At 40.4% G+C, this 288,358-nt stretch overlaps 2 protein-coding genes across 4 annotated transcripts in view; one reads left to right on the forward strand and one right to left on the reverse strand.

Moving 5' to 3' along the window:
- Positions 1 to 51,160: 51,160 nt before the first annotated feature.
- On the reverse strand, positions 51,161 to 193,237 carry PRDM6 (PR/SET domain 6). 3 transcript variants are annotated; one of them, XM_049873564.1, is made up of 8 exons: positions 192,880 to 193,237; positions 191,807 to 192,395; positions 182,132 to 182,439; positions 111,673 to 111,800; positions 108,042 to 108,166; positions 97,261 to 97,603; positions 86,897 to 87,073; positions 78,269 to 79,139 (listed from the first exon to the last, which is right to left on the reverse strand). In XM_049873564.1, the coding sequence occupies exons 2-8, from the start codon at positions 192,378 to 192,380 to the stop codon at positions 79,025 to 79,027; spliced, it is 1,770 nt and encodes a 589-aa protein (XP_049729521.1). In that variant the 5' UTR covers positions 192,381 to 192,395; positions 192,880 to 193,237; the 3' UTR covers positions 78,269 to 79,024. The 3 variants fall into 3 exon arrangements, with proteins under 3 accessions (XP_049729522.1, XP_049729521.1, XP_049729520.1); XM_049873563.1 differs by having other exon boundaries at positions 192,890 to 193,236; XM_049873565.1 differs by lacking the exons at positions 78,269 to 79,139; positions 192,880 to 193,237 and adding an exon at positions 51,161 to 51,548 and having other exon boundaries at positions 191,807 to 192,749.
- Positions 193,238 to 277,318: 84,081 nt separating this feature from the next.
- The window catches only part of PPIC (peptidylprolyl isomerase C), an 18,947-nt gene continuing 7,907 nt past the window's right edge, over positions 277,319 to 288,358 (forward strand). Inside the window, exons 1-3 of the mRNA XM_049873574.1 lie at positions 277,319 to 277,538; positions 287,226 to 287,339; positions 287,821 to 287,914. Of these exons, the coding sequence (XP_049729531.1) occupies positions 277,422 to 277,538; positions 287,226 to 287,339; positions 287,821 to 287,914 (325 nt within the window). The 5' untranslated portion in view covers positions 277,319 to 277,421. The remainder of the gene's footprint in view (positions 277,539 to 287,225; positions 287,340 to 287,820; positions 287,915 to 288,358) is intronic.

Below are 288,358 nucleotides of genomic sequence, written 5' to 3' on the forward strand. Positions count from 1 at the left end.
ACCCTCTTGACAAGACTGCTTATGCTTTCCTTATGAAAGCACAGCACAGATTAGTTCCGTCTACTTTTTATGCGTATCATTTTCATAATCTACCTCGGTGCCTTAGTAATGCTAGACATTTCTGAGAAAAACGGCTTCACGCAACAGACGCTGTGGAGGAAAAAAACGAAATCAGGAGTGGAAACAACTCCACCTTTGTGCGGGCTTCAAGAAGCAACACAAAACAATTACAACATACATTTTTACATGGGAAATACTCTCTTATCAGGGGGTGTCAGGAAGTAAGATGAATATTTCTTTAGTAATTTAAAGACAGTTTTATAACAAATGTTGGGAAAACAGAAACAGAGATCGAGACCATATGAGGTAGCAAATAGATAGACAGATACATAAGGCTTCCTATGGATCTTTCATTATTTCAGCACGAATTCTTTCAAAGTACATAACACACATATTCACATGGCCATTATGATTTGCTATAATGCTTTTAAGAAATCAAATAAATAGAAACAAATTTTCTGTCATAAGGAACAAACCTAACACATAGACATAAAAATTAATTTTATAGCATGGAAAGCCAAAAACAGTAAAGAGCTGTGTGGCGTGTCATGTTTTAATTAAGTACATATAGCTTTACACTAGTTCTCAGCCCTCTGTCTGAGAACTGTATTTGAATGTATTCTTTAGATAAAGCAAGACGCTGTTTAATGTATTTGAAACACTAGCAGCCAAAATAAGCATAATCTATGTTTCCATTATGACACTTAGGACCCTTTTAATTTATTCATATGGTCTGCTTGAATATGCAAGCAAATATACCCTTGCGAAGAAAAGACAAATATTTATGTACAAATAAATAGTGTTTTAGCAAACAGGCACTCAGATGTGAGGGCTGATGTTTTATGAGTTGACACTTAGCCTCGATAAAGCATGCTCACAAGGCAGCCTTTTCTTTGGGGATAAGTCATAACTTTGCCATGGACGGCTATTAGGGGACCATTTACTGACGTGGGACTGAGCCTACAATTCCCACAGAGAAATGTTATTTTAAAAGGAGGGCTGATATAGGGGATTTTCGGGAAAATCCCCCAGGGGAACCGAAGTTCTCCTGATGCCAGGCAGGCAGTGAAATTTTCCTTATTGGAATAGAGAATATTTGCTGCAGCCGTTGTTCCTAAATGATGTATGGCATGAGCACGTGACTTTTCCATGTAAAGTGTCTGCAGGGTTACACCGATGCGAAACCAATAACATGAATATCACAGGATTTTTTTTAGAATTCTCACTGGCTTGCACTAGACAATGTCTCCCAATCTATATATTGAGAGACATGTCCTCTTGGTTGAGTTCTAATGTATCTCCTAGAGGAGCACTTGCCCATAGTCCCATGGAATTGAGTCCTGGGGGTAGAGAATAGATATCATCATAAAGCTACAACTGCTCTCGTTCAAAGCTCCGAGTGGTTATAAACAGTGGTCAGGGCCCTCTCCCCCTCACCGTTGACTGGGGCTGCATTGAGAACTTTCTGCAGAGATTTAGCTTTAAGCGTCAGATACACCTTCTCCCCCTCTAGCCTGTCTTCACCCAAACATGGAATCAGGCCCTAGGAAAGTTTACCACTTTGTGGGTAATAACTATTACTTGGATATTGCATTTAGTATGGAATCAAGAAGTTGAAATCCTTTGTCTAGTCCCTCTATGCCCCTTGATCTCCTGAAATTTCTTTCTTTGCAATGAAAATCCAAAGCACAGATGGACTGATTTGGGGACAATCCGAAGGCAAAGGCCCAGCCTATACACTCCCTTTTGCTCACCAGTAACCAGGTAAGATAAGCGGGCAGGGTCTCTGACAGCAAGCAGAACATCGACCATTCAATTTGTACTGAAGAGTGGGCAAGGGGAAATGTGCTGGTGGATGGCCCCAAGCTATCCTTCAGGGGTACTTGGCTCTCCTCCGCTTCCGTTAGTGGTACTTTAAAGCATTTGAGAAGCACTGAGATAAGACTGGAAATGGTGGAATTAGACATCCAGAGTATTAAAACTAATTATTATGATTCTCTAACTTTCTGGGAAACCCTGGTGGCGTAGGGGTTAAGAGTTAGGCTGCTAACCAAAAGTTGACAGTCTGAATCCACCAGGCACTCCTTGGAAACCCTGTGGAGCAGTTCTACTCTGTCCTATAGAGTTGCTATGAGTCAGAATAGAGTCGATGGCAACAGGCTTGTTTTTTTGTTTTGTTTTAAATAGCTTTCTGGTTAATAGGAAATTACTAAGATATCTAATGAAAGAATTATCGTAGAAAACCCAGCTTTATTTTCCTGCCAAAACAAATTGTAAAGGTTTATAGTGAGTTCTACATATTTAGTATCATTCATGCCCAACCATAACAGAGTTATAATACAGTAAAACTTGTGAAAGCTGGAACCTGTGTAAAGCGGAAACCTGTCAGAGAAGGAAAACTCAAATATTTCCCACTAATAGAGAGTGATAGAAAAGTGGTAAGACTGCACGCTGTCAAAGATGGAAAACTTTCGAGACCCTGAAAAACAAGTCAATCCTGGCCAGTTCCGACTGTCTCAGGTTTCACTGTCCGAGGAAATTATTTGAGAGACCTTGAGCATTGTCCCAATTGTACAGTAAACCATCAAATGATAAAAAAAAAAAAGATACCTGAGATAAAATCAATGTCATTGTAGAAAATTGACGGAGCCCTGGTGGTGTAGTGGTTAAAAGCTCCACTGCTAACCAAAAGGTTGGCAATTCAAATCCAGCAGCTGCTTGTTGGAAGCCGCATGGGACGGTTCTACTATGTCCTGTAGGGTTGCTATGAGTCAGAACCAACTCAAAAGCACCTAACAGCGTAGCAAATTACAAATTAAAAAATGAAACTCACCTATAATTTCCACACTAACCATGGTTGGTGCTTTTCCTTCCAGTCATTTTCTTATATGTAAGTATGCAGCTAATACAACTAAGATAGATGCAATTTGAGATCTTCCCATATATATAATCTGTAGAGTTATAGCCTGATTTTTTTTCACTTAACAGTAATTACTTAATGAGTGTTTTTATGTAACAGTTTGATGAGTCTGGAGGTTTAGAGTACAGGATCTACAGCCTGAGTATGAATCCAGACTCTACCCCCTTATTAGGCTCGAATCCTCATCTCTAAAATGGGGTTAATAATACTACTTTCTGCTGAGGGTGTTGGAGAGGATGAAATAATATATGCAAAGTGTTTAAGGACTCCTGGTGGCACAAATGGTTAAGTGCTTGGCTGCTAACTGAAAAGTTGGCAGTTCAAACCCTCCCAGCTACTCTGCAGGAGAAAGGCCTGGCAATCTGCTTCCGTAAAGACTACAGCCAAAAAAATCCTGCAGGGCAGTTCTGCTCTGTCACATGGGGTCACTATAAGTCAGAGTCAACTTGCTGGCACTCTACAAAGTTCTTAGAACACCCGTGGGCACATAGTAAGCTCTACCTAACAGTCTGGTCTTATTTTCTCTCTAATTTGAGAAACCACCTTTGTCATATACTAAATTATTTATGTATTATGATTATTCATACACTTACATATTTGAGTCTACTTGTGGATTTTCTCTTTTCTTCCACTGAGAAGAATCTGCCTATATTTTACATGTTGACTTTATTGAAGAAGCCAAACTGGTTGGGCTAATTCCCTTCATTACTCTTCTTTTTCAGAATTTTTCTGTCTATACTTTCTTGTTCACTTTTGCATATGAACTTTAGAATAGCTTGCCTAGTTAAAATTTTTTCTTATTATTTTCATTTAAGGTATATTTGCTGAATATTTGAATACATGAACATTTACAACCCTTCTATAACTTATTGCTCTTCATTTTCATTATATGCTGTTCTGTTTTTATCTTCATCTACTCTAGAGTTACTGGTTCGTGCAAACAGTTCATGAGGTTGGAGGTTCAGGTCTACCTAGAGGTGCCTCGGCAGAAAGACACGGTGATTTACTTCTGAAAAATAAGCCACTGAAAACCTTGTGGAGCACAGTCCTACTGTGACACACATGGGGTCGCCGTGAGTCAGAGTTGACTGAACAGCAACTTGTTTGGTTTTTGGTTTCAGTTTACTGTATTCCCGAGGCTTTTTTTCTAACACACTCTGCCCTAACCATGATACCTACATATCCAGTTATTTTAAAAGAATTTGCTCTCAAACTTGATATAAAAAGAGAGGAGGAAAACAATATTTTGGTGCTTCAAAAAGCAGTATCCATGCAGCTAAACACCAGCCAGCAATCCCAAGGTATATTCCTTGGAACACTGGTGCTATAGAATGTTAGTAGGTATAGTTACACAGAAAAGATAGGGGTTGTGTGGCTAAACAGCTTTCAGAAATTCTAAGTTAAACAAAATTAAATGTGTTTTTATTCTACAGGAACTCTCAGAAACTTCAATATCACTGAAGGACTTCGTGGATCTCCAAAAAAGATATCTTTTGCAGAAGTGCTCAAACTTTTGAACATGTGCCCTTTTCTAGAAGGGACATCCCTTAGGAACTAAGCTCCTAGATACACCAGTTTTGCAAACTCTGCAGTGAAGGAATCACTTCCAAGATTTTTGGATGATACCAAGGGAGGGTTTTTATTTTTCTGTCTCCACAAGATCTATTCAGGGAGGTGACCTATTCATTTAAAATCTAGGATAATTGGTCTTAATATAAAAGAAATTCCTCTCATATTTTGTCTGTAGGTTGACTCTGAGTTTCACTTTTTGATGATGGTGTGTACGTTTTATCTCTTCCAATATCTTCATGTGAGTTTTAGTGGGAAGTTGGGAGAGACTCAACCAGCCAAATGGTACTCTAAACAAGAAGCACGGTGCAATGTTCTCTTGGTTGCAAACTGAACTGACTGAACATTAAGTACAAATTGTTGACTAACATAGAGAAGAGAGTTTCTAAAATACATACTAAATTTATTTTTAAAACTCTCTGTTTGGAAGAAAATGATTTTTCTTCTTCAGAAAATTTTTACTATTTAAACAAAACAATACCCTGCACAAGTATTAGGCTATGTACCAGAATAAAGTTTTGTTTTTTTCTTTTCCTTCTTTATTTTTGTTTTATTTTTTTGGCAGGCGGGAAATCATTTTCATGCAGTCACTTGTTGGACCTAGGGGTAAAATTATATTTCATAGCTCCCTTATTCCCAGGCTATGGTAAAAAAAAGAGATTGATGTCTGAAATTTCAACTGTATTTGTCTTACAAGTTTGTTTGATTCTCTTGGGAATAATTGTCTCATATCATTCAGAGGTTACTAATTCCTTAGGAATGACTTCTCTGTTATAATTACAGTAGGGGTACTTACATGCAGCTAGAAAAAGTGAAAGTAAATGAATTTAGTTTCTGGCATTACTATTTTATTAAACTGTTACTCTTTGAAACATACACTGTATTTTTATACAAATAACATGCATCTTCTATGTTTGTTTGCCAACTGTGTCCTCCCCTCATGAGGTATTTTCATAAGTGCTGCTATGTCAATTGTTTTACATGTTGCTGTAAAAAAATTAGCATAGTGCACTTATGAAAATACCTCATGGGGGGAGTGCACAGTTGGCAAACAAACATAGAAGACCTGTATTATTTGCATAAAATATACAGTAGCTGGGGTCTTAGAGACACTGCTCAATGGTGATTTTTTTTTTTCTTTTTCTTTTCTGGAAACAGATCATGTAGAAATACATGGTCAAAAATAATGTTCCATAAGAAAATTCTTATTACACAATACTAATTCTATGTACATTAGGGAAAGTTGTGTCCAATGGCTGTTGAGGAGAATTTCCAATGATTTATTTTTTTCCCAATATAACTACCAATTGTTTAGTTAGACTGAGATACTAGATTCACGACTTCAGTGAAAAAGGAAGGAAGGAACAAAGGAAGGAAGAAAAAGAAAGAATAAGAGAAAAAAGAAAGAAAATAATTTTGCCTTTATAAATGGTGAATCCAAAAATTCACAACCCTTTAATAATATATTTTTTTAAATTTATTGTGGTAGATATATATAACAAAAAATTTCCCATCTTAACCATTTTTTTAAAATAATTTTTATTGTGCTTTAAGTGCAAGTTTACAAATCAAGTCAGTCTCTCACACAAAAACCCATACACACCTTGCTACACACTCCCAATTACTCTCCCCGTAATGAGACAGCCCGCTCTCTCCCTCCACTCTCTCTTTTCGTGTCCTTTTCGCCAGCTTCTAACCCCCTCCACCCTCTCATCTCCCCTCCAGGCAGGAGATGCCAACGTAGTCTCAAGTGTCTACCTGATCCAAGCAGCTCCATCTTAACCATTTTTAAATGTACAATTCAGTGACATTAATTACATTCATTATGTTGTACTGCCATCACCACTATCCATTTTCAAATATTTTTTTATTATCCTAAACAGAAAATCAGTACCCATTAACTAGAAACTCCCCATTTTCTCCTCCCCCTAGTCCCTGGTAACCACTAATAAATTTTTGTCTTTATGCATTTGCTTATTCTAGATATTGCATATAAATAGGATCTTTATATGTCTGACTTACTTTGCTCAGCATAATATTTTCAGGGGCCAGCCATGTTGTAGCATGTGTCAGAGCTTCATTTCTCTTTATGGTTGAATAATATTCCATTGTATGAAAATACCACATTTTGTTTATCCATTCATCAGTTGATGGACACTTGGATTGTTTCCACCTTTTGGTTATTGTGAATAATGCTGCAAGAACATTGGTGTACAGATATCTGCTTGAGTCCCTGCTTTCGATTCTTTTGGGTATATACCTAGGAGTAGAATTGAAGAGTGGTTAAGTGCTACAGCTGCTAACCAAAGGGTCGGCAGTTCAAATCCACCAGGTGCTCCTTGGAAACTCTATGGGGCAGTTCTACTCTGTCCTATAGGGTCACTATGAGTCGGAATCAACTCGACAGCACTGGGTTTGGTTTTTGGTTTTATGGTAATTGTATGTTTAACTTTCTGAGGAACTGCCAAGTTGTTTTCCATAATGGCTGTACCATTTTATATTCCCACCAGCAATGGATTAGCGTTCCAATTTCTCCACCTTCTTGCCAACATTTTTTATTTTCTGTTTTTCTAATAATAGTCTGCCTAGTGGGTGTGAGGTGGTATTTCATCGTGGTTTTTATTTGCATTTATCTAATAACTAACATTTTTATGTGTCTATTGGCCATTTGTATACCTTCTTTGGAGAAACGTCTGTTCAAGTTCTTTGCTCATTTTTAAAATTGGATTGTTTGTCTTTTTGTTGTAATAATCCTTTAATAATAATTTTTAAATGACTTAGCTTTGTGTAAGCCACTCAGAGCTTTCGTGAGTATGAGCTACAAAAAATGGCAATGGGATGTGAAAGAACCGTCAAGTTTTACCCTCCCATATCCATGAAAATGGGAGATGAAAACAATCCAGCTTTGGTGTTTTGAGTGGAGTGATTCCTTGCCTAGCCTTATATAAAGGTTAGAGCTGAATGTTAGATCTTTGCCTACACTGAGGTTTCTTCGTAGTCACAGGCTCTATGCTGTTGAATAATGGGCTTAAGATGCTAAGCAAGACTCTTTAACCCAGCCAACGAGATAAATGAATAATTTTCTCCGTATCTTTTGATTTGAATCAAAAGCTCATTATTAAAAATATATTATTTGTTTTTGTCTAATTTATTGTTTCAAAACTTAATGTAGTATCAATAGAAAATCCCAATCAGAGAACCTTGGAAACCTAAATTTGGTAAGAACATTGACTAAAGGGCATCGACTTCCATCTCCTATTTTATAGGAATTTCCTTACACGTCAAACAGATACTAGCCTAGTGAACTTGAGCTGATAACATGGTAACCTGGAAAGATATTGTATCTAGCGCTAGACCTGTTAGGATGAACTTTTTAAAGACCATATACGGGCCTGTGTGAGTTGATGAGCAGTTATTAGGAATCTTTTTTAAAGCTGGGACTCCTAAAAGAGCTGTCTCACTATTAAAAAACAAAAAAACTCTTCTCAAGGACAGATGGAATCAGTAAGGAAGCTCAAATGTCTTCCAGTAAAAATAGGAGCCTAGGTCACTTGGAAATGTTCAGTCTGAACTTATACCATCATATGTTGTGGGAATCCCAATCACAAAGTTCAGTATCAAAACTGGCCTTGGGCCTATGAACTTCCAGGAGCATCCAGCAGAAGCAAATCATTTTATAAGAATAGTCCCATAACCTAGGGTGTATCTGACTCCCTTTAAAACAAAGAAAAAAAAAAAAAAATAACCTACGAATGACAAGTTCCCCCCTAAAAAACAATGAGGGGCTAATCCACAGTAAGTGAGAGTCAGGAGAATAACAAATAGGTAATTATAGCTCAAAAATGTTAAACTCTAAAATAATTATACTTTTTACTTGGTTTAATAGATAAAGGAAGTAGTAGAAACCATAATGATATAATGTTGTTGTTCTTGTTGCTGTTAGTGCCATCTCATAGTGGCTCTATATACAACAGAATGAAACACTGCCCAGTCCTGTGCCATCCTTACGATATAATGATATAATAGGTATAATAAAAGTAACTGAAAGATTTTTGATCAGGACCAAATAAAACTTTTAGAAATAAAAATGGAAACACAAATTAAAAAATCAGTGGCTGCATGAAAAGCAGATCAGCCGCTGCTAAAGAAAGACTTAATGAGTTTGGAGATAGATTAGGGGAATAACCTAGATAATAGCACAGAAAGATTTAAAAAAGATAGGAAATATGAGAGAGTTTAAAATGCACTCAGACAGAAAGCAAAAGCTCAAAATACATACAAGTTCCAAAAATAGAGAAGAGGAAGAATGGAGATATGGAAATAAATTATCATAAGCCTTGAATATTTTTTAATAGAGCACTGGTTACAATTATAGTTGAAAACTAGGGGACGTGTTTCATCAATAGTTAATGAAGAACATCAAGAGAATGAGAAGACAACTTCAACAGAACTTTTACGAATTCAGAGTCCTAGGTTAGCCATTAGTCTTCATTTCTGTTAATTGTTGTTGTTGTTAAGTGCCATCGACTCAGTTCTGACTCATGGCGACCTTATGCACAACAGAATGAAACACTGCCTGGTCCTGCGCCATCCTTACAGTCATTGTTATGCTTGAGCTCATTGTTGCAGCCACTGTGTCAATCCACCTCATCGAGGGTCTTCCTCTTTTCCGCTGACCCTGTACTTTCCCAAGCATGATGTCCTTCTCCAGGGACTGATCCCTCCTGATAACATGTCCAAAGTATGTAAGACACAGTCTCGCCATCCTTGCTTCTAAGGAGCATTTAGTTGTACTTCTTCCAAGACAGGTTTGTTCGTTCTTTTGGCAGTCCATGGTATATTCAATATTCTTTGCCAACACTACAATTCAAAGGTGTCAATTCTTCTTCCATCTTCCTTGTTCATTGTCCAGCTTTTCTGTGCATATAATGCAATTGAAAATACCATGGCTTGGGTCGGGCACACCTTAGTCTTCAAGGTGACATCTTTGGTTTTCAATGCTTTAAAGGGATCCTTTGCAGCAGATTTACCCAATGCAATGCGTTGTTTGATTTCTTGACTGCGGCTTCCATGGCTGTTGATTGTGGATCCAAGCAAAATGAAATCTGTGATAACTTCAATCTTTTCTCCATTTTTCATGATGTTTCTCATTGATCCAGTTGTTAGGATTTTTGTTTTCTTTATGTTGAGGTGTAATCCACACTGAAGGCTGTGGTCTTTGATCTTCATTAGTAAGTGCTTCAAGTCCTTTTCACTTTCAGCAAGCAAGGTTGTGTCGTCTGCATAATGCAGGTTGTTAATGAGTCTTCCTCCAATCCTGATGTCCCGTTCTTCTTCATAGAGTCCTGTGTTAGCCATTAGTCTTCATTTCTATTAATAGGAAAGAGGAATATAAAATTGAGTTTACCGAAACTCAGTTTACTAAGAAGACCAAAGAATTTTCCTGTAATAGTCTGAAAGTGTCTTTTAATATTTCCAAGGACTACTGACTTATAAGCTCAAGGCCATGAATGTTTGTTTTAGGGAACTACACAAATTAGATTGCTTGTAGAGAATTGTTTTTGTTCATTTTAAATTGTATACTATGACATTAAAAAAAAAAAAATACCGTCGAGTCAATTCCAACTCATAGGGACCCTATAGGACAGAGTAGAAGTGTCCCATAGGGTTTCTAAGGAGTGGCTGGTAGATTCAAACTGCTGAGCTTTTGGTTAGCAGCCGAGATCTTAAACACTGTGCCACCAGGGCTCCATACTATGACGTAGGAGGTTGAATTTGCTCACCAACCTTGTGGTTATGACTTCAGTGATCTTGATATTTCCCATTTTCTTGTTAAGATAGGAAAAAGAAAACATTTTCCTAAATTAAATAATCAATTATTCAAAAGATTATTTTAAGTCACAAGAAAATTATCTCTGTCTTCCACAGTTGTTCTGGGTGAAAGGCAGTATTTGAAGAGGCTGAGAATTTTCTGAAATTTTGAGGAAAGACGTGGATCCTTATGTTAAGAAGCAAATGAGTGGAGTAGGGTAAATAAGAATCAACGTACTCCTAGACAGCATCCAAAAAAAACCATAGCTATTGAGTCGATTCTGGCTGATAGCCATGCTATAGGACAGAGTAGAACTGCCCCATAGGGCTTCCAAGGAGCTGCTGGTGAATTTAAACTGCCAACTTTTTTGGTTAGCTGAGCTCTTAACCACTGCACCACCAGGGCTCCAGGAAATAGCAAAACAAGTCTTCAGAATAACCAGAATGAAAAGATGGATTACCGACCAAGGAACAAGAACTAAAATAACATAAAACATCTGAATTTACTCAACACATTCCCCAAATATTTACTGCACCCCTATTTTTTGCCAGATGCTGTCCTAGGTGCTTGGGGTAAATCTGTAAAGAGAACACACCAAAACAACAACAACAAAGTCAACCAACCAACAAATAAGGAAAAAAGTCAGAAGAACATGGAATAAGGTCTTTAAATTATTTATATTGAAACAACCTTGTAATAATTAACCGCCTAATTATAGCCTCTGCAATGTTTTACGTTAAACTCAATCTGTCTATTTTCCTTCTTACTAAAATAGAGTCCTTAGTAGTTGTATTAGTTTTTCTATTGCTGCTGTCACAAATTACTACAAACTTAGTGTCTTAAAAGCAAAACAAACGTATTATTTTATAGTTTTGGAGGTCAGAAGTTCAAAATGAGTCTCACTGAGATAAAGTCAATGTGTCAGCAAGGCTGGTTCCTTCTGGAGGCTCTGAGGGAAGAATCCGTTCTTATGCCCATTTCAGCTACTAGAGGCTGCCTCCATTTCTTGGCTCATGGCTTTTTCTTCTATCTTCAAAAGCAGAAGGGTAGCATCTTAAAATGTCTCTCTCCCTCTCTCCTCTCTGCTCTGTCATCACGTCTCCTTCTCTACCTCTGACTGTGACCCTCCTGCCACTGACTTATGAAGATCCTTATGATTACATTGAACCCACTTGAATAATCAAGGATAATCTCCTCATCTCAAGATCCTTAATTTAGTCACATCAGCAAAGTTCCTCTTGTCACTGGTTCTAAGGATTAGAATGTGGATCTTTGGGTGGGCCATTATTTTGTCTACCACAGTAATTTCACCTTTACTTTTGAATAGTAGTCATCCTAAAACTCGATACCCAGATCAACTGGCAGTCAAAGAGTGAAGGTAAAATGATATTTCAGACAAAGACTCAAAATTTGACAGTCAGGGACCCTTGCTGAGAGAACTGCTAAGGGCTCCTCTTCAGCAAGAGGAAAGTTGAATATAGAAGGAAGGATTAGGAAGCAAGAAGCAATAAAATAACATTAAATCAGACAATATATATGCATATATATGTGCTAACTATATTAAAAATGGCAATATAATGCCTAATCCTGTAAGTTTAAAATAACAATGATTTGTTCTTGTTGTTGTTGTTAGGTACCCTCGAGTCGGTTCTAACTCATAATGGCTCCATGTACAACAGAACAAAACACTGTTGGGTCCTGCACCATCCTCACAATTGTTGCTATGTTTGAGCCCATTGTTGCAGCCACTGTGTCAATCCATCTCATTGAGGGTCTTCCTCTTTTTTCCTGACTCGCTACTTTACCAAGCAAGATGTCCTTCTCCAGGAACTGATCCCTCCTGATAACATGACCAAAGCATGTGAAATGTAGCCTTGCCATTCTTGCTTCTAGGAAGCATTCTGGTTTTTCTTCTTCAAAAAAAAAAAGGATTTAATGCCTAATTTTAAAAGTTTAAAAACCAAGATGGCATTAAAATAATGGAAAGCAATAATTTATATGGAAGATGAAGGTGAAGGCATGGTAGTGATCTGAGTTACACCAACTTAAGATCTTTGAGAGGTGTTGGAGGAAGGCAGCAATTGATTGAAGTTGATTAATTTCAGAGATCACATGTTAAAATTGTGAAAAACTTCTAAGAGAACAGAAATATATAGAAACGTAGAGGAAAAAAAAATCACCAAGAAGATATAACAACGCTCAAACTTACAACATAGCTTAGGCACCTAAATATACCTGTTGCTGTTGAGTCAATTCCGACTCAGAGCAACCCTGTAGGACAGAGTAGAACTGCCCTATAGGGTTTCCAAGGAGTGGCTGGAGGATTCAAACTGCCAACATTTTGGTTAGCAGCCGAGCTCTTAACCACTGTGTCACCAGGACTCCACTTAACAATACAGCCTGAAAATATATAAAACAAAAATGGACAGAATTATAAAACAAAATTAATAAATGCATACTTCTTATATGAGATTTTAAACATGCCTCTCTTAGAATCTGTTGGATAAAGGTGACAAAAAATTAGTAAGTACAATTCAATTAATAGTTTTCATCTAATGAGCATATATAGGATCCTGTACCCACCAATAGTCTGCATTCCTTTCAAGTACTTGTGAACATTTACAAAAATTGACCATAAACTAGGCCACAGAGCAAGTCTCAAAATACCAAATACTTTATACTAATGTTGTTCATTAGAAATTTAATGTAAGGCATATATGTAATTTTAGAGTTTCTGGTATTATTATATTTAAATATATAAAAAGCAGGAGAGATCACACAATTTACAAAGAAAAACATCTCAGCACAAAAAAGTAAGTGAAAAAATGAAATTGTCAACAACACACATAAAAAGGCATCAAAATGACAATACTAAACACTTACTTATCTATAATTACGCTGAATGTAAATGGACTAAATGCACCAATAAAGAGACAGAGAGTCTCAGACTGGATAAAGAAACATGATCCATCTATATGCTGCCTACAAGAGACACACACAGACTTAGAGACACAAACAAACTAAAACTCAAAGGATGGAAAAAAATATATCAAGGAAACAATAAGCAAAAAAGAAGAGAAGTAGCAATATTAATTTATGACAAAATAGACTTTAAACTTAAATCCACCACAAAGGATAAAGAAGGACACTACATAATGATAAAAGGGACAATTGACCAGGAAGATATAACCATATTAAATATGTATGCACCCAATGACAGGGCTGCAAGATACATAAATAAAATTTTAACAGAACTGAAAAGTGAGATAGACACCTCCACAATTATAGCAGGAGACTTCAACACACCATTTTCAGAGGACAGGACATCCAGTAAGAAGCTCAACAGAGACACGGAAGACCTACTTACAACAATCAACCAACTTGACCTCATTGACTTATACAGAACTCTCCACCCAACTGCTGCAAAATATACTTTTTTTTCTAGTGCACATGGAACATTCTCTAGAATAGACCACATATTAGGTCATAAAACAAACCTTTGCAGAATTCAAAACATCGAAATATTACAAAGCATCTTCTCAGACCACAAGGCCATAAAAGTGGAAATCAATAACAGAAAAACTAGGGAAAAGAAATCAAATACTTGGAAAATGAACAATACCCTCCTGAAAAAAGACTGGGTTATAGAAGACATCAAGGAGGGAATAAGGAAATTCATAGAATGCAACGAGAATGAAAATACTTCCTATCAAAACCTCTGGGACACAGCAAAAGCAGTGCTCAGAGGCCAATTTATATCAATAAATGCACACATACAAAAAGAAGAAAGAGCCAAAATCAGAGAACTGTCCCTACAACTTGAACAAATAGAAAGTGAGCAACAATAGAATCCATTAGGCACCAGAAGAAAACAAATAATAAAAATTAGAGCTGAACTAAATGAATTAGAGAACAGAAAAACAATTGAAAGAATTAACAAAGCCAAAAGCTGGTTCTTTGAAAAAATTAACAAAATTGATAAACCATTGGCCAGACTGACTAAAGAAACACAGGAAACAAATAACCTGAATAAGAAACGAGATGGGCCACGTCACAACAGACCCAACTGAAATTAAAAGAATCATATCAGATTATTACGAAAAATCGTACTCTAACAAATTTGCAAATCTAGAAGAAATGGATGAATTCCTGGAAAAACACTACCTACCTAAACTAACACAATCAAAAGTAGAACAACTAAATAGACCCATAACAAAAAAAGAGATTGAAACGGTAATCAAAAAACTCCCAACAAAAAAAGCCCTGGCCTGGATGGCTATACTGCAGAGTTCTACCAAACTTTCAGAGAAGAGTTAACACCACTACTACTAAAGGTATTTCAAAGCATAGAAAATGACAGAATACTACCTAACTCATTCTATGAAGCCACCATCTCCCTGATGCCAAAACCAGGTAAAGACATCACAAAAAAAGAAAATTATAGACCTATATCCCTCATGAACATAGATGCAAAAATCCTCAACAAAATTCTAGCCAATAGAATTCAACAACATATCAAAAAATTAATCCACCATGATCAAGTGGGATTTATACCAGGTATGCAAGGCTAAAAAAAAAATATATATATATATATTTTATGCAAGGCTGGTTTAATATTAGAAAAACCATTAATGTAATCCACCATATAAATAAAACAAAAGACAAAAACCACACTATCTTATCAATTAATGCAGAAAAGGCATTTGACAAAGTCCAACACCCATTTATGATAAAAACTCTCACCAAAATAGGAATTGAAGGAAAATTCCTCAACATAATAAAGGGCATCTATACAAAGCCAACAGCCAACATCACTCTAAATGGAGAGAGCCTGAAAGCATTTCCCTTGAGAACGGGAACCAGACAAGGATGCCCTTTATCACCGCTCTTATTCAACATTGTGCTAGAAGTCCTAGCCAGAGCAATTAGGCTAGACAAAGAAATAAAGGGCATCCGGATTGGCAAAGAGGAAGTAAAATTATCTCTATTAGCAGATGACATGATTTTATACACAGAAAACCCTAAGGAATCCTCCAGAAAACTACTGAAACTAATAGAAGAGTTTGGCAGCGTCTTTGGTTATAAGATAAACATACAAAAATCACTTGGATTCCTCTACATCAACAAAAAGAACATCGAAGAGGAAATAACCAAAACAATACCATTCACAGTAGCCCCCAAGAAGATAAAATACTTAGGAATAAATCTTACCAAAGTTGTAAAAGACCTATACAAAGAAAACTACAAAGCACTACTGCAAGAAATTAAAAAGGACATACTTAAGTGGAAAAACATACCCTGCTCATGGATAGGAAGAATTAACATAGTAAAAAGGTCTATTCTACCAAAAGCCATCTATACATACAATGCACTTCCGATCCAAATTAGAATGTCATTTTTTAATGTGATAGAGAAACAAATCACCAACTTCATATGGAAGGGAAAGAAGCCTCGGATAAGCAAAGCATTACTGAAAAAGAAGAAGAAAGTGGGAGGCCTCACTCTATCTGATTTCAGAAGCTATTATACAGCCACAGTAGTCAAAACAGCCTGGTACTGGTACAACAACAGACACATAGACAAGTGGAACAGAATTGAGAACCCAGATATAAATCCATCCACATATAAAAAAAAATTTTTATTTTTTTATGAACAGCTGATATTTGACAAAGGCTCAGTGTCAGTTAACTGGGGAAAAGATAGTCTTTTTAACAAATGGTGCTGGCATAACTGGATATCCATTTGCAAAAAAATGAAACAGGACCCATACCTCACACCATGCACAAAAACTAACTCCAAGTGGATCAAAGACCTAAACATAAAGACTAAAACAATAAAGATCATGGAAGAAAAAATAGTGACAACCTTAGGAGCCCTAATACAAGGCATAAACAGAATACAAAACATTACCAAAAATGATGAAGAGAAACCCGATAACTGGGAGCTCCTAAAAATCAAACACCTATGCTCATCTAAAGACTTCACCAAAAGAGTAAAAAGACCACCTACAGACTGGGAAAGAATTTTCAGCTATGACATCTCCGACCAGCGCCTGATCTCTAAAATCTATATGATTCTGTCAAAACTCAACCACAAAAAGACAAACAACCCAATCAAGAAGTGGGCAAAGGATATGAACATGAACTTCACTAAAGAAGATATTCAGGTAGCTAACAGATACATGAGAAAATGCTCTCGATCATTAGCCTTTAGAGAAATGGAAATTAAAACTACGATGAGATTCCATCTCACTCCAACAAGGCTGGCATTAATCCAAAAAACACAAAATAATAAATGTTGGAGAGGCTGCGGAGAGATTGAACTCTTATACACTGCTGGTGGGAATGTAAAATGGTACAACCACTTTGGAAATCTATCTGGCGTTATCTTAAACAGTTAGAAATAGAACTACCATACAACCCAGAAATCCCACTCCTAGGAATATACCCTAGAGATACAAGAGCCTTCACACAAACAGATATATGCACACCCATGTTTGTTGCAGCTCTGTTTACAATAGCAAAAAGCTGGAAGCAACCAAGGTGTCCGTCAACGGATGAATGGGTAAATAAATTGTGGTATATTCACACAATGGAATACTACGCATCGATAAAGAACAGTGAGGAATGTGTGAAACATTTCATAACATGGAGGAACCTGGAAGGCATTATGCTGAGCGAAATGAGTCAGAGGCAAAAGGACAAATATTGTATAAGAGCACTATTATAAGATCTTGAGAAATAGTAAAAACTGAGAAGAACACATACTTTTGTGGTTACGAAGGGGGGAGGGAGGGAGGGAGGGAGAGGGTTTTTTATTGATTAATCAGTAGATAAGAACTGCTTTGGGTGAAGGGAAAGACAACACTCAATACATGGAAGGTCAGCTCAATTGGACTGGACCAAAAGCAAAGAAGTTTCCGGGATAAAATGAATGCTTCAAAGGTCAGCGGAGCAAGGGCGGGGGTCTGGGGAACATGGTTTGTGGGGACTTCTAAGTCAATTGGCAAAATAATTCTATTATGAAAACATTCTGCATCCCACTTTGAAATGTGGCGTCTGGGGTCTTAAATGCTAACAAGCAGCCATCTAAGATGCATCAATTGGTCTCAACCCACCTGGAGCAAAGGAGAATGAAGAATACCAAGGTCACACGACAACTAAGAGCCCAAGAGACAGAAAGGGCCATATGAACCAGAGACCTACATCATCCTGAGACCAGAAGAACTAGCTGGTGCCCAGCCACAATTGATGACTGCCCTGACAGGGAGCACAACAGAGAACCCCTGAGGGAGCAGGAGATCAGTGGGATGCAGACCCCAAATTCTTATAAAAAGACCATACTTAATGGTCTGACTGAGACTAGAGGAATCACGGCGGCCATGCTCCCCAGACCTTCTGTTGGCACGGGACAGGAACCATCCCCGAAGACAACTCATCAGACATTAAAGGGACTGGTCAGCGGGTGGGAGAGAGAAGCTGATGAAGAGTGAGCTAATTATATCAGGTGGACACTTGAGAGTGTGTTGGCAACTCTTGTCTGGAGGAGGGATGGGAGGATAGAGAGAGAGGGAAGCTGGCAAAACTGTCACGAAAGGAGAGACTGAAAGGGCTGACTCAATAGGGGAAGAGCAAGTGGGAGTACGGAGTAAGATGTATGTAAACTTATATGTGACAGACTGATTGGATTTATAAACGTTCACTTGAAGCTTAATAAAAGTTAAAAAAAAAAAGCAGGTGAAATTAACTTTAATAATATATTTTATTTTATCCGATATATGTAAATAGTATAATTTCAACAAGTAGTCAATATACAGAAATTATTAATGAGATATTTCACCTTTTTTTTTTTTTTTTAATACTGAGTCTTTGAGATCTGGCATGTATTTTACACTTACAACATATCTCAGTTTGGACCAGCCCCATTTCAAGTGCTCAATAGCCACATGTGGTTAAGCGGTACTAGACTGGACAGCACAGTTCTATATCATACAGCTACATTCACATACATCAATGTAATATACTTAGAAATCAAAATTAAAAAGATAGTTTAAAACAATAACAAATTCTGATGTTTGACAATTTCAATAATTTGTAAATCTAGACATTTGGAAAATTTAAAAACTTGCTTCTAAATAATTCATGATCAAAGAAGACATCAAATTGAAATTATGAAATACTTAGAACTAAACAACAATAAATATATAGATATCAACATTTGCGAGCAAAAGGTACAGCTTTAACTATCCAGATAAATATGAGAACTTGGTATATAACAGAGTTGGCATTTAAAATTAACATGGAAAGAATGGGTTATTAAATAAATGATCCTGGACAATCGGTTTTTCACACGGGGGAAAATATACATAATTTGATCCTTGTCTCACACCATACACAGAAATAAATTATGAATGAAATAAATATCTAAATATTCAGAGCAAAACTTTACAACTTTTAGGAGGAAATGCAGGGAGATATCTTTATGAAATCTAGATAGAAAATAATTTCTTAAACAAGACCTAAGAAAGTATAAACCAATAAAGAATATAATTAAAACATTTAACTACTTCAAAATGACAAAATTTAGTATATGCAAAAGATAACATAATCAATGTTAACTTATTAATCATAAATGGGAAGAAGATGGTTACAGTGCCTGTAACAGAAAAAAAATAGTATAGAGAATATATAAAGAATTGTTGTAAATAAATAAGAAATACACAACCCAACAGGGAAAAAAAATTGGGCAGAGGATATAGATAGGCAAGTCATAGAGGAATGGCCTGTAAACATAAAAAGAAAAAAAAAATGTATAAATTAAAGATGGTTACAAAATTTTTGACAATCTCCCAATGAGAAATGAAGTCTATATTTCCCACCCACTGCCCCCGCAGGCAAGTCAGGCTCTGTGATTGCTTTACCAATAGAACACAGTGGAATTGACTCTGTTCCAGTTCTAGGCTCAGGAGTCCTGAGGTTTCATGTAAGAAGTCTGACTACAATATTGGAGAGACCTCATGAAGAGGCTCATAGACTGGATGGAGAGGGAAGGAGGAATACCCTCACAGCAATCCTCAAGGTACTAAGAAAGCATGGCAGTGAAGCCACCTTGGACCCTCCAGACAAGCCTAGCCATCAGTTGAATATCTCCAAGTCACCTCAGTCAACACCGTATGGAGTGGAAGAATCACCAGCTGAGTTCTGCCTGAATTCCTGACCCATAAAATTAAGAGATATAATAAAATGGTTGTTCTTTTAAGCCACTAAATTTTGGAATAGTTTGTTACATGGAAAAAATATATATTTTTTGTACACCCAGCAAATTGGCAAGAATTTTTAATCTCATAATTTCAAAAACTTTTGGGTAGTTTGTAACACAGTAATAACGTATGCCTGTGCAAATCCGTGAGACTGACAAGAATTTTAAAATCTTGTAATTCCAAAGATTGTCAAGGATGTGGAGAACCAGGAATGCTCATATAATTGCTGATAGGCATCATCACAATTTAAAGACAATTGACTGTGTCTAGTAAAATGAAAAATGTCATACCCTGAGCAATTCAGTTCTCTACTTCTCCCTAAAACTCATAAAACTTTTGATTCTTGTATTCAAGGAGACATATAAGGATGTTATACAGTATTGTTTGTAATAGCGAAAGAGAGAGAGAAAGAGAAAAAGGAAAAGAAAAGAAAAACAAAACAAAAACCCTCTAATGTCCACCAACAGGGAAATGGTAAATTCTGAAGTATTCATACAGTGTGAATATTATCTACCACAGTTAAGACGATTACCCTTGATCCCCATTTATTGATATGAATAAATCTCAAAGACAAAGTAATGAATGAAGAAGGCAAGTTTCAAAAGAATAGGAATGGTTTTATTATTTATGTAAACTTTAAAACCCATAGAAGTATGGTACATATTGTTTATGGACAGATATATCCAAACCCAAAAACCAAACCCACTGCCGTCGAGTCGATTCTGACTCATAGTGACCCTATAGGACAAAGTAGAGCTGCCCTGTAGAGTTTCCAAGAAGCACCTGGTGGATTCGAACTGCCGACCTCTTGATAGCACTTAACCACGTACCTCCCCCACAAAAAAAAACAAACCCATCGCTGTTGAGTTGATTCCAACTCATAACAAACTTATAGGACAGTGTAGAACTGCCCCATAGGGTTTCCAAGGAGCACCTGGTGGATTTGAACTGCCAACCTTTTGCTTAGCAGCTGTAGCTCGTAACCACTACGCCACCAGGGTTTCCTGGACACATATATGCATAGTCAAAACATACAAACATGTATGGGAGGGGTGCACACAGACTTTATGAGTGTGGTAAACTTTGTGAGGGGGGGAAGGAAAGATAGTCGGGGCAAGGGCTGCTATACCATAATATTTTTGCCTACTTTTAAAGGGAAAGTTAGAAACAAATATAAAAAAAAATATTATGTATTAAACTAGGGTTGTGTGTACATGGACATCTTTTGTGCGCTTAAATTTTTTTATATTTGAAATATTTCATAATTTAAAACATTTATTTTAAGTGGAACAATCTGGCATGATTTGACATGACATTTTCTGGTTTCCTATGTGGAAAAGGAAGTGTAAAATGAATTTTTGTTAGACACAGTAGAAAATATTTTCACTTGGACAACCCTATTAAACTGCTTAAATTATGGAGTAAGACTATTACATCAGGCCAAAAGAAACTATCTCTAGCCAAAACCTTCAGTGATTACATCCTTATTTCCCATGTTATTGTGGGAAATTGTTAAGGACATAGATATAGGGGCATAAATTATAGGTCAGTTTATGGACCTAGACTAGGAGCTGTGGTGGTGCAGTGGTTAAAGCGCTTGGCTGCTAACTGAAAGGCCAGCAGTTCAAACCTACAAGCTGCTCCTCGGAGGAAGATGTGGCAGTCTGCTTCCATAAAGATTACAGCTTGAAAACCCTGTGGGGGCAGTTCTAGTCCGTCCTGTAGTGTCGCTGTGGTTGGAATCAACTCAGTGGCAATGGGCATGGACCTAAGATTTGTAGAGAGGCAACAAGAAAAACAGTGCTCAGGCTTGAAGTCACCTGAAACTGGCTGTTATCTGGGGCAAGAAATAATCTCGGTTATTTAGTCTTGGTTTCCTTGGCTGTAAAATGGTGATAGTAATGCCTACTTCACAAGGTGCTTATAGGAATTCAATAGGTAAAATATATAAAGGGTCTGTTTTGTAGCTGTTGTTGTTAGTTGGCCCCCAACTCGTGGCCACCCTATATACAATGGAATGAAATGCTGCCCAGAACTGTGCCATCCCCATGATTGATTGTGGATTGGACCTTTGTGAGTCATAGGGTTTCATTTGCTGATTTTCAAGAAGTAGATCACCAAGCCTTTCTTCCTAGTTTGTCTTAGTTTGGAAGCTCTGCTGAAACTTGTTCAGCATCATAGTAACACACACAAGATTTCTCTGGCTGGTGGGTGGTGGCTGTGCATAAGGTGCATTGTTCAGGAATTTCCCGTGTGAAAGACAGGAATTCTGTCACTGAACCACCAATGTCTACCTCATTAAGGGCCCAGAAGATGTTAACTCATTTGCTCTAAAGTGTAAAGTCCCGTGTGCATTGAGGACCTCTGCCCCAGTGTCCTGTTGCCCTCTGGCAATACTGGAAGGCTAAGGAGTTCTGTAGCGATATGTAATGTACCTGAGGTACTAAGAGGTAGACACAAAGTGTAATGGTTCTGAAGTCAGCAAACTTGGGTTTGAATCCAAGGTCTATCTCTTGTTAGCTGTGGAAACTTAGGCAAGTTGCTTATCATCTCTAGCTTCAGTTTGAATCCACCAGCCGCTCCTTGGAAACCCTATGGGACAGTTTTCCTCTGTCCTACAGGGTCGCTATGAGTTGGAAATCAACTCAGTGGGAACGGGTTTGGTTTTTTTTTAGCTTTGGTAGTTACATTTGTAAATGAAGCTAATAATAAAAAAAAAATAGTACCTGTATATTAGTCAAGATTCTTAATTTCAGCAACAGACACCAACTCTGGCTAACATAAACCAAAAAGGTATGTGTTCAGGGTATAGAGTACTCATAGGCTCCCCTGGATGCACAGCCAAGAGCCATGTCCAAAATCATGCCTCAAACTGGTCTCGTGGAGATGCCACTGCTAACACCAGTGCTCATACCACTGGCTGCTGCTACTGCTGAGGCCACTTCCACTGCCCGAATCTGGATATGGCTACCTTGACCAGAAAAGTCTCCAGGAAATCCCCTGCTTCTTTGTGTCATTAGCTCTCTGGTCCAAGTTCAGAACAGGTACATCTGACTGACAGAGCCCAAGTTCATTTGTCTGTGCCCTAGCTGCAAGGGAGGGTGGGGAATTAAGTGTTCAGCTTCTGTAAAGGGAGGCAGTGAGTCTCTGCTTCCACCCAACTCAGGATGAGAAACACTCCAAGAGAACAGGAGCCCAGATGCTGGCTGGCCACAAAGACTGTCCACTCCACCAGTGTCAAAGACTATTGTGAGGATAAAATGAGCTTGCGATTCTGAAGTGCTCAGCCCAGTGTGTGCCAGTGTGCAGGACTTTAGTCCTCAGCTGGGAGGCTTAATGACAGAATATGGAGGATGTGAGAGCATTTTTGGAAGACCAAAGGAGCATATTCTGACCGATAAGTGGAGCGGATATGCTAGAAAAGCTCTTCTTGTGTTCCTATCATCCAACTTCACAAATGTTTCCAGAGAGTTTGTGAAAATTCACACGTAAAACATGAAGAACTTGAAAAAAATTGAACCAATGTAAGGTTAGGAAAGAAGGGGTGGGGGGAGGGGGAGGAACAATTCTGTATTTGGCTTCCTGTTGGAGTGAACTCAGATATGACTGAGTGAATGGAGAACAGTCATGTTTCCATTGTTTCCAAGCTGTCAGCTAGACATGAGGACATGGCATTTCTGAACACAAGAAAGAGTTATTTTTGAAACACAACTTAGAAGATTTTTATGGAGATACTTTTAGTAGGAATGTAGAAACAATGTAAATGCTTCTTTGGTGAAATAATTGAATTCAGAAGAAAAGACACTTCTTCCCAAACACGTTTCTTCCTACCAAAAATCCAAACCCATTGCCGTTGAGTTGAATCCGACTCATAACGACCCTATAGGGTGAGCAGAGCTGCCTCACAGGGTCTCCGAGGCTGTGATCTTTAGAGAAGCAGACTGCCACATCTTTCTCCCACAGAGCACCTGATGGGTTGGAACCACCAACCTTTCAGTTAACATCTGAGTGCTTAATTAACCACTGTGCCACCATGACTCCTTTTTATTCCTGCAAGTAAGCTTAAATACATACTTCTTAATAACTTCTTCAAATGCTTTTCTATGTCATAATGAGGAGACAGAATGAGCTGGTAAACACAGGTGACTTGAAGACACAGTCACTGATCACGTGGATTTTTGCAATTTTTATTAAAATTTTTCCTGCCTAGATATATCTCTTCAACTCTGGCTTCGTTTCTTACAAACTCTGGGGCTGGGATTTATTAGACTATGAACAGGTTTGAAGGAGAGTTCTATTTTCTTGCTAGTTCTCCCAAAAGCTGGTGCAGGCTCATGCTGCCCAAGAGGAAAGCTCAGGAAATGTTATTTACTGTGAGCAGCCTGTGTGCATGTGTTGGTGAGCTCCGGCAAGCACACTGCTCCCTGGAGCAAGTTGAGTACCTCACGTTCTCATGCTGGGAGAGTGATCGTTATTAAACAATATTTATTAAATATGGTGCTGGGGCTATGTAAGTAAGTCGACCAGTCGAAGTCCATGCCCTTGGGGAGCTTACAATATCAAAAGGGAAATTTTTCAGAGCCTGAAGGTACTTTTGTGAGGTCCGGCAGTAAAAGCTTTCATTCACCTCAGGGCCAGGCCTTTTCTCTCAGCCAGTGGTGACTCAGTCTGGCTTTCCAGGCTATCCTTTAAACCCCTTTAGAGGCAGCTAAACCTCGGCTCATGTAAAAGGCCCATTATTGAGAGAATTCCCTGAAAATTTCTGTGTTAAATGACTCCTTACTTGAGAACCTCCACAAGTTCAGTCACTTCTCTTCACGAAACCCATTGAGCCCTGAGCAGATTACAAAGGTGAATGTCACATGGTCTTTTCTGTCCAAAAGCTTACTGGAGATCCAGTGGGGGCCACGGCATGTCCAGTTACCCTGGATTATGGTAGGCTGGTACAGCAGCTATAACACAGCTTCTGTAACACACACTCTACTGTATATAACATAGGACATGTTACTGTGTCACAGCAAATGGGAATATGAGAGGGAAAAATGTTCACTCTGACTTGTGAGGTCAGAGGATTCAACGAAGAGATCTAGTTGTTGTGACATCAACTCCAAATCATGGTGACCCCATGCGTGTCAGAGTAGAACTGTGCTCCACAGGATTTTTGTGGCTGATTTTTCAGAAGTTAATCCTTTTTTCTGAGGCACCTCTGGGTGGACTCAATACTCGAACATTTCCATTAGCAGCTGATTGCATTAATTGTTTGCACCATCCAGGGACTCCCTTAAGGAAGACACGTCATTTAAAATACATTTGTGTGTGTGTGTGTGTGCGTGCTTTAAGTGAAAGTTTCCCGCTCAAGGTAGTTTCCCATACAAAAATTCATACACACATTGTTGTATGACCCTAGATGCTTTCCCTAAAATGTGACAGCACACTCCTCCTTTCCACCCTGTATTTATCGTGTTCATTCAGCCAGCTCCTGCCCTCTCTGCCTTCTCATCTCACCTCTGGACAGGAGCTGCCCATTTAGTCTCATGTATCTACTTGAGCTAAGAAGCACACTCTTCACAAGTTTCATTTTATGTCTTATTGTGCAGTCTAATCTTTGTCTGAAGAGTTGGCTTTGGGAATGGTTTTAGTTTTGGGCTAACGGAGAGTCCAGGGGCCATGTCTTCCAGGGTTCCTCCAGTCTCAGTCAGACCATTAAATCTGTTGTTTTTTACTAGAATTTGAGCTGTGCACCCTACTTTTCTCCTGCTCTGTCAGGGACTCTCTGTTGTGTTCCCTGTCAGTGTGGTCATCGGTGGTAGCCAGGCACCATCTAGTTCTTCTGGTCTCAGGCTGATGGAATGTCTGGTTTATGTTGCCCTTTGGTCTCTTGGGTTCATATTTTCATTGTGTCATGGTAATCTACATTCTCCTTTGCTCCAAGTGGGTTGGGACCAATTGATGCATCTTAGATGACCTCTTGCTAGCTTTTAAGACCCCAGATGCCACTCACCAAAGTGGTATGCAGAACATTTTCTTAATAAACTTTGTCATGCCAATTGACCTAGATGTCCCCTGAAACCATGGTCCCCAGACCCCCACATCTGTTACTCTGTCTCTCCAAGTGTTTGGTTGTACTCAGGAAATTTCTTAGCTTTTGGTTAAGTCCAGTTGTGCTGACTTCCCCTGTATTGTGTGCTGTCCTTCCCTTCACCTAAGATAATTCTTGTCTAATACCTATTTAGTGAATCCCCCTCTTCCTCCCTCCCCACCCTCATAACCAAAAAAGAATGTTTTCTTCTGTGTTTAAATCTTTTCTTGAGTTCTTATAATAGTAGTCTCATACAATATTCATCCTTTTGCAGCTGACTAATTTCACTATTTAATGCCTTCCAGATTCCTCCATGTTGTGAGATGGTTCACAAATTTGTCATAGTTCTTTATTGTTGTGTAGTATTCCATTGTGTGTATATACCATAATTTGTTTATCCATTCATCTGTTGGTGGGCACCTAGGTTGTTTCCATCTTTTTGCTATAGTGAACAGTGCTGCAATAAATGTGGGTATGCATATATCTATTCCTGTGAGGGTTCTTATTTCTCTAGGATATATTCCAAGAAGTGGGATTGCTGGATTATATGGTACTTCTAGATTTTTAAGGTAGCATCAACTTGATTTTCAAAGTTGTTGTACCATTTTACATTCCCATCAGGGGTGTACAAGTGTCGCAGTCTCTCCACAGCCTCTCCAACATGTATTATTTTGTGTTTTTTGGGATTAATGCTAGCCTCGTTGGGGTGAGATTGTATCTCATTGTAAATTTGGTTTGCAATTCTCTTACCTCATGATCGGGAGCATTTCTTCATGTATCTGTTAGCTACCTGAATGTCTTCTTTGGTGAAATGCCTGTTCATATCCTTTGCCCATTTTTAATTGGGTTATTTGTCTTTTTGTTGTTGAGGTTTCATAGTATATTGTAGATTTTGGAGATTAGACGCTGATCGGATTTGTTGTAGCCAAAATTTTTTTCCCAGTCTGTAGATTGTCTTTTTATTCTTTTGGTGAAATCTTTTGATGAGCATAAGTTTTTGATTTTTAGGAGCTCCCAGTTATTTGGTTTCTCTTCTGGTGTTTGTGCATTGTTAGTGAAGTTTTGTATTCTGTTTATATCATGTATTAGGACTCCTATCATTATGCCTATTTTTTCTTCCATGACGTTTATTGTTTTAGATTTATGTCTTTGATCCATTTTGAGTTAATTTTTGTGCATGGTGTGAGGTATGGGTCTTGTTTCATTTTTTTGCAGATGGATATCCAGTTATGCCAGCACCACTTGTTAGAGAGATTGTCTTTTCTCCAATTCATGGACTTTGGGCCTTTGTCAAATATCAGCTGCTCATAGGTGGATGAATTTATGTCTGGATTCTCAATTCTGTCCCACTGGTCTGTGTATCTGTTGTCGTACCAGTACCAGGCTGTTTTGACTATCGTGGAGGTATAATAAGTTCTAAAATCAGTAGTGTGAGGCCTCCCAATTTGTTCTTCTTCTTCAGTAATGCTTCACTTATCCTGGGCCTCTTCCTCTTCCATATGAAGTTGGTGATTTGTTTCTCCATCTCATTAAAAAATGCCATTGGAACTTGAATCGGAATTGCATTGTATCTGTAGATTGCTTTGGGTAGAATAGACATTTTCACAGTGTTGAGTCTTCCTATGCACGAACAAGGTATGTTTTTCCACTTACGTAGGTCTCCTTTGGATTCTTGCAGTAGTGTCTTGTAGTTTTCTTTACATAGGTTTTTCACATCTCTTATTAGATTTATTCCTAAGTATTTTATCTTCTTAGGGGCTATTGTAAATGGTATTGATTTGATGATTTCCTCTTCGAAGTTTTCTTTGTTGGTGTAGAGGAATCCAACTGATTGTGTATGTTTATCTTGTATCGTGATACTTTGCTGAAATCTTCTATTAGTTCCAGTAGTTTTCTTTGGGATTTTCTGTGTAAAAGATCATATCATATGCAAATAGAGATACTTTTACTTCTTCCTTACCAATTTGGTTGCCCTCTATTTCTTTTTCTAGCCTAATTGCTCTGGCTAGGACCTCCAGCACAATGTTGAATAAGAGTGGTGATAAAGGGGATTCTTGTCTGGTTCCCGTTCTCAAAGGGAATGCTTTCAGGCTCTCTCCATTTAGGATAACGTTAGCTATTGGCTTTGTGTAAATGCCCTTTATTATGTTGAGGAATTTCCCTTCTATTCCTATTTTGCTGAGACTTTTTATCATGAACAGGTGCTGGATTTTGTCAAATGCCTTTTCTGTGTCAATTGATAAGATCATGTGGTTCTTATCTTTTGTTTTATTTGTGTGATGGATTACATTGATTGTTTTTCTAATGTTGAGCTATCCTTGCATACCTGGTGTCATGGATTGAATTGTGTCCCCCCAAAATATCTGTCACCTTGACTAGGTCATGCTTCCCTTGTATGATTGTGTAATTGTCTACCATTTTATCTTCTGATGTGATTTCCCTATGTGTTGTAAATCATATCACTATGATGTAATAAGATGGGTTAGTGGCAGTTATATTGATGATGTCTACAAGATTAGATAGTGTCAATCTCTTCTGAGATATAAAAGAGAAAAGTAAGCAGAGAGACATGGGGACCTCATATCACCAAGAAAACAGTGCCAAGAGGACCTTAGGTTCCTGCGCTGAGATTCTCCCAGACCAAGGGAAGACTGATGCATCACAAGAACCTTCCCCCATAGCTGACAGAGAGAGAAAGCCTTCCCCTGGAGCTGATGCCCTGAATTTGGGCTTGTAACCTACTCGACTCTGAGAGAATAAACTTCTCTTTGTTAAAGCCATCCACTTGTGGTATTTCTGTTATAAAATATATAGCAGTACCAAATAACTAAGACACCTGGTATGAATCCCACTTGGTCATGCTGAATTATTTTTTTGATATGTTGCTGAATTCTATTGGCTAGAATTTTGTTGAGGATTTTTGCGTCTATGTTTATAATGGACATTGGTCTGTAGTTTTTTTCTTTTTCGTGTCTTTACCTGGTTTTGGTATCAGGGTTATACTGGCTTCATAGAATGACTTCAGAAGTATTGCATCCTTTTCTATGCTCTGAAATACCTGTAGTAGTAGTGGTGTTAACTTTTCTCTGAAAGTTTGGTAGAGTTCTCCAGTGAAGCCGTCAGAGCCAGGGCTTTTTGGGGGGGTGGGCAGGGGGAGCTTTTAATTACCTTTTCAATCTCTTCTTTTGTTATAGGTTTATTTAGTTGTTCTACCTCTGTTTGTGTTAGTTTAGGTAGGCAGTGTGTTCCTCGAAATTTGTCCGTTTCCTCTAGGTTGAAATGCATCTAGAAGTTAGGTTTTGATGGGCAAAGAACAGGGGGCAGGCATTGTAAACTTTTAGATAGGTCCTGGAGGAGTTGGGGGAGAAGATGAATTTGTTTGTAGTGTCAGGTTTTTGAAATATTCCTCCCCACAAGAAGTTTAGTTTATCTACTTTGAAAATTCTTGAATCTATAGGGTGGCCATGAGTCAGAATTGACTTGACTGCAATGGGTTTTTGTTTTCAATAGACTGGAAACAGAATTGGGACATTCCTCAAGGGTCTAGGGGCTTGTTCTCCTTCATTCTGCTGCTACTGCTTACTCCCTGTTTCAGCTGGGAGGAAGATCTACCCCAGGGCACAAGAATCACAAGGTAAAGGAATGGCCATAACCCAAACTTTGGTGATGCCACCAGACAAAACCCTGAGATTGTTCAGATTCTAGATCACGGTCAGATGATGAAAAATAAGGCATTCTCATACATTTTTAAATACATGTAATCATTTACTCCCACGCTGGGAGTCAACTAAGATGCCCCTACGGACATTTTATCCACTAGGTGTTTGGCTGTGGCATTGATAGGGAAAGTTCCCAGTCAGACTCAAAATTTAGAGGTTAAAGGGACCTTAAGGGGTTGTATCTTCCAGTTCCCTGCCTTTAGTCTGGAGAACACATAAGCCATAAAACAGAGACAGTTGTATCCTACTCAGAGAGTTTCCTGGGGAGATAGGGTTTAGATACCAATGCGTCTAGCCTGATATTGGACACTTTTCTCTCTTGAGCCTCTCCTACTCCATGCTACATCCTTTTTTCTTCCCAGTGATTTTAGGTCACACATCCCATGGCAGCTCTGAGAGGCACTTGCCTGTTCTTCCACTTGAGGTTGCCACAGTTATCAGGGGGAAAAAAAGTTGCCATTGGGTTGATTCTGACCCATAGCTACCCTATAGGACAGAGCAGAGCTGCCCCAAGGAATGGCTGGTGGATTCAAACTGCCAACTTTTTAGTTAGCAGCCAAATGCTTAACCAGTGCCACCAGGGCCCCATAATCAGGGGAAAAGATGACCTTATCAAGGATCATTGTCTTTGTTATCTGGTACTGCTATAACAGAAATACTACAAGTGCACAACTTGCACAAACAGAAATTTATTTATTTATTTATAATAATTTTTATTGAGCTTTAAGTGAACGTTTACAAATCAAGTCAGTCTGTCACATATAAGCTTATATACACCTTACTTCATACTCCCACTTATTCTTCCCCTAATGAGTCAGCCCTTCCAGTCTCTCCTTTCGTGATAATTTTGCCAGTTTCTAACCCTCTCTACCCTCCTATCTCCCCTCCAGACAGGAGATGCCAACACAGTCTCAAGTGTCCACCTGATACAAGTAGCTCACTCTTCATCAGCATCTTTCTCCTACCCTTCCATGTCTGATGAGTTGCCTTCGGGAATGGTTCCTATCCTGGGCCAACAGAAGGTTTGGGGACCATGACCCCTGGGATTCCTCTAGTCTTAGTCAGACCATTAAGTCTGGTCTTTTTATGAGAATTTGGAGTCTGCAACCCACTGATCTCCTGCTCCCTCAGGGGTTCTCTGTTGTGCTCCCTGTCAGGGCAGTCATCGGTTGTGGCCGGGCACCATCTAGTTCTTCTGGTCTCAGGATGATGTAAGTCTCTGGTTCATGTGGCCCTTTCTGTCTCTTGGGCTCATAGTTATCGTGTGACCTTGGTGTTCTTCATTCTCCTTTGATCCAGGTGGGTTGAGACCAATTGATGCATCTTAGATGGCTGCTTGTTAGCATTTAAGACCCCAGACACCACGTTTCAAAGTGGGATGCAGAATGTTTTCATAATAGAATTATTTTGCCAGTTGTCTTAAAAGTCCCCTTAAGCCATAGTCCCCAAAGCCCCGCCCTTGCTCCGCTGACCTTTGAAGCATTCAGTTTATCCCAGAAACTTCTTTGCTTTTGGTCCAGTCCAGTTGAGCTGACCTTCCGTGTATTGAGTATTGTCCTTCCCTTCACCTAAAGTAGTTCTTATCTACTAACTAATCAGTAAATAACCCTCTCCCACCTTCCCTCCCTCCCCCTCCTCGTAACCACAAAAGTATGTGTTCTTCTCAGTTTATACTATTTCTCAAGATCTTATAATAGTGGTCTTATACAATATTTGTCCTTTTGCCTCTGACTAATTTCACTCAGCATAATGCCTTCCAGGTTCCTCCATGTTATGAAATGTTTCACAGGTTCATCACTGTTCTTTATCGATACGTAGTATTCCATTGTGTGAATATACCACAATTTATTTAACCATTCATCTGTTGATGGACACCTTGGTTGCTTCCAGCTTTTCGGTATTGTAAACAGAGCCGCAATAAACATGGGTGTGCATATATCTGTTCATGACAATGCTCTTAACAAACAGAAATTTATTGCCTCACAGTTTAGGGGGACAAAAGTCCAAACTCAAGGCGTGAGTTCTGGGGGAAGGCTTTCTTTCTCTGTTGGCTGTGGGGGAAGGTCCTTGTCCTTTCAGCTTCTGTTTCTTAGTTCTTTTGGAGATTTCCATTTGGCCTGGCATCTATCTTCTCCCAACTGTGCTTCCTTGCTTAACCTGCTCTTTTTATATCTCCAAAAGACATTGACTCAAGAGACACCCTACACTAATACTGCCTCATGAATGTAGCAAAGAAAACCTATTCCCAAATGGGATTATAGCCACAGGCATAGGGGTTCAGGATTTACAACACCTGTTTTCGGGAGACACATTTCAATCCATACCAGTCATCTTCTCAAGAGACAAAGCATCACTTTGCACCAAATTCCTATTTAGTTATATCCTGCAACTTCCTCTACCTATGGTGGTCTTAGGAGCCCTGGTGGCACAGTGGTTAAAAGCACTCGGCTGCTAACTAAAAGGTTGGCAGTTCCAACCCACCAGCCACTCAGAGGAAGAAAGATAAGGCAGCCTGCTTCTGTAAAGATTTACATCCTCGGAAACCCTATGGGACGCTATGAGTCAGAATTGACTCGATGGCAGTGGGTTTGGTATGGTGATCTTAAATGAAAGCACATGATCATAAAATTTTCCTATCAAAAGCAAATAAGCAAAAGGCAAAGATGCCTTAGTCCAAAGGATTTCACAACTTCACATAGAAAACCAGCCAAGTTAGAAAGAAAACATTTCAGCTACTTAAAACGAGAGCTCTAACGTGAGCAGCCAAGTCTGGGAAGGACTCATCCTTTACATGGATAAATTAATTGAGATTGTCCCTGACTTTACTGGAAACTTGCTGTCTTCCCATTTGCCTCTACATCTTAATCACTGTGATTCACGGGTCTTTTTTAATATGGCCACTTATTAAAAGCAGCATGTGTTTGGATTACATTTGTGTGTTATTTAGAAAAAATGGAATTGCGTTGTTATAAATGGGATTCCTTTTAAAGGCTGACAACTTGTACACTGTGATCCCATTTTCTCATCTACATAATGGGAATAATTCTAAAGATTTTATGACTTTAAGCGAGGAATGGTACAGAAACTGCATGGAAATTATCTGGCTAATAATAAGTAGGACTTGGGGCTTTGTTGCTATCATTGTTATGGTCTTTATTATAATTATTCTGGCTCAGCCTGTTTCTCCAACCTATACATTAGACACTAGATGAAATAACCCAGATAGGAAATTCTCCATCAGTTAATGTGGAATTCAGTCTCATTACCCCAGATTCAAATGACCAGCAAGATTTTTCTTCTGTCGAAAAGTAAATGTGTATATGTTATTTCATCCCAGACAGTTGGAATAGAAGGAGTGGGTCTGCAATTATTTTTATTTTATTACTTTTTTACTCTTTAACTTTACAAATAAATAACAGTTTATGGCAGATGAGTAATCAAAAGTGTTATTAATGGTAGGAGTCAAATGCCTACAATGGGTGGTGGAAGAAAACATTAGACTAAGCTGACTCTTTTTTTTGAAAAATAAGGAATTTTCTCTTCATTGTAAACATTACATATTTACTATAGGAAAGCAGAAGGGGAAACCATCTGTAATTCAATCACCAAAGAGTATAGTTACAATGATTATAAACTTGTGTCATGGTTATCGGTTTGTGAATGTTTGTGATCATGCTATATTTATAATCTTGCATTGTAATTTAACATTACAACACGAAAACTTTCCATGCCTTCATTAATTCGTCATAAACACTATTTTAAATGGAAGTATAATATTGCATTAAGAGAATGATTTACTTAAAGGTATTAGGTCATTTTACTCATTAAAATAAAATGACTTTGAACCTTACTGTGCAGGTAGCTTTTTCCATCTTTAGGATTAATTTCCATTGGCTAAATTTTCAGATGTGAGAGTAAAATGCTGGTGCCTTTTTCATATTTATTTGCAAACCTATTTAAAGTCCATAATTATTTTTAATTAAGTAGAATCTTTTTTCCCCGCCATGGGGCGCACTCACTCATCTATAGTAAGAGGCAAAATGATCACAAGGCTGCAATACATAATGTCACAATTTCAGAGGAATCCCTTATGTTTCTATTTTTACAGGTATTACAGATTAATATGATCGCACTGTTCTTTTTCAAATACAGCATTAGTTTTCAGTTTTGGAAGGATTTGAGGCTACATCTAGTATTTAGTGTGGAGCCCTGGTGGTGCAGTGGTTAAGAGCTATGGCTGCTCACCAAAAGATAGGCAGTTCGAATCCATCAGCAACTCCTTGGAAACCCTATGGGCAGTTCTACTCTGTTCTATAGGGTCACTATGAGTTGGAATTGACTCGACAGCAACAGGTTTGGTTTTTTGGGTTTTCTAGTGTTTAGTGTAGAGAGGGGAACTCATTAGAAACCTGGAGGGAAAAAAAAAGGAATAGAAAAGAGACAAGTATTCTTGACAATATTAGAGTATTATTTATGTGGCAGGACCAGAGTGATTTCATTTTGTTTTTGCACGATTATGTTACACAGTTGCCTGGAAGAGTGCGATACCAGGGTGTGGGAATGGCTGTGTGCACACATCTCATGTCAGCTTGGCCGTGTGAATGTAACTGTGCCAGGAGCCCTGGATATCAGTCTTCAGCATAGAAATCATGATGTTGAGCTTTCACTCCTGAGCAACTGTAAGGGAGACTGCAGAGGGACAAGTTCAAGACGACTTGGAAATTATAGACCAGATCACACAACTGTCATAAAGCTATCATCAGTTAATAAAACAGAGTTTTCTTTTCATTAAAAAAAGTTAGCTTTCTTTTTTCCCCCTTAAAAATATATATATATTGCTGTGGAGGCCTTTGGAACTTTGTCTGACCTTCTTTTTGCTGGCTTTTTTCATTTCCTGTTTCTTTTCTTTCTTAAATACTCCCACCTTTTTTTCTTTTTTGCACACAGTGCTGTCTCTGAAACAAATTTCCAATAAGTTAAAAACAAACATACATTTCCTAAAAATAGTATAGCTAATATCTTTGCTCCCAGAACCCTGCTATTCTAGGGTCCATTGTGTCTGTGAATAGGGTTTGTCAAAAATGCAGTCTCTCTCTCCATCGCCCCTCCCCTCTGCTCCCACAGCAACTAGGATGTGTAGATATTTGTAGGAAGAAGTCCAAGAATAAACATGAGAATATTCTGAATGAAAAGCAAATCTCTAGTAATAATGATTAAGACTCTTCTGTAAAATGCTTCATAGATTAGCTTGGCTTGAATGCAAATCCTTATGTACAGCACTATGGGGGAAATGAGTGCACAGATAAGCCAGAACAGAAAATCACACATGCACGCACACGTGTGTGCAAAGGCACATGTTCGCATGCAAAGGCATGCACAGAGGCACACATATGCTGTACACATACATGCACGTCCTTCGATGTACCAGGTTACCTAGTAGTAAGATAGCACTCTAGGGCCTTATCTGGGACACTGAGAATACAGCATTACATACAACTGACACCATCACCACCCTTATGTAACTTAACACACATTGAGCAAACACAGAACTAGTAATTTTGTGCAAGAAGGGCAAGGAAGGAGAAGTACAGGTACTGCTGTGAGATCACAGAACAAGGGGCTCAAACCTCATCTGGGGCTGAGAAGGTTGCCCTGTAAACCCAGACCTGGAGTTTACATACAAGTTGGCCATGTAGGGAGAGGGTGGGATGTATTTGAAGATTGCAAGCATGATTTACTGGAGCCAGGGGGGACTGTCCAATGTGGCTGGAGCAGAGGAGAGAGAGGGACAAGCGGAGTGAGAGGGCCAAGGCAGGGATGACATCATGCAAAGATCTCCAAGACCATGAGAGGAGTCTGAACTTGATCCCAAGGGCAACAGGAAGCAATTAAATGGGAGAGAGGCACAGGGAGATTTGCACATGGGGCTGGAGAATATTTTGAAATAGTTTAGGCTTGCCTTTTTTTTTTTTCTCCCTGCATTTTTTTCTTTACCTTCTCCTTTTCCAAATGGATATCTGACTCTGCTTTTCATTACTTTTGGGGAGGTATGTTGCAGGGCAGAAAGAGGATACACCCTGCTAGCATTTCTGGCTTTTACTTTCAAAAGCCTAAGCACTTAGGTGAAACCCTGGTGGCGTAGTGGTTAAGTGCTATGGCTGCTAACCAAAGGGTTGGCAGTTTGAATCCGCCAGGCACTCCTTGGTAACTCTATGGGACAGTTCTACTCTGCCCTATAGGGTTGCTATGAGTTGGAATCAACTCAATGGCACTGGGTTTGGTTTTTGGTTTTAAGCACCTGGGGGACTTACAGATTTACAAAGGACATAGAAGGAGATTGTAGGGAGAAGGAAGATGGAGGCAGTGCTTGACCCAGATAAGAAAAATAATTTCCTTTGGGGTGGGGGACAGAGAGGAGAGTGGTTTGTAGGTCCTAGAACTTTGGCTAATGGATACAAGTTCTTAGCAGCAGCCTCGGAACGAGGGCATAACAAGAGCCTAGAAAGCTCCTAAAATGGCCATACAGATGGGGGCAATGATCATCCCAGTGAACACCTGTTTGGAAGTCTAGAGGCCTCCCTAGCCAACCCCCAAAGCCTTGACCACACAAGACACTAGAAACCTGGCCCAACTTCAGGGAGCCGGGGAAACCTCAGGAATACCTGAGGATAGAGTTTCTTGTCAGCCTGGAAGGACAGGGCTTCAAATAGAGAGAAAAGTGACATAAAGAAAATAAAGTGCTGTGATACTTCTTGCACTGCTGACATTGTGGACTATGATTCATGCCATTTATGCATATTTAAATGCTGATTCTGGTTGCTGGGTGAAAAATGGATTGGTGAGAGCATTAGGGCATGCAGATGAGAGATGAAAGCGGCCCATACCAGGGTGACAGAAGTGAGAATAAAAAGAAGTAGAAGGATTTGCAGAATATTTCAGAAATTGAAAAGGAAGTACCTGGTGATTGGTCAGATGTGGCAATGAGCGAGACAGGATTCCAGGATAACTCCCAGGTTTCTGGTCTGAACAGCAGGGTGGGTAGTGGTATAATAGCTGAGTTCGTTTCCTGCAGTGATTAACCGTGCAGTGGAGTTTGAAGAAGCTCATATGGAGATGTTACTAAGATGAGCTGCAGCAGTCATATATTGGGAATATAATGTTTTGACCAGGAGCATTAGTGGTTCGATGGTAGAATTCTCACCTTCCATGAAGGAGAAAAAAAAAAAAAAATTTTTCTTCTTTTTTTTTCCCGGTCAAGGCCCCTCATGTGCAGCTACCACCTGTCTGTCACTGGAGACTTGCACGATGCTGTGATGCTGGAAAGGTTTCAGTGGTGCTTCCAGACTAAGATGGACTACAACAGTTTGATCTGCAAGCAGGGGCTGACTGAACGGCAGCTGACAAAACAACATTTGTTGTCGTTTGTTGCCATTTTACCAATAACATGTAAACAAAGAGTTAGTAAATGTTCCCAAAGGCAAAAACTGTAGTTACTAGCCAAGGATAGGTAATCTCAGAGGTCAACACATTGCTGGAGATACAGCTAGCCAAAGTCTTCTCTGTCCACTATCTCAATTATAGAAAAGGAAGTCTTAATGTAGTAAGAGGTGTAAGGAGTCTTATGGCCGGAAGTGTTCCCTAAAGCAGGAATCTCATAAGTGTGTGTGTGACATGAGGGACAGCTTCTGCTTCTATACTCCCAGTAACCTAGAACTCACTACCTTTAATGAAAATAGACTGCATTTGGGGTTTATTCCTATTTATAAGAAAATTCTTCTTGCCTTAAATGGAAAACTGCCCCATTCATCCACTGGTCCCAGTTTTGTCCTCTGGAGCTACACAGAATAAGTCCAATTCCTCTTTTACATTATATTTGGAAGCTGTTACCGTATTTTCTCTGTATCTTTTTCACTCTGGGCTAAAACTGAACATTTTCATCAACTACTATTTTCAACAGACATGTAATAACAGATACAGGACTAATATTTATTGAGTGTTGTGAGCAGTGTATTTTGCATATATGTGACAGTGGCTGCTGTGAGCTTCCTTTTCCTCCTGGGCATACAACTAGACTACATTTCCGTGCCTCCCTGGCAGTTAGTGGGTCCACATGACTGAGTTCTTGTCAGCGGAATGTGAGTAAAACCCATTAAAACCAAACCCTTTGCTGTCAAGTCGATTCCGACTCACAGCGATCCTATAATACAGAATTCAAATTCTAGTAAAAAGACCAGACGTAATGGTCTGACTGAGACTGGAGGAACCCTGAAAGACAAGGCCCCGGGACTCCTTGTTAGCCCAAAACGAAAACCATTCCCGAAGCCAACTCTTCAGACAAAGATTAAACTGGACTGTAAGACATAAAATGATACTGGTGAAGAGTGTGCTTCCTAGTTCAAGCAGATAAACAACAACAACAAAAAGAAATAGTTCAAGCAGAAAAATGAGACTAAATGGGCAGCTCCTGTTCGGAGGCAAGATGAGAAGGTAGAAGGGGACAGGAGCTGGCTGAATGGACACAGAAAATCTGGGGTGGAAGGAAGGAGTGTGCTGTCATATTATAGAGAGAGCAACTAGGGTCACATAACAATGTACGTATAAATTTTTGTAAGGGAAACTAACTTGAGCTGTAAAGTTTCACTTAAAGCACAATAATAAAAAAAATTCAGCAACAACAACAAAAAAAGGCTGTTATTCTGTTTCCGAGAAGAACCATCCTCCAGATCTGCCACCTCCTTATCTCTCTCCACTGGATGTTCTTTGTCCACATTTTTCAGAGCTGAACACAATAATTTATGTGATAATTTAGGTGTAGTGTGACCTAAATTACTTCTCTTTTCTGGAATCATCTATGCACGCAGACCTGGAGCTCTTCAGTTATCTCAGTGCCCAAGCCTCACCCGAGGACCACTGACTTTAACCAGCCAGCACTCCTAGGCTTTCCCACCACTGTCAACGATGGGGTTTGAAAAAGAGATATAGGTGACATATGAAATTGAAACTTCATTCCAATCACTCGATTGGAACTTGAGTAATTCTTTTTTATGTTTTGTGTTTTAGGTGAAAGTTTACAGTGCAAGTTAGTTCCTCATTCAGAAATATATACCAAATTGTTTTGTAACATTGGTTGCCACCCTGCAGTGTGTCAGCACTCTCCCCATTTCCGCCCTGGATTCTGCGTGTCCATTCATTCAGTTTTCCTGTCCCTTCCTGCCTCCTCATCTTTGCTTTTGGGTAGGTGTTGCCCATTTGGCCTCGAATACTTAATTGAACTAAGAAACATGTGTGTTATAGTTTGTTTTATAGGCCTGTCTAATCTTTGGCTGAAAGGTGGGCTTCAGGAGTGGCTTCATTCTGAGTTACCAGGGTGCTTGGGGGCCATAGTCTCGGTGGTTCCTCTGGTCATTCTCAGACCAGTAGGTCTGATCTTTTTTTTGGGAATTTGAATTTTGTTCTACATTTTCCTTTTGCAGTGTCTGGGACCCTCTATTGTCATCCCTGTTAGAGTGGTCGGTGGTGGTACCCTGGCACCATCTAGATCTTCTGGATTAAATTTTTAAATTTAAAAGCAGGGTTTTCTAATCAGTCCTGTTTAATTTCTTTTGATAATTTCATCCCAGTGTTCTAACCTTTCCAAATTTGTCTTGGATCATGCAGACAACTAACTACATTTCACAGTGTAAGGAACAGTGTCTTGGGCTGGGTTCTCTAGAGAAGCAAAACCAGTAAAGCGTATAAATATATATATAGAGAGAGATTTATATCAAGGAAACAGCTCATGTGATTGTAGAGGCTGGAACATCCTAAGTCCATGGATCAGGATAGAGGTTTCTCCTGATTCATGTAGCCACAGGGGCTGGCAAACCCAAGATCAGCAGGTTGGAGAGCAGGGCTCTTGCTCATAGGCTGTGAAGGTTGATGAAGCCCAAGATCTGCAGGCAAGACCACAAGGCTTGCCCTGATTCATGTGGCCACAGGGGCTCGTGAACCTAAGACTGGCAGGTGGGAGAGCAGGACTCTTGCTCACAGGCTGTGAAGATCAATGAATCCCAAGACTGGCAGGTAAGCTGCTAGCTCAAGTCCCAAGAAACAGAGTTCAGACAAACAAGAGGCAGCTGCAGGATCCAGAAAAAGTAAAAAAAAAACTTTAGCGAGGCGAGCAGGAAGGAAGTAGGCAGCAAGGGTGGACAGATGAAGGCTGAAGGGGTGGTGAGCCACCACAAGCCCCACCGCCACTGGTACCATTTGGTAGATTCTATCATGGGGGTGGGTTTTTTTTTTGGTTTATCATGGGGGTGATCACATACCAAAATTTCAACAGGGAAGTGATCACTTTATACAGCTGCCAAAAAACTGAGAATCATGGCCCAGCCAAGTTGACACACAATCTTAACTATCACAGGCATTTTCTGCAGATTCCTACTATGGCCAGTCACTGTGCTAAGACCTTTACATGCTTACTTCATTTAATCCTTTCCTTATCCCCACCTTATAGATGAGGAAACCAAGTTTTAGAGAGGCTAAGATCACACAGCTGATAAGTGGAGCCCATCATCAGCCCTAGTCTCTTTTAACCTGGGTGATCTGAATTTGTTTGTTAATATATTGTGACCTTTTTTCTCTTGAAGTGGAAAAGAACTAGTATTTACAGAGCATGCACTCTGGTAAGGTGCTTTACCCACCCTGCTTCATTTAATCCCTGCAACCATCCACTGCCAAAGAAAAGCTTGAAGGAAATATACAGTTTTTAACAAATTTTTGGAAACCCTGGTGGTGTAGTGGTTAAGTGCTATGGTTGCTAACCAAAGGGTTGGCAGTTAGAATCCACCAGGTGCTCCTTGGAAACTCTATGGGACAGTTCTACTCTGTCCTATAGGGTCGCTATGAGTCGGAATCGACTCGACGGCACTGGGTATTTTTTCTGGGTAACAAATTTTATACATAAAATAGAATTATTTTGAAAGGATCTCTATGTAGTAGAAGATCCCATAAAACCAAATACCAGAAGCAGAAAGAAGTACCCAATCGCACATGTTGAACTCAAGCTTGCTAGACTCTGAGCACAAGAAGGCAGCAGTATTTTTTCCCTACTATGAACACTGCCTGGCACAAAATAAGTACTCAAAAATTTTTGTTGAAACAAATAAATGAATGAATGTGGGCCTTAGTAGGCAGATATGAAACCCTGCGTAAGACAGAGACTTCACACATATAACAAGTATTTATCAGGTAACTAATACATGTGAGACTTCTTTTTGGAGGCCATGGGTTTCTTCCAGAAGAAAGGCATACAGAGAAGGGAGAAATAATCCAAATGGAAAAAAAAAAAAAAAAAAAATACTAACAAAACATAGGTATTGACCACCCATGACCAGCTTTTTTGAGTGTTGAATGCCATGGAACTAAATTGACACCCCGGCCAGTGGCATCATGAAGTAGATATGCAGACTATAGAAGCCCTGCATTTAAACTCAAAACAAATACCCAGTGTTGAATTTTGATCCTCTTAAATCAACATTGGCAGTTATTCCATTGAACTAGAATGATTTAAGCATACCCATACTAGTAGGTTGGTAGGGAGATAATCCATCCACTCCCCTGAAACAGACACCAGGTAAGGGTTGTCAGGTAAATTAGGTGAGGAAGCCTATTTGTTCTCCTAAGTGATGGCCCTTGACCTTAGGGGTTTTCCTAATTCCTACTGCTACCTACGTTCTTTCATGTTCCCCTTCCAAGCTCCTCTACCTCTTCCTTTTCTTTTCTTCTACCACTTTTTTTTTTACCACTCTACTTCCTTCTTTCACAGTCTCCATCTGTTTCTCCTTCCTTCTTTTCTTCCTTCTTTCTTCCCTCCCTAACTCCCTTCCCTCTTTATATCTTCTTTTTTTAGTCTTACTCTCTTTTCTGAGGAGCTGTGGTAGCACAGTGGTTAAGTGCTCAGCTGTGAGCTGAAAAGTTGGCAATTGGAACCCACCAGCCGTTTGGTATGAGAAAGATGTGGCAGTCTGCTTCTGTAAAGATTTACAGCCTTAGAAACTGTGTGGGACAGTTCTACTCTGTCCTATAGGGTTACTATGAGTCAGAATTGAATCAACGGTAATGGGTTTAGTGGGTTTTACTCTCTTCTCTACCACATCATTCTTTATCTGTCTCACTCTAGAAAACGGTAGAATTTAGAAGCCTCAAAGAGGAGTTAAACACCTCCTTGTCCTTACTTTGGAGGCTTAGATGAGAGCTGGCAGGAAACAATTAGAATGTGATTTTAGGAGCAGCCTTTTACAGGCTACATCATACTTCATGCTCACAAATCTACCAGCTGAGCTATTCATATGCTGTCATTTCAGGAAAAATTGTTTATACATCACATAATGCTAGTCTATGTTGTGTCTGTTAGAGCCCTGGCGAGAAGTCTGCCCTGGATTGGACAGTTGGACCCAAGCACATGGTCAACACAAAACATGAGAGATCCATATTTGGGCATGAGTATGCCTTAAACACTAATGAGGTTTGGCACAATCGTGGCTCTGAAAATGCAGCCCACAGATCAAGTCACACATGGTGAAAAATCAAAACAGAATTAAATTGGCCACTTTTTCCCTGTATACACATAAGAGGCATTTTCAGTTAGCATTTAGGAATGGCCAAATGTTATCAGTGCCCTATTTTATACTTTTTCTCATACAAAAACGAAGAAGGCCCAGATACACACCCAAAGCATGGATTCAGAGGCAGCATGTGATCGTATGAGACTGCCTTTCCTAAAGAGATTTGAGATCACTGAATAAACACCCATCCTCCTAGGACAGTTTGCATATGGTCCCGTTCAGTGGATGAGGAATGAACAGGGTCAGGCGCATGATCCTTGGAAACTAAAGGGCAAAGCACAGAGTTTCAGTATAAATAGAACACAGATCACAGACTTCCCATTATCCTTGGCATGGTGTTCCATGGACCCTGAAATTTGAAACATTTTCAGACTTATCCTCCATGATTCCTCTTTAGGAACTTAGAATCTCCATCAGATTGGCCAACTTTCTATTCCTGTAGTTCTCTGTCCTTCCAGATCTTAGCTAGTGTGGTCCTTTCTCTTCCTACTTTCATGTTTCCAAACTGTAATCGTCCTTCAAGTCCCAGGTCCTATGTCACTTCCAAATGGAAACATTCACTCCTTTCTCTAACTTTATAGCACTTTATGCCTCTTTAAAGGTACTAAGCATTTCCTACTTGTGTTCCAGTTGTAACCAGAGAGGATTCCGGGGTCACTAGAGGGAGTGCTAGACAAATGGAATGGAAATGTCCACAACCTGCTTATGACTTTGCTGCCAGAGATAGGAGTTTGTGTTTTTCCTTGCTTCCAATGCTCCCACCTCACCCTGCCCCAGCCTCCTATAAAACATACACTTTTTCCCTCTTAGTATTTTGGAACAAAGTGAGAGCCTCAGCTGGAGTAGAGAGAAGAAAAAATAGCAGAAGCTGTGAGAGAGTTTTCTGCCTACCATATGCTCAAGACTAAGGACCTGCCTGGTGGCCAATCTTAAGAAATGAAATGATGAAGGCCTGTATTCAGGAAAAGACAAGTATAGATCTTAGATGAGACCAGTGCCAAGCACTCAAGCATTCTAGGCAACTTGGAATATTGGAAGCTTGGCTACCCAAACAATAGCTGCAAACGAATATATCCAAGGCCTTGCATGAGAATCCCGGACAAGAAGATTCCCTTTCCAGCCCCAGAAATGGTAATAATGCTAATGGACACGAAGAAGTTCAGAATTTCTGATTTTTTCATGTAATTCAAAGATTTGATACTTATTATCTACCTATCTATACCTATACATATGTTCTGTCCATTAAATCCATTTCTTTAGCCAATGTGAACATACACTTTTGGGGCACAGTATGCTGGAGGGAAGGAATGGAACTAATGAGGATAGTAGATATCCACTGGACAGGATTTATGATGGATACTAGTCCTAAATATAGAGACCTGAGCCCCCCATAAGCAAAAAAAAAAAAAAAAAATTTTTTTTTTTTTTAAAGCAAAAAGGACTCAAATAATAACCTGAGGGAGGCTGTCTTAAACAGGTCAGGTAGGTCTATAGTTCCCTATATTACCAGTGTAAATTTTTAATCTATGTTTGTTGACTGAAGGAAAGGAGTTCCATCATTAAATCTATTTACTTTTACCAATTTTAATGCACTCCAACCTTTGTGTAATGTCATGTGCCTTCTATGTCTAGGTTTTAGGAGGGAGTGGAAATATATGCATTAAAATATTAACAATTGTTATCTGAGTGGAAGAGCTGAAATTTTCCTCAATATGTATTACTTTTTGCTTACTTGTTTTTTTACATTACGCTTTGCTTTTATAATCTATTAAATAAGGTAATTTAGTAGCAACATTGTGGAAACAGAATAAGATAAGAAGTGGGCTGTTTCTATCCTGCTATGTATAACTTAATTAATAACAAATTTCTCCTGTTGGTGTCATTTTGGCTCTGTGAACTTGGACAAGTCATTTCACTTCAGTTTCATCATATGTTAAATTGGGGTTCAAAAAAGATGACTGCTAATATCTCTCCCCACTCTAAAATTTTAAGCACATTTATAAAGACACAAATTGATGTGCCCATATCTCAAGAATACCCACAGATGTTGGAGGTGAGGAAGAGAGATTCCTCAATAGGTGAATCCACTAGAGAAAGATTTGCATAAAGCTGATTTAGCAAGTGAAAAACGGACTGTGACAGATTAATGCTGGGAGGCTTGATCTGCTCAGTATCTGGCCCACACAGCCTGGTCTGATCAACTCTTCAAAGTCATATGGTCCCTATTTGGTTTTACAATAAATAACTCAGACTTATGAGGTAGACACCAATTAATGAAATCATCTAGCCCAGAGGAGAGAAATCCTCCAGGGCAATCATTTTGGAAGCACAGACCATCCACTAGGCTTGCCAAGCCTGGGGATTTTATTCCCGCTGGTAAGAAAAATGGTAAGATTCTTCCCAATTCCAGATGAACTTTGCTTTGAAATATACCAACGGTTGTCATGGAGGTCATGAGGGCTTGGCTCCCACAGACTTCACCCATGATGAGGGTCAATTCTAATTCTGCTCAGAGGCTGGACTCAGTGCTAGGAGGTACCTGGGGCCTGTATGTGAAGGAAAGGAACTTCTAATAAAACCAAGTTCACCTCATTTTTTGTTTCTATCCATCCTGAAAGAATGTAGGAATAACCCCAGGTAGAAATGTTATGAAAAATATTAGAGGTAGCATCTCGAAGCATTATGTTCCTAGTTGGGAAAGAAAACTATCGACATGTTCACATATATTGAGAACCAAACTCACCATGGGTGCTCAATAAATATCAAGCAATCAATCAAATCTCCAGCCACAGAGAAGTTTCCTGTTCCAAACATGTAGTCATGGAAGGGGTCCTGGCTCAAGACATGCCTCCCTCTTCCAAATGATGTGACTCCAAACTCCAGGAAAAGTTCTAGGTTTTTTTTTTTCATCCCACAGCAACTGAAGGCACCATCCTTGGCAGCCCCAGAAGCAGTAATTTCCAGATCAAGACACCAAAGCTGTGAGACCCTGCGATACGTCAGTCAAACTTTTACAACTTAATGGAAAGATAAATTTAAGTTATCACTAGGTAGTTGATTGGAAGTGGCTATACCTGTTTTCTGAAATGCTCTGAGCAAAAATGGATGCAATTTTGAAAAGGAAATCTATTGTATGGGACTCTTTAGCATTGAAAGCACTTTCTGGAAGATAGCCATAAACTGCATTTATCTGAGTCAATTTTGAATCAGTCAGTATCCTTCAAAGATGCCATTCTGCATTTTTTATTTAGTGACCCATATATTATAAATTTTACCCCTGAGTGTTGGGGAAAAGAACACTAAAATATACCGTAATGGTTGACAAGCTACTAACAATTTTTAAACACAGCTATTGCAAAAATGATTACCACTGAATATGAACATTTGGAGTTACCTACTTCTCAACTTATAATACTTAGTTTTCCCCTGAATGTGAAATTCACTTCTGAGGGTTCCACTTTTACATTGCCCTTTAAAATGATGTATGTTTTAATGGTTCCTTGGCACATATGATTTTCAAGACTCTTCTAGTTGTAATTTTATAGAGCTTTTGGTGGACCATTTGTCTTTGGCTCTTAGAGAAGGGAGCTGAAGTTATATGATCATATATGTTTTCTTATTTAACAGCCATGTATCAAATCTCCACATACTTCTTAGTGTGGTGGGGTAATAATTTGGTATATTAACCATGTGGGATTTTTTTCCTTTATATTTTTTTAGCCTCGTGACCCCGTGAGCATCTCCCATTGGGACCATTAGGCAAATGGCCTCCACTGGGGGCAACTTCAGGGTGGATGGGTGAACAAAGGGAGAAATTATGAGTTTTTAAATTTAAAAGTGACTTACCCCAGAGTCAGAAAAAATGATGGTAATCAGACAGAACCAATCTCCCTGGGGTTCCATCTCTTACTCCTACCCCCGCAAAAAAATGATCCTTAGAGCTGTTAAGGAGAAGAGAGAGCTGAGGGGTTTGTGAATGGCCCTAATTTTAGGTGGATTCTGTGCCTAGGCTGGGGGAGGGGCAGTGGGATGTAGAGAATTGAGCCTGTTTTCCTTCTTGGGTTCTGAGAGGTGGCCAGCCCCCAGAGAACTCCTTTAGTCTCCAGCCTCTGGAAGTTAAGCTAGGTGCAGTGTAGCAGTAAGTGGGAATGAGGTAGGTGAGAGAAAGAAAGTGTTCAGGAGGCCTTGAGGCCAGGGAAAGCAGCCACTGCAGAAAGAGGTATGGCCTGGAGTTTCCAGACAGGGGTCTGATGAGATGTCATTCATCATAGTAGATGCAAGCTTGGAGGGGTGGAGACTGGCTAAGACCCAAAATAGATGGCACAACTCAGCAGATGCCAGCAGTGATAGATACAAAGAGGCCCAGCCACCTCCCAGTCTCTAATATTTCACCCCTCAAACTCACCCCAGATATCATGTCACTAAGGAAGACCCCCCATAAGCCCATGCCAGATGCCATGATGCCTAGGAAGTTCCCTCAAACCCACTCCAGATGACTTGTTACTAAAGAAAGCCCCCAAACCCACCCCAGATGCCTCGTTGCTAAGGAAGACCCCCTGAACCCTCATAGGAGTAGGAAAGGGGGGAAAAAAACCCTAAAGTGACTGAGTCTAACCTTAAAATTACTGAGTCTACCTTATAATATTAAAATTGACTACATTATGAGCTGGCTGTCAAAAGGAGAGAGAGAAATTGAATTTAAGGATCTGGAGCCATAACTCTTGAGTCTGTGGCTGACAAATATCATACCTTCTCCATTAGTGTAGTGTGAAACAAGTATTCTCTTCATTGTTTGTACTTACAGAAACAACATATCGCACAGAAAACAGACAGGCAACATAAACTTTGCCTTAGCAAGGTCATAAATTACAGGTTTGACGGGTGACGGAACGTCATCAGAAGGCTGGGTTCCAGTCCCAGCCCCACCACTCACCAGCCATGTAAACTTAGGTGAGTCATTTGGTCTTTCGTCTGTAAAGTGGGGTGACTCTGACCTATCTCACAATGACTCACACAGGGTCATGGTAAAGGTCAAATGTGAATGTGACCTTTTAGACTGAAAATATTGTATAAATGTAAGATATTTTAATTATTTCTGAGCAGCAGGAATATGGAGAGGTCTGTTCCAAGAAGCAAAAGGAACATTCAGGAGTATATACTTAGTTTATTCAAACAGTCTGCCCTCAAGATCCGAGAAGCCAAAGCTCACTTGATATTTCAAATAGGTCTTCTAAATGGCATATTAGGACAATGGTTGGTAGTTTGACTCTTTATTTTTCAGCACTGTAGTTGTCACCATGTTTAAGTCCAGTAAGTGTGTATGGCAAGATGCCTCTGCATTCCACTTCCCTCCTCAAAAAACTGGAAAAAAAAAAAAACAACTAGAAGTTGGTATTAACCTATTTGCATTTGGTCCAAACATTGTGTTCATCTGCATTTTACAAGGCTGATCTTCTGCTCTGTAAAATGAGTTCTTCATTTCAGAAGAATGTATTAAATACATGGCAACTAATCTAAACAAGCAATGTCAATCCTCTTATGCTTCATCTCAAGGAAAGTGAATCGGAGGCCGAGAAGCTACAAGATACTGCAAAGAAATGGGACCATAAAAAACAGGACTGGGTGATGGATAAACAAACTTTGGGAGTGAAGGTATGTGGCTACAGAGGAATTATTCAGCCCTGGCCCCAGTGCCTGTGTGGCCCACACAGATGCATGCCTGGGAGAGAAGGCCATACATACGGGTGTTTTACTGACAACAGCTCAGCCACATATACTTAGAAAGAGTCTGTCTTTTCATGTAATTAGAAACATTATAAAATTGTATCTTGCATCTCTAATCTTTATTATATATTGTTTCACTATATAATTAAACATTTATGTACACACATATTACTGTAACCTACATGCATTAAAAGGGCTTTTCCAGGGTGATCGAACTGCATACCTTTTTTTTTTTTTTTTTGCCTTAAATTCTGATTTTGGAATCTAATCCTCATTAGACCTCATTGCATATCCTAAGGATCACTTCTCACTAAATTGAACAAGATTTTAAGTATGAAGTAATTGTATAACTCTAAGGCAGAGTCATCTTGTCCATATTTATCTTTCTTTGGGAAGATAAACTGACTCTAATTTATTTAGGAGTGAATATCTGTACTAGATTGACAGATCTTTAGATGAGATTTTTACCTCCTTTGTAACCCACTTACTTCAGTTGCAGAGGAAAGTTGTATTTTCAAAATCCATAGGAACCTGGCTTCAAGAGACGCTGGCTTCACATGTGGAACAGAAGGTAAAGTGAGTGACGCATCACAAGCACAACCAAAGCCTGATACAGGGCATGGGTATCCAATTTGAAATTCAATCCATTTTAATCACATCCCAAATTATGAGGATAGACGTGCAATCCTAAGGAAGGGATACGTGCATGCAGGAAGTCAGAAAACAACCATAAATGTCTTCTTTTGCGAACAGTCTTTAGAGACCCAGCTGAAATTTTGGTGAGAATAATTACACAAGCACAATGATATAAAATGATAGATATTTTCAGTAAGCAAAATTGTGATAAAATCTATATTTCTGATATTTTTCAGACTAGTTGCCTCTAAACCCCAGCAAAGGGCACTTCTGGAATTAGAGAGTAATTTTAATAGGCACTCTCAATCCAGGAGAAACTCTGAGTGAATGGATAGCCCACAATCACCACACCCTTGGGATGCTGGTCCACTGAGTAAATTGCATATTACAAATTAAGCAAGTGGAAATGATGGCAGCTGGTAGCATTAATTCTGGTAGCATCATCTTTCATGGCAAAACCAAGCCCAGCAGCATCATCTCCAGAAATTCTGAGGCCATACGCTTCACCAGGTGTGGTTCCCTGGGACTAGGTTTGTTGAGGATACCTGGTCCAATGCTTCCATACTGACTAGTTTTTTTTTTTTTTTTTTTAATAATTACCTAAAACAAATTTCTGTATTCTATTCAATGGAGCTGCATGTTTCAGGGGCTAAGAAAAGGCCAGTGGATGCCCTTCCCACCAAAACATTTTTATTCATTTTCTATATTGAGATTTCAGTTAAGAATTTGTTTGTGGGGGAGGGAGGATTCGCTGTGGAAAAAAAAGTTTAAAAATCACTGCAGGCTCAATCATTAATTTTTTTTTTCTTCAGTTGGACCTAAATAATGCCTCCAGATGATGAGTTTTATAAGTTGATGATACATAGACACAAAGTATATACTTGAATCAATTTTCAATGAAGGCTTTTCGATTTAATTGAATACTATCGGGGTCTTGAGTTATGAGAGAACAAACAGAAACACCTGTGTGACCAGGCATTACTTTGATGTCTGTCGTTCCTCTACTGACATCTCCTTTTGGCTAAATACCATGAGTCTATGTCTTCTCATTGGTCTTCTGTCTCATTTTCATATCTTTATTACTTCATGTCTCTATATTTTAGTTTCCTTCTAATACTATTAAAAAACCAAACCAGTAGTCGTCAAGCCGACTCTGACTCAGGGCAACCCCGTGTGTGCAGAGCAGAATTGCGCTCCATAGGGTCTTCAAAGGCCGTGACCTTTAGGGAACAGATCACCGGGACTCTCTTCTGAGGTACTTCCGGGTAGATTCGAACAGCTAGCTTTTTTGGTTAATAGCCCAGTGCTTAACTTTCTGCGCCACCCAAGGACTCCACTTTAGTAAGATAAACCTTGGTAAATTGTAAAGGTAGCCTCCTTCTGCTCTTCAGCCCAAGAGTCTCATAGCCTTCCCTCTTCTCCTTGGAAACTTTTTTTTAGCCCATCCTGGATGGTGAATTAGAGATAGGAGAGCAATCTTCACAATTTTTCTTGCTAAGAGTAAAACCCAAACGCCCTTCCGAAGTCAGAGGAAAGCTCTATATGTTTGTTCTTTCCCTGCAGCAGGGAAAGATAAAGGTCTGTGTTTACACGCATAACTTTGATACTTAGGTCCTGGAGTCAGTCAATTGCTGGCCAGCTTTTACACCACTTTAAACCTTCATCTCCTGACAATGCAGCTCTTTGCACATGAAGAGTAATGTTCAATGCTGAGTCTTACTATTCTCACGGACTGACCTCCTCAGAGGGAGAAAAGCTGACACTTGTTTTGAGGGGAGAGCTTATTGGAGAAGACCAGCTCTCATTAAGGAAGTGCTCTTTGGCTTTAGTGATGGACATTTGGGCTCCCCTTGGAGGTAAGTCACTTACAAGATTTCCCACCAGTCCTCTGCAAGAATGTTCCATGCCAGCTACCATGCACCTGGGAAAAGAGGAACATATAACTTCAACAGCGGGTCATTCTGAAGAGGAAAATGTGGTCAGGCAGGGAAGGAGGGGCACCTTCTTATCACAAAGACTCCTTTGATAGAATCAAGCAAGCACGCTTGACTGGTTGATGAACCCCAGGCCTCTGAGGACCCCACTCAGCACCAACTGGCAGTGATTCCCTCTCTCTAGAAGAGGCTATCTGAGGCAGCCTTATGAAGCTTGGAGCGTCTCAATGGAGCATTCCTCATGAGGTCTGCCAGCTACAGCCTTCCTTAGGGTCTCTGGCTCTGCAAGTCACAAAAAACAGACCTCTAAACAAAGCCCCAAAGGAAAAAAAAAAAAGGGTGCATAAGTCACCTCAAGCCCCAGGCTTTTGACCCTGCCAGAGATGGAGCTGGCCCAGCTGTTTCCACCTACCAGGCCAGACTCAGAAAATGTGTTTGGTTGGACATGGTGTTGAGTTTTTCTGTTGGCTTCTCAGGTTGACCCACTGACCAAACATGATACCCCACCACTGCTTGGGACTTTGTAAGTTTATAATCCATATAGAAGAAACATTGTTATATAAACCTTGCCAAGACTGTGGGCCTTTTAAATTCCCAGCTAAGAAGCTGAAGAAATTTATGGCAGTGTTGCTAGATGGGGAGGCCAAGTAAACTCATAATGTTGATCTTAGGTCTGTTTAAATTTCTCTTGCCTTCTGGCACTTGAACCAGTAGTGGAAAGAAATCATTTACTCATAGAAGCATTAAGCATTTGGAAACACAGGGTACCAGGGAAGAGCATTAGGAACATAATTGATGTGACACATGTGGTCACGGCCCGAGGAGGGCAGGATTTCACGCCAACACTGGTAGCCATTGGTGTCATGGGCGGCACAAAAACCTGACAGTACTTTCGTGCAATAAATAGAGTGAATATATGCAGGCTAAGTTTTTTTAAGTTTTCCTACCAGTGAACTATTAGTAATTAACCAGACCATCCCCACATCCTCAATCACCCCCATAAAAGGACACACTGCTTAGAACATGGATCGGGTCCATATTCTATAAGAAAATCCGGTTGGCTTCAAACTGCAAGGTTGTGGCTTTTTCATGCAGGTTCCTCTGCTCCTTTGTAAGTAGTTCTGGGTCTCTCTTCTGCTTTTTGTGTCTATAATGACTGCAGGATTAGCAACCAGATTCACTCAATTTCAGATCCTTTCAGGACTGTAGTTGGAGGAGAATGAGTTGAACCCTGAAGAGAAAAACCAGAATTTAGCATATGATTAGACCTTCATTTGCCAATTGTAATGTTCATCTCTCATCTCTGTTCTCTCTTGGGGAGAATCTAGGGTTCAATTAAAAATGAATACTTTCAGCAAGAAAAGGTTCTGACTCTGTATACTTTGTAGACGACTATGAGGCACAATGCTGCGGGACTCTCCACTCTTGCTGAGAGTTGAAAGTGCAGTGAAGGAGCCTATTTTTACATGCCAGTTTACCTTGATTTAATACAAGATGAAATGCAATCTGATATGTGAACTGGTAATGGACTAACAAATGACTCAAGTAAAAAGTCATTTTAATGTAAAGTCCTGGACATGATGTATAAGCTTCCCAGGAAGCCTGCTAATTGTGTGCCCCTGAGGTTCCTGGCTATAGGAATTTTCTAGATGTGACACCTAACACTTATCTGCCCTCCTCCCGCCGTCTCCACTTTAGTGCTCACTTGTGTGTAATATGAGTGTTTTATATAGAGAAAACTTGCTGGGGTGGAAACTGGAGGAAAGTATACCTTAATAGAATTTATAACTTAACAACCCAATAAGTTAGACTAGAATTTATTGGAATAACATCTTCTAAGAACCTTCCATATCTCAGCTTCCATAATCAATGTCCTAGATCTTAAAAAAAAAAAAAAGCCTTAGTATTTTTTTTCAAGATGAAGAAAGTTGAACTTGTCTAAAGTCTACAGCATTCTTTATAGACAGAGAATAGTCAAAGTACTATAAGAAAGGAAACAAAACAAAAATATTGGTTTCTAATTTCCCTCTGGCAGGAATGGCTTTCTTCTGTTTTCCTTCCCTCTCCTCTCCACGCTACTCCCATTAAGTTCTTGAATTTGTGTATATTTAGATGCAGACACTCCAATGCTTTCTTCACTCAGGAAGTTATTCTCCTCACGCTCTGTGAGGTCTTGGAACAAAAGTTAGTTGAGAAAAAAACAACTGCTCCTTCTCTGTCCAGGAAAAAAAAAAAAAACAAAAAAAAACCCACATTGCATCATGTGCCTTAAAAGAAGTTTTTTTCTGGGGGGGGGGGTGATGATGGCGGTGATGAGGATAGCCTTGGGTGGGGGTGGGGAGGAAGACGAGAGGCCAGGAGAATCTCATTTTCTACACGCGTAATTCTCCTTAGGGGGATATATGAGCCTACAGCCAGCCTGAAAACGAGGTTTGTAGAGGAACAAGAGAGACATTAACAAGCAGTGTTTCACTGGATGCAACTTCTTAAGTCATATGTGTGGTGTTTCTGCCTATGGGGTTTTTACTGAAATCTCTCTTTTTGGTCTAATTTCTGCGAGATATCCCTGGTTCTCACTGCTACTAACACCCCTCATACTAAGGCTTTTCTCAATAACAAAAATATTCTATGAAAAGTAGATTATACACCTGAAAATTTCATTGCTTTCTCCCTTGAAGGAAGGGAAACGTGGTTTAGAAAGGCTTGGTTTAGTGATCAATAAATCACAGTCCTCATGTCTGACTCCGCCCCTGGGTGCCTGGGGTCATGGAACCCTCTGCTTCTCAGCAGCTTCTCCTTTGCTGGGCTTTTAATCGCTCCTCCAAAGGCAGAAGGAACACCAAACAACCTAGGCCTTGTAGAAAGACTGGTGGTTTCAACGGCTCAGCCTCTGCTTGGAAGAAAGAATTTCTTCGAGATTCTGACCCATTGTAACTGATTTGTCTGCTTATTTGGTGGCAGACGAGGGACCGAAAGGAGAGAGAAGAGATCATTCCAAATAATATAAATGATTTAAAACCAAGAACAAAGAGTAAATATCAACCCTCTGTCTGAGTTCTCTCTTCTTTAAAATAGAAATAATAATATCTGCTTCCCAGCGTCCCTGAGGAGTCCCTGGGTGGTGTGAATAGTTGATTCACTTGGCTGCTAATGGAAAGGTTGGAGGCTCGAGGCCACTCAGAGAGGCCATGACAGAAACGCCTGGTGATCTACTTCCAAAAAATCAACCACTGGAAAACTTACGGAACACAGTTCTACTCTGGTACACATGGGATTGCCATGAGTCGGAATCCACTCAACAGCAACTGGGGAAAAAAATGCATCCCTAAGTAGGCTCCGGGACAGCCCACTGAGGGGTGTGATGCCCAGCCTCACCAGTCAGATTCTGGCTCCACTACAGACCACCTACATGACTTTGGTCAACTGGCTTGGCTTCTTGGTGCCTCGATTTTTCTTATCTGTAAAATGGTAATAATAATTACAGTACCTATCTTATAGTACTGTTGTGAGAATTCATTGAGAAAATACATGTAATGTGTTTAGAATAGCCTGATGTATACTAGGTGCTGTTTTCTTATCTGTAAAATGGTAATAATAATTACAGTACCTATCTTATAGTACTGTTGTGAGAATTCATTGAGAAAATACATGTAATGTGTTTAGAATAGCCTGATGTATACGAGGTGCTGAATGAAAGTTAGCTATTATCATAACATGTGTCAAGCCCCTAGCATGATATATAGGTCCTCCATGAAAGCTTGTTTCCCTGCTTCCAACTTTGAACTACCTGGGCATTTGCAAAATTAAGCAGCATGAGATAATTACAAGAACACGACTTTAGACACCAATCACCTGGGTTAAAATCCTGGTTTTTCCACTCACGAGCTATGCAAGCTGGGACAAATTGCTTTCCATCTATGAGCCTTGGTTTTCTTATTTCTAAAGTAGATAACGGTGCCTATCTTACAGAGTAGCTATGAGGGAAAAATCAAAGACTTCACACAGGGAAATGTTTCATTTGATGGTTGATGTCTGGCTTAGAAGCTGTCAGAAACAAAAGATTCATTCGTGCTCAGTGTTCTTTTGTCTGATAAACATTTACTGAGCTCCCATTCTGGGCAGGCACTGTGCTAGGCACTAAAGATACAAAGGTGAATATATTTCAAGGCTGGTGAGTGATATGCATAAGAAAACATGTTACTTTAATTCTCTGTGGCTTTTGGTAATGTCAAAAGCATATTCAGAAGACCAGAGAAATGCTACTACTCCCTTGCCTAAAACATCTTTCTTCAGCTCTCCGCCAAAGTAACTCCTATGGATCCTTGAGGTTTCAGACTGAAATTTGCTTGCTCAAGGAAGTTTCCCTGAACCCCAGGCTGTTATATACTCCCAAGGCACCCCATCTTTCCCCCTTTCCAAAACTTATCACATATACTATTACTTGTTCATTACACTCCCTTCCACCCTAGCCCACTAACATTCCCAGAGATGTGTTAACTCATTCACTTGGCAAATGCAGTATAAATCTTCCCTAAATGAGCTGCAAAGTGAGTCAAGACTTCTAGGATGTCCTAGGGGCTTCAGGGTCCAGCCTCTGGTCTGAAGGAGCAGAAGGCAGTTCTATCATCATCAGACAATCCAAGGAGTTAAGAACTACTTTAAAAGCATTTTGTAACGAAAGAAGTCTAAGAATCCCAACCCAGGGTTGAAATCAGAAGTTACTCCCCATACCGGTCAAGTTAGGTTTCTTTAAAAGGCAAAAGGGCAGTGTCAGTTCAAGCAGGCAAGTGAGTAAGACAGCAAGAGGCAGCCTGGTGGTATTTGGAGCAAAACAAACAGCACTAACAGACTGGAGTTTGGAAAACCCAAAGACACTGGTCTGCATGTGCTTCACTTCCTGCTTTTTCAGACACTCATCTTTTTCGGGGAAATGGACTCCATCTGGTCTGAGTCATTAGCACTTTTTGAAATGTTGCTTTGAAGAGCTTGTTGATGTTCAAAAAAAAAACCTTAGCTTTTTCTTAACTCCTTTGTTTTTAATCAAAGATGCTTTGTGATTGGCCAGAAGACCACAAAGCCAGTAACCCCAAATTCATATCCAAAGATCAGACCTGTGGAGCTCATTCAAAATTTGGCCCAAAGGAAAAGGGCTGTAGGAAAACGCTACAGCATGAAAGTTGCAGAACTCTGAATACCAAAAAGTGAGTTGGGATAAACTCTAGCTCCTTAAGGCTTCCCCTGCAAAAAGCAGGAGGAGTGCAGGAAGACAGGGATCTTATTTTGCCTTAAGGCTGCTTCAGTCATGTTCACAGAGATGGCCTGTGGGAGAGTAACCTGCTCTGCCAGCTTAGTGCTCAGGGTGCACATGAAAACAACTCATTCCAGGAAAAAGCAACCTTAAATGGGAAAAAGCTGGGAAGTTGTGGGGAAGGCTAGCATGCAGGAGGAAAGCTCTTAACTATGGGGGATAGTGTTTTAAAAGAAAATGGACCAAATCTACTCATGATTCTTCTAACTGCACTTCGTGAGTCTCAAAAAACCTCCGTGCCAAATTCAGCTTATGTGCTCATTCGAGGGACTAGTGGGCTTCTTCTGTGATTTGGCCCAAAGCAAATTCATCAAAGTTGCCCCTAGTCAGTAGCACTGTGAGATACCAAATACATTTGTCTCATGGACGAAGTCAACTTTTAGAAAGCAAAACTATTTCCAAACTTGAAAATAGAACTCATCCAGCTGTGGATTTTGGCCTGTTTCCATATGGATTCATCTGAGAACAATTTCTCTTAGAGCAGTTGCTTTTCTGCCTGTTTTACATGGGTGGTGCCCTCATATCTGTGACTCAATGAGACACTCTAATACTCAGAGCTGGGGAAGCTCTTCCCATAGGAGGGGCCCATTGAGGAGTGAGCAGGGGGTGAGGGGAGATAGAAACAGCACAGTGTGAAGAGGGAATTTTTTTACAGTGTCATGTACAAATTGGAGAAACAGCAAGGCCAAGAAACACTAATTTATTCTCAAGCCCAAGGAAAGACAATGTTCAGAAATTGCTGCATCGACCTAAGGCACTTTGTACGAAAACCAAAAAAAAAAATCAAACCCATTGCTCTCGAACAGATTCCAATTCATAGCGACCCTATAGGACAGAGTAGAATTGCTCCATAGGGTTTCCAAGGAGTGGCTGATGGATTTGAACTGCTGACCTTTTGCTAAGCAGCTTTAGCACGCCATAGCTCGTAACCACTGTGCCACCAGGGCCCCAGTCTGTAAGAACTATTTAAATGCTCTGTGGTTACAGGACTAGTAAGATCCCTAAGCTCCAAGATCAGCATTGCTGTCAGTGGCTTTCAAGAAACTTGACTTCATTTTCCTATTCTCCTCACTGTTTCAATGTTTTTGCTGATTTAGGAGTTCTTGTTTTTACCCTGGGCTGTTTCTATTTTTTAAAAAAAAAAGGCCCATTGCCATCGAGTCGTTTCTGACTCATAATGACCCCATAGGGTTTCCAAGGCTGTAAATCTCTAAGGAAGCAGACTGACTTATCTTTCTCCCAAGGAGCCACTGGTGGTTTCAAACCACCGACCTTTTGGTTAGTTGTCGATCACTTTAACCACTGCACCACCAGGACTCCATTTCTATTGTGAATGGTTCAGAATACACCTCTGTGAATAGCACAAAGGTTAAAATGTTAGACCTTCAAGAAAAAAATTAAAAACCTAGGATTGAACAATCCAGATATCCACATTCCAGAGGAATATTTCTGCACATTCTTCATAGTTTCTGGAATTTTATTAAGTGGTCTGTGACAGTTTGAAAACGTGGTCCCAAAACTCTTCGACACCACCATTGAGAAGTGGGGCCAATATCCCTTCCCTTGAATCAGGGCAGATTTTTTATGGCTGCAATCAATATAATATAGTGGGTGTGATGCCATGTGACTTCAAAGCTAGGTCAGTAAAGACCATGCAGCTTCTGCCTTCTTAACTTCTTTGTTTTTAATCGAAGAGGCTTTGTGATTAGCCAGAAGACCACAAAGCCAGTAATCCCAAATTCATATCCAAAGATCAGGCCTGTGGAGCACATCCAAAATTTGGCCCAAAGGAAAAGGGCTGCATAGGAAAATGCTATAGAATGAAAGTTGCAGAACTCTGGATACCAAAAGGTGAGTTGGGATAAATTCTAACTCCTTAAGGCTTCCCCTGAGTTGCTCACTCAGGCGGAAGCCAGATGCCGTGTAAAATGTCAAACTTCTCTATGGCTGCCATTTAGAGGGACTAAGTCTAGGCACTCTGGTCAACAGCCCCAGCTGAGCTCCCCACTGACAGCCAGCATCAACTACCAGGCAAGGGAGAGAGCCAGCTTGGATGCCCAACCCAGTTGAGCCTTAAGATGATCTAACCGCACCAATTGTCTGCTGTGATCACATGAGAGATTTCAAACAAGAACTATCAGCAGTTCCATATTCCTTATCCACAGAATTATGAGCAAAATAAGAAGGCTTTTAAGCCATTAAGTTTTGGGGTAATCGATTATGCAGCAATAACAACCTGTATGTGGTCCACTCATGGTTTGGTAGTTTCAGAAGAAAAGGTGAGAAGACAGCTTTGTTTACGTGGATGTCACAAATTTGTAATGTAAGGTTAGTTATGGTTTTAATAAAAATCCCATTCTCTCTTCAAATAGCATTATGTTCTTAAAAGTTACATATGCACTATTAGGATTACTATAGGTGGTCAGTTTGTCACGGGTAATTTTGCTTAACAGGGTACAGTTCTTTATCACATCTTCATGTCATTATTTACAATAGTAAAATTTGTAGTTTTCATTTTTTTATACAACAAATATTTACAAAGTACTTATTATATGCCAGGTACTATTCAAAGTGAACATATTCAATCTTCAGAACGATCCCATGAGGTTGGTATTATTATTGCTATCTCCATTTTACAAATGAGGAAACTGAGGCACTCAGAGATTAGGTAACTAGCTCATGGCCACATAGCTCTTAAGTGCTGGATTATATATTTAACCCGAAGCTTGAGTTCATAAACTCTGACCCTTTGTCAATTATGTGTCGTTATGTTCCCAATTCACATACACATGAAAGGACCTCAAAAGTGGTACACTGGATTGTAAAAGAAGTTAAAAAAAAAAAAAAAAGGTTGCCATCAAGCCAATTCCAACTCCTAGTGACCATAGAGGACAAAATAGAACTGCCCCCATATGGTTTCCAAGGAGTGGCTGGTGGATTAGAATTGCCAGCCTTTTGGTTAGTGGCAGAGCTCTTAAACACTACGCACCAGGGCTCCAAAATAATAAACATAGCAATATAAATACGCAACTCAGAATAATGTCATAAATGTAAATGATCACCAGAACTCAAGTACGAATATAAAATACGTATCTACATGGGTTGAGACAAATGAATCCAATTATATGATAAATATCTGAAAATTAGGTTTTATAGGACCATCTATCCATTTCTCAAAAGGACTGAAGAAGAAATTCAAGCCTCAAGCTGTACTTTGAAGGCTTCTATGAGGAAAATATTAAATGACGCAGGAAACATCAAAAAAAAAAAAAAAAAAAAAAAAGGAAGGAATACATAGAGTCACTGTACCAAAAAGAATTAGTTGATGTTCAACCATTTCAGGAGGTAGCATATGATCAGGAACCAATGGTACTGAAGGAAGAAGTCTAAGCTGCACTGAAGGCACTGGCAAAAAATAAGGCTCCAGGAATTGATGGAATACCATTTGAGATGTTTCAACAAATGGATGCAGCACTGGAAGTACTCGCTTGTCTATGCCAAGAAATTTGGAAGACAGCTACCTGGCCAACCAACTGGAAGGGATCCATGTTTATGCCTACTCCCAATAAAGGTGGGGATCCATATTTATGCCTACTTCCAATAAAGGTGATCCAATTGAATGCAGAAATTATCACACAATATCACTAATATCACACACAAGTAAAATTTTGCTGCAGATCATTCAAAAGAGGCTGCAGCAGTACATCAACAGGGAACTGACAGAAATTCAAGCTGGATTCAGTACAGGATGTGGAACCAGGGATATCATCACTGACGTAAGATGGATTCTGACTAAAAGAAGAGAATACCAGAAAGATGTTTACCTGTGTTTTACTGACTATGCAAAGGCATTTGACTGTGTGGATCATAACAAATTATGGATAACATTATGAAGAATGGGAATTCCAGAACACTTAATTGTGCTCAGGAGGAGCATGTACATAGGCCAAGAGACAGTTGTTTGAACAGAACATGGGGATACTGCGTGGTTTAAAATCAGGAAAGGTGTGTGTCAGGGTTGTATCCTTTCACTATACCTATTCAATCTGTATGCTGAGCAAATAATCCAAGAAGCTGGACTATATGAAGAAGAATAGGAAATTAGGATTGAAGGAAGACTCATTAACAACCTGCATTATGCAGATGACAAAGCCTTGCTTGCTGAAAGTGAAGAGGACTTGAAGCACTTACTAATGAAGATCAAAGACCACAGCCTTTGGTATGGATCACACCTCAACATAAAGAAAACAAAAATTCTCACAACTGGACCAATAAACAACATCATGATAAATGGGGAAAAGATTGACATTGTCAAGGATTTCATTTTTCATTGATCCACAATCAACATCCGTGGAAACAGCAGTCAAGAAATTAAAAACCGCATTGCATTGGGCAAATCTGCTGCAAAAGACCTCTTTAAAGTGTTGAAAAGCAAAGATGTCACCTTGAAGACTAGGATGAGCCTGACCCAAGCCATGGTGTTTTCAATTGCCTCATATGCATGTGAAAGCTGGACAATGAATAAGGAAGACCGAAGAATAATTGATGCGTTTGAATTGTGTTGTTGGCAAAGAATGTTGAATATACTATGGACTGCCAAAAGAACAAACACATCTATCCTGGAAGAAGTATGACCAGAATGCTTCTTAGAAGCAAGGATGGCGAGACTACGTCTCATATACTTTGGACATGTTGTCGGGAGGGATCAGTCCCTGGAGAAGGCCATCATTCTTGGCAAAGCAGAGGTCAGCGAAAGAGAGGAAGACCCTTAATGAGAAGAATTGACACAGTGGCTGCAACAATCAGCTTAAGCATAACAACGATTGTGAGGATGGCACAGGACCGGGCAGGATTTCGTTCTGTTGTACATAAGGTCACTGTGAGCTGGAGCCATCTGGATGGCATCTAACAACAACATCCATTTACCATTATCCTTAGTACATTATCTAATATAAAACTTTGTCATATAGGGTCATTAAGCAACTCAATCATTCCTCTTATTTTTAAACACAGCACAACAGCCTTCCTGATAAACAGCTTTCTAGAACAAATGCAAAATAATGCTTTCCAGTAAGAAATTTATAAATTGTGCTAAGGCATAGAAAAGACCAAAAGTACAGAAATATCATTTAAAGTGGTACTACCCACAGCAAAACTTACCCACAGCAAAACTACTACTGCTAATATTGCCAGTTAAGCTTGTAAATTCAGCTACGTGTTTAATGATTGCTATCATGCTTGGTAAGAAAGCAGAATAAGCTATTGTAAAAACTCCCTTTTCAAATAGCGCTGTCCAAACCAAAACCAAACCTGTTGCCATCAAGTTGATTCTGACTCATAGTGACTGTGGCTGTCATATAAGAACAATGGCATAAAATGTGGAAGAGCAATTACTATCATGTGTAGTGATTAAGAATATAGACTCCAGGGCCAGAGTGATTAAACTGCATCCTAGCTCTGCTGCTTGCTAGCAGTATGACCTTGGGCAAGGCAGTTAAACTCCCTGTGCCTCAGTTTCCTCACAAGTAAAATAGGAATAATAGTAGTACCTATCTGAGAGCTGTTAAGAGGATTAAATAAATCAGTACCGTAAAGCACTTAGGACAGTGCCTGGCACATAGTACCTGCTATATAAATGCTTGTCAAATACATAAACAAAACATGCTGACATATTTCACCCTGCAGTTGTACAAAACCACCGATATACAGTATATGAATTCAACATTATGTTAATACATATATGAGGGAGAAGTACACGACAACTTTTTGTTCTATTTAATATGTAAAGCTAATACTATAGAAAAAGATGGGGTTAAGTTGATAATTATTTTGTGAGCTATGTTGTAAGTGAAAAAGTTAAGTTAGACTGAGTACTGACAGAGCACGAGCTATGTGGTTAGCAAAATAAAAGGATTGCCTTTAAGTGTCAATCTATATACCCAGCTTTATTCACAAAGTTCAGTTGATGGCCAAAAATATGCCTCCAAAGCTTAATTAGGTGCTGGAGAAAATAATGAAAATTGTAAATATAATCAACTTGTAGCCATTGAATTACTTCCAGTTCATTGTGCTGTATGAAAAAGCCGTGGTGAATACTTTGTCTCCAACTGAGCTGCGTTGGCTGCTGTATTGATCATCTATTGCAACAATTACTCTCTGAAAGAATCACAAAATTTTCATGGCATACCACAATTGCTCATGAATCTGGGACCACTTGGGGATTAGCTTGGCAGCACTGTTCAGTTTGGCTGGGCTTGCCTCATGTCTAAGGGTTGACTAGTCATCAGCTACGGCTACTGGGCCAACTTGGCTCAGCTCCAAGTGTCTCTCACCCTCATCCTCTTATCCCTGGGCATGTTCTCATGGTCATGAAAGAAAAGAGGTACAAGAGTGCAAGCAGAAACACATAAATCTTCTTGAGTCCAAGGCTCAGAATTGGCTCACTATCATTTCTACCACATTCTATTAACCAAACAAGTCAAAGGCTAGCCCATATCTGAGGTGTAGGGGAAGTAGACTCCACCCTATTGACGAGTGACAAAAAAAAGATGACCTGGCAAAGGGAATGGGTACAAATAGAGGTGAAATAAAAGACCATTTCAGTGATTCAAAATATTTCTTTCCCCAAGATTTATTACCTTAGGGATTCATTGTTTAATTGTACCTAAAATTGGTGGACTGTACTTATATGAGCTTCCTATCATAAACTCTACAGATGCTATAAGCTTGATTTTTGACATCAAAAATTCTACAGCCAGTGCTAAGATATGATTTTTAAGTTAAAACCATAATTTCACAAGATCAAACTGAAATGCAAATATGTAATTGCCAAGAGCTCTTCTGATACTCAGCAATTTTTATCATCTTCTGGAGAGAAAAAAATCAATGATGTATTATCAAGAACATTTAAAAACCATATACAAATACTACAACAGAACAGGAAAAAAATACCTTCTACAGTCACATGAAACCAGAGTGTATTAAGAAACCATTTGCCTTTAACTCTCAAGCTGAAATTTTAACTTCCAACTTTGAAACAGTATATGTTCTTTAAGTTAGAGTCTGACAGAGCGCTGAAAGGAATTTTCAGCCCAAAAAAAAAAACCTTAGTTCTTGGGTTTGTGTCCAACCCTAATGTCTAAAACTCTGACAGAGCCATCAAATATCTGCTGCTGCCAATGCCAATAACTTATAACTGGGAATGAAGGGTTTCTACCTTAAAAGAAACAAGAAGAGAAACAGACTAGATGTGGAAACAGACCTACTGCTCAAGTATCTATCACTGAATCAGATTACCAGATTGCCTTTCATGAAAATAACATGGGGAGAGATTACAAACACTATCATTTTTATAGTTTATATGAAAAATCATTATTAATTCAAAATACTTTATTATTTTTAAATTTATGACAACTCTTCCAAAAATATATCTAAAATCGCTGGACTACATGTATACAGATTGCCATTATATGCTCCCCAGAAGCTAAAAGTTTGAAAAACAAGCAATGGTCATCAAGTATATGGAAAAGAGTTTGCCAACCCTGAGGGTCGGTTTCTATATAGACTGGGGCCCTAGTAGTCAGATTTAAGAAAATTTCTTACTTGAGAGTGTCATCATTCTGCATTGCAAAAAGCAATGTGACAAGTTTTATTGACCAATGAGAGTAAAAGGAAATGAAATTATCTTGGTGGAGAGATGAGGAGAATTTCCCAAAAGTGAATTTGGTTGAAATTAACTATTACTCACTTACTGTTTGCAAGAAGTTGTGTTATAAGCTATGATGGGAAAGAGCATGGTAGAAACTCAGAAGAGAATACAAATGGAAGCTTGAGATTCTTTTATTAAGAATGTTAAAATAAAATGGATTGTTATCTCTTATAACATTTGTGTGTGTGTGTGTGTCTACTGGCCACCTGAAGGCAGGGAAAATTGACGGAAAGACCCTGTAAGGTTACTCCTCGCTTTATGATGTGTTGAGTTTAGTACTGAAAGTTCTGTTTACCTGTTCTCATAGATATCAAATAATTTATTTTCTTTGAGACTGGAATTCCAAATAATTACTATTCTCGTACAACTGGGTATTCCCTTACAGATAGACCTGCTTTTAATTTTGGAATGGAAAAACGGAATAATCTGGGACTATAGCAAGTGGGGAAAACATCCCTCCCTGGCTGTGAGCTACCTTTTAAATAACAAAATGACTTCTTCAACTTGTTGACTTGGCCATTCAAAGCCTGACTTTCTTTCTGGGTCTCCATGGGCCTCACAACAAGTCATGAACAGGGAGAGAAGCTCCTGGCCCCAGAAGTAGGCACCAGAATCCCTTGTCTCTCTTGGTAGGAGAGCGAGGCAATCAGCTTGATTTACTTTTCGTCATTACTTAGGATCTCCATATAAGGGAATGAAGAGATATATGTGCTTTTATTATCCACTGGGAGTATTTTATTTTCATTTCCATCCAATTTTTTGAAGCTATAATTGACATTATTGAAAATATAATTGACCATTGAAAGAGGCCATTCCAAATGCAAGGTCTTAGAGTCAGGCATTCTAAAGTCGGGGTCTGTGGAGCAGTCCATTTTTTCATAACATTTTCAAAGAGGTTCATTACCCCCCAAAAGTAAGAATATCCACAGGTTGGCTAAATGGCATGAACCATATTTGTTGTTGACCTTTGGCAAGTTCTTTAGTTTCTGTGTGCAGAACTACTATCCACACAGGAGATGACAGCAATGACACTTTTTTTTTTTTTTTTAATAAGAGAAAAAACTTTGACTCAAATACAAGCCAAAAGTTCTAGGAAGGACACACTGGATAGCTGTCAATGTAGCTAGCAGATCTTCCAAATGAGGCCAAATTGACAATTCTTCGTGATAGCTGTTTAGGAAGAGATTAAAATATTTGTCTCTGTCATCTCAACTCACACTCAGCAACTCCTTGAAATTGCCTGAACTCCTCCTGTCTTCAGGGAGAATTAACTACTCCCTCAAATTTGTTTCCACTGGTTCCTACGCAGCCTCCCACAACCTCTATATTTTACTTAGATGTCTCTCTCCCTTCCAGATTTTATCACCCCTATGTCCTATTTATTTTTGTATATAAACATCTTAGCACATAATAGGCTTTTTAAAACATGTTAAATGGATGTAGGAATGGATGAATGAATGACAAACACAAGTTGTCTATGGATTAAAAGTCTCATTAAAGCTGTTCACAACTATCCCAACCAGGAGCTGAAGACCATCAACCACCCCTGACCAGCCCTGCCCTCCCACCAACAAGAGGAACCAAACTGAGCTTACAGCCTGACCAAAGAAACTAGGTATACAAGAAAAAGTTCCTATGTATATTCCCAGAGTACCCTTTCTTTAAAGAACGTCCAGAATTAGACTCAAGGGTTCCATGGCTCTAGAACACTACTATTCTGAAAGTAGGTCCTCACTTCTTCTGATGTAATCTTTTTGTCATCTCATTACTAAGCAATGGCCCATCCATGTGGTGGGACAGACAGAAGAAGCAGGATACAATCTAACTTCTTGTTTCCAAGCTGGGGCTGGTGGCTGAGCTTGGCCACTTGAGGGAGAGTCAGCAACATTGTCAGATACCTGCCTGTTGTGCACAATCATTTTCATATTTATTTTACTGGGATGATCCTGGTAATTATGAAAAAGAGACAAGTAATCTAAAAACATAGTCCAAACCTCCAAACCTGAGAACTCCATCCTTCCAGTTTCTCAGGCCAAAAAACTTTGAAGTCATTCTTGATGCCTCTTTTTATCTCATGTCCCACACCCCATCCATCAGCAAATTCTAGTCAATCTTTCAAATTTTTGTCAATATGAGGGTTTATGAATGTATCTCTGTGAATAAGTAAGCTTACAGCTCTGGAAAGCATGTAACACTCTCATTACATGGAACTGTTCTCACCAAGTGTTTTAAGCGTGCTTGCTATAAACATGAAGCTTTACAGTTATCTCTGTAAAAGTGTGCGTTTAACACTCTGACTAGCACATAACAATCTCTATTCAGGGAAGCTTTAAATAAATTTGTTAGATTGGGAAAAATATATATACCCAGAACTTAACCACTGTTGCTCCTTACCACCACCAGTCTAGCAGTAGCCAGCATCATCTCTCACCTGGGTTATTGAAATATCCTCCTAACCATCTCCCATCTTCTGCCCATGTTCACCTACAGCCTATTCTCAACAAAGCAGCAAGAATGATCCTTTTAAATCAAATCACATGCTGCCTCTGCTCAAAACCCTCTAGGCCTTCCCACCTCACTCAGAGGAAATGTCCAAGTACTCACACTGCCCTACAAGGCTCTGCATGGTCCCACTGCACTCTGACCTCATCTCCTACAGTCCCACCTCCCTCGATCTACTCCAGCCTCAGTGTCCTCTTTGCTGTTCCTTGAAGCTCAAATATCTTTTTCTCAGAGTCAAGTGGAATTTTATTTTCAAGTAGAATAAGAGACAAATCAAACAGCTAACTTTGGTTTTTGGACAGATAGCCTTGTGGCCCTGTATGTTCAGACGGGTCAGGGACCCAGGGCGTTCTCTGAGCAAGAGCTTTATGCATTTCTCCAACGCTTATCAGGGCTACAGACTGTATCTTGAATCTGCCCTGCCACAGAATTGTGGCTGGGTCTCTGTTCATGACTGTCCTGGAAAGTAGACCTGACTCGTTGAACAAATGGACATGCAAGCAAATGAGCAAGGAAAGGAGCAATTGAAAACATATCTGAATAAACCAGAGGGCTGAATTTTTACAACCTTTCTGCTATCCAGTTCTACAAGCTCTCTCGCTCAATTTTCTAGCTTATGCTTCACCAACAAGAGAATGTGGAATGCTTACTACCTAAGCTGCGTGGAACAGTTTGCACTTGGAAAATGACCAGCGTGGGACTGGAAAGACAGAACCCAAGGGTAGATCAAGTCACCACAGAAATGTTTTATTAATCAAATATATTTACATTTCTTCATCAGTTATTCTTAAATGTGTGCCTGCTTTTCATTTAGACACAATGTAATCCTGGTAGATTCTATCACAAGAATACAGCTGCATGCATGATCTCATTGGTCCTTTGCAATTTTTTAAAGACGTGAGTTTAGTAAAGTTTAAAAATGTAAGCAAATTGTTTACCATTCTAATTGCCAGACAACTATCATTCTTGCTGTATTAGTGGCCCTCACAGCAAACTGTCCACATGCTGCTCACCACTCACAGAAAGCTTCTCAGCATTCCCTTGACTGACTTGTTTAAACTTTCCAAACCTCAAAAAGCAAAGCTAAAATTGAGCACTAACCCTAATCATTTTATTTATTGGGAAATTAGAGAGAGCCATATTTCTATTTTAATGGGAAACATTTACAGTAAATTTTAAATAAGCATATTAAGGAAATTTATATATATATATTTTTTTACTGACAGCATCTAAATATCACATTTCTATTAGCATACTGCAAAGCTGGATATTTTCCTCTTGATACATCAAAATAAATTAACTTGGGGACACCAGGTTTCCAGATGATTTTGCTGATTTATGACAAGTTTTCCCTTAAGCTCCGAGTCACCAATTTTGGCCTTAGCGTTTGTACCAGGGGAAGCCTCTTTCATAAAGTACTGTGAGCTTCTCAGGAGAATTTTGCCTCTGTTTTTACCATTTCATTTTCTCCAAGTTGGGATAAACTTGAGTATGTACACTAGTGTTCAGAGAAAGAGAGTCTATAAGGGTTGATTCTGTTCACATTAGAAAATGCTCAGATGCAGATCAAGAGGGCCTGTGAGTTGGTGGACTTTTGCTCTAAAATGGTTACTCTCTCTGACAGTGTGATCACCTGCTGTGACAGAACTCTTTAAACACACCAAAAAGAGTTCTGCTGTAGAAATATATCTACAATTTGTTGAAGTTTATATCAAGATTGTTTTCAGGCAAGCGTGATGTGCCAAACTTAGGGGAGAAAGACAGCAACAGGGATTTTTTCAAGGCAGGAAACAGGAAATACCAGCTAGGAGCCTACCACTTTTGACTGTCAGGGAAAACATTCATTGGTTTGACAAACAAATGTGCCTGTTAGAATCCGTATCTGTAGGAAAGCAGCGTATGTTGTGGTTTCAATATCATGGTAAATGATTGCCTTGCAATAAGATCAGTTCATGAAGAAATTGTGTTAACTTACTTTTTAAACAGCTCTCACAGTTTCATCTAGATTATGCGGAGAGCTTGAACTGTTTTCTAGAATACCTCATACATGTAACTACATTATCCATGCCTTTGACAAATGAAACCTATAATGACTCCAGTCTTTCTACCTCACTGCTTTAAACCAACAGGCAAACCACATAAGCCCATATTCTTAATGGACACAACTGCATAATTACTCCATTGATGCCTGAAAAGTAACTCACTTAGCATTCAGACAGAACAAAGACAGAAACGAGATTTCACATAGCCCCATTCAGGATGTGTTTGCACTTGTCAATAGTGTTCAAGCCTGGCTCTTTCTTTTGGCCACTATCCAACATAACCTGCCTTTCTGCCTGCTGCCATTTGTCCTACTGTGTAGTGCACACTTGAGAGGATTCTTTTTGCTTTCAATGTGGAATTTTAGTTGCATATTTAGAAAAACTAAAATGAAAAATGATGCCTTCCAACAGTAGGATCTTTGAAATCCTGCTGTCCAGCAGCACAGATTTGAAGATTACAAGATCAGTAACTATAACGATGTATATTTTCAGAGTACTTTAGCATCATCTTAACAAACATATTTTATAAATAAATTATACGTATGTTTGTTAATTAAGGAGCTCTTGTTCTCAAAATGAAGCTTTACATAGAGAAGTATTTTGATTCCTTTTTAAAAAAAATACCTTCATGTGGGTTTGGAGGGAACAAAAACTAAACAAGCTACCCTGATAAGATTGTTAAGTATATATGAGAGGGGGATAATGATAGAATCTTCTTTATAAAGTTATCAAGGATTATATTAGATAATCCGCATCAAGTAGTTAGAACAGCCCTTGACAGTAACTGCACAACTAAAATCTCTATCATTATTATTCCCCATCAACATCTGAGGAGCCCTGGTGGTGCAGTGATTAAGAGCTCCGCTGCTAACCAAAAGGTCGGCAGTTTGAATGCACCAGCTGCTCCTTGGAAACCCTATGGGGCAGTCCTACTCTGTCCTATAGGGTTGCTATGAGTGGGAGTCGACTCAACAGCAATGGGCTTGGTTTGTTTGTTATCAACATCTGAGGGAGTAAGCACAGCTCAGAGTTTTCTTATTTTTTCTTTAAAATTTACTCAGTGGGTTCTTTTCTAATTCCAAATACAGTGGTGGCATCTCAACATATAAAATAGGGAAGAAAATTCAATAGTTTTATGTCTTTGACCTGTTTTCTGACATATTTTTGTTTTTTACTATTTTGCACATTGATCTGACATGCATTACTTAAAAGAAGAAACTAAATAAATATTTTAAATGTTAAACACAACCATGGATTACAGGCAAAACATTTGGGGAAAGGTTTTCACAGATAATACAATGTTCTTTTCACTTTGGGGATCTCCAACAAGGTATACCTCACAGCTAATCTTTGGGTTTGTAGCATTTAATCTTGAGGAGGGCTGGAATATGTGGAATATCTTCCCAGGACTCTGTATTGTTAATTTTGTGGTAATTCAGATAGGTGTTAGTGATGGGAAAGCTGTAATGATGATATTTCTACTATGAAAGCATTTATGTGAACAACTCTAATAACCAATTACTATGACATAGAGAGTGTGACAGTGAGATTAAAAAACTAAATTTAGAGTTGGAGCCAACATGGCACCCTAGACAGAGGCACCATGCCTTCCCTCTGCAGCAAAAAACTGAAAAATGAAGTAAAACAGATACAAATGTCAATACTGGAACCCTAAGCATCAAATGAAAGGGTAAAGAACTAGATTAAACACCAAATGGAAGAAGAAACTGAAGGAAAACAGAGAACAAGGAGAGATATGGAGTGGAGGTCCCTGCCAAATAACTCAGCACAGCATCATCGTCTTGGAACACAGCCAGCAATGATCCCAGACAAGGAGTACAGAAAGGCAACTTCACAGAGCACCTAACTGAAGACAGAACACCCAGTAACCTGCGAAATACTCTTTCCTACAACTCACTCTTCTGCCCTATCTGCCACTTCTGCCCTTTCCCAATGGCCACGCCATGCCACTCAGCAAGGGAGCCACCAGCACTGCCACCCAGGTCTGTCCCACTCCTACCAGCCAGCTTCGACTGCATCATTTTTCTCCCTTTCTTCTTTTTCTTTCTCCTTCTCACCTAGCCCTGTACACCACCTCTACCTCTTCGTGTTAGACCATGCCATGCCACTCAGCTAGAGAGCCAACCCAGGTTGGCCCTGCCTCCACCTACCAGCTCCCACCTTACCATTTTTTCCCCCCTTTCTTCCTCCTTCCCACCTAGCCCTATACACCACCTCTCCTCCTTCCCACCAGGCCATGCTGCATCACTGCAACTAGAGAGCCACCAGTTCACCACTACCCCAGGTCTGCCCCACTCCCAACCATGGACCCTACCACACTATTTTTTTCTTTTCTTTCTCCCTCCCACCTAGCCCAGTACATCACCTCCCCTCCCTCCCCACCAGTACCCAGGTTCACCCTGCCCCACTGCCAGCCCAACTGCAGTCATTTTCTTTCTTTCTCTCTTTTATTCTTTTCTCTTTCTTCCTTTTCTTTCTCCTGCCCACCTAGCCCTGTACATCACCTTCCCCACCTTCCTGCCGACCTCTGCTGCACTGCCATGACTAGAGAGCCACCGGCCTGCCACCGCACCCCCAACCCACCAGCTCCCACCACATCATCATTTTTTAAATTTCTTCTTTTCCCTTCCCAACCAGCTCCATAAGCCACATTCCCTCCCTTCCTTCTGGACCTGGATCTGCCTCACCCTCACTTGCTGGCCCCCACAGTGCCACCATTTTTTTTTTTTTAACTTTTCCTTCCTTTTTTAGTTTTCTATCTCCCTCCCACCTAGCCCCACAGACCACCTCCCCTCCCTCCCTTCCTGCCCCTGTTACACTGCCTTGGATAGAGTGCCACTAGTTCACCAGGCCACCATTGCCCTGGATCCATCCCATCCCCATCTGCAGGCCTCCATTGTACCATTTATTTTTTTTTTCTTTCCTTTTTTTCTACCTCCCAACTAGCCCCACACACCATCTCCCCCCACTTCTTGCCAGCCCTCAGGTCTACCCTGTACCCTACCTGTCAGCTCCTTTTTTTTTTCTTTTTTCCCTTCTTTCTCTATTCTTTATCCCCCCTCCCCCAGCACCATATGCCACCCCCCCTTCCTACCAGCCCCTGTTGCACTGCTTTGACTACAGCTTCCCTGGTGCTCATGGCCACCTCTGCACCGGGCCCGTACTGCCCTTCACGTCCTGCTACTCGGCCAGCTGCTGAATGGTGGGAAGCAAGCCCACACCATTTCCCATCTGACACCCCAAAGACTCGGCAAGGAAACTACTAGAACTGACAGAAAGATTCAGCAGAGTGGCAGGATACAAGATACAAAAATCAGTTGGATTCTTATACATAAAGAGAAGTTTGAAAAGGAAATAAGGAAAACAATACCATTTATAACAGCACCTAAAAAGATAATATAAAAAGGTATAAATCTAAGCAGGGACATAAAGCAACTGTACAAAGAAAACTACAAAACACTATTGCAAGAAACCAAAAGAGACCTACATAAATGGAAAAACATACCAGGCTCACGGATAGGAAAACTCAACATTGTGAAAATGTGGATTCTACCCAAAGAGATCTAGAGATATAAGGCAATCTCAATACAAATACCAACAGCATTCTTTAACAAGATGGAAAAACTAATTACCAACTTTATGGGGGAAAGGGAAGAGGCCTTGGATAAGCAAAGCATTACTGAAGAAAAAGAACAAAGTAGGAGACCTCACACTACCTGATCACAGAACCTAGTATCCAGCCACGGTAGTCAAAACAGTCTGGTACCAGTACAACGACAAACACATAGACCAATACAACAGAATTGAGATCCGAGACATAAATCCATTCACCTACGGTCACCTGATATTTGACAAAGGACAAAAGTCCATTAAATGGGGAAAAGACAGTCCTTTTAACAAATTTTTTTTTTTTAACAAATGGTGCTGGGGAAACTGGATGTCCATCTATAAAAAAATGAAACAGGACCAATACCTCATATACCATACACAAAGACCTAAATGTAAAACCTAAAACGATAAAAATCATGGACGAAAAAACAGGGACAACAGGAGGGGCCCTAGTACATGGCATAAATAGAATACAAACCATAATTAATGATGCACAAACACCTGAAGAGAAACCAGATAATTGGAAGCTTCTAAAAATTTAAACACTTACATTTATCAAAAGACTTCATCAAAGGAGTAAAAAGAGAAACTACAGGGTGAGAAAAAATTTCTGGCTATGACATATCCAACAAGTGTGTAATCCTAAAATCTATAGAATACTTCAACACTTCAATAAGAAAAAGACAAATAATCCAGTTAAAAAATAGGCAAAGAATATGAACAGACACTTCACCAAAGAAGACATTTAGGTGGCTAACAGACACATGAGTAAATGCTCACAATCATTAGCCATTAGAGAAATGCAAATCAAAGTTACAGTGAGATACTATCTCACCCCAATATTACTGGCACTAATAAAAAAAAAATGCTAGAGAGGTTGCAGGGAGATGGAACCCTTATGCACTGCTGGTGGGAATGTAAAACGGTATAACCATTATGGAAAACTATATCAAACCAAACTAGACCCCTTGTGGCTGAGTTGATTCAGACTCATAGTGACTGTATAGAAGAGAGTGGAACGGCTCCACAGGATTTTCAAGGAGAAGCTGGTGGATTTGAACTGCTGACCTTTTGGTTAGCAACCAAGCTCTTCACCACTGCACCACCAGGGCTCCAGAAAACGATATGGCATCTTCTTAAAAATCTGGGAACAGAAGTATCATATGATCCAGCAATCCCACTGCTAGGAATATATTCTAGGGAAGTTACAGCTGTCACAGGAATAGACATATGCACATTGCAGCATTATTCACAATAGCAAAAAGATAGAAACAACCTAAGTGCCCATCAACGGATGAATGGATAAACAAACTATGGTGCATACACAAAATGGAATCATGGTGAATTCAAGAAACATCTCAGAACATGGATGAATCTAGAGGGCATTATGCTGAGTGAAATAAGTCAATCTCAAAAGGACAAATATTATATGAGACCACTATTATCAAAACCCAAGAACAGGTTTACACACAGGAAAAAAAAATCTTTGATAGTTACGAGGGATGGGAGCAATAGGAAGGGGAATTCACTAACTAGATAGTAGACAAGTGTTAACTTTGGTGAAGTGAAAGACAACACATGATATAGGTGAAGTCAGCACAACTTGAGTAAGGCAAAGACACAGAAGCTTCCTAAAAAAACAAACCCAAACCTGTTGCCATCAAATCAATTCCAACTCATAGCAACTCTATAGGACAGAGTAGAACTGCCCCATAGGGTTTCCAAGGAGTGCCTAATGGATTCGAACTGCCAACCTTTTGGTTAGCAGCCATAGTACTTAACCACTATGCCACCAGGGTTTCCAGAAGTTTCCTAGACACACCCAAATACCTTGAGGCACCCAGTTATTAGGGCTGAGGGCTGACCATGGTCTCCGGGGATATCTAGGTCAACTGGCATAACAAAGTTCATCAAGAAATTGTTCTACATCCTACTTCGGTTAGCAGCCTCTGGGGTCTTAAAAGCTGTCCAATGGCTATCTAAAATATATCTATTGGTCCTATTACATTCGGAGCAAAGGAGGAAGAAAACCAAAGACACAAGGAAAATATTAGGCCGAAGGACTAATGGACCGTATGAACCACAGCCTCCACCAGCCTCAGCCCAGAAAAACCAGACGGTGTCTGGCAACCTCCACTGACCACTCTGCTAAGGATCACAATAGAGGGTTTCAGACAGAGCAGAAGAAAAATGTAGGCCAAGATTCAAATTCACCAAAAAAGATCAGACTTACTGGTCTGACAGAGACTGGAGGAACCCTGAGACTATGTCCCCCAGAACACCCTGCTAACTCAGAGCTGAAGCCACTTTCAAAGTCTACTTTTCAGGCAAAGATTAGACAGGCCTATAAAACAAGGAATAACAAATGTGAGGAACGTGCTCCTTGGTTCAACCAAGTATAAGAGACCAAATGGGCAACGCCTGCCGAAAAGCAAAGATAAGAAGGCAGGAAGGGACAGGAAAACTGGACCAATCAACACAGAGTACCTCGGGTGGAAAGGGAAAGGGGGAGAATGCTGACACATTATGGGGATTGCAACCAATGTCACAAAACAATTTGTGTATAAATTTTTGAATGAGAAACGAATTTGTACTGTAAAATTTCACCTAAAGCACAGTAAACTTAAAGAAAATAAATCAAGGAATGGGGGGAAAAATTTAAGCAAACAACTTCCATTTTTAAACCACTGATGAATATCCACTCTGACAGTTCTCTTTGAAGCACCTGAGTACGATTAGGTCTGCTCTCTAGAAGACCATTTAGAAATCCCGCCTCAGAGCACCATGGCCACACCCTGGGGACAGGATCTGCAATGCCAAGGGTTGTCACTGAAGAGGCACCTCTGTCTCGTGCAAGATCCGCAAAGTTCCTTCCCTGAGCAAATCCAGTCCTGTCCCCATTTGTTGCCTTATCACTGGAATAGGGTCATAAAAGCCCTAAGACTCTGGCCCCAATCTTGATCTCTTGATATTGTTGCTAAGAACCAATAGCCTGGTGGGTCAACCCAAGACAATCGAGTTGTGCATCTTAATTTGTTTTGAAATACACTTTTCGGTCCCTGAGTTTACATCTCACTCATTCTCCCAGTTGCAGCAATCTCTGAAGTTTCACTGAGATGGTGGTCTAAAGGACTAAAACATGCATGTTATTAGCACATCACTTAAAATCAAAAAACTGTGGCCATTGAGTCAATTCTGACTCATAGGGAACCCACAGGATAGACTAGAACTGCCCCATAAGGTTTCCAAGGAGTGGCTGGTAGATTCGAACTGCAGACCTTTGGTTAGCAGCCGAGCTCTTAATTACTGCACGTCTCTAGTAGTTACCCAAATAATGCTGATTATGGTGAACATCTGAGATGGGATATTTATAGGAAACAAGAGTACAAAAATATTTGTTGAATAAATGAATGAAGCAATCAACCAACCGACTGAAAAATCCGATGAGCTGGTAAATGTTTGTAAAGCTTTGTAAATATGGACTAGAGTTAAGTTTTTCCAGAATAATCCAATAAATCATAAGCCCTGTGAGAGCAGAAGTGGTATTATAATCTTCTATTATACAGTTTCTGGCACAAGGCTAACACTTGAATGGACATTCAGTAAACATCTACTAATTGAATCAAATTATATAAATGATACAGGACTAAGTTTTGCAGTTTTAATTACCCTCACAATAACTATAAAAGCACACCTCCCTCCAAGGAAACAAACTTTAGAGTAAAGACAATTAACATGAAAAGTTTATCTTAAAATATTTCATGCACTTTCCCTGGGGAGAACATTCACTTTTGCCTTAGGCTACTAAAATTTTTCTAGAAATATAATGTTCTGCAGCACAACCCCTCATTTTCCTTAACTTTGCCTGGCATTACCTTTGGCTTAGACTCTTAGACAAGTGAGCTTATACTAGGATGGTAAGTCTTATTCTGAATATACATAGAAGAGATATAGACATATATTATTCTATTCCCACTGAAAGAAAAGGGCAAAGAGGAATTGCTCTGGGTGCCAAACACCGATTCAGTTGATAGTCTCTCTCTCAGTTTAGATATCCTCTTTCCTCACTGATTCAGAGCTTTTGTTCTCTTTACAGTATTATCAATTAGGAAAACTTGCACATCTTTATTATCCACAGTTTCTGCCACCCATTTGCTGTTTCCCAAGAGATTATCTGTCAGTTTTAAGTACAAACGGCCAAAGCAATTGTTGGGAGGTTTCAGGTGGAGCCCCCCCCCCGCCCCCGCACATACTTCAATTAAAAGCATTTGGGACCCAAATGATCTCAGTAGCTTCGGGGCTTCAAGCCAATTTGCAGATGTAGGCCCATAGTGGAGCCCCTGGGTGGTGCTAAGGGTTAAGCACTCGGCTACTGACCAAAAGGCTGGTGGTTCAAGTCCACCCAGAGGCAACGCAGAAAAAATACCTGGTGATCTACTTTGAAAAGATCACAGTCACTGAAAACCTTATGGAACACAAGTCTACTCTGACAAATCGGGGGGTCACCATGAGTCAGAATCAACTCAATGGCAACTGATTTTTTTAGGCCTGTTGTATGGACGGACAGCTAAGGCTGGATTATTTGAAGCTTGCAATGTCTTAGTATGTGAAAATTGTGAATGTCCCCAAATGCCTCAAAAATTACAGTATCCGATTTTGGATTTGTTAAGCAAAAAATATTTTCTTACCCAATTTGGTGGAAAATACATGCCAAAAATCTCTCTTTAACAGTAGAGGAGAAAAACAGGCTTAATGGGAGAAGAATGCTAGAACAATCTTTTGGTGCAGAGGTTACTGCTACATTCAGTGAGTGTTTGGGATCAGCTAGCAAAGCCATCTGAATGGCAGAGATCATTGTTGTGAAAACAATTCCCTTGCCAGATACCAAGGGAGGAGTGAATCTCATGTGGAACCCCAGAGGATTCAGTGGGTTACAATGTGCTCAATTGTGAAATGAGGCAAATGGCTGAACTGATTTTTCTCACTGGAAAATATTAGAAACATACAGGTGAGTGCCTTATATCATTTTCAAGAAATACAAAGGTTTCAGCTTGCTGTCAGCGTAGTCAATCTGTCATTCTCTTGTAGGTTTGGGGTTAATATGACTACATATTCTTTCCACCCTTCCCAACGACACACATTTGTTGGCAAAATTCTCCATCACCTAGGGCAGGGAACTGTAAAATTGGAACACATTAATACTTACCAGAGAGAATACATTCAACCAGCAACAGTTACATAGAGACATAGTTTGCTTACTTACTTCCATGACATTGAGCCAATAAGAACTGAGGGAAAATTCTAGGTGAATGACATGAGATTGGGCAACAGAGGTCAAAATTGTCAAACTCCTCTTTGGTGGCCCACAACCCTAGAGATTATTCATATATATTCATATGTAATTATTCATACATAACCACAAGCAGAATTAGGGAAAACCAAAGAAACCCAAACAATTGCCATCAAGTAGATCCCAACTCATAGCGACCCTATAGGATTCAGTAGAACTGCCCCACAGGGTTTCCAAGGCTGTACTCTTTACAGGAGCAGATGGGCCAAGTCTTTTCATTCCCGGAGCGGCTAGTGGGTTTGAACTGCCGACCTTAGAGTTAGCAGCCGAGTGCTCAGCCACTTCACCACCAGAGTTCCTACAAATTAGTGAGGCCCTGTTTTATTCTATTCTAAATGGAATGGCAGTTGGGGGCTAAAGGATGGAGAAGCAAAATTAAAAGGAAAGAAGACTTTCTGAAAACCAAATAGATGATGATAGATTAAACTGAAATCATGCAGTATCATTGCCTTTCAGTAGTGGCTTGATCTATGTGTCTGAAAATCTCATTGAGGGAAGACAGTGAGAGAGCTAAATGACTGGGAGTTCTTTAAAAGGCTGTGTCCTGCTGTCGGGTAACCAGGAACTCTACATAAATAGCTGTTGAATATTCTAGAGAAAACTATTTGGTTTTATCTGAACTGGCCATCAAGATAGACTCAGTCTCTGAGATGCTGCTCCAAGCTAATGGACCAAGAGTTCCAAGAATGGTTACTCTTTTGTGATGTTATTTAATTTCATGGAATGTGACCCATTTCTATTGAGCACCACTGTGAAACCACCATAAGGCTAGCTGAATTTAAACTCACTTTTCTAGCACTCGGAAACCCTGGTGGCATAGTGGTTAAGAGCTACAGCTGCTAACCAAAAGGTCGGCAGTTCGAATCCACCAGGCGCTCCTTGGAAACCCTATGGGGCAGTTCTGCTCTGTCCTATAGGGTCGCTATGAGTCGGAATTGACTTGACGGCACCGGGTTTGGCTTTTTTTTTTTTGGTTTTTCCACCACTCAAAGAACAGTGAGATTGTGTACATAATTCTTTCTCTTCCAACTGATAAATCTTGAGGGAAGAATACTACCTATGGCTGAAGGAGATGACAAGGTAATTCCTGGGCAGTCTGTTCTCACCACAACCCTCCCCGTGGTTCCTCCACTTGGCGTCCCCTCGTCTGGCCTATCTTCTGCAGAAGTGCTCTTCCCACCCTCAGGACCAAGTAAACAGGCCTCCTGGGCTTCCCCTGTACAAGGGAGAAAGCTGAAACTGCCTACAAGAGCCTTAACAACTGGGCTTGGCACTTAAATATCCAACCACTTTCAAAACACCAACAAAAAAAAGTACATGAAGCCTAATACCTTATATTCAGCTTCATACCAAAGAACTTTATTTTCTTTTTTTTTAAGCTAAAATGTTATGGAAAACAAAATTTTCTCAACTAGCTGCTGCTTCGGAACAATATACTGTATTATGAAGCTCTGTACATAATAATTTTAATGTTTTCAAAATCATGACAGGACAAAGAATGTTCCCCATTTTTTTCCCCCTTGAATTTTGAAATTTAAACCATTCTCTTCCTTTTCCAGGTGCTCCTGATCAGGCCGTTGGATGAAAGAAGCCGCGTGAAAAGTGTATGAAAAGTGAGCGTGGAGAAAACAAACAGAATGCCTTCTGGGCTGAAGATGGCACTGACTTAGTGAAGGCTCGCGCTTCTGCTTCCACGGTCCCCTCTGGGCCTCAGGCAAGGCCAAACCAAAACAGCAGGAAGAAGGGCTGTACAACGGGTCCCCTTGAATCATGCTACTAAAAAAAGGTGCAATGAGAAACAAGTCCCTGTGCATTCTTAGTCACAACTGCGGGCAGAGGAACCCACATGATTCCTCCCTTTGGTATTAAATAACAGTTTAAAAAAGCTTTTAGAAACAAAGCAAATACATGGTGGGACTGGAAATGTTAGCCATCCCGGGTCAGTTGTCCACTGAAAGAAGTCTCATCCCTAGTCATAAATAAATAATCTCCTTCCTGGTCTGACTTCCATGCCAGGATCAATATCTCTTAACATCTTATTTTATTACTGCTTTTGGTTTTCTGGGACTGATTGAAAGTTGCTCAGAGGAAATCTTTGGTTTTGCTTAAGTGTCCGTGACATTTAATCATGACTTTCCTTGCAGTTTAATTCCAACCAGTCAATCAGTTAATCCACTTCGATTGATTCTGGGCTCTCGGTTATTGGCTTGCACTCATTGGGCATCCGCTGGTGTCGGCTCAGCTGGGTGGCCTGCGTGAAGCTCCTCTCACACCTCTCGCACCTGGTGGAGGCAAGAGAGAAAATTGAGACCAGGGAGCGGGGCCTGCAGGGTGATGGGCTTCCTCTCATCCTGCCTAATCAGAACAGACACTCCAAAGTGGCTTCAGATTTTACCAGCTCAAGAGGTTTAATTGGTGGCTCCTTCCAAGGCCTGGATGCCTGTGATGGGACAAAGCCCATCTGATGCTGAACAGAGGGATCTGTCAATAGGCAGGGGGAAGGTGATTTCTCCAGAGAGCCTTGTCCTGCTGCAGCTCTGATCACTGTCAGTTCAAATAGATAAAGAACAAAAAGAGATTTTTAGGAGTGAGCCATCAAAGCAGCAGCTTGTCTGCAGTTTTCTGCTCCGTAACCCCAAAGAGAAATTGATGACAAATAGAATTTCACCTGCTGCTAATTTAGAACCGGGAATTGTACTCCTTTGGCACAGCAGCCAAAGAGCGATCATCTCTGAATTTGGACAGTAGAGGAAGCAGGACATTAGTTTGCAGTGACTATCGTGGGGTGGGGGGAGGAGGGTGACTTGGGTGGCTACTTTTTGGTAAAAGCTAGTTAGAGTATCACAGCCCAACCGTGTTTAGGGTGAAAACAGTGCTGGGGTGAGAGGGAGCTCAGGAACCAGAGATCAGTGGATGTTTGCATAGGCCAAGATGTTCATCTCTCCAGCAAGTACAGTACAAGTAATGTTTATGTGGTCCAATGTGTCTGATGAGGAGAAAACTAGTTTCACCACTTCTAGAATATCTCTTCTTAACTTAAAACTAAGCAAAACAAAAAACCGTAATCTAGAGACTCTGGGTCTATCTCCTGTGTCCATATCTCCCACACAACACACACTTACTAGTCTGATGGCTGCACAATCTACCAAAACAAACAAACAAGACCTAGTGGTGGCCTCTAGTTTTTCTACTGTTGTTCCTGGCTGGTCGCCTGTTTTGTATGTATACACAGAGATGAACTGTCACAGGAAGCTAAGGGCAGACAGTGACCCCCGTCACCACCCTGCACATATGGGCTGATGAGAGCACTGGCTGAGCGCTTTTCAGGGCACAAGGGCCACCTCAGCCATCCCATAATGTCCCCTCCTCAAATCTTTGAAGAAAAAGCTATTCAGGAGGAACTGCAGACAACCGTCTCTCTCTTAATAAAACGACCTCTGCTTTTCTGGTCCCCACACTGTTCAGGCTCTGGCAAAAGCCACCATGTGCCCCTTGCCTGACTGAAAGCCATAAACAAGGAAGCCACAGGCCCCCTTATCCAGGGCATGTTCCTTCTCTTCCTCCTCCTTACTGAATTATAGAAGGTGCCTCACCACAGAAATAATTACTAAAAATATAAAACTTCCATGCACTTTGGAGACTTCTGCATATCTTTGGATGTTAGGTGGCTGGAACTTGATTCTGCACTTGGATTTCTCAGGTGTCTGTGCCCGCTAAGTATATCAGTGTGAAGAAGTTATGTTTCCTTAATTGTCTTTCAGGGAATATTTTCAGCAGCCTGTTCCACTGTTAAAAACTGCACTGTGATCTTGACAAATGTATAATGTCAGCTTTAATGTATCAGACCTATCAGCTCAATGAAAATAACTCAGAAGTATCGATCACCTAATGATTTCTGGTGTATTCATTAACGTCCGTAGGCTGCTCATCCCCTCTCCAGAGCTCCTGGAGTGCCGATGACACGTTAGCGAATTGCTGATTGTTTATTAGAAAATTGATTAGTTGCTGGATTAGTGTGTCAAAATATACTACCTTTCACTGCTTGACAAACTTTCAAATTATTATATTCCTTTTTTGCTTTTTTTTTAAGCTCTAGAATCAATTTCAAAGAAAGTAGAATAACGAGCAATTACGAGGAATGACAATTTATCTAGGTCATGATTTTACCCTTCTAATCCTGTGTACTGGAAACCCTGGTGGTGTAGTGGTTAAGAGGTACAGCTGCTAACCAAAGCTTGGCAGTTCAAATGTACCAGGCTCTCCTTGGAAACTCTACGGGGCAGTTCTACTCTGTCCTGTAGGATCACTACGAGTCCGGATTGACTGGACGCGACGGGTTTGTTTTTTGCTTTTTATTTTTCAATCCTGTGTATTAGAATATAAAGAGTCCATACACAGGAAGTTTAGTGCCTCATATGAGGTAAATACCTAACTATATGTTGTATTTAAAGGTTCAGATTAAATGGAGATATTAAAATGAGGGTTAAATTTTTCTCAAGTGTTTAAATGCCTCACATAATATTTATAGGCATGGAACAATTTCTTGTAGTATTCAGGGAACTTACTAAGTCTAGCTTACAAGGTGTGCAAGACCATTGCTGCAAAATTATCTTTAGCACCATCTGCTCACCTAGGGTGAGTAAAAATACATGCAGATATGTAGAAAATCACCTTAGTTTAGGTTCCTTTCCCAGAAATTCCCCCCTTCTTGAGGAGAGTGGGCTACTAGAAATAATACCTATGTGGTTTGGAAATTACAAGAACACAAGCTGTATGTTTGAGGAAGCAAAGGGATCTAGGTACAAAAAAAGCCTTTCTTTTTTTTTTTTTTAATGAGGGAAGGCCTTCATTTTTATGTTCATTGTTTTCAATTAAAAATAGAATTCCCTTCACAAAATATTTTCATAGTTTAACGAAACGCATCACAAGGACGGTCTCAACTAAAATATCTAGGTGCCAGAAGGTCAGGCCCCCATTCAGTTGGTTAACATTCAATTAACACTAAATTACAATTCCTAACAAGTGATTGGGTGTGGGCACGTCTAAGCCTGGATTCATCTGGAGTAATGGAATAAGACAAGGAGCCCTGGTGGCTCAATGGTTAAACGCTTGGCTGCTAACTGAAAGTTTGGTGGTTTGAACTCACCCAACAGCTCCTTAGCAGAAAAGACCTGGTTATCTGCTCCCATAAAGATTACTGCCTGGAGAACCCTATGAGGTAGTTTTACTCTGTCACATGGGGTTGCTGTGAGTCCAAACTGACTCGACGGAATCCTTCAACAACATCAACAACAACAATGCAAAAAGAAGGAAAGAAAGATGTGGGTAATGAGCTAGGACAAAGGAATGCTCTTGCACACAGATTATCTTCCCTATGTGTGTCTCTCTTTAGCATAAAGTGCTGATGTCAGAGCCTTGACAGAAACATCGCAGGAACACTGAAATGGAAAGTCTTTCAAATATTTCAGTAAAGAGAAAGCTTCCAACTGTCTTCCACTCTACGAGTCCTCATTAAACTTGATTTCCTTTTAGATTTGAGATCATTCTTTACTAAAGTGATGACTGATTGCATTATATACACAGGAAATTTAACGATCACCATCTAAGATTGACAGACAGAGGAGCAAAACCATGGAAAGGTCTGTTCCACAGAAAACATGCAATAAGCTTTCTGTGCCTTTACAAGTCACAAAGCACTCCTAGAATTGAACCCAATTGCACAGGGTTTCACATACAGGATGTGCTCAATGTACATTCACTGATTTGTTTTGATTTCGCCTAGATCTTATTCAAACATCAGCACTCCTTTGGAACTTCCTTTGATTTTTATACTGAGCCAAACTGTCTCTACCCAGAAAGTGAGGTAAAAACATAGTGATGAATATCTCCACCTGTTTCTAATAAAGATGCAGAGAAGAGCGTTTCCTAAGAAAAGTCCTGGCTTGCTCTTACAGCTTCCCTGGATCAGAAGCCAGGCTTCAAGCAGCTCATACAGACCCTCCCAGGCAGGGCAGAGCAGCCTACTAAGATCTTGAGGGATTATTTTTAATGACAGAAGAAGAAAGGAGTCCTCGCAGTAAAGACTTTTTAGACAGGCAACCTCCTCTTTTCCTTCTTTCTTCCCTTCCTCTCTTTCTCCCTCCCTCCCTTTTGGCAATAAAGTGCTTGACAATTGCTATTAAAAGAAATGAGTTGTTTTTGCTCCTTGTTCTCCATGGCTTCTAGTTTTACAGCACAAACTGAAAGCCAAGACCTCTAATCTAATCCTTTGATGTTCAGTTTACCTATGTGCTCATTTACCTTAGAAATTCTATGTCTAATAGCCTAGGTTAGTTGCCAACAAGCCTGTGATCTGCATGTAGCTCCAAGGATGGAGGCTTTCAGTGGATTTCAGCCAATCAGATTGTGAGGCAAAGTCTAGAATGAAACTCTGATCTTTTAATGCCCAGTCTCCTCCAGCCTTCTTTGGTTTGCAACAATCTCACTCTCCCTTGAAAAACCACTTCTTAGGTAAAGATTTAGAAGTCAGAAAGGGCTTCCGCCTTCCCCTGAGATCTGCCCTGGAGAACTCTGTGGAGGTTTCCTGGGCCCTGGATGGGTAGGATGATTTGGGGACTGAGCCATTTGGGGCATCTAGTTGGAAGCTGCCCAAGATGCACAGTTTAGGGTTGTGCATCTTTACAAGATTCTTTTCCTTTTTTGCAACATTGTTTAAGCCAATACCCATTAGTTGAAGTAGTAAAATTAACTGTTGTGGCAAAACACATTTTATTGACTAATCTGCAACAAAGGTTTTTTTCTTTTTTGAATGTTTGTTTTATAAGCTTGTAAAAGGATATCTTCATAATATTTACAAATGTCCATGGGATGGATATCCATGAGCTATGGTTGGAAGATTCCCAACACTCCCTTGGAGAGTTCAATCCTGAAAGACCTGGTTGTATACACTAAAGGATTTAATTTTCCATTTCCTAGAAGACATTTAAATCCTGTACTTTTAAAATAAGTATACACTCAGCTCTCCCCTGGGAATATGTATTTGATAAGTTAGAGAAAAAAACTTATAGCATGTGGCTATCTTGATACGAGCAGGAGCAGAAGGAATTAAAAGGTGTGTAGAGAATCGAATCCAACCAACCTGGTGTTTGCTTTGTTTTTTTCCCCAAGGAAATTGGGTTACGGTCACAAAAAATATTTTTGCAAAAAAAAAATCACGATCACTAAAGCCCTTCAAATATTAATCCGATGAATTAAAATTAAGTTAAGATGGCAACTCTATTGGAAACATGACAAAAACAGGATGTTAAAGGAAAAAAATTTGAATGGAGTCAATGAGGTTACACATAAGTAACACCTTAACATTAACAGAAATCTATTTCCCATTTTGACCCTGAAACCTCTTCAATTAATTACTAAAATCTATTTACACAGCAACAAGATAAAATCAATCTGTCTCCTGGCACCATATCCGTCTGGCTGCCCTCTGCAACAGAAGTGGCCAGGAGGATTCTCAGTTCTCCTGCAACTCTGCTTTTGAAAAGCTGTCTTGCTCAAAGGCATGGGAATGCGCAATTCTTGTCTTTCACATCCAGAGCAGTGGAGAAGCCAGAATCTGTGACGCCCCCAGGAGTCAGGATGAGGCGATGACAAAGTTCACTGGGTAGGTTATGACACAAACTCCTGAGATAGGGAACTTCTAGGATTGTGCCAGCCCATCTGGCACCTTAGGGTGGATTAGAAAATAGCACTTCCCTTGGGCTATTGCTTGAAACCCTGCTGGCCTAGTGGTTAAGAACTACCACTGCTAACCAAAAGGTTGGCAGTTCGAATCCACCAGTACTCCTTGTATCAGCAGTTCTACCCTATCCTACAGGGTCACCATGAGTTGGAATCGACTCAGTGGCACTGGGTTTGGCTTTTTTTTTGGAGAGGGGGCTATTGCCAGTTTGACCAGCCTGGTGCCGGCATGATTTAAGACCCCACTGTCCTCTCAGCCAGACACCCTTATGCATGAACAACCTGCATCGATGTATACAGACAGAAGTATCACTACTTTTATTATTAATTAAAACACAAGTTAAACCAAGATGGAAAACAGTTGAGAATGATGAATAAACCAAATAAAAACCAAACCCATTGCCATTGAGTCAATTCTGACTCATGGTGACCTCATGTGTTGCAGAGTAGAACTGTGCCCCATAGAATTTTCATGGCTATGAGTCTAGAATCAACTTGATGACTATGGGTTTGGTTTTTTGGGGTTTGGACCTTTTGGAGGAAGTAACTGCCAGGCCTTTTTTCTGAGGCACCTCTGAGTGGGTTTGAGCTGCCAACCTTTTGGTTAACAGTCCTGTAAATAGATACCATAAGAATGATGAATACCCAAAAATCAAAACCAAACCCATTGCCATTGACGCGATTCCAACTCATAGGTATCTAAGTCTTCGGCAGGTTGAATGAAGATGACAATCTTTTATGAACTCTTCCATCTGCTGGAAGACAGATCAGGAACCAGACCAGCAGGACTCTCACTCAGAGTCTCCCACCCGGAGCTGAGCCCGACCTCAGGCTGAGCGCAACGACGAAGGCACACCACGGAACCAGGTCTGGGAGGGAATCTGGGTAATGAGGCTCTGGGAAGACTTTACGTCTGAGGCTGAACATGGGGATTATTTCCTGCCGCCCGACTCATTTTCTCTCTTGCTTGATCTTGTCCTACGGAAAGGTAAATAAGGCTGAACACCTATGCCCTTTTAATTTTCCTTCTTAAGCAGGGGAAGCCAGTATAGCAAATGAGTACAGGGAGATACAAGAGGTTTGAACAGAAAAGACTTCATCACACAGGCCGTAAAAACTGCTCTGAGACCACCGACCAGTTGTACATGCGGACTCACACGCCCGAGCCCTGTCACGTGCTGATTGGGCTGCCAGAAGTGCCTCTTTCCCTGTGCATGTCTGGTAAATTCCGACTCGTCCTTCAACAGGCATCTTAAACATCATCTCCCTCAGAAAGTATTGATTACTTTGTCTTTGTGCTAGCCTGAAACGTCATACATACATGCTTTATTGTCGTGCTTTCCACCCTATGGTATAATGCTTGTTTATTAATTGGGCCTCCCCAGAGACTATGAGGTCTTCAAAGAAGGGAGCTAAGTCTGATTCACCTTTGTATCCCTTGTGCCTAGCATGGTGACTAGTACAAGAGTTGGTGTGCAGTAAATATTTGCTGAATGAATGAACATATGAAGGAATGAATGAATGAAGACATGAACAGGTCATCTAGCATAACTCAGATTGACTTTTGTCATGACTGTGATATATCTAGAAACACACACTCTCTGTCAGGTGCCTTTACCTTGCCAAAGCCCTTGAAATTCAATACTATCGCTTCCCACATTTCCTGAATCTTCAAGGGCTTTGACATGTCCTGTGTCTATGTTTACTTTTTCACCAGCATGGTAATTCTGAGGTCCAAAGTGTAAACTGAAAAGTTACAAATATACTGCTATAATAGATTCAAACTTCTGTCACACATAGGAAAGAAGAGGAAATAGTTCACCAGAATTCTGAAAGGTTCCAGCTCCCCGGGAGATGATTATCCATACATTCTTAAATTGTGGGCACTTTGCTGTTGGCCATGAGGCTTACTGATGGCTGTAAGAGCTCTGTGAGGCTCCTAACTCAAATTCTAGAAGTACAGATCCTCAGGAACTGGAAAGAACTTTAAAATTATTTACTCCTACCTCCTTATTTTACCGATGAGAAGACAGACCCAGAAAGACTGTCTCATGTACAAGGTTGCACAGCTCGAGCCCAGACCAGTGGATAGGCTTCCTGATTTCATTTTCCAAGTTTCAGTCACTAAACAAGTGAGTCCTTTTGCAGCCTGGACATTAAAAAAATAACCTTCGAAAAAGCCTTCTCCACCAGTTGGCTGGGCTGGGCAGCACTGTGCCGACAGCCCGTCCCTCCATTCTTCTGCTGGCTCTAGGGAAAGGCTAAGAGAGTCAGGAGGAAGAAAAGGCTAACTGCTACTTACTTGAAGGGCTTTTCTCCAGTGTGGGTTCGGATGTGGTTGTTGAGGGTGGTGGCCCCAGCAAAGGCGCGACCGCAGTAGCCGCACTTGAAAGGCCGGTCACTAGAGTGCGTGACCACGTGGTTCCTCAGTTCTGAAGGTTGGGAAAAGGACTGGGAGCAGTGACCACACTGGTAGGGTCTGAAACAAATAAAGATACTGCCTGGTCATTATTTTCTACGTTAGTCAATGGAATTGAGCACCATGAAGGAAGGGCCAAAATTCTGGGTGACATTTCCCAACTTTTTAAATGGAGCATAAAGCTTTGGGTGCTGGATTCCCATTGGTTTTCTTGTTGCCACTGGAACTAAATGCACAGGACTGCTGAGAGACATTAATTCCCAAACGAAGATTCCTGCCCAATATGAATCACACCATCTCAAGAAACTCTAATTTCTTGTTTTTATTACCCCCTAAAAATATTTTCGTTCTCATTGAAGTACAGGCTTGACTAAGAAGAATGTTAAAAGAGAAAATACGTAATTGTCTCTTATGCTTCCATGGCACTTTTAACTTTTCAAAGTGCTTTAAAATCATTTATCTAGTTTAATCTTTACAATCATCTGCTGGGACAGAAAAAGCAGTTATAATCTCCAACAGTCAGTTCAGAAAACTGAGGAAAAACTCTCCTCACAGGAAATAAGGTCTTGATGCAAAGGTCACTCTTGGGTATTTGGACCCTATTCTAAGCGCCAGGCAAACACCCAGGCAAGTAAGCAAGAGCATGTGTGCTTCAATAAATACTAAACTGCCTTGAGGTCTGTTGATAGCACAACTGCTGGCGTAGCACAGACGAACATAGATATACACCCAGATATGTCTCTTTGCAAAAGAAATCTGGTCTTGAAACACGCTCATAAATCCTGACTTCTGCTTCTGAGTCCTCCCCACCCCCCACCTGCCCCATATTTACCCATTGGGTCTTTTTCCTGAATCTCAGCTCCCCAGTTTAATCTGGTAGCAAGAAATGATTTATAGCAGCACAGAAATGATGGTTGCAGAAGGAGGGCTCTGATGTAAAAGCAAATAGAAGGAAGTTGTGACAAATACCTGATAATTAGCAAGATTACCAGAGAACATTCTTTCTAGCTCACAAGAAGTAAATCAATTTTTGGTTTTCATAAAATAGATTAAAATTCTGTCTTCTCTACAGAAATTCTTTTGCTTACTTAAGAAGAATCTGGTGAGTGATGTAAAACCTGGGAATTTTCCCAATTCAAAGCTATTTCATATCATTCCTTGACAGGGCTCTAGTTTGTTTATCAAAAATTTTTCTTAAGAAAATTATATAATCTTTTGTGAGGGATATTAACAGCACTCCCCAGGCCCTGGTGTGTGGCCCAGACCTCCAGGCTGCATTTAGAAAGCCAATGGCTAAAGCAGACTTAATTGTTGTACCTTTAACAAATGCATAAGCTCCCAAAGACCAGAAACCAAAATGAAGGGCTAGGGGAGGATGGTGACCACGCATATACAACAATTAAGTGCAAAATAAAGTGTACCCTCTCATTTGTCAAGTAAAGTGCTTAATTGTGGCTACTTGCCTCACTGAACACAAATACTATTATTTTACCAGGCTTCAGCACGCTGAACACTGATTGTAGAATTTTTTAGCTTGATTAATAGTCCAGGATTAGTCAATAACTCAATACTATACAATTTTAATTACTTACATTTAGAAATCTATCTAACTGCTCTCGAACAAGTTTCAGGGAAATATATAAGAGTCCTTGGTAAGAAGTTTATCAATCTTGACAAATTACACGTGCATTTTATTACAATTATAAAATAATGCTTTGAAAGCCAATAAAATTATATGTAGATGAAAATGTCCGCCTGCCAAATTTGTTCTTTGTAGCAACCATTAACCTTTTTTTTTGTGCAGGTTCCTCAAAAAAGAATTCTCTCAGGGGTGGTTTTTTTTTTTTATGTTATTGCAGATTATAAACAAAATAATATATTAATATATTCTATATCCACTGACAATTGATTTTTCTAATAGTGAAGGGACCATTAACATTTATTAGCCTCTGGTTATCTCTTTTTAATAGCTATCACAATAAACAATAAGTCACTAAATAAAACCAATTAATCTTTTCTTTTTTTTCTAACACTGCTGTCAAAAGTTGGGGTGATTTATTTCCTATAGTCAGAAGTCAATCCATCCTTTTTATGTTAATAGTCACAGTGGCAAAGATTTACACACCGAAGAGCAGAAATAACCACAGAGAAACTTATGCTGAATTTTTACATCACGGTAAAACCAATGATTTGTGTCTAGGGTTTCATCTAAGGACATAAGAATACACTGAAGACAATTAAATCTTCAAGCCCAAGAGCTGAACTTGGAAAACATTACCACCACTATAGAATCTCAAGCTTCACAACTTCTTTTGAGACAGCAGGCCACAAGACTTAAGACTGTGTTTATGTTTGTTTCTATTAAACCAAACCAGTTGCTGTCAAGTTGATTCTGACTCATGGTGATCCCATGTATATCAGAGTGCTCCATAGAGTGCTCCACTGTGCTCCACAATGTTTTCAATGGCTGTAACCCTTCAGAAACTTATTGCCAGGTCCTTCTTCTCAGGCATCTCTGGGTGGGTTAGAACCACCAACCTTTAGATTAGCAATTGAGAGCTTAACTATTTGCGTGATCCAAGGAGCCATGTTTCCATTGTTACTGTTGTTGTTAGGTGCCGTCAAGTTGGTTCTGAGTCATTTAACCCTATGTACAATAGAACAAAATACTACCCAGTCCTGTGCCATTCTCACAATTGTTGCTATGTATGAGCCCATTATTGTAGCCACTGTGTCACTCCATCTCGCTGAGGGTCTTCCTCTTTTTTGCTGACCCTCTACTTTACTAGGCATGATGTCCTTCTTCAGGGATTGATCCCTCCTGATAACATCTCCAAAGTACATGAGATGAAGTTTTGTCATCCTCCCTTCTAAGGAGCATTCTGGCTGTACTTCTTCCAAAACAGATGTGTTTGTTCTTCTGGCAGGCCATGCTATATCCAATATTCTTCACCAACACCATAATTCAAATGCATCAATTCTTTAATCTTCCTTATTCATTATTCAGCTTTCACATGCATATGAGGCCACTGAAAATACCAAGGCTTGGGTCAGGTGCACTTGAGTACTCAAGGGGACATTTTTGCTTTTTAACACTTTAAAGAGGGCTTTTGCAACTGATGTGTCCAATGCACTTCATCGTTTGATTTCTTCACTGTTGCTACCATGGGCATTGCTTATGGATCCAAGTTAAATGAAATCCTTGAAAACTTCAATCTTTTCTCCGTTTATCATGATGTTGCTTACTGGTCCAGTTTTGAGGATTTTTGTTTTCTTTATGTTGAGCTGCAATCCATACTGAAGGCTATAGTCTTTGATCTTCATCAGTAAATACTTCAAGCCCTCTTCACTGTCAGCAAGCAAGGTTGCATCATTTTCATATTGCAGGTTATTAATGAGTCCTCCTCCAATCCTGATGCCATGTTCTTCATATGGTCCAGCTTCTCAGATTATGTGCTCAGCATACAGACTGAATAAGTATGGTGAAAGGATACAACTCTGACACACTCCTTTCCTGATACCATACAGTATCCCCTTGTTCTGTTTGAACGACTGCCTCTTGGTTCATGTACAGGTTCTGCGTGAGCACAATTAAGTGTTCTGAAATTCCTACTCTTCTCAATGTTATCCATCATTTGTTAGGATCCACACAGTCGAATGCCTTTGCATAGTCAATAAAACACAGATAAACATCCCTCTGCTACTCTCTGCTTTCAGTTAGGATTCATTTGACATCAGCAATGATATCCTCATTCCATGTCCTGTTCTGAATCCACCTTGAATTTCTAGCAATTCTCTGTCAATGTACTGCTGTGACCACTTTTGAGTGATCTTCAGCAACATTTTACTTGTATTTGATATTAATTATATTGTTCGATAATTTCCACATTCTGTCGGATCACATTTCTTTGGAATACTCATAAATATGGATCTCTTCCAGTCAGTTGGCCAGGTAGCTGTTTTCTGAATTTCTTGGCATAGACAAAATATCTCAACTGGTATCCCATCAACTCCTGGAATGTTGTATTTCGCTAATGCCTTCGTTGCAGCTTGGACCTCTTCCTTCAGTACCATCGGTTCTTGATCACATGCTACCTCCTGAAATGACTGGACATCAACTAATTCTTTTTGGTACAGTGATTCTGAGTGTTCCTTGCATCTTCTTTTGATGCTTCCTGCACTTCTATTCGCATGACCTAATTTACCACCTCTCAATTTACAACTGAATGTCCTCTGAGGCACAGAATTAGTTGCCATTATCCCACTTTTTATTCTGATGAGTAATTTCTCCATAAATTTTTCAAGGTCTGGCCAAAAATAAGACTTTAGTTTATTAAACTTTTGGCTACAAATTCAACTCCAAATTGAAAATACAGGCAGCAGATTTTGTCTACTTTTGATGTGTCAGACTAGAAGAAGCATATGGGGACTGAGATCCTTAAGTGCTGAGGCAACTTTACTCTTTCTAGGAGCTCATGTCATTACACAACTAAATGGGCATCTCCTTTCTAAAACACTTATTAACCTCAAGTCACTACACACATACAATTTTTCACTCTTCTCAAAGCACACAAAATGAGCGTTCCTCACAAAGGGACAACATCTTACACCCGGAAACAGTTTATGGCTCTTTTGCTACTTGAGGCCCTTAGCAGTGTTGTTCAATAGAATGATTTCTGAGTGATGGAAATATTCCATATCTGTCCTATCCAATGCAGAAGCCACTAGCCACATGTAGCTGTTGAGCACTTGACGGGTAGCTAATACAACTGAGAAACTGAAGTATTGTTTTACTTAATTTTGATTAACTTAAATTTAAGTCGCCTCATGTGTCTAGTTCCAACACAGAAATAATCAAGCTCCATGAAAAACCAGAAAGTGCTCCACACTCAATAAAGAAATAACTAAAAAACAGTCAAAGCCTGGTTGATTTAGTTATCGTATATCAAGGCTGTTAAAATTTTAAGCTGAAAGAAAGCAGTAAAACAATTTTGTACATCCTCTCACATTATCTGTAGCTGGCAGCTCCTCTGCCAAAGATTACTCTAGTAAATGTGCACTTCATTTGCTCTGAGTCTGTAATTGGTTTGCTGTACACATAGGAAAGGGATGAAACATTTAACAAAACTAAGAGTGGTTTGGTTTCAAAATATTAATCCTTCTTTGATTTTTATTTCATGGCATGAAAGCCCCCAGGACAAAAGCTGTTTAGTTGGGGCCACATTCTCTGTTCCTTATTCCGTGTCAGCAAGTCCAAGTGAAAATCTCCTGAGACTTCAAAGGGAGCACTACTTAGGTCACTGCTGGCCATGTGCAGTGTGAAAAGAACTTAGCTCTGTGTAAAAAAAAAATTAAGGAGAAGGAGATTTCAGGGAAGTTACAAAAGTGCAGAGCCAAAGGGCCTGGAGAACGTCGAAGGCTAAAAGGAAGATAACCTTCACACTTGGAGGGAAAAAACCAAAAAAGCAGAACCCAAGAACAGGATACATTCCAAAGAAACTATTATGGGGATGGATTATCTCCAGGCTCCTCCCACCAAACAGCACCTTCTAGAGTCACTTGCCCCTCTGGTACCACCATCCAATTACAAACAATGACGCTTGAAAAACAAATATGAACAGCTGATGGTGCCAGGGTTGCTGAAAGCAGACCTTCCCATGTGGCACAAACAATCAAAAAAGGAGAAAGGAAAAGAAAAAGGATGCAAATTAAACAAAGTAAAGATAAGCATTATAAAAACACTTTCTGCAGAAAATAAAAGAGAACATATTCATCAGAAAATAATTCACCATGATTGAGGGCTTTGCTTACCCCTTTTTGGAGCGCCACCCCCCCCCCCCCCCCGCCTCAGTGGGACTGCTGGGAGTTTCTGCAGCAGAAAAACAAAAGAGAAAAGGGATTTCTAACTTCTGGTTCAAACACAAGTGAGTCGAGCTGCCCTGGCATAGACAATAAGCTTATGCAAAACCCAAAAGTTTATGAAGTCCCTCAATAAAATATTGGTTAATCTAGATTCCAATACCTTCTTCCCTTTGAATTTGCTCAGAAGAAGAAAAAGTCAGTAGCCTGGGGTAAAGGAAGAAGAGAATTTTTGTTTTTGTTCGTTTAATATTAACAAATCAAAACCATGAAATAACAATTCTATGGCTCCTGGACCCTCTTGGGTGTGTTTTTGTCTTTAGTGCTGATTCCCACCTTGCTAGGTCAAATTTTTTTTTCCTTTTTTACTGTGCTTTAAGTGAAAGTTTACAGTTCAAGTCAGTTTCTCATACAAAAACGTATGCACACATTTTTATATGACTCTAGTTGCTCTCCCTGTAATGTGACAGCATACTCCTCCTCTCCATCCTGTATTTCCCATGTCCATTCAGCTATCTCCTGTCCCCCTCTGCCTTCTCATCTCTCCTCTGAACAGGAGCTTCCCACAAAGTCTCATGTGTCTATTTGAGCCAAGATGAGCTCTCCTCACCAGTATCATTTTATGTCTTATAGTCCAGTCTAATCTTTGTCTAACGAGTTGGCTTCTGGAATGGTTTTAGTTTTGGGCTAATAGAGAGTCTGGGGGCCATGTCTTCTCGGGTCCCTTCAGGCTCAGTCAGACCATTAAGTCTGGTCTTTTCACTAGAATTTGAGATCTGCATCCCACTTTTCTCCTGCTCTATTAGGGACTCTCTGTCGTGCTTCCTGTCAGGACAGTCATTGGTGGTAGCCAGGTACCATTTAGTTCTTCTGGTCTCAGGCTGATGTAGTCTCTGGTTTATGTAGCACTTTTGTCTCTTGGGCTCATATTTTCCTTGTGTCTTTGGCGTTCTTCATCCTCCTTTGCTCCAGGTGGATTGAGACCCATTGATGGCCGCTTACTAGCTTTCAAGACCCCAGACACCACTCACCAAAGTGGGATGCAGAACGTTTTCTTAATAAACTTTGTTATGCCAATTGACCTAGATGTCCTCTGAAAGCATGGTCCCCAGACCCCTGCCCCTACTACTCTGTCCCTCAAAGTGTTTGGTTGCATTCAGGAAACTTCTTAGCTTTTGGTTTAGCCCAGTTGTGCTGACATCCCCTGTATTGTGTGTTGTCCTTCCCTTCACCGAAGACAATTCTTGTCTACTATCTAGTTAGTAAATATCCCTCTCCCTCCCTCCCCACCCTTGTAACCATCAAGGAATGTTTTCTTCTCAAACAGAAATTTTTTTCCTGCATTTGATGTGAACACGACAGTGGTGAAAAATGCTGAGTCTGGCATCCCTGGGTGTCCACAGATCTGTTCCTTTAAATCAAGGCATAGACTTTGTGATGGACCCTCACGTGAAAAAACTCATGGATGTAGACACACAGTCTCTTTGATGAAGGTTCAAATGTCTGGGATTTCATGACCAAACATTCAATTCACTGAATAAAAAAATCTTTTGGATCTAAGATTCTGGGGCCTGTTTCAAATTCAGGCCTGTTTGTAACTCTAAGCTGTTTATCTTCTGACTTTGTCTTTTGTGTCTCTCTTGCCCCTGGTTCTAACAAGATTTTCCTATCAAAATAAAAGCGTTTGAGTTTTTCCAAATAGATGAGAGATGTTTTCTGACTTTTAGGTTCTATGTTTTTTTTTTACCATTTATGGCTGAATGGGCACAAACTGCCAAAGACTAAAAGCCAGCTGATTTACGGAGTCGATCATTAAAGAATATATACTTATATTCGGGAGTCGGAAGTCTCCACATGGATAATAACAGAAAAGCTTCCAAATTTAGCTACCATCGTGATCAAACTGACTGTTCCATTGTGCTTCTATACATTTCCCATATTTAGCAATTCACGCATGTGGCTAAGAATTATGAGATTACCTTTTCCTTTCAAACTTTCTGGTACAAAGGTAGGCATCCTAGGCTCTGGAATGAAAAAGGGCTATTCCAGTCTTATGTTCTAAAAGAAAATTACCTCTCTAGAATGAAGCTAGTGGGTCAAAGTGACTGGACATTTCTCTCTATTTCCTCATTATCCTCGGAAATCAGCTCAGACCTGATGGTACAATTCAAGCATCTCCACATCAACACTAAAAAGCTTTGTTCTTCATGACTGATTTTTTAAAGTCATAATTCTTAATTTTAATTTATTCATGAATGATGAGAACCACCTCTCAGGTCTTCACCAACAAGCACAGGGAAGGGAGAAGTATGGTCCCACTGCTGGAGTCATTCCTTCCAACTCTGGTTATTTACCCAGATAGCAAGCACCCATTACTTCACCTTATCTGGGAAGTCCTGGCCACATGACACCTGGGCTTCTGAGTCAAATAAGCCCATCAGGATCTAGTACAGGAGGGGAGTCTCATACTACCTGGATTTTTGCCAGTAATTCCAAATTAGTTTAAAATCAGCATTTATTCAGCGATCTCTCATAGATGTTATTTTGTCCATGTACATTTTCTACACTATTATTTTACAAAGTAGACTTTATAGGGACTTAAACCATAATATAAATATGATTTTCTAAGTGTAACTACAGTCAGACAAAATAGTCTGCTTTCTACTTATTCTGCCAGGTTTTCATTGCTTTATGTGACATTCGGCATGAAGTCATGTCATACTCAAAGCTAAGCTTTGAGTTCCAGAATTCAGAAACTTTTAATCATGATTTTATCTTACCTTGCACATTCATTTATTACATTGCATCTACAATGAATCTGTGCACATCAGAGATCCTTCCCTCTGCACTCACTCAATTTATAAAGCATGTTTATAGCAATAAGATTTTCATGCATCTTTTCTATTAAAAAAATCAAAATGTTTTATGAACTTAAAATAGATAAGCTACAAGAAGGGCAAAAATTTTAACAACCCTTCTGAATGAGGAAAATATTTTCAAAACTTTTGTATCACCTCCAGAGCTAACAGGACTATGATGTGCAGAAATCTGTTGATAGTTTCACCAGGAGCATTCCTTCTATTGAAAGTCAAAGTTTGTGAAGATACAGCCCTGACGTAAATGTTGCAACCTTATTGTCAGCAATGCTTGATTCTGAGCAGTGGCTATTAGAATGGCACAAGTAACTGCATATATACATATAAATGTGCATACGTACTCTAAAATTATTATTACTTTCGAAAATATACACACACACACACCCCACCACATCTCCATTCTCCCCGCCCTTGCTTGGCTTTTTTGGGCATACTGCTGTATCCTGCTGAGTTGAAGCAGGAAACCCGAGTATATATTATTAAATAAGGATAGCTGAGTGGCTTGCTTAAGGTTAAGCAGTGGTGAAATTAAGAAACCATTCAGGAGTCCTGTTTCCCAGTCTCCTATTCTCATTATAAATATTATTTTCTGTTTTATAGTCAACATGCATTTTCAAGGCTATTCTTAGATATTTTGGTTTAATCAAAGTTTCATAGGACATGAAGGAGAGATAAAACACAAGCAATCCTTTCTTATTGAATTAATTTCATTTTTGTCTTTTGCACTGCCAGCTATCAAGGCTGTCGAATAAACTGGTTTTGATTCATAAATAATAGTTCCATTATATCTACTGTGCCACTCGTCAGAGTACCTGAAATTTTAATTCACTTGTTCAGCTAAATTTCATCCTCAGTTCATGGCCATAAAATTCTTTATTGACAAACTTTCAAACCAACTTTGACTCTGAGGTATCTAGTCAACATTTTTCTTCTGTGTGGATATTAGTTTATTGAATAAGTGGCATCTGTTTTCCTCCACATCACTAGCAGAGTAGGTATTTCCTTTTGACAGCTTAGCAGGATTTATGGGTTTGCATGCTCTGAAGAAAAACACTACTAAGCAAAAAATTCCAATTCATTACCTCTTTCTACTTAATTAAGTTCATACCCACGGCACACTGGAGGTGAACCCTGAAACGGCCGTGACAGCAGCAGAGCAGCAAGCTATATTATCTTTGGAAGACAGAGAGGATTCTAATTATCCTGACCTCATTTTTCCGTCTATGATATTCATAAATGTTCCTCCCATTTTGCTCCCCTTTAGACTTAGAACTGTCTAGAAAGCAAGTACAGATTCCTTGTCTGCAGTCACCAGCCCATTCACGCAGCTCTAGTAACAGTGAAGTTGAGCAATGCCCCAGTGTTACTCTCGGACCTTCCAGAACACACACACCTTTCATCACAGGGTCTTCCCAGGGATGCATCTGGAGGAGGCAACTGGAAGCTGGCTGGAAGGCAAGCAGTGGGTCTCACTAAGCAAACACCCCGGGAGCAGTAGGGGTCAGACTTTACCTGTCGGGGTTCTGAGTACACACGTGCATCTGTAAGAGGATCCGCTGTGTGAAAGTCTTAAAGCACTGGCCACATTTCCAAAGATGCCAGTCACTGAACTCTGAGTGGAGCTGGCTTGTGGAAGTCGGGCTTGCAAGAACTCGCTGGTTTTTCACGTTGATTTGGTTAAATCCTGATTCGATGGGCCCAGACTTATCCAGGAGAGAGAAGTTCCTGCTGCACGGAGTCTGCGGGAAAACGACGGAGCGCTGCTGCGTGGCCGGGGACAGTTTGCTGCCCTTGTTGAAGGACTGCAGGGAGTCTTGTCTGCACATGGCTTCCATGACCGTTGAAGGGACATTTACTAGGAGAACAGCAATATTTTTAGAAGATCAGTTTTACTAGCCCTTAAAGTAAGAAAAATAACATGCATTTAAAAAAAAATTCCTTTAAGTCAACATTTTTAAAACTTGTTTTTCTGGACTCACAATTAACGTAATAACACACAGCTTGATGATTATTATCACAAATTAATATGTCAATCAATGCCTATCTATTTGGCATTAGGATTGATCTGACATGATCTTTGCCTTCACGGAGTTCACCTAAGACCTGAGACATATAAGACTCCATAATGAGGCTCCACATTGCACCTTGGGTCTGATGGGCACTCAGATGGAGGCACAGTAATGGGGTAGTAAGCAGGGAGGGTTTCCCCAGAAGGTAGCCTTGAGCAGCACAGAAAAGGTGAGTTCAACTTGGCTACATGAAGGATTTAGGCCTTCCACCAGACCTTGCCAGCACACAACAGGTATTCAAGGAAAGCTGGCTGCAGAAATGAAGGGAACAATATGAAAGACAACTGGAGACAGGAATAGTCTGGCATGCTGAGGGAATAACAGGGAGACAGGCTGACCCAGCAGGGGAGAGGTTCTTGACACTGTGGGAATAAGAAGAGTATAGGGGTGGGCAGGCCTTAAAAAAAAAAAAAAAGCTTTAAAAGTCCAAAAACATAAACTGATAAAAAGACTTTAGTCCTAGGAAACAGACATAGCCTGTTCCTGAGCAAAGGACTAGCATGAAAGAAGAATCTGTGCAGAGCGGGCCAGAATGAGGTATGTCTTAGAAGCAGGGTGCACAGTGGATGAGGTAAGTGTGGGAACCTACAAGGTACGGTGCTTGCAACTCAGGCTTAGTTTTGAACCCTGACTCTGTCTTTTATTAGCTGAGTGATTAGTCAAGTTATTAATCTCTGTGTACCTCAGTTTTCTCACCTGTAAAATGGGGACAGTGGTAGTAATAATTACAAAAATAAAGCAGCATGGCCTAGTGGTTGAGATGTCTTAGATTTTACCCAGCTCCACTATTTATTAGTCTTGCTACTTCAGGGAATTATGGAACATATCTATACTTGACACCGTCCTTGGTAAAATGTAAAATGATGGCTCTAAGGATTAAATGAGATAATGCATAGATAACATTTAGCAAAGAGCTTGGCCCATGGTTGACACAAAATAGATGTTGACCTCCATGACCCCTGGTTTCCTTATCTTTAAATCCCTTTTCTGAGATTTAAATGAGGTGACAAAATGCTCATTATAGGGCCTACATGAGCAGTAGCCACCATTTCCATAATAGGACAGGAGACTGGAATGGAGGGAAATGGACCTAAACTGGGTTGATGGCAGTGGAGAAGGAACTAGAAGCATGAAACAATTTTGATAAGGAAAATCGAATATACTTGAAAACTGATTTTCTTCTTCTAAAGTTGTTATTGGATTAATAATATTATCAAGTGTTCACTGGTTATCCATAGGTCCAGGGATGATTAAAACCCAATACACTTAAAAATTACTGTTCTTTTAAAAAGTTAACCACTGTGTCAGGAAAATGTATTTATTGCTCATTTCAAGGGTTAGAGAATTTAAAAGTTACAGAGCGGTCAAGAGAAGGAAATTTGAGACCAAAAAATTTTTTAAAGGATGATTGGCAAAAAGACTGGTGACCTAAGAAACAAAATGAGGCTGTTCGTCAGTGGTTCACGGCCACACGGAGGGATGAACTGGGAGCTCTCCTCCTGCCCTGCTACAGACCACTGTGAAGATTCTTACGGAGTGTGAAGACACAAGTGTCCTCAACTGTGAAAAGGGAATGGTACAGGAACACGACTCCAGGGTGCACTGTGCTTGAGTGGACCGGTAGATGCCATGTGTGGGGGCACAGGAGGGTTAAGTTCCTGCCATTACTGGTATTAGCTGGGCAATCCTAGACAAGTTATTCAGTCTGTGTGCCTCAGTTTTCCCATCTGTAAAATGGGGACAGTGGTAGTCATAAAAATAAGTATGGCCTAGTGGCAACATGGCATACCACCACTACAGTATGCTCTTCTTCTCAGAAAGCATTGGGTACAAATAATCACATGTATTAAATGGATCCAATAAAAAGAAAGGCTGTGCCCACAGGGCACTGTCAGCCTGGCACATCCTGTCTTTGGAAGGAAAAACAAAGCATGCGAATCAGTCCTGGAAGGAGCCTAGAGATGTTTAATCAGCAGTTCTTAACCCTGACTGCACGATAGACTCACTGGGGAGAATTTTTTCTTAAAAATTAAAGAATTTCTCAATAAGGCCTGGGCATCTGCATTTTAAAAGTTCCCCAAGTCCTTCTAATGTGCAATCAGGGTTGAGAACCACTGATCTAATCCAGCCCTCTCTTCCTACAGATGAAAAAAGCTAAGGCCCAAAGAGGTCCAGGAACTTGTCCAGGGTCACACATTCAAGCAAGGACAGAGCCAGGCTAGACACTATAGCTTTCTGACTTCTAGGGCAGTGTTTTCTGACCATGCTCCTGTGAATCTACCCATCAGTTGTATTTCAAAAAGAACATGGACATTTTACAGCTAGCTAGTAGAGTTTGTATATATATAGTCTACTCTGTCCTATAGGGTCGATATGAATCGGAATTGACTCAGTGGCAACAGGTTTTATATATGCATATGTGTGTGTGTGCTTGTGTGTATGTATATATATGTAAGAGCCCTGGTGGTAAAGCAGTTAAGAGCTCAGGCTGCTAACCAAAAAAGGTCAGCAGTTTGAATCTACCAGCCACTCCTTGGAAGCCCTATGGGGCAGTTCTACACTGTCCTATAGGGTGGCTATAAGTCAGAATCGACTTGATGGCACACAACAACAACATATATATATATGTATATGCATATACGCTTAGGTATAGTTGTTGTTAGGTGCTGTCAAGTAGGTTCCAACTCAGCAACCCTATAGGACAGAGTAGAACTGCCCCATAGGATTTCCAAAGCTGTAAATCTGTATGGAAGCAGACTGCCACATTTTTCTCTCACGGAGCAGCTGGTAGGTTCAAATCGCTGACCTTCTGGTTAGCAGTGCTTTAACCACTATGCCGTCAGGGCTTATATCTATATACACACACACATACATATAAATAACATACACAAACATGTATACATGTTACATTTACATACAAGTTATACATATGTATATGTACATGGAGTCCCTGAGTGGTGTGAACAGTTAACTCATTCAGTTGCTAACTGAAAGGCTGGAGGTTCAAGTCCACCCAGAGATGAAACGGAAAAGAAGGCCTGGCAATCTACTTCTGAAAAATCAGCCACTGAATACCCTGTGTGGATTCTGCTATGTTCTACTCTGACACACATATGGTCTCCATGAATCGGAGTTGACTCAGTAGCAACTGGATGTACATATACATATATACACGTTCACATATATGTTTTATATGTTTATATTTTATTTATAAATATGTACAATTTTGACTTCTGGGGCATAAGTGTATAATCAATATGGAATTTGTGAACATTTACTATTATTTTTTTTAATTGAACTTTGGATGAAGGACTACAGAACAAACTAGTTTCTCATCAAACAGTGTGAACATTTTTTAGACTTTCAAAAAATATTTTATTTCACACCAATTTTAGTTTTTTAAATAGGTAATGAAAGATAAGGAGGAAGGCTTTACCATATTTTGGCACTTTTTAAATAAAAAAATAAAAACAGCAGCATTGTCAGAGCTCAAGGTAGAACTCTGTTTAGCCCTTTGTAACTAATTCGAAGAGGCAAAGCACAGGAAAACCTACAAACTTTCAGGTGACACTAAGCTCTTGTGGTTGGGAAATGCTGGACAAACAGGAAGGAATGCACTGGAGAATGAAGATGTCATCCACATGCATGAGAAAGAGCAAAACTGGCCAGAGCTTCACCGCTGAGAAGAGGATTAAAATGCACTTGAGAGGAAAATAACTATACTAAGTATAGGTTCTAGATTCTACTTTCTCCCTTATGCTCCTGGAAAGTAATCTAGTAAATGAATTTTTTAAAATTGCTAAGGTCACATTACCTTGATATCAAACAAAAGAATTTGGGCCAACGATTTTTTTGTAAGTTTAATGATCACTGTCAAAATGATAATAAAGAAAAAAAATACAAATATGCATAATAATTCAGGATACATGGGATCTGGGTTAATGATAATGACAACAATAATATTTAGGCAATGAGAATGGGGATGGTTAGAATAAAATTAGTTTTATTACTTTCCTCTCTGAGACACCACACAACAAATACATCTTCCAGCTATGGGCAGCAACATCTGCACTCTAGATTCTACTTTTGCCATGATCCTTTATTATACTTGTGAATAAATTCAATCCTACCAAATCCTATCATTTAGGGAGAAGAAAAAATGAGAATAGGATTAGATTTTTCTTACAAAAGTAACCATTTTGATCTTCAAATGACCCTGCAGAACTTCTACAGGGTTCTAGAGGTCTAAAAGGTAAAACTTTTCAAAGCAGGACTTAAAAGAAACGAAAGATTATTCTTCTTAAGTATCAGCCTCATTGGCCATGACAATCAAAACTATTAACAAAGGGGGTCAGAAGCTGGCCAAATGGACACGAAAATATAGAGTGGAAAGGAGGAGTGTGCTGTCTCATTAGGAGGAGAGCAACTGGGAGTATATAGCAAGGTGTGTATAAATTTTTGTATGAGAGACTGACTTGATTTGTAAACTTTCACTTAAACCACACACACACACACAAAAAAAATACTAACAAAACTCAGGAAATGACCAGAGTGGGGATAAGGAATGAAACAGAAAACACTATATTGTCCCAACTCAAGAGAGACAATACAGACAGCTTCAAAAGGCCCAGAGATGGCTAACTAAAAATGTTTAAAAAGACCAAGTGTTTTCTACGTGAAGAGACATTTTGAACTAGTAAAATCTCTTTGTGTAAAGACAAAGATTAAAGGGAAGGGATAAATTCTCAAAGCCTTGAGCTCATCAAATCCTGGACAATTAAAACATTGACAGAGGCAAACTCAGCATCAACAAAACTAAATGCTATTTTAACTCCTCTGGCCATTCATTCAGTTCTCAAATACTTACTGAGCATCTATTACATGCCTGACCCTGTTCTAGGTGCTGTGGGTACAAGGTTAACAAGAAAGACAGTCCCTGCCCTCATGCCACTTAAACTCTAGTAGTGGGAGAGACGGATATTGAACATGTTTTTACAGAAAAGATTGACTCAGTTTCATTAAAATATAAAATTCCACTAATTTTAGATGAAGTTTAATTTTAGATAAAGTCACACCATTGTAACTGTGTCACCAGTCACTGTAAGACATCTGCCAATTTCAGAAAAATTAAAACGTGAAAAATATTCTCCTTGCGTATCTCACGTGGCACTACAACGTCTTGGGTATTGTAGTTGCATGTTTGACTTCTAGATCCAATTCCTTGAGCACAAGGACCGAGTTTTTGTATCCCACCACAATGCTTCCCATAGGGTCTTGCATACTGATGTTCAGTACCCTTGTAGGACTGAGCTATGCTATAATCTCCTCAAACAACACATGTATAAAGCTTAAAGTATGGCCTTCTTTACCCTGGGACTGGTTTCTCATGGTTGGTGGGATGGTAGGGGTGAGGGGCGCTTTACAGAGGTGCCCCTTTTTATTTTGTGCCTTTAAAATCAAATGGAAAAGGCAGGCCTCATCGAGGCTGGGTTTACTCCGGTGCAGCAACTCCTGTGAAGCCATCAAGTTTCACATTCTGCTACCTCAGCTTCATATGCTGAGACAGAAAAAGCAGCAGGAAGACTTGTTTAACATTTATTCCCAGGTTTTTTTTTAATTTCCTCTGAAATGAATATGAATACACCATGGTCTTTACACTCTGCAGGAGCTAATCCCCCACTGGAAGCTTTGGGGAATCTCATTCCTTCTTGCGGATGCAATCTGTCGACACAGGCGCTCCTTCAGGTTCTTTTGAAAGGCCCACAGTGGACGGAGTGGCTCTCTTTGGAGCTCTATTACATTTATAACTATGATTTTTTTTAAAGAAAATAACATAGGAATTGCTTCCAGAACCCAAACGCCTGTGAAACGCTGTCTTCTCTTTGAGTCAAGGCGGCTTTCAATGGCTTGTCCAGGGAGCGAGTGGGCAGACGGCCTCACAGCCGCTGACGGAGGGGGGCAGCGGCTGAAGCCTGAACCCGCTGCCTGCACACACGCTCAATAGGAAATGTGTACTTTCAATGTTGAAAGAACCACGGGAAGAAACTTATATTTTTATAAATGAAAGTGCTTAATAAGTATTTTTCACCAAGCACAATCATATTCTCCTTGAAAATCTTGGTCTGTGTATCAATTTCATTAACAAAGAAAAATTTGGCTGAAATATTTAATTCCTTCCAATAATGGCAGTAAAAATTCTGAATAATTAGTGATGACTGCACAACATGATGAATGTAATTAACGTCACTCAATGTACATATAAAAGTGACTGAAATGGTTTGTTACATGTATTTCGTGACAATAAAAAAAAATTTTAATTCTCAATATTTATCCAGTGAGCTTTGTTTACTGTGTGCATAGCACTATAAGGAAGCTCTGTGGAGGCATTTTATCAAATAAGTCTTTGATCTCCAGAAGCTTTTTTTTTTAAGGTAACTGAAGCCGCCCTGCTGGCGCAGTGGTTAAGCACTCAGCTGCTAACCAAAAGGCTGGTGGTTTGAACCCACCAGCTGCTCCATGGGAGAAAAAGGTGGCAGTCTGCTCCCATAAAGATTAACTGTTGCCATGGAGTCAATTCCAAACCGGAGCATATAGGACAGAGTAGATCTGCCCTATAAGGTTTCCAAGGAGCGGTTGGTGGATTCACACTGCTGACCTTTTGTTTAGCAGCTAAATCATTTAACCACTGCACCATCAGGGTTCCTGCCTTGGAAACCCTACGGGGCAGGTCTACTCAGTCCTATAAGGTCCCTATGAGTCAGAATTGAATTTTTATTTCATGGCAAGCTCAGTGGAATAAAAATATTCTTAGAAGTGCGAATCTGGTTGAAATGATTTAAATCGTTCAGGGCTGTGGAAGGCTATCTGTTAAATTATCTGCCCAGGCCCTTTCACACATTTGTGCTTTTAAATCACACAAGAGTATTTTCTCAGCACAGAATAAGGAACCCTCATTAGAAAGCATCTCCAGGTCTCTTGGTGAATCATATGGAATGAGAATCCGTCTTAGAGTTAGAGTCACCATCATATATCTCCCCCACACTATCTGATGAAGCTTTCTGCTGCTTTCTTGGGTGGCCAGTCACATGGCAGATGCATGGACTTTGGGACAGGAACGGAAATAAAATTCCAGTAATACCTTAGGGGAAGGACAGATTGTCACTGTTGAGCATTTTAGTCAATGACTTAATTCCCTTTCAGCTTCCCTCAACCCTTACTTAGAGCTCTGTACTGAACGCAAAAGAGTTGCTTACTTTTCCTATTGAATGCACAATACTTCAAAAGCCTCTTGTGGCTTTGTGAATTTTCTTCCAAGGATTTCAGGTGCTAAATGATATGATATATACTCTGGTAGAGCTTATTCAATATTCCGATCAGAAACCTCAAGAATAGGTTGGACTATAAGGGAAAAGAAGGACTGAAAAGAAAACCATATGTTGTTTCAAGAAACTGCGTTTTTAAATGGCACCATGACACCGAACCTGAAGACCAAATGGTGCACTCTTTAACCAATTGTCAGGTGGCTGTGAACAGCACATAGGCCCCCAAATCTTGCACTCCACCCTTCAACCCCTCCTGCCCATGTATTAGCATGAGGTGGAACTGTGCTGTAGATGTGTGACTTCTCCTCCGAGGATCCATGTCCAGGGTAAGAAATACACTCCCTAAGTGACCATTCCTCAGTTTCCATTTCAGACTCATAATTCAGTAAATGGTCATTCCAACCTTCCAGTTCCTCAGACCAAAAGCCTTGGAGTTATCCTTGACTCCTCTCTTTCCCTCTCACTCAACATTCAACATGTCAGCAAATGCAGTTGACTTTACTTTCAAAAATATATCCAGAATCCAACAACTTCTCACCACATCTACCACTTCCACACTGATCCAAACCACTATCACCTCTCCCCTGGATTCCTGCAAGAGGCTCTAACTGGATTCCCTGTTCCACCTTCACCCCTTAATCGCTAGTCTCCACTCAGGAGCCGGAGAAATCCTCTTAAAACTTCAGTCAGATCATGTCACTTTTCTCTTCAAAACCCTGCAACAGCCCACCTCCCCCCTGTTACACAGAGTAAAAGCCAGGGTCCTTACAGTGGCTCCTAGGGCCTGAAGAGATCCTATGCCCCCTCATCTCTGAGTTAACTCCTCTCACCTCACTCACTTTCCTCACCCACACCAGCCTTGGTGATGTTCTTGCAACACACCAGGAACATTCTCATCTTGAGGCCTTTACACTTTTAGTCCGGCTGCATGGGACACACTTCTCCCAAATAACCACATGGCTTGCTACGTCACCTCCTTCAAGACTCTGCACAAATGTTACCCTCTAATGTCACCTACCCCGATCACTCTCTAAAACTGCAACTCCCAACTTCTGGCACTTCTTAGCCACCTTCTGTGTTTTATTATCTCTACCACACTCATCACCATCTGACAAGCTACTTATTTGTTTAATCTGTCTCCTTCCACCAGAATTTAATGAGGGCAGGGATTTTTGTCTGTTTTATCCACTATTGTATTTGCAGCACCTAGCAAAGACATTGCCACATAGTAGATGCTCAAAAATATTTGAGCAATGAATGAATATTTGGGCTATGTGCTATTTACATTAGAACTTTAGGTGCCATATATTTACTCCAGACATACCACAACAACTTCAACATACACACAACAACTTCTTCAGAGTCTATAGCAAGTTATATTAAAGGAGAAAACAGAGGATCTTATAGCACTTCTGAAATCCTTCTGGATCAGATTCCACACTTTAGCAGATGAGGTCATGCTAAGGTTCCAATGTACAGAAAGGCCCATGTCAGCAAATCAGTGGGGCTGATATGGATGCTTTTCTACGCGTGAATCTAGATTTACTTTCAGGGGTATGTGGTGGGTGGGGTGGGGCATGGAGTCATTCTGGGCAAGACAGAGCATCCTGGTTTCCATCTCCATATCTGCCTCTAGCACTGACCGCACGCGTATGTCCAACACTGAGATTTTCTCCTAGGAAAACAGACATTCCTTCAAACAGGGGTATCACTGCAGGACAGAAACTTTCCAATGGAAACTTGGGAAGTAAAAGGAACGTACTATATGTCCAAAGATTCATTTTTTTAATTTGAGATTGGTTTGGGGTTAGGGTAAGATAAAAAAGGAAAGTTGATAGTATTAGGCATTTTGAGGATTTTTTTTTTTTTAAAGAGATAAGATGGAAAGAAATATCTGATCATCAGCATTTTGATGGGTAATAATATGAGAATTTTTTAATGGAGTTATGTGTGTTTGTGAGAACGTAAGTGGAGAAGCAAAATAACACTTTTTTTCAGAATGAAGCTCTTGCTCTTTCTGTTCCCTCTTCTATAACATAACACCAAATTATCAGCCCATGGGTTAGTCCGTTTGGTGACAAAATAACACCATTGAAACCAGTGTTTCTCACTGAAGCACATGAAAATTATCTAATTCTGTTCCAAATACTGCAAGTCATTTTATAATATTTCATAAAGAATTGAAAACAAAAAATATAAAGTGGAAGTTGCTGCAAGTTTGCCTTTGCCTCAACATTATTTTTTGAAGGTAATGGTTGCCATAGGAGAAAACTACGTGGTTCTTTCTAGACAGAGAGGTTTAGAAAAACACAAAATCCTCAGTCATATGTCTATGATTTTTACTACCATTTTTCACTGCAGTAACTACTTAGGACGTAGTACACCAATCGACTGGAGGAAGTGTTAACCTTGATGGTATCGTTTTCTCATTGTTTCCTTTTTGGTTTGTTTGCTCATTGTTTCATTTTTGCTTACAGTGTGCCTCCAAGAAGTCTGTACATCCCTTCAGAGCACAAGTTATATCTTATGCTGCTCTCGTAACCCCCTCAGGTGTTGAGCATAGAACCAGACATAGTGTGTAGGTTCTCAGTAATATCAGCGGAAGTAGCTTTGCTGGTAGAGATTGTTTAAAACTATGGCAAAAGGAAAAATGCTACTGTTATTGTGAGTGCGCCAAGAAATTGTGAACAGATGAAAAAGGATCGGTCTGTACAGATTAAGACGCCCTGTTAAAGAGGCAGAAGACATACAGGAAAAAGAAAAGGATGGAACAGACTTGTGCACGTTTGCGTCATGTACCGTAGTGAACCACGTTTCCAGAGTCTCAAGAAAACACTCTTAACAAGGTAGCTATGAAACAGGTATTTCGAGATGTGAATTCAGAGCTAAAATAAATTCTTACAGTTTTCATCCTGGGCAATGCATTGTAAAGGGATCCCAAAGAAAGACGTATAGCTGTCATTGTACCACACCAGAAGCTCGGTACCCCTGGGAATATCTATACAGGCTCGGTAGAATATATTCGACCTATTCAAAACAAAAGAAAACCCGGCTTAGTAATAGATAGGACTCATGCGCCCCCATCCACATTTTTATTGCCCCGGAAAAATTCTGCCCAGCTCCACCTAAACGGTTTCTGTTTATAATAAATCTGCACCCACCTTATTGTCTCCAACAACCAATTAGAGCCTGTAACCCAGTATGATAAACAGCCCAGGGTTTATTTCCACAGTATCCCTCCATAGAACTTCTTAACTCAAGAGAGAGTTATTTGGCCCAAGAGAAAGCAGATGCCAAGAGTTCATTAAAAAAAAAAAAAAAATCCATCTCACTCTAATGAGAAAATTCTCTCTTGGCAAATGACAGACCCTGGTAGCCCAATGCCATATATAAATAATATATTATTTCTTATTTGAAGGAAAGGCATTAATGCATTCTTGCAAGTTGGCATTGGGGTTTTCCAAATTTGTAATAAAATAAAGCACCTCTGTGATATAAAGCCTGAGAGAAATAAAAATCCTCTCCAATGCCTTTCTTCTAAAGTTTGATACAAGAGAAGAGAAAACCCCTCTTATGTGAAATGGATGGAAATTCAATAAACACAAGAGGAGCACTTTACTCTGGCTGAAAGATTACACTCTGAAATGATACAGCGGAGGTAACAAGAAATAAACATTTTATAACAGCTTCCGTACTGTAAAGAAAAATCTACAGACCAAAAAAAAAAAATGAGGAGCCTGTGACTGGTTTTTTCAATGAGGAATTGCTACAAGTATTAGCCTTTTTTTTTTTTTTATTAGCCTTAAGTTCAAGATAAAAGTGTTTAGGGTTGGTGGGCCTTAAATTTAGCCTTTCTGTAAGGAATTGGCTGTAGCAGGGCAATTTGTTTCTTGTATAACACTGCAGACATAAGGCGAATCCTTTGCCACATTTTTCATGGCAGTGAGATATGCACTTGTCAACATATTTTGTCACCATAAAGTGGCTCTTGGCAATAGGATCATAAAGATCGATAAAAAAAAAAAAAAAAAGAGCAGATTCTCAATATTTTACTTGCAGCTGCAAAAATTTCATTTATCTTGTTATTTTCCTTACTTGCTGCCATTCTGTCTCACGAGGGCACTGCTAGCTAAGCAGAATGTTTTTCCCAACATTCTATGAATATCTGACAAAAACTCCAGCCAGTTGTCCAGCCCTCGCTTACCCTTCCTCCCTCCACATTTCCAAGAGCTGTGCATTTTATTAATTCTTTCCACTGCTACATAAAAAAATCAAAATTGGAGCCGGGCTATAAATCACTGGCATCTCCTAACTTGAGAAAAATTGAGTCTACTTTGTACTTCACCCTTGTAACATTTCATCTCTCGGCTTGGCTTCCCTTAATATAAACACAGCGCCCAGCAAATGAATGTGCTAAAACCAAATTACACACTTTGCCGCTGAAAGAGCGGAACTGTTTTTGAGCAATGGGTGGTCTTCTGAGGCACAGAGTAGGCCGAAAGGGGGAAAAAAATGTGTAAGCGTACACCGTTTCTTACAAGCAGGCAGAGCTTCCAAAACTCGCAGAAATCTCTGCATGTTGAAGCACATCAAAGGGATTTTTCCCTTTTCAGATAATATTTCCTTTGCTGACATGTATTTAGTATTGTGGTTGGATGACTCATAAAGATAGCTTCATGGCGTCCCAACGCAGTTGAAGCAGAACACATGCCAACAAACATTATTGTCAGCCTCAAAATAAAAACAAAACGTTCAGCTAAGGGTCAATCAATCAAGGGTGCTTTGAAGAAAATTCCATTTAGATATTACAAATCATAACAGAATGAATTTAAACCAGCTGACTTTTTGTGAAGAGGACATTCATGTACAATAAAAATTAGGCTGGCTCTTCAGGGTCCAACTTTTCTATTTTCTTACTCTTGGACGTGGTCACTGGTGATGGATGCCAGTTTTCTAAATTGTGTTTTTGTAGTTCACTTTATAAAGGTTTGAAGTAATCGAAAACAGATCAGCAGAAAAGAACTCGAAGTTTAAGCGCTATCATGAAAGAGGAGTTGTAAAAGCCACTTAATATTGACAGATATGTAATGGCTGACTCATGCCTACCTTTCTCTTAGGGTTTTCTTGTTTTTCCGAATCCAGAATTTGCCTGGAGTGTTCCCTGAGCACTCATTACAAAAGAAGAACCAGCCAAACTATCTCTCCTTGAATGGACAAGCACAATCTTTACTTATTTTCTAGCTCAGAGCTTTATAAAAACTTCAAGACCGAAATGCAGCTGCAGCAAAGGTGAATAAGGCCCGAACCCAGCAGCATAACTAAATACCGTCTTATACTATTACATTTAAACCATTATTTTAATGAAATGAAAGTGCAGAGGAAACCAAGGCTGTGAATCACAAGCTGCTCAGATATGTTACTTTTGAATCGGAGCCTTTGGATAGCAAGCCAGATTTGTACAGCTTTTAACCTATAAGGGGGAGAACTTTTTTTTTTTTAAGCTTGAGTTTTAAAAACCAAAAAAAGGAAAGGAAAATAAATAGCCATAGGCGAGATTCCAAGTGGCCGAGCACAGGGCCTTCTGCTTTGATGTGTCTGTGGTCCCTAATAAAGCTAAACAGTTGCTTCTTATTCTAAAGGGAACACGGCTGTTTATAACTGAGGTCATATATTTATACGGCACATGTTTTCGAGGGATTTTGAAAAAAAGAAGGCTCAGTGGTAGGGCTTTTTTTTTTCCCCCCTATTTGATTTGTTTGTGCCCTCTCATCTCCACTCTACCCTTCTCTGGCTGTAAGTGAAAATGTTTGACCAACAGGTGCATCGAGCAGATGTGGCTTAGCACATTAGAGCTCATCTTGCTTCTCAGCTCCCGAGAGGCCTCTGTACCTGACTCTGACAAACAGGGGTAGCTCCACCATGTCTTTGTTACCCTTTGTCCAACCACCTCAGGAAACTGGGAGCTTCTTTGTGGTCTGGAACCACCTCATCACCTGAAATATATCCTGAATTGTTAAAGGGCCAAACCTAAATGCTCTGGCACCTTCTGGGAGAGCAGGAGAGGTGGGCCATCTTGGGAAGGTTAAGAGCTCTTGTGTCCCATGCCTCTATGCAAATGAAGCTGTTCCCACTGGGAGACAACCTGAAGGTGCCTGAATGCAAGGGACCGCAGGCTGAATCTCTGAACTTCTCCTTGATCTGTGTGTACACATCTGCTGAAGGGAAACACTCCAAATTAGTGGGTGTGCCAGGCTCATTCAGACCACAGTGGCACCATGATATTGTAGTAACTTTACCATGTGCGCCGAGTGAAAGAGGCCTTCTGCTAGCACCCTTATTTATTCCTGAATTCTCGAGAAGTTACAGTCGCAAGGAGGTTTCAGAAATCTAGCAAAAAAAAAAAAAAAAGGTTTTTTTTTGCCAGTCCTTTTAGAGTTCTGCAGGATTTTTTTCAAAACTAGCAGCAAGCCTGAATTCGTATATGCAAGCCAAAGGGCTCCAGCTGTGTAAGTGTAAATCAAGATATACTTTACCTGTACTGAACTACTGTTAGATTCTGTTCTCCGCAGTGCCTTGCACATCGGATATACCTCATCCAGCTCGACTTACTAGGTTCCCCACCATCAATAAAGTGCTGTAGTGTCCCATCTTGGTCATATATCTAGAGAAGAGGTCAGAAGGTCAAGTAGTTAGAACGAATCATCAGCAATCATTCTCCCTGCTTCCCTTGGTGTCTTTACGTGTCGGCTGCAGAAATTTATTGCCCTTAACGTTTGTCAGTGCTTATCGATGCTTGTGGAAACTCAACTGGAATAACAAGAAAATATTTTTTGGTGATGCAAGTTGATCGTGTTTTTCTTATCGAGCCAATCTTTCCTGCACTAAACACATTCGTGGTATCTCAAGGATGTGACCATGTTTCCCAAAGAATATTTAACCTATTTTGACAGGCTAGTCTTAAGTAATGAGCTGCTGGATAAACAAAGCAAGCTGAAAGGAGAGGCCCCATTGACATTGTTGGAACTTCCACATAAGAGTCCCCCAGGCTCAAACACATGGCTGTTTGACAGCATTCTGGAGGCAGTCAACGTCTGTTCAACAAGCCAGGTGACACTATGAAGCTGTAAAGAACTGGTGATACAAACTCTGATTAGGATAAAATAAATGGACTCTCACCTCACAGAAGATGTAGGGCTTCAGCTGTCAGGACCTGAAACTATTAGGAGAGGAGTCATCAAAAAAGAGAGACCCTCGAAAAGGGGAGGAAAAAAAGTAGCTGTTTCTTATGGATTCTAAATTTCTTAACTGAAGTTGTTCTAATAATTATAGTCTTAGATGGACTCAAGCAGATTTTCTTTCGAGATAGCATTCAAGAACATGAAATCAGTTTCTAATCTGGCAAAACAACTAGCTAGCCAAACAAACGTGGAATCAGTGCTAGCAGCAAAGGAAACAGCTTCCCCTTCTGGAAGCCAGTTCAGATCCAGGACACTTCTGGGGATGTGGTAGCTAGAGGAGCAGGAGATGTGGGGTACACATCTGCAGCAATTCTAGAAGTCATCCTCAGTCTTGGGGGCATCCAGGATGTAAGGGGCAGTTAAAAGTGTCTCTTAGGAGGACAATTCTCAGAAGGACCATGGTGCAACTGGATCTTTTCAATTAAAATCAGCAATGGGGCACTTCCTCTAAAGCATCCTGAAAAATAATATGTCTCTCACTCATGAAAGTCTTACAAAGGTCCTTACTGGTTACATTTAGGACTTAAAATTTATATATATATATATATATATATATAAAGACAAACCCTTTGCTGTCGAGTCGATTCCAACTCATAGCAACCCTATAGGATAGAGTAGAACTGCCACAGTAGTTTCCAAGGAACGCCTGTGGATATGAACCGCCGACATTTTGGTTAGCTGCCGTAGCTCTTAACCACCAGGGTTTCTGAAATTAATATAGTCATTCATATTAATTTAGTTCAGTATTTCTATTCTGAGGGCCAAAAGGCTTGGTGATGACAGTTTCTTTTTACTATCACCAGTCATTTTGAAACAGCTGAAGAGTTTTTTTTTTCCCCTTTGAACTCATTCTTTTCCACCCCCAGCCTTTCCACCAACCCCCACAAATAAGACAAACATTAATCTAATAAGGACAATTGTTTGAGAAGTTAGGACAGGGTAAACAAGCCCCAGTGATCACAGAAGATAATCAATTTAGCCTGAGAAGAATGAAAAGATTCCTAGATTACTTTTTTATTCCTAGATTATATTACATCAAAGGCTAATGACCTTTTTAAATTCTTAGTTTTTGGAAGATGGCAGAGAATGGAAACATTTAATGTGGTAGATACATCTGCTCCATGAGCAATCTAATGAGAGATGTCATATTTATGTTAGATTATGCTATGATTTTTTTTTTTTTAGGAAGCTGGTTAAGATTCAAAGTCACAACCCTGAGTCTGCTGCTGACAGCACATGTGACACTGAACAAAGCCATTAGGTTCCCTTTAACACCACTGTTTATCTATAATGGAGCCAAAAATGTCAATGACCCAGACCCTTGTCATGTCCCTCCCCTGTGTACAAACCTTCCATGAAGACTGCTGGTGAAAACAGTTACGAAACATTTTGAGAAGTACACACAACAATCCTCCTCTGTGCTTCTTGCCGACATTCCCAACGGCAAGTAAAAACTCTCTAGTACTCACACATTTTTTTAGTACTCATATGTAGTGGGTGCCACCTTATGTGTTAGCTTGTCTGAGCACCAGCCAGTAGCCTGTCAGTCTTTAAAATCAGTATAAAAAGCATTTCCTCCTACACTTTCATTTCAGCAATAATCTCCTTAAGTGAGTGTACTGTGACTAGAATGAAAACTATCTTTTTTGCCTGCCTCATATGAACTGCTACTTGCTTTGAGGAAAAGTAGATGGCTATTCATAAGGCTTTGTTTCAAGTATCACACCATGTAGCATATTGTGTGAGGCTGGGCATCTCTGGCCTCAGTTAATACTAATACTACTATATTTCACCTGACACTGTAAAGAGAATCCCATGCACCTACTGAGACCTGAAAACGACACACCCAATCACACCCAACTACACACATTCGACCTTGATACTGCTCTCTCCCGCAGTCCCCAAAGCCTAGCCATCACCAAACCCAGTTGAATTTGCCTCCTAAATACTTTCTGGGTGCACCTCTATCTCTCCCTCTCCATGTTGCCATCCTAGCCCAAATCAGCTTCTTTTCACACCTGAAGTATGGCAATAGCCTCTGAACTGATCTCCCTGCAGCCTTTCTGAGCACCTCCAACCTGTTGTCTAAACTGGAGCCAGAATGATCTTTCAAAACACAGATCTGATTATATCTGTTTCACCCAACTCCCACCCCCCAGAAATATCTAAAAGCTTCATAAATGTCAAGAAGTAACAACTGTATCTATCCACAGCATGTGGAATTCCTTCAAGGGGACTCATCACGCTAATGTGGCCAGCACCTCCTACCAAAGTTCTTCAGGGAGGCTGAAACACTGTGCCTACGCATTGGGCTCAAGACAAGACTTAGCACATTCTGGTCTGTGCTGTTACGAGTTAACAGTTATCGTATTTTTACACAAATAACGAGTGCCTTCTACGTTTGTTTGCCAACTGTGCCCTCCCCACAAAGTATTTTTATAAGTGAGCTATGCTAATTTTTTTTTTTTTTTTTACAGCAACATGTAAAAAAAATTGACATAGCAGTGCTTTCAAAAACACCTTGTGGGGGAGGATTCAGTTGGTAAACAAACCTAGAAGGTGTGTGTTTACATAAAAACCAGTAACTTCAGTGTTTCTTAAAAGAGCCACAATGGACCAGAAAGCTCTGCTTCCTGTTTCTGTTTATTTCTCTAGTATAAAACCAAAAAAAAAAAAAAAAGCCCACTGCCGTCAAGTCAATTCCGACTCATAGCGAGTGACCCTATAGGGCAGAATAGAACTGCCCCATAGAGTTTTCAAGGAGCGCATGGTGGATTAGAACTGCCGAGCTTTTGATTAGCAGCTGTAGCGCTTAACCACTGCACCACCAGGTTTCCTCCTCTAGTATACCTAAACCAAACCAAACCCAGTGCATCGAGTCAATTTCAACCCATAGCGACCCTATAGGACAGAACAGAACTGCCCCATAGACTTTCCAAAGAGCGCCTGGCAGATTTGAACTGCTGACCCTTTGGTTAGCAGCCGTAGCACTTAACCACTATGCCACCAGGGTTTCCTCATCTAGTTTAAGAGGATAAAATTTGGGCAAACAAGATACTCAAATTCGAGTGATAAATAGGAACTGAAGATCTCTCAGAAAAGCTCTAGGGACTAATTTGGGCCCTATCATTATTCTCCATCATTAGCTCAACTTTAGTTTACATTTAAGAGCTCAGTTAAAAAGAAAAAAAAAAAAAGATGGAGCCCTGGGTGGTACAAGTGGTTAAGCACTCAACAACTACTTACAGAAAGGTTGGAGGTTTGAGCCCACCCAGAGGTCCCTAGGAAGAAAATCTGCAACGTGCTTCCAAAAGATCAAAGCCTTGAAAATCCTATGAAACACAGTTCTACTGTGACACGCATGGGGTCGCCGCGATCAGAATAGACTTAATGGTAACTGGTTTGTTTTTTATTTATTTTTTTAATGGGGGGAAAATTAAAATCCAGCATGTTACTTAACTGTTCAAGAACAACTATACTTATGTCTATCTACAAATACCAGACAAGAAGCTGATATGCTTCCTGGAGAGAAGGAACTATGAGTGGAGAAATGTTTCAACGGATTTCAGTCTAGAGTAGCAGCAACAATTTTAAGTTCAGGAGGTTGTTTTTAGAGGTTGCCTTAACAATTATGTTTGTGTGACACTAAAACCAAATTTTTAAGTTAGATACCTGATAAGTCTAAAAAAAACTTAAGGAATTTAAGGAGATAAACTAATGCCAAGACCAAGAGTTATTTTGTTTTCACTATCTTTCAACGGATTTAAAATAAGCAGAAAAATATCCCAGATTATGTGCAAAGTGTTTAGACAAGCCCCCTCTCAGGATCTGTGAAAATGTTATTCATTCAAGTAACGAGAATGAAGGCAAGAGAGTTAAATTTAGATTATGAAAAAAGATTCAATCTGAAAGTACACTTAAATACAAGCAAAGTTTTGCTGAAAACGATGCCTTTTCTTCTGAATGAACATGCACAACAAAGTTTTAATATTTGCTTTGTTTTTCTCAAAGAAAGCCAAAAAAATGAACATTTGTGGGGTCAGGGAAGTACATGTGAAGAGAAACACAGGGCACTTGGCAGGAAAAGGGTTAAATTCTGCAATGGAAAAACCCTCAAAACTGTAGAAAATATAATTGGCAAATTTGTTTTAGAAAAACAAGCCCAGCGTTGCTGAAAGGGAGTGTACAATGGCACAGCCACTTTGGAGAATATTTTGGGAATATCTACATAAAGTTGGTAATGCATAAATCCGGTTAGCCAGTAATTTCATTTCTAGGAAACTACCCCAATGAAACCCTGACACATGTGCCTAAGGAGAAAATTTCAAGGGCATTCATTGTAGCATGTTTTTGCAAGAGCAAACAATTAGAAATAACTGAAAGATCTATCATAAAATAAAAGAGTATACAACACTTAAAAGAACAAGACCTACTAGTTTTCAGATCCAGTTGATACAGATAAACTATATAGATCAATATAAACAACAATGCTGGTTGAGAAAAGCAAGTTGCAGACTGATGCATTATGACACCATTTGTTAAAACTCCAAAATATACAAAACAACACACTATTATTATTTTATAATACTGTATATTATAATACAGACATATAGTAAAAATAGATGTATGTAGTAAAATTATAAAAAGACAGATTAGAAGGATTCATGCCAACTTCATAGAGTAGTGGCCTTGGGAGATGGAAATGGGAGGAGAACAAAGGAAACTTAATCTGAAATGCTTCTCTTCTTTAAAAAAAAAACTATGAAGCAAATACAGAAAAGTATTAACACATTCAGTTTTGTTTTTGGTGGCCAGTATCTGGGTATCTGCATACTAAATTTTGTGCTTTTTTTTATTTTTATTTTTTTAATAATCAGAGAAAGGGAAATGAAAAGAAAACCTAGCCCTTTATTTCTCTGTAGGCCAGTTTTCGCATGCATTTTGAACACTTAGAAGCTTATTATCTTGCCCCAGGTTAAAAACTACCTCTGTGTTATCCTCCTGGGAAAGTATTTGTAACACGTACCATGCAACATTATCAACCTCTGATTTCTTTTGTGATTGTTGTTGTTGCTATTTTAAACCATCAGTTTTGGTTTGTACTTTCTCTATTATCTTGTATCAATGGGAGGAGACAGATAAGTAACAGGGAAAACGAATTCTTACCTTTTTAAGAGGATTTTTACAGTTTTCAATCCAATAATGTTTGCTGGGATGTCACACATGTGGTTGAGATAATGATCATACAAATTCTTGCTCATTACAAACCATGCATGACATTAACCGAAAACCACTACACGAAAGGTGTTTTATTGCAATATTGGCTATGAGGAAGGGCCGCTCTCTCCCAGGACCGTATTTTCCTAGAACAGAAATCTACTTTAAGCAAGAACAGCAGAAGTAAAATATGCACCAGTGTTCCGGGTTATAAACACTGGTTGTGAGTGGCTTGTCCACCGCTTTGTCATTTATGAATGCTGCTGATCTACATTAACAACAATAACGATCCTACAAACAATGTGAGCCAGTGGACTAACCTGGGCCCATTTTAACTTACTAGCAAGAACACTGTTTTCTGAACGACAGGAATGTGTATATATTGGTAGCTCTGAGCAAACTGTTTCTCTAAGTCAAGATTTGCAAGCTGGTGGCTCTCAGGCTAAATTCAGGCAACAGACCAACTTTGTTTTTTTCCTGCACAGTCTTTCAAAATTTTTGAAATTTTATCTAATTAGATTTCTAAATTCTCTTAAAAAATCAAAAAATTCTGATAATGTTGGGTCCCCAATTCCTGGCAATAATGAACCGAAGCTGAGAAAAACCTCTAAATCAGGCCTAGGTTTTTCCAGTTTTTCACAGCCCCTACCACTCCTCTCCCTATTGTCTCACGTACTTCAGCACTTACTTTACCAATTTACTTACCTGCACAGCCTCATTAAGCAATTAAGCCTGTAACTTAGCTCTAAAGAATTTATTGCCACCATTGAAAGTCTGTGCCATCTGAGGGCACTTTCAAGGAAAACTGTTTGAACTGGTAGCCTAGAAATACTATAAACATTCATCATTTTCATGCTGTCCAGAAGCCATCATCTGACCTGAGATCCAAGCTTTTTGTGCTTTTGTTTTGCAGTGAGAGGGAGAGCAAAGAAGAAAGTCCATTTAGCAAAGTTGTTGTTGCTGCTGATAGATGCCATTGAGTCGGTTCCAACTCATGGTGCTACAGAAGGAAACACCACCCAGGCCTGTGCCATGCTCATGACTATTGTTATGTTTATGCTTGAGTCCATTGTTGCAGCCACTGTGTCAGTCCATCTCCTTGAGGGTCTTCCTCTTTTTGCTGACCCTCTACTTTACCAAGCATGGTGTACCTCTCCAGGGACTGGTTCCTCCTGATAACATGTCCAAAGTATGTGAGACAAAGTCTCGTCATCCTCGCTTCTAAGGAACATTCTGGCTGTACTTCTTCCAAGACAGATTTGTTCGTTCTTTTGGTAGTTCATGGTATATTCAATATTCTTCACCAATACCACAACTCAAAGGCGTCAATTCTTCTTCAGTCTTCCTTACACACTGTCCAGCTTTCACACGCTATGAAGCAATTGAAAACACCATGGCTTGGGTCAGACACGCTTTAGTCCTCAAAGTGACATCTCTGCTTTTGAATGCTTTAAAGAGACCTTTTGTAGCAGATTTGCCCAAAGCAATGTGTTGTTTGATTTGACTGCTGCTTCCATGGGTGTTGACTGTAGATCCAAATAAAATGAAATCTTTGATGACTTCAATCTTTCCTCTGATGTTGCTTATTCGGCCAGTTGTGGGGATTTTTTGAGCAAAAGGATCCCTTTTAATCCACAGAAATCTCAAACGTAATTAAGATATAAAAAGCAGATAAAAAGAAAAACTGGTCTGGTGAAAGAATAAGGGGCTGATGGAGACACCCATAGCTCAGTTAACCCCACCCTTGCTCACTGAGTTACTGGGACGTCTCTAAAGGCTCTTACCTGGTTCATAAAACCAAAGAGAACATTTCTTTCAGGAGATAAGGTCCCCGTGAAGATTTAAGTCATCAACTCTTCTGCTAGAACGCTCAGTATTTTGCTAAATTTAGAGTCCAGGAAAATCAGATTTGGAAGGGACCTCAGAGACGATCTGCTCCAACCGGGTCATTTTCTACATAAGAAAACTGGGGTCTCCAAAAAGTTGGGGGCTGATGCAAAGTGAGACTACTAGTCAGTGAGAGTCAGGCCTCACCTCCAGGCCTCCCCATCTGGGGTGTGCTGGGGCCTCCTTCATATCATATAATCCTGTAAATACCCTGAAGGGAGCAGGGAGCCAGTGACCTCAAACAACACAAACTTGAATCACAACTTAAACATTAATCTATTCTTTCCAGAACCTAGATACCTGAATTCTGGCATTACAAAAGAAAAAAGTTGTATATGAAAAAGGCAAACTGATTTTCAGGGAGTGGGGCAAAATTTCGGGCCCCCTCTCCTACACCCCCCCACCTTGTACATCCCTCTGCCAAGGCCAGACATGGGCATTTGGGTGTGCTGAAGCACTAGCCTCCTTCTATTTTCGCTGGGCAGCTGAGGTCCAGGAGCAGGTCTTCTGCCCAAACATCTAGCAGAGCCCAGCACATAGGAGGAGCTCAATGCATACTGATGTGAACTGAACTGGATTCTCACAAATAATTCTATAGCTTCTTAAATGTCTTGGATTTTATTCAAAGTCTGAGAAGGAATCATCACTAGATGCAATTAAAACTTGACACTAACAAAACGAGTACCAACAATTATGGTTTTAAAAACATATATATACTACATCACCCTTGAACCTAACCTCTTTCAATTCTGTGAAATACAACGGCAAATTTTATTGGTGATTAACAATTCCATAAATGATTACTACAGAAAAGGGCCAAAGAAAAGGTCACTGGGAGTTTCTGGTTTAGATCTGTGTACTCAGCAGTATGGTGTACCAGCACTATTTTCATAGAACATGAGGGATCCAGGGAAGAAGACACAAAAAGATGGTTTCTCCAATCTCCTCTACCCATTCTTCACACATCTGTCTTTTTATGGCCCCATCCATCTGTAAAAATCAGAATATTTAGGTTTCAATAATCAAGTGTATTAGTAATTTGAGATACTTAGTTGAAAAAAAAATACCATTTGCTAAAATGGATAAAAATATTTTACTTTGAGTTTTGTCTCTGTGTCTATAGTCAGGATGTTATTGTTATTTTTGGGTGCCATCAAGTCAATTCTGACTCATAGCAACCACATGTGACAAAGTAGAACTGCCCCCATAGGGTTTTCTTGGCTGTAATCTTTACAGAAGCAGATTGCCAGGCCTTTCTCCCTCAGAGCTGCTGGGTGGGTTTGTACTGCCAACCTTTAGGTTAGCATCCAAGCACTTAACTGTTGCACCACCAGGGCTCCTTAGTCAAGGGGTCCCATGAAACCCGTTGCTGTTGAGTCGATTTCGACTCACAGCGACACTAAAGGACAGAGTAGAACTGCCCAATAGGGTTTCCAAGGAGCAGTTGGTAGATTCAAACTGCTGGCCTTTTGGTTAGCAGCCTGAGCTCTTAACTGTTTTTTAGCCCATGGATAGCTCCACAATCAGCTAATTTTTACAAAAGAATAATTCTTGACTCCTCTGACTGTGAAAAGTTAAGAACGAGAATATTTTTATTGCTAAATTAAAAGTCGGAAAGATTTTTCTTTGAATAGTACGGTTGCTTAGAAGACTTTCTTAAGTACTATGGAGTGATGGAGGGAGGAGAGTGCAGAGGTTAAGAGCATGTCAGATGGTCTGAGTTCCAACTGTAGCTCCATCATGCGCAGCTCTGTGATTTGGGGTAGTTATTCAACCTCTTGAGGAAGCTTAGAGTTTTTTGTTTGTTTGTTTTTTAAATACTGCTAATGACAGACCCTATCTCAAATGGCTGCTATAAAGATCAAATGAAAATGCAATAAGGAAAAAGTGGTTCAAGAAGAGAGTGACTTTCAAAATAAGGAGGGGTTACTTAAGAATGTTGGACAAAATTGTGCATGTTGACAAATCTGTGCCAATCTAAAAGACAGATAAATGGTTATTGCCTTGTGGTTTAAAGCACCTGGCCGCCAACCTAAAAGTTGGCAGTTTGAACCCACCAACTGCTCTGCAGGAGAAAGATGTGGCCATCTGCTTCTGCAAAGATTTACAGCCTTGGAAACCCCATAGGGCAGTTCTACTCCGTCCTATAGGGTCGCTATGTGTCAGAATTGATTCAATGGCATGGGGTTTGGTTTTGGTTTGCCTTGCACTATTTTACCTCGGTGGCGTAGTTGTTAAAAGCTTGGCTGCTAACCTAAAGGCTGGCAGTTCCAATCCACCAGCCACTCCTTGGAAACCCTATGAGGCAGCTCTACTCTGTCCTGTAGGGTCACTACGAGTCAGAATAGACTCGATGGCACCAAGTACTTGGAGTATTTGAGAGGCAAAGGGAATTTATATGACATATATGGAAGTTATTAACATAAAAAGTAAACACCCATAAACTACCACCAATTAAAAAACAAAATATTACCAATAAAATTAACACCTCTATGTTCCTCATTATCCTTGAGTCCTTTTCTCATTCCACGCTAGTGAACCCACTAGTCTCAGTGGGTTCTGCTTTTCTTAGTGGGTTCCTTGCTTTTCTGCATATATTTTATTTTTGCTTATCTTTTGAAATTTATAAAATTGGGTTCTGCTTTTCTTAGTGGGTCTCTTGCTTTTCTGTATGTATTTTATTTTTGCTTACCTTTTGAAATTTATAAAATTGGTATAAAAATTACTTTTAATAAAGATCAAATAAGCTGCTTTATGTGAAGGACTTAAAACACAGGGTAAGGGCTCAAAAAACCTGAGCTATCCGTAGGCCATCTATATTATTAGAATATAGAAATGAAAACGTCTGAGAAACGTCAGTCCAGGCAAAGCCTGCTCGTGGACACCGGCCACAACATAACATGTGCCGCTTATGCAGCTATATTACTGCGAAGGTTTTCATACCGTAAGCTCACTGAGGGCCAGAATGCATTTTAAAAATTTACCCATAGGCACTTAACACAGGGCTTTGTATATCCCAGGAAATACAAATTTTATTGAAAGAAGAAGAGAGAGAGAAAAGATTTGGTATGACATCAAGAGGGTATAAAACTAAAATACTGATTCATGTTTTGTCACCCAAATGAATCTATTTTAAAAAAACAAAGCAAAATATAACAAAATGAAAAACCCTAAGTGAATGTGAATACTCTCTAGAAAATGGCAAGGAAGCATTTTACAGTCCTAAATCTTTCATTTCCTAAGTTAAATCGGTCTTCAGTTTAATGCAGATGGTAGAGACCCTAGTCATCTGAAAGACACAGGCACCCACAACATCTTTAAGGAGGTTCCTGGAGCAGAGTTGTAACTACGAGTATTACAAGGGTTTTGATTAACTGTGGCTTCAGAAAGCTAACTGCCCTCTCACTGAACATCATCTAACGTGGAGATTTGCTTGACCTCTGAAGTCACTAACATTTTCAGCCAGAGGAAACCCCAACTTAGAGTGCCTCATTTCCACATGAACACTCAGTATGCTCCAGGTAGGTGAGCTGTCTGTGCAGCCAAATATACCTTGGTGAGGAGCAGGGGACATTTGTGCATCAAAGCCTGGAGCCTCAGTTCAACAGGGAGCACTGTCAGCCAGGGCTTCTGGGCACTGCTGCCCGATCTAGAAAGGAGGACAGCAAGAACCCACCAATGTGGTCTTCTAACCGCTTTGTTTTTAAATGTTTAAGTCAAGCAAAATCAAAGCAGGAGAAGAGAGACCACAATGTAATACTTTTAAAATGAGTGAGAACATCAGCCTCTGCGTTAACCCAAAGAAAGAACGGCTTGCTAATGATCAACTCGTTCACGTTTCTGTGGGATTTTAGTTTACAACATACTTTGAGAAGCTTATTTGATCCTTATAACTGACCCAGGAGGTAGGCTGGGAATATTACCCCATTTTATAGATAAGAAACCTGGGACTGAGAAAGGTCAAATGACTGGACTGCAGTCACACAGTTGGTAAGTGACTAGGACAAGGATGAAACCCTCCTGAAGCATAAGTCACTGTGTCATCGCTTTTTTCTTCACATTTGTCCTTTCAGGGAGAAACAGTAGTAACATCACTAGGGTTGGTGTCACCCAGTGCAGTAACTCATGGTGTCACCCACTGCCCCATGCTAATTACCGCAATACTGTAGCTAAAACACCAGAAAATTTGACAAAATCAATCAGTGACTACAAAAACACCGGCAGCAACAAACGAAAACAACATCACGTGCCTGTAGCATGATTCAAAGCATCGCCGTCATTGGGTAATAACGGCAGCTCTGACCAGAAAGCATTAGAAGGTTCAAAAAGTAAATTAGCGTACAGTTTTAGCCTTGTAGGTATATTGATACATGTAAGCTAGGCTTACAAAAAATTTTGTGATTATAACTACAGGGATATTTTTATAAAAAAAAAATTCTGCTGAAACAGTGCACAAAAGTTTTACAGACGGTCATTTTGCTGTCACCCTCTCTGACAGTGTCACCCAGTGCAGTCTGCACCCCTCGCATCCCCCAGTGACGCCACTGAGACACAGCAGGGCTTTTTCTTTAAAAGCATCTGTGAGTCTCCAAATGAGGGTCATAAAAATGTTCAGGATGATTAATAATGTCATTTATCAGACAAATCCCTATTTTTAGAGCAGATGTCAATTTAGTGAGAATTACTTAATCTGTTAGTAAAATTTACACAACGTGCAATCATGCAATGAACAAAGACACAAACTGCCAATTCTGTGTAAACCCATTCTCCTCCATGGGCAAATTGTGCCATAATGACCAAGAACATTAGGAAACGGGCAAGGTATAAGTCTGTGGGTAAAGACTATTTTAAAATAAAGGCTTTTTATTAAAGCAAATATCGACTATCATGCCTACGTTACTGGTGCTGTTTTATAGCATTTTTTTTTGTTCATTGTTATTGTAGAAAATATATATATAAAACATTAGCCAATTCAACAATTTTTACATGTATAATTCAATGACAGTAACACGATAGGTTTTTCGTTTCAATAATTTATCCATTAGAATTAACTCATCTGTTGTTGTTTCTAATAAGAAAACCTCCCCTCATTTTGGTTCAGCATATTCTGGAATGTCTGGAATGCCAGGCTTCTAAGACGATGCTTCAAAGGTCAAGTAATAAATGCCCCATAAAATAAATGAGTAATGGTTATATGCACCATTGCAGTATTTTCAGTAATGCTGATATAAAGCTATATACTGTACTTTGTCAATTCACATTCATCAAGTTCCAGAAATATTAGAAAATCATTAGAAGTTTATGTTGAGTTTGCAGATAATACTAACATATAAGTCAAGAGTGAAATACGGTAATCAGAAAAACAGTTGAAAAGTGTCAATAAACTGTAAAACATCCATGGAGGTATTTGTGAAGCCTTCATCAGAGAGCCAGTTCTGTGGAGAAATGGAAACCGGTATTTTAGTCACACTGTGGGTCAGCTGCTGCTAAGTGTCAGGTTAGCAGGATACTGGGTGGCTCTGAGGATTAGAACATGGAGACTTGAGAGCTCCTGAGAACTGTTCAGCATTTGGTGAGTCCCACTTATCTCTGAGGACTGAGGCGGCTGTCGATACGAAGCCTGCTATCCATCAATCCGGAGTCTTCTTCAGACATCTTCTGCCTGTTGATCAGAGGGAGACTTTGGGGAATCAGCCTTCCATTATCAGGATTTTGTCTGTGATCTGAACAAGCCACTGAACCTTTAACTTTTCACTTGGCAAAAGCATGTATGCTGGAAAAGTCCTGACAGTTCATTCATTTTGCTCCATCCTGGAGCCAGATGATGTCTGACTGGTGAGACCCGCCCTCTTTGATGTTGTACTCTTTTGAGAGTGCCCTGCTGTGAAAAAAAATTTTATCCGTCCAAATTAAAGAGAAATATTTCTGCGTCCAGCTGTTAGCTGTGACATGTTTGCCATTTTTCAGGGCACTGGCTTGGTGCCATCGCAGGCTCTGCTGCAAAGCTATCTTTTCCCTCTCCTCCATCACAGCAATAATATCCACAGTGCACAACCGTCTCCAGTGTCCACACAGCATCAACACTAAAAAGGAAAATGCCGGTAATCCAACATTGCTAAGAACAACGTCAGCAATATTTGCATGCGGCAATTTTTTTCTTCTCTTCATTTTTTTTTTTTAGTACCAGCATTAACGTCTTTCACAAACTGTAAAATTCTTTGACACAATCCACCCACTTAAAAATTGCTTAAATCCAGTTTTAATTAAAGCAACCAAAAAGAAGTCCTGACTCCTACTAAATATATGTACAAATGAAATTGATTTGGATCCTGTGAAAACTTGTTTCATATGTACTGAGTCCACTTCAAAAAAATGGGCATTCGTTCAGGGGAGAGAGCTCTGTTTAAAGGAAGACAAACTCTCATGAAAGTTTGGATAAACATTTAGGTCTAAGTAATCAAGAAAACCTGCATCTTTTCGTATTTATTAAGTGCAGTGGGGCGGGAGGGGGAGCTGTAAATTGCTGCCACGAATTGTGTGTATTATAAACAAAGGGCAACTCACACTATCGCCATGTTTTTCTCCATATACTGAGATGACTGAATAAAACACCGCAGGTTCCAGCTTCCCTCCCAGTTCTGCCTTTCTCTCTCTTCTATCTCGTTTTCACTTTTGCCGAGGTGAAGAGGGATCAGAGAGACTAGATCTCAGCACTTAACATCAGCGAATCCTATCCTGTGACTGATGTCAGACTAAGACTAGCTAATCTGAACAGTTACTCACTAGCCTTTCTTGCATCAGTGGAAGCTGGACTTTTTACAGAAATAAACAACAAAAACAAGCTATATGTGAGAAAGTATCCATTTTGGAAAATAAGCCACAGAGTAGTTTGAATTAACATGCTCTTCCACTCAGAAAAACAAAGCCTCAATTTTCCACTGAAGTAAAAAAGGGATCACTATTTTGTTAAAATAATCCTAGAAATAGCACTAGCGTGCACTGAGGGGATTTGCACCTTCCCTATAATAATATATCAAATAGTTCTGCACTTGAGAACTACGAAATAACACATTGAAATGAACGTACAGCCCAATATCACACACTGTGATGTACACTTGAGCTCTCCAAATGGCTCATGCAATACACCTTATGGATACTATTTAACCCTTCACTGTATTGGAAACAGTTGGTTTATAAACTCTAGTGGGTACAACATCTTGGTGATAAACTATTACTTGGTGAAAACTATTACTGATTTTACACCTCAGCATGGTAGCTACTGAAGAATATGATTTCCAAGAAGAAGCCTGCACCAAAGCCTATGAGCAGGCTGCTATCTTAGAAGCCACATTAAATATATCCAAAGTACTGAGTAGGGAATATTTGTAGAAGGAATGTCCCTAAAAAGTCAGAGAGAGACTACTTCCACATATGTGTAGACACACACACCATGCCCTAGAGTTCATCCACTTTTTTTAGTAACAACTTTCTGAAGACACAGAATGTTTGTCCCAATGAAGTAATGGTTTCCTATGGTTTTACTTCTCTTCAGAGCAGTCTACAGTTTTATTTCTTTGCTGAAATGTCCACTCTTTAAATTATTATGTTTTCCTAAGTCTTTGACATTCTTTTCCTAACCACACCAAAAAAGTGTGATTGTCAGACACACTTTATTAAGGGGGAAATGACCATCTGTCGAGGGTGGAAAACATATTTTCAGATCTTGAATAATTTAGGAGAGATTCCTTAAGTAAAGTCGGGACAGTGCTGAGAACACATTCAATTCCCAGTGTATACTGTCCTGCTCCTGGACCACAGGATAAGGACAGATGATGAAGCCAACCCTCAGATGCAGGGACTTAAGAAAGCTGGGAGTGTATGGGCCACAACTGGTCTGGATCAGGCATGGTCCCAAGAGAGATACCCCCCGAGAATGCTTTCATCCCAAGGTAACTGCTCAGAGAGGAAAGGTTTAATGAAATTCTGAGTTTTTCCTAGAGCAGTATTAGAAGAGACATAGGACAGGGATGGATTTTGGCCCCTCTGTACCATTTTTCTTGAACGAATGGTTGCACAGCAGTACAGAGAGGACCGAACAGATACATTTGTTTGCCATCAAGATCCAGGAGATCAGACACCAAGGGCAGAAAGTGATGGCAGTAGGGTGAGCCTCAAATTTAGACCTCTGATCTCCCAGACAGCATTCATTCAACATTTAGCTAGCAGCTGCGATGTACCAGCCACTGTGCGCATTAACATCTTAACGTATAGTTCAATAGGAGAGAGATGCACCTAAACAATTCAGAAGTCATTTCAAGATGGTGCTTATTCTGGCACCATAATTCTGTAGATTTTCCCAATCAGTATTTAGACATTTGATGTCTGGGATGCAAAAATGAAGTCAGGACTTAAAGAGACAGTCAAAGCTGTTTATTTAAAAAATAATGCTGGACTCTGAAGGCAGCATTAAACATTAGGCAATAAGAATCTGCCAGATTATAACCTCAATGAGAGCTTTGCCATAGTATCCCTAATGCCTGGTGATCCACTTGCAAAAAATCAGCCACTGAAGACCGTCTGGAGAACAGTTCTGCTCTGACACACATGGGGTTGCCATGAGTCAGAGATGTCTCAACAGCAACTTGTTTTGTTTTTTTAAATGCCCTTTTAAAGGAATTTGAAGTACTGTAGAAAGGGTTGTTGTGATCCTGGGGAGGTCAGATGGCCATTCTCAGGACCCTTCCTATCGCACAGATGTCTTGCTTTAGTCCTAGAAGAGGTCCAGGGTGAGTCCACTGACTGTGCTGCTGCAGTTCCACCACCCCAGGCTTGCTAAAAAGGGACGGGGCTCAGAGAAAGGAAGGGATTCTGTTACAGGGGTGACTCCAGCCCCTCCTGCAGTAGTTTTCTGCTGGTCCTCTTCAGAGGCTGCCAGGGGGGGCATTGGGCCTCACTTTCATAAAGAGCTTCAAATTTAGACCTTTGAAGTCATTTCCACATGAGGTTATACATACAATCACAGAGCTACACTGACAGGATTGAAAGAAGAAGGCCTTCTTCGAACAACTCTAAACCCAGGTCCTATAACCAGACCACACTGCTTGTAGTGAATTGTAAATTAACATTTTTATAAATCCTATAATTAACTTATGAATAGCACAATTATATGTTTCTGGAATTAAAAGCATTAAGTTCTTAAAGGTGAACATTTAAAGTATACCACAGTTTTTGTGACCCAGTTTTGGCATTTCTTCATTTTTCAATATATCAAGAGCTCAAAAAATGGAAGTGGCCCAGGCCTCTAACCAGCCCTGGTCTGGGTTTGTTAATAAAGCGCCTTTTCACACAGCTGGGCCAGCAAGCTGGCAAGCTTGCAACTGGTGTTAGCACACAAAGCTTTCCCACAGGAGAGACAGCCCTATATTTGTGGATGGGCATTCATGTCCACAAGGTGTGATTCCCCTGAAATTTAGCCAACAGATTTAAGAAACCTGAAGGTTTACAGATTCTTTGATTAGCAGATCTTATGACTAATGTCAACCCCCAAAGAAAAAGCAACCATCTAATTACCACATTGTTACGCTTCCTAATTTTTAGACAAGATGTAGAATTCTCTTCTTTCCACAGGAGTTATCTGTGGACTAAAAGGCAAGACTGGAAAGGCAATTTCTTAAACTGTGGTTTCAGGGAAGGCTACACATTCCCTGAATCGTATACAAAATGGTTTATGTGCATATGAGTAATCTTCTGGGAAGAAGGTTCATAGCATTTGTCAGATTCTCAAAGAGAGTGCGTTTACATACATACACATATTAAAAACTACTGCCAAATCTCACACATGAAGACAGAACGCAAATATTGAATGGAAAAATGGAGGTGAGAACATCTGTGCACGAGCTAGAATTCATGGGGTGTTTTATGAAGTTTTGAAGAGAGGTTCCCTTTAAAAGTGGACAGGTCGGTCGTCTCTGACCTCATTCTCATATCCTCACCTCCAGACCTGGAGACCCCAGGCCTCCAATCTTCCCTTCACTGCACTTTCATTTTGTATTTCATTGAAATTGTGCTTTGATGTGTTGATTTTGCCTAAATCTCTGACCACATTTTCAGTACCATTAGAAAAGCAAACTGGAATAGAGCATTTCGGTTGGTTCATTTCAAAACATAGATATTTTCAGGTTAGAAATCACATGAAAATGGATCGAAGACCTAAATAGGAAATCTAAAATGATAAAGATCCTGGAAGAAAAAATAGGCACAATGATAGGAGCCCTAATACATGGCATAAACAGAATACAAAATATTACTAACAATGCACAAATACCAGAAGAGAAGCTAGATAACTGGGAGCTCCTAAAAATCAAACACTTATGGTCATCAAAAGACTTCACCAAAAGAGTAAAAAGACAACCTACAGACTGGGAGAAAAATTTTGGCTATGACAAATCCAATCAGCATTTAATCTCTAAAATCTACAAGATACTATAAAACTGCAACAAAAAAAACACAAATATCCCAATTAAAAAATGGGCAAAGGACATGAACAGACACTTCACCAAAGAAGACATCCAGGCAGCTAACAGGTACATGAGGAAATGCTCACAATCATTAGCCATTAGAGAAATGCAGATCAAAACTACAATGAGATACCATCTCACCCCAACAAGGCTAGCATTAATCCAAAAAACACAAAATAATAAATGTTGGAGAGGTTGTAGAGAGACTGGAACACTTATACACTGCTGTTGGGAATGTAAAATAGTACAACCACTTTGGAAATCGATTTGGTGCTTCCTTAAAAAGCTAGAACTAGAACTACCGTATGATCCAGCAATCCCACTCCTTGGAATATATCCTAGAGAAATAAGAGCCCTCACACCAATAGATAGATGCATACCTATGTTCACTGCAGCACTGTTCACAATAGCAAAAAGATGCCCATGAATGGATAAACAAATTATGGTATATTCACACAACAGAATACTACACAACGATAAAGAACAATGATGAATCTGTAAAACATCTCATAACATGGACGAATCTGGAAGGCATTTTGCTGAGTGAAACTAGTTAGTCACAAAAGGACAAATGCTGTATAAGACCACTATTATGAGAACTCAAGAAAAAGTTTAAATGCAGAAGAAAACATTCTTTGATGGTTACTAGGGTGGGGAGGAAGGGAGAAGGGTATTCACTAACTAGATAATAGACAAGAATTATTTTAGGTAAAGGGAAGGACAACACACCATACAGGGGAAGTCGGTACAACTGGACTAAACCAAAAGCTAAAAAGTTTCCTGAATACAACCAAACACTTTAAGGGACAGAGTAGCAGGGGCAGGGGTCTGTGCACCATGGTTTCAGGGGACACCTAGGTCAACTGGTATTATAAGTTTATTAAGAAAGTGTTCTGCATCCGACTTTGGTGAGTGGCATCTGGGGTCTTAAAAGATAGGAAGCGGCCATCTAAGATGCATCAATTGGTCTCAACCCACCTGGGCAAAGGAGAATGAAGAAGACCAAAGTCATAAAGAAAATATGAGCCCAAAAGACAGAAAGAGCCACATAAACCCCAGACTCCAACAGCCTGAGACCGGAAGAACTAGATGGTGCCCAGCTATCATCAATGACTGCCCTGACGGGGAACACAACAGAGAGTCCCTAATGGTGCAGGAGGAAAGTGGAGTGCAGAATTCAAATTCTGGCAAAAGACCAGACTTGATGGTCTGACTCAGACTGGAGGGACCCCAGAGGACACAGCCCCTGGACTCCGTTAGCCCAGAACTAAAACCATTCCCAAAGCCAACTCTTCAGACAAAGATTAGACTAGTCTAAAAAAATAAAATGATACTGGTGAAGAGTGTGCTTCTGAGACTAAATGAGCAACTCCTGTCTGGAATGTGCTGTCACATTGTAGGGAGAGCAACTAGGGTCACGTAACAATGTGTGTATAAGTTTTTGTAACGTAAATTTTCACTTAAAGCACAAAAAAAAAAAAAATCACAAGAGTGGACCAGATTACATTGGGCCAATTCAAATCTCAGCTTTGTGAGTATTTAGCACTGCCTATTGCTTCTCACTGACTTTGGACACATCATCCGGAAAGAGCAATCACTAGAAAATTTTGGACATTATGTTTGTTAAAGCAGAAGTTCAGTGAAAATCAGAGAAATTTGCAGTGAGATGGATCGACACAATAACCACAACTATAGGCTCAAACACCTCAAAGATCATGGAGATGCCATAGGACCGGGCAATGTTTCATTTCATACATAAGGTCACCATGAGTTGGTGCAGACTCAACAGCAACTAATAATTGCTGGACCTAGTGAGTCAATGGTTAATACGCCCAAGCGTTCCCTTTAAGCTTTAATCAAACACTCTGATGCACCATTTTCTCCTGCTAAAAAGATAATATATAATCACATTAAATCAGTTCACGGAATAGAACCACTTGCTTTGTAAGCCATAAAGTTCTTTTTTAACTATAATAACAACAAAACTAAACCCATTGCTGTCGAGTAGAATCCGACTCATAACAATCCTTTAGGACAGAGTAGAACTGCCCCATAGGGTTTCCAAGGCTGTAATCTTTACCGAAGCCAACTGTCACATCTTTCTCCCACTGACCTTTCTCAGTTAGCAGCGACTGCTTAACCACTGCACCACCAAGGATCTTTTTTTTTGGTTAAATAGTTATATAACTTCATAACTATAAGGCATAGTTTATCTTCCTCTGGCTTAAAAAAAAAAAAAGTTGTCATCGAGTCAATTCCAACTCATGATGACCCTATGTGTGTCAGAGTAGGACTGTGCGCAATAGCGTTTTCAATGGCTGATTTTTCAGAAGTAGATTGCCAGGCCTTTATTTCAAGGCTCTTCTGTCTGGATGGACTCAAACCTCTAACTTTCTCTGGCTTACGCCCTTATATTTCCTAGTTAATAAATTGGTAGATGAGGAACAGATTAGGAATCTTGGGTTCTAATGCTGACCCTGGCAGCCTCTTAACCTGATTGCCTATGTCCTCTGATGTGAAACATGAACATTAAATTAGATGATTTGGGGGATCCCCCAGCCCAACTTCTGTGAGCTCATGAATTGATGGTTATATAAAATGCTTAACAAAAGCACTTTGCTGCTGGAACCCAAAGGCTAAAATCCATAATACAGCCATTTTCAGTGTACAAAAAAATATTTTCATGCTCAAAAAGTGGGATAGGCTAGCATAACTCTAAGTCAAATAATTTTTATTAAACCTATGCAAATTTAATTGTAATTTTTATCTTTCCTGCCGTAGAATATAACTTGCCCAAAAATAAACTCTCCAAAAGTTATATTTTTAAAAAAAATTCTATGGGATTGAAAGTGAATTTGATTACACAAACATATGATCTAAACTCTTAGATTTAAGTGAAAAGTTGAAGTGGTGTGGAATGGAAGCAGACAGCTGGGGGCTGAGTACTAGATTCAGCAATTACGATCAGTGTCATCTTGGCCAAAATACTTAACTCATCTGTAAAATGAGGAAGACATTAATACCAACTTCAAAGGGTTCCCGTGAGGATGAAATGAGATAAACCATGTAAGTGCCTGACACATACTAAGTACTCAATAAACAGCACCATTGTTATTGGCTGTTACTTGTGGGGTTCGATTTTCTTTTCTAAAACAAATTTTCCTGCTACTTCAACATTTTTAAAAAACTACGTAACACTCAATACAGAAGAAAATGACAGAAAAGTTTAGACCCATCCCCTGGGTATTCTGTGTTCAGTGGAATTAGGCAGAGCAGGGGTCAAGTCTGTTGTGACCTTTGACAAGTTACCTGATCTCTCCAAGCTTGCTTTCTCGTATGTAAAAAGAGACTAACAACAACCCCATAGACTGTGCAAGGATTAAGAAAAAATAAGGAAGGTATATAAAGGGCTGAGAACATTGCCTGACATACAACTATGAATAATTCCTATAAAAGTAAAAATTATATCTGTAATTCAATGACTCCATTATTTTAGGTACTAAAAGCACCTTTCACTAACCATAACAAATTCTGAAAAACCTTTATATCATTGTTTTGCACTAAAAACATAAATGCCAAGGTATCCAATAATATTTGAAATATTAAAGCACATTTAAACTTGAAAATAGATTTTCAAATCCTTTCAGATTTATCTCATTTGATCACACTATATTTCTTTTGAAGCTAAAATAATATTTTAAAAGGAGAAAATAATACTACTCCCATATCCTTGAAACAATCAGAATTTGATATATTTATTTCACAGAATAACTCTGAGCTTAGGATACAATTACTACTCAGAACTGGATTTATAAAGCCAAGCAAGTATAATCATGATAAGCTCCACAGAATTTATGCTTTTCTCTATTCAAAAAAAAAAAAAATTTTTTTTTTCTATTCAATTAGTTTCTTTAATCACCTTTGTTAACAGCTACCAGAATTAACTCTAAAAAATATTTGAATTCATGTAAAAAAAAAATTTAAACTTAGAATCCAAAGTTAAATTTAAAAGGGGGCCATGTCTGATGAAAGAATCAGTCCATAAACAACTTGAGAAACAATAATACCTAGAATTATAATTTAAGAATTAATAACTTGCCTTCCCTTGATCGGGAAGCCATTTACAAAGTCCCAGCAAAAGTAAATACATATAACAATTCCACATACAGAACAGAAAGCTGAATACAAAGATTCTGTCTCATTTATCAAACTTGTATCTCAGACCTTTGCTTTGTAACACTTTCATTAAATAGCAAAAGTACATAGCCTTACTAAGACATGTGTCATTTTTTATTAGGACAATTTTTTTTTTTCCTGTAAACCCATTTTTTTATCTTTTTTACAATAGACGAAATATGTATCAAATTATAAATGGCATAATTAAAACCCAACAAATACTTTTTTTTTTCCTTTCAACTGAATAATTTTGTCCTGCTGAGAAGCAGCATAAATCTTGGCTAGTTTGTACGTTTTTGCTTTCAAGGATGTAATGTAACCATCAGAGTTGTTACATCATGTAAATAAATTTCAAAGATGGTATTAATATAAAAACTATATCACATAACCCTAAAAATTTAATATAGCTGCCATGGCAATAACCAGATCATTTTTCCAAACAAATATATATTCCATCATGTCACTTTGAACTTTTTCTGACCTTTTTTTTTTTAAAAAAAGAAAACTACAATTGAGACCAAATGTTTTATGAAAGAAAATGCAGGCCAGACGATTTGGCCAAGTACAGATAATTTCAGATTAAAGATGTTATTATATCTTAGAACTTAACCCATTTTTTCATAAGCCACAGTAATTATGATATAATTATGATCTGAAATTATGATGTCTCTTAGGAAGTCTACAAGCTTTCAGTAGTGCTCAGAGTGTGTTTTGAATGCCTTTTAAAAAAGAGAGTCAAAAATACTTTAAAAAAATAAAATAAAATGCAAGATTTACTGCGGTTTAAAATAAGGGCTACAATTGTGTTGGCATCTTTTCATGAACAAATTATAAAACCATTTATATCAAACACAGGGCATTTCTGCAGCATCCTTTCTGTCACCAACCCTTCCCCTTTCTAGGTCATTCTCCCCCACCATGGCCCATTCCCTCATATTCCTGTTTCTCTTATTTAGGTCAACCTCATCTTGGTTCTAGAATCTCTGGCTTTTTTCAACTTAACTCTGACCCTGTAATAAACCCACAGTTCCCAAATCCAATGTTTGAGTAGTGAAATCAAAACAGTAGGGGCAGTGACCCCACAGAAAAGTAAGGCACCAGAGTCCAGCACAGCTTTCACACTCAAGCCGCACGTGCCAGACAGGAAATGATTATCCAAAGACCTTTTCAAGGAAGTCATAAGACCCTATGGACAATATCTTCCTCTCTCTTTTTTTTCTTGAGCTCACATGCCAAACTACACAAAAATGTTATGAAAAATGAGTGCTAATTTAATAAGACAATGACAAGACCTGAATCTCACTATCATCTGAAAACTGTGAACTTCACCTCTTCTGAACTATTCACATGAAGAGATGAGTTCAAAGACCACCTAAGAAAGGAATGGCTTTCAGAATCCACCCAGGGATTCCATATTATACTTTAAAGCTCATTTCAACCAGAAAGATGTTTACCTGTGTTTTATTGGCTATGCAAAGGTGTTTGACCATGTGGATCATAACAAAATATGGATAACATTGTGAAGAATGGCAATTCCAGAACACTTAATTGTGCTCTTGGGGAACCTATATATAGACCTAGAGGCAGTCGTTCAAATAGAACAAAGTGATACTGTATGGTTTAAAATCAGGAAGCGTTCACCGTATTTATTCAATCTGAATGCCTAGCAAATAATCCAAGAAGCTGAACTATTTGAAGAAATGGCATCTGGATTCCAGGAAGATCATTAACAACCTGTGATATGCAGATGACACAAACTTGCCTGCTGAAAGTAAAGGGAACGTGAAGACTTACTGATCAAGATCAAATACCACAGCCATCAGTACGGATTACACTTCAACAAGAAAACAAAAATCCTCACAACTGGAACAAATGGAGAAAATATTGAAGTTGTAAAGGATTTCATTTTACTTGATCTACAATCAACGCCCATGGAAGCAGTAGTCAAGATATCAAATGGTGCACTGCACTGGGCAAATCTGCTGCAGAAGACCTCTTTTAAAGTGTTAAAAAGCAAAGATGTCACTTTGAGGACTAAGGTATGCCTGATCCAAGCCATGGCGTTTTCAATCAACTCATATGCATGCAAAAGCTGGACAATGAATAAGGAAGACTGAAGAAGAATTGATGCCTTTGAATTATGGTGTTGGCAAAGAATACTGAATATACCGTGGACAGCCATAAGAGCCAACAAGTCTGTTTTGGAAGAAGTACACCCAGAATGCTCCTTAGAAGCGAGGACGGCATGACTGCGTCTCAAATACTTTGGACATGTTATCAGGAGGGACCAGTTCCTGGAGAAGGCCATCAGGCTTGGTAAAGTAAAGGGTCAGTGAAAAAGAGGAAGACCCTCAATGATATGAATTGTCTCAGTGGCTATGACAATGGGCTCAAATGCAGCAATGACTGTGAGGATGGCATTCTTTTCAAGGTGGAGGAAGCATGAGGCCTTAACAAGCATTAGTAGGGCCCACGCCACACCTCTCCACCAGACAAGCTGGCATTTCCAATGCTTTCTTTCCATGCCTTCACAAATAAACAACAAATAACTGAAACAAAACCAAATGTTTATCACCTAGCATGATGAGATCTTGAACATTCTCTGATTATGTCTTTGTTTTAAGCAAATGTGACATTAAAAAAAAAAAAACTTATAAAAGAGATAATGAGGTGATTGTGCTTTACAAAAAAACTTTACTAGTTTTCCTTAGAGCACCCAACTTCCTCAGAGCCCTAAAGATATGACTCAAATAACAAAAATTCAAATTATTTATAACATTGCAAAAATACAGCTACTAAATGTCCTTTACTGGAGGGTTGGATAAACAAATTGTGGTATATACATATAATGGACTATTATCTGATCATAAAAAGAAATAAATTACTGGTACATGCTACAATGTGGATAAATCTCAAAAACATTATGTTAAGTGAAAGAAGCCAGACACAAAAGGTCCACATTGTATGATTTTATTCATATGAAATATCCAGAAGAGGTAAAGCCATAGAGACAGAAACCAAATTGGTGGTTGTCAGGAACTGGGAGAAGGCGGGAATAGAGTGAAACTGTGTAATGGGTTCGGGGCTTATATTTTGGGTGATGAAATGTTTTGAAACTGGATAGAGGTGGTGGTTGCACAACACTGTGAATATATTAAATGCTACTGAATTGCTCTATTTAAAATATATACTTTTAATGTTATGAGAATTTCATCTCAATTTAAAAAAAGCAATTCCAAGTATGTTGTATATATGTATGAACATATGGAAACCCTGGTGGTGTAGTGGTTGAGAGCGGTTAAAGTAGTTAAGAGCAACGGCTGCTAACCAAAACATCAGCAGTTCGAATCCACCAGGCACTCCTTGGAAACCCTATGGGGCAGTTCTACTCTGTCCTATAGGATCACTACGAGTCGGAATTGACTTGACGGCATCGGGTTTTAGTATATGAACATATATGTGTGTAGACACACATATATATACACATACGGAGCCCTGGTTTTTTATACACATATACACACACAGGGTAAAATAGGGCTGATCTGTGTGTACACACAGATATAGTGAAAAGATGACAAAACAAAAACAAAATCTGTTGCCATCAAGTCAATTCTGGCCCACAATGACCCTAGAGGGCAGAGGAGAACTGCCTTATAGGGTTTTTGGAGCAGCTAGTGGATTTGAACCGCCAGCCGTATCACTTAACCACTATGCCAACAGGGCTCTGATAAAGATGATACAGGTGCTTAACAATCTTTGCTGAAAGTGAGTACGTAAATGTTCATACACATGTGCTTTAAGATAACCTATCAGAACCATTCCTGACATTTTAGTTTTCATATCTGCTCTTTCCTTCTAAAGTACATTTCACACTTCGCTCAGTACGATTACCAACAAACGCTTCCCTGGGATGACCTAGCCCTGGCGCTCAAGATTCAGAACAATATGTCATAAAAAAAAATGTCATATGTTAACCAATATTAACTCCTGCTCATTAAAGAAAAGAAAAGTTATTAGAGTAGAAAAAACTCTGGCTTAAAAAGTTTCTTATCTTTGGACACATAATCATAATAATAAAAGAGTGATATAGATATATATATTCTTAAATCATAAAAACCGTGTGGGCTGTCATATAATGCTGGCCTCTATCAGTATCTGAAAGAGAGAAGGGTGCACCTTGACTGGGCAAGACTTCCCATGCCTCAGTATCAGCATTCACAGTTTTGCTGTATCTTTATACTACCTATACCTTTATGTGTTTAATATTATTGCCCTTAAAATTACTTTAAAACAATTTGCTCGTGTTACTGGGCCTCACCTTAAGTAAAAAAACTTATAAAAAAATTGTGGGTTTGATATACCAGGTATATTAAATTTTTTTTTTTTTCTCTTAACTATCTAAAATTATTTTGATTACAGCAATCTGCCACACTTTGGAAAATGGTGGCTTAAGACACAAGAGTACTGCAGTGGCTTCTAAAGCCAGTTCTACCCCAGCTACACACGATCTGGAGTAAGTCGTTTTAACCTCTGTAGATCTCCTGGTTTGCTCATCCATAAGTAAAAGGTCAAAAAAAAAAAAACAAAAAAACCCACCGCTGTCCAGTCAATTCTGACTCACAGCGACCCTACAGGACAGAGCAGAACTGCCCCACAGAGTTTCCAAGCAGCACCTGGTGGATTCAAACTGTCGACATTTTGGTTAGAAGCTGTAGCACTTAACCACTATACCACCAGCATTTCCAGGTAAAAGGTCAGGGGAATCTCAAAAGTCCCTCCTAAATTCTAAAATCCACTGATGCCAGGACTCCCCTAGAATGATCTGCACAGTCATGTGGCAGAGTGAATCAGAGCAGAACCTGACCCAGATCTCGGGCTGCTCGACTCCCAATGCTGTGTTCCTTCTTCCATGTGCTACCATGCATAGAAGTACCCAAGTGATTTGGAAATGGGCATACTGGAAATAGTAGCAAACATGTATCTAGTGCTTACCTGTCCCAAGGATGGTTCCAAGGATGTGCCTTGTATTATCTCACTTATTCCTTACAACCATCCATTATTAAACCTATCTGACAGATGAGAAAACTGAGGCACGGAGAGAAGTAACTTGCACAAGAGTATAGAGTTAAGAAGAGAGGTAGCTGGGAATTTGAAGCCCAGCAGCCTGGCTGCAGAGCATGGGTTCTTTGCCACCAAACCACACTGCAAATTCAGGGTGCCTCTAAGCTGCTGAGGTTCCCGGGCATACATTGCTGGCAGAACTCCAAGGACATGAGAAAAGCAGTGGGAGAGACAGAGAGAGCATACCAAAAAATAACAGGTAAAGTGAATGGCAGCTGGAAAATGATGAGGAAATTGAGAAGAAATACACTGCAACATGTACTCTTTTGCCTAAATTTAGGATAAATAAGATCAGCTACATTAAACTGTTACCTATCACTAGGAGCAAATGAAAGAAAATACAAACACCAACATTATATCCTCAACCTCATCCCCAAAAAGAGAATTAAAAGGAAAAACTAAAAAACTCAGCAAAAAAGGCTCCAAAAATAGTCAAATGTACTAAAATATACTTGCAATCTGTTAAATTTACCAGCTTCTTAAATTTCTAATTAGGTTCTTTCTTTTCGCATTTTCATTTTTTCTACAAAACAAAATAACAATTAGAAACACTTTAACTGGCCCCTTGCATTTCTACTTCTTAAAACAGTCTATTGTATTGAGTGAATAATGTCATATACATCTCACTGATGTTCTCCGCCAACATGAACCCTATAAACACATTAAAACAGTCTGGGCAGAAACAAAATAAAAGTGGTGTGGTTCACTTTAGGCCCATGTAGTTCACGTTACACTACATAACGTGCCAAAGAATACACTCAAACTGGTAGTCTTACAATCATAGTCTTGATCATAATGGACCGGTTTCCAAAAGAGAGAAAGGTCTCACTTCAGAGTGGAATAGAGCTGAAAATATAACCTTATAACTGAAATCTTCCCTGAAACTCTCACAAAAAACCTGGTCATTCTCACTTCCCAGAGACCTCTGCAAAACCCATGCACGTCCAGCAGAATAGTAAAGTTGACCTAACAAGAAAGATTTATTTCTTTTGTAAGATTTTAGACCATCTGCAAATATAATTTTATTACTTTAATTTCCTTTACCTTGTCGAAGTGAGAAAAAAATAAAAATATATATATATATCCCAAGGCAGTGACAGTTAACAAAACAAACTAATGAAACTCTAAAATAAATATGTTGAGCTCTGCTGTCCAAACCGATTGGTCTGGTTATTTTAATATTTACGTATCATGGGTAAATATGTGGGGAAGGGGGCTGTGAGCGTGTATGAATAAATTCTTAGGAATTTAGAAATTCATCCAAAATTTAGCAGTTTGAGATGACTTAATGAGTTTGATAATAGGATACAGAAACTTTAATTCTTAAATCATTTGTTTTATTTTAAAGCAGTCAGGGATGATGATCAGCTTTAATAATAGTTTAGTGGCTTAAATATACTTCTTGGGGCTCTGGGGTACGGAGTTGGGGGGTGGTTGGCGTAACAATGCATTATCAACATTTATAGCGACCACTAATAGACACAGCCTAAAGTTTTATTAAATCCACAGGTCTTTCGCGTGAAGCTGAACAGCTGTCCTTGGACACGTGGGGGAGAGTAGAACCACCTCGGTGAAGAAATGCCTTCATTCACTCTTGAAGCCAGTGATGCCTTTCTGTTTTGTTTTCCTTTGGGAGAAGGACCATAGCTTTTTCAGCATGGTGAGTTTCACAAGTCCTGTGTTGCCTTCAGGATTTTCTACTAACACTTTTGTCTGAGTTGCTGATTTCTAAAGCTTCATTTGATAGGATGAGCAAAATGTTTTCACTGCACAGATGCAAAAAACGTAGCTTCGTTCACATAACCAGTTTGCACTTGTGTAGGACTTGATTGTTTGCAAAGTGCGTTCATACATACGTTTTACCTCACTACGGTTTCCAGCCCTGGTGGAGCAATGGTTAAAGCGCTCAGTCAGTGGTTTGAACCCACCAGCCGCTCCACAGGAGAAAGATGTGGCAGTCTGCTTCTGTCAAGATTATAGCCTTTGAAAGCCTTGTGGGGCAGTTTCTACTCTGTTCTATAGGGTTGCTATGAGTCAGAATCTACTTGACAGCAATGGATTTGAGTAGTTTTGGTATGGTTTCCAGGCTGTGCAAACAATCTTATAATTGCTAATTCTGGAATGGCTATGACATTTAAAATTAAGACAACCATGGAGATAATTTATTTTCAGCAAAAAATTTTAATTAGTTACGGAGTATAGGGACCGATGAAATTTTTTAAAGAATATTTTTGCTCTGTTTATATATTATTTTGATCAGATCTGGTTGTCCTTATTGCCTCTGAAGGCTGGATGCTGTCAACTATTGCAGGTTAAATGTCCCTGCATGACCATGTGATTAGCTTCTTAAAACACTGATGTCTGACAGAATTGTTCTATTGCCTGTCTCCACATGCTCAGCAGTAACTTGAGATGATCTAGTTTACTGAAATGTACCCAAAGAACTAGTTGCTTGCAGTTAAAACCACATACAGTTTAGCAGAAATCCTATACTAAAAATTATTAGTAGAGATATGAGGTTAATAATATTTATGCCTGTTTACAGGTATCCTGGCTTAAATTCATTTATTTTATGACAAATATCTGAAAAACTTCAGTTCTTTTTAAAAATAAATTCAAACATGCCCATAAATTTGATTTCAGTGTGCTACAGTAACTTAAAATACATAAAAAATTAAAATGCTTTCTAAATAGATAGGAGGAATTTAACATCTAAATCTTTCACTTATATCACCTTATACTTTGTTAACGGACTGTATCAACCCTTTTCATTAAAGCTCAACGTATAACATTGAAATTAACATGTATACTTTTTATTCATTTCTTCTAGATGCTAGTATGAAATATTAAAATAAAGATCTCACTGAAAAACTTAACTGAATGCATCCACATTCTTTTTAGTGTTGCACATTTGAGCTAAAGTCTCCAATAATTAAGACCATTACAGTTACTAAGGAAAAAGGAACGAGGAACTCAAATGCAGTGGTAAAATCATATCAGGAAAAATACCCAGTTTTTTTTTTTTCAAGATAAATTTTGTGTATTTACAAGGCAAAAGAAGTACAACTTGGCTGACAACTGGAAAAAATTTTTTTTGATAAAAGGACAAAATGACTTCGAGTTGTTGGAACTATTTATACAGAAGTAATCCAAAAGTTTGTAAACTGATCTTTAACTGGTTTGATTAAAAGAGGGTAATTAATAAATGACAAGACAGAATGAAAAGTTCATTGTGGCATTTGATAAACCACCCAAGAAGTTCAACCAATGCTTTTCTGTTTAATTTCACTATTTGTTTTTCCATTTGAGCTGCCAATTTTCTAACATGCTACAGAAGAGGAAACTTTTCTCTTTTTTTTTGATTGATAAACATCACAGATTTTTGTTTCAAATCAATTAACTTTTTCCTTCCCCAAAGATGATCCATGTATTTTGCTGTCACACTTGTGGCAAGCCATTATTCCATCAAAACTATTTAAATAGCCCCTCCTTTTTTAGCTACTTTGACAAGAACACCATAACAGTTCACATCACCCTTGACCTTCAGGGTGTATATCATCTTGTCCACATATAAACAAACACACTATTGGTTGTATTTTAATACATTTTATAAATATCAAGATCCAATTTATCAAAAAGTTCACTAAAAGTGACAGCTCTAAAGTTCTGGATTGTATTTGCAATGCTAATTCTGACTTTTAATGCAAAAGGATTCTTGGTTTCGTTTTGTCCTTTTGGTTTTTTGCTTTTGTTGTCGTTTCCAGGAAAATGTAATAAGCTACCAGAACTATTTTTTTCCTTTCTGTGATGGAAGCTTTGACTGATCTCAGTTTCAAAGAAGATTGCTAATACTGTCAAAGGTAACTATTTCTCTCAGTTGTAGGAAAAATACATGCTTGCACTGGAGGAATTTATATAAGATTCCTAATTCTCTTAGCATGGAAAAATGCATAACCTATGATAATAAGAATAGTTTGTTTTAAATGGAAGAGGAGATTATGACAAAGATGATTAACACCATTTCCGTAATCAAGCTGTTATTTTCTTTTTAATTCCTTACTCCCAGCCATTTCACACTAGGTATAGCTGACTTTGTATCTTCTTTCTAAAACATAAAATGTATATTCAATGTTAATGTGTCCTCTCCTTACAAGTCCTTTATTAGGGAGACAATTATAGATAATTAAAGAATATTGTACAATTGATGGGCTAGGAGAATTGAATGGATAAAATGTCCTGTTCATTGGAGAACAGTCTTCTAGATAATATTTGTTAAAGGTAACATGTAAGAGCCTATCAAACTTCAACCACTGTAAATATATAACATCTACATTCTGGCAAATTAGAAACAAATAATATAAAGCTAATATATCTTGGAGAGAAAATTTTAATTAAATCATTAAAACCTCTAAAATAATGATGTTAAAAAAATCCTGGGGATTCTAAGAGATATAGACCTGCATATACATACATGTGTACAGCTGCAGTTCTATCATGCTAGAATGCATAACTGGAAGCTATCTTGTTTAGGCACATTAATTGAGCCTGGGCCAATCACTCAGCCCAAAACACTGATGCATTTAGAAACATTCACTGCTTCCTGAAATGTCAACATACTTTAAGAGGGCTCCACTAGCGATACGGGGATGATGTACCTGCTCTTGTGAAAAGCTAAACAAGGAAACCCATTAGAAGGTACTTACAGAGCATCTAGGATCTGAAAACTTGCCTTTGATAAGTAAAGAAGAGGGGAAACACACACACAGCTCATTGTTACCTAAACAGAGGAATATGTTTATCCTGCCAATGTGAAATTTGAGCCAGCAATAATTCTAGTTTTTAAAAGGTCTGAGGTGTTTCTCCATATTTATGCACCCTATGCGCAAATGAATGACTGCAAAGTAGGATTTTAGCTCCAGTAATAAGCAAATTAAGTTTGGATCTCTCTACACGAACATGTCTAAGTATGACATCAAGAAGGATAGGTGTTTAAAAACAGCATGTGCTTTGGAATCCAATATGCTCCAGTTGGAAATAATAATAGTTAATATTTACAGATGGCTTTCTCTGTGCCAGGCACCATTCTAAGCGCTTTATATGTGTTAACTAATTTAATCCTCAATCTGCCTTATGGAAAAGATACTGTTATTATGCCTATTTGCTATTGAGGCACTTGAGGCACAGCAAGGCTAAGCAACTTGCCCAAGGACACACTTCTAGTAGGAGACAGAGCTTAAACTCAAGCCCAGGTCATCCTAGATGCAAAATACCTGACACTGTAACAGGAACTTAATAAGAACCAATACCAATAAATAACTCTTATCATCACTTTTCATTCAGCAAATATTTCTCAAAACTTGGGGACACACATTTGAGTCAGATGTGATCTTTGGCTTCAGGTTGCTTTCATTCAGTCTACTGAGAATATATATATTAAAATGCATGAATATTAAAATGGCTGAACACAAATGCATCATGATGTCATGACAGATTTAGCTTCTCAGGGCTTTAGCTTTTGATGTATAAAATGAGGATAATTAAATATCCTTCAAAGGGGTGATTCAAGGGTTAAAGTAGATAATATGTATGAAGTGCACAGACAATGCCTGGCACACAGAACAACAACAAAAAAAAAACTCAAACCCATTGCCAGTGAGGCACATAGTAACTGCTGGTAATATTAGTAATGATAATTTTTAACATAATGAATGGAGTATAGTAGCTGGGAATACTGTGTGCTATTAGGAATTTAAAAAAAAACAGACAATAAATCACTACAGGCAATAAAAGTAATAAAAAATTTTGAAACAAATAGTGGTGGTGATTACAAAACATGGTGAACATAATATCACTGAATTGTACACATAAAAAAACGGTTGAAATGGCAAATGTTCTGTTATGGGTATTTTACCACAATTAGGAAGAAAAAGAGAAAGAAGTACAGAATACAGGCAGAATTGCTGCTGTACCAAATTCTCAGACCATCTCTTTGGTTTTTTTTGGTCTTCTTCTCACTTTTTTTTTTTTTTGGACTTTAGATGAAGGTTTACAGAACAAATTAGTTTCTCTTTGAACAGTTAGTACACATATTGTTTTATGACATTGGTTAACAGCCCCACGACATGTCAACACTCTCTTTTCTCGACCTTGGGTTCCCTATTACCAGCTTTCCTGTTCCTTCCTGTCTTCTAGTCCTTGCCCCTGGGCTGGTGTGCCCTTTTAGTCTTGTTTTGTTTTATGGGTCTTTCTAATCTTTGGCTGAGGGGTGAACCTCCAGAGTGACTTTATTACTGACCTAAAAGGGTGTCCAGGGGTCATACTCTCAAGGTTTCCCAGTCTCTATCAGGCCAGTAATTCTGGTCTTTTTTTGTGAGTTAAAATTTGTTCTACATTTTTCTCCAGCTCTGTCTGGGGCCCTCTATTGTGATCCCTATCAAAGCAGTCAGTACATCTAACTGTACTAGACTCAGTCTGGTGGAAGCCATGGTACATGTGGTCCATTAGTCCTTTGGACTGATCTTTCCTTTCTATGTTTAGTTTTCTTCATTCTACTTGCTCCCAAGGGGATGAGACCAGTGGAGTATCTTAGATGGCTGCTCACAGGCTTTTAAGACCCCAGAAGCTACTCATCAAAGTAGAATATAGAACATTTTCTTTATAAATGATGTTATACCAATTGAGCTAGATGTTTCCCAAGACCACGGTCCCCACAGCCCTCAGCCCAGCAATTTGGTCCCTCAGGATGTTTGGATGTATTGATGGAGCTTCCATGACCTTGCCTTGTACAAGCTGTGCTGGCTTCCCCAGTATTACGTACTGTTTTTCCCTTCACCAAAGTTACCACTTATCTATTGTCTATTTAGTGCTTCTCCATCCCTACCACTCCCCTCCCTCATAACCATCAAAGATTGTTTCTTTTTGTGTGTAAACCTTTTCGTGAGTTTTTACAGTAGTGGTCTCATACAATATTTGTCCTTTTGTGATTGACTTATTTCACTCAGCATAATGCCCTCCAGATTTTCATGTTATGAGATGGTTTGCAGATCCATCGTTCTTTATGATTGTATAATACTCCACTGTGTTTATGTACCATAGTTTGTTTATACATTCATCTGCTGATGGGCATCTAAGTTGTTTCCATCTTTTTGCTATTGTGAACAATGCTGCAATGAACGCGGGTGTGCATATGTCTATTTGTATGATGACTCTTATTTCTCTAGGATATATTCCTAGGAGTGGGATTGCTGGATCATATGTATTTCTACTTCTACCTTTCTAAGGAAGCTCCATACTGTTTTCTAAAATGGTTGTATCATTTTGCATTCCCACCAGCAGTGCATTAGAGTTCTGATCTCCCTGCAGCCTCTCCAACATCTGTTTTTGTTTTTGATTCATGCCAGTAATGCTGGGGTGAGATGATATCTCATTGTGGTTTTGATTTTTAATGGCCAGTGATCCTGAGCAATTCCTCATGTGTCCAATGGCTGTTTTAATGTCTTCTTTGGTGACGTGTCTGTTCATTTCCTTTGCCCATTTTTTTTTAATAATTTTTATTGTGCTTTAAGTGAAAGTTTACAAATCAAGTCAGTCTGTCACATATAAGCTTATATACACCTTACTCCATACTCCCACTTACTCTCCCCCTAATGAGTCAGCCCGCTCCCTCCTTCCAGTCTCTCCTTTCGTGACCGTTTTGCCAGTTTCTAACCCTCTCTACCCTCCTATTTCCCCTCCAGACAGGAGATACCAACACAGTCTCAAGTGTCCACCTGATACAAGTAGCTCACTCTTCATCAGCATCTCTCTCCAACCCATTGTCCAGTCCCTTCCATGTCTGATGAGTTGTCTTCGGGAATGGTTCCTGTCCTGGGTCAACAGAAGGTTTGGGGACCATGACCGCCGGGATTCCTCTAGTCTCAGTCAGGCCATTAAGTCTGGTCTTGTTATGAGAATTTGTGGTCTGCATCCCACTGATCTCCTGCTCCCTCAGGGGTTCTCTGTTGTGCTCTCTGTCAGGGCAGTCATCGGTTGTGGCCAGGCACCATCTAGTTCTTCTGGTTTCAGGATGATGTATGTCTCTGGTTCATGTGGCCCATTCTGTCCCTTGGTCCTTTACCCATTTTTGATTAGATTATTTGTCTTTTTGTTGTAGAGGTGTTGGATTTTCCTGTAGATTTTAGAGATTAGACCTTTGTCTGATTTGTAAATAGCCAAAAATTTTTTCCTAGTCTATAGGTTATCTTTTTACTCTTTTGGTGAAGTCTTTTGATGAGCGTAAGTGTTTAATTTTTAGAAGATCCCAGTTATCTAGCTTATCTTCTGGAGTTTGTGTGTAGTTAGTTATGTTTTATGTCCTTTTAAAGCCATGTATTAGGGCCTCTAGTGTTGATCCTATTTTTTCTTCTATGAGCTTTAAAGTTTTTCGCTTTATACTTAGGTCTTTGATCCATTCTGAGTTAGTTTTTTCACAGTGTGAAGTATAGGCCCTGTTTCATTTTTTTGGTAGATGGATATCCAATTTTGCCTGCACCATTTGTTAAAAAGACTGTCTTTTCCTCATTTGATGGATTTTGGGCCCTTGTCAAAGATAGGTGACCGTAGGTGGATGAATTTACATCTGGGTTCTCAATTCTGTTCCACTGATCAATGTATCTGTTGTTGCACCAGTACCAGGCTATTTGGACTACCATAGTTGTATAGTAGGTTCTGAGGTCAGGCAGTGGGAGTCCTATTTTATTCTTCTTCTTCAATAGTGCTTTACTTATTCAGGGCTTCTTCCTTTTCCATATAAAGTTAATGATTAGTTTTCCATCTCTTTAAAGGATGTTGTTGGTATCTGGATTGGTATTGCATTGTATTTTTAAATTGCTTTGGGTAGAATTGTCATTTCCACAATATTGAGTCTACCTATCCAAGGGCATGGTATGTTTTTCCATTTATGTAGATCTCTTTTGGTTTCTTGCAGTAATGTTTTTCAGTTTTCTTTGTATAAGTTTTTACATCCCTGATTAGATTTATTCCTAAGTATTTTATTTTTTTAGGGGCTATTATAAATGGCATTGTTTCCTGATTTCCTTTTCATCGTTTTCTTTATCCATGTATAGGAATCCAACCCATTTTTGTAAGTCTATCTTGTATCCTGCTGCCCTGCTTAACCTATTAGTTTCAGTAGTTTTTTCGTGGAGTCTTTTGGGTTTTCTATGTATAGTATCATATCATCCGCAAATAGGGACAGTTTAATTTCATTACCCAATTTAGATACCCTTTCTTTTTCTTACCTTATTGCTCTAGCTAGAACTTCCAGCACAATGTTGAATAGGAGTGGTGATAAAGGACATCCTTGTCTTGTTCCTGTTCTCAAGGGAAATGTTTTCAGACTCCACTAAGAATGATGTTGGCTACTGGTTTTGCATAGATGCCCTTTATTATGTTGAAAATTTTCCCTTCCATACCTATTTTATTGAGAGTTTTTATCAGGAATGGGCGTTGGACTTTGTTGAATACCATTTCTGCGTCAATTGAGATGATTATATGTTTCTTTTCTTTCCTTTTATTTGTGTGATGGATTACGTTGATTGACTTCCTAATGTTGATCCATCCTTGCATACCTGGTATGAATCCCACTTGGTCATGGTGTATTATTTTTTTGATATAATGCTGAATTCTATTGGCTAGAATTTTGTTGAGAATTTTTTGTATTTGTATTCATGAGAGATATTGCTCTGTAAAATTTTTTTTTTTTTTTTGGTGGTTTCTTTGCCTGATTTTGGTATCAGGGTTATGTTGGCTTCATAGAATGAATTCAGAAGTATTGCTTCCTTTTCTATGTTCTGAAATAGTTTGAGTAGTACCAGTATAAGTGTTTCTCTGAATGTTTGGTAGAACTCTCCAATGAAGCCATCTGGGCCAGGGCTTTTTTTGTTGTTTTTTTATTACCTTTTCAATCACTTCTCTCGTTATGGGTCTGTGCAGATTTTTAACATCATTTTGTGTTAGTTTGGGTAGGTAGTGTGTTCCCAGGAATTTGTCCATTTTCCCTAGGTTTTCAAATTTGTTGGAGTATAGTTTTTCATAATACTTTGCTATGATTCTTTTTATTTCAGTTGGGTCTGTTGTAATGTCCCTCATTTCATTTTTTATTTGGGTTATTTGTATCTTCTCTTGTTTTTCTTTTGTCAGTTTGGCCAGTAGTTTGTCAAGTTTGTTGACCCTTCGAAGGGCCAACTTTTGGTTTTGTTAATTCTTTCTATTATTCTTCTACTCTCTATTCCATTTATTTCTGCTCTGATCTTTATTATTTCCTTTCTTCTGGTGGCTGTGGGATTTTTTTTTTTTTTTTTTTTTTTTTTTTTTTTTGCTGTTCTCTTTCTATGGAAACCCTGGTGGCGTAGTGGTTAAATGCTATGGCTGCTAACCAAAGGGTCGGCAGTTCAAATCCGCCAGGCACTCCTTGGAAACTCTATGGGGGCAGTTCTACTCTGTCCTATAGGGTCACTAGGAGTTGGAATTGACTTGACAGCCCTGGGTTCTTTGGGTTCTCTTTCTATTTCTTTGAGTTGTGTAGCTAATGGTTTGATTTTGTCCCTCTCTTCTTTTTTGATGTGTGCATCTATTGCTATAAATTGACCTCTGAGGACTGCCTTTGCTGTGTCCCAAAGGTTTTGGTATGATGTGTTTTCATTCTCGGTTGATTCTAGGAATTTTTTTTATTGCATCTCTGATTTCCTCTATTACCCAGTGGTTTTTAAGCAGGGTGTTATTCAGTTTCCATGTAATCAATTCTTTTTCTTTGCTCTTCCTGCCGTTAATTTCTACCCTGATGTTGTTGCAGTCCGAGCAGATACTTTGCATTATCTCTATGTTTTGGATTTTGTTGAGAGTTGCTCTGTGGCCTAAGATGTGGTCTATTCTGGAGAACGTTCCATGTGCATTGGAAAAGAATGAGTACTTTGTAGCTGTTCAGTGGAGTGTTCTATATATGTCTCAGACTGTCTCTTGAGAGAATTAGCAACTGCTTATTGACTATCACTGGCTCAACGCAACTTTTAATCTCTTTATGCCATAAACATTTTAATGGAACACATGGACTTCATCATTAAAAAAAAAAAAAACCTCTAAATAAAAGACAGAATTTAAATAAAGTCACTACAAAAAGAGATCATCTGTGTTTGATTCTAATCCAAAAAAACATACGTGCACTGCTGCATGTATTTAGAAATTAGTTATTCCCTATGCTTGAAGATTTCTTGATTCTTCAAGGCATGATTCACAGCTAGCTATGGCTGAAAAAGAGAGAAGAGAGAGGAAGGAACTGGAGGAAATGATGGGGGAAGTAAAAGGGAAGGCAAAGGAAAGGAAGGAAGGAAAGAAGGAAAAAAGAGGAAGGGAACAGAAGGGAATGGAAGGAGGGAGGGAAGGAAGGGGAAGAGAAGGGAAGGGAGAGAGAGGGAGAGAGGGAGGGAGGGAGGGAGGGAGGGAGGGAGGGAAGGAAGGAAGGAAGGAAAGAAGGAAGGAAGGAAGGCAGGAAGAGGGAGGGAAGCACGGACATTCAGGTGCTGTTTTTATAAACAGGAAATGCTTAGGTTTGAAATACTTTATTTTCCATCTACTGTTCAGGAAACATACCTTGCTTAAAGAAATAAAATTTGGTCATAATGCAATCCAAGAAACTTGTGACATTTTAAAAAGAACTGGGCAGGTTCTGAGAGCAGTGTGAGAACCGAGTTATGATGGTGGCTGACATGAGAACATTTTCATAACTGATGAGCTCAGCCCCCAAAAAATGCTCAGCCCAAATAGTACTGGTCCAGTGGTCACTACCACAGGTTCTGGCCATCTGTTGCTATAGAGATGCTGCATTCAAACTTCACTAGAAAAATCACAATCAATTAGGGTCAAGAGTTCCCTGCTTACAGATTTTTAAGCAACCATTCACCTCCTTGGACTTTTCACACCAAGCAAAAGAAGCATAGTGATTGTTACAAGTTTGACCTAACTCATGGAATCCTGGGGGTAGCACCTGGCCCCTCTTCCTGCCTTCAATAATACCACCCTACACCATCTCAGATTAATGAGTAAGACTGGGCCTAGCTATACATGAACAAGAGTGGAACCTGAAATGTATTTGTGAGAATTCCTTGCAGGCTGGTTCCTCATTTCCAGGACTTATCTGCTGTGCCAACTTGGTCCCTATTTCCTAGCTATTAAAATGTAAGCAATTAAGACCGTGAAGTAATATCTGACCAGTGGTAAATGAACTAATACATCTTCTAACTGCACCGCCCCCCTCCCCCAACTCACACACAAACACCAGAGTAAACACACAGTGACAGGAACAAAGACCCCATTTAGGCCTGGCACGGTCCTGAAAATGAGCAAATTTATGCTCTGAGAAATGACATATTCAAGATCGCTAAGAAAAGTCACTCTATAGTTTCTCTCCAGAACCTGCATATCAGGTCTCAGTGTCCCTCAAAACATAAAACTCTCCCTCTCCAACACTTTGATGCCTCTTCTTCACATGTCTGAAACCAAAAATAATTTGTTTTTCAACTTTCAAGTCTCTCTTACTGGAAACAAACAAACAAACAAAAAAAGCTAAAGAATTGAGTAAGAAACTGGTCCCTTTTGAATATCAGGTAACTTCCTCCCTAAGCCTAATTACAATTTCCCCTAACCACTTTGCATTGAACAGATCCAGCACAGAGGAGAAGATTGGAGGAGGGGCCATGTCAAATAGACTTTGGATTTCTGGCAAATGGCTCACTGTATATTTCATTTCAAAGGCCTAATTATGTCTGCATAAATAAACTGTGCTACGCGGCTTGATGCATGGCCATTTGTCATATTAAAACAATGGCATCCAAAGTAAATCCCATTAACATTGTTTAACTTTAATGCTTTGGGGTGTTTGCTACTCAAATGATTAAAAATGGAGTGATTTATGATACCACAATTTAAATGAGGCAACAAAACAAATAGACTGAGTCACCAAGACTTAAAATGTACTACAAGCCCAGCTGGGTTAGAGCACTAAGGCACCCACAGCTGAAGGGATCCTGGGCACCATGGTCTTTGTTGCTCTGGGTAGGGAGGGGCTATATACTGCATAGATTGAGCAGAGCCCTGGAAGAGTTTTCAGTGAAATGCAACACAAGGTTTTTTTAAATAAGTTGTCAGCACTCAGGCTCGAGGGAAATAATACTTGTAATGATGAGGTTTTGACTTCAAACCTCTGGGGTGCACAAAATGTAGATAGGTAAAAAGTAAAATTCTTTCACAGATCTAGATGTAACAACATAAGCCTTTTTTTCTCTTTATTTTCCCTTTTTCTTTTGGAAAATTGTAAATGGAGTATTTTTATTTTATATGAAGAAAAAAGACTACAGAGCTTGAAGACATATCCTTTCAGAGGCTGTAGATCAGACTTCTGAAGTAAAACATGTTGCATAGGCCAATAAATTAATAAATGACAGAGTTGTCTAACTTTCCAGACTTTGCTGGTCTTAAACCATAAATTTTCAGGATGCAACAATTTCTTGGTTTTCACTGCTGTCAAACTTGTCTACTCTCCTCCCTGATCCCTGTTCCACCTAAATCAAGGCAGTCTGCTTGTCAAAAATAGCAAAATTTCTGAATTATCACTGTATCTGTGGAAGACCAGAATTATTCTATTTAATAACAGCTCTAAACTGTCTTAAAGAGCCAGTGAAGATAGATACAATTACCAAATAGAGTAACACTTTTGCCTTAGCCATGAAGAACCAAACTTCCTGTGTCTGCTCCATAAAAATACTTTGAGGTCTTTTAAAACAAAGCACCATATGAAGTGTGTCTAAACAGTACAAAAGTAAACTGAAATGTGACAACTGTTAAGTCTACCAATTGGAGTAGCTAAAGGAGACAATTTAAGATAAAATAATTTGCATCGGAGCCTGAAGTATCCTGCTGGCCATCTACACTGATTTAATGATTTAGAAAACCACCAGATTAGCTCTTCCCGTTGTCCTGCATAAACAGTTGCAATGCAAAGAATTTTGGTGTGGTTGCTCTGTTACAACTCCAGCACGAAAGGGGGACCAACAACCCGATGTGCCTTCAATACAGAAGGAACAGTCACCCAGCCTAGTAGGTCTATCTCCAAGGTTGGCCTGGCCTGGACCAGGCTGAAATTTGGCAGGGATCCTGTCTGCCCTGCCCTTGCTGGTGCCACTCTGGTGAACTCGGCTGACAGGATGCAATTCACTCCAGGCCATGGATTTCTCCAGATTTTCAAAAATATTCAAATACTCCAGCCCCCTCTTTTCCCCACCCAAACCTCTGAGCCACCCTCAGCTGTCTCTTCCTTTCTGCTCCATGTTCCTTTTTCAGACACCCTCTCATGGTGGAGCCCTGGTGGGGAAGTGGTTAAGAGCTCAGGCTGCCAAGTAAAAGGTCAGTAGTTGGAATCCACCAGCCGCTGCTTGAGAACCCTATGGGACAGTTCTACTCTGTCCTATAGGGTCGCTAAGAGGTAGAATCGACTCGATGGCACACGGCAACAACAACTTTCCTGGTAGCCCGGAGCACACCCATCTGTGATGGGAGACTGGACTAAAGACAGCCAGAAAAGCCAGGTGAGTAATCAGCAGCACATTCAAGGGTCTGCATCATATAGGCCAAAAATTCCAAATGTTGTCAGAGTAGTATAAGAATCTGCACCAATACAAATGTGGGAAGGGAACAAAGGGCAGTAAAAATGAAAATAAGACAACCAATTATAAAATATTTTTTCTGCAAACCCAAGGATCCTAAGGAAAATTTAGGAAGCTTATTTAGTTTGGAATCATTTGAGCTACCCATGAAACGCAGCCACCTGTAGAACCAGGACATTTCAGTATCTCTGGAAACCCTGGTGGCATAGTGGTTAAGTGCTATGGCTGCTAACCAAAAGGTCAGCAGCTTGAATCCACCAGGCACTCCGTGGAAACTCTCTGGGGCAGTTCTACTCTGTCCTATATGGTCACTATGAGTAGGAATTGACTCGACAACAACAGGTTTGGTTTTTTGCCACAATGCAGTATCTAAAAGTAATAAAACTAAGTAAAAAAAATGAAGTGGCCAGCCAGCTGCTTGGTTCTGAGCATCCTTCATTCTTGTAATGAGAGCTGAGGGCTTTGCACTGACCACAGGTGGTTTGCTACACCTCCAAAGGGTGTTTCCTAACACTCAAAGAGCCAAAAGTGCCAAACATTGAATCTCCATGTGTGATGCACATCAGAAAGCATAACTGAGACCCTATATTAAAAACCTCTAAGAAGATGAAAGAGGTAAGAACTCAGAAATGGTTTAGAATAGGAAAAGACCAGACTGTAGGGAAATGAACACTCTCACCCAATCAGGGGTGTGTAGGCTCATACAACCTTTCTTATGGCAAATTAGGCAAAAAGCTAAAAGCTTTTAAAATGTATAAACACTTTATCTTAGAAATATAAAATAATTATACCAAGACATTAGACATGGACATGCAAAACAAATACTTATCTATAAGGATCCTAATACAGTATTATCGATATCAGGAAAAAAATTATAAGCAAGTGAAATAGTCAAAATTAGACCATACCTATACACTGGAAATATCAGCAGCCATTAAACTTACAGTAAAGAATGTTCAAGGCGCATGGAACAAAACAAAACTAAAGGGCGCACCAGCCCTGGGGCAGGGACTGGAAGGCTGGAGGGAAAAGGAAAGCTGGTAATAGGGAAGCCAGGGTTGAGAAGGGAGAGTGTTCACATGTCATGGGGTTGTTAACCAATGTCAAACAACAATGTGTGTACTAACTGCTTGATGAGAAACTAGTTTGTTCTATAAAGCTTCATCTAAAAAAAAAGTACAATTAAAAAAAAAAGTTCAGTCATTGAATAAATATATTATGTTTAGAAAATTACAAAATGTTTGTAGTGGGGCTTTAGATTTTGTTTGTTAAAAAGCTGATTGCCATAGGAAAGTACTAGGATAAAATACGGGGAAAATATTAACAGTGATTACCTCTAAGTAGAGAGATTACATGTCATTTTTATTTTCTTCTTTTTACTCCCCTACATATTTCGAGTTTTCTACAACCGTTATGCTCTGTCATCAGAAAAAAAAAAGGGTTTTTTTTTTGCAAAGAAAAGACAGCTAACTACAGAACTGATACAAACAGACAGAAGAATTCTATATGCTCAACAGAAAAGCCATAAAAAACCCAAAACAGGAAATAATCACCAAGAGAAAAAGAAGGAATTAGAGAAAGAAGCCATAAAACATCTCCAACATCATCCATACAAGAAGGGAGCATGACTTTGAGAAAATCCAATACACAAAGGGTTCGTGTTTATAAGATACATAAACCAAGGGATGGTTATTTTTATGTCAAAAAATTTACTCCTTTACTAAAAAATTCACTCCCAAGGTGTCTTAATTAATTATACTTCTTTGTACAGAGATTCTCAAACTTGTTTGTCCATTAGAATCACCACCAGAATGTTTATAAAATTCAGACCATCAGACTACATCCCTGACGATTCTGACGCAGTAGGTTAGAGGTCAGGCCCAAGTGTTCTCATAAAAAACTAAAAAAAAAAAACAAAAAAACTCTCCAATTGAGCTGCTATGGATTAAGAGAGATTAGGAGATATTTCTGCAAAATACAATGTGATGACCTTGCTTTGATTGTTATTCAAACAAACCGACTATAAAAAGATATCTGGGGGGAAATCAGAGGAAATGGAAATTAGAGGATAAGAAGAAATAATTGTTAATATTGCCAGTGTGACGATGACATGGTGGTTATGGGTTTTTTTTTTATCATTATCTTTTAGAGATAAATACTGAAGTATTTGGGCTAAGTGTTATGGTGTCTGGGATTTACTTTAAAATGCTCAACAAAAAAACAATATAAAACTAAATAAAATCACTACAAAAAAAGTGGGAGACAACAGAGGAAAAGAGAATGGAAAAATAATTCTTCAAAATGATTGCTGGGTTCAAGAGGATATGTTATATTACATCCTTCTAATTTTGGGTATGTTTGAATTTTTTTTATACAAAGTTGAAAAAAAAAAAAAAAAGCCAGTATCTGGTTTAGGAGCCATGCCTCCTGGCAGTTAAATGGAACCTAAATCAACTTTAAGGACACTCTTTGCCATGAATTGAATTGTGTCCCCCCAAAATGTGTGTCAGCTTGGCTGAGCCATGATTCCCAGTGTTGTGTGATTGTCCACTATTTTGTCATCTGATGTGATTTCCCTATGTATTGTGACTCCTGCCTCTAAGATGTTAATGAGGCAGGATTAGAGGCAGTTAGGGTAATGAGGCAGGACTCAGTCTACAAGATTAGGTTGTGTTTTAAGTCAATCTCTTTTGGGATAGAAAAGAGACAACCAAGTAGAAAGACAGGGGACCTCATAGCACCAAGAAACAAGAGCCAGGAGAATAGTGTGTTCTTTGGACCTGGGATCCCTGTGCTGAGTAGCTCCTCGACTGGGGAAGACTGATGAAAAAGGACATTGCCCCAGAACCGACAGACAGAGAAAGCCTTCCCCTGGAGCCAACACCCTGAATTTGGACTTCTAGCCTCCTAGACTGTGAGAGAATAAATTTCTCTTTGTTAAAGCCATTTACTTGTGATATTTCTGTTATAGTAGCACTAGATAACTAAGACATTCTTATATAAAAATGTTTACATTTTTGTAATTATTTTTAAAACATCAGTGAGTTGAGTTATTTATAACACCAATTCACAAATCCTTAAAAACAGCTCTATTGAGCCAAAAAGTAAGGACAACAGGGCCCATATTTAAGAAACACCTACTGGTTACCATATATTGTTTCTTTCATTACTCCCAATGAGCCTGTAAGAGTAATAATTTCCAATATGTAGAAGTGAGAACTATGGCTCCAAAAGATTAAGTAACATGTCCAAATACATTTGCTAAGTTAATGAAAAACTACAAACAACCCGGATGTCTAACAATAAAGAAATAGTTGAAGCAAAGTCTGGCTCACCCATTTGGTGGACAATATATTAAATATTAAACCCACTGCCACTGAACTGATTCTGACTCATAGGGATCCTACAGGACAGAGCAGAGGTACCCCCTAGGGCTTCCAAGGGTTACTGAAGCAGACTGCCACATCTTTCTCCCACAGAGGAGCTGGTGGGTTTAAACCACTGCTAAGTAGCCAACCATTTAACCACCATGCCACCAGGGCTCCTTATATTGTTGATGTTGTTGTTAGGTGCCATGGAGGCCATTCCGATTCATAGCGACCCTATGTACAAACAGAGCAAAACATTGCTCGATCCTGCACTATCCTCCCAGTTGTTGCTATGTTTGAGCTCATTGTTGCAGCCACTGTGTCAATCCATCTCATTAGGGGTTTTCTTCTTTTTTTGCTGTCCCTCAACTTTACCGAGCATGATGGCCTTCTCCAAAGACTGATCCCTCCTGATAACATGTTCAAAGTACATGAGACAAAGTCTTATTCTAGGTAGCATTCTGGCTGTACTTCTTCCAAAACAGATTTGTTCGTTCTTCTGGCAGTTCATGATATATTCAATATTCTTTGCCAACACCATAATTCAAAGGCATCAACTCTTTTTCTGTCTTCCTGATTCATTGTCCAGCTTTCACATGCATATGAGGCAACTAAAAACATCATGGCTTGGGTCAGGCCTACCTTAGTCCTTAAAGTGACATCTTTGCTTTTTAACACTTTGAAGGGATCTTTTGCATAATATTTGCCCAGAGCAATGCACTCTTTTATTTCTGGACTGCTGCTTCCATGAGCATTGATTGTGGATCCAAGTAAAATGAAATCTTGGACAACTTCAATATTTTCTCCATTTATCATGATGTTGCTTATTGATCCAGTTGTGAGGATTTTTGTTTTCTTTATGTTGAGGTGTAATTCATAGGGAAGGTGTGTGTGTGCAGCTGCCTAGTCAATTCTGACGCATAACAACCCTATAGGACAGACTGGAACTGCCCCATAGGGTTTCCAAGGCTATAAATCTTTATAGAAGCAGACTGCAACATCTTTGCCTGTGGACCGGCTGGTGGGTTCAAGCTGACAACCTTTCAGTTAGTAGCCGAACACTTTAACCATCGCGCCACCAGGCCTCCTTCAATTGAATATAGTGATCCCCCCAAAAAAGATATTAATTATACTAGGACATGTTTAGGTAATAATTTTAACTGAAAAAAGCAGGATATAAAATGTTTTCGGTATACTATACCTATACATATATTTGCAGGAAAAAATACATTAAACATTTTAAAGAGTTTGTGTCTAGGTGGTGAGTTTATGAAAATTAAAAGGCTTTTTTTCTGTATTTTCTGAACTTTGGGTAATGAGCATCAATTATTATTTTCAATAAGAAAAAAAATCTTAATTGAATAAGGAAGCCCAGCATTCCACAGCTACATCCCACAGACAAATTCCAGTCTGCCTGACTGCACACATCTCTGTCCACTGTACACCACTGTCTCCAGATGACCAGCAAGACTCCACATCAATGAGTACAGGTAAGCATGTCAAGACAATACTATTTGGATAAAACCAGAAATATCAAATCCATAACAATCTACTCACTGGGCCAAGCCCTCATCAAAACAGTATCTAGAATATTTTTTAATTATGCACACTTGTTTCTATTTAAAAATTTACATTTTCAACTTCTCAAAACACTTACCCATATCTACATTAGAAATTCTGAGAGCCACTTTAAATTTGGGGGGGAAAAGTTGAAGTGGGGATAAACACCCTTGACAAAATGAAAAATATTCAAAATTGACCAATAACTTTTTATAAAATAACTACTGTCTATCAGACATTGTGGAAAATATGATGAGGTAAGAATCACTTAAAACATTTTAACTCAACTTAAAATTTTCAAATAAAAAAAGGTGAAATATAAATTTATATATATACAGGGAGGCGGAGCCAAGATGGCGGACTAGGCAGACGCTACCTCGGATCCCTCTTACAACAAAGACACGGAAAAACAAGTGAATCGATCACATACATAACAATCTACAAACCCTGAACAACAAACACAGATTTAGAGACGGAGAACGAACTAATACGGGGAAGCAGCGATTGTTTCCAGAGCCTGGAGCCAGCATACCAGTCAGGTACGGCACAAGCACAGAGACCTGCTCCACCCCCCTGAACTAACCCCGGGAGGGGGACTAGCCGGTTCCACGGGCGGCGTGGGACGCAGCCGTTAGGAGAAGTCCCCGGGAGGCAGTGACTGATCTTGGAGCAGAAAGAGCAGCACCCGAGCCGGGGAACCGTCCCACAGGGATTTGGACTGCACGCAGGCGGCTTCATTAACATCTGAATAGCCTGAGCCAGAGGGAGAACTCTGATAGGGATCTGACTGCAGTTTTTTTTTAGCGGATTTTCTGGAAAAACTAGTTTCCCAGTGATGGCTCGGAGACAACAATCCATATCAAACCACTTAAAGAAGCAGACCGTGACAGCTTCTCCAACTCCCCAAACAAAAAAAATCAAAATCTTTCCCAAATGAAGATACAATTTTGGAATTATCAGATACAGAATATAAATTTATATATATACATATATTTACCTTTTTAAAGCACTGGAATAAAACTGGCCTGACTTGATTGTATTCCCATGAATATATTTTAATTTAAAATGTCTCTACTGAGCTTGCCCCTTTAAAGTCCTTTCTGTTGCTTAATTTCCAAACAAGAGATATTACTGCTAGTCTTAAATGGATGAATCGTCTGAGAAGGGTCTCTTTGACACCGCTGACAATGTAGTTCTAAAAACAGAAAATTATAGATTATCAGAGAAGGAAGTTTAGAAGTATCAGTTTAGGGTCTGAAGCATGTCTTGTGAGGCCACCCAAAAAGACAGCTTTCCTGTAGTCCCTGGCCAATTCTCTAATCTCTAGCCCACAAACAGATGCATTCCTCTAATTCCAAGAGGGGGCAGGGGCAGGCGTCACCAGCGGAATAAAGCTCCTGGTCCCTGCGGCAGGAACAGGGAGGTTGCTGCTCTGGAAGCAGCATGGCCCTGAAGGTGACAGGATTGTCAGCCCAGCCTGGAACGTGCACCTGAGTGCCAGCTGCTCTCAGTGCCTTTCTCATGAGGCAATTCTTTCTTTACCTTCTGATGGACTGCCAGTCTTTTGCCAAGGTCCTCTTTTCTCTCAAGTCCTTACTTTTATCACTCATTTTGTTCTACTTCCTTCATTTTTTAAAACGCTCTCATCTTGTTTTTCCCTCTAATAATCTCTGTTGTTACTTTTGTGAGTTGCTGTGGAGTCGATTCCAACTCATGGTGACTCTGTGTGCAGAGCAGAGCTGTTCCATAGAGTTTTCAAGGCTGTAACCTTCCAGAAGCAGATCAGCAAGCCTGTTTTCCAAGGTGCCTCTGGGTGGGTTCCAATCTCCAATCTTTCGGCCTAAGCATTTGTGCCACCTAAGGACTCCACTGCATTTTTTAGTGTCCTTGTTAGTTTGGAGGTTGGGTTAGGTTACTACTATTATTATTATTTTTTCTCTCTCTCTCTCTCTTCTTTTCCTCTTGGTGTGTAGGAAATAACAACAGGCAAGGCTCCAAAAAACCCACTGCTGTGGAGTTGATTCTGACTCATAACGACCCTACAGTACAGAGTAAAACTGCCCCATAAGGTTTCCAAGGCCGTGATCTTTATGGAAGCAGATTGCCACATCTTTCTCCCAAGGAGTGGCTGGTGGGTTGGAACAGCCGACCTTTCGGTTAGCAGCTGAGTGCTTAACGACTGTGCCACCAGAGCTCCACAGGCAAGGCTACATACTACAAATTAGCCATTCTAGTACACAAACCAACATTTCCTGGAAGTATAATGGAAACATCCCCTGTCTTTCAACTCTGAACTCCTAGACAACTGAGGCCTTGTGCAGGTTTTTTGTTTGTTTTCTCCATCTCTGTGTACAGCTCAGTGCTGTCTGTTGAAGGGCTGCATAAAGGCTGAGACATTTAGATCATTAATCTAGCAAGATGCATTCATTCGTCACAAAATATAAAATACTCCTCTATTCCAGCAAATCATATGCCTGTCTGTGACCCTAACACCATTCCCTCAGAAAATAAAGAAAAAAAAAAGTTTCTAACAGAGAATTGCTCTTTACCTTCAGAAATGCTCCTATTCCCCTTTGTATCACCACTCTATTGTTGTTGTCAGATACCGTGGAGTCAATTTCAATTCAGAGTCGACCCCATGTGACAGGGCAGAGCTGCCCCACAGGGTTTCCTAGGCTGTAACTCCAAGGAGCTGATGGTACATTCCAGCAGTTGTAGCTCTTAACCACTATGCCACCAGGGCTCCTGGGAATCTTCATGGAGGAGCCCTGGTGGCACAATGGTTAAGAGTTCGGCCGTCAACCAAAAGATCGGCAGTTCAAATCCACCAGCCACTCCTTGGAAACCCTATGGTGCAGTTCTACTCTGTCCTATACTGTCGCATGAGTCAGAACTGACTCAAAGGGAATGGGTTTTTTTCATCTTTATGGAAGCAGATCAGCCAGGTCTTTATCCCGCAGAGCTGCTAGGTGGGTTCAAACTGCCAACCTTTCAGTTAGTAGCTAAGCGTTTAACCATCACATCACCAGGGCTCCCTGGAGCACCAAGGAGTACTTATTTCCACTCTACCCTTCGGTCCATCTAATTAGAACGTGACTTCAAGTTGTATAACAAATCTAAGACATTAGAACATCCAAGTGCTCTAAAGCACTGGGCATCTTGACTGACAGCTCATGTGTAAAATGAACTGTGCTTTGGTTTCTGAAATTCAAATAAGTTCAGGGGTGTCCCTGGCTTTATCATAATCTTTACCAATCTGAATGAAGGGAAGAGCTCAGATATCAACAAAACTTCTTCCCCTATAGTTTCACCAGCTAAAATGGGCAGATCGCCCAAGAACATGGTGAAAAACAGGTCAAAATGTTCACTAAAAAAAAAAAACAAAAAACAAACTCGTTGTCACCGAGTCAATTCCAACACATAGCAACCCTTTCACTACAAATTAGTAACTACACACAAGTAAACCCATGCTTACCTTGCTTATTGGATAATCCGTCCCTGTCAGGGACTGTAAATTTGAAAAGAGGCTTTGACTCTATAGGAAGGTGCTGGGGGATTGGGAGAGAGACAGATGCCAGCCATACCTAGAAAGAGAATCTCTGGTGTGGTGAAAAACAATGTGAAATTGTTGACTACAGATGATCTGTTAAGCAAGGTAAGCACAGTGCTTACCTTGCCCATTGGATAAACCGCCCCTGAGCTGAAACTTTATCTGTTGAGTCAAAGCCATCTCCTTATCAGCTGCAACCTGCTCTCCTCAAGTCACCCTCCTAAAGATTGTGCTGTAGTTTCCCACTCAAGCTTCAAATCTCAATTCTCTAACCAGCACTCAAGAAGTTCACTGATGCACCTTCCTGGTTCATCAGCCTCATTTCTGAATATCACTCCACCGAGAGAGGCCAAATGACCAAATCAATCTTGTAAATAAAATCAACTTGCTTACTCCTCTTCTGGGCTTTTGCACTTGCTGTTCTTTCCATCTTGAATTCCACTGTTCCTCCTGTGTACAATCATTTTAGAAAACAAAGCTCATGTACATTAATCCTTGAAATTCTGACTATAAACTCACTTCCTGGGGCTAAGATGACTCACCTCCTAAAATAGCCCTCCATTCACCCCTCTGTTATCCCTCTAAATTTTCACCATCAGGTACTGCTCTATTATACTGTCTTTAACTTATTTACGTCACTTAAATAGTTTCCTTGGATATCTGATGTATTCCTCATAGAATATAAACCCCCCAAGGCATGGACTGTGTCTTTCTAATACCATAAAAAAAAAAAAAAAAAAAATCCCCCAAATACCCTGTCTAGTGCTTGGCACATAGGAGAGGCTGGTCAAATATCTTATAATTGAATAAATGACTCTCCCTAATCACACTGTCAGCCCCTCCAGAATTGGGACTGCCTCTAGTAATATTTTACATACCTCCACAATTCCTTGTTCAGCTTTCAGTACAACAGTTACCATGCAGGAAAACAAACGGGCTTTACATTCATCCCTGTGTGACACACTCCACAGTTTCCTTTGAATGAAACTCCTGCTCTGGCATCTCAGCAAGTTTTAAATGGAATTTCCATCGTTAGAGGCACATGATTTTATCCTAGGAGGCTGAATCTGAGAAAAATCCATCAGTGACTCTAAACAAACAGGAAAAAATGAGGGGACATCAAGAAGAAACCTACTTTACTTCCTGCTGCCTATCTAATCCTTTCTAATGTGTCCCTAAAACCTTCACTTTAAACTTTCCAGACACGAACTAGCTACGCTCTAAAGTCAGGAAATGTCCGTTATGCCAGGCCACCAGACAGAGTTTTTAAAAGCAGAAGTCACTCCCACTCCTCTCCCTCGGCCAGGAAAAAAGGCCAAAAACCAACACGACCTCTAGGACAGTCCAACCTCGGCTGCAACTACTTTAGCCATAAAGTCCCCTAGCAGAAATAGTTGGGTGTGGGTATGTTTATTGCCCTTTCCCCAGCCTCTAGCCCCCCATGAAGAGCTCTAAGATTAAAAGTTGCATAACTTTAGAGTCGCTCAGGACCTGGGTCCAAATTCAAATGAACTGCTGGATTGTTGGGCAGCCATAAAGGTCCCACAGGGAAAGTCACCAGAAAATTCAAAGCCCTCCGAGGCTGTAACGCTCTCCCGCAGGGTGGTACAGCCCTGTTATGTTCATAATAGCAGGAAGCAAGACAAAAGGTGCACAACCTAAGTTGGTAGCTGGAGAGCCACTTGATTTAAGGTACAGAACACAGGAATTTGCCAGCTACAGAGAAGTGAAATAAATGAGGGAGAGCAAGAAAATTACTGGCTGGGAGACAGAGTTATTATGGAAAACTGATTTCACTGTCCAAAAATGTTAGCCTGCATTTATTCTCAAAATTATCCAAATATTTCAGCAATTATCTATTTATAAGGTTGTTTTTTTTTTTTTTTTTTTTCTGGACATTTCCCTCCAGTCTTTTATACATTGTGAAAAGCCATTTCCTCACTTTAGTCACAACCTGCAAGGCCTAATCTATCTGCCCCTCTGGATCCCGAATGGTCTGGACTTTAAAAAGGTTTTTAGCTGGCCTAAATTAAAGAAAATGTCTGTAATAGGAAAGAAAAAAATTTTTTTTTCTCACTTGTGCTACATAATTGAGTTTGATTTGCATTTTAATGCCTTCCAGTAGCCACTGTTGACAGTGGTCCAAGTGTGCTTTTCAAAGATATTTCCATCTTCTCTGATAACTCCAGATCTGGACTCAAGATATGCAATGATATAAGACAAACTTCTTAGCTTGAAACCAATTCAGTGTTACCTTGGCTGGGCACAGTCTGCAAACCAACTTCTCGCTATTTTGTTCATTTTAAGAAAACAAAGCTCATAATAATGAGCACATGAGTCATTCGCAAGGAGGTGACTTATAACTCGAATTAACTGTAAATGCAAGCAATTTGAAAAAAAAAAAATTAAGGCCTTATGTTCAGTGTTGTCACTACATTTGTTAGGGATTTCATCACCGTGTGGAGGCATTTAGTTCCAGGCTAACATTTGGACAGATGGAGAACTCCCCTTGAGCACGCGGGTCAAAAGAGCCAGCTCTGCCTGGCCTTCCTCCGGAGGAACTGCGCAGGCTCCCTGATGCCCAGCTTCCCCATCACTCTCATGGGGCAGGACAGAGCACTCCCTGCACCTGAGAGGCAGCAGAGCAAAACCAGCATTGCATGTTATGAAATCTCCTGTAAATTATAAAGTGATACACAAATGTTCTCTGTTGTTCCCAGTGTTATTGTTGTTGGTATAAAGAGTGTTTTTTTCCTTGCAGCTATTTTGGCAAGCATGATCCAATACACGCAGAATATCAAATGATTAAAAACATTTTCAAAGTGAATAGAAAGCGACAAAGAGAGGGAAGGAAGGAAGGGAAGGAATATAAGGAAAGAAAGGGAGGGAAGAAGGAAGGTATGCACCCAAATATTTAATAATTGAATTCAACCACATTGAAGTATATAACCAATAAAAATTATGTTCACAAAGAATTTTCAATATAGGGAAAATGCTTATGATTTTATGATGAGGCAAACAGCATGTCTTCATCTATGTACTAAAAAAATATTAACTGAAATAAGAATGTATACAAAATTAATTATGGTTTTTTTTTCTTCTTAAAGTATTTGTGCGCATTGTCCAAATTCCCTTTTGTAAATATTTTCAACTTTTGTAGTCAGAAAAAATAAAAAAGACATTACACAAAGTATTGCACAAAATGAGAGAGAAGATTATGTGTAGATATGCACATGTCTGTAAGTGCCTGCCCCAGTGTGGACAGCATGTCAGACTGGGAGTAGATGAGGTAAGTGAGATTTTCAGTAGAACATTTCAGTGAGTCTGATTAAGCATCTCTCCCTTGGGGAAGGATTCCGGTTAAAACCTCAACTGGAACGTAACATACAATGGCCTGTGGTCCATAGACTTCAACATATTTAGAAGTGGCAGCATCATTCTGAAATTGCTCTACTACTTTCTCACTGCCACATCATCCATAGTGCCAAAAGTAAGGACTGTTCCTTTTTGGTAGCAGAGGAAAGGAACAGGACGAGACATCCACAACTATGCCTACCCTGGTCATTAGTCCGCATTGGACCCACAGCTCCAATTCACAGAGGCTCAGGTTTATAGAAACAGAGACATCTTAGTCCTTCCCTAGTCAAAGGACTGTCGACCTTCACTCCCCAGCCGACCTCAAGCAGTCCTACGGATTTAAGTAACTATACGCTGACCACTCTTCATTTATTTCTCCAGCCACACCGTCCTCTGAGCTCCTCCTAATCTCATTCAACCTTGCCCTACTATATAGACTGTTCTCCATCCAGCATCCAGAGTGATCCTTTTAAAACTTAAATCAAATCATGGTACTTTTTGCTTAAGATCTACTTTGCTCACAATAAAATGCAAAGTCTTTCCCATAGTCTCATTTATCTGGCTCCTAACCTCCCACCATGCTCCTCCAAACTCACTTGGCTTCCAGCACACTGGCATCCCAGCTGTTCCTTGAGCATGTTCCCACCTTAATTTCCCCTGCCTGGAACAATATGCCCTCAGACAGTCATAATATTCATTCTTTTTTCCATCAGATCTCTTCTTAAATGTCACCTTCAAGGAATGCTAGCTTTCACAAACAAAAATACAGGACACCCAGTTAAAGTTGAATTTCAGTTAAAAAAACCAATTTTTAGTGTAAGTATATCAATGCAATATTTGAGATAAAAAAAAATATAAACCAAAAAACTCATTGCCATCGAATCGAATCCAACTCATGGTGACTCCATATGTTACAAAGTAGAAACTCTTCCACAGGATTTTCTTGGTTGAGTGGTGCAAAGAATTAAGTACTTCACTAATAGCCAAAATGTTGGCAGTTCAAACCCACTCAGAGGCTCCACAGGATCTGCTTTTGAAAGCTCACACAGCCTTGAAAACCCTATGGAGCAGTTTTACTCTGCACACATGAAGTTGCCATGAGTCAGAATCAACCTAATGGCAACTAACAATAGCAATCTTTATGGAAGCAGATCTCTAGGCCTTTCTTCCATGATGCCACTGAGTTTGAAACGCCAACTTTTAGGCTAGTAGTCGAGCACAAACTATTTGCGCCACCTAGGGACCCATTTGGAATATACTCACACTAAAAAATGATTTATTGTTTATCTGAAATTCAACTTTAACTGGGCATCCTATACTTCATCTGGCAACTCTGTCTTACAAGGTGTCTCCCCTGACCAATGCCTCACACACACCAATCACTCTTCATCCCCTTACCGTACCTGTTGCCATCGAGTCGATTTCGACTCATAGCGACCCTAAAGGACAGGGTAGAACTGCCCCATAGAGTTTCCAAGGAACGCCTGGTGGATTTGAACTGCCAGCCTTTTGGTTAGCAGCCGTAGCACTTAACCACTACACCACCAGGTTTCCTCCATCCTCTTACTCTGACTTATTTTCTTAAGAGCCCTTATTACCTGACAGATTTTACTAATTTCTGTGTTTATTATCTTTCTTTTTGTCTTTTTATTATCTTTCTTATTATCAATTGAATGTGAGCTTCAGCGTTACAAGTAAGGACCTGGTTTTATTCACTGCTTGCAGCACAGTTCCACACGTAGATCAGCACCAGGCATGCAGCAGCATTCAATCTATTAACATCTGCTGAATATATTAATTTTAATAAGTGAAACCTCTGCTTTCCGGCTTTTCCCGTGTAAGCCAATACTTGGTTATTAATTATTTTCCAAAGAAGGATTTTTGACATCTCTCACAGCTGGTTAAAGTCTTCCTCTTCTCTCCCCTACCAAAAAAAAGCCTATGTACCCTGGCCACACAGCAGTCATTCTGGTTTAGCCTCCAGGTTAAGGCTCCAGGGGAAAGTGCAGTGGTTTAAAACCATGCTGTCCTGTTAACATTTCCCAACTGGAAGTCATGTTAGCTGTTGCCAGCCTTACTGTGCACTTACCACTGTTCTTTTAGTAGGCACATCTAGTGTCAAGCACTTCTCTGGAATACAAAAGAAACAAAACACCCATTTGGGCTCATCCCAGATAAGTCTACCAAACTGGCTGAGGCTACACGCAGTATCCGGTGACAAAGCAACACCTTAACAACTGTCAAGGGGATGGTTGAAGGAAAGAGAACGTGGAAAGGGTTGTGGAGACGTGGGATTAGCCCGAATGGAATTCTTGGGACATGTGACTCTAAAAAAGCAAAAGATAGAGGTTGACCATAATAAAGGGGGAGAATCTTCTAGGTAAAGAAATAGCTTAGGCAAAATCACAGCAGTGGAAATTCACAAGACCTTGGCAAGGAATAAGCAGCAGTTGGCTTAGTGAGAGTGAAGGAGTGGGCAGAGTTAGAGGAGCTGGGCTTGGAAAGGCCGTAGGGTCCCAGGGAGGAGGAATTGAGCCTCTCCAGGAACATCTTTCCTCCCAATCCCTGACTCTGCCTATATTAACTATCTCTGTCCTCCAAATCAAATTCCCCCTTCTCCCCTGATGGTCCCAGCGGGAAGTCACTTCTCTCTCCTCTGTGTACCCCAAAAAGTACTTTTCGCACACTGCTTCCAACTGGACTTATTCAAGGTCCTACTACCTTACAGTCCTTGAGGGTAGAGTTGTGAGGGTAGGTGTGCCCATCTTTGTGACTACACAATGCCTTATTCATGGTAGGTTCTCAGTAAATGTGTGATAAATTGGCTTCATTAAATGCTGGGGAATTATCCAGACTTTCTGGGATAATGACTATAAAGCCCATGGGCCTGGAACACAAGGTAGACTAGTTACGTCAGGGGCATGGACTACAGGGGGTCTGTGAAGCTTTGGCTGGCCTGTATCTGATGAACAAAGCAGTGTCCACCAAGGAGGGAAAGTGCACATCCAGGCCCAGAGGCCAGGGCCAGCTGGACAGAGGAGTCTATACCAGATACTGGGGCCCCATAATTTAACGAGAATTTAGGTCAAATAGTGGGAGGGGGAAAGCAGAAGAGCAACAGACTGGTTAAGAGCAAGGACTGTGCAGTCCACAACACCTCTGTGGAAATCCTACTGCTACTACATACAACTTGTGGCAAGTTACTTAACTTCTCTGTGCAACGGGTTCCTTACCTCATTGGAATATTCTGAGGATAAATTAAGAAAATCTCTACAAAACTCTTAGCAGAGTGCTTGGCACAAAGATTCAACTTAATAATGTTAGCTGTTATTATCGTTATCAGATCAACAGTATTTATTAAGTACCTGCTGTACGCTAGATACTGTGTTAGCTGCTAGGGATACAAATATTTAAAAAACCATCACAGTAACTCCAAAATGTTGGACTTTTAGGCCAAAAAAATATGAGAGCACTGTAAGTTGAAAGTAAAGGAACGTCTATTTGGAGGGGTGTGGGGGAACCAGTTCGTAAACTCAATTTCAGACAATGTCAGAACATCCAAACAGAGATGTCCACAGACAACTAAGGATACAGGATTTAAGAGGCACGAGCATGGGGAAAAAAAGAAGAGAGATCAGTGTGGGGAAGGAAGTCTAACAGCTATCCCTCATAGGGAACAACTGAAATGATAAGAACAAGTGAGCTCTCTGAGTGTGGTGACAAGGTAAGGCCAGAAAACAGGCTGCATGCCCACAAACCAAGTCCCTTGAAGGGCAGAAATGGGAAGCCACGGATGAAGACAGAAAAAGATAGGCAAATTTGCAGATGAAGTTGGCATATGGAAAATTTGCAGACTGCAAATCCCAGATGTCATGCAATGAGCATACGGCCTCTCCGTGAGACATAGGAGAGCACAGAAGGAGCCGACAGGACAAGTGGAGAGGACAGTGTGGCCGGCGGCTATAGGGCTGACAAAAACTCAGGGAGTTAGGATGTCCTGCTTATGGTCACATAGCTCAGACCTAGTAAGAGCTGGAATTCAGGTCCTGTGAACACCAGGCCAGAGTTCTGGCCACCAAATGTTCTCCAGTGGGCCACCTCCTACTGAAGCACGCTTTGATTACTGAGGGGCTAAATGCACACTGGGAGTCCCTGGGCAGTGCTGTTAATACCCTCCGCTGCTAACCAAAAGGTTGATGGTTCAAGTACACCCAGAGGTGCTTCAGTAGAAAGCCCTGAGGATCTACTTCTGAAAAATCAGTCATCGAACATCTTATAGAGCACAGTTCTACTCTGACACACATGAGGTCACCATGAGTATGAACTGACTGGAAGGCACCTAACTGGTTTTTAACTACATGCAGTGTAAAGCTTTCTGCCTTTTTGGTTGCTTCTTGGTACCTGACCAGGAGGAGTCCTAAGGTAAAGAAAAGATGAAAGTCACCCATTTTTCTGTTAGCAGCTGTTTAATATTTACATCGATATCTATATATCTGTATCTATCTACCCATTTAAAGAGAGACAGAGGGAGGGAGAGAGAGAAGAAGGTGGTAAGGCAAGAAATCAGAAATGCCCAAAGGAAAAATTAGCCAAGGCTTACCAGGGACAATAGTTAAGTTTGAGCCTAGAATTACCACAGGAACAGGACTAGACCAGGTATGGAACAGGTCAGAAAAGAGAGGCCAGGTATGCTCACAAGTGGCAAGGATGAGAAAAGGCAGCAAAGGAGGTTAACATCCACCAGAGGCAAGGTTGAGAATGGTCCAGCTAGTATTTTGCTTCTGAAAGAGTAGTTCCAGGACTACCTGGAAATTTTTTTAAGAAAATAATAGTTTCCTGGGCCCCAACCCAGGACTACTGAATCAGAACATTTTACATTTGATTGGATTTTGCCTGGTGCCTGAGCCTGGAAATTCTTATATACACTAGATTTTAAGAACTACTGAGCTAGAAAAAAAACATTGAAAATATAGATTATTATTCTTACTGTTTCCTTACTTAATAACTTTGCTGAAGTTCAGCCACTATCCTAGGATTCAAAGCTGATCTTCAGCTAATGGGACTCAGACACAACTGCAGGTATCCAGGCTGATGGGCAGGGTCTGAGCTGAACAGGTTATCAGATATTTTGAATATCACCTTGTCTTAGATTGCCATCAAAATAAAAACTCTGGGTACCGTAATAGAAACGATTCATATGAAACAAATATATATTAGTAATATACTAGAAAAATATTAAGTTTTGTCTAATTACTTATTAGAACATTAGGCTCATATAATATTTAAATGCAAATTTATTTAACACCGCTTACAAGTAAGAATAGATTATGTACTAAAGGGATACCAATGTTTTGGCATTTACGTTTTTTACATAAAATTTCTAACTGCTGGCCATCACTTGGAATTCTTGCTCTTCATAGAGTCAGCACTGACACGTATTCTGAACTTGTGTGATGTACTGTTATGTCTGCATTCCCTGGCACCCATACAGCTTCACGCACATTTTTATGGACAGTGCAAATGTGCCACTACGTTGATTTATTGTCATTTAATATTTATTGACAAGTCACAATATGCTAAGCATTGAGATGTTTTCTATTTCAGAATTCAATACCCGGTGTCAAACCTACTTAACGAATTGCTCCTGATTTGAGGTCCATGTTCAAAAGACCTTCAGATTTTAGGACTTCTTTGTGCTTTTTCTTTATGTTACTAAGTCATTCTCCTTACATTTTCATATTCTGAGCCATTTTCTCTGCTGCGAGGATTATGAGTGAGCGTTTCACCTGCTGAAATCATGTACGTCTAGGAATTTTCTTTATGTGCCTAACATTGTAGTTATCCTTGCTGCCCCCCATTAGAAGCAGAGGTTTAAAATTAAAGTCAACCAATGATTTCTTTTTTCATCCACGTTGTTTGGTATCCCTTTAGTACATAATCTATTCTTACTTGTAAGTGGTGTTAAATAAATTTGCATTTAAATATTATATGAGCCTAATGTTCTAATAAGTAATTAAAACCAAACTCTGCATCATAGTCTACTGTATACAATCTTTTGTTTTAACAGTAAATGGTGAGATCCTTTATATCTTGTGCAGCATTCACCAGAGACTTGAAAATTACTGCTAAAATCCATTGAAAAGGGGGAAAGGTCTCAATTCTTACACATAACTCATAAATATTGTCCCTCTAATTCTCATAATAGCCCAATATGACTCTCCTTTACACATGAAGAAATGGAGATATAAAGAAGTAGTTTCCCTAAAGTCTCACACACAGCTAGATAAACTAGTGAGGCTTCCTACTTAGACAAGCATTCCCAAGAGATCTGCTCCTTTTTTGTTAACACTTTCATGTATAAAAATAAAAACAGAAATTTTCTCTTTCCTCCTCTGAGGACCATTAAAATTGCCCTATAAACCAAAACCTACTGCTGTCGAGTCAAATCTGACTCACAGTGACCCCGTAGGGTTTCCAAGGCTGTAAATCTCTGCAGAAGCAGACAGCCACATCTTTCTCCCACCGAGCTGGTGGTTTTGAACCGCCAACCTTTCAGTTAGCAGTCGACTGCTTGAACAACTGTGCCACCAGGGCTCCTAAAGGTTCTGGTCTTATTAAAGACTTGTGCTGTATAACGTTTGAAAATACCAGTAGCAGTGTTTCCACAGTATCCGTAGAGTCTGCAGACTGTTAATGAAATTTCCCACCAGAAAAGATACATAGAAAGAAGGATAGGTTTAGACATAAAATCAAAATCTACCCATGGGTCAGCTAAACTTAAACAACTGCAGGACATCCTATGAAAATATTCCTATTTGTTGCTCTCCTATTTGTTGCTGTTTTTACAATGCACTTTGCAGTATTAAAAAGGCAGTGTAAATATCTTTTACCAAAACTGTACTTCAGTGAAACAGATGTATGACAAAGTCACCTCTCAAAAAGCCATTATAAAATTTGTCGACAATGGTTACCACTGTTTTATACTTTTATTTATAGCTTGAATTTCTTATGATGACCATTAATTATTTTTAATACAAAAATTCATTTCCACTTTTTAAAGCATAACAAGGTTCTCCTTTTTGTGGATTATCCAGGTCAAATTTTAAACTGCAATTAATTACAATAAGTTGTAATCAATTGCTTTCCTCAGTAGTCCAAAATCATTTTATTCTAAACTAGGATTTATTTAGGGGCCACTGACCATTTTGGAGTATGCATGGATGTTTGAGAATTTAGTACTGTTACTTCTGAGATTAGCATTAATATCCCAAGTGTACTAACACCATTTAGCTCTTGATGCTTTACAAGACACTGAAAACCTGATTTGATTACATTTAATTTGATTCCAATTAAAAAGCACTTAAGAAGTTTCTACCGAATTAGATTACACTGAATGTTTCTATAGAAGACACTTCATTACCTGAAGCAATTTAATTTAAAATGATCACAGAGTAAAAAACACTATTCATTTTAATAAAATGGGCTTAATCCCCTATAATTATTTCACAATTGGATGCTGTAGATTTTGGCTTATTAAATGAATATACAGGGGCCCTGGGAAAAAACATTTACACGACTGAGTGCCTCGTTCACAGTCCACCCATGATAGAACTAGCCACATGGCTTTTAAGTCTTAACAGAAACCAGAAATGCTGTGTGTGTGGCGGGGGGGGGGGGGGGGGTAGGGGGGAACACCACATTATTTAAATCAAAGAAGGAGATAGTATCAAGATACTGAAGTAATTATTGCCTTTTATTGAATTTTTAAGCAGTGAACTTTACAACTAATTAAAAATGAAAATGAACTTCTAACTTACTAAACAACGAATAGCCAAATAAATGCAAGGTGCCACAAAACCATCTGATTTCCTGAAACATACTCCCACTTTTAAACAAAGAACTATCTGGAGATCAAATGATTATGCATTCATAATCAGGACAAGCTAAAAATGTTTGCCTTCTCAACACTGCATTAGACAATTTTCTCAAACATTATTATTTGTACAAGCCCCAGTTTATATTAAAAATCTCAAAAGCGGGAAATAACGATTAAAAACAAAATTATGATTAAAAACAAATGTCCGAAAGTCAGTTATTTTGTACTAAGCCTAAACCGCATGGCTAGCTTTCATTGGACAGAGAGCGCTGCAGATTTGGCATGCCCATCTCTAATATTTCAGGAATAAAAGCAACTTTGTGGTTTGTGGTTAGTGATTAAGCACCAAGTGGACTTGTTGTGTACGTTCTCGTATAGGAAAATCTGCAGCATTTTGAACAATTCACACTTGTAACAATGTCTTGATTATGCCTTCCAGAATTAATTGACCAAAAATCCAGTAACTCTACGATATATCTATCGGTTAATCAGAACTCTAAGGACCAACAAATAAAACACATTATTGACTTTTAGATCTTCAATCAAATAAATATTTACAACCGCAATTTGCAAAAATTATTTTCTTTTAAGTTGGCATAATATCAAAATCTAGTCTAACAAATGATCCAACGCATATCAGGATTATCAACACCATTTCAAAAAATTATAATTAAAACACAGAAACAATGCTACAAGCTTCAGAACGACTTGCACCTACCTTTACACCCTAGATGCATCTCCCCTGAGGACAAATGCAACTTTATAACTGTAAGCTTCTTCGAAAGCCTGTCTGACCTTGAGACCAAGGGTGGGGGGGAATAGCAACCTGGTTTAGTCACTAGTAGCTATAGATATCAGAGACTGCTTGTTGTCAATGATCATTGCTGAAATCTGTCTATACCACACCAGAACAATCAATTTTGTAAATGATTGCAATAATCAAGGAAATTGCCTAATTTATAAATCCTTGCATACAGCATTTTAATGGATTCCTCCATTTTAATGCTGATGCCTTCAGAGCTAAATGAATTGTTGTCCAGGCTGTCATTATACAAAATGATAAAAACATTCTGTCTGGTGGGGAAACCACATCTCATGGATATTCAGACCCAGAGCCCATAGTCATTCATTAGTGACTTCTATGAAAGTTTCTTTGCACTGCTGCACCTTAGGACAGCAAAAGAGAGGGCTTATTTGTACCTGCACCTCTGTGGAAACCCCTGTTAGTTTTGGAATTAGAACGAATTACCTTTCACTGAACTGTAATGCACTGAGGCGCACCCCCCGCCCCCAAAACACCACCCATTCTGACTGTCCCATATTTTAATAGTTCTTTTCTCTCCTTTCAGTCTAACTCAGTGCTGGGTTTTTTTGTGTTTGTTTGTTTTAACCACTACGCCTCAGTCAGCCGACTGTGCCACTCTCAACTCCCAGATGGTGAATCACATCAACATGGATGATGTCGGATGCACTGAAACAAATGTGTGACGTCCCAACCTGCACGTTCTAACAGGTAAATCTATGTACTCCACATGGAAAACCAGGCTGCACACTTAGCTCTTTCCCTAAGCCCGCCACTCGCAGATTGCTCTTCTCAGTTAAACCTTGGCCAATTGATTCCAGCCAATAGTGTGCTGTCAGTACTTTACTTACTGCTCAATCTCACTAACCTGACATTTATGGTGCACTGATTGGCCTCTGTCAGTGGTGCCGGTTGTAAATTCACTTTGAAAAGCTTTGTGTTAACAGCCTTCAACCAGGCTCCAAGAAGAGTACGAACAGGCAGCCTGACAATTGCTCGACCTCCTGCCCTTATTACAGTGAGTAAATCAGGGTTTGAGCCATTAGGCTGGAGCCTGGGGCCTACACAAAAAGGACTGACATGACGAAAGGTCAACCTCTGTCACACATGTGTAACAATTTGGATAATGGAATTCTGTAACTTATCTGAGCGAGGTGGCAAATGCTTACAAGGAGAAGTATATTCTGCTCTGGCTTCTCTGGCTTTTATGCTAAGTAGTTATACTGGAGTCTGTATTTCTTGTGTAAATACACAAGGAATGTCTGAACTCATGAAACCTTGGAGTATATACAATTCTAAATAAGAAAGAGAGAGGCAAGCTCATGGAGGTTCTATGTGGGGCATTCTTCAGAACGCAAGATGTTTTTCTCATCCATGTATTACTCTCTATAACACTGGTTATATTCATCCTCTGAGAAGACGATTTCAATACTGTGAACATGCTGTCCCAGCTAAGCCTATGCAGTTTTTCATATTTGTGTACAATCAAAAATTTTCAATTTATCATATTATACTACAATTATGTGATTCTTGGGTAACACAATAGATTTTTCTCGGATAATGAAAACTGCCGTACTTTATACCATGAAATAAGAAAGCTCCCCTGCAGGTTTCTCTGGCCCAGTGTTACCATTGCCACATTTCCGTCAGATCACTTGCTTCCATGCAGTGACTGAGGGGAGGAGATTTCATCTGTCCAGGAACTGCTGAGATTTGGACCTTAATTTCTATACCCTACGTTTAAGTCAGTGTGGAAAAAGAAAAAAATTACATGATGGAAGAAAATATGCAGTATGGACCAAGAAATACTTGTGAATTATTTTCCTCACATGGATAAAATGCTATCAATAAAAGAAACTGTCTGTAAACAACTGATAAAGTGAACTGACTAATGAGAAAAGCAGTCCTGTGATACAGAATGCACAGTCTTTATAAAGTGTTCACAACCAAAGCACTGCAGTGTCACATGTTTGGGTAAAATATCACTAGCATGAGGATTTCCAAATGGCTTTTATAATTTCAAAAAAAGAGAGAGAGTCATTTTTGGACTTAGAAAACTAAGGGTGGCATTCTGCAGGGTGATACGTAAACCAAAAGCACCAGGTCCTTTAAATGGACCTTCTGAAAGCCAACGAAAAGTACTAAGTTTTGATTTTTTGACACAATGCTGGAAACCATTCCAAGAGGCGGCAGATGGTTTTACAGTTTATGTAAAACTACAAAATGCTCACACTCTATCAAATGGGCACTGCAATAAAAGACATCTTCAAATCAAATGAGGCAAAGCCAGAGAGATGCACCAGCTGTTATACTGCATAATTTAAAACATAATAGTAACAATACTATGGTTTATTTTTAAGGGGAAATTATTTGAATTTCATGAAATTGACAAACTCAAAACCAAACTGACTGGCACTCTAGTATATTAAATGATAAATTGCTAAGAAATACAATTTTTACTTCAATATAGCTGTGACAGCCACATAATTCTCTCCCCTAGCGTTTTGGTGAATCTAGCCAAAATGAGCCAAAGTCTACAAAGCAAGATGTGGTGTTTATAGTTACAGTACTATCACTGAACAAGCTCCTACTTTAAAAATGATTCTTTTCTACATCTGAATACATACAAGTGGGGATAGTACTATATATACACGGAATTGGGTCATTTATAAAAATATACATAATACATTTAAAATATGAAATCAATTTATTTCCTTCTAGTACCAATTACCTCTGAAGGTTTTGAAATATAAATATTTAGCAATATTTAATATAAATTTTTAATATTAGTTTTCATTAAGCTCTTTTGAACGAAGCTAAATGGTAATGATGAAAAATAGACCACTTGCTTAAAAGCAAAACCCTTATTAAATCTAAAATATTATGGCACAAAATCAAACCACAAAAAGGACCACATTATGTTACCCTTTGATTTTCTTAAGAAAAATCATGAAGGTTCCCACATAGTGCAAATGAAAACGAGACACTCAAATTACTCAGGGAAAGAGAAGACAGCTTCTGTAAAGTTAAATCCCTTTATAGTACCTTGACTGTAATTCTAAAAAATCACTACATTATTTCAATTAGCAGAATAATTTTTCTAGGGTGAAAATAAATGCAATTTATTTTGTCATTGTTATTAAAAATTTCTGGTCAAAAAAGACTTTGAGTTGAAAGGCTTGAAATATTCTAGCCTATCTTAAACTGCAACTTTATTTTAAGCTTCTGTATTTGGTACCAATAGAATTTTAAGTACATACTGTGTGCATTCCTCAGGTCCAATCATATTAAATTCTGATGTTAAGCAGAAAGGGGTAACCATATGCAACTAGATTAATTTATCTCAAGGGAAAAGGGGCACATTAATAATTTAGATAATGTTTTCACATACATTAGAATCAAATGTGCCTTTTCACTTCTTTATTAGAAAATGCATTAGGATAAAATTATCTCACTCTCATCAATAAGACCTAATTGCTGAGAAAGTCTCTGTTTTCTTTGCAAAACAGTCAGGAAGATTTTTCCCATTACGTCTAACTAGCTAGAAATGTATCCTGCATCCAAGTTTTATTGGAATAAATGCATGTGACCAAAGCACATAATGGTTTAATGCACCCTGTACTGTTTTGTTTTAAACTATCTCAGTTTATTATTTTTAAAATTCTGGTTCTAAAAGAAACTAGCCAAAAAATGACTAATTACTTGGCTTTTAGAGTGTTCGTCTCTTTAAATTACAAAAAAAAAAAAAAAAAAATTACTTTGGCTTATGGCTAAAAAAAAGAAAAATTCTTAGAATTTCCCACAAATACCCAAAAGTGTCAAAATATATTGAAGGTACTAGAATGAAAGTTTACTTTCTCTAAATTGCTGTGTTTTAAAGAACCAGAATTATACACAAAGAATATATTACCTAAACAATGATAGCACTCTAACAAATCAACCAAATAAGCTCCCCATGGCTGATATACGTTCAATATTAAAAAAGTCATTTTTCTACAAAGAAAAGAGAGTTTTTAATGATTAAACAACAGGAATAACTAAGGTGAATCTGTCTGTAATAAGCCTTCATGTGTACCACATAATAAAGTACAACCATACTAAAAACAATGAACTGTAAACTGAAATAAAAATCCATCATTTACTTGGAAACAGTGATGGCAAAAGATTAGCAATCCATTTATTATACAGAAATAATGATAAGTAACTCAGGTAAGATTCATCAGGACCTAAGTATTGAACTCTAAATATAAAGACATTTCTTCAGCAAACAACTTGAAAAAATATGAAGAGAAATCATCGCAGCTATGACTTTTTAAATGATATACTAATGATTCAATTGCTTTGAGCAAATGACTTGAAAAAATATGATAAAGAGAAACAATTGCAATTATGACTTTTAAAATGATATAGTCATGGTTCGATTGCTTTTAATTTTTTAAAAATCTGCTTTACCACAACCCAATATTCTAGAAGATACCTAAAAGAAAGAGTAGATAATTATGACGTGAGTTGTTAAATAATTATCACCAAAAGCTTCCTACAGATCTACGGTATATTCCAATTACTAATTTCTTCTAACAGAAATAATACAATTTTTTCTCAATAGAATTTCGGTCTGGAAGGAAAGACAAAAATTTAAGGAACAAATCCAATATTACAAATCTAACTGAATTTAAATAGTCATGCTTTATAAAAGTAATAAATCATAATGTTTAAAAAGTAAAAATAAATTCATACTTCATCTCGTAAGAATAACTATACTAATAAACATCTAAAACCTATTAAAGCAAGTGTTTTATCTTACAAATGGTCATCGGCATTACGTTACCTGGCCATAGGCACATTTTATATGATCTCTCAGGAGACTCGTACATTTTATACGGCTAAGCTCTAGTGTTCCTTCAATCCCCTACATGTATGTTATTCTAAGTGTTGTTACAGATGAGAAAAACAAATAGATGAAGTATGCGCTGAATTTGGGCATAGGGACCTGTCAATCACTCAAGCATACACCCAGACACCCAGAAAATCTTTTTATAACACAGAACAAACTCTATGAACCCCCCCACACACTCAGCCCACATACCCAAAACAACAGGTAACACTCATTTTGTATCTAAGTAACAACAACAAAAAACTGGTTATATTCCACAGCTTCTACAACAGAATTTTAACTTCATCAAGGTGTAAAAGAAAGTTCCACAATTTTCAATGTTAATATATATTAAAAAAAAAAATTTTTTTTATATGTAGTGGCTTCTTGCAACAGCCCAATCATTCAATGTCTTGTAGATAAAAAGCAAAACAAAACAGAAACAGGAAATTTTGAGGTTTTTTTCATGTTTATGGCTTTGACCCCTGGCACTCTAAAAATAGGTGGGCACTAAACCCAAGGTATTGGAAGGAACTAAAATTCTGTTCGGATTTAACATTTTCACATAGCAAATCTGTACCAGTGAACAATTACTTCACAATTTCCTCAGAAAAGTATTGGCAGACCTTTAGCTGGACAGTATCAGAGTCCCTAATAACACCAAAAGAACATGAAAAGTGCCTGGAAGTGTTTCATAAACTTTAAACCACAGCAGAGGTTTCAAACTAATTAGTCAGAAACAAAACCAACTAGGAAATGTTGCAAAACCAGATGCTTTGATAATTTCCCACTTGCCAGTTTTTCTTATCCAAAAGCTCTAATTTCTACTTCTTTGTACCATGCCATTTTCTCCTTCTGTTTTCCTTTAAAAATTTCTGTTAAAATAAAAAGGCAGTTTGGTAACATAAATATGCCCAATTTTTTTCCCTCTCAATCAGGAATACTATCCTGAAAGATGAAAAATGGATAGTTGTTTTCCAACAATAGTTTGAGAATGAAAAGGGTGGAGCCTGAGAGTCCATGCATTGTGCCCCAGCAGGTAAATGTGTTGGTTACCATACTGCAATCTTGGGCTGCTGCGCTGTGAGCTCAAACACTCAGCTCCTAACCCATCAAAGGAGCCTCTGCAAACACAGACCTCATTGCCTAATTCTTGATAGAGTATTCATGTGAGGGGTCTGGGGACCAGTTCTGTTTTTCACAAAAGTGTATATCCAGGGCCTAACATAGTGCTGGCCACAGTGGGTGCTCAGCAAAAAATGAGTGACTATTGAGTTCCATGAGTTTTACTTGGTGAAGATGATGCAGCTCACAGTGAAAAATGATTACCTACCTTGACAGGCCACTCAGCCAAACGTGAAGGTCAAGTTGCTGCAAAATGACCCATAAATGGAGTCCTGAGGTTCCTGGCATTTAAGCCCCCCCACCCCCACCTTTTTTGAAGCTACTCCCTCTCCATCATATTACCTGGTCACAGTTACTCAAATTTATACATTGCTTAAGGGTTTAACTTCTAGAAGGAAGGAGCCCTGGTGGTACAACTAGTAAGTGCTCAGACGCGAACTGAAAGGTTGGTGGTTTGAACCCACACAGCAGCTTCCTTGGAGAAAGACCTAGGGATCTGCTTTGGTAGAGATTACAACCAAGAAAACCCTATGGGGCAGTTCTACTTGGTCACACAGGGTCACTACGAGTCAGTATAAACTCAAGAGCACCCAACAACAGCATGACTTCTAGTGTCTTGTATTTCATAAATAATTCTACACCAGTGGAGGAGTGGCTAAAATTGATGAGGGAATTAACCAGTGATAACAGCCTCTGTGTTCAAGAGTGGACCTCAGTAATTAACCATGAAGATTTATGAGAAATCATAGGTTAACATTTTTCTATTAGGTTGTTTACCTTTAAATAATAGTATCAGATAAGATTGTGCCATTTAAGTATTATCATCAACCAGTGGCACAGAGGTTAAGAGCTTGGCTGCTAAACAAAAGGGCAGCAGTTTGAATCCACCAGTTGCTCTTTGGAAACCATATGGGGCAATTCTACTCTGTCCTACAAGGTCACTGTGAGACAAAATTGACTCAATGGTAGCAGGTTGAGGGTTATATCAAAGTGCTCATACTTTGTTTTCTTTTGTTTTACTATCTTGTTGAAGATTGCATAATTTTGTCAGAGAAGAAACAGAATTTGGGATTTCTGATTTAGAATATCATTTCCTTACTTCAGGAACTTTGAAAGTTGTGAAACATGTTGCAGTCTTCCTACATGTCAGTGTTTACAAAATTGTCCCCGTCTAAGAAAAAGAGCTGGACTCCTCTCCCTCCTGGTCATGTCAATGTCCCTGCCTGCCGAGCTCACAGAATCACATTGAATGAGCTTAGAATGAGACATAAAGGTCACGGAGTTTACACCCCAGTGCACAACCTCCTCTGCTCCATCTCCTCAATTGGTTTTTCATGTTCTCGAGATCCAGGGAGAAAGAGTCAAATCCATCCCAGGTAACGTAAATGCAGGTTAAGGTGACTCCATCTTCAGAAACCTGTTGGCCCTGTGTTTCTGGCTGCGCTGCTGTTGCTCTATGGCCTCCTTACTGCAGGTACTGCAGAAACTAGGCATTTGCAAGACCAGGGAAATCTATTCTTCACTAACCTCTGAGGGCCAAAGGGAACCTCTCCCTGAAGTAGTCACCCATCAAGGGCCAAAGTTCTGTACTGGTCAAGCTTCCGGCCCGGTAGTAAAGTGTGGGCGACTTACCTCCCAGAGATGCTGCGTGTTCCTCACCGCGCCCGCCTGCACCTTCTCCGGGGGCAGGAGCACGCCCTGGAAGGGCCCGATCCAGGTGCCCTGCTGAATCCTCTGCGCTGCGCAGATGCCGTAGGCCAGGCCGGGCACGGTGCTAGTGCACAGGCACACCTCCCGGGGCAGGTCCCGCAGCCACTCGGGCAGCTCAGGCGGGGGCGCGGCAGCCGCGGCGCTGCTGGTGCCCACGAGCCGGCGCAGCGAGTGCAGCGGCCCGTGCATGGGGCATTCGCCGTTGCGGTTGTCCGCACACATGTCGCAGCCTGCGGGGACACGCGGGAAGGGGGAGGGGAGAGTTAACCCGGGCGCCGGGGCGGCTGACCCTGTTTAAACCCCCCCGTAAAGAATGGAATCCCCGCCGGGGTAAAGTACCTATGGGGGACGTGGCGCCCTCAGGGCGCCGAGGCCACAGGGGAGAAGGAACCCGAACCCGCGTGGCTCCCTTGGAAGGCGCCGTACCCTTATCGGTCTGGAACGGGGTCGAGACCCCGGGCGCCCCAAAAAGCCTCCCGAGCTGAGCGTTGATAGCGTCGTTACCCTCGCGGGGGAACCCACGGCTCGTGGTTTTTTGCTTCCCGCCTCTGTCTTTCTACACTTTTTACTCTGTCTCGTCTTTCTTTGTCTATTCCCTTCTATCTCTAGTTCCCTCTTATCCTTTCTCGTCGTGTCTGTCAGGTGTTTTACGGTGTGTTTATCGTCATTGTACTACAGCGAAAAACCCCGTCTCTTGCCTAATCTGTTATCTCGAGAAAATTTTGCATTAGTCGTCTGGGTATTTGGTTTTCCTCTTTTTATATTCAGAGAGGAGAAATTTTAAAGCCATTTGGGGAGGTAGAGGACCTGTCTAACGCGAAGCGCCATTTCCATTCCTCCGCACCCGGGACACGACCATTTCCTTCACTGCCTCTGGGGCGCCCGCACGAGAGGGCTGAAAGGACCTAAGGCTCCCGGGCGAGCGCACCCTGTTTTAGTGCCGCCTCCCGCCCCAGCCCGGAGAGCACGCCCACACTGGGGTCCCTCGAGTGCCGGGTCAGCGCCCACTCTGGGCGCTCATGTCCGAGCGAGAAGAAACTCGATGTTGTGGCGGGTTTGATGTGCCAGTGCTCGCCTGTAAACAATTCCCAGAAGCCGAAAGGAACAACAAATTTAACGATCAGGGTAATGGGTCTTTAATGATCGGGTGATGGTTCAATGGAGAGGGCCTCAGCTCCTGCCTCGACGGCTGATCCCGAAGCTAAATCTATTATCTTGGGCTATTAACTGAGTGCGAGCCGTTGCTGAAGCCGTCTCCTCTCCGACGCTTCTTAGAGCGCTTGGAGGTGAGAGGACCCCACTCCTCCGGGCCGGGCGACCGTGGGCACCCAGTATTCCTCGACTCGAGTTGGACGAGAAGAGGCCGGGCGGCCGCGGGAAGCAGGGCCTGAGGCGACCGCGCTGTCCGACCGCAGCGCCCTCCAGGTTATTAATGGATCTGGAGGAGCCACAGTGTCTGCGCCCTGGCCCGCGGGGCCTGCCCCAGGAAAGCGACCTCGGCGCCCGCCGGTGCGACCTGGCCTCTCTGGCCCAACCTTCCAGGGGAGCCGCGGCGCCCCCGCGCACCGGGGCCCTGTGGACCTGTCTTGACATCGGGCAAGCCATGACTGTCGGAACCGGTGAGAGCCGGGCACCAGCGGGTGCGCCCGTGGAGGACAGCGGGTCACCATTGAGGCCTCCCAGCACCTGCGCCCGGCCTCAGTCGTAGCCAGGCCTGGTGGATCATTCGGGGTGTGCCTGATCCATACTGAGACAGTCGAAATGTCAAGGGACAAACTGTCAGTAAGTAACCCTCCACAAGGGAACACCTAATCGCAACCCAGCATGGTGAGCGAAACTTCGTTTCGCCATTTGCTTCACAGCGAGCAAGAGGTGGCTATGTGAGCATCCTCTCTGCGTGGAGGCCGGCTACCGGCCCGCGCAGCTGTGCCTTCCTCTCCTTCAGCTACTCCTCCCAAGAGAGTGGCAGGGGAAGAGGAGACTTTCCTATGACAGCAGCTTCTTGGAGGTGTCTGCAGTCTCTCAGTTGAAAAGCAACACTGTTTCTGCAGGTCCTGAAGTATCCACACCTCTGGGCCTCCCTCACACAAAAAGCCCCCTCTGCCAGCAACACAAACTATATAAAAAGTGTGCCAGGCTCTGTTTTTCACCCTAAGGCCTAACTGAGAATATTCTCACCCTTATCCTTTTTTTTTTTTAATCCATATTTTAACTTCTTCCCTCTCAAGCTCTTGATTGTGAAGGGGGGGAAAAAAAAAGTCAAGATATTGGGAGAAATGGAAAGAGAGAGAAACTCACAATTATCGAGCACCTACTATGATCAGGCACCTGTTTTTATCCACACAACTACCATATTACCTAATTATCGTGATTTCCATTTTGCAGATGAGCCAACTGAGGTTTCAGGAGTATTGTAACTTGACTAAGGACCAGAAGCTAGAAAATGGCAGGAGAAAGGATTCACAGTAAAATCTGCCTGACCCCAAAGCCTCCAAACCCAGAGATGTAGGAAGGCTGATGAAAGCTCATAGACTTGTATCCAAACTCATGACTCAATCAATTGAACTGAAATATTTCACTGAAGTAACTATTCTGGAGCTACAAGGAAAAAAAATTGTTGTAGTATGATTGAGTTACAGAGAGTGCTCCACTTCCCCCCCCCCTTAGGTTTGGGGGAGGTTAAATTTAGAGAATGAATGAGAAAGTAAATCACTAATGTTCATAATTTTGAATTTTAGTGCCTAACATCAAAGATGGCCTTTCAGCACCTTAGCAAAAATAGCTAAAAACAAATGACAATAAGCAAAGGCAATATGCCATGAAAAATGAAAAATCACCCCAGGGAGTTGGTTAACTGACTTTCCCCTTCTGGTTCACTCAATGAAGCAAAGGGTGAGGTGCAACAGCATTTAGTATTCACTCCCCCAACAGCCTGGAACACAGATGTCAATTTCTGACATCTCTACAACATGTAACATCACACCAACTACATCAGACATAAAATAAGGAGCAAAACTACCAACTTCGGCCACTATCGCACAGACAAGAAACATACTTCCAATATTTACAATGTGTGCAATTAAAACCATGGCCGAGTCCTTTCTCTAAGAGGATCTCTGAAACCCTCTTCAAATTATTAAGTTTCCTTTGTTTCTACTAAGTGTTGAAAAACTTACCAGTAGCATTTTGCAGAGTAAAAAATGAAGTTCCCCAATATCTAGAAACTTATTAGGTCCACAGCAAAACAGGCAAGGCCAGTCTAATTAGTCCACCCAAAATGAGTCTTCTGAATTTGTAAACCAGTTCATGCTATATCAAAATGTTCTGCCAGACCAAGAAACAAAATGAGACTAAAGGAGCCCACCAGCCCAGGGACGAGGACTAGAAAGCAGGAGGGGACAGGAAAGCTGGTAATAGGGAACCCAAGGTGGAGAAGGGAGAGTGTTGACATGTCCAGAGGTTGTTAACCAATGTCATAAAACAATACCTGTACTGTTTAATGAGAAGCTACTTTGTTCTGTAAACTTTCATCTAAAGTACAATAATAAATATAAAGAGGTCTTTTGCAAAAGATTTAAAAAAATGAGTTCTGCCAGAAAAGTTAACCAATTGCCATCAAAATGCACATTATATTCTAATGTTATTGTTCTGTAATACACAAAACCTCAGCAAATGCAAGCATTTGGCTTCTGACTAATGCCTCTGAATCCCAGAGGAGCTTGAGGATGTTTAAAACAAGTAACTTATTACTTGAGGTTTACAAATATGAAGCAATTGAACAAACATTCTCACAGAGTGTTCTCTAGCCAGCAAGCCATAAACACCTACATGAAAATGTTTGAGAGAAGTGGGCTAGATGCCCAAATTAGACATACAAATTATATATTTAAGGTATATGTATGCACAGCAGGCCAGGTCAAGCAATACACAAGTCTATGGGTATTCATAAAGAGGAAGCAAATAAAATGTTCCCACTTTCTCTTAGAATCAGAGAGGTTCTATACAAGTTCATAATTATCATTCATAGTTTTCTGTATCTGTGAGAAGTATTCTCATATTCTCCAAACAAGATGCTTTAAGTGCCATGTTAGCAGAAGGGAATATAAGAGATCCCTGTGGACTTCTATCTTGAATACATCTGTTATTAATCCACCTGTCTGTGTCCCTGGATAAGGAAAGGGAGTATCACTAGGTCACAAACCTGTTCACCCACTGACCTCAGAAGACCAGGACAAGTAGAGTGAGAAACTTTCACTCTCCATTTTATATCCGTCTGTATTTTGGAACCCTGGTGGCGCAGTGGTTAATTGCTGGCTGCTAACCGAAAGGTCACCAGCTTGAACACACCAGCCGCTGGGCAGGAGAAAGATGTGGCAGTCTGCTTCCCTGAAGATTTACAGCCTTAGTAGCCCTATTGGGCATTTCTATTCTGTCCTACAGGGTCGCTGTGAGTCGGAATGGACTCGACGGCAGTGGGTGGGTTTCTGTATCGTTTGAAAGTTTTACAAGTGCTTATACTACTTCTGTAACTGAAAACGGATGTATTTTATGTTAAAGGATACAACGTAGGCCACGGCTTCCTTTCTGGGATTTCATTTCTCCTTCTAGCAAAGGGGAAATATAAAATGTTTCAGGGCTTTGGACGTCTGTGGAGGCCGATAGGCGCGTGTGGACCCAAGCGGAGTCCCCGCCCGGGGTGGAGCGTCCACCATGCCTGGCCTTCGCCTGCCCTCGCCCGCCCTCCCGCAAGGGAACCGAGGAGCAGCTGAAAAGCTTGCCTCTCGGCCTGGGCGGCGGTACCCGCTCGGGCTGTAAATCCTTCACGACCGTAGCCTAGGTCGCGGCTCGTAGTCCCACAGGCCAAGCCCAGAGAGGTCGGCGCTCATCGATCCCCGCCCGGCGCCGCAGCCCCAGGAGCGCCGCCTGCTGGAAGCCCTCCCGCGCCGCGCCGCGTGCGTCCTGGCCGCCGGCACCGGCCGTGGGGTTGCCGGGGGTGTGGGGGCTGCCGGGCCAGGCACTGGGGCCGGCGGAGCACGTAGTCTGGAAGCCTCCTGTCCTAGGGTTCACGCCCCTGGGCTCCAGCCTGAGCTCTCCCCCGGCCCTGCCTGCACCTTAGGCTGGATGAGATGGGGCGGAGAGAGGGAGAAGGGCGCTCAGGCCCCCGCCGGCAGGAGGCCTCCGCACCTAAGGCTGCCTTTTGAAGGCCTCGCCCGCTTCCTGCCAGAAAAGGGATCTCTTCCAAGATCAAGCGTGGCCACCGCCACCCACACTCCGAAGTCCCAGCCGCGCACCACCGTCCTTAGCGCCCATTCCACTGGGCAGCGGTATTCCAGACCCCCGGAGCGGGTCTAAAAGCAGATCCAGAGAGTAGGTGGGTTAGCCCCGCAAGGCCCTGAGGGACCGTCCAGCTTGCGAGGGAACTTTCTTGAGGACTCTTTGCGCGAGTTTAAAGCTCAGCGCCAATCGCAGACGCGCTGGGCTTTCCCCGCGGAGTCTGGCTCCCGGCTTAGCCCTGGGACCAAGAAGGAGAAATAAAAGGAGGAGGAGAAGAGGGGGGCGGGAGGAAATGTGGATTTTATTTGTCTCCCAATGACTGTATTAATAAATGGGAGCTCCAATATGTGAGGGCGAGAGAATATCGCGCAGAGATAAACCTCCCCGGCCCCTGCCCCAGCGCGGCCGCCATATACGATGCGAAGATGATGAATAGGAGCCGAGAGAAGAGATCGAAGTGGGTCTGGGCTGGCTCCACTCTCTCCTACAAAACTATAGGGCAATTAATTGTGGCTTGTCCCCTCATCCTTCATCTCCTGGTGGCACATATCGATGGCGATTACTGCTGATGGACCATTTTATCACCTTAAATAAACAGTCGCCACCTCTTCTAACCTCAATCTAATATATGGCTCTATGTTCAGTTTCAGGGCGCTAGATAACGAATGATGTAAATAGCTAAATCATATGTGTTACGGAATAGGGCTGGGCTTGCACACATAAAACGGAGAAAAAGAAAAACAGAACAACACAAAAGCCCACACACCGATGCGGAGCCTCCCTCCCATCAGGGACCATGTCTGAAATCTAAGTCGCTCACAAGCCGTTGACCGCGGGGCCGCTGAGTGGGAGGGACACAGAGGCTGTGCCTCGGTGGCAGAGAGTCTGCTGCTAGGCCGCTGGGCTCAGGGTTCCCCGATAGATCCAAGATTTCAACAAGGTGGGAAGAAACTGGAGGAAGAAGGGAAAACACTTATCCTCCTTTGTTATCTCTGTCCAACCCCAAAGTACTCTCCCCTCAGCTGGACAAGCTAGGGTTGGGTCCAAATTTCCTACAAAAATTTTCTACCAGAGAGGTACACCTTCACAAAAGAAAAAAAGAAAAGGGGGTATGAAAAACTAATTGGATCAGCAGAGAGACGACCTGGGATCAAACGCCAGGCACACACCAGCGAACTCCTCTTGCTACCTTCCAAAGACAGTGACAGGGTCTCAGACAACTAACTCACAGAGCCCAGGGAGAGGCCGCTGCAACAGAACCTGAGGGAATCTGTGGCTTCAGGGTACCCAGCAGCAGATGAGGGTAGTAATACAAGACAGGCATCCCCCATTATATTACACAACGCACCACTTGACTTTAAACAGAAGAGAGAAGAGGCAGCTAAGTATTTGGAGCTTCAGTGTAAAGTGTACTTCACTCACACAATACATTGATATGAGTTAGATAACAGGGGTTTATTGGGAGAGCTCATCCAAGCTAAGTTGTACAGTTTTTTTGTTTCTTTTTGTGAAAGAGAGCTACAAGCCTCTTTCATTACGGCATCTGCCATAGATGCCAGCAAAGTTTCAAGGTGATAAGAGTGTTTCTGGGTCCCTTTTTGACAGAGCAATGTTGTCACAAATAGCTGACCCCAGGCAAAATTACTCTCCTATGGAAAAGGGAGAAACAGGAGGTCCCTTTCTTTGCCTTGTAAGGAAAAAAAAAAAAAAAAAGGTAATTCAATGCCCATTTCAAATACAAAGTGACAAAATGAAGCAATACTGAGTGGTCATGTCACAGAATTCTTTGACAGGGATGACAAAAGACTAAAACAGAAACTAGGAAAATGGATGCATAATAAATTAATAGCTGCTCCACGCCCTCCCCCTCATCCTCCTCACCCATATCCAACATGGGAATGAGGAAAAGCTTCTGTTTTTCATAGTCTTTCAAGTTAACAAACACACCAACTTCCCCTGCAAAGGGAGAAAAAAAAGTTTCTCAACCTCTCCATTTCTGATTTGTTTGGAACACTTATTTAGATTAAACTCAATCACTTTTCATTTCATCTTTGTAAAACACACATGTTATGGTTTCAAAAGTGTGCCTACATTTGCCCAGAGAAATTCCTGAAACAAGGAGAGATCTCCTTTCCCAGCATTACACAGGGCTACCTCAGCCTTCCATTTTCATTCTCAATTGCCATTTAATTAGTAAGCAACGTGAGGTGTAACTCTAATAGCACAATCTGATTTTCTTGCCCTTCTCTCTTCGCCTCCTGCACTTCACACATTGAAGCAGTCCAGTCGATTCGACATGAACTATCAGAAGATTAACGGAACAAGAGTAATTTAAATAAAATCATAATTAATTTCCCCCAACCAGAGGAAAAAAGTTACCTAAGCTATAAACTGGTTCAATAGCCATATATTTATTAGGAATCCATCCCAATTCCTTCTCTGATTAATCTAGGTTTTCTCTTAGTTAAAATGCATTAAATCTCAAGACTGCATTATAAACAATATAGGCATCTCAGCGTATAGCCAGGGCTTTGAGGTGCACCACTGGTGTCTTTTCCACTACTGATTTAATTCAGAAGAGAAATTGCAAGGTGATGAAGCTCTCCTAGCACACAATGACTATATTTAACTTAGTGGTTAAAAACGCCTCTGTTAAAGCATTTTTCTTATATCTTTTTATTTCACATTTTTAAAGAACTGCTTTGAAAAGCAATGAATACAAGATATTCCATCGGAGATAAGCATTTTGAGGTCCGTTTCAAGACAATATAATTTTAAAAGATTTTCTGAAACTGAAGTACAAGTCTTCTAACTACAGAGGAAACTCGTGTTGGAAATCTCATTTTAAACCAGTACTTCACATGCAAACTATAGAAAGGAAAAAAGTAAATACAACTATTCTTTTTGTTGGTAATAATTATTCCCATCACAACAATTATCTCCAATAATCATGAAGAGATTAGTACACTTCATTCCCTAGGCTGATGCTCAATATCTTTTCACCAAAGAAACTTTGAAAATCCTTTAAGTTGCTATAACCTGGAGTTATTTTGGTTTCACAACGAATTAAGAAATTCATGGAGAAGAAGCAGTAGATAGACATCCTGCAAGAAGAGACTTCCTTAAAATAGAATAATAATAAATATCTGGCTCAACTTTTCTCATACCTCATAGAGAAGCTAGATGAAGGAATGAGATGGTGAAAATAGCGGAATCCATGTTGATCTTTCAAATCTTGTCTTGCTTTGAACTTTACTCTCTTAACCTGCTTTAATGTTATCTCCAGAGATCTCTGAAGTATATTTAGTATTTTTAATGTCCCAAAATGTTAGGTGTAAACATATCATAACTTCATAAATTACCAAAAAGAAGCAGATACAAAGCAATACATACTCTTAGTTTTCCTTCAGTTTTGCTTTAAATCTCAAAACGCAACTAGTGACAAGCGTGTGGACTTAATACAGGAATCAAAGCTAGACGATCCTGACGCTTAATTAGCCATTTGCCATTTACTTGGAGGAAGGGGGGAGTAAACTTGTTTTACTAAATTACTATGTCACTCTAATTTTTTAAAACTAAATAAACCAACAAACGTGGCTATGGATCGCGAACATTTGCACGTCAAGAGCGCGCGGAGTGGAATACACAACCCTCAGGGAACCATCCTGTTCTGAAGTCCGAAATTTTATATCACTAAGCAGAAAAAAAAATTCTTTTCTTTAAGCAGCAGACAATTTTTCTTTTCCTTCCCTTCCAGATAAATAACAGACCTAAGAACAATGCCTGCCTGCAGGGAGAGACTGACCCAATGTCCTCCAAAGAGTTCCGGGCAGCTCGCAGCTCCTGGTCGGTCTCTGGTCAACCTCGAGGCCAGAAAAAGAGCCAACGCCGTTAACTCCAGAGGCTGGGTAAAGAGAAGCAGAAACTAACCCTAGCCTTCATGCTTCCCAGAAAGATGAGAGTCTCTCCTTCGTCCCCCTTAGGCTCGCTACTCCCGTCCCCGGCACTCCCTGTCGCGTGCTGCCATTATATCCGCCCCAGGCACTGTCCAGCAAGAGGATGGAGATCTGTATGCCCTGGTCTAGTCCAAAACACCTAGGGCTGCGAAGATGAAGGGGGGAGGGAAGGTAAACCCGAGGTACCGCCGGCCACCCATCCGTTTTCCTTCTCAAACGCCATAAAACTTTTGTCGCGGCAGGCTGGGAGGTCTGGGCCCGCAGCTTGGAACAGTAGGTCAACCCCTGTCACCCCGGACCCGCCTCTCTGACCCGCGCCCTCCAGCGCCAGGGCCCGGGGACAAGCGCGCCGGCTGCGGCTACGTACGGTTGTTGCGGTCGCTGGTGTGCTGATTGAGCGGGATGATCTCCATGCGCTGCTGGCCGTACAGGTAATAGTCCAGCTCCTCCGCGCTGCAGCGGAAGCGCTGGGCACCCCGACCATCCCTACCGCCGCCGCCGCATTTGACGGGCCCTGGGCCCGAGGCAGAGCCGAGACACAGGTCCTTGGGGGGCAGTGGCTCCGCAGTGGCGGTGGCCAGAGGCGCGAACACTGGCAACTGCGCTACCGGCAGGGCCGAGAGACCGGTCAGCGCGGCAGCGGCGGCAGCGCCGGCAGCGCAGGAGGAGGCCGAGGTGGAGGAGGAGGCCGGGGTAGAAGAGGCGGAGGAGAGCGGCGAGGGCCGCAGGCGCAGGCTGTCCGGCGGGGGTTCGGCACGCTCTGCGGGCGGCGGCGGCGGTGGCGGCTGGAGGGGCTGCGGTGGGCCCAAGGGGCCCGCGACGCTGCCTCCCTTGAGCGGGCCGCCACCGCCGCTATGCGGGAAGAGTTGCTGCCAGTGCTGTAGGTAAACTGGATCCACTTTGAGGAAGGCCGAGCCGCCGGGGTCTCCGGGCTTCAGCATATCCGACGCCTCGAGCTAGGGGCAGAAGGCAGGAAGGAGGGGCGCGTGAGCCGGGCCAGGACCTGGGGCGAGAAGGGCGGCGAGGGCAGCCGACTGGACCCTGGAGCCAGAGCCCGAACCCCTAGACTCCGCCAGCTGCAGTTCGGCTCCACGACTACCTCCTCCAACTCCGCTGGGCGCAAAGTTTTCTCCGGAGCCACGGCGCTGAGCGAGAGAGCAGCGTGCGCTGCGCCCTGCCTCGGAGCCCGCAGCGTCCAGCTCCCACCCTGCACGACTAGAGCCCGACAAGAGGACACCTCCCCTTAAGACTCGGCTACTGGACCCAGCCCCCGCCTGCAGCCAGCGCCCGGAGCCGACCCCAACCGGAGTGGCTCAGCGCCGGAGCCTCTTCGTCTTCCCGCGCCAGGAGGCGGGACGGTCTCGCCCCCCGCCCCCAGCCCGGGACCTCCAGCCTCCCAACCCACGGGACCTTATACTGTAAGTCCCAACCCAGACAAACCTCGCTTCACCTGAAAACTCGGAGCTACCGGCGGAATGCGTGCGTGCCTGTGTCTCGGTGAGCGTGCGGGAGGGTGTGCGCCCTGGGAGCGCTACATGTCCCTGGGGCAGTGCGAAAGGAGAGCCCTAGAGCTCGGGCCGCCCGGGACCTTCCCGGGCCGCGATTGAAGGATCCGGAGGCACACGGAGAGCGAGAGGAAAGCTCGGCCGAGGGCACGGGAGCACGGGAGTATCCGGGCACGGGAGCACGGGAGTATCCGGGCGCGGAACAGAGCCGCCTTGGGTTGCTGCGTTCGGCCGCCGCCGCGTCCCGGCTCCTCGACTCCACGCTCTGGCAACCTCCTGGCTGGACACGTGGGTTTTACGACAGCACAAAATACAAGTGTGTGTGTCTGTGTGTGTGTGTGTGTGCGCGTCTGTGTGTGTGTGTGTGTAGAGAGAGAGAAAAAAAAAGAGATGGGGGAGGGAGGTGGGAAGGCATGCAAGAAGAGCGAAGGGGAGGGGAGAGGGAAAAAGGAAGTTCTAACTCGGCTGGATCCACATTCAGCCCGCGCGCCTCTCCCGCACCTCCTCCATCCCCCTGACCCCCACTTTTTTTGGCATGACGTCTCCTGCTCTCCTGTTGTCTCTTTCTGCCCAGGAGTTGTCTTTTCTAGGTGTCCGCTCAGTGCTCTAATTCTGAAAGCAGAGGAAACGCGGAAACCGGAATCCATCACCGCAAGAGCTCGGGCGTCCGCACCAGAGCAGGCGCGCGCGGCCTGGCGAGCGGACCGATTCCCGGGACTGGGTTTGTACTTCCGCCCAGTCAGTTTTTCCGGGAGTGCTGCAGGGTGCTAGAGACGACTCGCCGACCACGCAACCTCCTACATAGATCCTCAAAGGAGAAAAGTCGGGGGCGGGGCGGGAGGGCTTGCACACTGGAGTGAAACCTTCAGTAGGCGGCCGAGGAGGCAGGCTTCGCTGAGTTGGGAGGAGTGAGACCGAGGATCTCCAAAGGGTGGCTGGTCCCCGTGGGACTCAAGCATGTCCGCGAGGTTGGGAGGCGGCTGCAATGGAGTCTGCACACTGCCTAGTGCTCAGCGATTCCCTCTAGGCTTGTGTTCCTGGGGACTTGCACCCTCTCCTTGTTGGCACCCGGAGGCAAGTATCAGAGCTACGTCTGGTGGCACAACTGCTTCCACACATGGGCTGTTTGCCTTCCACTCTTGGGGGCTGAGTCGTGTGCAGGTCTCTCGCCCCAAAACCTCGCGTGCAAGATGCAGCAACTACCCCCTCCCCCTGCCCACCCTGGAGACTTCAGGCCGCCCTTTGGTGCGTGGCCGCACATTGTCAAATTAGGCTCCAGTTTCCAGTTCCGCCTTCTTTTCGAGGGTACTCAGCGAGGGAAGGGGATGGAGAGAGTGTACGAAATTGATCCATGGCTCAGGAGCTTTCCTATCACCGGAGCTCCAAAGGGAAGAAATGGCGTTTGTCTTTTCCCAAACAACCCAGCTTATTTGATACACGCCACTCTGCATAATTAATACTCGAAAAGCCATTCTTTTCTGGTTGCATTCACCTCGTTGCTTTTTGTCTCCTCACCACTCATTTTGTCTCGGCCTGGGAAATGCGGTGTTTAGATTTTGTCCCATTCTCACGCAGGATGCCTCGATGCTGGCTGGAACAGAGTTGGAACGAAAATGTTTTGACTGGCGTCGTTGTGACCAGGTCATCCGTCATTCCGAGACAGATTGATAGCACCTAAGTTAAGGCAAACATCACGAGGGAAAAACCACGGTACCGTGGACCCTGAGACTAAGCAAGAGGTCTCCGCAGGCACAGAGCGAACTCCACCAGGAGGGGAGAATGAAGTTCTAGGCCCGTTTGAATTAATCTACTCTCAGAATTTCCTAAGAGTGTCGGGCTACGAGAGGACAAACTCTCTTTCTCACACTCTCTCGGCCCAGCGCTGACTTCTCCATTCGTTGGAATAGACTAGGAGCGCAGGAGGTGGAGGCCCGGACGCTGTGGCAGCAGCCAGGACGCTGTGGCAGCAGCCCCGCCGCCCACCTCCACGTTTCTGCCCAAGCCCCCTTCTTCCATGCCCTCTATCCCCCAGGACTGGGTTCCCCAAAGAAACCCACCCCCCTTCCCGCCCCCAGCCATGCACACACATACACGAAAATCTCGAGGCTTTGAAATTTTGGTTATAGCAGCTGCTCCTTGAGGCCTCATGCCGCGCATACTCTGGGAAGCCCGGAAGTTCTAAAAAGATTAGCTGTTGGGTTAGTGAGCGCTCGCAACGTGCTAGGCGCGGGTAAGCACTTCTAGTGCATTAGTCCTCCTAGCAACCATGCGGAAGAAGGCATTATTATTAGCATCCATATTACGGATGGGAACACTGAGGCTCAGGAAGGTTAAGTAGGTTGCCCAAGGTCACTCTGTTAATGAGTGATGGAGGCCGATTCAAACCCAGATCAGCGAGGGGCTTGTCCACCCTAGGAAAATCTCTGCCAATTCTGTCAGGATTGACCTTCAGCAGGGTGGGGGGGGGGGGCGGGGGGAGGGGACATCGTGGAAGAGACTTGGTTGCTGGGCGGCCAAGTAGAAGCAGAGGCTTTAGCAGAGCCACACCTCCCATATCTGCGAATAGTGTGCCCGGCCCGCCAGATTCGAAGGCGTCCCAGAAGCTTAGGTCACACGCCAGGCGACAGGACCCTAGAGCCCAGACGGCATAGGGACTTGGCATGAAGGAGGCGAGCAAAAGTTACTTGGGAGCGCGCTGAGAGCATTGAAGCCAGAAAGTGCGAGAAAAGTCGCGAGGGGAGCGCAGCGAGAGCCTGGGCATCCTCAGCCCCTCCCCAGCAGGCTTTTGGGATGGACCCCTGCTCTGACCTTGACCTCGGGGAGGCTGGCGGGGCTGGCTGGGGCAGAGGTCGCCACAGTTCTCTCACCCCAGGACGCACCACTGCCAGCCGCGCGGGCGGGAACAGCGGTTGGCTGGAGGTTTGACAAGCGCTGCGGGGGGCCGCTTCGCCCTCAGTCAGCTAACCCTGGACCCGCTTTATCACCACCACCCTAACAGGTCTGGGCGGGGGTTTAGAAAGTGTCATCCCACTGACCGCAAGGACACGCACCCCTCAAATCTGTCCCCTTCTCTTCATTACTTAAAAGATGACCACGGAAACAAATCACTTTGACCACGTAGGAAGCGATCAAACCTTTATAAAAATCCATCGCTCCCAAATCAATGGGCGAATATTTGCTGGGAATTTGTTCCAGAGGAATAAATAAGAAGCAAGAGTGTATTAAATGCAAACGGGGGGACACGGTGGTGTTTTTCTTCATTGATTAATGACCTCTAAAATAAAACAAGTGGGAAGAAGAGCCAGGATCGATAAATTAACTACCCAAATTCATCATTTTCTCAAGCATTTTTTTTCTCTAAAATTATCCTCAGAAAGCCCATTGTACCCTTAGCTCTGAGGAAAAGAGAAGAGCCAGAGGCCAGAGGGAACAGGGAATGGCAGGAAGGGCAGAAGAAGAAGCAGGGGGTTCTGTCCGGGAGACCCTCTGATTTCATTTGACATACAATTAAAAAGTTTGCCTTTCCTATTAATTATTTTTTCCTGGTGGGGGAGGGGAACAAATGGTCGGTTGCATTTGACAGGACTCCAATAAAGGATTCAGCAGCTCTCTTCTCTGCCCTCGGAGCTCCTGCTTGTAGGTTTAAGGTCACGGGTGGCTGAGTTAATAATTCATTAATATAGACATTTATTCAAAAGGGCTCTCTGAGATCCACTCTCCCAGCCTCCTCCCAGAGATTTATTTTCTGGGGAAATGGATGAGGAAAAGGGCTGCAGGAGAAAGGGGAGGCGGGGGAAAGAAGGGGAAATGGAAAGAAAGGCTGGTTACAGCTAGGACAAATCAGTCCTTAGCCAGGTTAGTGAACAAGTCCCTCTAGCCTGCTGTGTCAAAAACTTGGTTAAAAATGTAGCATCCGAACAGCACAGGGACTGTGCCCTCCAGTAGTCCTTTCTCCTGCTTCTATACCTGTTCATTCATGCTTGTGCAGAAAGCTACTTTGCTCCAGGCTTTAGGAGCTGGGCAGAGCCATCTAACTGACGGCCTTGACCTGCAAGCAAAGGAGAAGAAAGCTCTGGAAAGAGAGCACCCTCTCCCCAACCTCTTGAGTTTCCCAAAGGAGGAGCTTGGAAACTCACCCAGACCTGGAATCTAAAGGAACGCCCTCTCTTCAACTCACAGGCATCCTCTGGTACATACTCTATCGCCTCAGAAATGGGACTATAACAACAACAACAAAAAAAAACACATGGCCATCTAGTTGATTCTGACTCATAATGACCCTAAAGGACAGAGTAGAACTGCCCTGTAGGGTTTCTAAGGAGTGGCTTGTGGATTCGAACTGTAGACTTTTTGATTAGCACCCAAGCTCTTAACCACTGCACCACCAGGGCTCCAGGCATAGCATTAAAACAAAACTCAAAGTCTAGATCCTCATGCAGTTCATATTCTGTCAAGTGGAGAAAAAAAGTGAACAATAAACAAGTAATTATGAGATGATAATAAGTGCTGTGGAGAACAACTGAGAAAGGATAAAGGGAAAAGAGAGTACATGTAGGTGGAAGGTGTCACCATCTTAAATATAGCGGTCAGGGAAGGCTTCTCATAAAATGAAATTTGACGAGAGATTTAAAGCAAGAGGATGTCAGTTTTCTGCCCAGAGTGGGGCCCCTTCTATAGAACCCTCAAGGCCCTGGGTGAGAATTCTGCTCCCTCGGCTCCTAGTCACATTTGGTTCCCTTTGCTCCCACCTATTTCCGCCTTGTTCCCTCAAGATGCTATGAACTCATGGATATTCTTTCCGTACATCCGTTCACAATTTACATCAGTTGGAGTCATTTTTGTTGCTGGTGACTTGGAGCCTAACCCAGTGACCTGATCTATCCCCAAACTGTCTGGGCCTCAGTTCTTCAACTGTGAAATGAAGGGGTGGAACTAACGTTGTTTTCTATCCTAAACTTTCCATGAAGCACTTACCAAATCCTGACTTCCCTCACCACCACCCACCTTATACCCCACCTTGTGGATGCTGTGAGCCTACATGTGTGGTGTGTGAAACGTATAAGGACACTGAAAACAAGAAAACCCACACTGTGCTTCAATCACTGCAGTCTTCTCATTGATTCCTTTGCATCTTCACCCATTTTTCCTTACTCAGTGATAAAAAAACAGTGCCAGCTACCCATAGGAAAGAAAGGGTGCGAGGAGTGAGACGCATGAGGTAGGAGGCAGCTTAGCACGCAAAGGAAGTCAGCTCCTTCCCCAGATGATGCAAAATGAGCCTCACCATTCAGCTGACACACCCTCCTCTTCTGAGGCCTGAGCAGTTTATACATGCCCTCTCCTCAGCTTTCCTCCTGTCACAACATTACTCAGAAGACAAGCTCTTCACTTTGCCAGGTCAAGACTGCCGATGGGGCCGAGACCAAGTTTAGCCTATTTCTGACCACTTTCTTTCATCTCCCGCCAGGCCTGCTACAGACAGCACCTGTTCACTTGAAACGCAGCCGCAGCCGAACTCTCTAGCTCCTTTCACCCTGGTCACCCAACAGCTGTCACTCAAACAATGCCTCTCAGCCACCACAGGCCTGATTTGGATTTGACCTACTGACCTTGAAGTGAAAGGCTCTACTGTCCATTACCAATCCCTGGAGACTTTTCATTCTCCCAGAAAAGCCTCTAGATATTTCCTTTCTGTTTGCAGGGAAATCAGCTATTATAATTTGCAAGGCCTCATGAGTTTAAAACCTATCAGGGGCAGCTCCATTTCATAGATATATGACGAATAGCCAGCACGTGAAAAATAGCTGCTCTTTTTTTCTCTTTTAAAGCCTGGACAAGAAAAGGAAAAGAGAAATAATTAAACAAGGAGAACTATCCTTTTGGAGAACCATATATTTCCCTACCTCCTCCCTATCCACCCTTCCCCTAAGAATTTATCCCTACATTTTTCTAAGAGTCTATAAGAATAGATGAACCTAGCCTAAGTCACCCACAAATTAAAAGCTATACATAAGATTTAATGAGCACATACTATGTACAAGAGACAAACTCCTTTGGGACAATCTCCTCTGAAGATCTTCTAGCAAATGCTACCTGGTTAAAACGCAGTCTACCTTTGGTCATCAGATTGTTCTCTAAATTAATCAAAGCCTGGTGAGTAGCATCTGGGGTCTTAAAAGCCGTGAGCGGCCATCTAGGATACTCCACTGGTCTCACCCCTTCGGGAGCAAGTAAGAATGAAGAAAACTAAAGACACAAGGGAAAGATTAGTCCAAAGGACTAATGGACCACATCTACTACAACCTTCACCAGACTGAGTCCAGCACAACTAGATGGTGCCTGGCTACTACCACTGCCTGCTTTGACAGGGATCACAATAGAGGGTCCCGGACAGAGCTGGAGAAAAATGTAAAATAAAATTCTAACTCAAAAAGAAAGACCAGACTCGCTGGCCTGACAGAGACTGGAGAAACCCTGAGAGTATGGCCCCAGGACACGCTTTCAGCTCAGTAATGAGGCCACTCCCGAGGTTCATCCTCCAGCCACAGATTGAACAGGCCCATGGAAAAAAACAAGACTAAAGAGGTAGACCAGCCCTGGGGTAGGGACTGGAAGATAGGAGGGAACAGGAAAGCTGGTAATAGGGAAGCCAGGGTTGAGAAGGGGGAGCGTAGACATGTCGTGGGATTGTTAACGGATGTCATACAACAATGTGTGTACTAACGGTTTGATGAGAAACTAGTTTGTTTCGTAAACTTTCATCTAAAGTTCAAAAAAAAAAACAGTCGAAACCTGTAGGCCTTAAATTATAATCAGGATGAGGCAAGCACATTACAGTGCATCCATTTGAAATAAGGAACATATGCTAGGGTTGATTCACTTTCTAAAGATTTGTGGGCTCCCTGTCCCTGAGTGCCTGGCAACTACCTTTAAGAGCCAGGCTGGCTTGTATTTATTCTTTCTCCTATTTATTCCATAAAAGAGTGGGCCCTGAAGCCTTCTCTCCAGGGCAGCCTGAGGAAACAGGGCCGCACTCTTCCAGGGGCTGTTACATCTGCAGGAACCCTGTAAAATGTGCCTGCCCTCATCATACACTCTCCTTGCTAAATTGGTGCCCTTCCTCTGCTCTGACCTGGGGGGTTACAGGGTGACATTAAGACCTGTTTGTTTTTTTTTAATTTATTTGCTGTGCTTTAAGTGAAAGTTTACAAATCAAGTCAGTCTCTCATGCAAAAAGTTATACACACCTTGCTATGTACTCCTAGCTGCTCTCCCCCTAATGAGACAGCACATTCCTCCTCCCCTCCCTGTATTCCCTGTGTCCATTCAACCAGCTCCTGTCCCCCTCTGCCTTCTCATCTTGCCTCCAGACAGGAGTTGCCCACATAGTCTCATGTGTCTACTTGAGCCAAGAACCTCACTCCTCACCAGTACCATTATCTATCTTGTCGTTCAGTCCAATCCCTGTCTGAAGAGTTGGCTTCGGGAATGGTTCCAGCCTTTGGCTAACAAAGGGTCTAGGAACCATGACTGTCAGGGTCCCTCTAGTCTCAGTCAGACCATTAAGCCTGGTCTTTTAACAAGAATTTGAAATCTGCATCCCACTGTTCTCCTGCTCCTTCAGGGACTCTCTGTTGTGTTCCCTGTGAGGGATGTGATCAGCGGTAGCTGGGCACTATCTAGTTCTTCTGGTCTCAGGCTGATGTGGCCCTTTCTGTTTCTTGGGCTCATCTTTACCATATGTCTTTGGTGTTCTTCACTTTCCTTTGCTCCAGGTGGGTTGAGACCAATTGATGCGTCTTAGACGGCCACTTGCTAGTTTTTAAGACCCCAGACGACTAAGGCCTGTTTTTATTGTATTATTTCTGTGAGTCTGGTTCTCTGTGTAAGAGCCTCTCCGTTGAAGAAAGAAAGAAGCTATTCTCAGTTTCCTTTTTTGCAACTGGAACACATGTCTTTAGACCAAAATAAAGACACAGTGAGGGTTGCTGCAGAGAAAACAAAAAGGGTCTAAATTGTGGTGCCTCTGTTTTCAGTGATCTTACTCCACAGATGGAAAGATACGATGGATGCACAGGAAACAAAAAGTGAAAACAGCAAGACGGTCTGATGCTCACTAAGTGTCAAGTGGAGGGCTCAGACAGGAATTACTGTTCCAGGATCAAGCCGAAGCATCATGCGCAGTGAGTGCCAGGCTTGGGGAAATCTTTTGGAGATCCAGTATTCCCTCTCCAACTCCTAGGCTCTAGAGCCGGTAGTGGCATTAGAGGTCGGAAGGGGAAGCCATCACTTTAGGCTGAGGGATGATCAAGCAAAGGTTCACAAACAAGATGGGTCATGAAGATTTTCTGGATTCTGCTGAGTAGAGCAGAACTGAGGAAATGCATTCTAGGTAAGCGGACTGCCTAAGCAAGGACCCAAATATAGGGCCACTATACTGAGTTTTTGGATATACAAATATGAGTCAGAATAGACTTGACGGCAATGGTGAGGTGGGGGGATACAAATAACCTGGGATTCCCAGGTGGCTTTCCTTTTTCCTTTCTAAGAGCCAGGGATACATCACCTTGGGCATCCTGCTGTTGTACTCCATAGATTGAGAAAGATGCTTTTATGGCAATGTCCTGACCTAATATGCTCAGGTTTAAGTCAGAATCAACTCACAATTAAGACAATTGAAAAACAGTGGCGTGCTCCGGAAAGAAGCCACCATCCCAGCAGAAATTGCACAGTGAAATTGGCAATGCCATTTCCTGACTCTGGAGGGTACAAGCTATGATTCTCTGACCTTTTTTTTTTTTTTTCAATAATTTTTATTGTACTTTACATGAAAGTTTAAAAATCAAGTCAGTCTCTCACATATAAACTTATGTACACCTTATTACATACTCCCATTTACTCTCCCCCTAATGAGTCAGCCTGCTCCCTCCTTCCAGTCTCTCCTTTTGCAACCATTTTGCCAGTTTCTAACCCCCTCTACCCTCCCATCTCCCCGCCAGACAGAAGATGCCAACACGGTCTCCAGTGTCCACATGGTGCAAGTAGGTCACTCCTCATCAGCCTTTCTCTCCAACCCATTGTCCAGTCCAATCCATGTCTGAAGAATTGGCTTGGGGAATGGTTCCTGTCCTGGGCCAACAGAAGGTTTGGGGACCCTGATCACCTGGATTCTTCTAGTCTCAGTCAGACCATTAAGCCTGGTCTTTTTATGAGAATTTGGGGTCTGCATCCCACTGTTCACCTGCTCCCTCAGGGATTCTCTGTTGTGTTCCCTCTCAGGGCAGTCATAGGTTGTGGCCGGGAACCATCTAGTTCTTCTGGTCTCAGGATGATGTAGTCTCTAGTTCATGTAGCCCTTTCTGTCTCTTGGGCTCATAATTACCTTGTGACCTTGGTGTTCTTCATTCTCCTTTGATCCAGGTGGGTTGAGACTCATTGATGCATCTTAGATGGCCGCTTGCTAGCATTTAAGACCCCAGACACCACACTTCAAATTGGGATGCAGAATGTATTCTTAATAGATTTTATTTTGCCAATTGACTTAGATGTCCCCTGAAGCCATAGTCCCCAAACCCCTGCCACTGCTTTGCTGACCTTCAAAGCATTTAGTTTATTCAGGAAATTTCTTTGCTTTTGCTTTAGTCCAGTTATGTTGACCTCCCCTGTATAGAGTGTTGTTCTTCCCTTCACCTAAAGTAGGTCTTATCTACTATCTAATCAGTAAATAACACTCTCCCCACACTCCCTCCCTCCCCCCTCTCGTAACCACATAAGAATGTGTTCTTCTCAGTTTAAAATATTTCTCAAGATCTTATAATAGTGGTCTTATACAATATTCGTCCGTTTGCAACTGACTAATTTCACTCAGCAGAATGCTTTCCAGGTTCCTCCACGTTATGAAATGTTTCACAGATTCATCACTGTTCTTTATCGATGCGTAGTATTCCATTGTGTGAATATACTATAATTTATTTATCCATTCATCCGTTGATGGATACCTTGGTTGCTTCCATCTTTTTGCTATTGTAGACAGTGCTGCAATAAACATGGGTGTGCATATATCTGTTTGTGTAAAGGCTCTTATTTCTCTAGGACATATTCCAAGGAGTGGGATTGCTGGGTCGTATGGTAGTTCTATTTCTAGCTTTTTACAGAATCGCCAAATCGATTTCCAAAGTGGTTGTAGCATTTTATATTCCCACCAGCAGTGTATAAGTGTTCCAGTCTCTCCACATCCTCTCCAACATTTATTTTGTGATGTTTGGATTAATGCCAGCCTTGTTGGAGTGAGATGGAATCTCATTGGAGTTTTGATTTGCAGTTCTCTAATGACTAATGATTGTGAGCATTTCCTCATGTATCCATTAGCTACCTTGCCAATCCGGATGCCCTTTATTTCTTTGTCTAGCCTAATTGCTCTGGCTAGGATTTCCACCACAATGTTGAATAAGAGCGGTGATAATGGGCATCCTTGTCTGGTTCCCATTCTCAAGGGAAATGCTTTCAGGCGCTCTTCATTTAGGATGATGTTGGCTGTTGGCTTTGTATAAACCTGGTGCCGTCAAGTAGATTCTAACTCATAATAAAATGATGCCCTTTATTATGTTGAGGAGTTTTCCTTCAATTCCTATTTTGCTGAGAGTTTTTATCATGAATGGGTGCTGGACTTTGTCAAATGCCTTTTCTGCATCAATTGATAAGATCATGTGGTTTTTGTCTTTTGTTTTATTTATACGGTGGATTGCATTAATTGTTTTTCTAATATTGAACTAACCTTGCATACCTGGTATAAATAATCCCACTTGGTCGTGGTGGATTATTTTTTTGGTATGTTGTCGAATTCTATTGGCTGGAATTTTGTTAAGGATTTTTGCATCTATGTTCATGAAGGATATAGGCCTGTAATTTTCTTTTTTTGTGGTGTCTTTTTTACCTGGTTTTGGTACCAGAGATATGCTGGCTTCATAGAATGAGTTAGGTAGTATTCCATTCTTTTCTACGCTTTGAAATACCTTTAGTAGTAGTGGTGTTAACTCTTCTCTGAAAGTTTGGTAGAACTCTGCAGTGAAGCCATCCGGACCAGGGCTTTTTTTTGTTGGGAATTTTTTGATTACCGTTTCAATCTCTTTTTTTGTTATGGGTCTATTTAGTTGTTCTACTTCTGATTGTGTTAGTTTAGGTAGGTAGTGTGTTTCTAGAAATTCATCCATTTCTTCTAGGTTTGCAAATTTGTTAGAGTACAATTTTTTGTAGTAATCTGATATGATTCTTTTCATTTCAGTTGGGTCTGTTGTGATATGGCCCATGTCATTTCTTGTTCAGGTTATTTGTTTCCTTTCCTGTATTTCTTTGGTCAGTCTGGCCGATGGTTTATCAATTTTGTTAATTTTTTCAAAGAACCAGCTTTTGGCTTTGTTAATTCTTTCAATTGTTTTTCTGTTCTCTAATTCATTTAGTTCAGCTCTAATTTTTATTATGTGTTTTCTTCTGGTGCCCGATGGATTCTTTTGTTGCTTGCTTTCTATTTGTTCAAGTTGTAGGGACAGTTCTCTGATTTGGGCTCTTTCTTCTTCGTGTTTATGTGTGCATTTATCGATATACCTTGACCTCTGAGCACTGCTTTCACTGTGTCCCAGAGGTTTTGATAGGAAGTGTTTTCAGTCTTGTTACATTCTATGAATTTCTTTATTCCCTCCTTAATGTCTTCTATAACCCAATCTTTTTTGAGCAGGGTATTGTTCGGTTTCCAAGTATTTAATTTCTCTTCCCTGATTTTTCTGTTATTGATTTCTACTGTTACGGCCTTATGGTCTGAGAAGATGCTTTGTAATGTTTCGATGTTTTGGATTCTGCAAAGGTTTGTTTTATGACCTAATATGTCATCTATTCTAGAGAGTGTTCCGTGCGCACTAGAAAAAAAAAGTATACTTTGCAGCTGTTAGGTGGAGTGTTCTGTATAAGTCTATGAGGTCAAGTCGGTTGATTGTAGTAATTAGATCTTCCGTGTCTCTACTGAGCTTTTTACTGGAAGTTCTGTCCTTCACCGAAAGTGGTGTGTTGAGGTCTCCTACTATAATTGTGGAGGTGTCTATCTCACTTTTCAATTCTGTTAAAGTTTGTTGTATGTGTCTTGCAGCCCTGTCATTGGGTGCATAAATATTTAATATGGTTATATCTTCCTGGTAAATTATCCCTTTAATCATTACGTAGTGTTCTTCTTTATCCTTTGTGGTGGATTTAACTTTAAAGACTATTTTGTCAGAAATTAATATTGCCACACCTGCTCTTTTTTGATTACTGTTTGCTTGATATATTTTTTTCCATCCTTTGAGTTTTAATTTATTTGTGTCTCTAAGTCTAAGGTGTGTTTCTTGTAGTCAGCATATAGACAGATCATGTTTTTTTTATCCAGCCTGAGACTCTCTTGTCTCTTTATTGGTGCATTTAGTCCACTTACATTCAGCGTAATTATAGATAAGTATGAGTTTAAGTGCTGTCATTTTGATGCCTTTTTTTTGTATGTTGTTGACAATTTCATTTTTCCACTTTTTTGTGCTGAGTTTTTCTTTGTAAATTGTGTTTTCCTTATTTTCATAGTATTTGAATTTATTTTTGTTGAGTTGTCATGTTTATCTTGGTTTTTTTTTTTTTTTTTTTTTTTTTTTTGCAGTAAAGAATTGTTAGACCCCTTTGTGGTTACCTTAATATTTACCTCTATTTTTCTAAGTAAAAAGCTAACTTGTATCATTCTATATTGCCTTGTTTTCCTCTCCATATGGAAGATCTATACCTCCTGTATTTAGTCCCTCTTTTTTGATTATTGTAATCTTTTACATAATGACTTCAATGATTCCCTGTTTTGAGCATTTTTTTTCTTTTTTTAAATTAATCTTATTTTGTTTTTGCGATTTCCCTATCTGAGTTGATATCAGGATGTTTTGTTCTGTGACCTTGTGTTGTGCTGGTATCTGATATTATTGATTTTCTGACCAAAGAATTTCCTTTAGTAATTCTTGTAGCTTTGGTTTGGTTTTTGTGAATTCTCTAAGCTTGTGTTTATCTGTAAATGTTTTAATTTCACCTTCATATTTGAGAGAGTTTTGCTGAATATATGATTTTTGGCTGGTAGTTTTTCTCCTTCAGTGCTCTATGTATGTCATCCCATTGCCTTCTTGCCTGCATGGTTTCTGCCGAGTAGTCTGAACTTATTCTTATTGATTCTCCTTTGTAGGTGACATTTCGTTTATCCCTGGCTGCTTTTAAAATTTTCTCTTTATCTTTGGTTTTGGCAAGTTTGATGATAATATGCCCTGGTAATTTTCTTTTGGAATCTATCTTGTATGGTGTTCAATGAGCATCTTGGATAGATATACTTTCATCTTTCATGATGCCAGGGAAGTTTTCTGCCAACAGATCTTCAACTATTCTCTCTGTATTTTCTGTTATCCCTCCTTGTTCTGGAACTCCAATCGCACGCAAGTTATTCTTCTTGATAGAGTCCCTCATGATTCTTAGGGTTTCTTCATATTTTTTTAATTCTTTTATCTGATTTTTCTTCAACTATATTGGTATCAATTGCCTTATCCTCTGACTCCCCCACTCTGCATTCCAGTTCCTCAATTCTGCTCCTCTGACTTCCTATTGAGTTGTCTAATTCTGTAATTTCACTGTTAATCTTTTGGATTTCTGAATGCTGTCTCACTATGGATTCTTGCAGCTTATTAATTTTTTCACTATATTCTTGAATAATCTTTTTAATTTCTTCAACTGCTTTATCAGTGTGTTCCTTGGCTTTTTCTGTAGATTGCCTTATTTCATTTCTGAGGTCATCCCTGATGTCTTGAAGCATTCTGTATATTAGTTTTTTAATATTGTACATCTGGCAATTCCAGGATTGTATCTTTATTTGGGAAAGATTTTGAGTCTTTAGTTTGGGGATTTGTAGAAGCAATCATGGTCTGCTTCTTTACGTGATTTGATATCAACTGCTGTCTCCAAGCCATCTATAAGATATTGTAATGATTTATATTTGCTCACTGAGTTTAATCTTCTTGTTTTGTTTTGTTTCAGTATACCCAGATGGGCTCCTAGATTGCGCTATCTTGATTGTTGTAGCCTTTGAGTCACTTATGTCCTATTACCAGCTGGTTTGAGCTGTTACAGATATATGAGCCTATGAGTCCATTCACTATTCTTGAATAGAATCAGCTTAGGTGTGCTGATTGTGGGTCACCTAGTGTGTGGTGTAGGCTCTCACCTATTAATTTAGAGGAGTAGTGGTGACGGTTGTATGCACCAGATTCTAGTAGTGGCAAGGGGTCACATTCCAAGCAGGGCAGGATGCTGACAGCCTTCCCCCACGTGCCAGTGAGGCAGAAGTGTCTCTATTCCCAGAGCACTTTGGTGGGTGGGCTCTGCTGCTGTACCTTAGGCACCCAATGCTTGTACCTCTAAAGATTGGTAAGCATCACTATCCTCAGACCCCTTTAGCAGGTGGCTAGGTGGTGTGGGTGGAGCTCCAGCCCTCAGTTCTCTGCTGTGGATCAGTGAGGTATCTGTTTATTACCTAGAGAGGTATCAGACCTCCAAAACTTGTCTTTCCACTGCTTCACTAAAACAACTACAGTCAGTTCTCTATCAGAATTGCCTTTGCATTATAATAGCCACCTGGTTCTCTGTAGGGATGAAAGCCAGAGACTGTGGATCTCTTTTGCTTGACTAGAGCTGGTTCTGTATTATTGTTCCAGTTTAGGGAAGTCAGGGAAGGATTTTTCTCTCCTGGATTGTTAATTACTGCTTCTCTTAGGCCAGGAGAATGGGTTAGAGAAAAAAAAAAATCGCAGAGTGCTTCACTCCCTGCCCCAGGAAATTCCAACTTTAATGAAGCCGCCTGGGATAGGAAGGTGAGTGATCAGATAGATAGAAGAGAGTAGCATGGCAATATAGATGAAGTTACTTATCTGGTTTGGTGAAGACCATTTTATCTGAGATTCCAGAGGAATGTGTAGCCCGTGTGCACTGGCTGGATCGAGATTGCCCCTGAGGGTCAGGCCTGTGTCCCGTGCTTGCACCATCTCAGGAAGCCATGATCAGCTCCTCCGCTCCTAGTCCAAAACCCAGCGCCAAGGTTTTCTGGCTGGGGTGCTGCGCTCCAGGCTCCAAAACCAGTCGTTGCTTCCCTGTGATTTCTCCTTCTTCTGTCAGCCATGTCAGTGTGTAGCCTGCATGCACTGACTGGGTTTCTGGCCGAGGTTACTCCAGGGGATTAGGGCTGGGTCCCGTGCTTGCGCCATCTCAGGAAGCTGTGATCTGCTCCTCTGCACTTAGTCCAAAGCCCAGCACCAAGGTTTTCTGACTGGGATGCTGGCTCTATGTTCTGAAAACCGTCACTGCTTCCCCGTGGGTTCTCGTTCTCCTGTCAGCCACGTCAGCGTGCAGCCTGTTTGCACTGGCTGAGTCTCTGCTGAGGTTACTCCAGGGGGTTAGGGGTTAGGGCTGCATCCCATGCTTGCCCCATCTCAGTAAGCTATGATCAGCCCAACCACTCTGGCACCAGGGAACCATGAGGCCTCAAGGCTGTGGTGGGGGACACCAGTTCCAGAAGCGGCCACTGCTTTTCATTCCCCTGTCACTCAGGTCAACTCCTTAGTTCTGTGTTTGATGGTCAGGGTTTGTAGATTGTCATGTACGTGATCAATTCACTTGTTTTTCCAAGTCTTTGTTGCAAGAGAGATCCGCTGTAGCTTCTACCTAGTCAGCCATCTTGGCCCGCCTCTGACCTCTTTTTAAACTATAAATAACTATGCAGAAAAATATGGAATGAAGCTGAAAGACATTCAAAACACTAGTGATTCATATCTTTCTGGAAAAAAAAACTAGGAAAATATTTTAGAATATCAATGTTTTAGAATGTCCAAGGATCCTTACAGACAGACTTGATGTTAGTTGTTATCGAGTCAGTCCCAGCTTGTAACAACCCCATCTAGAATAGACTGAAATACTGCCCTGTCTTGCTCTATCCTCACAATCGTTGCTATGCTCAAACCCATGGTTGCAGCCACTGTATCATTATATCTCATTGAGGGATTCCTCTTTTTCACTGAAGGTCTACTTTACCAAGCATAATGCCCTTGTCCAGGGACTGGTCCATCCTGATAATATGTTCAAAGCATGTGTCTTAGACTGGGTTCCCTAGAGAAGCAAAACCAGTAAAACATATATATAGAGGTTAATATTAAGGAAATGGCTCTTGCAGTTGCAGAGACTGGGAAGTCCCAAGTCCGTGGGTCAGACTGGAGGCTTCTCCTGACTCACGTAGCTGCAGGGGCTGGTGAACTTAAAATTGGGAGTTCAGAGAGCAGGCCTCTGACTCACAAGCTGCAGAGACTGCTGAATCCCAAGATCAGCAGGCAAGATGGCAGGTGTGCTTCTAGCTCCAGTTCCAAGAACCGAAGGTCAGAAAAATAGGAGCCAGCTGCAGGATCCAGAGTGAGCAAAAGCCCCTGAGCCTTGCCAGGAAGTCCATCTATATTGGATGCAGGCCACATCCCCATGGAAACTCCCTTTCAACCGACTGCTTACTCACAGCAGATCCCATCATTGAGGCGATCATATCATATCAAATCTCATCATGGAGGTGATTACATCATTACGCAACTGCCAACATGCATCATAACTGCCAAACCACCAAGAATCATGGCCCAGCCAAGCTGACACACAACCTTAACGATCACAGTATGTGAGACGAAGTCTTGCCATCCTCACTTCTAAGAAGCATTCTGGCTGTACTTCTGAAGTACAGGTTTGTTCATTCTTCTGGCAGTCTATGGTATATTCAATATTCTTCAGCAACACTACAATTCAAAGGCATCAACTCATCTTCGGTCTTCCTTATTCTTTTTTCAGCTTTCACATGCATATGAGGCAATTAAAAATACTGTAGCCTGAGTCAGGTGCACCTTAGTGCACTAGGTGATGTCTTTGCTTTTTAACACTTTTAAGGAGGTCTTTTGCAGCAGATTTGCCCAATGCACTGTGCCATTGTTACCTTACAGATTAACAATGGTTAATCTCCCTTAAAAGGGAAAGAAATGAAACTATAGAAAATTGACTCAACATTCTTGAGACAAAAAAAAAAAATCATTTTTGCATTGATAAGACTGCTAGGTTCTTAAATAGAACTAATACACTCTTAGCCCATTTTCACAATACAGTAGTTGGCAAGTGACACTGGAATATTAACTGGAAAATTAATATTTTGAAAATTTAGTGATTAACAATCTGACTTTAAAAAATATCATCAAGCTTGACTGCGTTTTGGACATTTCCTTCCTGTCTGTCTACATTGGCGAGCATTTTTCAGTTGAAACATATGTTTGGGTCAACAAGTATTTTATTTGACAGCAACCTAATAGATTAAGTATAGATTTCAAAATCTAAGGTTTGCTTCATACACAAATGATTTTGAACAGAAGCATTTCTCACAACTTTTTCTTCCAAACAAACGTGTGTCTTGGAGTCAGCAGAGAAGACCAAGCATTCTAGTAAACTCTTCCATAGGACCATCACCACTATTCTGTCACATTCAAGGTTGTCTGTTGGTCACAGTCTCTTACAAATTTCCAGGGGTTGCTTTACAACACTAGCCAAAAAAATGCTTTTGTAACATGAGCATAAGCATTTTCAAAATGATTTTTCATGGCAAAAATTGATTGGAAGCACATGCATGTTCAGCAAAGTTTTATTTCATTTGTGTAGGTGCCTTTTTACTTGTTATTGTCTTCTCATTTCCAGATGCAGAGTTATGAAAGAGGGTGGCATGGGCCCCTCCACTCCCTTCTCCCTGACAAAACGGAGAGAGGATCAAGTTAGCGTAAGTCTGTGAATGACCGGGTGCATATGAAGATGGAGGACCGCTGGAATTTGTTCCCAGAGGCTAAGAAGGGTGTTAATAAGAATCAAGGCTGATGTAGTCTAGCTATATTACTTAGGACTCTTAACTGCAGGTGATAGAAATTAAATTGGCATCAGTTTTTGTTTTGTTTTTTTTTTCTTAAAGATTCAATGGCTTACTTAAAAAAAAAAACAAGCTCAAACAGGTACATGTACATCACTGTTTATTGCAGCATTATCACAATAGCCAAAAGGTGAAAACAGCCCAAGTGGCCATTAACAGAGGAATGGATAAAACATGGTATGTGCATGCAATGAGTATTATTCAGATATAAAGAGAAATGAAGTTCTGATACATATTACCATATGGATGAAGACCGAAAACATTGTGCTTAGTGGAATAAGTTAGATACGAAATGAAAATATTGTATAATCTCACTTACATGAAATTATGAACAGAACATTGTGTGATATGGTGCCATAAGATGAGCCCCTCAGGTTGGAAGGCACTCAAAATACAACTGGGGAAGAGCTGCCTCTTCAAAGTAGGGTCAACCTTAATGATGTGATGGAGTTAAGCTTTCCAGATCTTCCTTAGCTGATGTAGCATGACTCAGAAGAAACAGCTGCACACATCCATTAAAAATAGGAAAGCATTATGTGTGTAGGAAGTATGAATTTACGAAAATTGGAAGTCATCAAAAATGAAATGGAACACATAAACATCAATATCCTAGCATTAGTGAGCTGAAATGGCCTAGTACTGGCCATTTTGAATCGGGCAATCATATGGTCTATTATGCTGGGAATGACAACTTGAAGAGGAATGGTGTTGCATTCATCGTCAAAAAGAACATTTCAAGATTTGTCCTGAAGTACAATTCTGTCAGTGATAGGAAAATATCCACAGGCCCACAAGGAAGACCAGTTTAATACGACCATTATTAAAATTTACACACCAATCACTAAGGCCAAAGATGAAGAAATTGAAGCATTTTACCAACTTCTGCAGTCTGAAGTTGATCAAACGTGCAATCAAGATGCATTGATAATTACTGGTGATTGGAATAAGAAAGCTAGAAACAAAGAAGGGTTGTTACTCGGAAAATATGGCCTTGATGATAAAAACGATGCCAGAGATGGCACGAAAGAATTTTCTAAGACCAGTGAATTCTTCATTGCAAATACCTTTTTTCAACAACATAAACTGGCGACTACACACGTGGACCTCACTGGATGGAATGCACAGGAATCAAATCGACTTCATTTGTGGAAAGAGACAATGGAAAATTCAGTGTCATCAGTAAGAACAAGGCCAAGGGCCGACTGTGGAACAGATCATCAATTGCTTGTATGCAAGTTGAAGTTGAAGAAAATTAGAACAATTCCACAAGAGCCAAAGTATTACCTTTAGTACATTCCACCTGAATTTAAAGATCATGTCAAGAATAGATTTAATGCATTAAACACTAATGACTGAAGAACAGACGAGTTGTGGAATGACATCAAGGACATCATACATGAAGAAAGCAAGAGATGATTAAAAAGACAGGAAAGAAAGAAAAGACCAAAATGGATGTCAGAAGAGACTCTGAAATTTGCTCTTGAGCATAGAGTTCTTGTTATCAGGTGCCATCATGTCAATTCTGACTTATAGTGACCCTATGTACAACAGAACAAAACATTGCCCCGTCCTGTGCCGTGCTCACAATTGTGGCTATGCTTGAGCCCGTTGTTGCATCCACTGTGTCAATCCATCTCGTTGAGGGTTTTCCTCTTTTCCCTGACCCTCCACTTTATCAAGCATGATGTCCTTCTCCAGGGACTGATACCTCCTGATAACATGTCCAAAGTAACTGAGAGATAATCTCACCATCCTTGCTTCTAAGAAGCATTCTGGTTGTACTTCTTCCAAGACAGATTTGTTCATTCTTTTGGCAGTCCATGGTCTATTCAGTATTCTTCACCAACATCACAATTTAAAGGTGTCAATTCTTCAGCCTTCCTTATTCATTGTCCAGCTTTCACATGCATGTGAGGCGATTGAAAACACCATGGCTTGGGTCAGGCGCACCTTAGTCCTCAAGGTGACATCTTTGCTTTTCAACGTTTTAAAGAGGTCTTTTGCAGCTGATTTGCCCAATGCAATGCATCTTTTGATTTCTCGACTCCTGCTTCCATGGGTGTTGATTGTGGATCCAAGTAAAATGAAATCCTTGACAACTTCAATCTTTTCTCCGTCTTTCATGATGTTGCTTATTGGTCCAGTTGTGAGATTTTTGTTTTCTTTATCTTGAGGTGTAATCATACTGAAGGCTTTAGTCTTTGATATTCATCGATAAGTACTTCAAGTCCTCTTCACTTTTAGCAAGCAGGGTTGTGCCATTTGCATAACACATGTTGTTAAAGCATCTTCCTCCAATCTTGATGTCCCATTCTTCTTCACATAGCCTGACTTCTCGGATTATTTGCTCAACATACAGATTGAATAGGTATGGTGAAATGATACAACCCTGACACACCTTTCCTGACTTTAAACCATGCAGTATCGCCTTGTTCTGTTCAAACAACTGCCTCTTGATCCATATACAGATTCTTCATGAGCACGATTAAGTGTTCCAGAATTCCCATTCTTCTCAATGTTATCCATAACTTGTTATGATCCACACAGTTGAATGCCTTAGCATAGTCAATAAAACACAAGTAAACATCTTTCAGACAGGATTCATCTGACATCAGCAATGATATCCCTGGTTCCACATCCTCTTCTAAATCTGGGTTGAATTTCTGGCAGTTCCCTGCTGATATACTGCTGCAGCCGCTTTTGAATGATCTTCAGCAACATTTTGCTTGCATGTGATATTAATGATAGTGTTCAATAATTTCTGCATTCGACTGGATCAACTTTCTTGTGAATACGCATAAATATGGATAGCTTCCAGTCAGTTGGCCAGGTAGCTGTCTTCCAAATTTCTTGGCATGCATCTGTTTGTTGAAACATCTCAATTGGTATTCCATCAATTCCCAAGCTGCCTTCAGTGCAGCTTGGACTTCTTTCAGTACCATTGGTTCCTGATCATATGTTACCTCCTGAAATGGTTGAACGTCGACCAATTCTTTTTGGTACAGGGACTCTGTGCATTCCCTCCATCTTCTTTTGATGCTTCCTGCGTCGTTTAATATTTTCCCTGTAGAATCCTTCAGTATTGCATCTCAAGCCTTGAATTTTTTCTTCTGTTCTCTCAGCTTGACAAATGCTGAGAGTGTTCTTCCCTCTTAGTTTTATATCTCCAGGTCTTTGCACATGCCATCATAATATTTTACTTTCTCTTCTCAAGCCATCCTTTGAAATCTTCTGTTCAGTTCTTTTACTTCATCATTTTTTCCTTTTGCTTTAGCTACTTGACATTCAAGAGCAAGTTTCAGAGTGCCTTCTGACATCCATTTAGGTCTTTTCTTTCTCTCCTGTCTTTTTAATGACCTCTTGCTTTCTTCATGTATGATGTCCTTGATGTCATTCCTCAACTTCTCTAGTCTTTGGTCATTAGGGTTCAATGCATCAAATCTATTCTTAAGATGGTCTCTAAAATCAGGTCGGGAATACTCAAGGTTGTACTTTGGCTCTCATTGACTTGTTATAATTTTTTTTAGTTTCAACTTGAACTTGCATATGAATGATTGATGGTCCGATCTGCAGTCAGCTCCTGGCCCTGTCCTGGCTGATGATATTGAGCATTTCCGTCATCTCTTCCCATGGATGTAGTTGATTTGATTCTTGTCTATCCCATCTGGCAAAGTCCATGTGTGTAGTTGGTGTTTACGCTGATGAAAAAAGGTATCTGCAATGAAGAAGTCGTTGGTCTTGCAAAATTCAATCATGCGATCGTTTCTATCACTGAGGCCGTATTTTCCAACTACCAATCCTTCTTTGTTTCCAACTTTCGCATTCCAATCACCAGTAATTATCAGTGCATCCTGATTGCATGTTTGATCAATTTCAGACTGCAGAAGTTGGTAAAAATCTTCAGTTTCTTCATCTTTGGCCTTAGTGGTTGGTGAGTAAATTTGAATAACAGTCGTATTAACTGGTCTTCCCTGTAGGCGTGTGCATATTATCCTATCTTTGACAGTACTGTACTTCAGGATAGATCTTCAAATGTTCTTTTTGACTATGAATGCAATGCCATTCCTCTTCAAATTGTCGTTCCCACCGTTAGTAGACCATATGATTATCTGATTTAAAATGGCGAATACCAGTCCATTACAGCTCAGTAATACCTAGGCGTCTTGGTTATCTAGTGCTGCTGTAAGAGAAATACCACAAATGGATGGTTTTAACAAAGAGACATTTATTTCCTCACAGTAAAGTAGGCTAAAAGTCCAAATTCAGGGCATCAGCTCCAGGGGAAGGCTTTCCCTCTCTGTCAGCTCTGGAGGAAGTTCCTTGTCCTCAATCTTCCCCTGGTCAAGGAGCTTCTCAGGCACAGGGAACCTGGATCCAAAGGACACCCTCTGCTCCTGGTGCTGCTTTCTTGGTGATATGAAGTCCCCCCTCTCTGCTAGTTTCCCTTTCCTTTTATCTCTTGTAGGCCATATCGCAAAGAAACTCCCTTTACGTTGGATCAAGGATGAGACCTGGTAAAGGTGTTACAATCCCACCCTAATCCTCTTTAACATAAAATTACAATCACAAAATGGAGAACAACCACAGAATACTGGGAATCATGGCCTAACCAAGTTGATACACACATTTTTTTGGGAGACATAATTCAATTCTTGATGCTAGGATATCCATCTTTATGCATTACATTTCATTTTTGACGATTTCCAATTTTCCTAGATTCATACTTCATACATTCCATGTTCCAATTATTAATGGATATTTGCAGCTGTTTCTTCTCATTTTGAGTCATGCCACATCAGCAAATGAAGGTCCTGAAAGCTTGACTCCATCCACGTCATTAAGGTCAGCTCTTCTTTGAGGAGACAGCTCATCCCCAGTTGTATTCTGAGCACGTTCCAACCTGAGGGGCTCGTCTTCTGGCACTATATGAGACAATGTTCCACTGCTATTCATAAGGTTTTCACTGGCTAATTCTTTCAAGAAGCAGACTGTCAGGTCTTTCTTCCTAGCCTGTCTTAGTTTGAAAGCTCAGCTAATTGATACCTGTCTGCCATGGTGACCCTGCTGGTGTTTGAATACCAGTGGCATAGCTTCCAGCATCACAGCAACACACAAGACTCCACAGTATGACAAACTGACAGACACGTGGGGGGAACATACAGTAGCTAAAGTGAAAAGAAGAAATAATGAAGTAAAAGAGCTGAACAGATTTCGAAGGGCAGCTCGAGAAGACAAAATACAGTATTATAATGAAACATGCAAAGAACTGGAGATAAAAAAAAAAACAAGAGGGAAGAACACGCTCAGCATTTCTTAAGCTGAAAGAAATGAAGAAAAAATTCAAGCTTCAATTTTTGATTTTGAAGGATTCTATGGGGAAAATACTAAACATTGCAGAAAGCATCCAAAGAAGATGAAAGGAATATACAGAGTCACTGTACCAAAAAGAATTGTTTGACATTCAACCATTTCAGAAGGTAGCATATGATCAACAACCGATGGTACCGAAGGAAGAAGTCCAAGCTGCACTGAAGGCATTGGCGAAAACAAGGCTCCAGGAATTGATGGAATACTGTCATGGATTGAATTGTGTCCCCTCAAAATATGTATTAATTTGGTTAGGCCAGGATTCCCAGTATTGTGTGCTTGTCCTCCATTTTGTGGTTGTAATTTTGTGTTAAAGAGGATTAGGATGGGATTGTAATACCCTCACTAAGGTCACATCCCTGATCCAGTGTAAAGGGAATTTCCCTGGGGTGTAACCTGTACCACCTTTTATCTTACAAGAGAGGGGGGACCTAATACCACCAAGAAAGCAGTGCTGGGAGCAGAGTGCATCATTTGGACCTAGGGTCCCTGCTTCAGGAAGCTCCTAGTCCATGGGAAGATTCACGAGAAGGCCAACAGAGAGAGAAAGCCTTCCCCTGGAGTTGACACCCTCAATTTGGACTTTTAGCCTACTTTACTGTGAAGAAATGAATTTCTCTTTGTCAAAGCCATCCACTTTGTGGTATTTCTGTTAGAGCAGCACTAGGTGGCTAAGACAAATACCAATTGAGATGTTTCAACAAGGGATGCAGTGCTGGAAGTGCAGACTTATCTATGCCAAGAAATTTGGAAGGCTGCTACCTGGCCAACCAACTGGAAGAGATCCATATTTGTACCCATTTCAAAGAAAAGTGATCCAACTTAATGCAGAAATTATAGAACAATAGCATTAATATCACACACAAGTAAAATTTTGCTGCAGATCATTCAAAAGTGGTTGCAGCCACAGGGAACTGTGAGAAATTCAAGCCGGATTTAGAAGAGGATGTGGAACAGGGATAACATTGCTGATGACAGATGGACCCTGGCCAAAAGCAGAGAATACCAGAAAAAATGTTTACATGTGTTTTATTGACTACGCAAAGGTATTTGATTATGTAGATCATAACAAATTATGGATAATTTTGCAAAGAATGGGAATTCCAGAACACTTAATTGTGCTCATAAGGAACCTGTACTTAGACCAAGAGGTAGTCATTCAAACAGAACAAGGGGATACTGTATAGTTTAAAGTCAATAAAGGTGTTCGTCAGGCTTGCATCCTTTCACCATACTTACTCAATCTATATGCTGAGCAAATAATCCAAGAAGCTGGAGTATATGAAGAAGAACATGGCATCAGGATTGGAGGAAGACTCATTAACAAATTGTGATGTGCAGGTGACACAACCTTGCTTGCTGAAAGTGAAGAGGACTTGAGGCACTTATTGATGAAGATCAAAGACCAAAGCCTTCAGTAAGGATTACACCTCAAGATAAAGAAAACAAAAATCCTCACAACTGGACCGATAAGCAACATCATGATAAATGGAGAAAAGATTGAAGTAGTCAAGGATTTCATTTTACTTGAATCCACAATCAATGCCACTGGAAGCAGCAGTCAAGAAATCAAAAGATGCATTGCATTGGGCAAATCTGCTGCAAGAGTTCTCTTTAAAGTGTTAAAAAGCAAAAGTGTCATTTTAAGGACTAAAATGAGACTGACCCAAGCTATGGTGTTTTCAATCACCTCATATGCATGTGAAAGCTGGACAATGAATAAGGAAGACTGAAGAATTGATGCCTTCGAATTACGGTGTTGGGGAAGAATACCGAATATACCATGGATTGCCAGAAGAAAAAACAAATCTGTCTTGGAAGAGGTACAGCTGGAATGCTCCTTAAAAGCAAGGATGGCAAAACTTTGCCTCACATACTTTGAACATGTTATCAGGAGGAACCAGTCCTGGAGAGGGGCATCATGCTTGGTAATGTAGAGGGTCTGCAAAAAGAAGAAGACCCTCAATGAGATGGATTGACACAGTGGCTGCAACAATAAGCTCAAGCGTAGCAGCTAAAAACAATAACAGCAATTGCCATCAAGTCGGCCCTGATTCATGGTGACTCCATGTACAACAGAACGAAATGTTTCCCAGTCCTCTGCCATCTTCATTATCATTGGTCCATTGTGGTCGCTCTGTATTTTGAGTGCCTTCCAACCTAGGGGGCTCATCTTCCAGTACTATATAAGACAATATTTTGTTGTGAACCATAGAGTTTCATTGGGCTAATTTTTGGAAGTAGATCTCTGACCTTTCATCCTTGTCTATGTTAGTTTGGAAGCTTCATTGAAACTGTCCACCATAGGTGACCCTGCTGGTATTTGAAGTACTGGAGGCATAGATTCTAGCACAGTACAACAAACAGACAGACAAGTGGTAGATGTGAAATATTTAGAATATGTAAATACATTAAGTCAAAACAAGATTAGTGGCTGCCAGAGGATGGGGTGGCGGAGCGGATGTTATGCACTTCAGATATAGAGGTTCAAACAATGTCAAGAAGTCTGGCTTTCTCTGCACCCCTGCTTTTCTCTATTTTGACTTCAATTTCTTCCACATGGTCACTCCCAGCAGCTCCAGGGTTACCTTAGTTATCTAGATAGGAATTTTAGGAGAAAGAGCACTTGTTTCTCAAGTGTTTCAACAAAAGTGCTTGAGTTGAGTCTCAACAGACTAATTTGAGTCATCTGGCTATCCCTGAACCAGTTATTGTAACCAAGGCAATGAAATACAATTGGCCTGACCTGAAGCTCAGTTCAAACTACATAGACTGAGACTGGGACCAGAATGGTTCTCCAAAGTAAAAAAAGATGCTGTTACTACAGGGAATGAGTGCTGAACAACTAAATAGCACATGTCCCCTCTACTAGGAAGGTTTTGCCTGCTAATAAGTGGTGGTGGTGTTGTTAGTTGCCATCAAGTTGTCTCTGATTCATGGTGACCTCATGTAAAACAAAACAAAATGTGGCTCAGTCCTGTGCTATCTTCACAATCGTTGGTATGCTCAAGTCCATTGTTGTGGCCACTGTGTATTTTGAGTGTCTTCTAACCTAGGGGGCTCATCTTCTAGCACCATACTGGACAATATTCTGTTGGAATCCATAGAGTTTTCATTGGCTAATTTTTGGAATTAGCCTTTCTCCCTAGTCTGCCTTAGTTGATGCTCCATTGAAACCTGTTCACCATGGGTGGCTGTTAAGGATTGAATTGTGTTCCCTCAAAATATGTGTTGTAAATCGTAACCTCTATGCCTGTGATTATAATCCCATTTGGAAACTGGGTTGTCTTTGTTATGTTAATAAGACAGGATTAGTGTAGGGTGTGAATTGAGTCAATCTTTTTTGAGTTATAAAAGGGATCAAACAAGCAAGCGAGAAGTAGAGACGGGGGAAGAGATGAAGACACATGAAGATATCCCAGGAGCAGAAGCTCAGAAGAGACAAGAACCTTCTGCCATAGTCGAGAAAGAGCAAAAGCCTTCCCCTTGAGCCATGCCTGGAATTCAGACTTCTAGCCTCCTGAACTGTGAGAAAATAAATTTCTGTTCGTTAAAGGCATCCACTTTTGGTATTTCTGTTATAGCAGCACTAAATAACTAAGACAGTGACCCTGCTGATATGAAATACTGATGACATAGCTTCCAACATCATAGCAACACCCAAGCCTCCACAGTATGATCAACTAATGGATGGGTGGGGGGCTAATTGATACAGGTCCTAATTTTGCAAGGAATATCATTGACAAGACCTGACTGGTCATAGGCAATCTTTCTTCATTTCTTGGATAATGGACAGCATTATTTGCTTTCCCTGTTAAAGCCACCACAAGTGTACCCTAGGATCAGAGCCATAACCAACAATTTTGGCTCTTAGGGTAAATCATCCTGCAGCACACACCATTAGTTGACTGACCCAGTTCCCATCTTCAACCCCCTGTTTCCTATATACCCTCTAGGATTTCTAAGATTCTTCTGAGATCCCTAAGAAAGCTCTTAACAAGGAATAGCTTCAGCTGCCATGCCTTTTTTTGACCTTTGTCCTTTGCCCCTTTCCCTTTCTTCCATCCTGGAACATAAAAACAATGATTAGAGGTGCAGAAGTCATCTTGCAACACGGAAGAGGAAGCTACAGGCAAAAGATGGAAGAACCAGAACACAGAAGGAACCCAGATCCCTTGTGGAATCACTGAGCTACAACATCAGCCTTGGATTATCTACCCTAGATTTCTTGTTGACAAAACAAATAAACCCTTTGGTTGTAGCCAAATGCAGTCCTAACCAATGGAAAACTTTCAAATTATCTATGTAATTCATGATGCAGTTTTCAGAAGGGTTTTATTAATTAGGCATACCAGCCAGTGCCTCCCTATTTTATCAATTATTTTTGCTAACAAAGTGCTAAACTCATGGTTTCTATGCTTTAGGGTTGCATATGCTGTCAGCACAGAAGACAGGCAATATAGTTAGTGGATACAACTCTAACCAGAGTATCTGGGTTCATTTGAGTTAGTAGCTATGTGACCTTAGATAAATGAAATAGCATTTCTGTACCCCAAGGACCTCCACTGGAAATGCCTAGAGCTGTTATGAGTATTCAATGTGTTAGTCCTAAAACAATATTTAGAATGCAGGAAGCACTGTATATGTTATGTATTTTTTACATACATTCCCTATTAAAAACTGTTGTTTCAGATCGTATGCCCCCATATTTTGGTATCCTGGGGGAAACTCCAGTTAACACATTATGACTCATCAAGGAATGCATGGCATGTAGATGGTTAGTTGTTCCAGTTCCTTGACTTCTTGTTTTCACCTCCCATTTACATGGGGTGAGGACAATTGGCTCCAAGGAGAGTTGGCACTTCCAAAATTATGTCACCAGTTTTCTCATTCAACTCTGACTGAAATCCAAGATTAATTATATTTTTACCACTAAGTGGTTATATATAAATCACCATCCTATCCACATATAGGCTGTTATCAGGACAGTTAATGTGGCATCTCCAAGTTCCCCTCAGCCATATACCCTCATTCCTTTTCTTGCAACTTGATTCTAGTCTCTTTTAAGATATTTATTCTTTGTTTAGAGTTTTTATCATGAATGGGTGCTGGACTTTGTCAAATGGCTTTTTTGCATCAATTGATAAGATCATGTGGTTTTTGTCTTTTGTTTTATTTATATGGTGGATTACATTAATTGTTTTTCTAATATTGAACTAACCTTGCATACCTGGTACAAATAATCCCACTTGGTCGTGGTGGATTATTTTTTTGATACATTGTTGAATTCTATTGGCTGGAATTTTGTTGAGGATTTTTGCATCTATGTTCATGAAGGATATAGGTCTGTAATTTTCTTTTTTTGTGGTGTCTTTACCTGATTTTGGTACCAGGGATATGCTGGCTTCATAGAATGAGTTAGGTAGTATTCCATTCTTTTCTACGCTTTGAAATACCTTTAGTAGTAGTGGTGTTAACTCTTCTCTGAAAGTTTGGTAGAACTCTGTGGTGAAGCCATCCGGACCAGGGCTTTTTTTTGTTGGGAATTTTTTGATTACCGTTTCAATCTCTTTTTTTGTTATGGGTCTATTTAGTTGTTCTACTTCTGATTGTGTTAGTTTAGGTAGGTAGTGTGTTTCTAGAAATTCATCCATTTCTTCTAGGTTTGCAAATTTGTTAGAGTACAATTTTTTGTAGTAATCTGATATGATTCTTTTCATTTCAGTTGGGTCTGTTGTGATATGGCCCATGTCATTTCTTGTTCAGGTTATTTGTTTCCTTTCCTGTATTTCTTTAGTCAGTCTGGCTAATGGTTTATCAATTGTGTTAATTTTTTCAAAGAACCAGCTTTTGGCTTTGTTAATTCTTTCAATTGTTTTTCTGTTCTCTAATTCATTTTGTTCAGCTCTAATTTTTATTATTTGTTTTCTTCTGGAGTCTGACAGATTCTTTTGTTGCTCGCTTTCCATTTGTTCAAGTTGTAGGGACAGTTCTCTGATTTTGGCTCTTTATTCTTTAGGTATGTGTGCATTTATAAGATATTTATTCTTTGGATTGATCTATTAAACATACATTTTCTTGCTTTGGTTGAACATATGTTCTCTCTTTGACTGTGAGAAAAAGCTGGGTATTAAATAAAAAATTTGGATTGAGAACATATATATTTCACACAAAAAGAAATGCCTCAGGAGAATTCTATGCCATTCAGAGCCCATGAACGAGCAGCAGATCACTGTCCTGATCATTGGGATACTCATCTTTGAGGTAACTGGTTAAACCTTCACACCCTCAGCCCCAACTCAAGCACATACTTCTTGCCAGGAAGAGGGCTGGTTCTAGGATATAAAATAAATCTTCCAGCTAAAATGTATTGAGCATAGTCTGTGTGCCAAGTCCTGTGGTAAGTGCTTTTCATGTAATATCCACTATTAATTCTATGATGGTCTCCATCTTATGGATCCAGAAAACTGAGATTACTTAAGCTGTTCAAGGTTGCACACCTAGCAAGCTTAGTTTCTTAGTGTTTCTAGAGTAGAAATAACACATGGGTGGCTTTAATGAACAGAAATTTGTTTTCTCATAGTTTAGGAGGCTAGAAGTGAGAATTTAGGAAGCAGGCTCTAGCATAAAGCTCTCTGTGTCTGCTCTGGGGGAATGTCCTTGTCTCTTTTAAACTTCTGGTCCTCAGCTCCTTGGTGATCTTCAAGTGGTATGACATCTGTCTCCTCCCATCTATGCTTCCTCACTTCTGTGCCTGATCTGCTCCTTTTATATCTCAAAAGCAATTGGTTTAAAACACGCCCTACACTGAGATGGCCTCATTAACATAAAAAAGAAAATTCTATTCCCAAACGGGATTATATCCACAGGTACATCGTTGTTGTTAGATGCCATTGAGTCAGTTCCGATTCAGAGCAATTCTATAGGACAGAGTAAAACTGCCCCATAGGCTTTCCAAGGAGTGGCTGGTGAATTAGATCTGCTGACCTTTTGGGGGGACACAATTTAATCCATAACACAAGAATAGAAGGTGAGATTCAGACCCAGGCTTGTCACATCCCAAACTCAGGACTCCTAACAATTACCTCCTTTTAAAGACTTTTTGTTATTGTTGTTGTTTTGAGCTATAACTCATATACAGAAAGATGAACAAAGCAAAAGTATAATGCAACAAATTAAGTGATTACTCTTACAGCCACCACTCAGGTCAAGAAATAGTACTACCAGCACCTCAGAAGCCCTTCGTATGTCCCATCCTTATTATTACCTTTTTAAGGTAATCATTAGGTTTTTTTCTTAACAGTTTTACTGCCTAAGAAGGCATATCTAAACAATATGCTTTTTTTTTTCTGTTTCTGAACTTTATGAATAGGGTCATACTGAATGCTTTCTTTGGGATCTTGCTTCTTTTGCTCGAAATTATGTTTGTAAGATTCATCCACATTGCTGTGTAACTTGAGTTCATTCATTATTATTATTACCTCTTGTAAGTTTGGGGTTTTTTTGGAAGAGTATACCATACTTTATTTATCCATTCTACTGCTGATGGACATTTTACTTGTTATTATTCGGTTTCTATGAAAAATGCTGCTATGAGACTCTGAATCTGTGTCCTGTTACATGTATGCATGAGGTTCTGTATGGTAGACATCAAAGAGTGGATTTGCTGGATTATAAGGGCTTGTACATCTTGAACCTTACTTGAAAGTGCCAAGCTGTCTTCCAAAAGAGTTATATTAGTTTGTACTCCCACAAGTAATGGATGAGAGTTCTTACTGCACCGTATTTTGTTCGTACTTGATGTCTTGTCATCTAGTGCTTCTATAACATTATTACAAGTAGATGGCTTTAACAAAGAGAAATTTACTTTCTCACAGACTAGGAGGCTAGAAGTCCAAATTCAGGGAGCCAACTCCAGGGGAAGGCTTTCTTTCTCTGTCGGCTCTGACTCTGGGGGAAGGTCCTTGTCATCAATATTCCCCAGTTGAGGAGCTTCTCAGTGCAGGTACCCTGGGTCCAAAGGATGCGCCAATCTCCTGGCTCTTTTTTCTTGGTCGTTTGAGGTCCCCCTGTCTTTCTGCTTGCTTCTCTCTTTTATATCTCAAAAGAGATTAATTTAAAACACAACCTAATCTTGTAGATTGGGTCCTTCGTCATTAACATAACAGTGGCTAATCCCACCTCATTAAAATCATAGAGTTAAGATTTACAACACATAGGAAAATCACATCAGATGACAAAATGGTGGACAATCAAGCAATACTGGGAATCATGGTCTAACCAAATTGACACACATTTTAGGGGGACACAATTCAATCCATAATACTTGGCATTGTCAGCCTTTTCACTTTTGCCTATCTGGTGAGTGGCATCACATTTTGGTATTAATTTCTACTTCCCCAATTACTAGTGACCTGAGAACCACTTCATGGGATCACTGCTCATTTAGAGTTCTTCTTTTGTGGGGCTTATTAATGACATATGCCCAGTTTTTTTCTCGAGTGTTTTGTTTTGTAACCCTCTTGATTTGTACGGTCTTTCATGGTTCTCTTTTTAATAGAGTCTGTTTATGAGCACTTTGTCAGATACCTGCATTGCAGGTATCTCCTCCCCTTCTATGGTTAATATTTTCATTCTCTTCATGGGATCTTAGTTTTAATATAAAATGTTAATCATTTTGTATTATCAATGCTTCATATATAGTCATTAAGAAATCTTTTTCTATTCCTATCCTTATCCCATAAAGATACTCTCTTATGTATTTTTTCCTAAAAGCTTTATTGGACTTTCATATCCAGCTAAGATGAGGTAACAGGGACTGGATTTACCTTCCTGTCCCAGATAACTAAAAAAACTGGACAGAATATATAAAACAATGATTTTCAAAACACTGAACATTAGGCCCCAAAAGACAGTGATCCTTGAGAAATGGAAAGTAAAGGAGATGAGCCCTATAATTGTCCCAGCTTTCTTCCCTGAGAGTTTCCAGGCTGTGGTGCAGGGAGGGAGAAATCCAGGTGAAGACTGATGAACTACCTGATTTGAGGAGACAGACCCAAGAGTCTGGGGAGTCCAGGGCAGCTAGAGTCTTCAGAATAGAGTTCTAGAGAGGAGAAAGCTACAGAGAGTGAACTCCAGAGCTGCAAAGGGTTCAGCAGAGTGCTAATAAGCATTTGTGTGTAAGAAAACCACCGGAGGCTAGAGAAAAAATCACGTGCAAGGATTAAACGTCAAAGTACAGGGAGATTACAAATGGCCTGGAATAGTACCTGTTCCCACCAGCCAGGCTAGAAAAACCTCCTAATTCACAGGACATGGGGCAGCGTACTCAGTAGGGTCTTGCCTTAGTAATTGGGTGCAGTTAATCCTAGACTAAACATGGCTCTTGTCCTACCTAACAAATCTTAAAAGCAAGATCCAAAAAGACCAAACTCTTTCCCAGTAATTAACTGCATCCCAGAACAAAGTTCAATAATATTTATAGGAATACAAAAAGAACAGCACTCACCAAGATGAAGTTCACAACGTCTAACATCCAGTCAAAGATCGTCAGGTATGCAAAGAAGCAGGAAAAATACAACCTATAATGAGAAGAAAAATTAATCAATAGAAACAAACTCAGAACATTCAAAAACCAAACTAAACCCACTGCTGTCGAGTTGATTCCGACTCATAGCGACCCTATAGGACAGAATAGAACTGCACCATACAGTTCCCAAGGAGCACCTGGCAGATTCCAACTGCCGACCTCTTGGTTAACAGCCGTAGCACTTAACCACACATAAAGGTGCTATAAATTTGCAAAGGACATTAAAACCATTTGCATAGCTACACAGTCAAACGCCTTTGCAAAGTCAATAAAACACAGGTAAACATCTTTCTGGTATTCTCTGCTTTCAGCCAAGATCCATCTGACATCAGCAATGATATCCCTCATTCCATATCCTCTTCTGAATCCAGCTTGAATTTCTAGCAGTCCTCCATTGATGTACACTTGCAACCACTTTTAAATGATCTTGAACAACATTTTACTTTTGTGTGATATTAATAATATTGTTCAATAATTTCCACATTCAGTTGGATCACCTTTCTTTGAAATAGGCATAAATATGGATCTCTTCCAGTCTGCTGGCTATGTAGCTATCTTCCAAATTTCTTGGCATAGGTGAGTGAGCACCTGCAGCACTGCATCTGTTTGTTGAAACATCTCAATTGATATTCCATCAATTCCTGGAGCCTTGTTTTTCTCCAATGTCTTCAGTGCAGCTTGGACTTCTTCCTTCAGTACCATCGGCTCTTGATTATATATGCTAGCTCCTGAAATAACTGAATGTCAATCAACTCTTTTTGGTACAGTGGCTGTCAATTCCTTCCATCTTCTTTTGATGCTTCCTGCATCATTTAATATTTTCCCTGTAAAATCCTTCAATACGGCAATTCAAGGCTTGAATTTTTTCTTCAGTTCTTTCAGCTTGAGAAGTGCCAACCATGTTCTTCCCCTTTGGTTTTCTAACTCCAGGTCTTTGCATAAGTCATTATAATACTTTACTTTGTCTTCTCAAGCTGCCCTTTGAAATTTATTCAGCTCTTTTACTTCATCATTTCTGTCTTTTGCTTTAGCTATTCTGCATTCAACAGCAAGTTTCAGAGCCGCTTCGAACATCCATTTTGGCCTTTTCTTTCTTTTTAATGACCTCTTACTTTCTTCATGTATGATGTCCTTGATGTGATTCTACAACTCATCTGGTCTTCAGTCATTACTGTTCAATGTGTCAGACTTATTCTTGTGATGGTCTCTGAATTCAGGGGGTATATACTTAAAGTCATACTTTGGCTTTCATGGACTTTTTCTAATTTTCTTCAGTTTCAACTTGAACTTGAAAATGTTCAAATTATTCATCTTTGACTTTAGAGGTTGGTGTGTAAATCTGAATAATAGTTGTATTAACTGGTTGTCCTTGTATTTAAAAGACCCAAATCAAGTATCTAGAGATGAAAGCTACAATATCTGAGATAAAAGAAAAAAAACCTAAATGGAATTAACAGATTAGATATTGCATAAAAAAAGATTAGTGAACTTGAAGAAGAAAGCAACAGAAGCTATCCAAAACAAAACAGAGATTTTTTAAAAAGGTTAAAAAGTAAAAAGAGCATCAATGAGCTGTGAAATAACATTGAAGGAGTCCAAGAAGGAGGTAAAGACAGGATAGAGGAATCAGTGAGCTGGTATTTTTAGGTTTCCAATTTTACTCCTTGAAATATCCTTAGATACAATATTTATAGCCAACCTTAAAATGTAAAAATCAAGCATACGTTTGCTGATACTACTGCTCCAAGTATGGCACTGTTACACATATATAATGTTTGTTGTTGTTGTTAGGTGCCGTTGAATGGATTTATAGTGACCCCATGAGATAGAATAAAACTGCCTTATAGGGTTTTCTAAGCTACAATCTTTATGGGGAGCCCTGGTGGTGTAGTGGTTAAGAGCTCAGCTGCTAATCAAAAGGTTGGTGGTTTGAATTCACCAACTGCTCCTTGGAAACCCTAAGGGACAGTTCTACTCTGTCCCATAGGGTAGCTATGAGTCAGAACAGACTTATGGCAATGGGGTCATCTTTATGGAGGCAACCTGATGGCGCAGTGGTTAAGAGCTTGGCTGCTAGCTGAAAGGTCAGCAGTTTGAACCCAACAGCTGCTCCATGGGAGAAAAGATCTGGTGATCTGCTTCCATAAAGATTATAGCCTTTTTTGGGGCAGTTCTACTCTATCCTATAGGGTCGCTATGAATCAGAATCAACTCAACAGCACACAACAATCTTTATGGGAGCAGATTGCCAGGTCTTTTTCCTGTGAGCCACTGGGTGGGTTCAAACCACCAAGCTTTCAGTTAGCATCTGAGCGCTTAACCATTGCATCACCAGGGCTCCTCATGTAGGATCTGGAAATATGATCAATTGTACATGCTGTATGACAGTTGTACATGTCTCCCTGGGGTAGGGAAGCCCTAACTGCTCTGGCTACTCATAGACAAGGCCATAGAATGAGATTGGGAGATCCCTGTTTCAAGCAAAGTGGAGATGGCCACGCATGGAGAATGACTGCACATTATAGCTCACAGAACAGCAATAGATTGGGTTCAGAGAGCAAACAGAAAAGCAGGTTCTCATCCAAGAATCTAGTTGCTTCACCTCCCCCCGCCCACCCATTACCATCGAGTCGATTTTGACTCAAAGCGACCCTATAGCAACCCTATAGGACAGAGTGGAACTGCCCCATAGGGTTTCCAAAGAGCGGCTGATGAATTCAAACTGCGGACCTTTTGGTTGGCAGCCATAACTCGCCAAGAATCCAGTTAGACATTGATAATTACTCAGAGTCCTGTAAATTACTTGAAGTTCTTTCAAGATACTTTATAGTATTTACCATCCATCCGTAAATTAGATAATCTATTGAAATACTGATTTGTGTTTTCCTTCTATTGCTTTAAGAACTTAAAAGAACTGAGAGAAAATTTCCTGCCCCTATACCGCAACGGAGGAGCCCTAGTGGCAAAGTGGTTAAGCATTCAGCTGCTAACAGAAAGGTTGGAGGCTTGAACCCACCAGCTCTTCCACCGGGGAGGAAGATGTAGCAATCTCCTTCTGTAAAGATTACAGCCTTGGAAATCCTATGGGAAGTTCTATCCTGTCCTACAGGGTCCCTATGAATCAGAATCTACTCAACAGCAATGGATTTGTGTGTTTTGTTTTTATACCTCGGCCTGTGAATTGTTGACCCAGGGTATATTTGCCAGTTTAATTTAAGTTTAGACTTTTTGAAAGGAGTTATGTTGGCCCCTTGGAGAAGGACAGGGCAATGCAGGACTGTGTTTCCAGAAAGGAGGCAGAAAGCTGGGATCTTTTCCCAGGACTCAGGGAGGATGCAAGACCTCAGTGGGGAATGCTACTTGGTATGTGTAAAAACGCTGCACGGTAAGCACAAATACTCCAGCCACATTGAAAGACTCATGAGCCCTAGGCTGGCCTTGAAGTAGCAGACCCATCTGACTTCAGGGAACCATGTGCGCTTGGACAAGGAGCACATCAGCAGGGAACAGCATGGATGGAAGAGCAGAGGCCCTTCCCAAATGCCCTGGACTGCCCAGGGCTATGACACAATCCTAACAAGGAGGGGGAGCTCTCCTCCCTCCCACATGCCCAAATGACTATAGTTGATTTTCCCACTCATCAGGCTGAAGTTGCCAGATAAAATACGGGGCCACCAGTTAAATTTAAATTTCGGATAAATAACAAATACATTTTTAGCATCAATATGTTCATGGAATATCTAAAATTTGTACTTCAGATAAACAGCAAATAACGTATTTTGTAAAGTATACCCCTAAGTATTTGAGACATACTTACGCTAAAAAAATTATTTGTCATTTATCTGAAATTCAAATTTAACTGGATGCCCAGTATTTTAATTTGCTTAATCTGGCAACCCTAGAGTTAAGCGAAGGCTAATTGATTTTGATTTCAAAAAAGAAAGGAATATAACTTATGCTTATGAAGTAAAATCTATACAAGTCACACATATTTATACTCTTACTTCTTTGGACCACAACCATTTAGTTTCTACTTAGACAACTAAATGACAAGTTTTGCAATTCAGAGAAGGACTCAGCGTCTTAATCTGTGAAGTGATGTAGTTCTGCTTTAGGGAGAATTCTTCTCCACATGCATGTCAGCTCCACGATATTCCTTTGTATTACAAACCACATTCACCCAGGAGGACAATTTCCTAACCTCAAGTGTGCTCTGTAGTTGCATAAATGTCTGTTTGCTTCTTTAAGGAAATGCATCCATTCAAAGTTTTTACTTCTCCTTGGCATTTGAACTAGAAATGTTCAAACACATGGAGGATTTTCAAATACATATTCTCTTTTATTCTCTATTTATTACCACAATAAAGAATGTATAATAGTTTCCCCTTTCAAATGTTCTCAACTGCATCTCATTAGGTTATGAGTACACTACAGTGGAGTTCGTCTGAAAAACAAAACCCAGGAACAAGGAAAATGTAGGCAAAACCAAACACACTTCATTGTAGAGCTTCAGAGGACTATAAGAAAGCATTACAACTCTTTGCATCAGATAGTCCTAGTTTTAAGCCCGGAAATCTCCTCAAAGAGCCAAGTAAGAACAGGAATTTCACCATCCTTGGTAGATCATTTCAGTGTTTAAGTCACTTTTACATTCAAAATTGTTTTTATTTAAAATTGTATTGTTTTTTCAAAATCTCTAACTGATTTTACTTCCGAATCACTTCTCTTGTTTTTAACAATTTGTACTTATTTCTTGGTGCAATTTTCCTCCTTTATCTCTAAAGATATGAAACATACTTATTTCATTTTAGAACAATTCATTTTTTAAATAATTTAAATGTGTGAATAAATAATATATTCAAGTGGTTCAAACTTTTTTTTATACCATACAGTAAAAATTTCCCCTTTCACTCCTATCCCAGTCACCCATTTCTCCATCCCTAAAGAAATCAGTGATTCTAGTTTCTTAAATATCCTTCCACAGATCTTCTCTGCATACGTTTCCCCTTTCCTCAAATATTGTATCATACACACTGCTCTCCACTGTGTTTATCTTTAGAAACATAATAATACAGCTTAGAGATTATTTCATATCTGTAGATAGATTTCTAATTTTTTGTAACTTCATGGTATAATCATAGTCATTTATTGGTGGCCATTTGGATTGTTTCAAACCTACATTCAGTGATGCAACCCGTACATACACCCTTTTGCATTTTCTGATGAATATTCAGTGATGTGCTGGAGCAGGCTTATGGGAGCGTGGGAGAGCTACTTGTGAAATTTTCAGGAATTTTGAGAGCTGGTTGATGGTGGGAATATTTACACCATTAAGTTGACAAATGCTACAAATAAGAGGAGTCCTTGGGTGGTGCAAACAGTTAAAGAGCTTGGCTGCTAGCTGTCTGAATTCACTCAGAGGTGCCTCAGAAAAAAGGCCTCATGGCAGGCCACAGCCGATGACTCCTGACAGGGAACACAAAAGAGAATCCCTGAGGGAGCTGGAGAGCAGTGGGATGCGGATCCCAAATTCTCATAAGAAGACCAGACTTAATGGTCAGAGTGGGACTAAAAGGACCCCAGAGGCCATGGTTCCCAGACCTTCTGTTAGCCCAAGACAGGAACCATTCCCGGAGCCAACTCTTCAGACAGGGATTGGACTGTAGTATGTGATGGACAATGATACTGGTAAGGAATGAGCTTCTTGGATCAAGTGGACACATGAGACTGTGTTGGCATCTCCTGTCTGGAGGGGAGATGGGAGGGTAGAGAGGGCCAGACGCTGCCTGAATGGACACGAGGAAAGAAAGTGGAGGGAAGGAGTGTGCTGTCTCATTAGGGGGAGAGCAATTAGGAGCAAGGTACATATAAATTTTTGTATGAGAGACTGACTTGATTAGTAGACTTTCAATTAAAGTACATTAAAAATTAATTAATTAAAAAAAAAAAAGGTCTGGCGCCAAAAGATCACAGCCACTGAAAACACTGTGGTGCAGTTCTACTCTGGAGCACATGGGGTCACCATGAGTCAAAATCAAATCAATGGCAACTGAGTGTTTTTTGTTTTATATGCCAAACCCACTGCTGTTGGGTCAATTCTGACTCATAGTGGCCCTATAGGACAGAGTAGAACTACCTCCATGGGGTTTCCAAGGCTGTAATCCTTATGGAAGCAGATTGCCACATCTTTTTCTCACAGAGTGGCTGGTGGGTTTGAACTGTCGACCTTTCAGTTAGCAGCCAAACACTTAACCACAACACCATCAGGCCTCCAAATTGGAATCAACTCAACAGCAATGGGTTAGGTTGGGTTATAGAAGTTTTAGCTATTATTGCATTATTATATCTATATATGGTAAGTTTGTTTTCATTGTTTGAAATTGCCTATGGGAATTTGGATATTTAAGTGATGCTAAATGTTTAAAGAAGATATCATTTGTTAACATGTGAATTATATGAATATTAATCAAAGAACACATAAAAGTGATTGTCTCCAATTTTACATAAAATTACTGGAGTTGTAAATAAAATCCTCTCTTTTGCCCTCAGCTACACCCTCAGACTTCCCAGCATTTTGTTATGTGAGCCTGTAACATTCCCCTTTTTAAAATAAGCCTCTGCACACAAGGCTTTCTCTCACTGGCAACCTCTGTCTGATTCAAGCTTATCCATGAAATCATACGCCAAAATCCCTCCTCAAAAAAAAATTTCGTTGTCCTTGAGTCAATTCTAACTCATAGTGACCCCATCTGTGCAAGAGTAGAACTGCACTCCATAGGGTTTTCATACAGGAATTTTCCCATTGAAGAGAAAATGGACTACACACTTCTTGCTTGTGTTTCCATAAAACCCGTGCCATCGAGTTGATGCCGACTCATAGCAACCCTGTAGTGATACTATAGGATAGAACTTCCCCATAGGGTTTCCAAGGCTGTAAATCTTTCTGGAAGCAGACTGTCACATCTTTTGCCCATGGGGTAGCTGGTGGGTTTGAACCACCAACCTTTCAGTTAGTAGCCGAGTGCTTAACCACTGTGCCCCCAGGGCTCCTTTGTGCTTACAAGGTCCTAATGGGAATTATTAGACCATAGGGAAGACTTGTAAGAGATAATGGTAATGTGGTAATTTTATCAGGCCATCCCGTTTGAGGGGAAATAGACATTGCCATTGAGAAAATTAGACATTGACCCTCTTTGTTCCCTTCTCTCCTCCCCCTCCCACTGCCTATTTAGGGAGTTGCCTATATCAGGGCTCACCCCCCTCCCCCATGCACTCCCAGGCACACCACCTAGACATTTGGGTAATGATGTTGTTGTATGCTATTAAGTCAGAGTAAAACTGTCCCAAAGAGTTTCCTAGGCTGTAATCCTTGCAGGAGCAAATCACCAGATCTTTTCTCCCACAGAGCCAATGGTGGGTTCTTACCACTGACCTCTCAGTTAGCAGCTGAGTGCTTAACCACTGCACCACCAGGGTTCCTTTTGGATAATTATAGAACTCCTGAGCTGTCTTAAACTCTTTGCAATGGCACACATTTCTATTCAAGAGTGTCACTGGTTATCAAGACCTATATGGAATAAAGTTAAGACTTCATTTTGCTGTTTCCCTCATTCAAATCCTTCCTTAGTCTGGCCTTGATTGATCTCACTTGATATTCATCTCCCATGACTCCAATAGAGCCCATTGTCTCTTGTCAGGATGATGTCCCTACTCTCTCTCATATGCTCCATATTCATTTATGATCTTCTGCCTTTGCTTTGTCTGTGTTTCCTCCCTTGAGTGCTTTCTCCCTATTCCATACCTGTCAAAGGTATCCTACAAAAGTCCCACTTTCTCCAGGTAGCCTCCGCTGCTCATAGTCACCTCTCTCTTACTTTCTGTGGCTGTTAGTATATGGGTTACCTATTTGGTACTGACATTCTGAACTGCCATGTATGTACTAAACTCTAAAATATACACTGAATTTGCCTCTCAAATAAAAGCAGAAATTTCTGGAAAATAGCAATTGTGACTAACCTTTATTTTTATATACCACTCAGTACCTGACATGCCACTAGGTATGTAGAGGCTCTCATCAAACATTTATTGAATCATTACTGAATTAATAAGTGAGTGAATGAATGAGAGAGGGTATACATAAATAAATGTATAAATGAATTAACTAATTGCCCCCAGCCCCCCACTGTGTGGAGACTTGTCAAAGAAAAAACTAAAGGATCAAAGCCAGCAGGAGGTTCATGGTGCTCAGAGACCATGGCAGGTGTAGAGGATGGGGGGTGGCAGACCTAGAGAGAGAGTTTGAGCCCACCTCCACTCTCTGTCTCCATAGAGTGCTTTCTTGTGCCCTTCCTAAGGATATAGAGCTTACTTTCTTTCATGATGCCAGTCATAAATATCTACAAACTGAATTATTCTCCCATTAGTACCTGCATATACTCTGAAATCTTTCCTGAAAAGAAGGTCTCACACACCCCTCTGGACTTGTTAAACTACACCTTGGTAAACAGTTCTTCCAATGAAGGAAGGAAAATTAAGAGATTTCCTCCCCTCAAATGGAATGGCCTGATAAAATTCTACATTGCCGTTATCTCTTCCAAGTCTTCCCTGTGGTCTAATAATTCCCATTAAGACTTTGTAAGCACCAGCAAGAAGTGTGTAGTCCATTTTCTCTTTAATAGGAAACACAAGCGCAGGTCTGTGGACTGACAGAACACTTGCATATCTCACATAGGAGCAGCAACACCACATTCCAAATGAGCTACATTGAGTGTAATCATGGGGTCAAGAAATCTTAGTATAAAACATTATACGATCTAATCTACACAGAGGAAAGGACCAGGAACTTGGCAGGTCCTAACAAAGCTCCAGATAGTCTGAGAGAGCAATCAAATTGATTTTCAACTACATAGTTTTCATGAATCCCACATGGAATAGAGTTAGGAAATCATATACTAAAAACTATATCAGCGCCTGGAACAATTGGGAAAACTTTCACTTAAGTAAATATGTTCAATTTCCAGATTTCTGAGTCAAAATGAGCAGATACATACACTCTGAAAGCAAGTCTTCCGTAGTTGAGCACCATGGTATTGGGGTAAAGCAAGAAATGTCACAGGCCAGGGAAAATGGAGGTCTAATGGGGAAGGAGGTGGTGATAAAGAAAGGGAATTCTTCTCATTTTCTGAAGGAACAGAATGCCAGGGACCGGGAAAATTAAGTTAGAGTTCTTTGGGAAACTTCATTGTGCTTGCCATTTTCATGACCTCCCTTCTGAGGGATTCCGTACCAGAGGTTATAACAAAGGTGCTTTGTTTGATACTAATACACTGGCCATAGATAAGTTGGCCAGGACTGGGTGCCTGACCCAATGGCAGCCATCTATACACTACTAAGTGACCTTGTCCAAAATCCAGACTACAGCTCTCCGCTGGAGGGTGATTGGCTGACCTCTCTTGGCTACAGTCTTTGGGATACAGTTTTTGGGTCAATAATTACAGGTTCTTCAGAAGAAAACAGAGAAGCTAAATCACCTCATGGTAGCACAGTAGGGAACGGAAGAATAGAAAGATGTCAACTGTTGAGGGAGTAATAAGATGATGACCCATTCTCTAGACTTTTCTTTTTTTTTTTTAATAATATTTTATTGTACTTTTGGTGAAGTTTTACATAGCAATTTAGGTTCCCATACAACAATTTCTAAACAAATTGTTCAGCGATATTGGTTACATTCGTCACAACGCGTTAACATTCTTGTTATTTCCATTCCAGTTGTTCCATTTTCATTAATCTAGTTTCACTTCCCCCTTACATTCTCATCTTTGTTTTAAAGTAACAGTTGACAATTTGGTCTCATATAGATGATTTTTAAAAGGAAACCAGTACTCACAGGTGATATTTCTTATTTCGTAGGACAGTCTGTTATTTAGCTAAAAGGTGACTTCAGGGGCTAGTTTCAGTTCAAGCTTTAAAGAGTATCTCAGGGCAATCGTCTCGGGGTGTCTGCTAGTCACAACTGGTTCTGTAAGTCTGTTTTGTTGTTTGTTTGTTTTTGTTTTTAGAAACTAGAGGCTCTGTTCCACAGTTTTCTCCCATTCTATCAGGGTCTGTCTATTGTGGTCCTGATTAGAACAGTCGTTAGTGGTAGCCGGGCACCATTTAGTTCTTCTGGTGTCAGAGTAGATGAGGCCGTGGTTTGTGTAGACTATTAGTCCTGTAAACTAGTTTCTTTTTGAGTCTTTGGTTTCTTTCTTTGTCTTTTGCTCTGGATGCGTAGAGATCAATAGTTGTATCTTAGATGGCAGCATACAAGCTTATAAGACCCTAGGCACTACTCACCAAACTAGGATGTAGAATATAACTTTATGAGCTATGTATTAAGCCAATTGACTGAGATGTCCTACGAGACTATGGTCCTAACCCTTCAAACCCAGAAACCAGTCCTTTGAGACATTTGGTTATGTATAAGAAGTATTTATAACTGCACCCCCATGTGGTTTATTATATATATGAACATATGTGCATACAGCCACATATACACACACATATACATATGCATACACCTATATATACTCACATATACACAGTATATACATATATGCCTACATACAAACATATATACCCTCACAAATTTTTTTTTTGGTTGTTGGAATTGTGTTGTTTCTTAAAGGTGTTGCAGCCTCAGTGGGGCTAGGCTCTTTAACTAAGGTAGCCTGAGTGAGTCTCCTTTTTTTTCCACCTGAGGTACCAGAAAACATACTAGACAATTACTACACACCTGACATCTGCAAGATCCACAGGAGCAGTTCAAACATATAGAAAAAAAGAAAGTCTTTAATGGTTCATCCAAAATTTTCTTGTGTTTTTTCAGTCTCAGATAAAAAAATTCAGCCAACATCTAAATCCTAGTCCTTCATTTGCACTAGGAGTATAAATTCCTTGGCATAAAGGTTCAAATAGCATCTTATTTTTCAGGTAGCAGTGCCTGGCACATAGTTGGACTTTGACAGACATTTATTCAATGAACAAGTGTTGGATAAATACAGTATTCCCTGTCAATTTTTTCTCTCCATTGTTGCTGTTGTGTGCTATTGAGTTGATTCTGACTCATAGCAACTGTTTTAGTCATCCAGTGTTGCTATAACAGAAATTCACAACTGAGTGGCTTTAACAAAGAGAAATTTATTCTCACAGTCTAGTAGTTAGAAGTCTGAATTCAGGGTGCCAGCTCCAGGGGAAGGCTTTCTCACTCTGTCAGCTCTGGAAGAAGGCCCTTGTCGTCAATCTTCCCTTGATCCAGGGGTGTCTCATTGCAGGGACCTGGGGTCCAAAAGACGCGCTGTTCTCCTGGCTCTTGTTTCTTGATGGTATGAGGTCCCCTTGTCTCTCTGCTAGCTTTTCTCTTTTATATCTCAAAAGAGATTGATTTAAAACAACGTGTGTGTGTGTGTGTTGTGTGTGCATCTTGTAGGCTGAGTCCTGCCTCATTAATTAACTGATGCTAATACCACCTCATTAACATCATAGAGAGAGGATTTACAACACATAGGAAAATCACATCAGATGACAAAATGGTGGACAATCACACAATACTCGGAATTATGACCTAGCCAAGTTGACACATTTTTGGGTGACACGATTCAACACATGACAGCAACTTTATATGACAGATTAGAACTGCCCCATAGGGTTTCCTAGGCTGTAATCTTTATGGGGATAGATCACCAGATTTTTTCACCCTTGGAGCCCCTGGTGGATTCCAACAGCCAAGTGCTTAATTAACCATTGTGCCACCAGTAATCCTTCTAGGATTACTAACCCTGTTAGGAAACTAACCCTTCTGTCTCACTGGGAGCTGGCTGGCACTGTGGAAGGCAAGCCCATAGGCAGGGCAGACAGACACTGCATCTCAGAGAACTCTTTCTAGAGAAGCTCTTGCCCAGCTCCACCCAGGACAGATTAGTTCCCCAAGGGTTTCTAAGTGTCCTGTACAGATACAGTCGCTGTGGCCAAAGGGCAGTGTCTGACACAGAGGTGTAGGGGAAAGAGACTGGGCCAAGCCAGTTTGGTCCGGACAAGCCCACTTCTTCTCCTTTCTTTCCTTCCATCTTCCTCTTACTCTTGCCCCCTCTCATCCTTCCCAAGAGAGAAATCTTGATCTAGTCAAAGATAGTCGCCCACACACACTCCTGTTCATTGTTGTTGTTAGATGCCATCAAGGTGATTCCGACTCACAGCAGCCCCATCTGACAGAGTAGAACTGCCCCATAAGGTTTCCTAGGCTGTCATCTTTACAGGAGCAGATCACCAGGTCTTCTAGCCTCAGGGCCACTGCGTAGGTTTGAATTGCCAATCTTTTCGTTAGCAGCCCAGTGCTTAACCTTTGCGCCACCAGCGCTCTTCTCCTTTCCATTAGAAACTTCATAATTCTTTTTCTTTTTTTTTCAATGGTGGTGTATCAGTCAGGGTTCTCCAAAGAAACAGAACTATGTATATGGGTATGTATATGTGTATATATGTGTGTGTGTGTATGTATATGTATATATACAGAGACAGAGATTTATTTTAAGGAATTGGCCCATGCAGTTGTGGGGGCTGGCAAGTCTGAAATCTGTAGGGCATGCTGGCAGGTTGGAAACTTTCAAGTAGGAGCTGACACCGTAGTCTTGAGGAAGAATTTTTTCTTCCTCAGAGAAATCTCAGTTTTTGTCTTAAGGTGCTTGGAGGATGCTTACCGACATTATGGAAGATAATATTCTTTAACGTCAGCTGGTTATAGATATTAGCCACACCTAGATTAGTGTTCATTTGAGTAACTGGGTAGTATAGCCTAGCCAAGTTGACACAAAATGAACCATCACAGGTGGAAATAAAAATTTACTTAGGATACTATACATGAATTACTGTTGAAATATTTGAAAGATCTCTTCGCCTTCTACTCTCCTCCTTGCCAACTCCGCTGTAGGCAAACTTGCCTCTTTGCTGTTCATCAAAACAAAAAGGCATGCTCCCAACTCAGCCTTTGTACTTGCTATTTCTTCTGCCTGGCATGATTTTTCCCTGATATCCTCATGGCTCAATCCCTCCTCTTCTCTATCAGACCTTTTTGAAAATGTCCCCTTTTCAGGGAGGCCTGCCCTGATACCTTCCTTCCTTGCTTATTCATCTTCCTTGCTTCATTTTCTCCACGGTGTGTATCATAATTTTGTACAGTGGATGTTTTATTTATCTTGTTCAGTGCCCGTCTCCCCTCACTAGAATGTAAGCTTCTTGAGGGCCAAGATCTTTGCTTGTTTCATTGTGGGCTGTAACCTCAGATCTTTGCTTGTATCATTTCCTATTGTAATCCTATGTTATGGATTAAATTGTGTCCCCTTCTCCTCCCACCCCACCCCACCCCCCCAAAAAAGTGTTGAAATCCTAACTCCTATACCTGTGGATGTAATCCTGTTTGGAAATAGAGTTTTCCCAATACGAGTGATCGCATTTGTACCAATGAAGATAAGATCAAAACTGTGTGGAGAAATGATCCAACTAGGTTAATTGAGCAGCTGTGTTCAAAAGGCTCAGCAATAATGTGATCAAAACTTTGTACAATGCAGCAGAGAAGTAAATGGTCACAATGACAAAAGACATCACCACCTGGCATTTGAATCCTAATGAAGTCTCTTAGTCATTACATAGGATCAAGGAGGAATTGATAAATGGCCAGAATGTATCCCTACCACTTCGATGTTGATGTGTTAAGACTGACAAAAATAAATGGAGGAAGTTAGATAGCTCATGTGATTTTTCTATAAGCTGAAATTCTTTACCCTCACCTCTTTGTCTGAACTGAAATGTAATCATGCTATATATAGTACTTAGGATAGTCCTCTATCATCAAATTTAAAACAATGGTGGACAAATGAGAGAGATTTGAGAAAGAAGAATAATCACTGGCATTTCTGTAGACCAGAAGCCTAGCAAAGTTAGACGTTTTCTATGAACAACTTCTCTGAGGAACTGGAATTTGAAATGCTCTGAATGTGCCTGCTCAAAAATTATGACAATCCAGTATTTGTGATTCCAGAGTTGTGAGTATTGAAAACTTAGGTTGAGGCTTGCTGGTATTAACAATCCATATTTTGCCCCATATAGAGTCCCTGGGTGGTGAAAATGGTTAACACGTTCAGTTGTGAAAAATCAGTCATCGAAAAGCCTGTGGTGCACAGTTCTACTCGGACACATGGAGTTGCCATGAGTCAGAGTTGACTCGATGTCAACTGGAAGTGGTGATATTTTATCCTAGAATTGGGTCATGAACTGCCCATAAAGTTTTCATGGAGCATGAGCTTTGTTAACATATTTTCTTACCACAAAAAGTAAGGCAACCTTACCAGATAGCAGGCAGTGTACCCACTTTGCAACAGAAGTGAGCAATAATCTCACCTGGTGTGTGTCAAGGCCTCCAGTACATGTTTTTGAGGTGCTTCTACGTCTAAACCTGTACCTGAGATCTAGAAGCTTCAGCTCACATTTAAATGGCAGCTTCCGAGTCCACAGAATGTCCACAGAATAGCAAGGCCATTAGATGGAGGGATGAATCACATGCTAACAAAGTAACAAAGTACTAGGAGAGGTTACCAAGGCAATAACAGGAACAAATGTGTAATTCCATATGGCAGCCTACACAGAAGAGGAAAGCATTCTAGAGTAGATTAGCACATCCAATTAGAAGAGGAGGTAAAAGTTGTCTCTCACATAGAATGTTCTCTCATTCAACAAGATGTGGCTGAATGCCAACTCTATGCTAGGCACTTGGCAAGATACAAGGCATGCCAAGATGAAGAGGAACAGTACTTGCCCACAAGGGGTGCACAGGCTGGTAGCTGTACATTGTACATTGCACAGAAGTATCTGGCAGATTCCTTCAGAGGCATTGTTGCCCTAGGCCTCCCTCTTGCCTGTTGTGAAGATGGAGCAAGTTCTCTTGAGTCTCAGACAAGAGGTCCAAGGCCAAAGTTTTTGGAAGTATTTGCAAAAACCACAGCAGAAAACACACAAACCTGGGTTTGAATCCCACTTTACTGCAGAAATTACTGTGTCACCTCAGGCAAGTTGCTTAAACTCTTTGAGTCTTGGTGTCTCTTCTCTGGAAAACAGGCATAAGAAAATACTGAACTTTCATCATCCAAATATTTCCCATAAAACTTGCAAAGAATTTTACTCAAAATTCACTGTTCAAGTTGCAAATCTGACATATGTAGAATGACCGTATACTCCAATTTGCTCCAGACAGTTGTAGCTTAAGTTATTATTCTAACATAGTTGTGAATAGTACCCATTTCACTCTCCAAAACTGTCCTAACTTGACAATGAATTAAATAGCACCTGAGGTATAAAGAATTTTCATGGAAACAACAGAGCAAAAACTTTACGTTGAACTCCTGTATTAGTTTCCTAGGGCTGCCATAACAGAATCCCACAAAGTGGGTGGCTTTAAGGAAAAGAAATTCATTGTCTCATAGTTGCGGTGGCTAAAAGTCTAAATCAGAGTCATTCCTTCTGCGGGCTCCGAGAAAGAAACTGCTCTATGCCTACCTTCTAGCGTCTCGTGGCTTCTGGCAATCCTTGACTTTTCGTGGCTTGCAGCTGCATCTACCTCCATCTCATCATATGGTCATCTGTCCCCTGTCCAACTGTGCCTTGCTGTCTATTCTCCTTTTTTGTAAGACATCACTCATATTGGATTAGGATCCACCCTATTCTGGCATGACCTTATGTTAACTGATAAAATCTTCAAAGACTCCATCTCCAAACAAGGTCACATTCACAGGTATAGGGGTTAGGACTTCAACATAACTTTAAAAAAAAAAAGTTTTTTGAGGGACACAATTCAATCCACAACAACACCTGAGCCCAGGGTGTAGAGACCTCCACAGTTGTTCTCCTTAGAGAGTTGATGTTTTATTTATGTATTCAGTGTGTATCTTTAAAATATTTGCATATTGTTTATTTTATTTTCATGCTCATTTCTATGCAGAAGGAAATGAAATTGTTATGTGTGATGTTTAAGGTTATGTGTCAACTTGGCTAGGCCATGATTCTCAGTGGTTCGGCAGATATTAGGTAATCATCCTCCATTTTGTGATCTGATGTGAGCAGCCAATCAGCTGAAAGGGGAATTTCCTTGGGGGTGTGGCCCACATTCAATATATATGGAAGCTGTGGCAAAGCTTGCTTTCTTTTGATACTGCACCTGTCTCGTCATCCTCTGACTTCCGGTTCTTTGAACGTGAGCCAGGAGCCTGCCACTTGACCTGCAGATTTTGGATTCACCAGCTTCCACGACCCCTTGAATGAAAGGGAGGTCAGGTCCCAGTGAGGAAGGACTCCACTACACTGCCAAAAATATACACTGTTAATCTTTCTCCAGCTCCTCAAAAGTATTAAGTGTGACATGATTACAAACAGTTAAGAATCGATTCAGTGCTGTGTGCCCACCAGGCGTTGCGCTTCCTTTTTAGTTGCAGAAGGGGCCAGATGTAACAAATTGTCCTTCATTTTAGAAGGAATATCTCAATATGCCCCACACCACTGGACCTCTAGAAATTTCACTGAGGTTGAAGGCACCTGAATTTTTATCAGATTAATTTCCCACCCTCTAGCACAAAAATGTTTTACCAAGAAGTCTAGAATCATTGATACTTCTTCCTTACTAGGTCCAATCAGCATAATGTCATCAACGTAATGGACTAGTGTAATGACATACGGAAGGGAAAGGCAATCAAGTTCCCTGCTGACTAAATTATGACATTGGCCTAGAGAGTTGATATACCTCTGAGGTAGGGCAATGGAAGTGTACTGCTGACCTTGCCAAATGAAGGCAAACTACTTCTGGAGGTCCTTTGAAATTGGAATTGAGAGAAAGGCCTTGGCCAGATCAATAGCTGCATACCAGGTACCAGGAGATCTATTAATTTGCTCAATCAATGAAACCATATCTAGAACAGCATCTGCAATTGGGGTCATCACCTGATTAAGTTTATGATAATCTACTGTCATTTTCCAAGATCCATCTGTTTGTTGCTCAGGCCAAATAGGCAAATGAATGGGGATCTGGTGGGAATCGCCATCCCTGCAACCTTCAAGTCCTTGATGGTGGCACTAATTTCTGCAATCCCCCCAGGAATGTGGTTTTGCTTTTGGTTTACTATTTTTCTAGCTTGAGATGGTCCTCATGGATTCCACTTGGCTTGTCCTACCATAATAGAAAGGTTAACAGTATAAATTTTTGGCAGTGTAGTGGAGTCCTTCATCAAGGGGACCTGGCCTCCCACTCATTCAAGGGGCTGTGGGAGCTGGCGAATCCAAAATCTGTAGATCAGACCGCAGGCTGCTGGCACACATCCCAAGAACTGGAGGTCAGAGGATGACGAGACAGATGCAGTATCAAGAGAGAATCAGCTTTGCCAGAACATCCATATATACTTGATGCAAGGAAACTCCCCTTTCAACTGACTGGCTGCTCACATCAGATCACAAAATGGAGGATGATTGCATAATATCTGCCAAACCACTGAGAATCACGGCCTAGCCATGTTGACACACAGCTTTAACCATCACAGTATGTACTACTGTATAGTATTATGTTGTTGTTAGGTGCCGTCGAGTGGGTTCTGACTCATAGCGACCCTATGCACAACAGAACGAAACAATGCCCAGTCCTGTGCCATCCTTACAATCATTGTTATGCTTGACCCCATTGTTGCAGCCACTACGTCAATCCACCTCGTTGAGGGTCTTCCTCTTTTCCACTGACCCTGTACTTTGCCAAATATGATGTCCTTCTCCAGTGACTGATACCTCCTGACAACATGTCCAAAGTATGTAAGACGCAACCTTGCCATCCTTGCTTCTAAGGAGCATTCTGGTTGTACTTCTTCCAAGACAGATTTACTCGTTCTTCTGGCAGTCCATGGTATATTCAATATTCTTCACCAACACCACAATTCAAAGGCATCAATTCTTCGGTCTTCCTTATTCATTGTCCAGCTTTCACATGCATATGATGTGATTGAAAACACCATGGCTTGGGTCAGGTGCACCTTAGTCTTCAAGGTGACATCTTAGCTCTTCAACACTTTAAAGAGGTCCTTTGCAGCAGATTTACCCAATGCAATGTGTCTTTTGATTTCTTGACTGCTGCTTCCTTGGCTGTTGATTATGCATCCAAGTAAAATGAAATCCTTGTCAACTTCAATCTTTTCTCCGTTTATCATGATGTTGCTCATTGGTCCACTTGTGAAGGTTTTTGTTTTCTTTATGTTGAGGTGTAATCCATACTGAAGGCTGTGGTCTTTGATCTTCATCAGTAAGTGCTTCAAGTCCTCTTCACTTTCAGCAAGCAAGGTTGTGTCATCTGCATAATGCAGGTTGTTAATGAGTCTTCCTCCAATCCTGATGCCCCGCTCTTCTTCATATAGTCTAGCTTCTCGTATTATTTGCTCAGCATACAGATTGAATAGGTATGGTGAAATAATACAACCCTGATGCACCCCTTTCCTGACTTTAAACCAATCAGTATCCCCTTGTTCTGTCCAAACAACTGCCTCTTGATCTATGTGAAGGTTCCTCATGAGCACAATTAAGTGTTCTGGAATTCCCATTCTTCGCAACGTTATCCATAATTTGTCATGATCCACACAGTCGAATGCCTTTGCATAGTCAATAAAACATAGGCAAACACCCTTCTGGTATTCTCTGCTTTCAGCCAGGATCATCTGACATCAGCAATGATATCCCTGGTTCCACATTCTCCTCTGAAACCGGCCTGAATTTCTGGCAGTTCCCTGTCGATATACTGCTGCAGCCATTTTTGAATGATCTTTAGCAAAATTTTGCTTGTGTGTGATATTAATGATATTGTTAGATAGTGATGGAATTTACAACACATAGGAAAATCACACCAGATGACAAAGTAGTGGACAATCACACAATACTGGGAATCATGGCCCAGTGAAATTTATACACATCTTTTTGGGGGACACAATTCAATCCTTGACAGGCATATATATTTTTTCCACCTCATTTAACTCTTACAAAAATCTTGTGAAGAACGTATTATTATCACCTCATTTTTAGAGGTGAAGAGACTGAAATTCAGAGAGTTGAAGCAAATTGGTCCCATAGCTAATAGGTCAAATTGGGGCTCAAATCCAAGTCTTTTGATTCCAAGGGAAAGGCGTAAAAACCCAAGTTAATAAGTTGTCTTAGGAACTTAGCATCCTGACATTGGATAAGTTTCCTGGGTGTTGCAAATAGAAAACTAGACCTAGATATTAGCATTGGTGAACTCTCCTTTAACAAGCATTCATCAATTCATTTTTCAAGCACCTAGTGGTGCAGTGGTTAAAGCGAAGGCCTGCTAACCGAAAGGTAGGCAGTTCAAAACCACTAGCGGCTCCGTGGGAGAAAGATGTGGCAGTCTGCTTCCATAGAGATTTACAGTTTTGGAAGCTTTATGGGGTCACTATGAGCCAGAATCAACTCCACCCCAGTGTGTTTGGTTTGGTTTACTATGTGCCTTACACTGTGAGGGGTGAATAAGACAGGTATAACCCCTGCCTTCACAGAGCTTACATTCTAGAGGTGAGTTAAGACACTGAACCAGTAATCAAGTGGCTATAAAGGGCTATGGACATGGCAGTGATAACACACCACAGAAGGAGATACCTGGTTCCCAAGTAGACTCTAGCATGGTTGGGTTTGTTGACATTCTTAGGTGCTGTCGAGTCAGTTCCAACTCATAGCCATCCTATAGGGTAGAGAAGAACTGCCGCATAGGATTTTCAAGAAGCAGCTGTTGGATTCAAACTGCTGACATTTTGGTTAGCAGACGAATGCTTAACCACTGCTCCACCAGGAATCAGACCCTCTACCAAGCATGACGTTCTTCTCCAGGACCAAGCATGATGTCCTTCTCCAGGTTCTGGTACCTCCTGATAACATGTTCAAAGTATGTGAGACCCGCTCTCACCATCCTTGCTTCTAAGGAGCACTTTGGCTGTACTTCCTCCAAGGCAGACTTGTTTGTTCTTCTGGCAGATCAGGGTATATTCAATATTCTTCCCCAACACCAAAATTCAAAGGTGTCAATTCTTCTTTGGTCTTCTTTATTCACTGTCCAGCTTTTGCATGCATATGAGGTGATTGAAAATACCATGGCTTGGGTCAGGCTCACCTTAGTCCTCAAAGTGACATCTTTGCTTTTTAACACTTCAAAGGGGTTTTTTGCAGCAGATTTGCCAATGCAACCTGTAGTTTGATTTCTTGGCTGCTGCTTCCATGGGCATTGATTGTGGATCCAAGTAAAATGAAATCCATGACAACTTCAATATTTTCTCCATTTATCATGATGGTGCTTAATGGTCCAGTTGTGAGGATTTTTGTTTTCTTTATAAAAAAAAAAAATTTTTTTTTTTTTTTTATGTTGAGGTATAGTCTATACTGAAGGCTATAGTCTTTGATCTTCACCGGTAAGTGCTTCAAGTCCTCTTCATTTTCGGCAAACGAGATTGTGTCATCTGCACATTGCAGGTTGTTAATGAGTCTTCCTCCAATCCTGATGCCCTGTTCTTCTTCATACAATCCAGCTTCTCAGATTATTTGCTCAGCATATAGACTGAATAAGTATGTGAAAGGATATAGCCCTGACGCACAGCCTTTTTGACATTAAACCAACAGTATCCTCTCGTTCTGTTCAAACAACTGCCTCCTGGTCTAAATACAGGTTCCTCATGAGCACAATTAAGTGGTCTGGAATTCCCCTTCTTTGTGATGTTATCCATAATTTGTTATGATCCACACAATCTTACCTTTGCATAGTCAATAAAACACATCTTTCTGTATTCTCTGCTTTCAGCCAAGATGCATCTGACCTCAGCAATGATATCCCTTCTTCCATGTCCTCTTCTGAGTCCAGCCTGAATTTCTGGCAGTTCTCTGTTGATGCACTGCTGCAATCACTTTTGAGTGATCTTCACACACATTTTACTTGTGTGTGATATTAATGGCATTGTTTGATAATTTCAGCTTGAGGAACGTGGAGCCTGCTCTTCCCTTTTGGTTTTCTAACTCCACATCTCTGCACATTTCTTTATAATGCTTTCCTTTGCCTTCTCAAGCTGCCCTTTGAAATCTTCTGTTCAACTCTTCTACTTTATCATTTCTTCCTTTCACTTTAGCTATTCTTCTTCATTGCAAATATCTTTTTTCAACAACAGAAATGGTGACTGTGCACGTGAACTTCACTAGACGGAATACACAGGAATCAAATTGACTACATTGGTGGAAAGACGCAATGGAAAGCTAAAAACTGTTAGTCAGAACAAGGCAAGGGGCCGACTGCAGAACTCATATGTAAGTTCAGGTTGAAGTTGAAGGTAATTAGAAAAAGTCCACAAGAGCCAAAGTATATCCCACCTGAATTTAGAGATCATCTCAAGAATAGGTTTGACCCACTGAACACTAATGTCTGAAGACCAGATGAATTGTGGGATGACATCAAGGACATACACAAAGAAAGCAAGAGGTCATTAAAAAGAAAGAAAAGACCAAAATGGATATCAGAAAAGACTCTGAACCTTGCTCTTGAAACTAGAGTAGCTAAAATGAAAGGAAGAAATGAACTAAAAGAGCTGACAGAAGATTTCAAATGGTAGCTTACGAAGACAAAGTATTATAATGAAATGTGCAAAAACCTGGAGATAGAAAACCAAAAGGAAAGAATATGCTCAGCATTTCTCAAGCTGAAAGAACTGAAGAAAAAATTTAAGCCTCACGTTGCAATATTGAAGGATTCTATGGGGAAAATATTAAATGACTCAGGAAGCATCAAAAAGAAGATTGAAGGAATACACAGAGTCAAAGAATTGGTTGAGTTTCGACCATTTCAGGAAGTACCATATGATTAAGAATCAATGGTAGTGAAGGAAGAAGTTCAAACTGCACTGAAGGCATTAGTGAAAAACAAGGCTCCAGGAATTGACTGAATACCAACTGAGACATTTCAACAAATGGATGCAGCACTGGAAGTGCTCACTCGTCTATGCCAAGAAATTTGGTAGACAGCTACCTGGCCAACCTACTGGAAGAGATTCATATTTGTACCCATTCCAAAGAAAGGTGATCCAACAGAATGCAGAAATTATTGAACAATATCATTAAGATCACACACAAGTAAAATCCTGCTGAAGATCATTCAAAAGGAGCTGCAGCAGCATATCAACAGGAAGCTGTCAGAAATTCACGGAGGATTCAGAAGAAGGAAAATCATCAGTGATGTCAGATGGTTCTTGGCTGAAAGCAGAGAATACCAGAAGGATGTTTACGTGTGTTTTACTGATTATGCAAAGGCATTTGACTGTGTGGATCATAACAAATTATGAATAACATTTCAAAGAATGGGAATTCCAGAACACTATACGACTCGATGGCACTAGTTTTTTGTTTTTTTTTTTTATTGTGTTCATGAGGCACCTGTACTTACACCAAGAGGCAGTTATTTGAACAGAACAAGGGGATACTGTGTAGTTTAAAGTAAAAAAACTTGTGCATCAGGGTTGTAACCTTTCACCGTACTTATTCAATCTGTATGCTGAGCAAATAATTTGAGAAGCTGGATTGTATGAAGAAGAACAGGGCATCAGGATTGGAGGAAGGATCATTAACAACTTACAATGTGCAGATGACACAACCTTGCTTGCTGAAAGTGAAGAGAACTGGAAGCACTTACTGATTAAGATCAAAGTCACAGCCTTCGGTATGGATTACACTTCAACATGAAGGAAACAAAAGTCTTAAAGACTGGACCAATAAGCAACATCATGATAAGTGGGGAAAATATTGAAGTTGTCATGGATTTCCTTTTACTTGGATCCATAATCAATGTCCACATAAGCAGCAGTTAAGAAATCAAACAACGCATTGCATTGGGCAAATCTGCAGGAAAAGACCTCTTAAAAATTTTAAAGAAGCAAAGGTGTCAATTTAAGGGCTAAGATGAGCCTGACCCCAACCATTGTATTTCCAGTCATCTCATATGCATGTGAACACTGGGCACTGAATAAAGAAGAATGAAGAAAAATCGATGTCTTTGAATTATGGTGTTGGCAAAGAATATTGAATATACCATGGACTGCCAGAAGAACGAACAAATCTGTCTTGGAAGAAGTACAGCCAGAATGCTCCTCAGAAGCAAAATGGCAAGACTTTGTCACACATACCTGGACATGTTATCAGGAGGGACCAGTCCCTGGAGAAGGACATCATGCCTGGTAAAGTAAAGGTTCAGTGGAAAAGAAGAAGACCTTCAACAAGATGGATTGACACGGTGGGTGAAACAATGGGCTCAAGCATAACAATAATTGTGAACATGGCACAGGACTGGGCAGGGTTTCATTCTGTTGCACATAAGGTCGCTGTGAGTCATAACTGATTTGATGGCACCTAACAAAAACAAAGTTCAAGAGCAAGTTTCAGAGTATCTTCATTTTGGTCTTTTCTTTCTTTCCTTTCTTTTTAACAGCCTCTTGTTTTCTTCATGTATGATGTCCTTCCACAACTCATCTGGTCTTCAGCTGTTAGTGTTCAATGCGTCAAATCTATTCTTGAGAAGGTCTCTAAATTCAGGTGGGATATACTCAAGGTAGTACTTTGGCTCTCGTGAACTTGTTCTAATCTCCAGCTTCAACTTGAACTTGCATATTAGCAATTGACAGTGTGTTCTACAGTTGGTTCCTGGTCTTGTTCTGACTGATGATATTGAGCTTTTCTGTCGTCTCTTTCCACAGAGGTAGTCGATTTAATTCCTGTGTATTCCATCCTGTGATGTCCCTGTGTATACCAAAACCCAAAACCAAACCCAGTGCCGTCAAGTCAATTCCATGTGTATAGTCACCATTTATGTTATATAAAAAAGATATTTGCAATGAAGAGGTCATTGGTCTTTCAAAGTTCTATCATGCGATCTCCAGAGTCGTTTTCTATCACCAAAGCCATATTTTCCAACTACTGTTCCTTCTTCTTTGTTTCCAACTTTTGCATTCCAATCACCAGTAATTATCAATGTATCAGACTGCAGAAGTTGGTAAAAATCTTCAATTTCTTCATCTTTGGCCCTAGTGGTTTGTGCAGAAATTTGAGTAATAGACGTATTAACTGGTCACCCTTATAGGCGTGCATGTATTATCCTATCAATCACGACATTGTACTTCAGGACAGATCTTGAAACGTTCTTTTTCATGTTGAATGAGACACCATTTCTCTTCCATTTTTCATTCCCAGCATTGTTCAATTCAAAATGGCCAATACCAGTTCATTTCAGCTTGCTAATGCCTAGGATGTTGATGTCCATGCTTTCCATTTCCTTTTTGAAGGTTTCCAATTTTCCTAAATTCATACTTCATACATTCAATATTCTAATTATTAATGGATGTTTGCAACTGTTTCTTCTCATTTGGAGTTGTGCCACATCAGCAAATGAAGGTGCTGAAAGCTTGACTCCATCCACGTAATTAAGGTTGACTCTACTTCGTGGAGACAGGTCTTCCCCAGTTGAATTTTGAATGCCTTCCAACCGGGGGGCAGGGGGAGGGCTCATCTTCTGGCACTAGGTCAGGCAGTGTTTCGTTGTTACTCATAAGGTTTTCACTGGCTAATTTTTCTTAGAAGTATACTGCGAGGTCCTTCTTCCTAGTTTGTCTTAGTCTGGAAGCTTAGCTGAAACCTGTCTGCCATGGGTAACCCTGCTGGTATTTGAAACACTGGTGGTATATATTCCAGCATCACAGCAACATGAAAGCCACCACAGTACAACAAACTGACAGACGCATGGAGAGCATGGTGAAAACACATCTTATAATAGTGGCAAATATAACGAGTATAACAGGAAGCCTTCGATCGATTGCACCTATTAAATGCAAGGCACCAGACTGAATCCTTCTTTCCTCAAGACATTCTAATATTTCATGCATCTCTTATTTTATACATACAACCATCTCCTAAGAGAAAGCAGTCCTTCTTTGAAAGATCATAGGTGCTTGTTACTACTAAAAAAAAAAAAAAAAAAAAGATTTTATTCATTATTCTAAAAATGGTATTGAGATAAGAGTCTCTTCCATGTGGGGAGCCTGGCTGAATTTGGGGGCACAGGGGCAGGGTGCCCCAGTGCAGATTAAATCAGGCAATGACCACAGAATTGGAGCATTCAGGCTATGTCTCTCTCCAATGCATCTAACTGTAGAAACTCAATCAGGCCCAGAAATGAATGAATTTCCTTTGCCTATGTCCTTAAATTTGATGAATAGAGCCTTTGCTTAGGGCTACTGAAGCTGCTATTCATCTCAGTTAGTTGCTAAATAAAACGTTGTTCTTGGATGTAATTCTGGTGAATACGACTTTGGAGATTTTTTGTTTAACTATGTAAGTCCAAATTATTCCCCAAATGATTCTATGCTTGAGCTATTTTTGTCCCACATACTCCATATTTTTTCCATGTTAGAGACTAGGAACCTAGGAAGACCAGGCTTTCTTGTTGACTAGTGAAGAGGACAAATTCGTGTACGAATGTAAAATTATGAGACAAAACAGCTAAAGTCATCCTCATTAAGAATTACTTTTCTATTCAATGCAATCTGGGAATCTGGAGACATTTTGGACCTATAGACATACATATGTGTATGTGAGTGTGTATACACACACACACACACACACATATACCAGAAACCCTGCTGGCACAACCATTAAGAGCTACTGCTGCTAACCAAAAGGTCAGCAGTTCAAAAAGACTGGGCGCTCCTTGGAAACCCTACTCTGTCCTATAGGGTCTCTATGAGTCAGAATCAACTTGACAGCAATGGGTTTGCTTTGGTTTCTTTGCATACACATATATACACAAACACACAGGGTTTTTTTGTTTTGTTTTTAGACATCCCTCTTAGAGACTCTCCTCTTTTCTCCTTCTCTCCGGTTACTACTAGGTCTACTGGCAGCTGCCATCTTGAGACTTCCCTTGGCTGTCATCCTTGAACTCCTCTATGTGTCTCTTGAGTCATGCTGCTCCAGTCTGGGCTGGTTTCTATCTCTTGTCTTTTTGCTCTACTTTCTGGATGATTTATTCAGCTCCCCCCCCGCCAATATCTCATTCTCTAATTCCAATCCTAATACCATTTTTGCTATTATGCAGAAAATTTGTGGAATGACATTAAGGATATCATACATAAAGAAAGCCAAGGGGTCATTAAAAAGACAGGAAAGAAAGAAAAGACCTAAATGGATGCCAGAAGAGGCTCTGAAACTTGCTCTTGAACATCAAGTAGCTAAAGCAAAAGGAAGAAATGATGAAGTAAAAGAACTGAACAGAAGATTTCAAAGGGCGGCTTGCGAAGACAAAGTAAAGTATTATGGTATTATAATGACATGTTCAAAGAACTGGAGATAGAAAACCAAAAGGCATTTCTCCAGCTGGAAGAACTGAAGAAAAAATTCAAACCTCGAGTTGCAACACTGAAGGATTCTATGGCGAAAATATTAAACGATGCATGAAGCATCAAAAGAAGATGGAGGGAATACACAGAGTCATTACACCAAAAAGAATTGGTCGACATTCAACCATTTCAGGAGGTAGCATACGATCAGGAACTGATGGTGCTGAATGAAGGAGTCCAAGCTACACTGAAGGCACTGGCAAAAAACAATGGTCCAGGAATTGACTGAATATCAATTGAGATGTTTTAACAAATAGTTGTAGCGCCACAAGTGCTCACTCATCTATGCCAAGGAATCTGGAAGACAGTTACTTACCAACCAACTGGAAAAGGTCTCTATTTATGCCTATTCCCAAGATAGGTGATGCAACTGAATTAGGAAATTATTGAACAATATCATTAATTTCACACGCAAGTAAATTTTTTCTAAAGATCATTCAAAAGCAGCTGTAGCAGTGTACCAATGGGGAACTGCCAGAAATTCAAGCTGGATTCAGAAGAGGTTGTGGAACCAGGGATATGACTGCTGATGTCAGATGGATCCTGGCTGAAAGTAGAGAATACCAGAAAGATGTTAACCTCTGTTTTACTGACTATGCAAAGGCATTCGACTGTGTGGATCATAAAAGTTATGGATAACATTGCGAAGAATGGGAATTCCAGAATACTTATTATGCTCATGAGGGAACCTGTACACAGATCAAGAGGCGGTCGTTTGAACAGAACAAGGGGATACTGATTGGTTTAAAGTCAGGAAAGGTGTGCGTCAGGGTTGTATCCTTTCACCACACTATTCAATCTGTATGCTAAGCAGATAATCCGAGAAGCTGGACTCTGTGAGGAAAAATGGGGCATCAAGATTAGAGGAAGACTCATTAACAACCTCTGTTATGCAGATGACACAACCGTGCTTGCTGAAAGTGAAGAGGACTTGAAGCACTTACTGATGAAGATCAAGGAACACAGCCTTGAGTATGGATTGCACCTCAACATAAAGAAAACAAAATTCCTCACAACCGGGCCAATAAGCAACATCATGATAAACGGAGAAAGACTGAAGTTGTCAAGGATTTAATTTTACTTAGATCCACAATCAACACCCATGGAAGTAGCACTCGAGAAATCAAAACACGCATCGCATTAGGCAAATCTGCTGCAAAAGACCTCTTTACAGTGTTATAAAGCAAAGGTGTCACCTTGATGACTAAGGTGCACCTGACCTAAAGCCATGGTGTTTTCAGTTGCCTCACATGCATTCGAAAGCTGGACAATGAATAAGGAAGACCAAAGAAAAATTGATGCCTTTGAATTGTGGTGTTGGCGAAGGGTATTGAATATATCATGGACTGCCAAAAGAATGAACAAATCTATCTTGGAAAAAGTACAACCAGAATGCTCCTTAGAAACAAGGTGGCAAGACTACATCTCACGTACTTTGGACGTGTTATCAGGAGGGATCAGTCCGTGGAGAAGGACATCATGCTTGGTAAAGTAGAGGGTCAGCGAAAAAGAGGAAGACCCTTCTCAATGAGATGGATTGACACAGTGGCTGCAACAATGGGCTCAAGCAGAACAACGGTTGTGAGGATGGCGCAGGACTGGCAGTGTTTCATTCTGTTGCACATAGGGTTGCTATGAGTCTGAACCAACTCGACAGCACCTAACAACACAAGCATTAGAGGGTGTGTTGTACAGAGGGCGGTTAGAATCCAAGGGCAAGGGACACAGTCTCTGGTGGGAGATTTTGAAAAAATCACTGATTTTCTTGGCAAATTAAAGAGAGCCTTCTATTTGGGAGACTCTGGTCTCCTACATTTTACCGAGTATATGTTGCTCAGTCCTTGCGTAGTTACAGTTACTTTTGAAGTAGTCCAATTGCTAAAATCTTGCCTGAGATTGTCTTTTCACTTACCTATTGTACAAACTCAATGGCAATGGGTTTTTGGTTATTGTACAAACATTTGTGAAGTATCTACTTTGTAGCATATAAACTAGGTGCTGAGGATGCAAAGGTGAATTTGACATGGCCTTTCCCAAGGAAGAGATAATAATCCAGTAGGAGAGAATTTGTGATGGCTCTCTGGCTGAACTGGGAAATGTTTACAACAATCCCGAGACTTACTGCCTATTCTTTGAATGGAAACGATTAACCCCTAGTAATTGAAAATCTCCCCCTTTCCCTGGTTTTACTCCCTTTTGTTTCTCGATAAATGTAGGGATAGATGTGGACATAGTACTTCACTACATTCGCACACACTTTCATATAACACGTTAGATCCAGTTTCAACATTTTAAAAAATTTTTATTTTGTTGTTGCTGAGAGTATACACAGCAAAACATACACCAATTCAACAGTTTCTACTTGTTCCATTTAATAACATTGATTACATTCTTTTAGTTGTGCAACCATTCTCATCCTCCTTTTCTGAGTTGTTCCTCCCACCATTAAAATAAATTCACTGCCCCCTAAGGTTCCTATCTAACCTTTCAAGTTCCAGTTTTAACCTTTTTAATAGCAAAAAATATTCGCCTCTATTACCTTTTGTTATTTCTAAGATGAGACTACATTTGGTATTTATTTAGAAAGCTTTTCTGGGTTCACTTTTATAGAACTGGAGAAGGAAGGATGGTCCCAGCAGGACATACTATGCAGTGTCCTGAGAGGGTGCACACCCTCCCCTCCCGAGTCGATAGAGCAAGAATATAGAGCAACACGTGTAGACTTCTCAGTTTTCTGTCTCTCAGTAACCTAATATGTGACAATCAACAAAACAGTAGCTACTGCCCAGCAAGCCTTACATGAAGATTTCCATATTAACAAAGCAGACATCCAGCAGATGGATTGCAATGCCAGTCCTCACTTATTCAGCATTCTGTGGTTCAATTTGAACAGAATGTGATCTGAAAGTGCTAAGGCTACTTCAGGTAGAGCTTACACTGAGGCCCCCTACTGTTTAGGCCAAATAAGCAGTCACTGGCTAGTTAGTCCATCAAGCATGAAGACAGATTCTGCAAGTGGCTCTGTTCTGCCTGAACAAAGTGGAAAACACAATAAAAAGTGTGTTGGTGTCAGAGCAAGAAAGAGGCCCTCTTCTCTACCCTCTAAATGTGTTGACTCTGCCCAAGAGGGTGCTGCACTTGTGCAGGGTTGTGAGTGGTTTGTAGGGGCCACTAGGGGAGTCTGTCTGTTTTAAAAGAATTAGGGAATCATTGTTGATGCTTCTTTCTTTCTTTTTTTAGTATCTCAACATCTGAGCTACATGACTGATGTTCCTGAACTACTGCCAGAATCATTTAGTAAGAGCATTACTAAAAAATTAATAAGAGCCTTTCACCATAGAAATGATACTACAGAAAAAAAAAAAAAAAAAAAGAGCAGAATAGCTGTTGGAGCAGAAATGACTAGAAATAAAAGATAAATGTAGACTAAGTCCCTTTCAAATGGTAGTCAAAGAATTAAGGGAAGAGACAGCTGCAGAAAAAGAATTGCCATGGATAAGTATAGTAATAATAGTTAAAAATAATCAATCAATGATACCTTATTGAGTATTTGGTATTAACAGTCTCCTTATGTATTTTGTGTAAAATAATCAAAGTCTTTATTATAATATTTTAGATACACATTTATCTATAGATTTCTGTAGAATATCTGAAATCTACAGCTATCTATAGTAACATAGTTAGCATGTATATCTTCTCATGTTGACACTAGAAAAAAGATGGTCATATGAAGTAATAATTTCTTCAGTGCCTGCTCATTAATGAAGGAGAAATAGAAATGTTGAAAGTGCCAGACAATTAGTATCTCCTGTAACATCCTGCATTTGAAGGGTTCCTCTTAAGTCTCTGTTACAGATTGAATTGTGTCCCCCCAAAACACATGTTGTAACACAATACAGGAGAGGTCAGCACAACTGGACTAAACCAAAAGCAAAGAAATTTCCTAAATAACCTGAACATTTCAAAGGCCAGCGTAGCAGGGGTGGGGGGTTGGGGACCACGGTTTCAAGGGACATCTAGGTCAAGTGGCGTAATAAAATCTATTAAGAAAACATCCTGCATCCCACTTTGGAGAGCGGTGTCTGAGGTCTTAAAGGTTAGCACATGGCCATCTAGAATGCACCAGTTGGTCTCAACCCACCTAGAGCAAAGGAGAATGAAGAATAACAAAGATACAAGGTAATTATGAGCCCAAAAAACAGAAAGGGCCACATAAACCAGAGACTACATCAGCCTGAGACCAGAAGAACTAGATGGTGCCCAGCTACAACCAATGACTGCCTTGACAGGGAACACAACAGAGAACCCCTGAGGGAGCAGGAGAAACCTTTTGTCAGCCCAAGACAGGAACCATTCCAAAGCCAACTTTTCAGACAGGGATTGGACTGGACTATGGGATAGAAAATGATACTGGTGAGGGGTGAGCTTGTTGGATCAAGTAGACACATGAGACTAGGTGGACAGCTCCTGTTTGGATGGAAGATGAGAGGGCAGAGGGGGACAAAAGCTGGCCAAATGGACACGAAAATAGAGAGTGGAAAGGAGTGTGCTATCTCATTAGGGGGAGAGCAACTAGGAGTATATAGCAAGGTGTATATAAATTTTTGTATGAGAGGCTGATTTGATTTGTAAACTTGCACGTAAAGCACAATAAAAATTTAAAAAAGAAAGAAAGAAAGAAAGAAAAAAAATGTGCTGTAAATTCTAACCTCTATGCCTATGGTAGTGGAGCCCTGGCGATGCAGTGGTTAAGAGTTTGGCTGCTAACCAAAAGTTTGGTAGTTTGAATCCACCAGCTGTTCCTCAGAAACCTTATGCAGCAGTTCTCCTCTGTTCTATAGGGTAGCTCTGTCCTATAGAATTGATTCCACGGCAACAGGTATGCCTATGGTTATAGTCTCATTTGGGAATGGGTTGTTTTTCTTACATTAAAGAGACAGGATTAGTGTAGGGCATGTTTTGAGTCAATCTCTTACAAAACACAAAAGGAGCAGATTGAGAAAACAGATATGGGTAAAGATAAATGTCAAGCTACATGGAGAAATCCAAGAATCCAGGAAACAAGCTGAAGAGACAAGGACCTTCCTTCCCCAGGGCCCACAGAAAGAGAAAGCCTTCCCCGGGAGCCAGTGCCCTGAATTCGGACTTTTAAGCCTCCTAAAGTGTGAGAGAATAAACTTCTGTTTGTTAAAGCCACCCACTGTGGTATTTGTGTTATAGCAGCACTAGATAACTAAGATAGTCTCCCTCCTCTAAATTTCACAATACTACTAAATACTTAAAGGATCCCTGGTGGTGCAATGGTTAAGCACTTGGCTGCGAACTGAAAGGTTGGCGGTTCTAGCCCACCCAGCGGCTCCACAGGAGAAAAACCTAGCGATCCGCTTCTGTAAAGATTACAGCCTAAGAAAACCCTGTGGGGCAGTTTTACTCTGTTACATGGGGTCGCTATGAGTCGAAATCAACTTGAAGGCACCTAACAACAACAACAACAACAGTAAATACTAAATACTGCTAAAGGGCCAGTGTCAGATGCCTAGGCAACTGGGCATTGCAGACGGCATCTCAGGATTAGCTAGAAGAATTTGGAGAAGAAGAGAACTTATGAAAAACCTATTATCAAGTACATTGTTCTTAACACTCAGTCAAATAGATTGCTCTTAACACTCAGAATTAAAAAAAAAACAACAACTTATTCATTGTTTTAGAAAAAGAGGAAGCCCCACAGAATGATATTCTCAAAGTCTTAGCATTCTCCCTTCAAAGAGATGCAGCTGATGTCAGATGCCTTTCTCACTACACTTGCCAGGTCTGATCTCTCTTGGCAGAGCCTCTATTCACATTTGTCACCTCTGCCTCCTACTCTGCTTGATGAAGTCTAGGTCACATGTGGAGACTAGTTACAAGGGAGTCTTGAGGAATGTAATTTTAGTATTCCAAACACCACAGTACAAGAAGGAAACCTAGAGGGAAATTAGAAAGCGTATTGAGTGAAGCAATCTACGGTATCTGCCACACCCTGGCACAGTGTGGTTAAAGTTCTTGGCTGCTAACCAAAAAGGTCAGCAGTTTGAACCCACCAGCTGCTCCGTGGAAGAAAGATGTGGCAGTCTGCGTCTGTAAAGATTTACAGCTTTGGAAACCCTATAGAGCAGTTCTACTCTGTCCTATAGGGTCATTATGAGTCAGAATCGACTCGACAGCAACGGGTTTTAACAGACCAGGCCCTGAAGGGAATGGGAATTGCCCAAGTTACTCATCTGGGTTGAGGAAGCTCCCACCCTTAGGCTTGGACTCTAAGCGTCTAGACATGAGTGAAAAACAGTCTCTGACCCGGGGAGGCAGGCTGGGAGTTAGATAATAAGCCAGTGCAGTAGGAAATTCCACTGGAATGGGTTGGTGCCTGAGAGCTCCTAAGATAGCCACATCTAGGAGCCACTGTATATGACTCTAAATGGCTGTGGAATATAGTTGTTAACGGTACAGACTCAGGGACCAGATTGCTATTTCCCCTATTATTTCCACACTACCCCCTTTCACTTATTCCCAAGTCTTTGGTAGGTCCAGCTTCATTCATCCGGAGATGGGTCTGTGTCCATGCCAAAGCGGTTGATGGTGGGAAAAGAGAAAGAGAGAAATAGTCCTTCCCACATGAGATTCTCCCTCCACTACTAACCTTGGAAAGACCAGGGTATTGTTTTATTAAGAAAAGGAACAAAACCACTATGGAAAACTATATGGTGCCTCCTTAAAAAGCTAGAAATAGAAATAGCATACGATTCAGCAATCCCACTACTAGGAATATATTTCCTAGAGAAATAAGAGCTGCCCATGAGTAGACGTACACACACCCATGTTCATTGCAGCATTATTCACAAGAGCGAAAAGATGGAAACAACATAAGTGTCCATCAACAGATGGATGGATAAACAAATTATGGTACCTACACACAATGGAATAAAAGAACAATGATGAATCCTCGAAACACCTCACAACAAGGAGGATTAAGGTGGGCATTATGCTGAGTGAAGTAAATCAATCATAAAGGGACAAATGTTACGTGAGAGTGCTATTCCAAATCCCTCCCCCCAAAAAAGTTTACAAACAGAAAAAATCTTGGATGGTTACAAAGAAGGGGAGGGGTGGGAAGGGGAAATCACTAACTAGATAGTACCAAAAAACAGAACAAAACCTGTTGCCATCGAATTGATTCTGACTGATACGATCCTATAGGACAGAGTAAAACTGCCCCACTGTATTTCCAAGGAGCAACTGGTGGATTCGAACTTGACCTTTTGGTGAGCAGCCGAGCTCTTAACCACTGTGCCACCAGGGATCCAACTAGATAGTAGGTAAGTGTTAATTTTCTTAAGGGAAAGCCAACACACAATATAGGGGGGAAGTTGCCACAATTTGACCAAGGAAGGTCATAGAAGCTTCCTAGACATACCCAACCACCTTGAGGGACCAAGTTACTGGGGCTAAGAGCTGGGGACCATGGTCTCGGGGGAATTTAGGTCAACTGGCATAACAAAGTTCATAAAGAAAATGTTCTATATCCTACTTTGGTGAGTAGCCTCTGGGGTCTTAAAAGCTTGTGAGCAGCCATATATGATATATCTTGGTCCCTTGCTGTCTGGAGCTAAGGAGAATGAAGAAAACCAAAGATACAAGGAAAGTATTAGTTCAAAGGATAAAGGGACCACATGAAATACAGCCTCCACCAGTCTGAGCCCAGAAAAACTAGATGGTGCCTGGCTACCTCCACCGACCACTCTGACAAGGATCAAAATAGAGGGTCCTGGGCAGAGTGGGAGAAAAATGTAGAACAAAATTAAAATTCACACACACAAAAAGACCAGACTTACTGGTCTGACAGAGACTGGAGGTACCCCTGAGACTATGGTCCCCAGACACCCTGCTAACTCAGAACTGAAGCCACTCCTGAAGTCCATTTTTCAGCCAAAAATTAGGCCTATAAAACAAACAATAACACAGGTGAGGAATATGTGCTTTTTAGCTCAATCATGTATACAAGGCTAAATGGCCAACATCTGCCCAAAAGCAATGAGGAGAAGGCAGGAAGGGACAGGAAAATTGGATGAATGGACGCGGGTAACTCGGGGTGGAAAGGGAAAATGGAAGGGTGCTGACAAAATGCGAGGATTGCAGCCAATATCACAAAACAATTTGTGTACAAATTTTTGAATGATGAGAAAAAAAGCATAAAATTTACCATTTTAACAATTTTTAAGTCTACAATTCAGTAATATTAATTACATCCACAATGCTGTATGACCATCACTATTATTTTCAAAACTTTTTTTCATGTCTCTGAAGTCTTTTTTTCTTTTTTTTATTGTAATTTAGGTGAAAGCTTACCACTCAAGTTAATTTCTCATACAAAAATTTATACACATATTGATATGTGACCCTAGTTGCAATCCCTATAGTGTGACAGCACACTCCCCTTTTCTACGCCAGGTTTCCCATGTTCATCCAACCAGCTCCTGTCCCTTTCTACCTTCTCATTCTGCCTCCAGGCAAGAGCCACCCATTTGCTCTCATGTCATCTGCTTGAACTAAGAAGCATAGTCTTCACGAGTATTATTTTGTTTTATACTCCAGTCTAATCTTTGTCTGAATAGTGGGCTTTGGGAATGGTTTTAGCACTGGGATAAGAGAGTGTCTAGGGGCTGTGGCATCAAGGGTTCCTCCAGTCTCGTCAGATCATTAAGTCTGGTCTTTTTACGTGAATTTGAGTTCTGCTCCACACTTTTCTCCTGCTCCGTCAGGGACTTTCTATCGTGTTCCCTGTCAGGGCAGTCATTGGTGGTAGCTAGGCACCATCTAGTCCTTCTGGTCTCAAGTTGATGGAGTCTCTGGTTTATGTGGCCCTTTTGTCTCTTGGGCTAATATTTTGCTTGTGTCTTTGGTGTTCTTCATTCTCCATTGTTCCAAGTGAGTTGGGACCAATTGACACACCTGAGATGGCCACTCAAAAGCTTTTAAGACCTCACTCACCAAAGCGAAGATGCAGAACATTTTCTTAATAAACTTTGTTATGCCAATTGACCTAGATGGCTCCCGAAACCATGGTCCCCAGACCACCGCCCATTACTCTGTCCCTCCAAGTGCTTGGTTGTGTTCAGGAAACTTCTTAGCTTTTGGTTTAGTCCAGCTGTGCTGACTTCCTTTGTATTGTGTGTTGTCCTTCCCTTCATCTCAGACGATTCTTTTCTACTATCTAGTTAGTGAATTCCCTTCTCCCTACCTCCCCACCCTTGTAACCATCAAAGAATTGTTTTCTTCTGTGTTTAAACATTTTCTTGAGTTCTTGTAATAGTGGCTTCATACAATATCTGTCCTTTTGCCACTGACTAATTTCACTTAGCATAATGCCTTCCAGATTCATCCATGTTGTGAGATGTTTCATGGACTCATCATTGTTCTTTATCATTGCGTAATAATCCATTGCGTGTATGTACTATAATTTGCTCATCCATTTGTCTGTAGATGAGCACATAGGTTGTTTCTATCTTTTTGCTATTGTGAACAGTGCTGCAATCAACATGGGTGTACATATATCTATTTGTGTGACAGTTCTTATTTCTCTAGGACCTATTCCAAGGAGTGGGATTGCTGGATCATATTTCTACCTTTTTAAGGAAGCACCAAATCACTTTCCAAAGTGGTTGTAAGATATTACATTCCCACCAGCAATGTATAAATGTTCCAGTCTCTACACAACCTCTCCAACATTTATTTTGTGTTTTTTTTTTTTTTTTTAATCATTGCTAGCCTTTTTGGGGTGAGATGGTATCTCATTGCAGTTTTGATTTCCATTTCTCTAATGGCTAATGATCGTGAGCATTTCCTCATGTACCTGCTAGCCACCTGAATGTCTTCTTTGGTGAAGTGTCTATTCATATCCTTTGCCCATTTTTTAATTCGGTTGTCTTTTTGTTGTTGAGGTTTTACAGTATCTTGTAGATTTTAAAGATTAGACTTTGATCAGATATGTCATAGCAAAATATTTTTTCCCAGTGTGTATGTTGTCTTTTTACTCTTTTGCTGAAATCTCTTTATGAGCATGTTTGATTTTTAGGAACTCCTGGTTATCTAGTTTGTCCTCCAGTGTTTGTGCATTGTTAGTTGATTTGTATTCTGTTTATGCCATGTATAAGGGCTCCTAACATTGTCTTTATTTTTTCTTCCATGCTCTTTATCCTTTTAACTTCTGTATATCTGAAAATGCCCTGATTTCACCATCATATCTGAGAGACAGTTTTGCTAGATATATAATTCTTGTCTGGCAATTTTTTTCCATCAAGGCTTTATATATGTCATCCCATTGCCTTCTTGCCTACATGATCTCTGCTGAGTAGTCCAAGCTTCGTCTTATTGACTCTCCTTTGTAGAAGAATTTTCATTTATCCCTAGTTGCTCTTAAAATTCTTTATCTTTGGTTTTGGCAAGTTTGATTATGTCTTGGTGACTATCTTTTGGGATCTACCCTATGCAGAGTTCAATGAACTTCTTGGACTGGTATCTCCACATCTTTCACAATATGAAGGAAGTTTTCTGCCAACAAACCTTTGTCAATTCTCTCTGTATTTTCTGTTATCTCCCGCCCCTGTTCTGGTACTCCAATCACTCTCAGAGTATTCATCTTGATAGAGTTCCACACAATTCTTAGGGTTCCTTCATTTTTTAAAATCCTGTTATCTGATTTGCCCTCAAATAAATTGATGTCAAGTGCTTTGTCTTCAATCTCACTAATTCTGACTTCCACTGCCTCAGTTGTGCTCCTATGACTTCCTATTTTGTCTAATTCTGAAATTTTACTGTTAATTTTTTTGATTTCTATTTGCTGTCTCTTTATGGATTCTTGCAGACTGTTAAGTTTGTCATTACACTCTTGTATAACCTTCTTAAGTTCCTCTGTTGCTTTGTCTGTGTGTTCCTTGGCTTAGTCTGCATGTTGCCTGGTCTCCTGAAGAGCTCTGTATATTAATCTTTTGAATTCTAACTCTGGTGATTCCAAGATTTTATCTTCCTCTGGGAGGTTTCCTGGTTCTTTGTTTTGGTCGCTGGCTGAAGCCACCATGGTCTGCCTCTTTATGTGATTTGATATTGACTATTGTCTCCAAGCCATCAATAAGTTGTTATATTTACTTATTTTATGTTTGCTTACTGTGTCCTAGCTTCTTGTTTTGTTTTGATATGCCCCAATAGGCTGGTTGTGTGCACTACTTTGATCACTGGCGTCTGTCATGGATTGAATTACGACCCTCCAAAAATGTGTGTATCAACTTGGTTAGGTCATGATTCCCAGTATTGTGTGGTTGTCCTCTATTTTGTGACTGTAATTTTACGTTGACAGGATTAGGGTGGGATTGTAACACCACCCTTACTCAGGTCTTCTCCCTGATCCAAGGTAAAGGGAGTTTCCCTGGGGTGTGGCCTGCACCACCTTTTATCTCTCATGAGATGAAAGGGAAGCAAGCAGAGTTGGGGACTTCAAACCACCAAGAGCAGAGCACATCCTTTGGACACCGGGTCCCTGTGCCTCAGAAGCTCCTCGACTAGGGAAGATTGAGGACAAGGACCTTCCTCCAGAGCCAACAGAGAGAGAAAGAATTTCCCTGGAGCCGAGGCCCTGAATTTGGACTTGTAACATGCTAGACTGTGAGGAAATAAACTTCTCTTTGTTAAAGCCATCCACTTGTGGTATTTCTGTTATAGCAGCACTAGATGACTAAGACAGCATCTTTGAAGCTCTCACATCCTGGCACCAGGTGATTAGAGCTGCTACTTGGTATGTGAGTCCAGGAGTCCATTTACTTTTCTTGTGTGGATTTAGCTCAGGCATCCAGGTTGTCAGTCATCAAGTGTGTGGTGCAGGTTCTCACCTACAGTCCGAGATGGGTAGGGCTACGTAGAGGTGATTGGAGCAGGACAGGTATCTGGCTGCAATCGGGGGTTATGTGCTGAACAAGGTAGGGGCTGACCCCTGCCCCTGAGTGCCTGAGTGGAAGGCATGTCCTTGCTCCCTATAGCGCGTAGGTGAGTGGGTTTTGCAGCTGAACTTTGGGCACCCAATGCCGTTGGCTGTAAGGATTGGGAGGCACCACTTATTCTCGGACCTCTGTCGCGGGTGGCTAGATGGAGTGGGTGGAGCTGCCGGTCTTCAATCCCCTGATGTGGGTAGGTGAGGACCCTGCTTAATGGGGCAGGGCTGTCTCAAATGTCACAAATCTGCCACTCCCCCTTAACTGTTGCAGTTGAAAACAGGCTTCAGGTATATACCCTGTTGTACTATGCTACTAAGGGCCTACACTGTGGAAATGGACCCACATAGGTCTGGTCAGGCGTGAAAGGCTTTCAAAGTCCATGGACCCTTTATGCTTGTGCCTAGGCAAAGGAGCAGTGCCTGCTCTGAGGTCTCAGCTTAGGGGGGCTGGCAGATTATTTTTTCCTCTTTAGTGTCTTTATTGTAAAAGGAAACACAGGTAGCATCTGCCTATTCCACCAACTTGGCCCCACCTCTCCAAAACTTTTTTTTAAATCACCCCAACAGAAACTCTGTACCCATAAACAATAACTCCCCTTCCTCCTCCCCCCAGCCCCCTGTAACCTCTATTCTACTTTCTCTGTATGCATTCGTCTATTCTAGATATTTTGTATAAGTAGGTTTATACACTATTTGTCCTTCTGTGTCTGGCTTATTTTACTTAGTGTAATATCTTCAAAATTCATCCATGTTGTAGCATGTATCATAACTTCACTCTTTTTTATGGCTGCATAGTGTTCCACTGTGCATATGTGCCATATTTTGTTTATCCAGTCAGCAAAGAGATTTTGTATGTGAGCTGTATCTATTAATATTTACCATGTGAGAAAGTGAAGTTGAGAAGTTTTTAAAACACACATGCACACACCAAAAAAAAAAAAAAGAAGAAGAAGAAGAAGAAAGGGTACAACCTAAATGCCTATCAATGGATAAACGGATAAATACATGGAATACTACTCAGCCAGAAAGAGAAATGAAATCCTGATACAGGCTACACCATGGATTGAGCCTGAAGAACATTGTGCTGAGTAAAATAAGCCAATCACAAAGGAGAGATATTGTATTGACCTCACTGATGTAAAAAGAAAAAAACAGGAAAATGTATAGAGACCAAAGTTTATTAGTGGTTACCACAGGAGGAAGGGGGAAAAGGCATTATATTAATGTCACTAAGTTGTACACCTGTAAAAAGTTGAATTGCCAAATGTTGTATGATACATATTTTTATGACAACAATAAAAAGAATAGCTGTCAGGCTGCTTATGTACAACCAGACACCTCTTTCTCCCAAGGCACCTCTGGGTGGACTCAAACCTCCAACATTTCAGTTAGCAGCCAAGATCATTAACCCTTGCACCACTCAGGGACTCCACAGTTGGTGGGGGGTTGGGGAAGAAAGGGGCCTCCCTTTCCCCTTTAAAACCTTTCAATTGGTTTATGCATGAAAAACAGGCAGCCTTTGGACCACCACTGCCTGGGAGGTCCTCTGCAGGCAGCTGGAGGCAGCAGAGCCACCAGAAGAGAGGTGACATGGTCCCCAGCCTCTTCAGAGCACAGGAGGGAGGGCCTGGTGCCTGGTGACAAAGCTAGCCCTGCACTGAGTTATTTCACTTCCCTAGACCTCGGCATTCTTATCTGTCAAGTGAGAGGCGCTGGATTACAGCCCTTCCTGTTCTGATATGGTAAGACTCCAGAAGCAGGGTAGATGGGGCTGGACATTTCTGCCACCGCCCTGCCACATTCCTCCCCAGACCTTGCTGGTGGTGGCAGCAACCCTGTACAGAGCAGCATGGTGGAGGGCTGCTGAGCTCAACAAGTAGCTGATTCTGCCCTGAGATGATGAGGTAGGGAAAAAGGGTGCACTGTCTCTACACCATTCCTCATTCCTGGGTAAAGCCAGATCCTTTTCACCTCTCCATGCTACCTTTTTAAATTCTATTTTTAGCTCCTGAGCTTGAAAACCATTATGCCGTGTTTACGAGATTTGAAAACCAATTATTTTGTTCCAGGGGAGCCAAGAGTTAACAATTTTTCATTTCTCTAAATCATCTTAAATCTTTCAAAAATATGTTTTAAACTCTTAATTTACGCATAACACAAAAGACAGCACAGAGCATTTTATTAACTGAGTTCAATGAAAAAACAGAATGGAAGATGGGATGAGCAAAACGATCAGAAGACTAAAAGGAAAAATACCAAAACAATAACAGTATTAACTTTGGGGTATCAGGACTTAGGATATTGTTTTCCTGAATTATAAACATTTTCTATTTTTTAAAAAACACATCATAAGAGGAAAAATAAATGTGCTAAAAAAAAATATTTGTTATATTAGGCCCATACCAAGCACCCCATGTTTAAGGAGCAACTAAGAATTTTTTTTAAGAATTTTGTTTTTACTCCTAAAATAATGTATTACCTTGTTGGTATAGGTCGATGTAGGAACAGCGACTTGCAGTTTATCTAATATTTGAGTCTAATTTTACGGCCTTGGATTAGCGCCATGACAGTGAGTAGGGCCTAGATTTACAATACCAGTGTCTTTTCTCTCCAAGAAAACATATTAAACTGCCACTCTAAGATGCCCAGACCATCTCAACCTGAAAGTCCAGGAAGGAAAAACTCAGTAGTCATGAGACCTGAGTTCAAATAGGAAAAAACAAGCAAACAAAAAACCCAAGAAGAGAAGGACCACTTTCTGTAACAATTTCAAATATGTACTTCCAGCTTTCTTTCTTGAGCAGTGCCCAGGACCAGAAATCCTAGGAGCCCCTCACTTATCAGTTGACGGGAGGAAAGATATTCAAGGAGAAAACCACACAGATGTTGTTAGCCAGTGGCCAGCACCTAACAACAAAATGATAAGAATGTCAATGTTTAAAAGAGCTGGAACTTTTTGAAACACAGCAGTACATGGACTTTATCAATGTGATGCTTTAACGAGGAGATAGATGCCACCATTTTGCTTTGCCAATTTTTTTTTTTTCCAGGGGAGGGTAATGTTTATTTCTAAGGATACTAATTATAACCCAAGTTACAATCAAGAAAAAAACTGCCCGGTAGGCTACTGTTGCTACCTGCAATTTGGCTCAGAACTGGGTATTTCTGTAGAATGGTAATGCTGGAAAGCCATTTAACATCACTTAAAAATCCTAGTAATTTGAGTTTTCCCAAATTTCCAATTATTAAGAAAAATCATTAAGTCAATTTCTCTTAGCAAGAATGCAAACATAAAAACAGGGTTTCTCTCTTCTCCTTACAATATTAGGGTTTCCTCAAACACAATAAGAAGTCACTACTAACAAATGAGATCGATATATATATTCTTACCTTTTAAACATAATATGCAGTATGAGTCAGTCCCAAAAAACATGTTTCAAAGTAACCAATCTGTTCATGGTAACTTCACAAATGTTCCTTTGACTTAGGGTTTATTATTTCAACTGTCTCTGGTGAGGGCATTTCATATGATTATAAATCTCTTTAGTTTCTTTTTTGTTTTAGTGCTTCATGTTAATGGACTCTATAACTACCTGTTACATAAAAACACATCTATCAGCAAATGTTTAGGAACAAACATTTATGCCAAGACTTTTGTTTAAAAGTTGGCAGTCTCAGTGAATAGTAAATAAGAGTGACTAGGACAGAACATAAACTTACAGATCAATTTAATAACAGGTCATCTCCAAAGGAAAATAAAAGGGGGCTGCCTGGCTGTCAAGGTAGACACATCCAGCACTCAGATCAATGCGGCATGACTGAGGAACCATCAGAGCTTTATAGCACTTGAATTTAGCTCCCCCACATAGATCTTCCTTAATTTTTAGACTATAATCAATGTTTAACCAATTTCCTATTTCACTTCTGTTGCAAGAGCCATACTCACTTGCTCTCTACTTCTCGTCATTCCACTATTATCATGCTTGAATCTGTGTGTTTTCATGTTCCATATATTAGCCATTTTTGACAGCTTACTTTGATTAAATTAGATACATGTGAAATCTCTACTGCACTTGAACTTCCTTCATAGAGGCAGTCATATTTCAGTTTCAGGTGAACTTCAGTTTCTCAGTTTTATCTGTTTCTGACAATACCTACCTCCCAGGGTTAAAGGGGGACACTGCATGCAAGGTGCCTTGTGCACAGTAGGTACTCAATGAAGTTTAGATTCCCCTTCTGCAATCTTTCTCAATGGGCTGGATCTCCCACACCATGCTCTTGGCAGTATTCACTTGGCAAGCACAGATGTTGCTTTACACAGTTTTAAACCTTTTTTCATGGACACATCCAGCCTTTGACATTCCTTGAGGGCAGGAACTCCACATGTTCATTTTTGTACCCCCGTGCCCATACTGGGAAAGTGTCAACAACTGCCAAAGCTGCCTTTTCTATTCTGGCTGGTTGGTGAAGGGGCTCAGAGAGGGTGGGAAGAGGGAAATCACTTGTTATTAAGAGTGTTAGTCAATTTTGTCCCAGTTGGCAAATAAAAGCAACATCACTTCTTTATCCCTTGAAGATTTTCTTACTGCAAGTTGGCAAGGGCAACCCATGAAAGGGAGAACATTTATATAAATGACTAGCTACAGAGAAATGTGCTGTGACACTGAAGAGAAGGACAATACGAGAGCCCAGAAATCCCTCCTGACCCTACTAGCCCCTAGCCAGCAGACCCTAATGCCTTCCGATGAGCTGAGATGAAGCGTGCTTCCCTCATCCCAACACTGAAAGAAATTTTGCAAGCAAGCAAAAATTCACTATTCATACAGCTAAGTAATAACAAAGACCTCAGGCATTTATTTGTTAAAAATGAATTTAATTTAACAAAGGTATTTGTGCCAGTTCCATCATAGTTTCATGGAGAGATAATATTAGACTCAATTAAGATTCCATTAACACAAAAGAGGGGAAAAAGTTAACAACATAGACTGGTAAAGGGGGGAGGGCCTGAAAGACACTGAAATGTAGCTTTGAAAGCCACATTAATTTTACAAGTAGCAGAAATCTAAAACTTGCCTCTAATATGCTAGAAAAAAACACTAAATATGATACAACTGTTCTCTCTAGTACACTTAAATGACTAAGAAATGAAACGTAAGAAGGCTTTCATTGTTTGAAACATAAGTTTTTCATAATTGTTGTTCACAATATACACAGCAAAATATACACCAATTCAACAATTTCTACAGGTACAATTCAGTAACATTAATTACATTCTTCAAATTGTGCAGCCATTCTCACCCTCCTTTTCTGCTTTGTCCCTCCCCTATTGATGTAAACTCTCTTCCTCCTAAGCTTCCTATCTAACCTTTCCAGTTACTGTTAACAATTTGATCCTATATAATAAGTTCTTAAAAGAGCACAATACTCCCAGCAGACATTTTTTACTGCTTAAGCTAGACTGTTGTTTGGTTTAAAGAAGGTTTCAGGGGATATTTTGAAATACAAATTTTGAATCAAAACAATCACAGCACAAGTGGCAAGCTCATAAAATATTGCTGCCAACAGATTAGTTGACCCTCTTTTTATAATTCATAGGTACAATACGTGGGTTTCACTTAATACTTAGTTTTATAGCTTATCTGTAATTTTAATCATATAATTTTACATTATGATTACATCACTTGAAATATTTTTTGCATGTGAAAGAGACTTTACAGGAAGGTGCACAAATGAAAGGCATTGTATTAGGGTAGTAAGATTGATTATAAATGACTTTTGAAGAGTTAATGACTGAGGATTTTCCAAAATTGATAAAACACATCAAATCACAGAGTCTAAAAGCCCTTCGAATTCCAAGCAGGACAAATAAAAAGAAATCTACACTTAATTCTAATAAAACTGCTAAAAAACAAATAAATAGAGAAAATATTAAAATCAGCTCAGTAAAAAATATAGATTACTTTCAAAGGTGCAACAAATAGACTAACAGCTGATTTCTCAACAGAAATAATGGAATCTAAAAGTAAAAGTAAAAAAAAAAGACATACACTGCTGAAAGAAAATAATTTTATGCTAGGCCAAAAATATCTTTCAAGAATAAAGGCCAAATGAAGACATTTTCAGACAAGCAAAAGTAAAATAATATGCAACCAGCAGACCAGCACCTAAGGAAATACCACATGGTGTTCTTCAGGCAGAAAGAAAACAATCACATGTGTAAAGTCAGAAATACAGGAACTAATGAAGAGCAATAATAAATAGGTAGATACATTTAAATGCCTATGACATTATTAGACAATAACGATTATGTCTTGTGGGGGTAAAAATAAAATACATGACAACAGCTGCATAAAATTTCAGAGAAGAAGGGCAAATGGGGTTAGTGTCCTGAAGTTCTTGCATTATCCAAAAAGAGAATGAAAATAGTAGGTAACATCAGACTTTGAAAAATCAAGAGTGCATGTTGTACTCTTCAGTCTAACAACTAAAACAATAATAAAAGAATATGCAACTATTAAAGTCATAAAAGAGGAACATGGAATACTAAAATCTGCTCTCTCAAATCGGAATAAGAGAGGAGAGAAAGAGGAACATAAAACAGATAATGCCAATAGAAAGAAAATGTTAAGATGTTAAATTTAAATCCAGATATATAAGTGAATACATTAAATGTGAACAGGCTGCATATTCCATTTAAGATAAAGATGGTTGAACTTCTTTAAGAAACCAATGTATGCTATTTACATGAGATATATTAAAACATAAGGACACAGAAAGGCCGAAAACAGAAATGTAGAAAAAGATAAACCATGCCTTCAGTAACCAAAAAAAAAAAAGATGATGAGTTTTATTAATACCAGACTTTAAGACAAGAAGAATGATTAGAAATAAAGAGGGATGCTTCACAACAAGAGAAAATTAAATTCATCAAGAAGATAATTCTAGATTTGTTATGTACTCAGTAACATTGTATCAATATATAGAAAGAAAAAACTGACACATGGAGAAACAGTCTATAGTCATAATGGGAGATTGTAATACACTTCTCTCCATAGTTAGTATAACAAGCAGACGAAAAGTCACTAAGGGTAGAGCTATGAAATGTATGATTGACAAACTTGATCTAATGAACATATATAGACTGCTGAACCCAACAAGGGCAGAATACACAGAGTACACAGGAAATGGTTTCAAAAGTATTGATTATATCTTAGGTCATAAAAGAAGTCTCTACATATTTTAAAACAATGAAATAATACAGAGGATGTCCTCTGATCACAATACAACTAAGCCAGAAATCATTAACAAATAGATTTTAAAAACATGTGTTGGAAATAAATGCACTTCTAAGTAACACTTGGGTCAAAAGGAAAGAAAAATGTAAATTAGGGAAGATTTTTAACTGCATGATAATGAAAATACTTTATATTAAAACTTGCGGGAAGCAGTTAAGGCTGTGTTTATTAAGGTGAACCTTATCATCTTATTGCATACGTCGTTGTCATTCTTGCTGGGTACCCAGAGTCAATCTGGATACATACAACCCCATGTGACAGGGGACAGCTGCCGCAAAGGGTTTTCTAGGCTATAATCTTTACAGAAGCAAATCGCCAGGTCTTTCTCCCATGGAGCTGCTGGGTGGGTTCAGACCACCAACCTTTTAGTTAGCAGCCAAGCACGTAACTGTTGTGCCACCAAACCAAAAAACCCAAACCCTTTGCCACCCAGTTGATTCCGACTCAGCAACCCTAGAGGACAAAGTAAAACTGCCATACAGGATTTCCAAGGCTGTAATCTTTATGGAAACAAACTGCCACATTTTTCTCCACTGCATCACCAGGGTGCCTTTAAGTGCATATAAACTAAAAAAAAAAAAAAAAAACCACTGCTGTAGAGTTGATTCCAACTCATAGCAACCCAATAGGACAGAGCAGAACTGCCCATAGCGTTTCTAAAGAGTGGCTGGCGAATTCGAATTGCTAACCTTTTGGTTAGCAGCCTGAGATATTAACCAGTGCACCACCAGGGCTCCATTTAATTGCACATAGAGTATTATAAGAGAAGAAACGTTAAAAATCAATGACTTTAAAATATGTCTCAAAAAGACAGAAAAATTACAGTAAGTTAAACTCAAAGAAGGAAAGAAATAAGTTAAAGAACATAAAATAATGAAATAAAATCAAGTATATTAGAATGAAAAAGAAGACATTATAAGTCCTGCAAACAAAAAGCTAAACTCCTTGCTGTCAAGTCGATTCCAACTCCTGGTGACCCTATAAGACAGAGTAGAACTGCCCCATAAGGTTTCCAGGGCGCGCCTGGTGGATTTGAACTGCTGACCTTTTGGTTAGCAGCCAAACTCTTAACCACTAAGTCACCAGGATTTCCAATATATCTTGCAGACCTATAAAATCTTTAAAAATATACATTTTAAAAAACTTTCCAAAATCCTGGTTGCATAATGGTTAAGGCTACTGCTGCTAACCAAAAGGTCTGCAGTTCGAATCCACCAGTCGCTCCTTTGGAAACTCTGTGGGGCAATTCTACTCTGTCCTATAGGGTTACTATGAGTCAGATCGACTCGACGGCAACAGGCTGCGTTTTGGTTTTTTGGAGACCTATAAAATCTTTAAAAAAAAAAAAAGATATTTTAAATAAATTCATATAAATGAATTTTAAAAGATAGATGAAGTGCATAAATTCCTAGGAATTTGCTACTTACAGTGGGGAAAATGCTACTTAAAAAAACTGACAATAGAAGAAACACGAAATTTGGATAATTATTTTAAAAACTGAATCTGTAATTTAGGACTTTATAATAAAGAAAACACCAGACCCATATGGCTTCTAACAAATACTCAAGGAAGAAATAATGGTACTCTTGCACAAACTCTTTAAAAGAACAGAAAATAACAGCTACCATTTGCCAATTCACGTTGTTGTAGGTGTCTTCAAGTCAGTTCCGATTCACAGTGACCCTATATACAGCTGAACAAAACGCTGCCTGGTCTTGCACCATCCTCAAGATCGTTGTCAATGCTTGAGCTCACTGTTGCAGCCACTGTGTCAATCCACCTCATTGAGGGTCTTCCCTCTACTTCCCTCTACTTTACCAAGCATGATGTTCTTCTCTGGGGACTGGTCCCACCCAATAACATGTCCAAAGTATGTGAGAGGAAGTCTCACCATTCCTGCTTCCAAGGAGCATTCAGGCTATACTTCTTCCAAGACAGATCTGTTCGTTCTTTTGGCAGTCAATGGTACATTCAATATTCTTTGCCAACACCGTAATTCAAAGGCATCAATTCTGCTTCAGTCTTCCTTATTGATTGCCCAGCTTTTGCATGCATATGAGGTGATTGAAAATACCATGGCTTGAGTTAGGTACACCTTAGTCCTTAAAGTGACATCTTTGCTTTTTAACACTTTAAAGAGGTCTTTTGCAGCAGATTTGTCCAATACAATGCGTCATTTGATTTCTTCACTGCTACTTTCATGGGCGTTGATTGTGGATCCAAGTAAAACGAAATCCTTAACAACTTCAATCTTCATTTATCATGATGTTGCTTATTGGTCCAGTTGTGAGGATTTTTGTTTTATGTTGAGGTATAATCCATACTAAAGGCTGTAGTCCTTGATCTTCATCAGTAAGTGCTTCAAGTCCTCTTCACTTTCAGCAAGCAACGTTGTGTCACCTGCATATCACAAGTTGTTAATGAGTCTTCCTCCAATCCTAATGGCCCATTCTTCTTCACATAGTCCAGTTTCTCGAATTACTTGGTCAGCATACAGATTGAATAAATATGATGAAAAGATACAACCCTGACACGCACCTTTCCTGACTTTAAACCATGCAGTATCCCCTTGTTCTGTTCAAACACCTGCCTCTTGATCTACGTACATGTTCCTCATGAGCACAATTCAGTGTTCTGGAATTCCCATTCTTTGCAATGTTATCCATAATTTGTTATGATCTACACAGTCAAATGCCTTTGCATAGTCAATAAAACACAGGTAAACATCCTTCTGGTATTCTCTGCTTTCAGCCAGGATCCTTCTGACATTAGCAATGATATCCCTCATTCCACATCCTCTTCTGAATCCAGCTTGAATTTCTGGCAGTTCCCTATCAATGTACTGCTGCAAATGCTTCTGAAAGATCTTCAGCAAAATTTTACATGAGTGTGATATTATTCAATAATTCCCACATTCTATTGGATCATTTTTCTTTGGAATGGGCACAAATATGGATCTCTTCCAGTCAGTTGCCCATGTAGCTGTCTTCCAAATTTCTTGGCACAATGAATGAGTAAGCACTTCCAACACTGCATCTGTCTGTTGAAACATCTCAGCTGGTCATCGGTCAATTCCTGGAGGCTTGTTTTTCACCAATGTCTTCAGTGCAGCTTGGACTTCTTCCTTCGGTACCACTGGTTCTTGATCACATGCTACCTCTTAATACAACTGAACATCAACCAATTCTTTTTAGTACAATGACTCTGTGTATTCCTTCCATCTTCTTTTAATGCTCCCTGCATCGTTCAGTTATTTTGCCCATAGAATTCCTCACTATTGCAACTCGAGGCTTGAATTTTTTCTTCGGTTCTTTCAACTTGAGAAATGCTGAGCATGTTCTTCTATTTCGGTTTTCTATCTCCAGCTCTCTGCTAAGAGCTAAAGTCTTATCATAAAACTATTTAAAGACAGTGTTGTATTGGAACAAAGACAAGTAGACCAATGGAAAAGAGTAGAGTCCATAAACAGACTCATATACATGGATACTTAATCCATGGCAGATACAGCACTACAGAATCATGGGTAATAGAGAGACTTTTCAATAAATGCTGCTGCAACAAACGGATATCTAAAAGGAAAAAAAAAAACTGAATCTGACCCCTACTTTAAACTATACCCAAAATAGCTATACATACAACATGGATGAACCTCACAAACATAAATTTGGACAAAAGAATACATACCATAGAGTCCATTCATATAAAGTTAAAATAAAACTAAACTACAATGTAAGAAATATAAAACTAAAATATAATGTAAGAAATCAGGATTGTGGTTAACCTGGGGGGAGGAACGTGTTAGTAATTTATAGGGGGTATAAAAGAAACTTTTAGAGAGCTGATAAATAATTCATTTCTCTACCAGGGGAGGGAGGTGGTTACATATGTATTTGCTTTGTGACAATTCATTGATCTGTACATTTATATTTTGTGCATTTTTCTTTATTTGTATTAACCTTTCCAATGAAAATAGTTTTTAAAGCCATTAGACAGTTAAGACATGTTCATCATTCAGCAAATATTTATTGAGAAACCACTATATACCAGGTCTTGTACTAGATCTGGAGCATCAGAGGAATAAATACATGAGCCCTGCTCTGGTGGTACTCACACTGTTAGTGGAGATAGACGAAAGCAATTACAGTAATGAATGGAGATACATGTACACAATCACCCAGTGGGATAAGTACTGTGAGAGATACCCTTAACTTGCTGCAAAAGGGGAATTCTTTCTTTTTTGGGAGTGGGGGTGAGAGGGAAAACCATTAAATCGCCTACTGGACTAAAATAGTTCAGACATGTTCTGCCCACCCCTAAGACATGGCGGTTCCTCCTTTTATCTATAATAAAAGGTTCCAATGTAATTTTAGATCTACAATTAGCTAGGAATACCATCTGCTTATACAGGGAAATTCTTGGCTTGAAAGTCAGGGCGCCAGCCCCTGACAAAACCGCGAGGACACTATTATTAGTTTTTAGTTAATTTAAAGGCTATTACTCTAAAACCAAAAACTGCTTTTGAAGTTGTAATTCAAAAAGCAGTGAGTTTTAAAATAACTTTTTTCTAGTTAGAAAATACATGTTCATGGTAGAACATCTGGGAAATCAGGAAAAGAAAACTCCATAATTCCATTACCATAAAAACACAAAAATCCCTTGCCATCCAGTCGATTCCGACTCACAGCGACCCTACAGGACGGAGTAGAACTGCCCCATAGGGTTTCCAAGAAGCGGCTGGTGGACTTGCACTGCTGACCTTTTGGTTGGCAGCCGAGCTCTTGACCACCGCGCCACAAATATTTTGGTGCATTTCTTGCAACTTAAAAAAATCCCTTACACATATTACTTCACAGTAAAGATGAGAATTTCTGTTCAGTTTTACAGCCCTTTTTTTCCGTTTAAAAAATATAACGGGCATTTGATTCTGGTCCTGTGTGGGTAAGTGCTACCCTGTGTCAGTAAACAGCACAGAAAAGATCACAGAATCATCCCCTAAGTGAAGAAGACTTTACTAAAGTATTTAAAACCAAGTTAAGGTTTTTCCAGCGCAAAGGGAAATTCTTCCCAAACGTGAATCATCTCGATGAGGTAATTTTACGCAATCTAGCGCAACCCATTCGGGTGTCGCCGAAGTTCTGAGAAGCGGCCAAAGTTAAAGTTCTATTGGAACCTGGCAGCACCGGCGGAGCCAGCACAGTGAGAGGCTTCGGTCATAAGCCGGGATCGGTCCGCAGAGCCCCGAGAGTCCACCACTTTCTGTCTGGGTTTGATACGCGCCAATGTAGCAATTTCCCGGAGAGCCCACCGCGCGTACCCCCTCAGCTCCCAGGCTACCGGCCTGAGCCTGCTGCGCTGAGCGCCGAGGGTTCGCGCTTCTCTAGGGCGCCGCGACCGAGCAGCGCGAGCTCCCTCTTGGCCCTGGCGCCCAGCGCACCCGCCACAGGCCCGAAGGTCCGCCCGGGACCGCGCCTTTTGCGCGCGCCTCTCCACGTCCCAAATTCGTGCCACAGGGCTAAATTTGGGAGGAGCGTGTCCCGGATCCCCGCCCTGTCCGGGCCGACCCATCCCCATCCCCCTGAACCGGGAGCGCGCAGGCGCAGCGACCGGGAGCCCCAACAGCGGTCCCGGAGCCTGTGGTCGCGCCCGAGCTGTTACCGCTACCGCTCACCATGGGCCTGGGTCCCCGGTTGCTGCTACCTCTGGTGCTTTGCGTGGGGTTCAGCGCGCTCGTCCTCTCTTCGGGGGCCTCAGGCGCCCGCAAGCGAGGCCCCTCGGTGACTGCCAAGGTGACCGAGCCGCGGGCAGCAACTTTCCCCTCGTGCCGGCTTGGGCGGGGTAGGAGGTGCTTTGGGGCCTGGGACCTGTGTCTCGGGGGCAGCGAGGAGTGGGCTTCCCCTGGCGCAGGGGACGGGAGGCGGCTGCGTGATTAGGTGGGAGGGGGCTGCCCGCGCGTGGAGGGGCGACGCTCTTTGGGGAGACTTCGGGAGTGCTAGGCTGAGTTCCAGCCCGCCCCGCCGCCGGCTGTCTGGACTCAGCCGCTGGGGTCTGTTGTTCGACGTGACCAGCCCCGGGGCTAATTGGTGCTTCCGGAACCGACGGGCCCTTTCTCCAGGAAGGAGTCAGCATGGCCGGGACTTGGAAGCAGAAGCAGGAAGAATGCAGAAGGGACCGGGACAGGCGGCCAAGATGCGCTTTGTCTGAACCGCGGGTTTGCAGCCGGGCCACCCGCCCCAAATGTCACAGGTCCAGGAAGAGCCCTGGTCCAGCCCCAAACGCGAGGGGTGGGGAGGTGGAGGGTGGGTATCCGTATAGGTGTTAAATGCCTCGCTCAAGTGAGTGGCTGTCTTCCTCATTCTCTGCCTAGGAACTGTCGTTTTGCCCCGGGAGGGAGAGGTGTGTTCTTAGATTTCAAGTGCTGGTAGGCCGGCCCTAGCAAAATCCTCATCTGTATGCCCCAACCAGCCTTTTTGTCTCTGTCATGGGCCAGCTTTTAGTCTTTGCCCAGGACCACATCTTTACAGCTTCGTCCTTAAACCGCTTCAGTTCTTTTTTCAGCATATTTGCCCCAGATTAGAATACAACGGGAGAGTGCAGGAGGCAAGGAGAGTGAGAGAGAATGATTTGGTGTCCGTGATCACCACGTCTAGAAACTCCACTGGCTGTAGTGCCTTGGAATCCGGTCATACAAGGGAGTGAAGGGGAGGGCAGCAGAGAGTGGTCTGAACAATTAGTGCTGTGTTTGCCAGTGGAAAATGTGCTGTTGAACCAGCAGAATGCCTAAATCCTCTGCCGCAGACCCCATCAAGGGGAGGACATTTGGGGGTGGGTGACATGAGATTAGAGGAGCCCCAGTGGCACACAGTGGTTAAAGTGCTCAGCTGCTAACCAAAACCATGTCTTACTGTGATGAAGGAAGTGCACACTAATATAGATGGACATTTAAAAACACCTGAAGGATGAGAAAGCCAGCCTGGCAAAGACTTAGGAGGCAAGGGGAACTGCCTGTGTAAAGGCCTACAGACAGCAAAGCAACCAATGCATTCAGAGAATGGAGAGAAGATCCGTGTAGCTTCTGCATGGGGATGAGAAAGGAAGGTGGCTTGACATGAGTTTGGAGGGGTGAGCAGCAGTTAGGTCATGCAGGTCCTTGGAGACCACAGCTAGGGGTGTGGGTTCTGAGGCCATGGTAAGAGGTGTGTGTTCTGTCTAAGTGCAGTAGGAACTGATGAAGGGTTTTAAGCATGGAAATGACATGATCTCTTACGTGTGTGTGTACTTTTACAAAATTACTGTGGTTGCCCAGTGGAGGCCATTCAGGGCTACGTAACAGTCCAGATGATAGTGGCTTGGATTAAGGTGGTAATTGTGGAGATAGGAGCAGGAGATGGATTTGAAATATATTTTGGAGGTAAAACTGACAGGACTTGACGGTTTAGATAGGAGGTGAGGGAAACAGAGTAGGGTTGCCAGATAAAATAGAGGATGCCCAGTTAAATATGAATTTCAGATAAACTGAATAATTTTTTTTATTATAAGTATGTTCCTTTGCAATATTTGGGGACAAACTTCACCTGAAATGCTTTTTAGAAATACTAATGCAGCAACCCACCCTGGGAAATTAAATCACCATCTGTGTGCGCGAGGCCCAGTATCTTATCTTTGTAAAGCTTTCCTGGTGATTCTAATGGGTAGCCTGGTTGGGAACCACTTGAAGAGGGGGCCAAGAGAGGAGGAGGCTGGGGGCTGGGGTGAGTGCTGGGAAAGAGGAAGAGTTGGAGCATCTGAGGTGAACTCTGGGGCACTCTGACTGAAGCAGGGTTTACATGTGGTCTACTCTTGGAATTGCCAGTTGACATGTTTCCTTTTTTTCCAGACAAAATTTATCAATTTGCAAAAGCTAATTGTGTATGCGAACCTTCTACAGATTTGACTGTGTTGAATTACCTTTTCAGTGAACTCTTTTAAACAACTAAATCCTTTGGAAAATGAAGACATTAAAAATTATTTCTCTGAGAACAGAAAAGCAGATTAATTGGCCTCTGATCTAGTGTATTGCTTGCCCCAGCAGAGTCCTTCCCTCTACTTCAGACTTTATTAAAAAATAAGTATCTGTAAATAAGAGAGACATGAGGTGCTGGTCTCAGAAGGGCCCTTGTCTGGCACTAATCTCAACCACTCATCACACCGCAGGGTCAACCTGGCAGCCTCCTGCTCAAGCCGTAGAGGCTCAGGTGGGGGCTCTGGCTCATTAGACTCAGATCTGCTGAACTGGCGTGTGAAGCTCTGTGTTTCCCAGCAAATGCCAAATGCAGGGTCAGGCACTGAGACTGAACAAAATAGCACTGCCATCTTTCCAGCTAGATTCACACAGCACAGCTTGCAGACACTTTGTATAGGATGTAATGGCCAAGAGGCCATGGCTGGGTGACCTTAGGCAAATTAGCTAGTACCTGAGGCTCAGTCTTTTGTAAATGGAAATAGAAATAACATCTATCTGGGAGGATTGTACACATTAGATGTCATAAAGCAGGTAAGGTGCTTAGCCCGGGGTCCCTGTTTTAAGAAGTCATTTGTTTAGTGTTGTTTGTGTTGCTCTTATTTTTCCTACTGCGATAGCCCACCCCTGAAGGAAGTCATCATCTTTATTTTACAGATGAGGAACTGGAGCTTAGAGTTAGTTAACTTGCCCAAAGTCCCATGGACAGTAAGATTGAAGCTAGGGATAAGAATAGCTTCCTTGATACCACAGCTCATGTACTTGGTGTCTTCCTAGTAAGTTTGGAAATGGAAGCAGGATTAACCCTGTAAGGTTTGGATCAGGCTGTGTGAGTGCCTCTTCTCTTCTCCGACCCTTCCCTCACCTTTAGGACCCCATACTTTTCAAATGACTTTCAAGGGCAACCTCCATAGAAAAAACCGAGGTGTCAACTTTGACCTCCGTAGGCTTCTGATTAACTTTCCTAATCCTCACTTATATGTAAAAGATGTGGCTCCCACGTGTCTGTCATTTTGTTGTACTGTGGGTGCTTGCATGTTGCTGTGGTACTAGTATTAGTATACTGGAATATGTTGGTATATTGGTATTGGTATATGTATTGGTATATGTTGCTGTTTACTCATATATAAAGGATGTGGCTCCCACGTGTCTGTCATTTTGTTGTACTGTGGGTGCTTGCATGTTGCTGTGGTACTATAGCAGTATACTGGAATATGTTGGTACATTGGTATTGGTATATGTATTGGTATATGTTGCTGTGATACTGGTGTATTGGTATTCAGATACCAAACAGGGTCATGCATGGCGGACAAGTTTCAGCTGAGCTTCCAGACTAAGACAGACTAGGAAGAAGGACCCGGCAATCTACTTCTGAAAAGAATTAGCCAGTGACAACCTTGCGAATAGCAGCGGAACATTGTCTGATATAGTGCTGGAAGATGAGCCTCCCAGGTTGGAAGGCACTCAAAGGACGACTGGGGAAGAGCTGCCTCCTCAAAGAAGAGTCGACCTTAATGACATGGATGGGGTCAAGCTTTCATTTGCTGATGTGGCATGACTCAAAATGAGAAGAAACAGCTGCAAACATCCATTAATAATCAGAACGTGCCATGTACAAAATATGAACCCAGGAAAATTGGAAATCAGCAAAAATGAAATGGAACACATAAACATCGATTTCCTAGGCATTAGTGAGCTGAAATGGACTGGCATTGGTTATTTCAAATCAGATAATCATATGGTCTACTATGCTGCGAATGACAAGGAATGGCATTGCATTCATCGTCAAAAAGAACATTTCAAGATCTATCCTAAGTACAAGGCTGTCAGTGATAGGATAATATCCATACGCCTACATGGAAGACAAGTTAATACGACTGCTATTCAAATTTATGCACCAACTGCTAAGGCCACAGATGAAGAACTTGAAGACTTTTACTAGCTTCTGAAATAGTCTGAAATTGCTTGAACATGCAGTCAGGATCCATTGATAAATACTGGTGATTGGAATGCAAAAGCTAAAAACAAAGAAGGATCAGTAGTTGGGAAATGCAGCCTTGGTGACAAAGATGACAATAGGGATCGCGTGAGAGAATTTTGCAAGACCAACGACTTCATCATTGCAAGTATCTTTTCACCAACATAAACAGCGACTATTCACGTGGACCTTACCAGATAGAATAAGCAGGAATCAAACCGACTATATCTGTGCAAAGAGACAATGGAAAAGCTCGATATCATCAGTCAGAAAAAGGCCAGAGGCCGACTATGGAGCCATCACTTGCTCATATGCAAGTTCAAGTTAAAACTGAAGAAAACTGGATCAAGTTGATGAGAGCCAAAGTATGACCTTGAGTATATCCCACCTGAATTTAGAGACCATCTCAAGAATAGATTTGAGGCGTTGAACACTGATGACTGAAGACCAGACGAGTTGTGGAATGACATCAAGGACATCATACATGAAGAAAACAAAAGGTTATTAAAAAGACAAGAAGGAAAGAAAAGACCAAAATGAATGTCAGAAGTGACTCTGAAACTTGCTCTTGAATGTCGAGTAGCTAAAGCAAAAGGAAGAAATGATGAATTAAAAGAACTGAACAGGAAATTTCAAAAGTGAGGCTTTAGAAGACAAAGTATTATAATAACGTGGAAAGAGCTGGAAATAGAAAACCAAAATGGAAGAACACGCTCGGCATTTCTCAAGCTGAAAGAACTGAAAAAAATTCAAGCCTCGAGTTGCAATAATGAAGGATTCCATGGGGAAAATATTAAATGATCCGGGAAGCATCAAAAGAAGATGGAAAAAATACACAGAGTCCTTATTCCAAAAAGAATTGGTTGACATTCAGCCATTTCAAGAGGTAGCATATGATCAGGAACAGATGGTACTGAAGGAAGAAGTCCAAGCTGCACTGAAGGCATTGGTGAAAAACAATGCTCCAGGAATTGACAGAGTATCAATTGAGATGTTTCAGAAAAAAGATGCAGCATTGGAAGCACTCACTCCTCTATGCCAGGAGATTTGGGAGACAGCTACCTGGCCAACCGACTGGGAGAGATACACATTTATGCCTATTAACAAGAAAGGTGATCCAACCGAATGCAGAAATTATACAACAATATCATTAGTATCATACGCAAGCAAAATTTTGCTGAAGATCATTCAAAAACGACTGCAGCAGTATATCGACAGGGAACTGCCAGAAATTCAGGCCAGATTCAGAAGAGGATGTGGAACAAGGGATATCATTGCTGATGTCAGATGGATCCTAGCTGAAAGCAGAGAATACCACAAGGATGTTTACCTGTGTTTTATTGACTATGCAAAGGCATTCGACTGTGTGGATCATAACAAATTATGGATAACATTGCAAAGAATGGGAATTCCAGAACACTTAATTGTGCTCATGAGGAGCCTGTACGTAGATCAAGAGGCAGTTGTTCAGACAGAACAAGGGGATACTGCATGGTTTAAAGTCAGGAAAGGTGCACGTTAGGGTTGTATCCTTTCGCCATGCCTGTTCAATCTGTATGCTGAGCAGATAATTTGAGACGCTGGACTGTATGAAGAAGAACGGGGCATCAGGATTGGAGGAAGACTCATTAACATCATGCTTTATGCAGATGACACAGCCTTGCTTGCTGAAAGTGAAGAGGACTTGAAGCACTTACTGATGAAGATCAAAGACCACAGCCTTCAGTATGGATTACACCTCAACATAAAGAAAACAAAAATCCTTGCAACTGGACCAATAAGCAACATCATGATAAACGGAGAAAAGATTGAAGTTGGCAAGGATTTCATTTTACTTGGATCCACAATCAACACTCATGGAAAAACACTCAAGAAATCAAGAGACACATTGCGTTGGGCAAGTCTCTTGGGAAAGACCTCTTTAAAGTGTTGAAAAGCAAAGATGTCACCTTGAAGACTAAGGTGCGTCTGACCCAAACCATGGTATTTTCAATCGCATCTTATGCATGCAAAAGCTGGACAACGAATAAGGAAGACCGAAGAAGAACTGACACCTTTAAATTGTGGTGTCGGCAAAGAATATTAAATATATCATGGGCTGCCAAAAGACAGAACAAATCTGTCTTGCAAGAAGTACAACCAGAATGCTCCTTAGAAGCAAGGATGGTGAGACTGTGTCTTACATACTTTGGACATGTTATCAGGAGGGATCAGCCCCTGGAGAAGGACATCATGCTTGGTAGAGTACAGGGTCAGGGAAAAAGAGGAAGACCCTCAACAAGATGGATGGACATAGTGGCTGCAACAGTGGGCTTAAGCATAACAACAATTGTGAGCATGGCGAAGGATCAGGCAGTGTTTGGTTCTTTAGTACATAGGGTCGCTATGACTCGATGGCACCTAACAACAACAAAGGATGTAGTGATGATTCATTCTATAGATAATGTGATTAAAGCACATTGAGAGTCTACTAGCTAACTGATTTCTTTCCCTCTTTCCCCTCCTCCAGTTTCTCCCCCTTTCTTTAAAAGCCTCTCCCCTCTGCCTCTACCTTTTATTCCCTCAGCCACCACCCCTTGGCAGATCATTATGACCTCTTTCTTAAACTAATTTAAGAGCCTCAAGATTCTCTTTCTTCTCCATTTGAGTAATATTCCCAAAGACTTGTTTGGGTCCTGCTTTTGCCCTCTCTTTGGACATCTTAGGCAGGCACCACCTTCTGAAACTGATGGAGTTCTCCCTTCTAGCCTCATCTCCCTCCACCCCCTTTGGCCTGGGGTCACAGGGGCTGCATTGCTTTGCACACAGATCATGCTACCTGTCTTGGTGCTTTGGTTCCAGAAGGAGCTCTGCCAGGTGTCCCCCACCCTTCCAGGCCTGCCTTAGCTCACACCTCCATGATGCCTTCCCTCAACCCTTAACATTCCTCCAGATCTGTATACAAGGTTCTTGGGGTATCTGTCACATGCTGCCTTTACTGTGCTTGTTTATTGTCCTATATTCGAAACTACTTGAGGACAAGGGGAGCAGTGGTGGTACAGTGGTTAAGAGCTCGGCTGCTAACCAAAAGATCACCAGCTGCTTCTTGGAAACCCTGTAGGGCAGTTCTGTCTGTCCTAGAGGGTCGCTATGAGTCAGAACTGATTCCACGGCAAACTTTTTTTTCTTTTGTTTTTTGAGGACAGGGACCCACTTGCCCAGCTAATGCCCCTCACGATCCATAGGTTTAATAAGTTTTTGATGAATACTTGTTGAATAAATACACTTTTGATTTTATCATTCCCATGAGAGTTGGGAACACTGAAGGGCTGTTGTATTTTCTTATACACAAACATGAAGTTGAAGATTCACATATGAGGGCACTTGCACTTTGGAAAAAAAAATATGTGCTGTTAGGTGCTGTCGAGTCAATTCCAACTCATAGCAATCCCATGTGACATAAGCTTGTTGTTGTTAAGTGCTGTCAAGTTGACTCTGACTCATAGCCATCCCATGTGACAGAGTAGCTTGTTGTTAGGTGCCTTTGAGTTGGTTCCGACTCATAGTGACTCTATGTCGAAACACTGCCCAGTCCTGCGCCATCCTCTGAAGTGTTGTTGTGCTTAAGTCCATCATTGCAGCCGCTGTGTCAGTCCATCTCATTGAGGGTCTTCCTCTTTTTCACTGACCCACTACCAAGGATGATGTCCTTCTCCAGGGACTGGTCCCTCCTGATAACATGTCCAAAGTACGTAAGATGAAGTCTTACCATACTTACTTCCAAGGAGCACTCTGGCTCTACCTCTTCCAAGACAGACTTGTTCGTTCTCTTGGCAGTCGAGATAGAATAGCTAGGTATGTGTAAAATAAGACTTGTTGAAGAGTCATGCCGAATGAGAGGCACTTTTTCTTCATGTTCTCAGCTGTTCTCCCAGATTTTATTCTCTTCACCTTCTAAAAACTCACAGGTTTCATTTTCTTTTATTTTAAACATCTGGAAGTCTTTCCTAGTTTCTTATACAATGTGTCTGTGATACGTCCCTGATTCTCTTCATGCTGCTCCATTACTGTCTGTTACTGAATTTACACCTTGGCTTGGAAATCTCTTTGGAGAGCCTGCATCTCTTTGGCACCAGCTCTGCACTGACCAGGCTTGTGTTGAGGCACTTCCTGTCCCCAGGCCACTCCTGAGCTATTCTCCTCTGCTGGGTTGCCTTACCTCAAAGGCAAGGTCCTTTATGCATTCTGGAAAGCTCTACCAAATAAATACTGGTAAAATTTGTGCAGCATTGGCCATGTAAAAATTGTAAAATGCACATGGAACACTAAATATCACATCACCCCATGACAGACGTACTGATGTATTGGCAGACGCTCTTGTCTTGAGCTAAAGCTTGACAGTCTTTACTTAGCGATTTTTCTAAACTGCAAGACATCTTTTTTCTTTGACAACCCTTTTTATATTTTTAAAGTCATCTCTTGAATGTCTTTTTTTTTTTTTTTTTAACCCATTCAAACAGTATGTTGGCTCATATAATCTAAACTTGCTAATAGAATGCCCTTTGACTCCATGGCCTTTTTAAGCGTTCCGTCTCAGAATCATCTTAACACAGTGATTTGTGAAGCAAAATGTGCATAATTTCCTTTTTTAGATGAAACCATACCAAAAAAAAGTCCAAAGAGAGCTTTTAAGTGAGTCAGACTCACTTCTTAGATACATGTTCTCTTTTTCTGTTCTAAAATGTTATGATGGAGAAAGAACAAATTCTACTTCTGTAACTTTGGTGGGAACATGACAACTAAACTCAGTGTCTAGTCTTACAGGGTAAATGGTTTTGTCAGGCCCTGAGTGTAATGTTTGTTGTCTGTTGGATGAGGATGGGGACGTGGTGCCTTACTGGGTTTGGGAGTGAGTGGCAGGCCTTTTGAAGGACTGTTGTGTTTTCATCATCTTCTGTGGTCCCTTTGACAGCAGACACCTATTGAGAACTCACTGGAAATTTGGCACTGTTCAGAGTTACAAAAATATAAATAAATCTGTATGGGTAGTCTACTTTTCTCCTTACCATTTTTTACTCCAGGCGAGATTAGAGAGCATTGGCTTTTAAAAGAGCAACCATTTCCACATTTTCCAGCTTCATCCACAAAGCTGAGAAACTGGAATGTGCTGCAGTGTTTGTCTGGGGTGGTTGTGTTGGAGGGGGAGTGGAATTCTTGAAGATTTTATTGGCTGACTCTGGCAGTATTAAGTCAAACATGAAACCCAGTACCTCATACAGTGCCTGCCCCGTAGGTGGTGGCCAATAAATATTTGTTGAGTGAATATTTGTGAGTGAAATGAACTCACAGAATTTTTTTTGAGCTCCTTTAATTTATACCATGTTCTTTCATAACTTCATTATAAAATACTGGTGGGCAAGGCTTTTATGTATGTTTCAATTCTCAGATTTTAATTTTTGACATATCTTGTATATGTGGCTCTTCCAGGATATAACCTTTCCCTCTTTCAACCACGTGCAGGTCTTCTTTGATGTGAGGATTGGAGACCAAGATGTTGGCCGAATTGTGATTGGCCTGTTTGGAAAAGTTGTGCCCAAGACCGTGGAAAATTTTGTCACTCTGGCAACAGGAGAGGTGTGTCTCAGTTTATTTCCTTTAACTGTTCACCAACTTGGATCTTCCTTCTTTTAATCCAAGTATAAAGATATCTGCTGGGAAAATAAGAATTAATAGTTGAGGTGAAACTGTGACATATTTTATTTATTTTCCTATAAAATCTGTATTTATAAAATATTAGGCTTTGAGAAATTGAGGGAAACAATTATTAAGTGAAAATGCAGATTGCCCTCTCTTTTTTTTTTTTTTTACTTATTCACTTTAATACCTTATTCCATGGTTTCTTACTTCCTACATAGTTCCTTACTGCCATAGATGATGATTATTATTGATCAGCTAATGATAAATTTTTATTGGTAAATCACTGCTGGGACCTAATCAAATTCTGTAGATATTTTGTTTAAATTTTCTCATTTTGTCATTTCCAGATAAACACTGGGGTTTATCTTTCAGTGTGGGTTATATCTACTTATATATTCAATTGAAATAATCTCTTTAGAAAGGATATGGATATAAAGGAAGCAAATTTCATCGTGTCATCAAAGATTTCATGATTCAAGGAGGAGACTTCACGGCTGGAGATGGCACTGGCGGTAACATCACCTCTTGCATTTCTCCTTTTCCCTCTTACCAGATTGAACCTAAGATTAAGCCGTATGTTAACCCAGATTGAGTTCCCAGATTTAAGGAACAAAGTCATAAAGACAACTAATTATTTAAGAGGGATAGAGTTTTGGGGTTCTTATCTACCAGAATCTTGGTAGGTACCAATAAGTGAGGCTTCTTAATTTTAAATGGTGTTGTTTTGGTGTTCATTGCCTTTTCATAGTGGAGATACTTTAATTTGGTAGAATATTTTGTAGTCATTAAAATGCTAGACTACTAGTTTATAGCAATACAGAAGATTTGTACACTGGGAAGGCAGCTAAAATGTGGATGTTGGAGGAGAAGGACAGGGGGTGGGTCTCATGCGGAATGGCAAGACTAGTGTTTAGGTGACAGGATTACAGGTGAACTCCCCCAATGTCAAAGTGTCT

This window comes from Elephas maximus, chromosome 2, assembly GCF_024166365.1.
Source record: "Elephas maximus indicus isolate mEleMax1 chromosome 2, mEleMax1 primary haplotype, whole genome shotgun sequence".
NCBI lineage: Eukaryota > Metazoa > Chordata > Mammalia > Proboscidea > Elephantidae > Elephas > Elephas maximus.

Coding starts and splice junctions, on each gene's coding strand:
- PRDM6 (XM_049873564.1), bottom strand. CDS start 192,380: ATGCTGAAGCCCGGAGACCCCGGCGGCTCGGCCTTCCTCAAAGTGGAT. Junction 108,167..111,672: donor CTAACAGTAGTTCAGTACAG/GTAAAGTATATC, acceptor TGTTTTGAATAG/GTCGAATATATTCTACCGAG. Junction 87,074..97,260: donor TGTACTCAGAACCCCGACAG/GTAAAGTCTGAC, acceptor TATTTGTTTCAG/ACCCTACCAGTGTGGTCACT.